This window comes from Ochotona princeps, chromosome 14 (genome assembly GCF_030435755.1).
Source record: "Ochotona princeps isolate mOchPri1 chromosome 14, mOchPri1.hap1, whole genome shotgun sequence".
Lineage (NCBI taxonomy): Eukaryota > Metazoa > Chordata > Mammalia > Lagomorpha > Ochotonidae > Ochotona > Ochotona princeps.
In genome coordinates, this window is record NC_080845.1 from 10611645 (window position 1) to 10896658 (window position 285014).

The 285014-nt window shown below is 48.7% G+C and overlaps 1 protein-coding gene and 1 non-coding gene across 6 annotated transcripts; one reads left to right on the forward strand and one right to left on the reverse strand.

The window, feature by feature from the left end:
• The first annotated feature begins 11928 nt into the window (after positions 1-11928).
• Positions 11929-200411, forward strand: CDK5RAP2 (CDK5 regulatory subunit associated protein 2). 5 transcript variants are annotated; one of them, XM_058672770.1, is made up of 38 exons: positions 11929-12085; positions 24525-24577; positions 28765-28832; positions 44087-44197; positions 47719-47795; positions 54179-54284; positions 56842-56996; positions 62925-63069; positions 64075-64125; positions 64999-65118; positions 67397-67489; positions 74633-74830; positions 94294-94464; positions 97532-97669; positions 107451-107548; positions 115513-115643; positions 117532-117641; positions 119134-119262; positions 128524-128619; positions 130323-130510; positions 137080-137509; positions 142700-142931; positions 147151-147276; positions 151400-151973; positions 153558-153790; positions 164360-164408; positions 167034-167206; positions 172408-172527; positions 176176-176292; positions 177491-177680; positions 178464-178585; positions 179576-179824; positions 182377-182454; positions 183301-183566; positions 185492-185635; positions 197971-198097; positions 200069-200115; positions 200314-200411. In XM_058672770.1, the coding sequence occupies exons 1-38, from the start codon at positions 12030-12032 to the stop codon at positions 200368-200370; spliced, it is 5628 nt and encodes a 1875-aa protein (XP_058528753.1). In that variant the 5' UTR covers positions 11929-12029; the 3' UTR covers positions 200371-200411. The 5 variants fall into 5 exon arrangements, with proteins under 5 accessions (XP_058528753.1, XP_058528749.1, XP_058528750.1 ...); XM_058672766.1 differs by lacking the exon at positions 64075-64125; XM_058672767.1 differs by lacking the exon at positions 64075-64125 and having other exon boundaries at positions 74636-74830.
• LOC118759974 (U12 minor spliceosomal RNA) lies at positions 124725-124873 on the reverse strand. The gene has a single exon (XR_004996500.2). It is a non-coding gene; the product is annotated as a U12 minor spliceosomal RNA (small nuclear RNA).
• Positions 200412-285014: the final 84603 nt, after the last annotated feature.

Consider the following 285014-nt stretch of genomic DNA (forward strand, 5'->3'; position numbering starts at 1 on the left):
AGGAAGTTCCTGGATTCTGGCTTTGATTGGCACAGCTCTGGCCGTTGGAGTCACTTGAGGAGTGAATCATTGTACATTTGACCCTGCAATAAAAATAAAAATAAATAAAAATAAAGAAATCTTTTGGAAAAAAAAGAATGTTTTCCACTTAGGCAAAAAAAATTTAAAATATATATATATATATACACACACATCATGCATATGCCATACAAAGATTTCTATTCTTTAAAAAACACATACACCCGAGAAAATGTTTAAAATACATATGTATATATTTCTTTAATAGAGATAAAGAAAAATGTGTGTGTGTGGCCTTACCTTTATAGAACACTTAATCTCCTTCTTAATTTAAGAGGGGGAGAGAGAGAGAGCTTCCACTCGCTGACTCACCCCTCTGCCTCTGAATGTACTGAGACCTGGCCAAATCCAGGGACCAACATGCAGTTCAGGTCCCACCTGGGCGTCAGGAAGCCAGTCCCTGGAGCAGTCCTTGCCTCCCAGCATCTGTGTGGGCAGGCAGGCAGAACCGGGAGCTGGAGCCAGGTGTCGAGCAAACCCAAGCACTGGTGCCGTCAGCAGTAGACTAAACATCCACCCCGAGGACACATCTGTTACTTCAACACACCCTTGAGGAGCCTATATTTGGACAAAGCTAAACTTTGCTTAAAGGGATGCCATCTGAAGAGCTAAGAGGTACTTCAGTAAACAAGGAAAAATAAGGCAGGCATGACTTTGAGTTGAGAACTTTATCAACTTGAATAGGTTTATGCAAATCAAGTTGTTCAATATTTCTATTCTGAAACTTTTCTAGTCACAGAAGAAGACATTTTTGTTAATAATCACATCTGACCTATTGTACATGTGATTTTATAATTAAGAGTAGACATATTATATATAATATAAACCTAGAGCGCCAGAGGAGATGTCTAAAACACTTTTGTAGCCTTGCATTCATACTTGTGATGGAAGTCTACCAAGACACTTACTAGATTGCATCATCAATGTTGGTTATATTTAGAGTTTCCAAAGGTACATAAATGTTGAAAAGGATCCACATGCTCCCTTCTAATGAAGACAATAGGTTTAGAGTAACAATTGTGTGCTTAGTTAAATTTAAAAAATCAAGTTTAAAAACAATAACTTTCATGAGGTGACAATGTTAGAAGTTAGTGAGCTGGCAAGATAAAAAAGGATTCTTGATGAATATTAAAATCGTCTTATCTACAAGTTTTCAAGTCAATTTTATGAATCAATTAGTGATTATTTTAAGGGTTTCTTATAGTTCTGCTCACAAATGAAAGCCAGAAGATAATGTTACCTTACAATATATTGCTTGTTTATATCAGTAATAAATAGGTTTTAAACCTTCTATGTTGAATTGAACCCTATGCTAAAGACAGTTGTGGAGGAAAACAGGTAGAAGTTGTCCTTGTGCATAATAAGCATAGGTTTGGGTATAAGTGAAATGACTAGGAGGAAATCTTTCATGGTTTCCATTATGCTGTCAGGTCAATTGCTACAATTGTATTGTCATTTTTTTTTTAATCTCTATCCCAAATTAGGAAGCATCTCAGGCCTTCTCTGTGTTCATTAGCATTCTAATGAAATCCTGTGTAACTCGTATGCCATGACAGATTATAGACATCTTTCTCCCTTGACTGATGTTTTGTGTACAGCATTCTAGAGAATGTTTACTCTTCTGTTCATTGATAAAGAGAAGTTGATCGCGTCTTCATTTGTACCTCTGTTTTGCCTAGTCACCACTAGCTAGCTGCATGCATTTTGTTGTAAATACCTGTTGGTGTATATCTTCCCCAGTAGCCTGTCTATTCCTTGAAACCCGAAGCATGCATCCTTCTATCTCTGGTATTGGGTGCTCAACAGATGGTTTCAGACAAAAGGCCATTGCCCATCTGCAAGTTGGTACGTCAACACATTTGGTGAAGTAGAAGAAATCTTTCATTGAGTAGGTCAAGATTTCTTGCTCATATGTTAAAGTATGGGGTCTCAGAGGGTCCAAGAACCCTTGAACTCATGTGCCATTTTGTTTATAAATGTGTGTGTTGCATATGTGTTCTACAGAGAAGATCAATACCTTGAACGATAGTCTTAAAGGAATGAACAACTGTTTAGGTGGGTATTCCCTCATGTGCTTCAGCCATGAGAATCGTCCCATTGAATGTAACGTGGTGAAAGCAGCAAATCTGTCTGAATTCAAGAAATCTGCCTCTGAGAAACCTTCTTAAGAAAAGGAACTACAAAGCAGACTTCAGCAGAAGCACTTCTATTCAAAGTTCTATATAAAGTTCCAAAAATTGGAGAAAATTCCAGATGTAAGTTTGGTAGAATATTTGAAAATCAGTCAATGTCAGTTACACAGACTAAAGCAAAAAAGCTGTATTATATCAATAGGAGCAGTAACAGCATTTGACAATGATGAGGATGTTACTCTCTTGTAGCATGCGACATAATAAGAAGCATACATAGTATTCCCCTGGCTCCTAGCAGAGCTCGTAAACTGTAATATCCTAAGTTGTGAGAGTATCTTTTGTTATAGAATTTGGCTTTCTTCCTTGGCTATTGGAATAGCACAGGAGTGATAAAGATGAAAGAAATATCTCTGGTGATTTCGACAGAAGTCCTGTAAACCTTGCACAGCTGATGTGCTGGCTTTTGAGAAAGCTCCAAAGATGGTGTTACCTGCTGACAGAGAAGGAAAACACAGGGTAAGAGAGGTGGCATTTTCAGCCCCACTTCCTAGTCTCTGAGAGGAGAAAGGGGCCTGAGGACTGAGTTTAATCATACTGGCCAGTAGTCTACTCAATTATGCCTTCATAATGATGTTGTCACAAAACCCCGACCCAATGGATCCAGTGACCTTCCAACTTGGGGATCACACAGAGGTGCTGGGAGAGGGACGGGCATGGAAATCCACCCTATGCACTGTCTCCTCCATTAGCACCTCCTAAATCCTGTCCTTCCTGTCAGTCAATCAGCAGAAGCATTCTGAGTTCTGTGAGCCAGTCAGCAGAAGCCATTCTCTCTGAGTTGTGTGAGCTACTTCCAAGGAGGAAGTAGTGGGAAACTCTGGTGATCTAGAGCCAATCAATCAATCCAAAAGCCAGGAGGCCTGAACTTTCAATTGACATCTGGAGTGTCTCTTAATCTGTGGGATCTTATGCTAATTCCAGGTGTTAGAGCTGAAGTAAACTATGGGACACCCAGCTGGTGTCCACAGAGACTAGGAAAGTTGCTTAATGTGGACAAACCACAAATTTGGTGTCAAAAGTTAGAGCATGAGAGATAGGATTCCCCCACCCATTTATCACTACGATATGATTATCTGTTCCATTTAAGGGCTGGGGCTCTGTACTTTTTAATTTAACATAGAATAATTCAACATACAAAATATACTTATGTTCTAATTATATATGTGTGTGTGTGTGTGTGTGTGTGTGTGTGTGTTATACACACAAAGAGAGAGAGACAGCTCCCTTCCACTGATTGAATCCCAAATATCCACAGTAGCAGGAGCTGAAACCAGGGACTGGGGACTCAATCCAGATGTCCCACATGGGTGATAGTAATCTAAATACTTGAGCCATCGCTGTTGCCTCTATCCATCAGTTCACTGCCCATATGACCACCACAGCCAAGGCTGAACCCAGGTAGAGCCAGCAGTCAGGAATTCCCATCTAAGTCTACCACATGGGTAGCAGGAAGCTGCTGCCTCCCAGGTGGGCCTCAGCAGGAAGCTGGAATTGTGAATGAACCTAGGCCCTCTGATAAGGGATACAGGTGTCTCAGGAAGCACCTTTTTAAAATGTAACATAATTTAATTTAATATGTCTGAGGCACCAACCGCCCACCCTGCGTCCTCACTGCTGTTCCAAGTGCCTGCCGCACCTGCACTTGTCTGCATCTTTGAATTCCAATCATTAAACACAGGACCTCTTACAAAATAAGTTCTTTACCTACTAGTGAATCAGATGGCTCACAGTTTTTCTGCTGGAAAATATGGTTAAGATGTGTAACAATACTGCATGAATGTGATCCTAACCCACAGTCCAATGGGTTATTTGGGGTGAGCCCCCAAACCATCCGTATGTGACCTTGGGAACACACAGCACAAACTGTGCATCAGTGGGGTGCTGCTGATGTAGCTCAATTCCTTTCATGAAGCGGGTTTTCACCCACGCACGGCCTGGAGTGCTGTCCTAAACACTGTGGCATGTGCTGACTGGTCCCATACATGGATGCCTTGGGTGCCTCCTTCTCCCTTTTATTTTCAACAGTGGTAAACAGTGGTGCAGAGCCAATGGCCTACATCTCAGCTTAATTTTCCCAAAACATCTTCTAAATGAGCCATTGTTATCTTTAATCACCATGGCTAGGAGATTATCCAGCCTCATTTGAAGAAGCTATTTTGCCATCAGATGAGATTCTTCCAGACAAGGATAAAGACATTAGCGGCTGTCGATTAAGATTCTGTGTTAGTGGAGATGATCATTTTGGGATAATTACGCAAATTGTACAGACTTCAATGGGCTGGCAATCCTCATGGGAATTGCCTGCCATGGAGAAGCCTTTAAATTCCAAAGCAAGGATAAGGGTTTGGTAGCGATTACACTTTGAACTTCCTTCTGTTACAATGAAATGGTAGCAATGTTAGCAGGTACTGTCATGGGTTAAGATAAGTTAGTTCATTTATTGTACTGTAAATTATTCCATCATTTATTGTTACATACATTAATATATTGGTTTGTACTCTATTCATCCTTTGTGTTAAAAAAGAGATGAGACCTCTCAAGGATTAAGGTATCAGTTAAGTATACCAAGAAGGAGGTAGAAATATAACAGAGAACAGGCTGAAGGCTACAACAGCAATCAACACCCAACTTGGCTAAGGTTCCCAGCGATCACAACATGGATCACTTAGCTGTTACTATCGAACTGAAAGGCATTTACTAGGCCATCAACAGGCAATCTGTTTCTCTGGCTTCTAGAAGACATAAGCTTGCAGTAGAAATCTCGTCTTTGAAGGCAGAGGGATACGGGTTTAAGAGGGGCTTCACAACCATGGGATCTTGGGCAACGTGTTACACCCTCTGTCCTGTTGCCATCATCTGTAAGAGGGATAAATATGCTGACCTGCTGGGTGGGCCTGAGAGTAAGTGATCTCTTGTAAGGGAAGCACCCTGACCAAGCAAAGTCTACCATGAATGATCGCATCCTCCCTTTTCAGTCTTCACTTTGCCAAAAACACAGATAATACTTTGCCTCATGTGGAGAATTGGATCAGATTCCCGATGGCCCATTTTCTGACTAGAAAGTCAATCTATAATTCAATGTCGGGGTAAGGCCGTTCCTAAGCTTTGAGTGAATTTGGAATGAAATGACATACTTTTTTTATAAGTCGAATTGCTATTGTTTCTGAGACTCTGCATCTTTGTGTTATAATCCTATGTTTTCTTCTAAATGCGCAGAAAGAACTTGGGTAGGCCACTGAACCCACCTAGAACTCAGTTTTTTCCCATGGATACATTCAACAGGGTTGTTAAATGTTCTCTTTTCTGCTGTAATGTAAGGCTTCTTTTATGCCATTATATATTAGCTTGGAAAAAAGGGACACTTGTGGGTGTGATCAGTAATTCTGGCTGTTCACCAGCATTTATTAAACATGTGTTATCTGCCAAGCATTTATAGTAGACTCTAGGACACAGAATTTGAAATCCCTGCTCTGCTAAGAAGCCAGACACTAGAGAACATGTTGTATGGTTCCTGTTCCACGAGATTGTGGATAAACAAATCTTAAATGACAGGAAAGTGGGTCAGCGATCTTCCGAGCTGTAAGGAAGACTGACTTGGACCAGATTAACAGGGAACATTTGGAGCCATGGAAATGTTTTATAGCCGTGCAAGCCATAGTAGCCACTAGGCTGTGTGGCTACTGTAATTTAAATAAATTAAGGCAATAAATTGAAGAATTCAGTTTCTCATATAGCCACATCTCCAGAATTCAAAAGCTCTGTGTGGTTCCTGGATACTCTGTTGGATACCATAGGTCTAGAATATTTCCATCATTCCAGAAAGTTCTATCAGAGAACCCTATTCTGTGCCTTTAAAAAAATGTGCGTTTAAGGCCCAGCGTGGTGGCATAGCGGTTAAAGTCCTCATCTTGAATGCATCAGGATCCCATATAGATGCCGGTTCTAATCCCTGCAGCTTCACTTCCCATCCAGCTCCCTGCTTGTGGCCTGGGAAAGCAGTCGAGGACGGCCCAAAGCCTTGGGACCCTGCACCTGCATGGGAGACCTGGAGGAGGTTCCTGGCTCCTGGTTTTGGATTGGCTCAGCTCCAGCCGTTAAGGTCCCTTGGGAGTGAATCATCGGACAGATCTTCATCTCTGTCTCTCCTCCTCTTTATATATATCTGACTTTGCAATAAAAAACACATAAATCTTTTTAAAAATGTGTTTATTTTATTCTGGACTCTAGAAAATTGTGCAGAGAAGAGGAGGGAAAGGTATTTTAGACCAAGACCCATTAGCCTGTGCAGTTCCGTTGGGTGAATTAGGAAGAGGCATTCTTTGGAAAGCGCTCACAGGCAGCCCAGCAGAGTCCGCACAGAGTGAAGCTCAGCCTCCACTCAACCTTTGGTTATCAAGCTGCACAGGGGGCCGGGCAGTGTGCTGCCCCTGAGGGAGGACAGGTGCAAAGGCTGAGCATCCTGGCATGGAGCTCTCTGAGGAAGGAGGAACTGCAGGCATTGCAGTTGCCGAGCTCCTCCCTGCTGGTCTGCTCTGCCGTGGGACTCCCTGCTTTGGCGGAAGAGGCAGAGTTTCCATCTGTGAGTCGCAAGACGTAACATGTGCCTCGTAATCTGTGACATGGCCAGACAATGGATTCATTCAATTACCCTTGTGTGTATAAAGCTATTGCTATTTTACTTATTCTGGTGTACAGCCAGGGAGCCTGCCTGAAAGTGCTTCCTGGCGTTGGAGTGTAATTTCTCCAGGAGTCCTTGGCTTCCTCATAGTCAGCTCCGGGTGTGGATACATGGGCATCTGGCTTTGACACTGATGACTGAAGGCACCACGGTTTAGCAATCCAATGCGTGGAGGAGGCATGGGTACTAGCAGAGGCTGCTGGTGTGTGGATTCATGGGCATCTGGCTTTGAACCTGATGACTGAAGGCACCCTGACTTAGCAATCCAAGGTGTGGAGGAGGCATGGGTACTAGCAGAGGCTGCTGGTATTGAGAAATGCTTGGGGAAGAGGGCTGCAAGAAGGCAGACTGATCCAACTCTGGAACAAATGGTGTAACCCAAACATGATCATACTGGGCTTAGATGTGTAAAAAACTATCCATAAGTCCTTACTGGTACAGATCAATGATGAAATACATGAATAAATGACAGAGACCATAAAGTTCTTCCTTGGAAAATTCCAATGAATAAATATGGAAGAAATGATAGAAAGCGACTACTGATAATAGTTGTGGGAAAGAATTACCCATAGATGATAAAATTAGTGAGTGAGGCAAAACAAAAGGACACATAGTCTCAAATATTGGACCCAGCATGATAGCCTAGTGGCTAATGTCCTAACCTCTCATGCTTTGGGATCTTATATGGGTGCTGTTTCATGTCCAGGCTGCTCTACTTCTCTTCCAGATCCCTACTGTGGCCTGGGAAAGCAGTAGAGGATGGCCCAAAGTCTTGGGACCTTGTACCTGTGTGGGAAACCAGAAACAAGCTCCTGGCTCCTGGCTTTGGATTGGCTCAGGTCTGGCTGTTGCAGCCACGTGGGGAGTGAACCAGTGGATGGAATATCTTTCTCTCTGTCTCTCCTTTTCTCTGTAAATCTGCCTTTCTGATAAAAACAATATAATCTCATGTTAAAGAACACCCTGAACACTGGTTGGAAGAATTTCCATAGAACCCCCCAACTCCGTCCACTCTACCCAGCAAGCAGCAGGCCAGTCACGGACACAGCTGGCACAAGAAAGCAGGAATCTATCTGCAATGCACAGAGCAGAAGTCAGGCAGCAATTGCTTGGTACCCAGATTCCCCAGGAATGCAGGGCGGTAATTCTTAGGGGTTCAAGTTGGGGGGGTGTTGAGAACTGAGTGACCAGTTGACATGTGGGCCTTCAGTTGGTCTACGTGCAACATGAAATCCTGAAACAGAAAACGGACATCAATACCCAGACAAATTCAATTAAACAAGCTCTATGGTGAACAGTATTGCATAAATGTAATATCTTACTTTTGGCCATTGTGTCATGGTTCTGGAAGATGCTATTATTTTAGGAAGTTAGGTGAAGGTTAAATGAAAAATGGTTTTCTAAGTCTGAGATTATTTTTCAGTGGAAAGCAGAAGGAAAGAAAGCAGCCTTGTCTTTGGCAAATTTCTTGCCCTCTCTGCACTTGTTTCCTCATTCAGAGATTAGAGAATTCATCCCAATCTGCCTCACGTGGCGCTCAGGATAGAAATGGTTACTGCAAAGGAGCAACGCACATGTGTCCATGCTCCACAAAGTTACTCCTGCTGTTTGTTGGTATTGGCATCTCAAGTGTTTCAAGCCTCTCAAACTTAGTGAGGAGGGTTCCCTCTAAATAAATGAAAAACATCTGGCTGCAAGCTACTTCCTCCCAACGATTTGCCATGCCTGAGAAGCGATAATGGTCAGCTTTGTAGGGGGGTGGCTGTTGCCCAGGAGATGGCTTCAGAGAGTCCAAACAGCTGGTGGCAGTGATGTCACCTCAGCCTGGCAGAGAAAAAAGCCACAGTGAGACAGAGATGGGGCAAAGGCCTCTGTCTGTGACTATGAAATCACTATAGTAGCAGGAACAACAACTTCCCAAATAGTCCTTCCTTTGTGAAATGGATTCTATTTTCAGTTTTCAGCTTCCCTCCAGGATTTAGCACATACTCCAGGAACACAGACATGCTGAATACAGCGTTGGGTTAATTGGAATGAGAACTCTTTTCCGGTTTTTTCTTATCTAAGTGGAGTGTGGCAGCTGTGTACACACAACACATCCAAGGGGCAGGGACTCTAGGTTCCAGGGTAAGCCAGAATCAGAATTCGTCCATTAGACTTCCTGCACTGTGCTGAGATTGGTCACATTCAGATGGCCCTTCTCTCCATACCCTCTCACCTCCTTTTAAAAATTAAGAGTTACTTCTTCTCGTTTGGAAAGGTAAACTTGCAGAGAGAAGGAGAGACAGAGAGGAAGATCTTCTATCTGCTGGTTCACTCCTCAAATGTTTGCAACTGCTGGAGCTGAGCTGATCCGAAGCCAGGAGCTTCTTCCTGGCCTCCACCCAGGCGCAAGGTCCTAAGGCTTTGGGCTGTCCTCGACTAATTTCCCAGGCCACAAGCAGGGAGCTGGATGGGAAGTGGAACGGCTGGAACATGACAGAGTGCAGGGGGAGGATTAGATAACTGAGCCATCGTGCTGAGTTCAGGAACACACACCCCTTAGTGCAGATGTCTGCATGCAGACCTCCTTTTCTAATCCTCAATTCTAGAATACAGATAAACAAATAGGGAAGAAAAGAGACATCGGAGCATGGCAGCATAGAGGGACCTGGGCTCAGGTCACAGCTCTGGCACTTACTGGCAGCGAGATCTTGAGTGGTTTCTCCCTTTCACAGCCTCTACCACACTGCTCAAGAGAAAGTAAAATGGATCTAACAGCAGCACAAACTCTAGAAGGCCACTTTGGGGGTTCAACGAGATGGTGACACAAGTGCTCAGGCTGTGTGAGTCCTCTTCCTTGTTCCTTTTTCTTTTCTTACCCCCCTCCCCCCAACTCCACTCTCAACCCCTTCCTTGCTGGAGTTGTCATGTGCTGGATAGATGTTAGCTCCTTCTGTTGTGGGGTCTGAGACAGATCCCTTGAGACAAGTCTAGGATGTATTAAGGAATCTTTACTAACCAAGCTTGGTGGTGGCAGGGCCCAACAGAAATTAGCAAATGATAAGTCCAGGTAGCAATCCAGTCTGAATTCAAACCCTGAAAGCAATAAACGGTCATTACCATGAAATCCATCCATCAAATTGAAAACCTATGTTCTAGCTTCCCTAGCAATATAAATTACCCTAAGAGACATGCAGCAAACAACCTGGACACACTTCCAAAGCTGCAAACATTCACCTTTTCCAGGATTCTCTGTCCACATTCCATTGTTGCTAGGCCTCACCTCTCCTGGTACTCTTGAAAGTACACATATTAGACATACAAAGCAACTTAGCATTAACATCTTCACTGTCCCACCCAAGCAGTGAACAAAGCGTGAGGAACACAGACATACAGGGGCCATGCTCAGGGGATACCTGTCCTGGAGTTTGTGTGTGTGGGAAGCCAGAGGGCAAGCAGATACTGGGGGGCCAAGAGTTGGGAGTGCAAGAACAACAGAAGCCCATGACCGAGAGAGAGCATCCCCGCCTATCCTGGGCCTTTATGGGGGGGATTGTGAGGAGAGTGGCTACACCACTAGGCAATATCGCCTCCTTTCACATTCCAGGTGATGATAGGTGAGTGTTAACAAGTGTGTAGGAAGAACCACACAGTTGGAGGAGATGTGGTTTTCAAGCTCCTGACCTTGAACCAGCTGCCTAAGTCTACCACACTTCGTTGCTCAGCTTTGCTCACCAGAACAAGAGTTAGCTGTGTTAGTAGCCTTGAAATAAAGACAGAACAATTCAGCAAATTACCACCCAAGCTGTAAGATACTGAGTTGTTTGCCCAGCGCTTTTTCTGAGGAAACAGACCAGTGCCTTCTACAGAGTCAAAGTGGGAATCCCTCCTCACTTTTGGACTGACTGAGGTTTCTTGGATGGAATGTGTTGATGGTAAGGAGTATGGATTCCAGGGTTTCAAGGACTACTCCTCCCTTGGGGCTGGGGACCAGGCCCTCTTCCTCTTCCAGGCTTTCACCAGCTGATTCCAAGCTGAGGCTGAGGCTCTGGGGAAGGAAGCGGGACAGGTGTGGAAGTTTGGGCTTGTAGGCCTCTCTGAAGTGGAGGAAGGAGGAGAGAGGATGAGAGGTGGGCAGAAGGAGAAGGGAAGGGAGGGGAAAGGAAGGGAGGAGTAAAGTGGAAGGGGAGGGAGGGAAGGGAAGGGAATGGAAGAGAGTGGAGGAAAGCAGGGGAGGGAGAGGAAGGGAGGGAAAGAGAAGAGAACAGAAGGGAGGGCAAGAAAGGAAACGCCAGCCTTGAGAGAATCTAAGCTAGCCCACGGATCTGGCTCCAGTTCATGGAATTTAGAGCACATTATTTTGGGAACCTCACTTACTGGCTGCAGGTGTGTTTTAGTCCCTACGGTAATAAAAGGTCACTTACTTAGCGAGAGCTTGGAACTGAGTGCAGCTGACACCTTGGCCTGGAGGGAGGAAGCATTTGCTTCAAACCAGGTGTGCAAGTAACTGCTCTTGTTCGTATGTGACAGGCAGAAACTTTCTAAACTAAGTTAGAATTTAAATTTATGAGATCCAACTCAAGGTGGGATCTTGGAGATCCTTTTAAGGAACCTTTTGGAGGCACACATACACGAGCTCATTATTCCAGAAGAGCAGCCAATGGCTTTAGGAACTCCGAGATTTCCCAAGAACTGTATTTCTCCCGCTTAAACTAACGGCTGTGGGCCAGCGTTTGCCCTCAACAAAGATGGCTCCTTAGCGCACCTACGGGAGTGCCCTCATAAAAAATGGCAGCTACCTCTCTTTCATTAGTTTTGTGAACCTGGGCGCCGGAGTCCTGCCCGTACTTAATATGGCACACTTATCCGCTTCCCTGGCCGAACTTTCGACTCCGCTGGTCGGCTTCAGGGCGCTCGCCTCCGTGACTCCGCCTTGTTTCCGCAGGAAGAAGCCCCGGGAAAGATGGCGGCCGCTGTGGTTTGAATTCCAGCGGGTTGGAGGGGGCGGGGACCGGGGGAGCCGGGCGGGTCGCGACCGCGGGGCCAGCGGTGGCGCCGCCCCCACAGACACCAACGACACCGTCGCCTCCGTGTCCGGCATGGACTCGGTGTTGGAAGGGGACGTCACTCTCCCCGGGACGCTCAGCGGTTGCAGGTGCGGCCCGGCGCGGGGGTTCGCGCTCAGCGCCCAGGGTTGCTCACTGAGCCCGGTCGGAACCGGGGGCTGGGGGTGGCTATGGAGGGTTTTGGAGTTTGGTCACGGGCAAGTGTGCGGGGGTGAGTTCTTCAGCATGGGGCGGGGGCATGGGGCCACTGGCTAGCTGGTGGGGAGGGGGTCCCCGCCTGTCCTACACTGAAAACCATGATTTTGTGTGGTTGATGGCGTTACTCTCATCAGGTGTGATGCGAGTTGAAGAATAGTGACCGAGCGTGGCCTTCAATAGCTCGTCCCTCGGGAGGCGGTGGGAGTCCAGGCAGGCTTCATTTGGCCGGAGGTTCTGGTTGAGTTCTGGACTGCTCCGGACCGCTCCAGGTTCCTTGAGGGAGAGTGGGGTGGGAGGAAGAGAAGGGGGGCCCTGACTGAATCCACGCTGCTTGCCCGGCTGTCCTAGGGACAGGCTGTATTATTTAGTGTGCAAACTGAACGCTTTTCAGAGTGAACTGGGTACAGTCAACACTGAGCCTGAGCACCAGCGTAGATAGGACTCGGCAGGGCCCATCCTGGGCAGACCTGGAGCCTGGTTCCTCTGTGTTGAGAACTGCTGTGTGTGTCAGGCACGAGGCGAGGCCCATGCAGCTCCTAGCTCAGCAGACCCTGAGCAGGTTCGTCATGTCCTTTCCTCTCCGTGTGTCGCTGTTGCTCACCTGTAGACTCTTGGCTTCCTTCATGCCTCTTGCAGTTTTGCATTCTACAGCTTGAAAACTCTACCTCAAATTCGTGCATCTGGTCCCCTCAGTTTGCCGCTGTCGAATGCCATGGCCTGTTTTCTGAGCTGGTCCTGGTTAACCCAGCACTTGCTTTGGGACCCAGACCTAGCTGACTTAATCTGACCTTGGGAAGTCACTCATCGTCTTTGCTCGGTTTTCGTCGTCTATGTAATGGATTGGTATGAAGCCCAGACTTGGCGTGGGATTAACGTGAGTTTCCTCAGCAGAGCAGTGAGCACTGTGCTTTCCCACCTTTCTGGTAGCCCGCCTGTCTGCATCCTCCCTGGCCGCTCCCCATCATTAGGGTGAAGTTCTTCACTGTAACTTAGGAAATTCTGGTCGGCCGCCCGCCTCTCTGGTCTCCTTGCTCGGTGTTCCCTAACCTTGTCCCCTGACTTTGAGTCTCCGTCATCCTTGATCTTGTCCTTTACTTTCTATTTTTTTCATTTCCTTTATTTTCTCTCTTCTTTTTACTTTAGAGATTTACTTATTTATTTGAAATATAGGGGTACAGAGAGAGAGAGAGATTTTCCATCTGTTAGTTCACCCCTCAAATGGCTGGAGCTGAGCTGGTCCGAGGCCAGGAGCTGGGAGCTGCTTCCTGGTCTCCCACATGAATGCCCAAGGACTTGGTCTACCCTTGGCTACTTTCCCACGTGCTTTAGCAGGGAGCTGAATCAGAAGTAGAGCAGCTGGCATTGCTGCGCCCATATGGGATGCAGGCACAACAGGCTGCAGCTTTGCCCACTGTGCCACAGCATCGGGCCTGCCTTGTTTTTTATGGCTGCTTCCGCTGCTGCTCATGCTGCCTGTGTTCCCCTCCTGATTTCCCTCAGCCTCATGATGCCTGCCAGGTGTCAGCATGATTGATGACGTTCCCTGCCCCCACCTGGGCCTTCTCCTGTCCAGGCCGCCCACACCTGTCGTTGCCCTGACCCCAGTCCTCGATGGCCTCACTGAATTTTGTTGACCAATGCCGTCCAATGGAGATACAGTGTAGGCTCTACATGTGGTGAAACGTTTCTAGAATCCGTATTTTAAAAAGTAAAATGAGATAGGTGGAATTAATGTTTTGTTTAAACAAGTATTTCTGTGTGGAAGTTGAGCATCTCAAATCTGAAAATCAGAAATTTAAAATGCTCCCAAACTTGAAACTTTCCGAGCACTGACTTGTTGACACAAGGGGAAAATTCTGCATGTGACCTTGTGTGACAGGTCACCGTACAGATGCAGCGCTTTACGATGTCGCGTGACATTGTGGCGATGTGAGTAAAGTGTGTATGAGCTATAGGTTAGACTTGGGTCTCAACCCTGAGGTATCTCATGGATGTGCAGATAGTTCAAAATCCAAAGAAAATCCACATCTCTTCTTGTCCCAGGCATATTGGATAAGGAATACTCAACCTGTATTTTCGTTCTCATTTGCATTTAGTGGAAAAACTTACTGATGAGGTGGCTTACATTTTTTTGTTTGTTTGCTAGGTGTTAAGTCCAGTGTGAGTTATACACTCTGAGTGTGTCTCCGTTGGCCGTTTCAGTCGCTGCAGTGGCTGACTTGGCCGCTGGCTCCTCCGCTGGACACCGTAGGTGTTTGTTGGCTTTAATTTAGCTTTCTTCTAGTTAAGACTGCGACCCGTTTGAGAACAGGGACTGCGTTTTGTTCTTGGTCGTCTTAGCTCCTCGCCTGCCATCTGGCACGTAATGAGGGCTCAGGGACTGTTTATTAAGTCTCTGAGTGGAGCGTGATTCTCTGAGGTGCTGCCCTTGTGCCCTGGTCACAGCCTGCAGCTCTGAGGCTCCCGGAGGGGCAGTGAGTGGTCCAGGGTACGAGTGCACAGTCAAAGCATGCTGTAAATCCAGATTTACTCGCTGCAGAGCCAGTGCCTTAGTACCTTGTCCTGCCTTCCCATCGGCTCTCTGAACCAGTTTTTTTTTTTTTTTAAGATTTTTTTTTTTTATTGGAAAGTCAGATTTACGGAGTGAAGGAGAGACAGAGAGGAAGATCTTCCATCTGCCGGTTCACTCCCCACATAGCCGCAACAGCTGGAGCTGAGCCGATCCGAAGCCAGGAGCCAGGAGCTTCTTCTGAGACTCCCTTGTGGGTGCAGGGTGCCAAGGCTTTGGGCTGTTCTCACTGCTTTCCCAGGCCACAAGCAGCGAAGTGGAGCAGCTGGGAGGTGAACCGGCGCCCATATGGGATTCCAGGCATGCGAGATGAGGATTTTAGCCACTAGGCTACTCTTCCAGACCCCCTAAACCAGTGTTGACTTCTTGGATTCCTGGAGGATTTTACACAGCTCCTGGCTCTTGAGCTGTCCCTTAAAGAATGGCAGAAATGAGAGAGAGTTGGGGGTTGTGAGTCTAAGTCTCCCTTGGGTGATCGCAATGGAAGAGAGAACTCCTAAAGCGAAACTGTTGTGATCTGCTACTACTGTCTGAGCACTCTTCAGTGTGATTGCGTCCATGACTGGTTTTGCATTCCAAGTGGGAGTCCAGTTGTCCTCACTTTTGCTGAATTAGGTCAGTGTGTGTCATTCTCTCTAGGCCTTGTTGTCTGTGGGTGCCCTGTCAGAGTTTGGCACGAGGGGCCACGCCCAAGGCCAGGCCCTTTGTTAGCTCCTTCCTGATGCTCTAGCAAACTGGGTTTGGAGTCAGGATGACCAGCTGTGGCTCCTGGCTCAGCCAGTTAGTAGTTGTTTTGCTTTTTATCAGTTTGGAGGGACGTCTCTTACGTCTGCTGCTTCACCTCCCAAGTGCTTACAGCAGCTGGGACTGGGCCAGGCCAAAGCCACGAGATGGGAATCTGGGCAGGTCTCCCATGTGCTCTCCACTCTGGGCCCCAAGGGAGCCAGTAGCAGCTGCCTCCCAGGCGCTTATTGGCAGGGAGCTGAATGGAAAGTGGAGCCAGGACTCCAGGCACCCCAAGTGTTGTCTTCAGGTCCAGGATGTGGCTCTGGGAAGGCACCTGAGCCTTCAGAGCTTCAGTCTCTGTTATGGCATTACTTATTTTATTGGATGGCAGCATGGATCAAGTGAAGTTGAATATCCTCAGGGCCTGGCACTTGCTGGATGTTGGGGGTTGTTAACTGCCTGCTAGTTTCGTTACACCTCTGCCACAGTGTGCCGCTTCCTGGACAGATTTCTGTGCCCACAACCCCGGATTCACTCCTTTGTTACCATGCTGCAGAGTCTGCCTTCCTGCAGCTCTGAGCTTCGTAAGGCCTGGGCCCAGGCTTATCCATCCACAGGGCTCTCCAACACATGACCCTCAGGCGCTTGCTCCCTGGCCAGGAGCAGACCAAAAAGAAATGTTTTCTTTATAGCCAGTTTGTATTGCTGCGCGCGGAGTCTTCATGAATGTCTTGGAGAAGGAGGTCTTGGGGAAGATGTTGGAGTGAAATGCCTGGTGAAGAGCTGAGGGCAGGAGGAGGCTGGACTGTGGATCCTGCGCACTGGGGTGCTGGTGGCCGGGGGAGTTGAGTGTTCAGGATTGCAGGTACGGGCTCGGTGAGGACAGGGAGTGTGTCTGTTTCACTCTCCACTGTAACCTTCAGGGCCAGCACTGTGTCTGGTGCTGGGGAGAGGCTGAGGAACTATTGGGTGTGTGACTCTGTTTTGTTCCGTGTCTGTTGGAACAAATGACTACCATGTAAATACCAGCTCTGTATTTAGCAGTGTTGTGATCACTGTGGAAAAGTGCATATACGTGATGTCAGCTGAGATGGTCTCTGGGACACAGCTTGGCTGTATGTGTTAACATTAGAAATGTGCGCTTTGTTAAAGTAACAGCTTTATCGAGAGTTAAGCGGGGACTTGTGAAAGTTCTCGCAGAGTTATGGAAAAACTTTATGGCTTTCCAAATTTTTTGCCCTAACATGAACTTACTTTTTATTTTTAAAATTTTAACATATTCACTATAATTCAGAGACAATTAAAATAATAGTATTCCCTTCCTCCTCACCTCTCCTCCCTCTCCTTTTTTAGTTTTCTTTTTTTAAAGACTTATTTTATTTTTATTGGAAAGGCAAGATATACAGAGAGGAGGAGAGACAGAAGATCTTCTGTCTGATGATTCACTCCCCAGGTGACTGCAAAGGTCGGTGCTGTGCCGATCCGAAGCCAGGAGCCAGGAACTTCCTCCAGGTCTCCCACACAGGTGCAGGATCCCAAGGCCTTGGGCCGTCCTCGACTGCTTTCCCAGACCACAGGCAGGGAGCTGGATGGAAAGTGGAGCTGCCAGATTAGAACCGGTGCCCATATGGCATCCTGGCATGTTCAAGGCGAGGATTTTAACCACTAGGCCACCACACCGGGCCCCTTTTTTAGTTCTTGAGATAAGATTTTCTTTTTACATTACAGTAAATGACTTACTGCTGCTCCAGATAGAGTTCAGTACAAGGTAAAAAGACCTCAGTTTAGTGGGAATTTAGACAAAGGCTGTACGTCATGATCAGATGGAAAGATGGCTGCTTCACCCATATACAGGCAATTTGAAAGTAATCTCAGATCGTTGAAACCGTGGTAGCGTATCAGCCTTCTTAAGTACCGGTTTGACAAAGGTGTAAAATAAAGTTTGACAAAACTGTATTTGCAGACATACTGATACACACAGGCATTTCTTTTTAATTTCGCTCCATCCCCCCTTATTTCTTGTTAATTTATTTTGTTTTTGTGTGTTTGCGTGGGAGAGAGTGTAGTCCGAGATCTCCCTTCTCTGCTTCCTTCCCTCAGTGTTCAGAGCGGCTGGGCCAGGGCCAGGCTGAGGCCAGCTGAGAATTCAGTCGGAATCTTTAGCCGCTAGGCCACGCCGCCGGGCCCAAATTCAGTCGGAATCTTACGTGGTAGGCGGGGACCCAGCCACTGGATGCATCCCTGCTGCCTCGGGGCTGTGCGTCAGCAGAGGCCTCACGTCCCGTGCAGAGCCAGGGTTTGAACACGGGCATGCTGAGATGGGGCATGGCCATCCTAAATGGCACCTTACCTGCTGAGTCCTGTGCCCACCCCTGATTCTACTTTTTCTTGAACTTTTTTTTTAAAGATAGAAATCACATGAGAATCAAGGGTGAAATATTTCTTCCATGGATCATGGTTGATAAAGTTTGAAAAGCTGCATGGAAGCAGGAGTGGATGTTGAGCGTCGCCATTCACGTGTCTGCATCCCATATTGGCCTGCCTAGGTTCCTAGGTTCCTTGGCTCCTGGCTCCTGCAAACCCCCCCCCCCCCCCCCCCCGAGGCTCAAGCCGTGGCAGCGTGGCTTGACCCCATACCTGCTCTCTGCTTCTGCTCTGAGAACCAGTGGCTGGGGGAGAGAGGGAGGACCCTCCCCTTCTGCCTCTCCCCAGTGGGTGGGCGCCTTCCCTCTCGCCCCCTTCAGAAGTCGACAGCAGTAACACTGTTGTGTTGTCATGAAAACGTGTTTCAGTGACATCTTCAGTAGCGCAAGAATATTACAGAATAATGCTTAACACTGGATTATGTTTGTTTTAGGTTACAAAGTGATGTCTTTGCATATAATATGCAGAGAAAAGTCTGACAGGAGGGAGTGAGGAGGGAGGGAGGAGTAGTCAAGGAATGTCTGTAGGCTTTGTTTTCCTTTAGTATTTATGTTTCCTGCTTAAGAATCAATGTTGAATGAAAAAGCAGTTGTGAGCAGGAAACAGTCCTTGCTCCGAACCCTTGGACGGTGAAACACTTGGTCCCCGTTGGGGCTGGAGGTGTGAAGGGACAGTTGCTGCTGTCGTGTGTGCAGGCCCAGGCAGAGGCTGTCCCCTTTGGGGTGGCAGTGGAGTGACATGGAGGCAAGCTCACTCAACAGATACAGGGGCACTTCAGAGAGTTTATGGAAAAGAGGGTTGAAAAGGTAACTGTTTTACTACAAAAATTGGTTTGAAATCCATGCATATAAGAAGTTTTCAGAAAGGCTATTGAGGGTGCGTGCTATGTAAAAAGCTAAGCATGGACTTAACTTTTTCTGTTGCAGAGAAACCTACCTTTGGATTCTGGTTTTTTTTTTTTTTTTTAATTCTTTTATTTAAAAAATATTTATTTGAGAGAGAGGAGAGAGCAAGAGAGAGAGAATGTGTGTATATGTTTGGTGGGGTGTGGGTGGGGTGCGTGCATGTAAGTGTGAGCCTGCTCAGCTGTTGTTTCATTCCCCAGATGCCCCCAGTAGCCTGAAACCAGCGAGGACTTGACCCATCCCTGCCTCCCAGGGTCTGCGTATCCAGGAATCTGGAGTCGGGCAGAGCCTGAACAGAGACTCTGACAGGGGATGCTGGGATAAGGGGATCCTGAGCAGGGGCTTACCCCTGTACCAAACACCTGCTCCTAATGCCTGTTTTCTGTGACTATTGCAAAGTTCCCTCATAGTCTGCCAGTGGCACCTGCAGTAGCTGTGCACTACGCTGTCTGTTGGAACCCTCTATCCTGGTGACTTGGTTCTCACCACCCCTCTCCCCCCTGTGGAAAACAGGGTGCAAGAGGCTCTGGGCATAGGGTTTCTAATCAGGCCAGCTTAGGGTTTCTACTTTTTTTTCCCCCTGGATCTCTGTTTCATTATTTTATTCATATATATTAAAACAAAACAAAACAAAACCCAACAAACACCTCCTCCAAAAGGGCTGTGAAGTCTGCCTGCCCTGTGGAGCGTGGTGTTGGCTGCAGTGTGGGTGCCGGCCGGGGGGTGCACTCCTTATGATCATGCTTTGTCTTAGGGGTGGCAAGACTGTTCCCATATGCTGCTTCTGTGTGGGAGCCCGACACACAAGAACAAGGGTGGATCACCGGGACCCCGGGCTTCGTTCCCTGCTCGGCCGTTTTCCCTTGGTGATTTTGAGTCCCTCGGTTCCTTCAGTCTCCTCCCTCCCTGTCTGATGCTAAAATCCTAGCTGAGTCCTCTTTTTTGGTTGCATTTTTATTTCTAGTAGATCTCTACGAAGGTCCGATCTTACTAATTTTTGTTGATTGTTGATTTGTTGATTGTTGATTAATTGTTGATTGTTTATTATTTGAAAGGCAGAGTTACAGAGAAAGAAAGGGAGAGGCCGAGAGTCATCGTCCATTTGCTGGTTCTGTCCGCAACAGCCAGGGCTGGGCCAGCCTGATGCCAGGAGCATCTGCTGGGTCTCCATGCACTTGTACCGTCTTCTGGTGCTTTCCCAGGCCCTTTAGCAGGGAGCAGGATTGATAGTGAAGCAGTGGACACTTGAATCAACACCTGTATGGGATGCTGGCATTGCAGGTGGTAGCTTAACTGGCTACACTGCAATGCCACTCCCCAAGTTCCTGACTTTAATTCAAGGGTAAGTGTAGATGATCAGAATAGGCTAGAGCAGTGGGACCGGAAATATTGGAACTGACTGGAGAGTGCGGATAGCACACATTCCTACCATCTTAAAAGCTGTCAGATAAAGTGCAAGTGGAAATTTGGCAGGAACCGGGCAGGAAGTTCTACACTGCAGAATCAACACTAAATTTGGCTGTCGTATGGCAGTTTCTAACTTCAGTGTTTGCCTTTAGAAGTTATCCAAGACCCACATGTCGCTGTCCTGCAGCGATGGACTTGGTGCACGGAGCTGATAATAACACGCTTGGACTACTGACTGATGATCAATAGCCAAAATTTATTAGGGGCAACAGACTTTATATGCTGAGGGTCATACAGGATTAGCGTAGAGATACTTAGTTCATCAACAGAACCATCAACTGTTTCTATGCCTTAGTTTGGAAGTCCTTTTGCCTTGTATATTACTTCCCACTCAACTGTTCTTATACAAATGATATCTCATCAGGTATACAAAAGGTAGCCATTCAGTTGTTCTCATGCAAAGGATATCCAATCAGTCACACACAAGACATCCATTCAGTTGTTTATCATACAAATATTGTCCCATCAACTGTAATCTTATCTTGTGCTCCCTGACTATGGTTGCTGACCTATGGTCACAATGTCCTCCTACACCCACAGCTTGAGCTTGGCCTGAATGGTGGGTTTCCGAAGGGTGCTGCCCTTGACTTGAGCTCTTGATGTACCGTTTAGCCAGGGTGAGTGAGTGAGTGGCTCTGGTGGAGAGAACGCCAGTTGAGAATGTAAGGTCAGCCTGTGGGCGAGGATTGGCCAATCACTCGCACCTGAACTTGGGCCTGTGGGCCACAATCTGCAAGAGGTCGTGTTGTGCTTGTTTTTGGTTTTGGAGTTCACCTAGAGATTAAACCTTGTCCTAACATTTAGCAGTGTGTTGGAGGACCTTGAAAATCATAGAAAATCACAAAGGCGGAAAACACCTCTCATTTCCCTATAGATTATGATTTTTAATATTTCACTATAGTCTTTTGTTGTATATTTATAGCTCACCTAGTCCAAAATGGACCTGATGTGCCTTTAGTGTATGTATATGTATTTTTAAAAATAATTGAGAACGTATTATTATTTTTTTGTAAAGATCTATACTTTTTTTAAGATTTTTTTTTTTTAATTTCATTCCCCCAACTCCTCCAAAAAGCCCTCACCCCATATTGAATTCCTCCATATTGTTGCAGTAGTACAGTTCATATCCAGTCCTGATTCCTTCATTGTGGGCATGGACCATGTAGAAAGTCCAGCATCTATTGTCCAGATAAATTCAACAGTTTCATTGGGAGACCATCCCTGGTCTGAAAGTAGAGCTGGTGGAATATCATCCCCTCTAATGAAAAGCTACTACACAACTTCAACAACAATTTACAACATCATGAAGTTAAGTGACATGATATTGAGTGACCAATATGTTAGAAAGTGCAGGTTCTTAACCACATCCTGTGACTACTTCATTGACATTTCAATTTTAGTTTACACACAGCCGGCTGCTATACACTTTAAAATAGTTCCAGAGCACTATTCAGCGGTCTCATGTCTATTTTCATTTTTATATTTAACAGCTTATAGTATTCAAGTGTGATTTCTACTGAACTTCGCAAACTTTAGGCTAGTCCAAACAGGCTTATAATTCAAACATGCCCTGGAGACTCCCGGATCCTCGCCAAGGATGATCAGCATGGGCACCAAGGGTTATATCCCAACAGCCAAGGAGACCACGGGGAATTGGAGTGCCTTCGTAGGCCAAGAACCCTGAGGTCATCCACTCCCTATCGGATCTCTCACACGGGACGGGAGAAGCCCAGATCCTTCCTCACAGGATCTAATGTCATCAGAACAACAGCCAGGAGCCTTGAGCGTCTTCAGAAACAGAACAGTAAACTTCTTTCGTGACTAGGGAGAGGAGCTTTCTCTGGTCTTTACTTAGTTCCAACTTTGGCTCCCCACCCTCTCTTGCAATGACCATAAGGATCACTCCAGAGCACCTCCCCCCCCCCCCATAAGGAAAGCTTAGAACAGACAGGAAACAGTCAGCTTTGACTCCCAAATACCTCACTAGGTAGGACACAAAGAGTAGTTACTCCTTACTAAGGTGTTGAAGATTTCTCTGCATACTCCTCCTAAAACTGTTGAGCTCCTCAGTTGTTAAGATTTATTTTTTTTTAGTTGCAAAGTCAGGTATACAGAGAGAAGGAGAGACAGAGAGGAAGACCTTCCATCCGATGATTCACTCTCCAAGTGACTGCAGTGGCCAGAGCTGTGCTGATCTGAAGCCAGGAGCCTGGAACTTCTTCTGGGTCTCCCATGTGGGTGCAGGGTCTCAAGGCTTTGGGCTGTCTTTGACTGCTTTCCCAGGCTACAAGCAAGGAGCTGGATGGTAAGCGGGGTTGCCATAATTAGAACTGGCGTCTGTATGGGATCCCAGTGCGTGCAAGGTGAGGACTTTAGCCACTAGGCTATGCACCAGCCCAAGAACATAATATTTAAAAAAAGGAAATATACTCTAAAACTTATTTGTGGGCCCAGCGCAATGACTCAGTGGCTAAATTCTCATCTTGCAAGTGCTAGGATCCCATTTGGGCATTGGTTTGTGTCTTGGCAGCTCCAGTTCCCATCCAGTTCCCTGCTTGTGGCCTGGGAAAGCAGTCGAGGACGACCCAAAGCCTTGGGACCCTGCATCCGTGTGGGAGACCTGGAGGAAGTTCCTGGCTCCTGGCTTTGGATAGGATCAGCTCTGGCCATTGTGGCCACTTGGGGAGTGAACCCAGCAAATGGAAGATCTCTGTGTAAATTTGATCTGCCTTTCCAATAAAAATAAGTGAATGTTAAAACAAACAAAAACACCAAGGCACTGAAACTCTTATTTATTGGATACCCACAGTGGCTGGGGCTGATCCAGTTCAAGCTGATAACTTCATCTGGGTCTTTCTTTCACATGGGTGCTGGTACCCAGTTATGTTAGCCATTGCCTGCTGCCTCTCAGGGTGTGCCTTAGCAGGAAGCCGCAGTCAGGAGTAGAGTCGTACTGAAACCCAGGTGCCTGAATGTGGGATGCATGTGTCCCAACTCGGGTCTTGGCCGGGGGGGTCACTCGCTGTCCTGATGATGTATTCTATTTAAATGTTTTTGGTTATGTTTGTAAAGGTCATATTTTATAGAACCATTTTCCTGATGTTGGAATTTTATGGATACTTCCAAGGTTTTGCTTGGTCCTGATCTTAAAGAATTGTTCTAACTCTTGAAGTTTCAAGATGAGCAAAACTGACCTGGGAGCAGAATGCATTTGGGAATGGAGGCAGACCAACTGAGCCTTTACCTGTCCCTGGTGTGCAGTGTGGGGCAGGGAGGTGGCATGCAGGGCAGACGCCAAAGGCCTGGATTCTGTACCCAGCCCTCCACGTCAGTGCCAGGTGGTTCTGGTGATGTCCCTGACATTGTGTGGACCCCGGGGCTTTCATTTGAAAAGTGCATGGCCCTCAGGGAATCGAGTTGAGGTAGTGATGGCCAATGTTTGATCAATTATGAAACACTGTGTTTTAAGATGACAAGGACATGCTGCTCTCATTTGTGGAGTACTTGCCATATGCCAGGCACCTTGCTGGGTACCTGGTGCCTTGTTTTTCAGTTGATGTATGAAGTAGCTGCTGTTTCTGCAGCTGAAGGGAGTGAGGCTTGGAGAGGCACCAGGGCAGGGTCGGGTTGTATATGTCACACTGTGCCTTTTGTTATGTTGTATAGATTTCACTCAAAGTCTCCAGATTCTTGTAAAACCAATGCATATAACTGATCCAGGATAACTTCTTTGGATTGGCACATTTTGTATTTTTGTGACATCTTAGACAAATTGATGCCTGATTCCCAGAAGCTTGGCCTTGGGTTGGGATAGGCGTGTTGGTGATATCAGTAATGATAAAAACAATGGGTGCCATTTTGTGAACCTTACTATATGCTCAGGGTTTCTGTATGTTAATATGGTTTTTATAGGAAAATGTGATGTCTGTGTAACAGACTAAGAAAGTGAGGCTTCGAAATCTAAGTAGGTTGTACTTGACACGGTGCCTCTGCCCTAGTGACTACTTGACATGCAGGACATTTGGTATGTAACAAAGTGAAGGAGTGACCTTGCTGAAGGTTATTCAGCTGAACCTCATTCTAAAGCCAGAGCAGCCCCAGAGCATGGGCTCTTGCCCTCTGCTTTGTGTCTCAGCTCTGTGTCCCCCATGGCCATGGGCTGCTGGTCGTCACATGCGGTCTGCCAGGCCCTGGTGTTCAAATGCTGGCTCATCTCTTCCCCTGTGTGTTCTCTCCTAGTGGCCTTCTTTCCACTTTGCCAGATAACCTGGAGGCCAGCTTGGGAAATGGCGGTAAGTACATGAAGCTGGAGTCTCCTGCGCAAGGGTACGGGAGTGAGGCAGGCGTTGTAGGGCAGTGGGTTAAGTTGCTGATTGAGTCACTGATATCCCACGGTAGAGTGTATAGCATTGATTCCTGCCTCCATTTCCTAAGGGGCTTCCCACTTGAGTAACTGAAAGGCAGCAAGTGCTTGAGTTGCTGCCACCAGCTGGAAGACTTGTGTGCGGTTCTGGGCTCCTGACGTTGGCTGGGCTATTGAAGGCCCTGGGCAAGTGAACCAGTGGATAGAAGATCTCTCTCTGTCACTCTACATTTCATAAAGAAAAAAAAGGGGGTAGAGGGACAGGAGTAGAAACAGGATCCCGAAGACCTTGAGGCCTGGGGTTGGGCTTGCATTGCGCCCAGAGTTCACCCTGGCCTGGCACTCACTTGGTGGTCAGTGTTTTAGGAAGGTCTCTGTTGATTTGCTCTCTACCTCTTTTCATAAACACAGGACTAGAAAACTTGATGTCTGGGCCTCCCCTTGTGGGTTGTCTTCTTGCCACCACGCCTGTGGGGATTCAGGCGGTTCTTGCTGAACAAAGTGACATGTGGCGGCTCGAGATTGAGCTGCTGATCAGTCTGGCACAGGGCTTCTGGTGGGCTGCACTGCAGAGTGGCTGCGGCCCAGGGGGCCTGCCCTTTGAAGACAAAACAGCTAGTTTGACCACAGACGATGGCGCCGAGTCAGTAAGGGTATTTGGTGTTGGAGTGGGTTAATGAGGAAACTGCAATTTGGGTCTTGCTAAACATTCTTCGTAAGTTTGATTTCTGAAAAAAGAAAATGCTATCCTGAAAGCGTGTAGGAGTAGTGCTAACAGCGGGCCTGGCTGAAGCATCTCAGTGATTTTCTGACCTGCTTTGCACTTTTCTCTAAAATGATGAGTTAATGTGCAAAATGAAGTTTTTATTTTTTGACAAATTTTATTTTTGTGAAAGGAAGAGATAAAACGATAGTGCACGCACACACATGAGAGAGAAAAACAGAGAGAGAGCGAGCGAGCATGCACTTATGTTTCTATTGGCTGTTTGACTCCTCAGATGTCTTCATTGACTTGGGCATGCCCAGGCTGAAGCTAGGAGGAGTAAACTCAATCCAGGGGTGGCAGATACCCAGGTACCTAAGGCAGCCTGCCTCCCAGGTGTGTGTTAACAAGAAGCTGCAAGTGGAAGTGGAGCTGGTGCTGGAGCCCAGGCACTCCAGCGTGGATGCAGGTGTCACAGGCAGCGCGTTCATCACCGTGCCAGATGCCCACCCGGAAGAAGTTTTTAAGAGTAGAGTTGTTTCTGGAGAATACCGTAACGTAGAGGCTGCCGTCTTAAGAGGTTCCTCTCCTTTGGAATCCGTTGAACTTTAAGCACGCCATCCAACAAGCCTGGTTTTTGCCGTTCCTGCCCCGCGGGCAATTAGTAGCAGTGATGTGGTAGTGTGGTAGCCCAGACTCTGGGCTAAGCCCTAGACTTCAACCTTGAACGTGGTTCCCATCAAACTACAAGGTAGTTAAACAGATGATTACAAGCTACTGTGAGTGAGGATGGGTACAGATGAACCCTGGTGTGGAGGACAGGGGTCCACCACACGTCTCCCCAGAAACTGCTCTTGGGGCTGAGACTTGATGAACAGGTGTGACCCGGGTAGGCAGCAGGGCAGGGATGAGCATCCCAGATGCTGGTGGCTGAGCCTGGCCAGTGTACGGAAGCCCCCGTGCCCCGCGTGTGTGCGGGGCTGCTCGCAGCCCTCCCTGTGCACCCCCAAGTCTCTTTCCTGCTGAACATGTGTCTGCTGCCACCCTGCCTCTGCTGGGGCTGTTTTCCTTCCCCTCTGTGCCTCTCCTCTGCCTGCTGCCTGCCTGCTGTCTCTAGCCAACCAGCTCACAGCTCACCAGCTTTCTGGTTCACCCCAGGCCAGCCTAGGTGAGCTTCCTTTTCTGAACTTGCTATATTTGCTTCTTTTCATTTATTCCTGTCAGCTCCTTTTAAGATTTCCAGAGTCGGATGTTTTGTGTTCCTACCACGCTGGCCCAACCTGCATGCTCCCTGGCCTGGATTCTGCAGTTTTCTCTTAGCTGCTGGCCTTGTTTCTCTCCAAAGCCGCTTCTGTGAATTCTCAGCAGGGCAGCCAGTGGAGCCTGTGCAGAGCTCGGTGGGACACTGATACTGCCAGCGGCTTCCTCAGGCCCTTCCAGGACCTGCAGGACCATGCACAGTCTGGCCCCCAGGACATCAGAACTCCCTTGCTGCTCACTGAGCTGGGGGGCCATTCCACTGACCTCCTGTGCAGGCTGCTTCCCCCAGGCCACAGTCTCCCAGGTGACACCTTCTCATTGAGACCTGGCCTGCCCATCTTGCCATCCTTCACACACCCCTGCAGTGCCCTGTTCTGATCCATAGCACTTACCTCCTGTTAAGGTGGCAGGTAACGATTTGCTGACCGGCTGTGTTCTCCCTTTGGAATGGAGGCCTCATTGTTTGTCTCCTGATGTGATCCTGTTTAGGAAGGTGCTGAGCAGAAAGGGGGCTTCTAGTGCTTTGCATAGGAAGAATGAGTTGAATTCATTTGTTCACTCAGTACCTACCAAGTGCCTAGTCTCTGCACGGCATGGTGACCGAGTGTGCTCTCCGTCTCACCCAGGTGTCAGGATTAATCGAACAGACAAGAATATGCTTAATGGGGAAATGATTGTATTAATCTACACTGTGGCCATTGTCTACACTTCCAGGATGATGCACTTTGAGAATACAAAGACTTTTATACCCCCAAAGAACCTAGGTGTCACACAAAAGCTTTCATTAATCCTTATGTGAAGCTAGCAATTCTTAGTTTTTCTTATGTTAGCAAAACTGAAAAAAGGGAGAAGACATTAACACAGAATCTGGGTATGCTTTGTCCGTTATTTACAACTCAAGGAAAACAAGAAGAAAAGGCAGTATTGAGGCCAGGGATGCTCTCTCTTCTGTTATTTTTAACCAGAGGGAGGCTCAAGGGAGAGATAGCACCAGGGGATCTGATCTGCCACTTGGTGTTCCAAGGTTAGACACAAACCCAGGTGTTCCTGGCCTGTGGATAGCTCCCTTGTCCACCGGTGCACTCAGCGCATTCACCCAGGGGACCTGGGAAGCGCTTGGGTGCAGATCACTGTCTTCTTCCCAATGATTTCTCACCAAACAGCATGGTGTTCAGTGCAGTGAGGGTGTGCAGTTAAGTGTTTGTTGAATGAAGGAGAGTGTGGAGAGAGATTTTTTTTCTTTTTAAAAGATTTATTTATTTTTATTGGAAAGGCAAATTTATACGGAGAAGAAAGATCATATGTCTGCTGGCTCACTCCTCAAAAGGCAACAGTGACTGGAGCTGAGCTGATCTGAAGCCAGGAGCCAGGTGCTTCTGCTGGGTCTCCCAAGTGGGTACGCAGTCCCAAGGCTTTGGGTGTCCTCTACTGCTTTCTTAGGCCACAAGCAGGGAGCTGGGAGGGAAGTGGAGCAGCAGGGACATGAACCAGTGCCCACATGGGATCCTGGCACGTGCAAGGTGAGGATTTAGCTGTTGAACCCACTGTCCTGGACCATGGAGAGAGATTTTCATACTGGAGACTCTGGCTCAAAAACAGGAGCCAGTAGTTTTCTGCCCACTTAGACCTACTTTTGGGGGTGAGCTTTTACTGGCACACAGCTACTTGGTGTCTGGATAGTCCAGAGCTGTTTTTGTGCCATAGCAGGGGAGTTGAAATTCTGTGACAGATTTTAGGCCCATGTGTGGCCTCTGAAACCTCAGATAGTGATCATCTGGTATTTTAAGGATAAGCTTGCCCAGGGTCTGCTGTGGATTAGGCAAGCTTTGCTTTCATTAGTGACCTAGGTAGGTGATACCCTGTTAGCACAAGGACTTTATAAATGGAAGTGGCCCACATGAGCATGGTCTACTATGCCAACTGCCCGATGTGCTTTCTGCGATCATTCTCGGACACACAGCATGTTGTGTGTGTGTGGACTGTGATGCTTTAGCGTTTCTCCTGGACTCACAGCCCTTAGCTGGCAGAAAGCATCAGCAGGCTGTCCGGGGAAGCTGCTCAGGGTTTTCGCTCTCTGGGCCTAGTCTCGATGGGGAGTGTTGGGGGATTTGCACGCCATGACGTTTTCCTGTGTCTTTTTGGCCTTTCTGCAGTGCTCCCGAACATACCTGAGGAGAAAGTGTCTCCCACCAGAGCGCGGAACATGAAGGACTTTGAAAACGTAAGTGGAAGTACTTGGTAACTGTCAGGCCAGGCCCTGGAGAGACAGCTGGACAGTTGAATGATGCCAGCAGCAGGGGGTGTGCCCTGTGTGTGGGCACACGCTGTGACACGGTTACACATGCCCACAGTGAGCAGCCCATTTACTCAGGGGCCCGTGGTGGGTCCTTCCAGCACAACAACACTCAGCTGTGGGGTGTTTGGTGTGTTTCTGCTGTCCCGAAGGTTACGTTCATGTGCAGATGAGGGGAGCTAACGCTTGTGAAAGGCCTTGTAATAGTGGAAGGCACATTTTTGATCGTCCCTGTGTATTCCTTGCTACAGCTCTTGAGTGGTTCTGCACTGTCCCCCTTCTATAGGTAGGAGTGTTGAGGCTAGAAGGGGCTCTTGTATGGATAAGTAGTATGGAGGGGCCGAGATGGGATTGGAATCCAGGTTTTTATTGATTCCAGAGTCACTGTTCTTTGCCCTGCATTGCGCCTCCCCTTACGTTGTGCAGACTTAATCTCTATTGGTGTTGAGTGAGTGTGTGTTGCCTGTGCCCAGTACTGTGCGTATTTGTCTCAGAATGGCTTATTCATAGAGAGATGTGTTTTCCATGCTAAGGGTCTCCCAGCACTGTGTGTCTTGTTTGTTCAGTGGAGCGCATGTGTTGTCAAGTACCTGGAAAACAGCGTTATTTTCCCAATTTCAGTTCTCCTTAACAAGGCACCTGTGCAGTGCTCTCATTTATCATGGGAAGTGTTAGACCCTCCTTCATTTGTAACCAAATGAAATCTGCACCGTGCAGGACACGGGAGATAGTTCTCAGGGAGGATGGAGGACGCGAGAGAAGGACGTGCCGCAGTCCCCTCGCTGGCTCCCCAGCTGTCTCCACGGAGCCGAGTGGGGCTGTCTCTGGATTTAATTTAGAATACTCATTATGGCTAATAGTTATCTGCAAGCCGCCAGTGACCAATTGAAGAAATGACTTGTCAGATCTCTAATGGAAACAAGTAATTTCTGAGCTTTGAGTTGTTGTAATTCCAGCTGAACAACTCGATCTGTGCTGTGGGGTCTGGGGCTGCGAACGAATGAGATTTGATTATTCCATATCGTGTATAATTAAAATACGCTCTGCTATTAAATGGTTGTTCCTGTTTTATCGTAAGAGTAATAATAGCTGCTGTTTATTGTGCTCCTGGTCCAAGCTGGGCATTTGAAGTGTTAAGTGCTTTATGTACATGATTTTAATATTGGTGCAGCACTGTGAGATAGAGTTACTTCATTTTTGAAGGGCAGAGTTGTAAATTTTATTTCTAGATGAGAAAATTGAAAGGAATATTCGAATTTTGGTTTCACATTCTAGTATGTGCCTACTTGGAAGGACTCCTAGCCTGGAATCCTACCTGCTTTGTTACATGCAGCAGGAGCTGGCAGGCAGGGACACTGAGGCCTGGCCTCCTCCCGTGTGCAATAGAAGGGAACAGGCAGGCGGGGCTGCCTCTGAGTCTTGCAGCCTGGCTGCCCCAGGACCAGTCACTTGACCCCCCTCCCTGTACTTTCTGTCCTTTAAGATGGACGTGATAGTAGTAGCTACTTTCGAGAGCTGCCTAGGAATATCCTGGGAAGCTGTGTGCCCTGCACAGAGTACATCCTGTTGTGGTACTTGTTACTGTTCTTACGGTTTCAGTTTCTCCATGTGATTCCGATTTCCCTTGCTCAGATGTGTTCTTGATGCCCTCAATCCTGTTTTTCTTGAAGGTGAGAGAAAGCCTCTGCCAATATGTTCTAGGGTTTTTATTTTTTTCTTTATGACTGTGGTCCTTCAGCTGCTGTTAGGTTTTTATGGCATTAATATTTTTTATTATAGCATTTTTCAAGAGCAAATTTGGAGCTGAAATTGAAATGGCCACCCCGTTCCCAGTGTCTCCATTTTAGGTCTTTACAAGTCACTGAAATTTTTTATTTGGCCCAAGCTATGAGGTGGTGTCTGTGTAGTGGGGTCTGAACTGGCTGTGGAATGTTCACAGGACGTGCTCTGGGATTCTGAAGCCGATTTTAGAGACAGTGTGCATTTTGGGGGGCAGAAACCTCTTGATTTGAAGGGGAAGCTCAATCCTTCTGGTTCTGTCCTTGGATAACCGAGCATCAGGGCTTGCGTTTAGCTCGGGTCTTACAAGACACGGGCGTGCTTTGCTCACAGATCCACCCACTCCATGAATGCTTCAAAACACGTACCCGTGTGCCAGGCTGCCCCACTGGATTATGTGCAGATGTGTCTGCCTGTCGAGGGTCCCACAACTTAATTTGGAAGATGAATAGGAAGAGTGCAGAGATGAGGTACACACAGCGTGCTGTGGGGGGCCCCGGCGGGGCTCTGAATGTGACAGCAGGGTTCAGGAAGGCCCTCCTGGAGGAGGGGTAGCCCAGGTTGGATTGTCAAGGACAGAGGATTGGCTGGGTGGACAGCCTGGAAAGCGTGCTGGGTCAGGGGCTCACATACATGACGTGGAGAGAAGCATGACAGCACGTGCTGAGGTCAGGGGGCTGTATGTTCCATTCAGCTGGAACGGGGCCCTGGGTGGACCTGAGGCCAGCTGTTAAATTCAGATCCTGCAGGTTCATAAATATTCCTGCTTTGCTTGGTTTTTGTCCCCAGGAAGAAAGGGAGCTGGTGATGGATTTGAATCTGTTGGGGGAAATGTTCCCGGGTTGTGCCTCCCCAAATCTTCCAGGCTAGCTGCAGTCGGGAGAGGGAATCCAGGGCAGCAAGGCTGGTGGGCAGGTCCTGGGAGGCCAAGGCTGTTCTGGTGGTCTGGGCAGAAGGAAAAAAAATCACCTGAGAGCATGGAGCAAATCGGAGTGTCAGAGTAGGGAGCTCCCAGATGAGCTCCTCCAGCCCCTTCTGACACTTGCTGACCCAGCAGCTTCCAGGCGTGGGAACTTACTCAGGCTTTGAACTCAGATCTTCTGGAGTGAAAGTCTTCTGTGACCTGCCTCTGCTGGGCGCGTGCACACGTGTGAAAGCCCTGTGCTTTCCCTGGAACTCTACACAGGAGGCCCACGTCTCATGTCCCCATTAACCGAGGACGTTGTCACCTGTGTGGTCTGCTGTTTGCAAGCCAGACTCCTTGTTGGTTTTTAGATGATGATGTCATATGTGGAGCTTCCCAGGCCTCCTGTGGCAGTGGGGTGGGGTGTGGCACGTCCAGGGTGGGCGCAGGTATCTGTTCTTTTTTTCGTGCAATTCTTTTATTTATTTTTTATTTTTTTTTGTTTCCCATTCAATTTTTTAAATTATATTTTTGACATTCTTTACATAGTTAAATAGGGTAAAAAGGTTCAAGGGCTATAGGAAAGTAGATTAGACTATTATTTCCATATTGTTTCCTTCATGTATCTGAGGTAAAGGGAAATATTGAGGGAGAAGCCCCCACCCAGTTTCCCACCCACCCCAGCTCCCGGATGTGGGGCATGCTCTGAGATACTTGCTTAAGTGGTTTTGATAGTTCACCAGTTATGAATCGCTGCCAGTCTCGCCACTCCAAGCATGATGAGGTCATTGAAGAATCTACTGATTGACATAGCCCATCATAGAGTCTCTGCCCAATATTTCGCTGCCAACATATAGATGAGGTGGTTGAATGACTTGTTCTGTCTCCTGTCTTGTCTTGGTTAGGGTTCTGTGTCCGGCATTTTGATTGGGGAGATGCCCAAAAAAACTGAGGTGTTTCCAGATCAGATTCTTTTTTTTTTTTTTTTTTTTTAAAGATTTTATTATTATTGGAAAGCCGGATATACAGAGAGGAGGAGAGACAGAGAGGAAGATCTTCCATCCGATGATTCACTCCCCAAGTGAGCCGCAACGGGCCGGTGCGCGCCGATCCGATGCCGGAAACCAGGAACCAGGAACCTCTTCTGGGTCTCCCACGCGGGTGCAGGGTCCCAAAGTATTGGGCCGTCCTTGACTGCTTTCCCAGGCCACAAGCAGGGAGCTGGATGGGAAGTGGAGCTGCCGGGATTAGAACCGGCACCCATATGGGATCCCGGGGCTTTCAAGGCGAGGACTTTAGCCACTAGGCCACTGTGCTGGGCCCGAGATCAGATTCTTGTATGTACTAGCAAGTACAGGGCCCGGCACAGTCCATCGCCCCGATCTGCTGGTGGTTGCAATTGCTGGGTTGGTTCTGTTTTCAGGCCTGACTTCCACTGGAACTAATGAGTGTTGCAGTCCAGGCTTATTCTGCCCGGCACATACGTGGCATCACTAAAACAAGTGGGAACTGCAGCCTGGTCACAGCGACCCACCAGGCCCTCCCCCTACCTGGTTTGCCAGTATGTGTAGCAGACTAGTCTAGTCTGTCCCACATCCTATTCAGCTCTCATACATGTCAGTGGGTATTAAAGCTTAGTTCCATCTAGCCAGCTCAACTCTCCAGCCCTCACGGATGTTATTGGGTGCCTCACTATCTAGTCACCCCAGCCCCTGTCCTAGTTTTTGTGCCCTTTCGTGGGAGTGGTAACCCAAGAGGGAGGAGCCCACTATTTCCCTCCCAGGTCTCTCTCACTCCCAGATTATGCACTCTCCAGGTGGTTCTGTGGTTTAACTTGACAGAATTAGCCCCCAGTGCCAGCTTCTGCCAGCTGCGACTAAACCCAAACAACCCTTACCCACTCTAATTTTGTTTGCACCAGTAGGAACAATCAGCCCAGCCTGGCTTTTCCCTGATCAAGGCCACATGAGGCCCACAGGTGTTGTAGCCCTGCTTAGTCTGGTCTGTCCTCATCCCAGCTCACGCTCAGCAGTGGGAGTAGCTGTCCAGCAAGGGCACCCCCCCCCACCTTATTCCCCCTGCTGGCTCCGCCCCCTCCCTTCCTGGTTCTCACGTGTGCTGGTTGGGTGCTGCGGTTACATTTGGCACAGGCAACCTCACCTTGGTGTTCCATATTGTGCACTGGTTTTTGTCACAACCGAACCTGGCTCGACCCACACTCTGTTCTGGTGCTCGGATTTGCCAGTGGATGACGTGAACTGATTCAGCCTGGTCTGCCCCCAACCCATGCCAAATGTATGCCAGTGGGAAACTTTCCATGGCCTGTTCTGGGCTGTTTGCTATCATGCTTCTTGAGCTTACCTGCTGGGTCTGTGTCCTGCCAGAGGAGTTGCCCAGGCTCCTCCTTCAGAACCTCTCCCAGTGCCAGATTTTGCGCATACCAGGGGGTCCATGAGCCAGCACCACTCAGTTCACCTCCTGTCCTAGCAGGAACAGTGGCTTTTCCTGACGGGCCTTCAACCCAAACTGGCTCTTGCTGTTGAATGTTTCAGCCCAGCCACGGCTCATCCATACCCACATACAGCTCACACATGGTTCAGTAAGGGCTGAGACCCAGCCTAGTCCGTCCCACATCTAACTGGTCCTCCAGGATACCAGACGGTGTTGGAGTCTGGCCCAGCTTGGTGCATCCAGTCCCAGTCCACACTTGTGCCAAGGGAGACTACAACCATTTCCTGATCAGAATGCAGCCCCCATTCCAGCCCACGCGCCCCTTGGTGGGAACCTCAACCCAGTTAGGGTGTCCCCTTAGCTCCCCAACCGGGCCTGTTCCCAGCCATAGATCACGCGCATGGCAGTGGTTGCTCTGACTCAGCTTGGCTCAGCCCCTCACCTGTCCCGGCCTCTGCCTTAGACACTGTGGCTTGGTGTCCCTGGCTCACTCAGACCAGTAGGTGCAGGAGCCTAGCTCGGCATGACCTGTGCTCCATCCTGGTTTCTAGTTTCGCTTGTGGGCTAAGGTTTGCTCAGTCTTGTCCGGTACACCCTGTTCCATTACCGATTCACACATTAACCAACTGTTGGAGCTACTTTGCCCAGCTTGTCTGACCCCTAGGTCTGGACCACATGTTCACCAGTGGGAACTGTGACTCACCAGGGGAGTTTCCCAAGTTCCTCCACTTGATCCACTCCCAGACCCAGTACTCATACATGCCATTGGGTTTTAGTCCAGTGCCTGGTGAAGTCTGGCCTTCCATTTGGCCTTGTATGAGCTGGTGAACGTTGCAGCCCGGCCCACCTCACACCCTATTCAGGATGCACATTAGGGTGCTGCTGCCTTGACCAATCCAGACTGTTGTTGGTTCCTTTACCTGTGATTGATGGCAGGCTCCTTGGTCTCGCCTGGCTTAGTCCATCACCACCCCAGCTCTTGAGCTAAGCAGTGGGGCTAGAATTTCCGCAGGGTATGACCCACACATCCCCCACAGAATCTACCCCTGGATATGGTTCTTGAGTGCTAGTTAATGTCATGGCCCTGCCTAATGTGATTTGTCTGCTGATCCATCATCATGTCAGGTAATAGGATATGATCCTGCTGGACAAGCCCCGAGCCTTGGCTTTTGCATGGACTGGTGTTCAGTGTTCAGCAATGTTAAGTGATTACAATTTCATCAAAGGAAGAGTTACTGTCATTGGAAATCTTTGGGATTGATTCACATCCTAGAAGCACAGTGGGTTCTACCTGGAGCTATCTAAGCAGCAATTCAAAGAACTAAAAACCCAGAGTTTCCAGCCGGGCAGCCAGCAGGCGGAGACTGGCGCCAAATGGCGCGCTGGCCCAGGACAGCTCATCACGTGGCTGAAGTTGGGGATCCGTGCATAAGACGCCCTGTCCTGAGACCCACCCACAGCTGGCAGCCTGCAGGAAGTTTTCAAAGCCCCAGGCCCAAGGTCGTGCCCCTCCTCAATCCCATCTACCACTCAATGAGGGAGGTGGGTGGGTCCCGGGACTGCCCAGTCACGGAGACTTCCCGCCTCCGTGTACTCACCCCGAAGGCAGCAGCCCCCGGAACCCAGGCAGGCCCAGGACAGCTCACCACATGCACACAGTGGCTGAAGTCGGCGATCCGTGCATGAAGACGCCCTGTCCTGAGACCCAGGTATCTGTTCTGATCAGGGTGTGCAGGGTTTGATTCTGACGTCACAGGGAGTGCCCAGATGGCTATCCTTCTCCTATTTTTTTTTTCCAATTTTTATCGCAAAGTCAGATATACAGAGAGGAGGAGAGACAGAGAGAAAGATCTTCCATCGGATGACTCTCTCCCCAAGTGACCACAATGGCCAGAGCTGCGCCAATCTGAAGCTGGGAACCAGGAACCTCCTTCAGGTCTCCCACGTGAGTGCAGGGTCCCAAGGCTTTGGGCCATCCTTGACTGCTTTCCCAGGCCACAAGCAGGGAGCTGGTTGGGAAGCATGGCTGCTGGGATTAGAACCGGCACCCTATGGAATCCCGGCACATTCAAGGCAAGGACTTTAGCCATTAGGCCACCGTGCTGAGCCCTCCTTCTCCTGTTTTTTTTTTTTTTTTTTTTTTTAAAGATTTTATTATTATTGGAAAGCCAGATATACAGAGAGGAGGAGAGACAGAGAGGAAGATCTTCCATCCGATGATTCACTCCCCAAGTGAGCCGCAACGGGCTGGTGCGCGCCGATCCGATGCCGGAAACCAGGAACCTCTTCTGGGTCTCCCATGTGGGTGCAGGGTCCCAAAGCCTTGGGCCGTCCTCGACTGCTTTTCCAGGCCACAAGCAGGGAGCTGGATGGGAAGTGGAGCTGCCGGGATTAGAACCGGCGCCCATATGGGATCCCGGGGCATTCAAGGCGAGGACTTTAGCCACTAGGCCACTGTGCTGGGCCCTTTGTTTATTTTTAAAGGTAGAGCAACAGAGAAGGAGAGAGAGTCAGAGAGGTTGTCCTCCATCTGTTGACTCACATGGTTGTGACAGGTGGGCTTGGCTGGGGCTAAGCCAGATGCCTAGAACTCCATCTAGTGGCAGGGACACAAGTACTTGGACTTGAACCTAGTGTTCCCGTCTGGGGTGCCAACATTGTAGGTGGTGGCTTAGGCCGCTTCACCACAATGTTGGTCCCATTTTCCCTGTTTAACACTGAAGGACAGTATTCAGTGAACCCTCTTTCCCATAATCTCTCACTGTGGGACACTGTATGTTGCTTCCAATTTCTCGTTGTTAAGAAGGTGGGTGGCTGGCATTGTGGCATCCCAGATAGGTGCCAGTTTCAGTGCTGTTGCTCCAGTTCCCAGCAGACTCCCTGCTAATGAGCCTGGGAAAGCGATGGATGATGGCCCAAGTGGTCAGGCCAATGCCACCTGCCCGGGAGACTGGAACGGAGTTTTAAGCTCCTGGATTCAGCCTGGTCCAACTTTGACTGATGTGGCCACTTGGGGAGTGAACCAGCAGGTGGAAGATCTCTTTGTCTATTTCTCCCTCTATCTCTCAAAGTGTCTTTGAAATCTGTATTCAAGAAAACAAAGCTAAAGGTCCCAGCATGATGGCCTAGTGGCTAAATCCTCACCTTGCTTGTGCCGGGGTGTGTTCCAGCCGCTCTGCATCCAGTCCAGCTCCTTGCTTGTTGGCCTGGGAAGGCAGTAGAGGATGACTCGAAGCCTTGAAACCCTGCATCTGTGTGGGAGACCCAGAAGAAGCTTCTGGCTCCTTCCTTTGGATCGGCTGAGCTCTGGCTGTTGTGGCCACTTGGAGAGTGAACCAGCGGACGGAAAATCTTTCTGTCTCTTCTCTGTAAATTTGTCTTTCCAATAAAAATAAATCTTAAAGCAAAGCTGTAATGAATCATTTTGTGCATGTATCTTTCTACAGTTATGTGCTTTGTTTATTTATTATTTATTTTTTTAAAAAGATTTATTTATTTTTTTACTACAAAGTCAGATATACAGAGAGGAGGAGAGACAGAGAGGAAGATCTTCCGTCCGATGATTCACTCCCCAAGTGACTGTAACAGCTGGTGCTGCGCCGATCCGAAGCTAGGAGCCAGGAACTTCCTTCCAGGTCTCCCACGCGGGTGCAGGGTCCCAAAGCATTGGGTAAATTTCTGAAATGAAATTTCTGAATGTTAGAGATTTTGAGTTTAAATTGCTTAGAACAAATAGCAGGTCCTATTGTGTGGAACCAGTTTACGAATTGGGAAAAAGTTTGCCAGTGTGGCTGAGAGAGGTGGGAGTGGAGTATGGCTTCCGGCCGGTGGGGCTGGCTCGGCAGTGTTGATGTGTGTGGCAGGAGGGCCTCCTGCTTCCTGGAGTGGACCCTCTGAGGCCCCACACCTCTGCCTGTCCTGCTGTACCCTCCAGAAGCCGGGCCAGATGGCGGGCTGGGTAGTGTAAATTTTTACAATCTTTTTTGAAGGCCATTTGGAAAGAGATTTTGATAGTCATAAAAAAGAAATTACTCTGGAGCCCTGTAATCCATTTTGGGGAAATTTATCCTAGGAACACAGCCCAGTGGCAGGAGAAGTTCCATAAGAAAGGCGCTTGTTGCCACACCGAGTGCTAAATGTGACAAATGGACTACAAGGGAAATTAGGTCTCTTATTAGTTGCTTCTGACTTGTTGGGACCATCTTGTGTAAAGCATTCCACCAATGCAGGTGAGGCGGGGAGGGGGGATACCAGCGGACCTGCCCTAAGGCTGGTGAGGCTGAGAGGGCAATTGTAAGCCTGACTTCTGTGGGTGGGCACTGGGGCACCCTGAGCCCAGGGTGCTCCGGAGGGAGAGGGTTAGATAATTGGCCGGGACTCAGTTCAGTGGAATTCAGTGCAGTCATTTTGAGTGGTCATTATGTGTATTTCTGCAATAACATGAAAATACCTGATTTAATATTAAGTGGAAGCCATACATGGAATTTAATTCACTTCAAATTCTTCCCCCCAAAAGCCACCCACTAATATTTGTGGAAAATTGCTAAAAAGAGTATAGAAAGAGTTGGTTTCATAAGACTGCTACCTTCCAAGTGTTGGGTTTCGTTTTAAAAATCTGTTGCCGTCGCGGGTCGCGGTGTTGTTTGTTAATGAGTAACTGTTTCCCTAGTAATTTTCTTGGTGATTTGAAGACGCAGGGAGAGTCCTGGCATCAGAATGAATTCCGTAAAGCCCCCCCCCCCCCGCCACTACTGCCTTGCTTAGTGGCTCCTGGCAGGTTGTCCTTTGTGCAGTGTAGTTTGTCAGTAACTGTGGGTAGCAGGAAGTTGATGGTATGTGTTATGTCTTGGTGAGTGTAATAGTTTTTCTCCTTTAAAAGAGGATAAAAAATTGGTGGCAGCCCAAAGACCTGTTTCCGGAGGGCTTGAGTGAGAAATGGATTCCTTTGTAAAGGATTTTTAAGGCCATCTGTGCTTCCGGCGTCTAAGTGCCAGGCTCTGCCAGGTTGTGACAACACTCCTATGCAGCCATTGATTTTATCCTCATCTTATAGATGAGCCGGCAGTGGCTCAGAGCTGGTAAATACTCTTCCCAAGGTGACACGACTCACAGGCCTGGAGTGTGGAGTGTACTGCTGTGGCCCCCAGACCCTGTCCCCTCAGCGTTTGGGGTCCCACACAGGCAGAGGGGCCTGGGAGGGCGAGCTCCTGTTGCTCCTGGTTTCAGTTGGAGTCATGTTTTTTTCTCCTGTTGTTGGTTTTGGTTTTCCTTCTCCTCTGTGGAGCGTTTGGCTAGGCAAGGCTTCTCACAGGGAGTGGGAGTCGGAGGAAGCCCCGGGGACAGGCCAGAGCTCCTGCAAGATCTTTCCTGGGCTCAGAGCGGCCCCTATCCAGCGTGGGAGGGCACCAGGCCGTCATCCTGGTGGGCGTTTCCCACTCCCCGGGGTTGTATTCCGCCGTAGCCCTCTGCTGCCCAGGCTGGCCTGTGCCAAGCCCTGAGTTAGCGTGCTTCTGACCATCAAGTTTCTAAGTCATTTTGGCAGGGGAGGTTTATATTTTGGGTCATTTATCCCCAGTGTATGATAAGCTGTTCTAAATTCTTCCACCGTCAGTTCTATGTGTTTTTCCCTTGAACTTGTTTCTCTAAAACAGAAAAGTACGTATGAGAAAAACACCAGTTAAAGTATATTCTTTTGCTATGCTAGGCACTCCACCAACATTTAATTAATTTCTTTTAATTCTTCTAAAAGCTCTGTGAAGTAGATGTTACTTTATCCACCTTTTTAGATAAAGAAAATACAGAAAAAATGAATTTAACTAAGGTCCTACAGCCGGTAAGGTAGATAGTCTTATTTGTGGACTGTATTCACTCATCGGTTTAGTCATTTATTTAACAAATGTTGCTTAAGTGTCCGCTGTGTTTAGTTCCTGTGCTAAAGCCTTGAAGGTCATTGAAGATGAAGTCTTTGGGCCCAGCACAGTAGCCTAGTGGCTAAAGTCCTTGCCTTGCATGTGCCGGGTTCCCAAATGGGCGCCGGTTCTAATCCCGCCAGCCATGCTTCCCAACCAGCTCCCTGCTTGTGGTCTGGGAAAGCAGTTGAGGACGGCCTAAAGCCTTGGGATCCTGCACCCATGTGGGAGACCTGGAAGAAGCTCCTGGCTCTTGGCTCCTGGCTCCTGGCTCCTGGCTTCAGATTGGCGCAGCTCCAGCCATTGTGGCCACGTGCGGAGTGAATCAGTAGATGGAAGATCTTCCTCTCTTTCTCTCCTCCTTTCTATATGTCTGACTTTCCAATAAAAATAAATAAATCTTAAAAAAAAAAACCTTATAAAATGAAGTCTCTGCTCGCAGGAGTGACTTCTATTTGTGTAATAAGTACAGTGACAAATAATAAATATGTATATTAGTAAGATGAATATCAGTCATGAAAAGTTGCAGGCAGAAATTGGAACTGTGGGCCAGAGTTTTTAGCAGAGGTTGGGAAGCTACCTTGAACAGCTGTGTCCCACAGCGGAGTGCCTGGGTTCAGCCCTGGCCCTGCTTGTGCTGCTGCCTTCCTGTGAGTTTCACCCTGTGGCACAGCAGGTGGAGGTTCAAGTAGATTGAGTGCCAACGTCCTGAGTTGGGCCTGGCCCAGCCCTGGTCACTGTGATCATTTGGAGGGTGAAGCAGTGGTTAGATCTGTTTCTCTGCCTTCCGAATAAGTAGCAGTGGAAAGAAAGAACAATTAAGAGCTGTGTGTGAGAGTGGCATGGTGGGGTAGTTGGGAAGACTTTCAGGGCTCTGGTGACATTAGAACTGTGGTGGGAAGAGTTGAGACCCTGCCAGCTGGCAGGAGTTGCTGAGTTTGCAGGTCAGGAAAGCAGAGGAGTGTGGGGCGTTGGGAAAGGCCCCTAGTCTAGTCGGACATGAGTACTCAGATGTGGGCTGGCCTTCGGAGGAGGAGCGTGCATGTGTGTCCTTTATTCGCTTGGGCCTGTTTGGGTCCGCATGACCTTCTGAAGGTGTATTTGCCTCTGGTTTCCCCACACCCACTCTCTCTTTAAAAAGCTTCTTTGCCCCAAATAGGACAAATGTGCTTTCAGGTGTTGGTGGGGATTTTTGCATTGTGTACAGCGTGAACAATCTAAGCACCCTCCGTAAATATTTTATTGGTCACCGAGTAGTAGAATCAGATTCCTCTTTATAGAAGGCGCCTGGCGGGGAGGAGGGGTTTATTGGGAAGAATGTTTTATGTGCTGTTTCCTTAAAACATGTAAAAGGAGTCTTTAATTGGTCTACCGATCGTTTCTGGTTAGCCACCAGGAGGGCGAAGGGCCAACAGCTTGAATATATATTCGATGTGGAATAGACTTGCCATTTTCTCCTATTCAGCTGTAAAAAGTATATGAAGGGCCCGGCGCAATAGCATAGTGGTTAAAGTCCTCGCCTTGTACGCGCCGGGATCCCATATGGTCGCTGGTTCTAATCCCGGAGGCCACGCTTCCCATCCATCTCCCTGCTTGTGGCCTGGGAAAGCAGAGGAGGACGGCCCTAAGCCTCGGGACCCTGCACCGACCTGGAAGCAGCTCCAGGCTCCTGGCTTCAGATTAGCTCAGCTCCAGCCATTGCGGCCACTTGGGGAGTGAACCATCAGACAGAAGATCTCCCTCTCTGTCCCTCCTTTGCTCTGTATATCTTCCTTTCCAACAAAAAATAAATAAATATTTTAATTAGTATATGAAAAAGAAATTATACTGTTAAATTATTTTTTTCAGTGCTGAATGAAATAATCAGTGGAAATGTGTTAGTGTCTGAGTGTAACTTTTCATGTTTTGCTCTTTCATTTTAGTTTAAAAAATGAGAATTTACGTAAGACTCAGCAGTTTTAGATGCTGGATAAATTTTGGCAAAAGTTTACTGCCTGCTAGTGACTGTCAAACAAAATCTATATTATGTTTAAAATCCGTGCAGGCAGTTCTAGGTTTGTGTAATCACTGTCACGGTCAGACTATCCCACACAGCCCCCGGGGTGCCCCTCCGTGGCCAGCCCTCCCTTCCCTGAGGCCTCCGTGGGCTCCTGCTCTCTTCTGCACTTCCGCTGTGCTTGGGCTTTTCCCAGAATGTCATGCAAGTAGAATCATGAAGTCATGTGCGCCTTTGCCGCAGCGTGGGTCTTGATTCGTTCAAGCTGTGTGCCTCCCGGTCGCTGGCTCCTGTCCACCGTGTGGGTGCTGTCTCCATTCCCGCGTGGGTTACTTGTGCCCAGTGGCCCAGGGTGTCGGCAGGGAGGCGCACGCAGTAGTCCGTCCTCCTTGTAATTGCTGCGGGATCTTTGCTTCAGATGCTCTTCCCTTCTGACTTTGGCAGTTTGTGTTTTTATTTCTTTGCCATTGCCAGAAGTAGATCAGTTTCACTGATTGTTTGACATAGTAGCTTTTAAAATGGTGTTTTCTCTCTTCTGTTTCAGTGAACTCTATTCTCTGTTTCTGTAGATCTGACTTTCCAATAAATAAATGTCTTTTTTTTTTTTTAAAGATCGTTTGTTGTGTCTCTACCATTCATTCTCTTTGCAGTAATGTGAAGGAGAGGAATTCTCCCCACTTCCCACTCCCCTACAGGACAGAGATGCAAAGATATGTATAGCAGAGAGAACTTGGAGCGTGGATGGTGGTTGGGGTTTGCAAAACCACGGAGCTTTTTAAACATGTGCTGGCAACATCCTGGGGAGTTGCTTGGGTGTTCAGGCAGTGCCTGTACCTAGTGTTAGGTTGGCCTGCTGGGGAAAGCTTGCTTGATGAAGCGAAGCAACGCAGCGGGTGTTTTCCAAGGGCAGAGTCTCGTCCCTGGAGGCACACAGCAGGCTGGGAGTCTCAGGGCCCTTCCGGTGTGCTGTGGCCTTCCCGCGGGTGGAGCAGTGCAGCTTTAAGGGTTTCTGTTTATCTGTATCAATTGGCATGTGTATGTATTTGACTGTTTACGCCGTCAGGTTGTCATCTTGACTTCGGAGCCCTTGAGGCCTGCCGCTTTGCAGGATACCCTTCCGGCTTGATGGGTCTGGCAGACTCCTCTCAAGGGGCCACAGGCTAAGGGCTGTGGAAAGCAGTTCAAAATCCTTTGCCTGCAGAAATTATTTCAGGAGGCCCGGGGTGGCACTTTGCCCACGGCCAGGAGAATAGTGTGTTCTGGTGGGTAAGGTGTGGCTGAGGTCTGCACATTGTGAAGGCCCCTCTACCTCCTGTAACTTGGAGGCTGTTGCCGAGGGACACCTGGCAGCTGTGCTGCTCACAGAGCGAGGCCGGGGTTGCCGAGTCCTCCCCAGATCATTGCTGCTGCCTTGGCTGGCATGGACATTTTCTGCTCCTGTTACTCTTCGACATTGATGCCCTGAATTTAAAAATTTTTAGTAAAGCAGCCATCGCCTGCTGCTTTTTCGTTTCTTTCTTTCTTCGTTTATCAGTGTGAACTCATGGATTCTTTCTTTATTCCATCATTGTTCATTTTGCTGTTCAAATTGTCCTTTCTGGGCCCAACATGGTAGCCTAGTGGCTAACACCTGGCCTTTGCATGCACTGGAATCCCATATGGGTGCCGATACATATCCTGACTGCTCCATTTCCCATCCAGCTCCCTGTTTGTGGCCTGGCAAAGCAATAAAGAGGATGGCCCAAAGCCTTGAGACCCTGCATCCGCATGGGAGACCTAGAAGAGACTCCTGGCTTCTGGCTTTAGATCAGAGCAGTTAGCTGCCACTTGGGGAGTGAACCAGCAGACAGAAGATCTTCCTCTCTGTCTCTCTCTCTGTCTCTCTGCCTTTCCAATAAAAAGAAAAATAAATCTTACACCAAACCAAACCAAAACAAAAAATTGTCTTTCTTCCGGCAAGTGGTAGCTGCTTGACTCTTCTGGGTTGGTTCGGTTGTGTTAAAGGGCAGCGCTGCTCTGCACGGGGTAACATTGGAATCCATTTTGTATCCTGGGAAGCTGTCGGGTTCATGTAGGTACAGCTCCTTGGTCCCCTACTTTGTGTTTGCTTAGACAGCACTTCCGTTTTTTTTTTTTTGTTTAGCAAATCACTGACCTGAAGAAAGAAAACTTCAACCTGAAGCTCCGCATCTACTTCCTGGAAGAGAGAATGCAGCAGGAATTTGATGGCCCCACTGAACACATCTACAAAACTGTGAGTGACCCCTGTGCACCGTGGCCCTTTGTGTCTTTTCTCCGGGACGTCCCAAGCAGAAATGTGATCAGTGTGTGTGCTCACGTTTAGTGTGAGGATGAGACCTGCCTCCGCGTAATTTACATTGATTACAGGGAACGTGAAGATACAAGGATGCCCCGGGACCGAGCTGAGAGGTGCACGGTGGACTCCTAAGGCAGCCCCTCATACTGTTGACATTCGGAATTCTGATTCACCAGCCCGGTTGCCTTTTTTTTTTTTTTTAAAGATTTATTTTTATTACATAGTCAGATATGCAGAGAGGAGGAGAGACAGAGAGGAAGATCTTCCGTCCGATGATTCACTCCCCAAGTGAGCCGCAACGGGCCAATGCGCGCTGATCCAAAGCCGGGAACCTGGAACCTCTTCCGGGTCTCCCACGCGGGTGCAGGGTCCCAAGGCTTTGGGCCTTCCTTGACTGCTTTCCCAGGCCACAAGCAGGGAGCTGGATGGGAAGTGGAGCTGCCAGGATTGAAACCGGCGCCCATATGGGATCTTGGTGCTTTCAAGGCGAGGACTTTAGCCGGTAGGCCACGCTGCTGGACCCCGGTTGCCTTTTAATAATTATTTAGAAACAGCTAAGTGGAATGGCCCTGTAGCTGAACCCTGCTGTTACCACCTAAGTAACCTTAGCCAAGACACTCCTGCTCTCCGAACTTGCTTCCGAAATGGAGTGATACTCCCTATATTTCTGCAGATTCAAATGAGACGACAGGTGAAACGCTGCAACACAGGTGAGCGTGGCCATGAGCGCCGTTGTCTTGTGGAGGTTTCCATTGACAGCCCGGCGTTAGGGCTGTCAGTCTTGCTGTGATCCAACTCTTTTGTATTCCTGTGTGCTTGCTTACGACTGTCAGGAAAAAAAGTCTGTTCCCATTTGAAGCCTTGACCTGGAGGTCTTTGTCTGAAAACAAACCTTGGTTCTGAAAGTTGAAAAGAGAACTTGAATTTCTTGAGAAGACATGAGTACAAACTATATTTCAGTACCCATTTCTTGACTTTTTCTGGTAGATTAGCCCTTGGCCTGGGCATTATTTAATTTTTTTCCTCTAAATTTTATACTGGTGGAAGCTTTTTGAAGGAGGAAAAAGAACTGTCCTTGAGTTTCAGCAGATGAGCTTGGATGAACTTGTCTCGAAGAGGATCATACTGCACTTCTGGGCCTTTCTAAGCATTGAGGAGTTCCTGCGTCCCTGAGGACACAGGTGTTTCCCTTCTGCATGGGGGATGCTCCTTTTCCTGGACTGAAGTGGTGGGTGACAAAGACTCAGCTGCACGGGCAGCCCTTTGTGGGCAGTAGGCTGGCCATGCCTCTCGGCAGGACACGCGAATACAGGTCCTGCCATGGGCATTTGCACCTTTGTTATGTCGTTGTGAGTCTCGGCCCTGTGCTGGGCGCTGTCCTCCTCTCCCAGGCAGGCAGAGCAGCACGGGGACGATCTGTAACTTGCCTGGGATCTGGGCTGAGTGCTGAGCCCAGGGCTGCCTGGCTCCCGGTCCTGCAGTGCCACAGCTCTTCTTCCCCTTGTCTCACTGGGTGGCCTGAGCTAGCCCCCAGCCCTTCTTTTCCAGTGTAAGTTTTTGGATGGGGGTACACATGGTTCAGAATTCAAAATGTGTGTAAGGTTTACACTGAATGGGCAGTCTGCCACCCTTGTCTCCTGGGTCCCTAGATCTAACCAGTAATATCCATTCCTTATGCAAAGGGATTTTACCCACACACATGCAGGGGTGTGTGTGTGTGTGTGTATGCATGTTTGTTGGTAAATACAAGCATGTTGTATGCCTTTCACTATTCACCTAACAGTATTTTCCCACAATCCTCTCTTTTTATACTTTGATAGCAGTCCATCTCATGATCAGAAGATATGCTGATATTTGGTTCAGGAATTATACAAACACACACTTAAACAAACAGTGTATACTTACACACGATAGAATGTATGTATATATTTGTAAATTGAAAAGCTGTCCTTGAGCAGACCTGTCTAGTGGACCTAGCGCTCTGGTTTTTTCAACTGTATCAGCCAGATGGCAGTCGGTTCATCAGAAGAAGCAGAGAAGGTCCCAGGCTGTGTTACCAGCTCGTGCGTGGGTGCGCTCTGTCCTGTGAGAGCTTGGCAAGGGATCCCCAGCCGGGTGGCCCCTCTGCCTCCTCGGGACCGTGCTCGGTTCTGCTTCCCGGGAGCTTCCTTCGTTCTTCTCGCCCTCAGACTTCTCTCACTGGTAGCTCGTGTGGTCCTTGGACTGTCCGTGTCATTCATGTTTACACTTTCCATTTGACACGTGAGCGATCTGATCTGAAAGGAGAAGCACCGTTTTTCCCCCTCCCTGGACTTGTGCTCCTCTGCCTGATTACCAGACCATGCCTCCAGGATGCGATTTCCATGTTCACCTGTCCACTCCCATGTCCTGGGGGTCGGCCCGTCACAAGCTCTTGGTGAGGTTGTGTGCAGTGTAAGCACCCATCGACCGACTCTGCTCTCCTCCTGGGAAAGAGTAGAGTCAAGACAGAGTTGGAAGCCATGGCTTCCCGCTCTCCAGACCTTTTCCTTTTGGCCACCCTTACCAGCCTGGAGGACTTGTTTCTCCAGGACTGCTTGGCGTGTGTGCTGGGGTGCAATAGGAACTAGGTGAGAATTGTTAAAAGGGGAGGGAGATTGTGGAGACAACTTGGATTTCCAGTGATTTTTGCAAACTGCGCCCCCAGCCTTGCTGTGTCTACTCCAGGAATTCATCTTGAATTCCATCTGGGTACATTTGTGGGGGAGTTTCAGAGGCCCACTGCTGCTCCATTGTCTCGTGTTGTGTTCCATCTGCCAAAGACTGGGTCTTTGGATTCTCGAATCCCACGGCTCTTGACTCGCTTTGTTCCAGTGGGTGAAGCGGAAGATGGTTGGTTGGAGAACACTGTGGTTTCCCTGTAGACAGCTTGCCCCGTGTGGTTGTGGGTGATTTGTAAGTGAGCACCCTGAAGTCTTGTGTTGAAATGAGGTGGCCACTGATGCGGCTTCCTACTTTTTACCCGGTGTGTGATTTATTTTTTTCAAGCGGTTAACACGTTCCTGTTGCTACAACCACCACATGCATGATTGTAAACAACCAGAAATAATTGCTTTGGAATGGTAAAAGCAAACTGCAGAATTGCTTGTAAATTGCCTGGCGGAAGGCAAACAATTTTTAAATCAGCCTCACTCGTGTGACATTTACGCCTTGCTATTTGAATGCTCTGGCTGTTAGAGGCTTGGAACATTTCCATAATTGTTGGAAGTCTCCAGAAATCCAGGGCTTTCTTTTGAGCCCACCAGTGTTCAATAATCCCCTTTTCCCTGTGCCCTGAGGCTAATGGGGTTTTTGAGTCTAACATCTGCCCGTTGCAAGAATCTCCTGGTCAGCCCGTGCTGGAAGCCGTTTCCCCACTGTCATCAGTCACAGGTCCCGTGTTTTACACTGTTCTTTTCCTTCTTTCTCTCACCTGGAAGAACATCGAGCTCAAGGTGGAAGTGGAAAGTTTGAAGCGGGAGCTCCAGGAGAGAGAGCGGCTGCTCATCAAAGCCTCGTGAGTACCTGGCTTTGTGTCCAGAGCCAGCAGTGCAGGGGCTTCCGATGTTGGGTGCCCTGTTGGCTGTCGGGGACCCGCGGCTTTCCTGGGCCGCTGTTCAGCAGGGCTCCGGGGACCCCAGGGAGAGTTGTGTTCCTATTTAATTACCAGCTTTTAAAGCACAGTAGACTCACAGGAAAGCGAGCAGATCCAAAGGTTCCAGCATGGATCGTCACCGAAGGCTGCGCAGCTGCGGAGCCACCTGCCGAGGAGGGCACAGAGTGTCCCCAGCCCCAGAAGCCCCTGCTGTGCCTGTGTGCCGAGGTGTGGCTTCGGAACTTAGCCTGCTCACCAGAGATGCTGGGCAGTGTTGTGGCTTCAGTTACTCAGCAAGTCCTGAGTTCTGCTGGGCTTTGAATATTTTGTAAATGGACTTGTATGATATGTACTTGTTTGTGTGTGACTTCTTTCCTTGGCTTCATCCGTGGTGTTCTTTGCATAACTGGTCCATTCACTCATTCATCACTATTATAAAAGCCTAGGGAACTTGAAGTGTCCGTGAGGGGGAGGCGGAGGCAGAGAGTGGAGCTTCAAAGAGTAATTAAAAAAATGAAAAACTATTAAATGAACTGAGGTTCTTGTTAATGTTTTCTTTGAAAGAGGTTCTGGTGCTTAAAATATTTGAAAATGAACATTTTCGTTAATTAACTCATCGGTTTAAATCTATACAGATTGAGCATCTCTAACCCAAAAATCTGCAATCCTCCCAAGCTCTGAACTTGGTGAGTGTTGTCATGCAGTCTTCCGTGTGAGGGGTCACAACCAGAAGGTAGGAGCCCTGAAAATGACGCATGAAATCGCCTCTAGGCCATGTGTCTATGAAACATAAATGAATTCCATGTTTAGACTTGGGTCCCATTCCCAAATATCTCATTGCATGTATGTAGATATTCCCAAGTGCCCCCAGATCTGAAATTCTAAAGACTGCTGATCCCATGTCTTTCTGATAAGCTTATGTTTGTTAAACAGCAAGCACAGTTCAGAGAATACAGCCTGGGAGCCAATTCACTGCTTGTAAGCATTTGTGAAATTTTTAATTCCTTTGGCCACACAGGACCTGCGTCACAGGCTGGCAGCCTGTATGTCACACCAGCCAATACGTGATGTGGAGGCGTTAGTGGGGAAAGTGAGGGCAACAGAGTGTTAGACGTGACAGCCATGTCCCAGGGCTCCTCGCTACATAAGCAGGCAGCAGAACTCCTGCTGGGGGTGGTGAGCCAGGAACATGGCGGCTGGGACTGAGGGCAGAGCTGCGCTGCTCCGGGCCAGGCCCAGTGGCTGGGAGCTGGCCTGCTGTGGGCTCGGGGCAAGCCAGAGGTGCCTCCCCTGCCTAGTCTGAGTTAATCTCAACTTGCCCACATGGTATTTTCTGGTTGAGAAAAGGCATTACCAGATTTACCCAGATTTATATGCTTTTGTTTTTAATTTTTTGGAAGCACATCATTTTCTGGGTGGGGAAGTATAGTTTCCTTCAGCAGGCCTCACGCTGAGTAGTAGAATTTGGGATGTTGGGTGCTCATTGCCCACCCTCCTGCTGGTCTTGGCTAGGGCCTGTTTCCTTGCAGAGGCTTGTGTCCAAGTTCGTATGTGTGTATTTTCCCAACGATTACCTTGGGGTTCAAGGCCCTTTGGGTCTGACCACCTTTATTAAATCGCTCAGAACATGTTGGCTATGCTGGACTAGGCTTCTGGTGACATGGGGTGATCCCAACACATAAGTGAGGCTTACATCCTGGAAGGGCTGCTGGCGAGAAGGCACGGGAAGTGATAAGGGGGTACATACAGATTGGGAGAGAGCTGAGAAAGCTTGTGGCGTGCCTTGCTGCCAGGGTAGGTACCAGGAAGCAGGTGTCTGAGAGCTCAGGGGTAAGGGGCTTTTCTGGTGAAGGCAATGTGGAAGAGTCTGAGCAGATAGGGGAATCAGACTACTGAAATTTTGGCTCTTTTCCTAAGATCAAATGGAAATGGTCCTTGATGTTTTTTCTTTTTAAAAATTTTATTCATTTATTTGAAAGGTAGTGTTAGAGAATGAGAGACAGAGAGACATTCTGTCTGCTGGTTCACTTCCCAAATGACTCGATGGCTGGGGCTGGGCCAGTCTGAAGCCAGGAGCCAACAGCTTCCTTCAGGTTTCAAATGCATGTGGGTGCAGCCTCCCAAGCACTTGGGCTGTCTTCCCCTGCTTCCCCAGGTGCGTTAGTAGGGAGCTGGATGCAAAGTGGAGCAGCTGAGACTCTGGCGGTGTGGTCTGCAGCTTAACCTGCACAGTGCAGGCCACTGTCATGGGTTTTAAACCCATTATTTTGTTTCTTGATCCCTCTGGATGTTAGGAACAAAGTGGACAGGAGGGGGCACTCCAGTGGGTGCTGCTGGCTGAACTGGGAAGCAGGGCCCGCATTGGCCTAAGGCAGTTAGGAAGCAGGATCAGCAGTGCTCGGTAGTGCACAGGAAGCAGGTAGGGGTGGGGTCGAAGATGACCTGTCTAGGTTTAAGATCAGTTCCCCGTGTCTGCCTGTTCCTCCCTGTCTATCAAGTCCTCTCTGAATGCCACTCTCATAGTCTCTGACTGTTCCTGTTCTGCTGCTGCAGCCTTGCCCTGGCGGACCTCTTGCTGCCTGCCTGCCTGCCTTTTTAAAAGATTTATTTTATTGGAAATGCTGATTTATAGAGAGGAGGAGAGACAGAGGGAAAGATCTTTCGTCTGCTGGTTTACTCTATAAGTGGCTGCAGCAGCCAGAAGTGAGCTGATCTGAAGCTAGGAGCCAGGAACCTCTTCCGGATCTCCCACGTGGGTGCAGGGTCCCAAGGCTTTGGGCCGTCCTCGACTGCTTCCCCAAGCCACAAGCAGGGAGCTGAGGAAAGTGGAGCAACCAGGATATGAACTAGCCACTAGACTACTGTGCTGGGCCTGATCTCTTTCCTTTCTTGTCTCTGCGCAGCCCAAGTGCCTTTCCCCTAACCCAGCTCTTTGCATGTCAGCTGCTTCCAGCTTGCACCTGTCTGTGACAGACTTCTCTGACATCTGATGACAGTACCGTGTTTGTAGCATGCTCTCAGTGCTTTAGATGCTTTCACATCCATTGACAGTGCGTGGGTACCCCGGGAGCGCCTCTGGAGGAATACCCTGCTTTAGAGAGGAGTGGTTTGAGCCTTATGGACAATGGCTGTGACCCCAAGTCCCTGACTTCCCATCTGACACTAGCTTTCGAGCTTCTTTTTATTTTCCTGTGTGATGCAGGATGTTTGCAGTGTGTCTGTTGATCGTGTCTGCTTTGTATCTGCTGACTGTGCCTTTTCCTTCACCCTCACCGCTCAGCACCCCTGGGGTAACTGGGGCGTTCACTTGTCGGTGGCCAGTGCATTTACCAGTATGAGGCATGGTGCCCTTAACTCGCTCTTTCTGCTCGAAGATGTTCTGCTGAGGGGGATGTTTTTGGTGGAGGGATGTGGGTTGTGCCATAGGAAGATCCCCTACCAACCAGAATTAGAATGGGAAGAATCCAGAGAAAAGTGTAGCAAGTGTTTTGGAGTCTTGGTTGGAAAACCACACTCCAGCAATTTCTCTCACCCTCTCCTTTCTTTAGGGCTTACTGTCTGCCTTCCTTGTCAGCCCAGATTCTGTAAGAAAAGGTCGGGCTAGAAGGTGTGAACCAGCAACCACTGGGATCCTTCTTTATCCCTACTGGTGGGCCGGCACGTGACGTGCGTCACTGCATTTCGTCATTACAGTCGTAATGTGTGACAGCCAGCCTTCCCATGTCAGTGAAGAGAGGCTGGGGGCGTGGGGGAGCCTGCCCACGTTGGGGAGAGTACTTGGGCTGCTGTCTTGCCACATTTCCATGCTTACATTTATTAGGTACTGTAAGAGGACATTAAGAACAAAAGCAGTCATATGGTTGGGAGTAAATTTTATCTCTGAAGCTTTAAAACACAAACAAAAATAATAATTCCATTAGTAGAGGAACATTGTGCTATACCACTAGGTATAAATTTTATTGCTGCAATAACTGTAAGATACAAAGATGATGAATGAAAAGTTGGGACATTTATTACTGGGAAGACATTTTGGTGGAATAACTAACACACAGAGCAACTGAGTAATACCCGGACTTGTTAAAAATCGTGGTCGGCCTTCCGATGGAGCTAGTGGGCGATGAGGGACGAGGTTTCCGCAAAGCCAAGGGCGGCTGCGCTTGTGAGTAGGCAGCGGGAATTCAGGAGGGCCCAGGAAGTGGGGGCTGCTGGTCTGTAAGGCACATGCAGTGCCCCCGAGGGCGGCAGAAATGACTGCATCTTGGCAGTGTCCAGCCAGAGGGGAGCAGAGGAAGTGGCGTCAGGGTGTTCAGTGGCATTAATCAAGACGTGGACGTGGCGGCCTTGGTGCTGGCCTGCGTGTGATCTGTTCTCTGCCCTCAGAAATGAGCAGTGGGGTGGAGCGGGGCCTCTCAGCGCAGCTGGGCAGGGGCTGGCAGGTCCTCGGCCGGCAGGGCTGCGGGCCCAGGTCAGAGGGCAGGAAGCACCCTGTGGGAAAGGGCATTCATTGCAGGAGGTCATCATCTCGTTTTTCACATGAGGAACACTTAGCAGGGAGAGAGAATTTACCGAAGTGCGGGAATTTACCCAGAGCCACACTGAGGACGTAACAGTGAAAACTTGCAGGCAAACCTCTCCAGCTTCTTTCTTCCCTGTTACTCAGGTCATAACGTTGGGGCCGCTGGAAGTCAGCTTGCTGAGGGGAGCCTGTGCAGGCTCCTCGTGTTGGAGACTTGGACAAGGGTGGCCCCCTTGACTTTCATTGCTCTCGGTAAAACAGTCACATGGCCTGCACGTTCGCGTGTGCTCGCAAGGCTGGCAGACACCCCTGAACAGGGCAGGGAGGCTGGTGGGCAGGAGGTTGTCCTTTTCATTATTAGTATTATTTTTTTTCATTTCGCGTGGTGCAGCTTTCTGAGAAACCAGCTTTAGGTGGAGCCATTTCCTTTCTCATCCTGCCTCTTCTGAAACCCTGCAGTCATTCTTGAAATCTGATGAGGACCGCGCAGGATCTGAGTTTTGCCAATTCACATCCAGCCCTGGATTTCTTGTGGCGTCCGGGGTTGTGACCCTGAGTCTGACTGGTGTGTGCCTTGCCCAATGTTGCTTATCACCCAGAGAATATTCCGTGGAGCTGTGGTGGTGCTGGCTGTGCGGCTGGTGCTCTGGTCACAGGGAGTGCTGGCCACTGACGTCATTGCCCTCGTCCATGCCCTGCGTGGGGGTGGTCCTCACATCCTTTTTTTTTTTTTTTTTAAGATTTATTTATTTTTACTGGAGAGTTAGTTTACCGAGAGGAGGAGAGACAGAGAGGGAGATCTTCCGTATCCTACTTCACTCTCCAAGTGACCACAATGGCCAGAGCTGTGCTGATTTCAAGCCAGGAGCCAGGAACTGCTTCCGGGTCTCCCACACGGGTGCAGGGTCCAAGGCTTTGGGCCGTCCTCGACTGCTTTTCCAGGCCACAAGCAGGGAGCTGGATGGGAAGCAGGGCTGCCGGGATTAGAACCGGTGTCCACATGGGATCTCAGTGCTTGCAAGGCAAGGACTTTAGCCACTAGACTATCACACTGAGCACAGTCCTCACATCGTTTTATCGTGCTGCATCAACCTGCTTTCCTCTCAGGTGGCAGAAGATGGCGCATCTCCGTGCTGGCTCCTGCAGGCTTGTTGGTGCCACAGCCCACTCCTTTGCATGGGGGTTAGTCTCATCAGCTTTCCACCTTGCCTGCACCACCAGTGGAGACGTACCTGGCTAGAAGCTTGCTGGTGGAAAATCCGGCACTTGCTGTAGGAAGCCCTGCCTGTGTGCGGTGACCCAGCCAAGCGGTGGACATACCCTTTACTGGACAGTGCTTATTATAGTAAACCGTGCTGATGTCTGCTGGCTGCTGACCGTGGACCGGCACAGAACTGCCGGCAGCCTCATCAGGCGAATGCAGCAAGTCAGAAACAATCGAAATCTTTTCCTACCAGGGAGTTGATTGAATTCTAGCACCTTTCATGCAGTGAGTTAATGTGTAACCTTCAGGTAGCAACACATGTAAGGACTTACATGTGTTGATGCCAAAGGATGTTTGTCATGCGTTAGGGGTAAAACCAGCTCCCTGATCTGCCTGAAAATGCTGTGTTTTGTGGAAGTGTCTCAAGGCGTGTACACTGCCCCAAGGGATGAGACTGTGGGTGCGTCTTACCTTTATTATTATTATTGTTACTATATGTGTTTACAGATGTTAATTTCTTTTGGCCAACAGATGCTGCTGGTCTCTGGGCTGTTGAAATGTTCACCCTCTCGCCTGTCTTTGCAGCAAAGCAGTTGAGAGCTTAGCCGAAGGCAGTGGCTCTGAGATCCAGCGGCTGAAGGAAGACGCTCGGAAGAAGGTGGAGCAGGTGGAAGATCTCCTCACCGAGAAGGTGCATCTGTTAGAGAAGGCACGTCTGGGACTCGGAGGACGCGGGCCAGGCGCGGCTGTGTCCGGGGTGTCAGGAGGGGCGATGCCACCCTCACTCGGCAGCACCAGGGCCCCGGCCCCCTGGCCCGCACTTTGCACACACAGTGTAGAGCTCTGTGAGGATGCGAGACGCGGAGGGGCTTCTGAGTAGGCCAGGTTGCATCCTCAAGTCACGGCGGCTGATTTCGAAGCCTTTTGCCCCCGTGGACTCTGCTCTCCCTGGGGTGGTTCTTTCCAAGACCAGGAGGCTGAAGCCAAGAGAGGCAGCGGGACTTACTGTGAGCTGGAGCCCACGCTCCCTGCGTGGAGGCCCGTGCACCCGAGTGCTGCCCAGCAGCTCTTCTGTTCCTCCTTCGGAGCCACGTGTGGCTTCCCCTTCTCTGTGTTCTTACCTAGCTGTTTCTTGCAACTGATGGGAGTCGGGGTGTTTCTGGTTAAAAAATCTTGTCGTCTTGCTGTTTGGAATGTTTCTTCCACTTTAAGCTAATATGCAGAATACTGATGATTTGATTCTTGGTCTTTTGATGTCCGTTGTTTCATCTCAGTTTCTCTTTCTGAACCTCTGGCTCTCCCTGGTAGACACAAAGAGAAATGATTCCAAGAAGCAGGGAGCTGGCAGGTTTTCCTTCATGCTGTTCCCAACAGCCTTCATGTCGTCCCCATGGCGTTGCGTCGATGCTAGGTTCAAAATACAAACTACAGCTGAGGAAAGTGAGGCTCGGTGACGATGAGGAGGCCAGTCCAGGAGATGGGTGCTGGAGCTGGAGCCAGAAGAAGGGGCCTTTAATGCCACATTCTGAATCTTAGCTCAAGTGTGGTTACGAGGCTTTTCAGAGTTGTAACCTGTGGGCTCAGCCGTCCTATTGCTGTCTCAGTAAGTGCTGCCCAGTGTGTTGGGATGCCACGGCTGTGCTCTCTCCCTTGCTAGATTCGTCTCCTTGGGGAAGGCCACTGGCCTTTCCTGCACCTGTTGCCTCTGTCTGACAGAGGGCACGGTTAGGCCTGCCTGGCAGTGGTGACTGATGGCAGCGGCAGTGCTGGCTGTTTGTGGGGTGCCAGCTTTTTGGGGGTGGCATCCTGCTGAGTTCTGCATGGACGCTGCCTTGTTCGTTGTCCTTTTCTTTCTGTGCACAGCTGGTGAAGCAGGCACAGAGTGGCTGAGTCCCTTGCTGAAGGCTGCACAGGGCAGAAAGTGCCAGGTAGTGAGGCGGGGTGCAGACCCGTGTTCCGCACTGCTAGGCTGCACCGTCTCAGTCTATAACTTTTTAGATTTGGACGAGGATCAAGATAGTATAAACAAAGCTCTTGCGCAGAACCTGGCATTTAGGAGACACTTGGTAAATAACAGGCTTTGTTGTTTGTTGTCTGAGAATATGGGAAATGACTTTTCTTCCGGCTTTCATTGAGATTGACGGGCAGGCCTCCTGGAAAGACAGCGGTGGCCTGAGGAGGCGCTGGAGGAGGGCCAGGCCAGAAGGAGGAAAACAGCATTTACAAATACTGTTTATTTATGTAAAAGGCAGAGAGACAATATGGAGAGTTCCCATCCGCGGGCTCGCTCTCCAGGCTCCGGCTTGGGCTGTGGCTGGGCCAGGTGTGGTGCTGGGCTGCGAGCGGGCGGCTCAACCTGGCTCTCCCACGTGGGGACAGGGCCCTGACTTCTTGTCATCACCCTCCAGAGTCGGCTTTAACAGGAAGTTAGGAGCCTGAGCTGGGAATGGAACCCACGTGCTTGAGCTTTCTGTGATGGAGTGGGCTTTTGATAGAGCGTCAGCAACCCTATCATGGCACAGTGGTTATCCTCAAGTTCATGGACTGGGAAGTTGGCTATCAGGGAGGTTAAATGCCCATCTCATGGCACACAGCAAGTGAGTGGGAGAAGCAGATTTTGAACTTTGTGTTGTACGCAGAGGCAGTTGGCGTGAGTGGCCGGAGAGCCGTGTCGGTTCCCAGGCCGCTTGCATCAGCACAGGGCCTGTTGCCCCGACACCAACGCTGCCCGTGGCTTTAGATGATTTTCCTGCCGCCTCTTCTGAGCTCTTGGCGAGAACATAGAGTTTCTCACCACCTTAATCACCTTGGAGATAGAGAAAATGTACTTTCGAATTATGCAGTCATTATCTTAGCAAAAAGTAGTGCAGGGGGCAGTGAGGTGTGGGATGAATTTGTGTGGAGATGACGGTGGCTTGGGAATGTATCCATGGTTAGCAGGGAGAGGTGTGTTTCTCTGTGTTCTCACTGAAGCTGCAAATATTGATCTGATTTTCCAAAACCAAAAATTCAGGTCTTGTCGAGTGGAGCCTTTTCTGTTGGAAATGCCTATTACTCTTCAGGATACAGGAGGGAAAAATGGCTGGCAAATGTATTTATTACCGATTCTTCCCATGTATAGTACAATTCAGGGAGGGGAAATGTGCGGGAGAAAAAGTCATAAATATTTATATTTTAATCCAATTTCCTTTCAAAATGTTCCCAATTGTATTGAAAAATTGCATCAAACGCATTTAATTTAACTGTAGGATGTGAAAGCCGCCCAAGCAGAACTGGAAAAGACTTTAGCAGCGAAGGAAACAGAGAAGGCTCTGCGGCTGAGCCTGGAAAGCAAGCTCTCCGAGATGACGAAGACGCACCAGGGCGACGTGGCGCTGCCGCTGCTCCTGCAGGAGAGAGACAGGTGTGTGGCGCTCACCCCGGGGGAGGCCGCATGGCCCGTTGCTGGGCAGTGTGGGCACGGAACTGTTGCCTTCCCAGCTCTCTTCCTCCCTCTCCTCTCTTCTCGCTTGCCACAAGACTCCAGTGACTGGCCGGAACGTGTCCAGCATAGGAAACTTGGAAAGTCCGGGTGGAAAGAGAAGGAATGTGATCGCGCTGTGAAGGCGGGTAGTGAGGAGGTGGGAATTCATGCGAGCATTCAGTCTTAGCTGTGAGCTGCTGAGGAGCTAATGGAAAAAGGGTGCGCAGAGGACTCGCAAAGTTGACAAGGTTGAACAAGCCAGTGACTCAGGAAAAGTGCTCTCAGAGGAAAAGACCACTCGCAGTTCTTCCCCAAGGCAGCAATTAATGACTGTCTCCACAAAGAATACCTGGGAATTAAGAAAAATTATTTTTGATGATGTTTACATAGTCGAGAAGGATGCATACCCATGTGGACTCCTGATTAGGGTGGGAAGGCTTGAGGAATGGGGAAAGTGGATGAGACATTTGTTTCCAAATTTTTTTTCTTCCTCTTTTTTTGGGGTTAGTGGAGAGAGAAGGGGAGAGGACTGCACCCAGCAGCCTAACTGCATTAGTACCCGGGGATGGGGGACGGCCACTCAATGTCATCCCTGGGTCCCCGATGTGGAGCATGATCATACGGTACTGCTGGAGTGGTTTTGATAGTTCTGGGATGTTGTTGATTTTGTTACTCCAAGGTTGAATAAATCCTTCCAAGGTCCGTTGGCTCACATAGTCCACCTTAGAGTCTCCATTTGCCTAGATACTCACTGTCAAAAGCTTGGCCAGGAGAATTGTCCAGTTCTGCCCTCCTTCTGCCATGGTGCTAGACATCCTCTGCGGGCTTCGATGAACTGCGTCTGCCATGTGCGTCTGGGCATGCTGTCCACTGCACAGGCTTCAGCAACAAGGAGGCCCAGTCGTGACACACGCACTCCACAGTCAGACCACAGATCCTGTGATTTTCCATGTGGTTGGAGTCCACTGGTCCCCAAAGAAACCTCACCAGAGGTGACCCTAAATCTGTCTCCTGTGTGTGCCAGCCAGTGTGGAGTCCGGCTCAGTCCATCACCCACACAAACACTGGTGGTTGCAGTTGCCCGGTCATTTCTGTCCCTAGCCCCATCTCATATGCAAACCAATGGATGCTGCGGCCCAGCCCAACCTGCCCATCCAGACACTCGACCCTCATGCACACCAGCACACCACTGGGGACTGTAGCCTAGTCTCAGTGACCCCCCAATAATCCCCACCAGGGTAGCCCTCAGCCCCAGTTCCTGTGCATGCCAATATGTGCAGCAGACTGGTCCAGTCTGTCCTGTATCTTACTTGGCTCTTGAATAAATCAGTGGGTGCTGCGTCCTAGTTCACCTGACCAAGTCCACTATCCATCCCACTCTTGTGCTGGTGGGTACTACCACCTGTCCAGCCAGGCCCACCCCCAGCCCTGGTTCACATGCTCACTGGTGGAAGTTGAGGCCCATCAGAGAGGTACCCATAGTTTTCCTACTAGACTCACTCCCAGTCCCTAATCTTGCATTTTCCAGGTGATTCTGCAATCTAGCCTGATGGGACTGCTCTCTCTCAGTCCCTGTGCTTTGCTGTTGTAGCAAAACCCAACCAGCCTGTTTACTCTGGCTCGTGCATGTACCAATGGATGTGGACACTAGACAGCCTGGCTTTCCAACTAACCCAGCTCACATGCAGGCTGGGTTTTGTAGCCCTGTCCAGCCTGGCCTGTCTCATGTCCCAGCTGTAGCGCTCACCAGAGAGTGGCCCAGCAGGGAGCTCCTGCAGCTCCCCTTGCTGGGCTCATCCCCACCTGCTCAGCAGAGTAAGTCTTATCTCAGCTTGCCAGTTAGAGACCTGGTGTTTTCTTTGGCTGCGTGGTGAGGATGCAAAGCCATCCTGGAGACCTACCCACTGCCATGCGGTTCTGACCTTTGCAGGGTACACCTGTGCAGAGTTCAGCAGCCACTAGACCAAGAAATTCCACATGAGCCATTTTTATGTTCTCTTGTATCTATCCCAGTGGGTCAGCAGGGAAATCTTGAAGGGGATTTACGTTGTATTCTTGAGGGAACTACAAGCGTCTCTTCTCCCCTCAACACCAAGTTAAACTGGGAGCGGGGTCCCAGGGAGTCGAGTGGAAGGAGTGGGCCGTGGCAGACACCCAGAGCATCAACTCCCAGCAGCTAAGGAAGGGCAGAAAGGAGAGGGGGCGGGCCGGCTGGGGGTGTGGCAGTGCATTCATTGGTTTTATTGGGTACTTGTGTCCTGCCATCTTTTAGTTTTTGAGTGTGTTCTGCTTAGCACAGTGGCATTAGAACCTAGGAGAGGGCCTGGCATGATGGCCTAGCAGCTAAAGTTCTCGCCTTGAACACGCACCAGGATCCCGTATGGGCGCTGGTTCTAATCCCGGCAGCTCCACTTCCCATCCAGCTCCCTGCTTGTGACCTGGGAAAGCAGTCAAGGATGGCCTAATACTTTGGGCCCCTGCACCCGTGTGGGAGACCGGGAGCAGTTTCCTGGCTCCTAGCTTCGGATTGGCACAGCACCGGCCGTTGCGGTCACTTGGGGAGTGAATCGTCGGACGGAAGATCTTCCTCTCTATCTCTTCTCCTCTCTGTATATCTGACTTTGTAATAAAAATAAATAAATCTTAAAAAAAAAAAAGAACCTAGGAGAGAAGCAGGCCTGGGCCCTCTCCCCGGCATGAGAGGTATCCTTGTCTGTGCTCCTCTGCAGGGGCAGTGGGTGGGGCTTAGGGAATGACAGGATTGCTTTTTTTTTTCTTTTAGATTGATGTGGTTATTTGCAAGGCAGAAATAGTGTGCGCGCGAGAATATGGGAGAATATGAGAGAATGATGAGAATATGAGAGAATGATGAGAATCTTCCATCTGTTGCTGCTCTCCGAAAGTAGCCAGGGGCAGGGCCAGCTGATTTCAGGACCAGGGGCCTCATCCAGGTCTCCCACTTGAATGCAGGGGCCTAAGCACGTGAGCCATCTCCCACTGTTTCCCCGGGCATGTTAGGAGAGAATTAGAAGTGGAGCAGCCAGGACCTGAGCTGGGCTCATATGGGGTGCTGAAGCCACAGGCAGCTTAACTTCCTGTGCCAGAGCACTGGCTCCCAGATTTGGATTTCCCAAGGGGCCCCTGGTCACCCTCTGGGGAAGGATTGGCCTTGGGGCAGTACAGGACCCCTATTCTCAGGCCTACCCCCAAGTCCAGACAAGACGGTGGTGACGGCACTCAGGAGACAGAACAGGAAGTGGAGGGAAGCAGGCAGAGCTGGATGGACGGCAGAGTGGACATGGTGACCCTAGGGTCGATGGCGGAGGAGGGAAGGCAGGGCTACCATCTCACGCAGGTTCAGACATGAGCAAAAACTGTGTGGTTAGGAGTGCAGCTTGCGGAGTTTACGGGATAAGAGGGCAAGATGTATGTGTGGGTGGAGGGGGAGTGAAGAGGTTGCTTTTTGAGGGGGGTGTGGGGCTGATGGGTCTGTGAGCATGTGGATGTGTGTGACGTGGTCTCAGCTTGGGCTAAAGGCAGTCTGGAGTCGTTCCTCAGCTGCTGAGCGTGGCCTTGGGTGTGGATGCTGAGAACAGACCATCCTGCCCGCTTGGGCAAGAGGGAACAAGGGAAGTGGTGATTGTTGCTGGGATAGGGTGCTTTCAGGGTTCCAGCGGAGGGGAGTGGCTCTGCTGGGGCGGGGCAGGGAGTCAGGTGGGACGCGGTTTCTATGGTCAGGTGATGGGGTCTCCAAGGCAGGGAGCGGCTGAGTTTGGTCTTTGCTGGAGTCTCCTTAGGTCTGACCAGAGAGGCAGAGAGACCTGATTTGTATCTCTGTGAATGTGTCTGTTGCCTTGAGATGGTGAGCGTCCCAGCTACGTCGCCAAGGAGCAGCGCAGCAGCCAGGTGCCAGGCTTCTGATGGCTGGCCTGCCTGGCGCCCTGAGTCCGGGCCAGAACTGGAGCAGGTCTTTGGGTACGTCCTGATGAGAAGGATGCAGGACTGTCACACAGACTGACCACCAAGGGCAGCGCCCACCCTGGCACAGCGACGCTCACCTGAATCGAGGCTCCTCGCAGGGCCGGGCACTGCCAGCAGCTCCTTGGGCGTTCACCAATCTCTTCCGAGGAGCTTGCTTCAGCTGCTTGAGTCCCTCTGACCTCAGGTCAGACGTGGCCGACAGGTGTGTTTTATTTGACCCTCTTAGTGTTCTCAGAAGTCTGAACTAGGGGCAGTATTTGGCCTAACAGCTGAGGTGCCAGTGAGGAGACGTGTGCCCCACGTTGGAGTCTCCGGGTTTGACTCTGGGCTCTAGCCTCCTGCTGCTGGGCACCCGGGGCGGCGGCAGTGACGCCCCAAATCACTGGGTTTCTGCCACGCATGTGCACTGAGTTCTTGGCTTTCAGCTACAGGTTCCTCTGTCCCCCAAATAGAAGTTGAAAATAAAGAGTTGTAATTAATTGCCGGCGTTTGAAACCCAAGTCTGTCACGGAAGTCTGATTTCCAGGTGATCTTGGAAACCTGGAGATACGGGGCTATCTTGCTGGATTCAGGTGCTTCAGTTTGGCCCCAGATTGCACAAGCCCTGGTCCTCTTTTCTCATTTCTTTTCTAGAACCTCATGTAAGGCCAGTAAAAAGGAGGTCCATTTGATTGAGCTGTGAATGCCGTACGATACAGTTCATTCATTTAGAGTGGGCAGTTCAGTCTTTCTACCTGTGCACTTACATGTCAGTCTCAGAGTTGGACCCTAGAGGGCGATCTTACTCTTCTGCCAGGTGCTTGGGGCAGTGCTGCTGCTGTGGCTGGGGCTAAGGCTGCTCGCCCCTCCTCCCCTGCACCTGACAGCAGGCTTTTCACCAGGGCAGGGCCGTCAGGTGGCCAGGCCTGTGTTTGGTCCACCAATCAAAGTAGCTTTCTAGGCTCTGCTACAGAAACGCTCTTCTGAGGCTCCAACCACACTGCCCCCACCTCCCTCAGAAAGATGCTAATTGTTGAGTGTTAAAGAGGTGGTCCTGGTGGCCGCTGTCACGGATTGAATTCTGCCACATACCAGGAGCCTTGTCGGATTTTTTTAAGCAGTTTATCTCCTGTCTGCGCTGGCAGGTCATCTCTGTCCATTTTATAGTCTAGGGAATGAAGACTCAAGGGGGCCGAATCACTTTCTGTGGTGGAGGAGCGTCTGACCTGGGGTATTTGCTGACGTGGGGCATTTGTCCAGCTCTCCCTGATGGGGCTCTAGGGCCGTGGGATGACAGGGGAGGGGGCAGGATACATAGCAGTTTATCAGGTGGAGGTGGATGTGTGGGTGGGAAGGGTATTCTAGGAAGAGGGACGAGCCTGTGCAAAGGCACCGAGGCACAGGACAGCCTGGCTTTGGGCGTGAAGTGGGAGCAAGGCAACAGCGAGCGAGGGTGATGGTGTGCTGTGGGAGAAGGGACTGAGTTGTCAGTGGCTCTAAGAACCAGGGCCACGAAGCTGTGTGCTGGCTGGAAGGGCAGTGTGTTTTGGAACTTTGCAAAGCCTTCCGGAGTGAGTTCTGTGTTTCCTACCCTCAGGCCTGCTGCATTGCTTGTGTTTGCCTAGGCTATGCTGCCCAAAACCTGAGTGATGTGGTGCTGTTGGCAGTGCGGGCTGTTGACAACCTTTGAAAAAGGGTGTGACAGAGCGGGACGTAGCCTTGGCCAGCCGGGATCGGTCCACAGCCATGGGCCGGTCTTTGTCACCTAGGCTCTGGTCCTGTATCTGAGCTGCAGCATGTAATCCATTCGTGTTCCTCCTTGGACACGTCTGGACTCCTAGTCCCATTTGCTGCCTCTCCCTGCTCAGAACAGGTTAGAGTTAATATTTAAATTTTGTTCTCTTTTAGACTGATTGAGGAGTTGAAGCTGTCTTTGAAGAGCAAAGAAGCGTTAATTCAGCGCCTGAAAGAGGAGAAGTCTCTGATGGCATCTCCTGATGGGAGCGTGGCCCCCGGGGTGTGCCGAGAGGAAGAGGAGGCGAGAGTAGCCGAGGTGAGGTACTGGGACACAAAGGGCCTGAAGCAGGTCAGACTGCAGAAGGAGGAGGGCCCCCTGCCTGGCCTGCAGCTCCCAGGCCTGGTCTGCAGAAACCATCTCCTTGTGGCGGGCTCTGTTCATAGAAAGGGTTGGGACGCACGGTGCTTACCTGCTGGCCTCTGTTTAACGCCTTGCTTTGTTGTTGCCTGGGGACTTTATTTTCTTCCAGGTTTCCTTGGTACACAGCTGGGGCTCACAGGTTGCCTGGACTTTCTGTCCCTTTGTGCTGATGGCAGACTTGAGGCCAGCTCTGGTCCCAGACTGGGGAGGCAGTGGGGAGGGAGTGGAGAGCTCACCCAGGTTGGGCCCATGCGGGACCAGTGTCCCACACATCCAGTCCTCCCAGCCCCCTGGCCAGGGAGGCCACAAACCTCTTGTTGAGTTTAGAAACAGGCTCAGCATGTTTGTTGCATCTTTCTAGGCTCCAGAGAGCGGGGGGTTGCGAGTAGCGGACCCTGGAGTCTATTTATTGGCTTTTTCCTTGTTTTGGTGGCCTCCAGGGCAAGTTGTTTGCAAGATGATGGGCAGGACAGGACAGTGCAGGTGGGTCTCGTTGGACTCTGGGTGGCTACTGCCACTGGCACATTGCTGCCCTCGGGGTCCTGGGTGATCCTGGGGTGCGCAGGGTCCTCGTTGGCCACAGACGTTTAGTTCTCATCATCCCCACTTGTCTTCCTAACCCACTTCCCCACCTGCTGAGTGCCACCCGTTACTTGGCCTTTTGCAGTTTGTTCAGCACGCCTTGGATTAGGCTGTGCTGGGTTGCTTGCCTTCACTAAGTCTGTCTCCACACGTGTTACGTGGGCCCCGGGTACTGGGGAGGCAGCGAGCCACCGGTGGGCGTTTAGATGCGCTCCGCCGCAATGAGGGAAGTAAGTCAATAGGGTGCTTATTGTGATTGCTCTGGGGAGGCTGTTGGGTCATGAGGCACTTGGGGGCACCAACGCTTTCTTCTCTTAGGCTACAGGAAAGGAGTGTTGGAAGGAGAAGAATTCTGAGGAGAGGATCCAGGTATGTTGATACAACTTGTAGAAATGTATTGGGAAAAAAAAAAGAGAGAAAAAAGAAAAAAAAGAAATGTATTGGAAAGTTAGCCCGTTCTTGCCGCTTGTTTTACTCTGAGTGCAGTAGACGATAATGTGTGACCAGGGCTATCATGTATTAAGTACCACTGAGCGTCGGTGGAGAGGGTTCCTCAGCCTTTGCAGTAACTGTCTTGCAGGCGTGGGATGTGAGGCTCTGAGAGGTGAGGTCATGGCCCCCGAACACGTGGCTGGGCAAAGGCATAGCCGGGATTCAGATGTGCCAGGCTGCGTCTGGAGCCCGCCCTCCGTGGATCCCCGCTCCCAGCGGCCGGCACTGTGTCGCGGCTGCCAGCTAGCCAAGTGCTTTCCCAGCCATTCTCCCGTTTGATCCGCACGGCAGCCCAGGAGGGAGGTGCTAGTCGGTGATTGCCTTCAGAAATGAACTCTGACTAGAAATGTACAGCTCGGTCTCCATCAGACCCAACTCTTGGCTAGCTTTCGTAGCATAAAGCCATGAAATTAATGATCTGTTATTTCCCCCCAAGTAACCTGGTGTGGTTTCAAAGACTCCGACGTGACTGCATTCAGATTCCAGAAGGCACTGCAGTCCCTCCCACAGGAATAGCTGCCGCCGTCTTAGCTGGTCGGATCCCTCCCTTCGCCCGGCCCGTCGCCGTGAGCAGGAGCACTGTAACGCGTAGCTGATGCCGCGGCGTTCAGCCCGACTTGGAAGCATTAATCACAGGGTGACAGGAATAAGATAGAATAACTGCATTGGAGTGTGCTCTTAAAGATATATTTACAGTGCGTGCTGGTTGGAGCGCGTCAACTTAGCGAATCTTTTTCTAATCTAATTTAGGCACTTCGGGAGGACCTGAGAGAGAAAGAGAGAGAAATTGCTACGGAGAAGAATAACAGTTTAAAGAGGGACAAAGCCATCCAGGGCCTAACCATGGCATTAAAGTCAAAGGAAAAAGAGGTATGTGTGTCTGATACACCTGAGGTGAGATTTTTCTTTATTAGTTTCTGAGCCTGGCTTGTCCGATCCTGAATTTTTAGCTTTAGATAAAAAGTTTATAACCGAGCTGAGATACTATAGAAAGTGAGCCAAGCAGGGCCCTTGGCTCAGCTGGGAGTTCTTCTGGGCCTTATGTTGTGGTGCTGTGGGATGAAAAATAAATTCCATAAATATGGCATTTCAGCTTTTGTCAAAGCCGCATTGTAAAAATAGAAGCGAGAAATTAATTTTAGCAATACTGTCCCCTGAACATTACTGTCTCAACATGTGATCAGTCATGCAAAGGTACCAGTGAGGTGTCTGGCATTTGCTCTCCAGGACTGTGGGAAGTCCTGTTGTGCCAGGGTACATCTCATTTTGGAGCACCCGTGTCTCACAAGCTGAGAGGCACTTGTCCCCAGTGGCTTCTGTATTGGACAGCGCGGGTGTCTGGGAAGCAAGGTGACAGGGTTGAGAGCCCCAGGGGTTGCCTTGGGGAGCCACATGGTAGCGACTGATGGTTCTACACCATTTCCTGATCAGTCTGCCTGAGCTGTACGTGCAGGTAGGAAACCTAGCTCTGCTCCCCAGTCTGCTGGCAGAGAGGAATGGCGGGTGCTGTGATGGAGGGAGGGAAGGGACAGGGGCTGATCCAGGGGCTGCAGGGGACCTGGCAGTGAGGGGCCACTCCTCTGGCTGCCCGGCTGGCGGTCCTCCACAGGCTGGTGAGGAGAAAGGTCTTGGATTCATCTTCCTTCTTTTCTTTTCCTTTTTTTCCCCCTTTCTTTTCTTCCGTTCCCTTTCCATTTTTTTTCTTTTAAAGATTTATTGTTATTGGAAAGGCAGATTTTACAGAGAGAAGGAGAGATCTAGAGAAAGATCTTCCATCCACTGGTTCACTCCGCAAATGAGTGCAGTGGCCAGAGCTGACCTCATTGGAAGCCAGGAGCCAGGAGCTTCTTCTGGCTCTCCCATATGGGTACAGGATCCCAAGACTTTGGGCCATCCTTGACTTCTTTCTCAGTCCATAAACAGGGAATTGGATGGAAGTGGAGTTGCCGGGACATGAACTGGTGCCCATATTGGATGCTGGTGCTGGCAGGTGGATGGTTAATCAGTTGGGCTATTGCACTAGCCACTGGACCCAGTTTCTTTATAGGGAGCTCTCTGGCTGTATTTAGAGACCATAGGAGGGGGACAACGGAGCAGGGAAGCTAGGAGCTGCTGAGAGAGGCAGGAAAGGCTGCCTGGGAGCAGTGGTCACGTTACAACGCAGGAGCAAGAAGAGGGTTCAGGGAGTAAGATTAGAAGGAAAGATCAGAAACAAAATCGGAGTAACTGATGGCTAGATGGAGGATTTCAGAGAAGGAACCGTCAAGGTTGACCTACTCTCAGGATTGTGTCTGCCTAACCAGGAGTGTGGGGTACCAGCAGCTGAGCTCCAGGCCCAGAGGTGGGACTCTGAGGCTTAGATGGAGGTGACATATCTGTTCAGAAAGTACTGACTTGGTAGGAGGGGTCCTTGACCGACCAGGTGAGGTGTCCAGGGGCAGACAGATGTGCAGGTCTGAGGCTTGGAGAGAGCCCAGGCTTGAAGGGAGCCATTCATGTGCAGCTCTGAGTTCAAGTTCTGAGCGTTGACCCCCATATCCCAGGAGCTGAAGGATGGCACTGTAGGGGACATCACAATGTTTGGGTGCAGAGAGAAATGCTCAAAGGAGACCACAGGAGTGGTTGCAGGTGCAAGAAACTGCCCAGGAAACTTTGGTGCTGAAGAAGCCGAGGCGGTGCTAGGGCTGGTGGCACGCCCATCTGTAGCAAGATGTTTGGCTCACGGTGAGAGGAGTTGCATTGGGTGTTATGTGAAGAGTGCAAGGCGCAGCTGCAGATGGAGACATTCAGATCTAGTGGAGGAGCCATTGGAAGTGCTGTCCAAGTCCAGCGTGTGGCCATGGGCATTGTTGCTGACTCTGGGATACAGGAAAACGTCCCTAGAAGATACAGAGTGAACAACACTGTAGGCTTGGATGAGTAGTGGAATCCTCTTTCTGCGGCTGAGGGACTTGACTCTGAAAGAGACTGAATACTTTGCCTGGAGTCATCCAACTAACAAATGGCCGGACTACGAGTCCCACAGGGTCTCTTCTGACCATAGCATCTGTAGTTGCACCTCTGTGCCATGAGAAGGAGGATCATTTGGGCTGGGCAGAGAGAAGAGAGCCCAGTTGCATAGTTGGCTGCTATTCCTTATTTTCCGTAGGTTGCAAAACTTCACTCTGAAATCAAAGAACTCAGTGCTGCCTTGGCCAAAGCCAGAGAAGCCCCACAGACAGCACAGGCCCAGAAATTGCAGGTAAGTGTTCGCTTTGGTTTAAGTTTCTGTCACTTTGATTCTCTCTCCTGGTGAGGTCAGGACTTTGAAACCTGGATGATTTTTAATAAGGGAAACTGTGGGTGGTCTTTAGTGGCAGGATTCACTTGGCCTAATTACAGGCAATGTCCCTGCCAGCTTTGGGAGCGTCTCCAGCCCCCTCCTCGCTGCAGCGCTGATGAAGACGGCCACCCCCAGAGCTGGGGATGCTGAGTTAACTCGGTGCCAAGTTTCAGACAGTGCGAGATATGTGCATGATCTCTTTTGATCTTCCTGACCCTGTGGGGAGGTCATCCCATCCCCCTTGTGGTGGTGCGGTTTTGAGCTCAGTGCGGGTGTGCAGCTTTTCCCCTGACACACAGCTAGCAAAGTGGCAGGGCCAGGATTTCAGTGCATTAATAGCACACAACAGCAGGTCTTCATTGAACACATATTTTGTGTCAGGGCCTCGTAAGCGTTCCCCACAGATGATCTCAGTCCTTTACCCAGCGATTCTGTGAAGTAGTACAGTTAATATCCTTCTTGGTCTGTGAGAAGCAAGGATCTTGCCCAGGGGCATGGACCGGCTGAGGGAAGCAGGATTTGATCTCGGGACCCGTCTTCCTCCACAGCCCATCACCCCTGACCTCTGCTCCCCTGGATGCTGCAGTCCTACCTGCTGCCTTCCAGCTTCTTGGCAGCCTTAATACTTTGATCCTTTTGCTCTTTTCCCCAACAACCTTGTGCTGCCAGGGCTCCTGCTGCTCCCTGCCATGGTCTTCCCTCGTTCTAATTTTGACTTTTGTTTTTAATTATTGTGGTATTTTCTTCTCCTGTTCTTCGTTTCCTTTTGCAGTTTGGACCTATTGCTAATCACACATCAGAAAAGTTCCATGATCAAGATGAGTCCACGCTGCCTTTCCTCCGCGTTCTCTTCCTGTCCCTTTGCCAGTGTTGCTTTCGGTTACAAAGTCGGAGTTAGAAGTTAAATGTGATTTAAGGCCATGTGATTCCCAAGATTCATGCCCTGTGCTGTATCTTTTGTAGAGCGTTGGCTCACAATAGGCATAATCGAAGTAACTGGGTTTAAATCATGGTCGCCGGGGACATAGGCAGATCTGTATGTCTGGGATCGCAGAACTGCCTCCTTCCACCATTCTGACAGTAGTTGATGAAATGGGGCTAAGTTAATAGTGAACTGGGAATTTTCCCTTGCTTAGAAAGTAATGAGCTTTAAAAGCTGAATTCTGGGGCCAGTGTGGTGGCCTAGCAAGCTAATCCTCTCTCTGCAGTATACATATCCCCATATATTGGCTCTGGTTCCTGTCCCGGCAACCCCACTTCCCATCCAGCTCCCTGCTTGTGGCCTGGGAAAGCAGATGAGGTCGGCCCAAAGCCTTGGGACCCTGTACCTGCATGGGAGACCCGGAACAGGCTCCTGGCTTCTGGTTTTGGATTGACTCACACTGGCTGTTGAAGCCATTTGAGGAGTGAATCAATCAGTGGACGGAAGATCTTTCTGTCTCCTCTCTATAAAAATGCCTTTCTAATAAAAAAATAAGCCTTTAAAAATTTTTTTTTTTTTTTTTTTTTAAAGATTTATTCATTTTATTACAGCCAGATATACACAGAGGAGGAGAGACAGAGAGGAAGATCTTCCGTCCGATGATTCACTCCCCAAGTGAGCCGCAACGGGCCGATGCCACGCCGATCCGATGCCGGGAACCTGGAACCTCTTCCGGGTCTCCCACGCGGGTGCAGTGTCCCAAAGCATTGGGCCGTCCTCGACTGCTTTCCCAGGCCACAAGCAGGGAGCTGGATGGGAAGTGGAGCTGCCGGGATTAGAACCGGCGCCCATATGGGATCCCGGGGCTTTCAAGGCGAGGACTTTAGCCGCTAGACCACGCCGCCGGGCCCTAAAAAATTTTTTTAAAGTATTTCTTTCCGTTAAAAGACACAGAATACCCTTATTTCATTTGAGGTCGATATTATTTGGATGTCTGATAGACATTTGTAACTGCATTTTCTTTAAGATTTATTTATTTATTTATTTATTTAATTGGAAAGTCAGATATACAGAGAGGAGGAGAGACAGAGAGAAAGATCTTCCGTCCGATGATTCAGTTTGGGCCATCCTCAACTGCTTTCCCAGGGCACAAGCAGGGAGCTGGATGGGAAACGTGGTTGCCAGGATTAGAACCAGCGCCCATATGGGATCCTGGTGCGTTCAAGGCGAGGACTTCAGCCGCTCGGCCATGCCGCCGGGCCCTGTAACTGCGTTTTCTTTTAGATACTGGGACCTTTTTGGGCCATCATGTGATGTAAAGTAATTGCAGTGTGAGTAAAACAGCGTCAGTCCATGAGGTTGGCATGAGGCTTGACTTAGAAGCTGCAACCAGTGGCATTTAGGCCATTGGGGCAGCTTCCACAGTGCAGAGTCCCAGAGACATGAATCCCACTGCAGGCAGCACTGGGCCGCTTGTCTATGGGCTCGCTGGTGCTGCCCACACAGTGGTTACAGATGAGCATTCCCAAGTTGGAACTAGTGTCCTCCCTCCGGGCTGAGAGGTGAAGATGTATACTGTGGGGAATCTGTGAAGGACTTAGAGTTGAAGGAAGCCACTCGCCTTGCTAATGCCTTAACTGTTCAGTGCCTGTCTGTACACACATACAAATATATGTTTATAAAAATCACCTTTGAAAAGTTAAGCTGAATCATAATATGTATTTTGCTTGGTAGCTTTTAAAAAAATATTTTTTTATTGGAAAGGCAGATTTATAGAGAGAAGGAGAGACAGAAAAATCAGAAAGATCTTACATCTACTGGTTCATTCTCCAAGTGGACGCAATGGCTGGAGCTCAGCCAGTCTTAAGCCAGGAGCCAGGAGCTTCTTCCAGGTCTCCCACGTGGGTGCAGGTCCCAAGGCTGTGGGCTGTCCTCCACTGCTTTCCCAGGCCACAAGCAGGGAGCTGGATGGGAAGTGGGGCAGCTGGGACATGAACTATCACTCATGGGATCCCGGCGCGTGCAAGGCGAGTACATTAGGCTACCTCCAAACCTGGTAACTTCTATTTTTTAACTCTGTATTATTGCCATGGCAATACCTGTAGATCCGCCTGGTCGGTGTGGATTTTTTCCCCCACTGGAGCATGACAGAGTCACACATAGATTTTTGTGTACCTTTGTTTGTTTCTCCCAAAGGTAACATCTTCTCCCAAGTCACTTGGCTAGAGCTGGTCTTTGAATGCTGGGCTTTCCAACCATTAAACACTGTATTCTGCACAATGGGCAAGAATGATCTGATTAATATATTTTTTGAAGATTTGTTTATTTTTTATTGGAAAGGCAGATGTGCAGAAAGGAGGAGAGACAGAGAGGAAGATCTCCCATCTGCTGATTCACTCCGCAAGCGGCTGCAATGGCTGGAGTGATCCAATCCAGAGCCAGGAGCTGGAGCTTTTTCTGGGTCTCCCACACAGATGCAGGGTCCCAAGGCTTTGGGCCGTCCTCGACTGCTTTCCCGGGCCACAAGCAGTGAGCTGGATTAGAAGTGGCGCCCTTATGGGATCCCAGTGTGTTCAAGGTGAGGACTTTAGCTGCTAGGCTGTTGTGCTGCGCCCTGTTCTGATTAATATTGCAGCTGGCTTTCAGTTTATGACCATGCCTGAATGGGTGACATGCAGAATGAGAGAAAAGAGCTCATCAAGGATGTTTCTCAAGGAACCACTTAAGGACAATTTAACTTGGAAAGTATTTCCGTTAAATGGATGGAATCTATGAGTATGTGCTCTTTGAGCTTGGGTTTCTGTCATTGAAAATTGTAATTAATTAATTAGAAATGCAGAGAGAGGGCCCGGCGCTGTGGCCTAGCGGCTTAAAGTCCTCGCCTTGAACGCGCCAGGATCCCACATGGTTGCCGGTTCTAATCCCGGCAACCACGCTTCCCGTCCAGCTCCCTGCTTGTGGCTTGGGACAGCAGTTGAGGACGGCCCAAAGCCCTGGGACCCTGCACCCACATGGGAGACCTGGAAGAGCTCCTGGCTTCTGGCTTCAGATCGGCGCAGTACCGGCTGTTGTGGTCACTTGGGGGGTGAATCATCGGATGGGAGATCTTCCCCTCTGTTTCTCCTCCTCTCTGTATATCTGCCTTTCCAATAAAAATAAATACATCTTGAAAGAAATGCAGAGAGAAATTGAGAACTTCTATCCTCTGGCTCATTCGTCAGGGTCCCATGCCAGCTTCGAGTGGGCAAGCTAGGCCTGGGAACCTGGAACTCAGCCTGAGTCTCCCCCTTGCGTGGTGAGGGTCCAGCCGCCTTAGCCATCATCTGCTTGCTCGTAGGACGCTGGAGGAGGAGAGCAGGGGCTTGAACCCCAGGCACTCCGATTTGGGACGCGCACGGCTGAGCAGCAGCTTACCAGACTCACAAGCATGGATTGTTATAAAGGCTTTGTCATTACTGTACGTGCTAACCTTACAGAACTTCGTCACTTTATAATCACTATTAATAATCGTGTCTAACAAGTCCCTAACTGGTGTTCCCGTCTCTAGCCTGCTCCCCTCAAATGCAGTCTCCTTGTTTTAATTCTTGCAAGCTTATTGGTGTTAATTGCAATCTTCTCGGTCGGGGTTAAGGTGGTGTAACGCTGAGGAAAGAACACAGGCTCTGCAGTCATCTGAATCCCAGATTAATCACTTATCTGATGACAGGCTCGTCGTTTAGCAGTTCTGAGGCTCAGTTACCTAAAGGGGGACAGTGATGTGTGCTTCGTAGGGTTGGTTTGAGAAAGAGAAGTGTGAGGTGTGTGAAAGTGCTTGGCTTGGCCCTGCCTGTGTAATCAGCACTTTACTAACAGGTCGCTGTTCCGGGTGAGCACTTAGCAGGCATTGTTTAGCACTCTCAGTTTGTGTTGCTGTGTCCTAGGAAGCAGGTGGGGGACAAGGGACAGGACAGATGCCTGGCTTCAGGTTGGCCGCCAAGTTGCAGTAATGGGAGCGCCCTCTCCCACAACTGCCACGAGATGGCGCTGTGCTGGCTTCCCAGCAGGGCTGCGGAGCAGGGGCCTTCATTCTGCAGTGGGAGTTGGGACCCAGGCAGCTGACTTGCTGTTTGAATTCTTCATCTTAAGCCTCAGTCTAATTCAGAGAACCGATGAAAAAAAAGTTTATGTTTTTCTGATTATTTTTCCGAAAAAAAATTTACCCCAGAAGACTGGAAAGAAGAAAAAAAAAGGAAATCTGGAAATCACTCAACCACTCTGGACATTTTGATGTTTTCCGTGTATACTTCTCTCTGTATAGTTTTTTTTAAGATAATTTGCAATTTGTTCTTCTCCTTTCTCATATAAATTGTTTAACTTAGATATATTCTCATGTTGTTAATTCTTTGAAAATGTAGCTCTAAGACTTATTTGTGTGTCATACTTGATGCATTTTCGTATTGATGCATGTTGAGGTTGTTTGTTACACTGTTAGGAGTAATTCTGTAATAGATGACTTTGAGTTTTTTTTTTCCCTCTGCCATATTTGGAATTCTTCTGCCAGTGAATCTTAAGAAGTGAGTGATTGGATGAGTATTGTACATCCGCGCATACATGTACGAGTGCACATGCTCAGTAAGCTAGAAGGAATCCTGCAGAAACTCATTCAGAAAGGGCCGATGTTGTGGTGTAGTAAAACCACGGCCTGCAGCTGGGTACCACTTTCAATCCAGTTCCCTACTAACATGCCTGGGAAGGCAGAAGATGGCCCAGTTTCTTGGGTCCTTGTACCCACGTGGGAGGCCTGGAAAAAGCTCCTGGTGCCTGGCTTCAGCCTGGCGCAGCCCCATCCGTTGCAGCCATTTGGGGAGTGAACCAGTGCATGGAAGATCTCTCTCTGTGTTTCCCTCTTTCCCTGTCTCTCCCCACCCCTTTCTGTTTCTTTGCCTTTCAGAAAAATAATTAGGGCCCTGCGGCATGGGCTAGTGGCTAAAGTCCTCACCTTGAACGCACCAGGATCCCATATGGGCACTGGTTCTAATCCCGGCAGCTCCACTTCCCATCCAGCTCCCTGCTTGTGGCCTGGGAAAGCAGTGGAGGACGGCCCAAGGTTTTGGGATCCTGCACCCATGTGGGAGACCTGGAGGAGGTTCCTGGTTCCCGGCTTCGGATCGGCGTGGCACTGGCCATTGTGGTCATTTCGGGAGTGAATCATTGAATGGAAGATCTTCTCTGTCTCTCCTCCTCTCTGTATATCTGACTTTGTAATAAAAAAAAAAAAAATCAGAAAAATAATTAAAAAGAAATTTCATAGGAAATGCTAATTATCTTTTGTTTATTTACCCGAAAGGTAGAGTTACAGAGTGAGTGAGCAAGCAAACGAGGGAGGATCTTAAATTTCCTGGTTTACTCCCCAAACGGCCACAAAGACTGGGACTAGACCAGATCTCAGCTAAGAGCTTGGAAATTCCTCCTGTCTCTCACAAGAGAAGCAGGGGCTCAGGCGTCTTAGCAGAGTCCACTCCCTGGCGCTGCAGCATTGCAGGTGGTGGCTTAAGTGGTTGTGCTACGAGGCTGCTTCCACTGGCCCTCGTTGAACTCTGGTTGTCCAGACACTTGGTTGTACCAGCCAATAACCTGGCCCCGGGGGCAGTATCAGCTGACATTCCTCGGAGCAGGTTTCCTAGGGCTTTGGCCACTACTTGAAGTGTGAATACGAAGTGCTGTTTTACAGCGTGCTCTTCACCAGGGAAGTCTCTAACAATTTCGCTTGATAAATGAAAACTTGTTCCAGTTGGGCCTCTGTGATTATTGGTGGCTTGCAACATTTGTTAGATGTTTGACAGTCACCTGGATTTTTCTCAGCTGGTTATGTATTAATGAAATAAGAATGTTGTAAATGAACCCTTGACCTTGCTGAAGTTACAGCCTTCCAGGTAGCTTTTGGCCTCCCCTGGTGACCGTCCTGGCACAGGTTGCGCTTCAAAGTAGAGATAAGCCAGGGAAAAAGAATCCGCTGCGTTGCGACCCCCCGAAGGCTGTTTCTGTTAGCCTGAATGCTGTCTTTGTTGTTCTTTCCCCGTTTCGCTCCAAGTGCACATTCCTTGGCATGTGGAACGCGGTGTGCCAGTCAGCTCAGCTGGCCCCTGTCCCTTCTCCTCCAGCAGTGTCAGGACTACGAGACCGCCCTGGCCCAGAAGGAGGCGCTGTTGGCCGAGCTGCACTCCGAGAACCAGAGGCTGCGCGGGGACCTGAACAAGGTGACGCAGGAGCTGAGCGACCTGCAGCGGGAGCGCGGGAGGCTGGCGCAGGCCCTGGAGGAAGCCCGTGGCCAGAAGAGCGAGGGAGACCGCACCATCCACGTGAGTGCCCTTGGCGGGCCGTGCTGTGGCTGCAGGTGGCGTGACTGGCTACGGGGCGATGTTCAGGGCAGAAAACTGAGAAAGCTCGAGAAACATAGGGTATTTTACTTATCCTCTCAACACGTTGACATGACTCGTCTGAACTATTTGACGTTTCAGTCCTTTCGTCTGTTTTTGTTTCTCGTACTCATATATTACATACAATGATGCACATTATTGATATCAAGCTGAACATGCAGGTTTGTGTCTCGCTGGCATGTCTTTCCTCAGTGCTCTGCCTTTGGTGTGCTGCCATATCATGAGTTTTTCAAAAATATGTGGTTTTTTTTTTTTTGTTCAGCATACTGTTTCATCACTTGGATATGCTACAATTTATTCATATCTTCCTTTATTGTAGGGCATTGAAGACATTTCACTTTTTTTTGCTTTATGACAAATGTTGCAGCAACCATCCTTGTACATAAATATTTATCTACTGATTATTTCTGATAGAAGGTTAGCTACTGGGCCAAAAAAAAAAATGAATATTTTAAAGACTTTCTTACACTCAAATGATTTTCCAGAAAGATTGCACCAGGTTTTTCTAAGTGATCTCTTTTTCAGGCTCCAATCAGCCTTCAGTATTAGCATTTAAAAATTCTCTCTGACATTGGTAGGGATATTAAATTTCAATTATACTTAAGCTGAAGTGTTCAGCGTCTTTGAATTTAATCCATCCTGAGAGTCCCATCCAGACATATCACCCTGGCGAGGTGGGTGGGTCAGAGCTTGAGTGACCGCTGTGCTGACCTGCCCTCACATAGGACCGGCTGAGCCAGGAGGGAAGAGAGCGTGGCAGAAAGCCCCCAGGTGCTTAGTCCTTGGGGGCCACGGCTGCAGCACGCCAGGGTCCATCATTTGAAATCCCAGTTTTAATGCTGAAGAGAAAATTGGGAAACAAGCCTTGGTGTGGCTTGCTCACTTTTCACCGACATGAAGCGGACAATAACAGGAATCTAGAAGAGTGAGCAGACATCAGCTGCAGCTCCGTCACCCGAACAGAACAGAACAGCTGCTGCTTTTGCAGTCTTCCTGCTTGTCTGGGTGTGGCGGGCTCCCCGTGTCAGCAGCGGCTTAATCCTGTTCTGTGTCCTTTGCTCACCACAGTAGGTGTGAACGGTGCCTTGCCGTGCCTTGCCCCGCCTTGCCCCGGCCTCCTTCCCGTGTCCGGGGCATGCTTCCACAGTGGTCAACTGAACGTCTCGTATTCTCACGGAGTAGATTTCATGAAACTTCCTTGAGAACGTCCTCCTTCGTTGAGCAGTTTGACTCTTGACTGCCACAACCAGCATCTTGGAACATGAAGGAGTTTTCTCTTGAAAGTCCTGGATAGATTATGAGCAGTGAGGCTACTGGGCCAGGTGGTATGAATTTTTTACACTGGCTATTCAGGCTTCCAAGTTGTCCAAAAGGCCGGCCCAGTTTATACTGCCACTGGCAGTAGTGGAGTGTAGCAGTTTATTGCATGCTATTAAAATACCTGTCCCCTATGTTTATTCAGTGTTATTGCACACCTAGTGTATCTTATTTAAATGTTGATAGAAACACAAGCCATCATTTCTGGAGGGTTTGCTAAGGGAAATGAAAAACGTTATATGTGATGAGATGCAAAGCAGTTTAAAGTCCAGAGGTAATTAATGTGACATACATAGATACAGAAAGTGTGTGTGTGTGTGTGTGTGTGTGTGTGTGTGTTTGTGTCTAGGGGTGTAGCTTTCATAATCCATCTTCATATTCTTCATAGTTGCTAACAAGTTTTTTTAGGTTAGTATAATTTCTTGTCCCATACCTCTCCAGTGTTATAAAAATGTTTTTCTGTAAATTTGGATGGCAGGTGGGATGTGAAGATAGACACACACACAATTATGTATGCCCGAGTCATATGTAAATGATTCTACCTTGACACTTACTCTTGGTGAACCTTGGAAAGGCTGTGATGACACTCCTAAGCAGACCTGCTGTGATTAGCTTCCGTATCTCTCTCCCTTCAGACATTATTTATTAGGTCCATGAGTTCTCTTACAGCTCTGATGCTGCTGAAGAATTTTGTCCGCTGTTGATAAAAACAGGTATCCCTGTGTAAGAGAGATGCTCACATTTTCACAAGGAGGCCGCAACTACCTGACGCCGAGTGGGTTGGGACGAAGGCAGCAGGAGGCCGCATTCTGCGTGAATGGGACTTCCCTGCGGGTGGCACAGGCACTGTGTGCACCAAGGGTGGTGGACAGGGAAGCTTCTTGCCTTGTGAGACTGAGTTGCTGTCGGGATGGAGGCCTGGCTTGCCGGCAGGACGCAGGCTGTGTCTGCGAGCTGGCTGCGCTCTCTGGCATCGGCTTACTCCGGTTTGAGTGAGGGGTCGCCTTGTGCCATCCCTGCTGGAATTGTGTCTTCCCAGTGTATTGGAGAAGAAGGCCCCAAGCTCTGCCACCCTCATTTTCGTCTTGTCAGTGTGTCCAGTTGGGTGACATACTGAGCAGACCAGCCTGGGTCATGTGGCTGCCTTGCTTTGGCAGAAGTGTGTTGGTGTGTGTGCGCGCACGCATGTGGGTGCCCCAGCCATGTGTCTGTGTGCACCATCATTGGCAGCTTCCTCTTAGGCCACGTTTGGAAGGGCTGAGGGTTACCCGGCGAGGAAGTGTGATTTTGTTGCAGAGCAGTGGGCAGAGCGAAACAACAGCTGTGTACTCTAAATGCTTGTGTCAGGAGGATGTGCCTGTGGCTCAGAGGTGCCTGGCAGCCCTTCGTGACTGCTTTGGTGTATCGGGTCACATACATATTTCTGACGAGATGACTTGGCTAGGGTTTTCTTTCATGCATGTGCATAGCGACCCGGTGCTGGTTCTGCTTACTTTCTAAGAGTTCGGCTGTGTCTGTCTCGCCTGAATGCTTTGTACCAGATCCTGGGATTGGGGATACTGGCTTGTCGAGAGGCTGGGGGGATCTGTTGGGGGTGCTGGAGTAGATGCCCATGTGGAGCCCCAACCTGTTGCCCCCGCTGGTCTTGCTGGATGTTTCTGTTGAGTAGGGTCTTTCACGAGCTTGCATCCCATCTCCTGTCACCGCTGTCGCTGCCAGCTGCTGCTGCTGCTGTTGCTTTTGGGTAGAAACAGACAAAACTCCCAACTTTTCAGTGGTCTCTGTTTCTGGCCTGAAGAGGAAAGGAATCCCTCCCAGCTTCAGCAGTACGGGCTGTTGTGCAGGCGCTGCTCTCAGGCTGGGGCAAACCCAGCACAGAGATGCAAACAAACTATCCCTGGAAGCCAGTGAGAGGGCTGGAGGAGGCTCCTGGGAAGCAGCTGCTGAGCCGGTGAACGGGCTGTGTTCAGAAGTAGAGTGTGTTTTGGGGTCTTAGTGAAGGGCCTTGGCTGCTAGGAACATGAGAGGGTGTTGATCTGGAGAAAGGTGGGCTTGCAGAGGGCCTGGGCTGCACGTTTTGGAAGCTTGCAGGTGAGCTGTAGGCCTTGGGACTCTTGGGGAGGAGGGGGTGAGGGCGGGACTAACAGGAGCAGAGTTGCAGTTTAGGAAGACCGGACTAATGGCTGCCGGAGGATAGCTGGTGATGGTAAGCCAGGAGACGGGGAGATGAGAACAGACCTTCCTGGGGCATCTGAGTCCCGCTCTGAGAGGTCAGGGTTCAGGGCAAGAGAAGGAGCTGCTGTGGGGCAAGGGGGCGCTCAGGTGGAGCTTCTAGGGCTTCACCTGGTGCTTCTGGAGGCTTCGCTCACAAGGGCTCTTAACTGTTCAGCTGTGGTTCTATGTTCTTCAACCCTGCTGCATCCCACAAGTAGGGGAAAGAAACTGTTGGTAAGGAAGCTGTCCAGAGCACACACTCTGTTCTCAGTGTGCAGTCGGCTGTGTTTGCAGCGCTCTCTTTGGCAGTGTCAGCTGCTTCAGCTGACAGACGTAGAGGTGTGAGCCTTCAGTCTGGATTGTACACCTTGTGATACCTACAACCCTGTGTTTGGGCACAGAGAATGCCGTTCCCATTTCACAGAGGCGGCTTGGCCTCCTTATTTAAATGACTTGACTGTAATGGCTTCTCGGCCTTTTGGCTAAGATCAAGTGTAAATGACTCGACTGTGGTCACTGTGAAAGTGCTACCTGGGCCCACATTGTGCTGGCGTAGGTAAAGCCAAAGCCAGTGATGGTGGCCCACCATATGGGTGCTGGTTCAAAGCCTGGCTACTCCCTGACAGTATGCTTGGGAAAACAGTGGAAAATAGTCCAAGTGGTTGGGCCCTTGGACCTATGTGGGAGACCTGGAAGACGCTCCTAGTTCCAAGCTCCTGGCTTTGGGCTGGCCCAGCTCCAGCTGTTCAGACCATTTGGGGAGTAAACCAGCTGATGGAAGATCTGTCTGTCTGTCTATCTCTCTTTCTCTCTGTAACTGTACCTTTCCTATAAATGAAATCTGTAGATGAATGTGCTGTGTGTGTAATCTGGATCTAGCCAACATACCTGTGTGCCTGTGCAAGCCTTCATTAGTTACATTAGCAAAACTGTGCTTTTGGCAGGAGGAGATGCCAACATATGTTCATCTTCCTGCCAGATCAGAATAAAATATAAGGGCGACTTTAGGCAGTTCAGGAGAATATCCGATTAGAAGGTAAGTTAGTTTTGGTGCCAGAATAGGGTGAGATCCACGCCTGGCCTTTCATAATACACATTTCCCATGAACACTTTGAAGATCCATTGTACATTCTCAAGAAAGATCAGCTTGCAGTATTTTGATTAATTGAAGCAATTTAAATTGTCGTTTGTTCCTTTCTGCGCAAACCACGTGCAGAAGCTATGGAAAAGCATACTGTGCAAGGACAGAGTGGAGCTGAAGGGAGAGGCAGGAGGGTCAGACGGACAATGGGGTGACCAGGCAAATGGAACCCCAGCTGAGTGCGTCAGAGCGCATGGTGCGATGCCCTTCTCAGAGCCAAAGAGGGGACTTAGCATTCAGCTGGCAGCTCCTGGCAGTGAGAGTAAAAGGGGAAATCCCGACACCAGGTCCCCAGTGTCTGCATGATAAGCATGTTTAGATGAAAAGACAGCTTTCACCGGCACTGAGCCTGCGGGAGGATTGCCTCGGGTCGGTGTCTCTGAAGAGGATGCGGAGCAGCGCAAGGGGTCCTCAACAATACCCCTTTCAGTAGGAGCAATTGTGTATAGGGCCGGATCTGTGTCATCCGTGTTGGTAAGCTTGTAAGGATTGAAGTTTGCCGTCCCTGGGACTGTAGTTCGAAAAGCTGCAAAGGCAGTTGGAAATAACTGCATTTCTGTTCCTGGAGGAGCCCTGACTTACAGCCTGTTCCCGGGATCCCTGTCAAACAGCTTTAGTCTTTATAACGGTCCCTGAGTTCTAAAGGGAAGCCAACCAGCTCTCTTTTGGATGTGATCAAACCATCCTTTGCCCAAACCAGAAGCATTGACACCAGTCTCGCTGTGCCTATGCTTAACCATTTCGGAGGGAGACGATGGCTTGGTTGAAAAGGTGCCTCAGATGAGGGCGGGTGCATTGGCTGTGTCCGATCCAGCACACATGGCGAGAAGCTGGGCTGTGAGAGCCAGTCATGTTTGTGGGTTTTAATTTCCTGTGATGGCAGCGACCTGGTGCCAGTTAACTCAGCATGGGTTGTAATTTGCAGCTGCTTCACTTGTGTATTCCACGTGGTCAGTGAGTGTTTACTGCGGTGTGGGCACTGTCATTAGGCTGTGGTGAGTACAAGCTGTGTGACTCCAACAATGACAGAGGTTAAAGCGTGAGGGTGGCAGAGCCTCTCTGCCGTATTGTGTAACCTCCTTGCTATCACAGTCACCTACACTTCACAAGGACACGCAGGAGGCGTGTAAGCTGGTATTCCCACGTGTCTCAGGAATGCTGCCTGCCCCACCCTCACAGCCCTGGCTCTGACGCTCTGCTTGGCCTCAGGAACTTGAGAGTTTCCTTGTAGTGTGTGTGTGTGTGTGTGTGTGTGGTTCAGGGCGAGAGGGAGGACTTTGCTGCTTTGAGGTTTGCTGTCTCAGGTGCAGGTGCTCAGTAGTGTACTCAGTATGCAGGGAGGGTAGAACAAGTCATCCCCTGTGTGTTCTTCTTTGTGAGCAGCATCTGTTAGACAGTGGTGTGGCTCCCTTCCCCAGCCTGTCTTACAGTACTGTCATCTGCTCAGAGACCTGTCACCCAGCACCCTGCCAAGTGTGTGCTTCAGTCCCAGGCACTCAGCTCGATGGGGATGCCTTTTGCTGGCAGAAGCCCAGAAGTCTAATTAGAGTTGTACCTGGCTAATCCAGTGTGCTTTGCAGGAGCAGATCTACTCTCGGGGCAGTTCAGCCTGAACCGTTCTCCCAGCCCCTGTTGTCACAGGCGCTCATTGATGGATGGCTCCGAGTGCAAACATGCTGATGTTTAGTAGGTGTTTCAGTGAACCGTGGGACTAAGAACACAACCTGCAGGAGGTTGGTTGGTTGGTTGGTTGGATGGTTTACCCATTTCAAAATCCTCTCCTCTTTTAAACAAAAAGTCTGATGTAAAGATTGCGCATCAGCATCCGTGTAAAATAAAGTGACCGTGCAGTCTACATGACCTGTTAGAGGTTCAGTCTTTGCGAATTCCAGTTTCTTTTTTTAACTTTCATTTTTATTTTCCATGATACAGTTCTGTAAGCTCACTTTTCCACACTCTCCGCTTCTGTTTTTCCCCATTATTATTACCATAGTATATTCTTTCAGCGACAGTCACAAGTCCATCATTCTGCTATTGAAGTGTATTGTGACATTGTAGGTATAGACAGTGATCAAAACTCCAGCATCCTATTGTCAAGGTAGATGTAATGGTTTCATTGGGATCCATGTTTTTTTTAATTTTTTTCTTTTGGAATCCATCTTTTATTTGGGAGTTGAGATGCATACTGCAGTGTGTCTTCAATTCTTGGTGTGGTGTTATCCCACTTACAGTTCCTCTTGGTGAAATTCGAGTCTGTTGTAAGAGTCTGTGAATGCTGAGAACTTGGGAGTCAGACTGCGTCTGAGTCCTGGTCCCATCATTTTCTAGCTGGTGGACTATGAACCGGTGACTGCCTCTCCAAATGAGAGGTTCTGTTATCAGGAAAATAGGGATTAGCTGTAAGGGTTATATGGCAGAGGATGCAGCCATTGCATAACACCTAGCGACCCATAAGTGATGGGTACCCGGGAGCTGCTTTGATGAAGATGCACTGCTGTGAGCACCAGGAACGTAGCAGTGCTCGGAGGCATCTTTGGAATAGTGGAAAGCAGTGCGGGGCTTGGTTTGCAGTCTCGGTTTCATTAGAGGTGCTTCACCTCTGAGCCAACTACTTAACCTCTCTAAATAATATTTACTCCTTTACAATGGGGTTTATTGTATCTATTTTAGGATTAAACAAGTGAATAAAATTTAATGTGTGAGCAAATGCCTACTGTGTTTTCTGGCACACAGAGGTGGATGCTTAATCTATTAGATTTCTTGTCTTGCCTTTTTTTTTAAAAATTTTTTTTTTGAATGTGATGGGGAGGAGTGAGGGAGAAAGAAATAGATGGGTATCTTCCGTCTACTCTCTCCAAATGTCTGCAGCAGCTAGGATGGGACCAGGCCAAAAGCAGGAGCCAGGAATTCCGTGTTTGTCTGCCACATGGATGGCGGGCACTCAAGCCCCTGAGCTGCCACCTGCTGCCTCCCAGGTGTGCATCAGCAGGACGCTGGATCAGAAGCAGAGGCAGGCCTCTGTCCCAGGCACTCTGGTGTGAGGTGGCAGCATGTCAAGGGTGGCTTCCTGTGGGACGCCACGTCACCCACCTGGGTTCCCTGCTTTGGTTGTGAGGCAGGTGCTGGCTCAGGGCCTTGAATGACAAGCCACTGCCTCCTGGAATCTCCTGATCGCTGTTGACTGATAAATGTCAAGCCAAGCCATTCCTTTCTCCCTTGAACCACACTCCCCTCTGCTTTGAAGGAAGGGTTGGTATCATCTGGCAGGAAGAGGCTCCTGCAGCACTTCAGTGGCTCCTATAGGGCGCTCCTGGGAGAGCTGTTCTGAAGGCTCTTCCACCTGTTCGTGTTCTCTCTCTTTCTGAAATTTATTTTATTGAAAAGTCAGATTTACAGAGAGGAGGACAGACAGATATCCCATCTGCCTGATGATATATCTGTCAGACAGATATTCGCTGTCCAAATGGCTGCAACACCCAGAACTGAGCTGATCCAAAGGCAGGAGCTTCTTGCACGTCTCCCACAGTTATGCAGGGTCCCAAGGATTTGAGCTGTCCTCGGCTGCTTTCCCAGATCATAAGCAAGGAGTTGGAATGGAAGTGGAGTGGCTGGGACATGAACTGGTGTCCATGTGGTATGTTGCTACTGTAGGCAGAGAAGTAGTGTACTGTGCCACTGTGTGGTCATGCTTTGTCTCTTGTTTTTTTACATCTGTGCAAGGTTCTGTCTTGGTTACTGGGAGGACAGAACTGGGTCCATTTGGGCACTGTTGCTGATAGTCTAGTGGAGAAACAGACTAGACCTACAGACAAACAGCCATAGTGTAAATTGGTAAGTGCTGAGAGGAGGTTGGCCAAGAGTGGAAGAGTGCCAAGGACCCTGAGTGGGAGGGCTTCCTTGAGCAGGTGGCTTTGAGCTCAGACTTGAAGGATATGAGGAGGTGGGCATTTCTGGCAGAGGTGGGGCCCATGTCAAGGCTTGTAGAAGACGGACAAGCCTGGCATGCAGGACACAGAGTGCGACTGGTGGAGGAGCCACCCAAGTCCTGCTATATCTTCAGGTGACATTTGGGACAGCTCTGGTGCCTTGCAAGGTGCCCGACCCAGCTAGGGCTTGATACTGTGTGATTTGAACTTCAGCTCCTCCTCCCTTGGCACTCTGCCGAAAGCCTCAGCAGGCCCCTTGCTGAGAGCTTGGCTGGCCGTGCTGGCATCGCCGTACAGGTGGGCAGCTCTCTTGGGCAGAGTCCCATTCTGGTGATCTTCAGGGTTTTGTTTGTTTTGAGGCATGTGAATTCTTTGTTCCAATTTATTTTCACAGAAAGCAAGAAAGTGGAGCTGGCCAGGGTGGAGCGAGGTATAGAAGGCCCAACTCCCCTCCCGTGCTCAGCCACGTCTGCCCTGTCACAGCCCCTAGGAGCAGCGTGGCTGCACAGTGTGGCCTGAGCACGCTGTCCATGTCTGCTCTGTCACAGCCCCTAGGAGCAGCGTGGCTGTGCAGTGTGGCTGCGCAGTGTGGCCTGAGCATGCTGTCCATGTCTGCTCTGTCACAGCCCCTAGGAGCAGCGTGGCTGCATAGTGTGGCCTGAGCACGCTGTCCACGTCTGCTCTGCCACAGCCCCTAGGAGCAGCGTGGCTGCACAGTGTGGCCTGAGCACGCTGTCCACGTCTGCTCTGCCACAGCCCCTAGGAGCAGCGTGGCAGGACAGTGTGGCCTGAGCACGCTGTCCACATCTGCTCTGTCACAGCCACTAGGAGCAGCATGGCTGCACAGTGTGGCCTGAGCACGCTGTCCACGTCTGCTCTGCCACAGCCCCTAGGAGCAGCGTGGCTGCATAGTGTGGCCTGAGCACGCTGTCCACGTCTGCTCTGCCACAGCCCCTAGGAGCAGCGTGGCTGCACAGTGTGGCCTGAGCACGCTGTCCACGTCTGCTCTGTCACAGCCCCAGGAGCAGCGTGGCAGGACAGTGTGGCCTGAGCACGCTGTCCACATCTACTCTGTCACAGCCACTAGGAGCAGCATGGCTGCACAGTGTGGCCTGAGCATGCTGTCCACGTCTGCTCTGGAAGTTCTGCTCGCATCATGGGCCGCGCTGTCTCAGGGAGATTTTGGAACACTTTCCTGTGTGCATTTCAGGGTCCCCACCACCAGCTTTCTCATAGCAAAACCTGATGAGGTCGGGCCCAGCATGATAGTGTAATGGTTAAGGTCCTCTCCTTGCACGTCCAGGATCCTATATGGGCGCCAGTTCTAATCCCGGCAGCCCTGCTTCCCATCCAGCTCCCTGCTTGTGGCCTGGGAAAGCAGTCGAGGACGGCCCACAGCTTTGGCACCCTGCACCCGTGTGGGAGACCCGGAAGAAGCTCCTGGCTTTGGATTGGCTCAGCTCCAGCCGTTGCGGCCGCTTGGGGAGTGAATCATCGGACGGAAGATCTTCCTCTCTGTCTCTACTCCTCTCTGTATATCTGACTTTGCAATAAAAATAAATAAATCTTTAAAAAAAAACCCTGGTGAGATAGACATTTGCTGCGTGGGCAGCTTCTCAGTCCTCGGCCCGGTGGCCTGAGATAAAGTGGACTGGCTGGCTGGGGAGAGAAGTGTGAGGACCCAGCTTTTCATTGCTAATGTGAATCTGAGATTTAGGGTTTTCCCCCCTCCCACATAAGCTGCTTTTTCAGATTGGCCAGTCTGTTTGAGAGCACCCTGGTCTGCCGGGGCAGCTCTGTTCAGTGTTGGCCCAGAGTACACCTGCGAGTGTGGAAGGAACACTGCCCGTTAGTGTAGAAGAGGGCCCCCAGTGGCAGTTGCCATGCGCATCTCGGCTGTGGCTGCACTTCAAGGCAAGGTAATTTGCTGTAGGAGATGGGGCTTTAAGGTTTTGTGTTTTCTTTTCTCAGAAGCAAATGAGAAGCTGGCACAATTGCTCAACTGGCTAATCCTCCACCTGCAAGTGCTGGCATCCTGTATGGGTGCCAGTTTGTACCCCAGCTGATCCATTTCTCATCCAGCAACTCCCTGCTTGTGCCCCGGGAAAGCAGCGAAGGACAGCCCTTTGGATCATCTCAGCTCTGGTTGTTGTGGCCACTGGGGAGTGAACCAGCAAATGAAAGATCTTTCTGTCTCTCCTTCTCTCTGTAAACGTGCCTTTCAAATAAAAATGAGTAAATTAATAATAATAAAAAAAGAAACCTGTGCACCCAAAGGGGGTATTGCAGATGTCTTGGGATGGTAGCTTTTTGCAATAAAATTTCTGTACTCCCCTCCTAAGGCTATGAAGTCACATTTAGGAGGAAGACCCAGGGACGTTTAGTTAGGAGAGTGTTAGCCAGCTAGGGGTGGGTATTCCTAATCCTAGCACTTCCTGGGCTTGGTTTGGAAAACTCCTAGTGGAGTAAAAAGACTGTGAGAGGCTTCAAAAGGCTTGTGCAAAAAAGGAAATCAAAGATAATGCAGAATTTTCGGAATTTTTTGAAGCCCCTCCTGGTAGACTTGGTTTTAAATTCAGATTCAGGTACTTTTCTTTGGTGAAGTAGCTGGGTTCTTTTGAACTTGGGTGTTTTGATGGGCAAATGGATATAACAGTATCTGCTGGGCGGTTGTGAGAGCTGCTGTAGCAGTGTGAAGTGCCAGCACTCCCCTAAAGGCTGTGGAGGTTTGAAGGAGACAATGCTGTCACTCTCCTTGGAGGACAGGCACAGAGGGAGGGTATGAGAGCTTTGTGGTGGCCCTTGGATTGAACCTTGTAAGAGAGCCCGTGGTCTCCAGGCAGAGTTGGAGGTGGGAGGATTTTACATGTGGTTTTCCAGATGCAGGGGAGTGGGTGGGTACAGGCAGGGAGCCTGGCGAGTGTGCCAAAGAGGGTGGTTGCAGAGGGGACTGGTTGGTGGCGGGCGATCAGGAGGTAAGCTGGGACCCCAGGCCGGCGCTGCACCGGGGAGCTGCGCGATGTATTTGCTGGGAGGCACTGGAGTAGTTTGGGAGAGAGGTAGTGAGCAGCTGTCTGTGTGAGACAGGCAGGTGATCCGGAGATGGCGAGACAAGGAAGGAAGCTGTCACGGTCAGGCGAGAGCTGAGCTCTGCAGAAGGCGGCGGCAGCCGGGTGGAGGGGTTCCTCTCCTCCCTGGCAGCGTGGCCTTCCTCCTTTGTGATAACTGTCCTTTCCTCACCAGGCGTCCACTTGCTCCGTGGGAGTCCGGGATATTGACTTGTCCTTAGTTCAAGGGCCCAGGTTCCAGCTGCTTCCTCTGCGTCCCTGTTTCAGATCCTGCCATGCCCAGCTTCTGTTGGGCAGACTGGCGTCCTTTCCCTCTCTGGCCCCTCCTTGCCTAAGAGGATCCTGGCATTGTCCTTCTGCTACCTACGCCTGCCATACTCCCAGACCTCATTGTGCCACAAAGTCCTGCCCTGGCGGTGAGGTTGTCACAGAATTTTTTTTTTTTTTTTAAGATTTATTTATTTTTATGGGAAAGGCAAATGTACAGGGAGAAGGAAAGACAGCTCTTTCTATCCGCTGGTTCACTCCCCAAGTGTCCCCAATGCCTGGGGCTGAGCCAATTTGAAGTCAGGAGCCAGGAGTTTCTTCTTCTGGGTCTCTCTCATGAGTGCAGGGTCCCAAGGCTTTGGGCTATCCTCTACTGCTTTTCTAGGGCACGAGCCTAGAGCTGGATGGGAAGCAGAGCAGCCAGGACTAGAACCAGTGCCCATTTGGAATGCTTGCAGGTGGATGATTAGCCAATGGAGCCATTGAATTGTATTTTGGTTCTATGGATAGTTCCTTGATAGCTGTAGGGGTGTTGGGCAGTGCAGGACTTGGGTTCTGTGGGCCATGAAAGGTGCCACACCCATACTCCTCATCTCATGCTCCTGGGGAGCGCAAGCTGTGTCTTATCCTGGTTTACCTGTTGACTTACAGGTGCCTGGGAGTGGCAGAGCCAGCCCTGTGGCCGGGTGGGTGACAGTGCTGGGAGTGTGCACAGCTGGGAGGCCGGCGGGGGTCCAGCGTGGTGGAGGGGAGGCAGCGCTCTGGCTCTGCTCCATACTCATCCCGTGTTCTCTCAGTTAACCCTCAAGGACCCTGGCTGTCCACAGTGTTGTCTCCGCTTACTGGAAAGGAGGCCATCCAATTTGTTCTCTCTGTGTGGTTGCACAGCTACTTAGCAGAGCTGGGATTTGGAGCAGGTTCTTGCTGCCATCACAGCTAGGTATATGGAAGGTTTGGGGAAAGCACCCAAGATGATCAATTTTCGATTCTGATTGTTTTGCTCCGGCGAGATCTGCCAACTGCATGCCTCCTTGGAGCACGTGTTACTGCCCTGCTGGTGGCGAGCCGTGTGCCCGTCAGCTGTCTGTGTTGCCATGGCAGCTGCTGCTCATCAACGCCAGCTCAGTGCACACCTGCCTTCCCTGCCTGGCCTCCTGCACTGGAGCATGGGTTCAAATCATAGCTGCTGTTTGCAGTCTAGTTCCCTGTTCCTTGGAATGCAGTGGAGGATAGCTCAGTTCCTTGGGCCCTGCCACTTGTATGGGAGACCAGGATTGTGTCTGTACTGACTGTGTTGTGATGCTTTTCTGGTAATTATTACAAGCAAGACTGGATTAGGTGTTTTAAGGATCAGGCAGTGACAAAGTATATGTGAGGTTGCACCATTTCACAAAAGTGACTTGAGGCCCTGGGTGTGATAGCCTAGTGGCTAAAGTCCTTGCCTCGAATGCACCGGGATCCCATATGGGTGCTGTTTCTAATCCCGGCAGCTCCACTTCCCATCCAGCTCCCTGCTTGTGGCCTGGGAAAGCAGTTGAAGACAGCCCAGAGCCTTGGGATCTTGCACCCATGTGGGAGACCCGAAAGAGGCTCCTGGCTCCTGGCTCCTGGCTTCAGATTGGCTCAGCTCCAGCAGTTGTGACCACTTGGGGAGTGAATTTTTGTACAGAAGATCTTCCTCTCTGTCTCTCCTCCTCTGGACCAGCTTGGCCTTCTCAGGTTAAACTGTTACCTGTGATGTGGATATTCCCTGTGGGCACCGGTTGGAGTCTTGGTTGCTCCACTTCTGCTCCAACTCCCTGCCGGTGGCCCGGGGGGAGCAGCAGAGAATGCTGCAAGTGCTTGGACTTTGCGAGATCTCTAAGGAAGTCCTGGCTCCCGGCTTTGGTCTGGCCCAGCCCTGGCTCCCGGCTTTGGTCTGGCCCAGCCCTGGCTGGTGGGCCGTTTGAGGAGCGAACCAGAGGAAGAAAGAGTCTCTCGGTAACTCCCTTTCTAATAAATAAATACATATTAAAAAAATAAGAAAAAGCCCCAAATAGGAAAAGAAAATGGATTTTTTAGGAAAAAAGTTTGAAAATTATTCACCATAAATTTCATAGAAATCCTTGTGCTGATATTTTGTGGGGGAGACAGAACGGAAGTCTTCTACTCTGGGGAAGCCTAATGAAAGGCAGGGCTGTGGGAGGGGGGCACAGCAGGTGGGAGGGGGCTGAGACCGTGAGCCTGACTTGACTCTCCAGACACAGAGAGCATAAGTGAAGCCTTGAGCTGGGATTCTGCCTTGTGTGTAAAAGGGACCGCAGGAAAGACAGGGCAGTTTGAGCAGAACTAGTTGAGAGGAGGGCATCTGTTTGACTTCCTTGTTGGAGTGCCAGGCTCCAGCTCTGCTTTCACTTCTAGCTTCCTGCTGCTGCACCTGGGAGACACCAGGTGATGGCTGAAGTGGTTGGCTGCCTACCACCCTGCCATCTGCCTGGGAGACTGGGCTTGAATTCTGGCTCTCGGCCCTGGCCCCGACCCTGCCTGTTGTGTGTGTTGGAAGGTGAAGCAGCAGGTGGAAGTTTTCTCTTTCTGTTTCTCTTCCTTTCCAAAATAAAGCTAAAATTTTTTTTTAAAGACAAAAACCTTGTTTTATGCACAGAGCTGTTCTTTGCTATAGTATCCGTAAGGGCAGATGCCTGGAGACAGTGGGAAAACAGCAGAGTGAAGATGTGCTCATTGCAGTTGACAGCTGGGAAGAGCAGTTGGGGCCTCTCGCTCAGCACGCGGTGGCCACCTGCCTTGCCTTCCTCTGGCACTGTGAGGATGCGCAGAAGCTTAGGTGGAGCAGCATGGCAGACCTGCGTCTTGGCTGTACTTAGAAAACAAACCCAGAAACTCTTCTTGACTCTATACTCTTCAGCTCTTCCTTTTTGTTTTTGCTCATTCTTTTTGTGTCATTTAATCACAATGTGTTCTTTCTAGGTCATAGCACAGTGAAATAAGTAGAAGTGAAATGGGAAAAAATCCAAATCAAATTTAAAATTTTACAATAATTATAGCCCCAACAGATGGGCAGGGCCTCTAAGCAGCATATACAACTTGCAAAGTCTTTAACTGTTTGGGTAACTATTATGGGAGAATGTTTTTGTTCTTTAGTCTTGGAATTCTGTTTTCTATTGCTCTGTATTGCAGTTGGCCTTCTTGATCCATAGATTCAACCAGTCTTGAATTAAAAATATTTGAGACACAGAATTGTATCTGTACTGAATATGTTGCGATGCTTTTCTGGTAATTATTACAAGCAAGACAATGTAACAACTATTTACATAGCATCTGTACTGGATTAGGTGTTTTAAGGATCAGGCAGTGACAAAGTATATGTGAGGTTGCACCATTTCACAGAAGTGACTTGAGGCCCTGGTGTGATAGCCTAGAAATCCTTGCCTCGAATGCACCGGGATCCCATATGGGTGCTGTTTCTAATCCCGGCAGCTCCACTTCCCATCCAGCTCCCTGCTTGTGGCCTGGGAAAGCAGTTGAGGACAGCCCAGAGCCTTGGGATCTTGCACCCATGTGGGAGACCCGGAAGAGGCTCCTGGCTCCTGGCTTCAGATTGGCTCAGCTCCAGCAGTTGTGGCCACTTGGGGAGTGAATTTTTGTACAGAAGATCTTCCTCTCTGTTTCTCCTCCTCTCTGCATATCTGACTTTCTAACTGAAAAAAAAAAGTGGCTTGAGCACCAGTGAGTTTTGTATCTCTTTGGGAGGCGTGAAGTGTCCTAGAAGCAGTCGTCATGGGACACTCCTGTATTTTTGTAATAATAATTTAAAAAATGCAAACTTTTACCTTCTCCAGAATTGAATTTTCTATCGTATTTACTGACATTTGCAGCTCGGGATAAGTTCTTGGTCTAGTTGTTATGGAGTAAAGGTCTTATCATCATCTTTTTGCCCACTAAAAAAAAAAAAATTAGCATTTAATTTGAAAGTGTTTTTCTTTTTCTTTCTTTTTTTTGTGTGTGGGGGGGTTTCTTCTGGTTATTTGAAAGTTTCAGTTCTTGTGCTTTGCTTGCCACTGATGGTTGCCTGCAAAACGGTGTTACGTAATTGCGTCATTCCTTGCAGACTTCTATGAAGATAAACTTGCTTTTCATCATGTATCAAGTCACCTTAAGGTGCAGTTCATACAGAAAGGACAAAAAAAAGTGTTCTCTGGACTCCTCCAAGGATTGCTCTGTTAGCTTCCTGTTGTTGCTCGGACAAATTAACACCAGCCTGGTGGCTAAGCAATACATTATTAAAATCCCACCGTCCTGGAAGTCAAACCCTGCAGTGAGTCTCCTCGGGTAAACTGAGGTGCCGGCGGTGCTGGGTCCTCCTGAATGCTCTGGGAATCTGGGGACCTGCTCCGCCCTCACATCCCATGCTCTGTGCCTGGACCCACACTTCTTTCCATCCCGCAAGCCACACTGCAGCTGGCGTCTTGCCCCACTCCCTCTTCCACTTAGGAGATTGCCTGCTGCTGCAGCAGGGCCCACCTGGCCAATTCCTGACAGCCTCTGCGAGGTCAGGTGTAACTCCATCTGTTATGTTTGTTCCTTTTGTCCTTTGCTGGTTAGGGTGTGACCACTTTTGGGGTGCTCCCGTGCTACATACAGAGCAATTAAGTTTTTTTTTTAAGTGTCATAAATTTGTAGATTTGAGCATTTGTTTTGATGTTTAATTTATTGTTTCATTTTCCTTAGTACAATTCAATTCTAATTGTCTTTAAAAAAATTTGTTTATTTATTTGGCAGGTTATAGAGAAGGAGAAGTAGATGAAGGTGGGGGGTGTCTTTCACCTGCTGGTTCGCTCACAAAATGGCCACAAATGCCAGGGCTGGGCCAGCCTGAAGCCAGGAGCCAGGAGTCCAAATGCTTGGGCCATCATCTAGCACTTTCCCGGGCACTTAAGCAGGGAGCTGCATTGGAAGTACAGCACCCAAATGGGATGCCCACATCGCAGGCAGTAGTTTAACTCACCGCGCTACAGCACTGTAGCTGTCTTATCTTGAACGGTGGGAAGGCTTGTTCTGGGTGATGCCCAGTTCCTTGGGTCTTTGATAGCTCCTTCCTTTTCTGGTATGAACAGGCAGCAGCCCTTTCCCTGAGGCACACCTCAGTGCACCCCACAGTCCTGAGCCCTGCATATTGTCCTAGCTTCTGATTTTGTAGATCTTAAGGGAGGCCTCAAATCTTTACATCTGGTTTACCAGTGGTGTGGGTTTTACTGTTCCCGGGAGTGTAGTTTGAGAACTGCTGTGCTTGGGGGCCCTGTCCTGTTTGGTAGCGAATAGTATTTAGAGAGGGTAGTATGGATAGCAGGGAGGACACTGATTGTAGCTTTTCCAAGTGGAAGGCAGGAAATAACAGAAGTATGAAGTCATGTTGGTGTTTGAAATTTAAGCTTAGATCTACAAGTTTCAATTTATTATGTTTATATTTCTTTTCTCCTTCAAGCCTAAAGACATTAATATTTATTTAAAAATATTATATACATATATATATTTAGTTTCAGAAGAACAATATAATTTTAATACTTAAAACATTACTAACAGCAATTTAAAGTTCTTTTAGAGCCTTTTTTTCTCCTTAGAGAAATATCACTAGGGATATAGAAATTCTTCTGCTTGGGTCCAGCGCAGTAGCCTACAAGTTCTCACCTTCCGCTCGCCGGGATCCCATATGAGCACTGGTTTGTGTCTTGACAGCCTGGCTTCCCATCCAGCTTGTGGCCTGGGAAAGCAGTTGAGGCTGGCCCAAAGCCTTGGGACCCTGCACGCATATGGGAGACCCGGAAGAGTCAGTGGGCTTCAGCTTGGCTCAGCTCTGGCCGTTGTGGCCACCTGAGGAGTGAATCAGGGGACAGTATATCTTCATTTGTCTCTCCTCCTCTCTGTATATCTGACTTTCCAATAAAAATACATTGATTACAAAAAAATTCTGCTTGAAATTTTAAAAATTGAAGAGTTAATTAATAGAATGGACAGAGACAGAGATGTGTTACATTATTCTCCAAGCGCATACGGTAGCTGAGGCTGGGCTAAGCTGAAGCCAGGAGCTGGGAGCCCCATCTGAGCCGCCAACATGCTCGAGACATCGTCTCCTGCCGCTCAGCAGAGAAGCTGGGGCTCGAGCCAGGCGCTCTGATGGAGGGTATAGGTGTCCCGAGTGGTGGCTTGACTACTTTGCCAGATGCCTGCCTTAAAAACATTATTCATTTTTTTATTTAATAGAAAGGCAGAAAGACAATGGTATAGACAGTATAGATAGACATACAGTGGTTTACTCCTTAAATGCTTGAAAAAACTGGGTCAGGGTCTGGCTGAAGCCAGCAACTAGGAACTCAATCCGAGTGACCTGCTGCCTCCTGGGGCACACACTGACCCTGCAGTTGGCATCAAAGGCAGAGCTGAGACTGCCCAAGCACTTCAGTGGGGGCTGTGCGTGTCCCAGCCAGCGATGTCACTGCTGGCTACCACCTCCCTGGCCCTCACCTCCTGCACACACACTGTCTTCCTTAATATAAATATTTTATTTGATAGGTAAAGAGAGAAAAACAGTTTTGAATGGTTCCAACATGGCATGACAGCCAGTTGATTTCCTTTATGGTTTAATAAATGGCTGCAGGCTATCCCCATTGCTGTCTCTTGACATGCACTTGACACTGTATCCTGAGGATTACTGTAGGGCAGAATACTTACGGAGAGCAAGTCCTCATTCCCTTTCGGTTTGACTGGAGTGCTCCATTGTGAGGTTGTAGTACGTTCTATCCCTCTTCTGGTGGGAGTTTGGATTATCTTAGAGCCTGTTGGTGCTAAACATGGTGCCTTCGCTTTACAGAGAGCGTTTATAATCGGTGCATACTCTGCTTTCCCCTTTCAGATAACGGGCATTTTCCATGGTACTGTATATTCTTTGTAAATGTTATTTCACATATTTTTTCCTGATTATTAAAGTGATAAAGGATTATTTAGAGACTTGTAAAATATTAGGAAAAAAACACCTGGAAAATCATCTCTAATTTCTCTCTTTAGGATAATGTGCTAGTTAATATATTCCTATGTAACCTTATACCATTTGTGTAAACATTTGGAAAACACTCGATTTCACACTGTGTATCAAATTTGTTATCCTAGTTTGTTCTTCCTTGTAATTTTGTGTCTCTTTTGCTGCTGTACTCTTATCATTATTTCTCTTTTGGCTAGCTAGTTCTTTCTTGGTTTTCAGCATCGTATATAATGCGATGATAAATGTGCATAATGCTTTTTCTGAATCTCCAAGTATTCTTAAAGTTGGCTTTGCGACACTTTAAAGAGAAGCACTGCATGTTTGTTGAACACACCTGTTAGCTTGCAAGTCATGCAGCTAAAAGGTGGTCACCTTAACTTTTTTTGTCAAGTAAATTCCATGTTTTCTTTTTCTTCTGGTAGGACCTGAGAAAGGAAGTTGAAAAATTGCGCACTGAAGTGAATGAAAGAGAGAAAGCCATGGAGCAGCGCTGCGAGGGCCTCCCGCGTGAGGGCGGCAGGCTGCGTCAGAGTCGACAGCAGGAGATCCGGAGCCTCGCGGAGAGTGCCAGCGAGAAGGACCTGTTGCTCCAGGTTCCCAGCTCTGCTTTCTTCCTTTTGCGTTTAAGTCTTTTGATTTTAGAATGTGGTTTTTCAATTCTGCAGGAGCAACTGCGTCTCTCCTCAGTGTCTGTGTTAGAGCACCTAGCGCTCTCTTGGTGTCGTCTGGATTCAGGCACGAGGGAGGTGACTTTGGGGAAGCAGCCGCTCAGAGAGAGGAAGGTGTCACACTGGTCGTAGGAGGACAGGGAGGGGGGCTGGCCTCTGCTCTGCTGCCCAGCCCACACACAGAGGCACTTCCACGGTTTGACTTGCTGTGCTGGACCTGTTTGAAAGTCAGAATTACACAGAAAGAAGGTAAAGGAGGGAGAGAGAGCGCGAGAGAGGGAAGGACAGCTTCCATCCGCCGAGTCACTGCTCAGGTGGCTGCACTGGCCACGACTGGGTTAGGCTGAAGCCAGGAGCTAGGAACTTCACCTGGCTCTCCCAGGTGGGGAGTGGGACCCCCATGCACTTGGGTTATCTTCTGCTGCTTTCCTGGGCCGTTAGCAGGGAGTTGCATTGTAAGTGGAGCAGCCAGGACTTGAACCATTGCACCTAAGGGATGCTGTCGTCACGGTGTCGGTACTGTTCACTTGCTCTACGCAGCGTCAAGCCCTTGTTAAGGCCTTGTTTGCGCCGTGCCCTCCTGCGTCTGTGTACTTCCCTCTAGCCTCGCTTCTTCTTCTTCTGCTTCCTTTTTTTGCTGTCTTGGAATATCCTTCTTATTTGATCACATAGTGACTCTTGGAGAATCAGCTCAGAGAGCAAGTAGCCAACATGAATACACCCTTAGGTCCGCATCCTTCTGAAACCCTCAGATGATTGATGCAATAAAGAAAGTGTAAGCGAACAAGGCGTAACTAGGAGAAAGGGAACAGGCGTGACACTGGGTGTGAGTTGTCAGCAGACTTTTGGGTGATGGGTAAGTACATGGGCAGTTGGAATTGTGTAGGGTTCAGCAGTCTGCACTCTGCCCCATGAGGAGTGGACATACGCTGCGGAACTCCCGGAAGGCTCCGCAGGCATTCCATGTGCCTGTGCTTTTAAAAAGAGGAACTTAGGCTGGGATTCTAAACAGTTACAGGTCACCTTTTTCTCCTCCGCAACAGGAAGCTCTGGAGACCTTAAACCTAAGAAATTCTGGCCTGAGAGGTCACCAGTCGTGGTGGAAGCCAGGGTCAGAAGTGGAGTAGCTGGGACACAAACTTCCACCCATAAGAGGCTGGTGCCACAGGGTGGAGGATTACCCTGTTGAGCCACTAATGAGGGAATTAGAGAGAGATGGGGAGAGGCAGAGAACCCACATCTGAGCTGTCAAGCAGGGGCTTCAGTCCGTAGTCCATCATGTGTTTGAATCCATTGAGGGGAATCCGGAAGTTGCTGTAGAGCGTTTGGAAATAACGCTAAGTACATAATTAATTTTATGAATGAAGTAAACAAATAGAAAGAAGCAGCTACTAATTCCAAGGAAATCAGAGACTTGAACATGAATGGAAATGTAATCCTGGGACCCTGAGTGATTGAGGCATGAGCAGTGTGTAAATGTGGAATATTGATCTAACTGTATAATTGCTAGGAAGTATTGGGTTGTTTTATTAGAGTTCAGTCCTTAAGCAACTTGATAGGTGCTGAAAGATAAGGTCTGAACTTTAGAAATTGAGAAAGAGAAGAGTGAGAATAGAACATAGAAACTTGGAACAAATTGCCAGAAGAAAACAGCCAAGAAGTTGAAAGTTGTTTTTCTTTGGAGGGACTCGGCAGTGAGAAGTAGAAGCTAGTTATCACTGAAGCCAGGGGGTACTATGTGAATGTTAAACCACATATGTGTAATTGGACTTGAAAAATTAAAGTGTAAGCTCAACTGGATTATGACAGTTCTGGAGCATTACTCTTGCTTAATTTGATTCCTTAATCTTCCCATTTCCGTTCATTTTTTTTTTAAGACTTACATATTTTTTATTGCAAAGTCAGATATACAGAGAGGAGGAGAGAGAGAGAGGAAGATCTTCCATCCGATGATTCACTCCCCAAGTGGCCACAACAGCTGGTGCTGCGCCGATCCAAAGCCAGGAGCCAGGAACCTCCTCCAGGTCTCCCACGCGGGTGCAGGGTCCCAAGGCTCTGGCCCATCCTCGACTGCTTTCCCAGGCCCAGGCAGGGAGCTGGATGGGAAGTGGAGCCACCAGGATTAGAACCAGCGACCATTTGGGATCCTGGCACATGCAAGGCGAGGACTTTAACCACTATGCTATTGTGCTGGGCCCCCTTTCACTGGGTTTCTACAAAGAATCACCTCTGCTTCATTCTTGTTTGTGTTCACCTGATTTTTTTTTATAAAAGCCTCAGTCGACAACTTAATTCTGCCAGGTGTTGGGAAACAAGGTGTTGTTCCAGCTTGAAGCTGCTGACAGGGAGGAAACAAAATCCTGGTTCAGCAGTCACTGGCGTTTAAGCGGTTAGGGCCAAGAGCGTGTGCTTGAACTTGGCCCAGAGACCAGAGACGTGGGATGAATGTTGTTGCGTGTTAGCGTTGCTGAGGGCTTGTGCAGCAGCATGAGGGAGCCTTCCTAACTGAAGCCAGGTTCACAGTCTTGGCTTTGCTGTGCACTCAGTGGGGGCTGTGATCCGCAAGCCCTGTCCTTGGCCCCGTCCGTCTGCAGGATCGGGCATAGACCTCGAGATGGCTCTGAGCAGGATGGGCTTGGAGCTGAGTGCGCTGGGTCAGCACTGGTAGGAACTGGCTTGGAATTGGTTCTGCTGGGGCAGTGCCTGGGCTGTGTCCTCCACACAAGAGGCGGTTGCAGTAGTGACAACAGGGGACGGTCTGTAGCTTCCACCACCATCCTTGGCTCTGCACTGCTGCCATGCTGTGTTTGCCAAGTCAGGATTGCTTAGAAATGGAGCTGCATTCCAGTTTTGTAACCACTGATATTTAGGGATGGTGGAAATTATTTAAAGGACACAGGGAAATTGTGAAAAAGTAAGGTGTCTTCCCTTTATGAGTTTGGGGACACTGTTTCTTGATGCAAACATCTTCCTGTTTGTTTCATTTCCTTAGAAACTCAGTGCGAAGGATCTGGAAGCAGTGCAGCAGAACCACAGCCTCGTGTGCACGGTGGATCTCTGGGACAGCGACGTGGTGGCCGAGAAGAGCTCTTGTGTGCAGGCACCAGGCAGCAGCTGTGTCTTCTCTCAGGTAAGCACGACTGGACTTGAATGGCCACATGCCAGAGTCTCCACTTCTGATATTTGATAAGTTCTGGGATCTGGAGAGCCTCAGGCACCTGCTTGTTGGTAACGGAGCCTCCTGCAGCCAGAGGAGGCTCCCATGCACCTTACCCCTTCACGTCCTGCCTGTGAGCGTTGGCATTTGCACTACACACTGAGCTGAGAAAGCATGGCTTGTTGTAAGACGGGCCTCTTATTTCTTGCCATAGGGCCCACTTCTGACGATTCCTGTAATCCCCAGTGTTAAGCGAGGTTTCCTGTTCAGATGCCCCACGAAAAAATGACACCGCAGACCCTTCCTGATTTGGCAGTTAATGGTCGGTCTGTCCGTTCTTGCTCCTCTGCAGCCACAGCTGATTTCTTTCAGATGCCTGAAGACACCGTGTTTGCACCTTCCCGGGCCTTTGGGGGTGTTGTTCCGTCTTCCTGGAAAGTGTTTTCCTTTTCCACCTGCTCATTCCCCAGCGTGCCTGTTCCACCCTAGTGTCCCGCTCTCTGCTGCCCCCCTCTGGCTCACAGTGCATGGCACACCCTCTGTGGATGGTACACCTTGCTCCTTATGTTGGTGATGTAGAATGTGTCTGTTTTTTATTCTTTAAAAATAAAAATAAAGTATTGTCTGTGATATAAGATACCTGTATGTGATGAACGGATTGCTAATTTACGTATCTGTTATCTCATTAGTTATATCCATTTTCTCCTAGGAAAGGCACGAGCAGCTGTCATCTGCTCATTTAGCAAACACCCTGAAAACCATCCACTGTTGTCGATGACATTGTCATGTTCTACATTAGGTCTTCCAGCCCGTTCTTCTGTCAGGTCACTATTTTGTGTAGAATCGTCTTTCTGTCTCCCGTCTGGGCCTCTGTGTGGCACTGTGGGCAGGTGCGTCAGTCTCCTTCGAATCCAAGTTCTCAGCTCCTTGCTTGGCTCTGTAAATGTTTGTTGAGTGAATAAATGAATAATGCAGCCAGGCAACCAGAAATGGGAAAGGAAAGGAATTCATTGTAGGCCAAGTTTTTTTTTTTTTTTTAAAAAAACCTGGCTTTAATTGAGTTCATACATTCAGAAGACAGAGAACTCTTAGGCAAATTAGTCCTCTGATGAATGACTCTGATCATAACTTGTGGCTCTGTGAAGGGTGGTTCTCGAAATAATGAACAGGCCGTGCAACATGGGCCTTTGCCGTCAAGCAGATGTGGGCAGTGCGACCACAGTGGGGAGCCCGAGATGTGTGTTCGTGTCGCACACCACTCTGCGGCTGTGGGGTCCTGATGGAGGTGTGGTCTGAGGATCGCTGGGAGACGCCAAGGTCCCTGGGAGGGTCGGGCAGGTGGACCAAGGCTTGCTTTCCAGCTGGTGTGGGTAAATTGTTTCATGTTTTAGTGAGCAAGTACTAGCCGTGGTGCTGTGGATCGGCTCAGTGTCAGAGCTGATCCTGCCTGCGTCAATGAACAGCTGGAGCTCTGTCTTAATTCTGACCCTGGGTGTCTCGGGTGTGTCAGTGTGGACCCATGGAACCCATAGGTTAGGCAAGGAATGTGGAGGCCTGCGTTTCCTCATTGGCCTTTTTTTTTTGTTTTTAAAGATTTATCTATTTTTATTGGAAAGGCAGATATACAGAGAAGAGGAAAGAGAGAGAGGAAGATCTTCAGTTCAATGATTCACTCCCCAAGTGGTCACAACAGCCAGAGCTACGCTGATCCGAAGCCAGGAGCCTCTTCCGGTCTCCCACGTGGGTGCAGGGTCCCAAGGCCTTGGGCTGTCCTCTACTTCTTTCCCAGGCCACAGGCAGGGAGCTGGATGGGAAGTGGGGTCGCTGGGATTAGAATCGACACCTGTAAGGGATCCTGGCGTGTGCAAGGCGAAAGTAGACTTTTGCCACTAGGCTACCGTGCTGGGCCCTGGTTCTGTCATTTTACTTAGCAAAGTCTATTGAGTGACCTTGATTTGCATTGAATTATTATTTGACTTGGATCAAATTTAGATGGCTTTGAATGTGTATCAAGCTGTAATGAGGTCTACAGGTTTTGAAGGAAGATAGCAGCTCTCAGATTTTTTGGATGACTTCACTAACTTGAATATTTTTAGTTAAGCTTTGTTATTTTGAATCATAGTTTCGTCCTGTGAAACTCAGCTAAGTGTTCAGTATGATGCTTGTAAGTTTATTAAATAGGTTGAATATTTTAAAATTTAATTGTATTAGTCTGATGGTGTGTGTCGTTTTGGTTTTAGTCTGTCATGCTGGGTGATATTTCTACAAAGTCACTGAGTGAGCATTCTGTTAATACTCAGATCCCGGTGACGTTTAAATTAGTGCGGTTTAAATTCTGTTTTTTTAAGACTCACCAAAAATAGCAGATAAAGGATTATGAGTCATCAGTTAAGAATTGTGAATTTCTAGGTGTCAAATGAAGAAGTCCCAGCATTGCAGCCTCACAGACTTCTTTCCTCCTGAGAAAGGTGAGGTTTTCAGATCTTAGTTTTCTTTTTCGAGAACCTGGATTTTTTTCCTTTGCCCTCAGCCATTTGTGTTGATTTAGGATTTATTCTCTCCCCGTTTTAACAGAGAACTTGAGGCTGTGATGACGTCTCCACAGACCCCGCTGCGCAGCCTGTTTCCCTTCTAATCAATGTGTGATTCTGAGAACTAATGCTGGACAGTCAGGGAACCGGAGTCCAGAGTAAAACACACTGGCCATGCTTAACTTACTGCAGCTGGAGATTGATAGCCTGGCTCCTGACATGGTTGGCATGTTACTGCTGAATTTTCTGAGTATTGAAATAAATGTATTTCTTGCAGGACTGTGACACAGCTGCTGAGATAGACACCATCTGTCTACCAGGCCACTGAGTTGCCCCAATCATCAGGCAGTGATCCGTTAAGCTTGTTCGCTACATGTCTGTTGCTGCCTCGTCTGACTGTTGTCTGTACGTCACGTGTGTCTTCTTCAAGTGATTAGGGAACATGTCCTGGCATTGGTGTCAGATGCCACTCCTGGGCAAAGTTCTTGATCTCTGCAACTCCCCTTTCTAGCCTGTGACATGGGAAATTCCTGGCCTAAACTCACTTTCTGATGAGAAACAATGTCAGTGCATTAGGGAAGGCGCTTTGGGGTGTGAGCTGCAGAATCCACCATGGAGTGGCTGGAGCAAAGCAGCAAGGAAGGAGAGTACCGATTGGGAACAGACTGGAGGCGCTTCCAGAGGCAAAGCACGAATGAGCAGCGGTGCCTTGGGGAGGTGGAAGCTGTGGTGGTCCCGGAGCCCTGCAGCAGCACCCGCTCTCTCTGGGGCCTCTTCCCTTGACTGGCACAGGCCTTGCAGCCATTTCGTGTCTCAGTGTAGAGCTCTGCATTCTTAGGGGAGAATCGTACTGGTTTATGTGGGCAGAGCCAAGGAGAGGCATCTCCTGGCACTTGCCTCTGTGTTAGGGACATTTTTGGAGGGATGAGGGAATGGTGGTGACCACAATGGTTAACCCAATGGCTGTGGACAATGCACTTAGGGTCAGCCCCCCAGTGGCGGTGTGGCAGTGATGAGAGGCCTCCTGCCTGGGCTTCTGCTGCTGAACAGGTACATGGTCCTGCTCTCCCGCCCCCGGGCCGCCGGGCCCACTGCCTCTGTGCTCAGGAGATGGACTAGTTTGTCAGCTCTGCTGAGGGAGCCACATGACTTTATTCTAATGGGGCATGATTCAGCGCAGGGGAATAGGTGATTGATGAAATGGGATCCAAATGGCTCCGAAGAGTTCATTTATTTAAACATGGGTGAGCAATTTGCTTCTAGGAAGACGTTGACTCACTCTGGCTTTCATTATGCAGAATTTCCACAGGAATCTCTGCTCTTAAGATTCATATCAGTCCCTGTGTTCCCCTCTTACCTGTTTAATCATCGTTTCAGCAAGTGTTTGTGGCAGCATTTGATTTGTGTCAGTTGCTGGGTCTGGCTTGGGACACTGCTGCCTGCCAGGAGCCCTTGGGTCTCTGATGAGGTGGTTGGCACACTGACTTGGAGCTGAAGGGCACACAGGGCATTCTGGGGTCGGAGGAGGGCGTCTTGTGAGAGTGGGCTGAGATGAACCTGGGCTTGGAGGGGTGCCCTGAGGCTCAGGAGGGTCTGCACAGGTCCTCTGGGATGCAGAGGAGGAGGGTGGTAGGGCAGAGATTTGTGAAGGTTTCAAAAGGTCGCCTGAAAGAAGAGAAGGCAGCTGAGCTGGCAGCCAGGCCCTGCAAGGCAGTGGGTTGTCCTTCTCCAGGCACAGACACAGGGTCCTCGGGTGGGATTCTTTGATGTGGGCGTGTGTGCCACAGGCTGGCATTCGTCGAGTCTCCTCTACATCCACCAGAAATATTTATTTACTCTTTTTTTTTTTTTTTTTGGAAGTCCGTAATTGGCTTTGAAGGTCCATGCCTAAGCACAGCCCCAGGTATTGGCTCAGTGGATGCATAAGATGAACGTCTGCTTCCAGAGAATCAGTCTCAGCATCTGAAAAATGGGGAGATTAACCTGCGTCCCTGGGCTGTGGTGGTGATTAGAGATGGTCTGTGTCAAGTAGCTGGCAGAGCACTTGGAGCTGCGAGCTCAGTCACAGCTGACGTTAATCCTGCCAGGCTTTGTTCTCAGCACTCGGTGGAGACTAACTCGTTTGACCTCCTGGGAACTAGCTGGAATTATCGCCTGCATTTATAGGAGAGGCTGTTGAAACACGGAAAGGTTGGGTTCCTTGTTCAAGGTCACACAGTTCGTCAGATCATCCACCCTTAGACAGTCGTGCTTCTCATGGTGGGTACTCAAGGAGCAGTGGTTTCTCATTTTGCCACTGCCTTTTCTTGCTTCCCTCTGCTGGAGTTTGGGGGCTGGCAGGGACAGTGTCGCACTCAGGGGCTCAATGCTGTTTCATGCGCGGTGGCCAGGGATGGACGGGCTGAAGAGCATGCGCATTGCTACCCACACCCTGCCTCCCACCTTGACTTTGGGCAGAGGGGCCCTTTGTGCCACAGCCCCTGTTCTCTAAAACAGCAGTGTGGTAGCCCTCAAGCCCCCTGTGTGGTGGTGAGGATTGAGTCAGTTGTGCACAAAGGCATTTGGGAGCAAGCTGCGTGTGATGGTGACGTGAGGGTAATTTACCAGAGGACCTGCATTTCTGCAAGTCTGGATTGTAACTTGTGACCAGTCTGGTGGAGCAGTGCTTAGAATCCTGAGCTGGCTGGCAGAGCCTCAGCCTTCATCTTGTAGGTCGGAAACACAGCAGTTCCTCCCGGGTCAGGGCCACGTGGTCTTTCTAGCCTCTACAGCCTTTGGGCCGTCTGTGGAAGCCATGTTAAAATGCATAAAATGTATGCGTAGGATTATCAAGAAAGCCAAATATTTTGAAATTCACTATCAGAACAAAAATAATCATGCTAGAAAAATTAAAGAATTATGCTGTGGAAGTGTTGTTTATTAATGTGGTAAGTAAAAAGATCTCGTGGTGATCTACTGTGACTGCTGTCGTTTTGAACTTGTGAAATGAACAAATGGCGTTTGGCCTGGCAGTTAAGGTGTTGGTTAAGACATCTATGTTCCGTACTGAGGCACCTAGGTTAGATCCTGCCTGTGCTGGAGGCTCCAGCTTCCTGTTAACGTCCACCCTGGGAGATAGTGGTGGTGGCTCAAGGGATCGGTTTCTGCCATCTGCATGGGGGACCCAGGTTGAGCTTCTGGCTCCTGGCTCCACGTCTGGGGATTGCCATGGAATTTATGACTGGATCACTGGATGAGGATTGTCTCTCCGTTCATTTCTCTGTCTCTTAAATTGAAATAAACAATCAAGTAAAGATTTCTGAGCTGTCTATAGCATACACCAAATCACTGTGTTTTAAAAATTACAGTTGCTCTGAGATACTATGATTTATATGGTCTGGTCTATATTTCTTCAGTTCCCAGTAGAAGGAAGGAATGCTAAATTTCCATTAGAGGTCACAAAGTTAAATTTTCTAAAAAGATAGATTTGTTTATTTGAAAGTTGGAACTACAGAGAGTAGAGAGAATTTTCCATCCACTGGTTCACCATGGATGGGCCAGGCTGAAGCCAGGAGCTGCATCGGGCCTCCCATGAGGTGGGAGGGGCTCAGCTCTTGGGCCCTCTTCTGCTTTTCTCAGGCCATCAGCTGGGTGCTGGACGGAAGCAGTCATTGAGGCAGTAGCTGGCACCGTATGGGACTCTGGCATCACAGGTGCAGCCTTATGTGCTACGCCGCAATGGCTGCCCTACTGAGTGGTACCTTAATGAGAGTAGAAAGCTTGGGTCAGTGTGAGCCACAAAGGCTGTGGGCAGCCCTGGTTTTCACTGGATCCTCCCCAGCCTTCTGAGAGCACCTGCCCCATGTCAGGCATGGGGCCAGTAGCCTGTTCACATGAACTTTATTTTCATTTTATTCTCTTATTATTTTGAAATAACTTGAAAGTTCTGGGAACTGTTCCTAGGCTGTCTGAGAGCGAGTTGCCAAGAGGAAGCTCTGTCCCATCTGAATACTTGGAGCCTGTATTTGCTCTCGCAGGTCGCCCCAGTCCTGCACCAGTCAGGGCCTGAGCCCCGGCTCATCACTCTCCTCCCGTCCTCAGCCCGTTCATGTTATATCAGTTGCCTCAGCAGTGCCCTTTCTTTAGTTTGAAATAGTTATTTACAGTTTCTTGACTTTTATGACCTTGATACTTTCTTCTTTTTTAAAGAAATGGCATCTTAAAAATTGTTTAAGATAATATTTATTTGAAAGGCAGAATTACAGAGAAAGGGAGATAGAAAGATCTTCCATCCACTGGTTCACTCCCCAAGTGACCACAGTGGCCTGGCTGAGCCAGGAGGCTGAAAACCCACCTGGCACTTGGGCGGGTGAATTAACAGGGAGCTGGAAGTGGAACAGCTGGGACTTGAACCAGCGCTCCTGTGGGATGTGTACTGGAATACAGGTAGAAATAGATTGGTAGAGATCTTGCACCCATTGATTCATTTCCTCGGTGCCCACAGAAGCTAGAACTGGCTAGGCTACAACTGGAAGTGGCAGAATCCTTCTGTGTCTCCCACAGTGGTGTCAAGAACTAAGTACTTGAGTGATCGCCTAATGCCTCCCGGGCTGTGCATCCACAGGAGGCAGGATGGAGCAGATTGCCCAGCACTTGAAGTGGGCACTCTGGTGTGGGATGCAGCTGTTCCAGGTGGCCTGCTCTCAGCTTCACACAGTTGACTTGTGCAGGCCAGTTAAGTTGTACAGTGTCCTCCAGTTTGGGTTTGTGGGAGGATTCCTTGGTGATTAAGTTGGGCCCGAGCGTGTTGGGTGGGAGTGACGCTGTGTTCTAGCAGTAAGCCATCAGATGCTCCGTCTGTCCCGACATGAGCCCTGCTTGGTAACCCTAGGCAGAACCTGCTGGGTGTCACAATGTCTGGTTACTTCTTTTCCCTGTGTGTGTAGGAAAGATTTTGGGGGAGATGTGTTTGAATCAGTAAATGCTCTGATCTTCACATTTTCACCCTCTGTTTTTAGCAGTTGTTTGTTTGTTTGTTTATTTTGCTGAATTACTTATTGCCATGATGGTTGCCAAATGGGATTTTTTCAATTTCATCCTTGTTTCTCTATTGGTTAATGGTCATTTGCTATACAGAGAAGCCTACTGTCCCTCTCATTCATATCAGTATAGATTCATAAATGCATGTTGTATTCAGTGGGCTATAATCTATTACTGTCATTATTTATTTTGATGCTCAAATTGTCCCAGGTTTGCCTGGTGGAAGCCCTTTCAAATTGGCATCTGTTCTTTTGACAGCGTGTTGCCATTACTTAAGCATTTACAAATCTTTGGAACTTTACTGAGTTATAATTGACAAGTAAAGCTTACATATTGATGGTGCACACGTGATGTGTAAATGTCCATGGTGAATTGATCATTCTAATCAAGCTAACCAATGTATCTATTTCCTTGAATTGTTCTGATTTTTTTTTTTCTGAAAAGAACACTTAAAGATGTGTTGTACTAGCAGGTGTCAAGCACACGGTACACGATTGATCATTACTCAGGGTCACCATCCTGTGTGGGACAGCTCTAGCACTTACACATTGCTGGGGCTTTATAGCCTGTCCTAGTACCGGCTAAGCCATTTATTCAGCCATCCTCAGTTCCTCACAGTTCCAAGTTTAACGTCTCCTTAACTCCACAAGTAGTGCTCATTGTCCACTATGTTCACGTGAGAATACCAAGACTCCTAGTTAAGTAATTTCCCAAAGTCCCAGAACTGCCAAGCTAAAATTTTTTTTGCATTTAAATTTTTATTTTAATTTTTTAGTTTTTAATAGATTCAGTGCCCTTTGTAAATATAATTCTTTTTAAAAAAGATTTAATTATTTTTTATTTAAATGGCAGGTTTACAGAGAGAAGAGGAGAGAGAGAGAGATCATTGGCTCACTTCCCAAATGGCCGTAACAGCCAGAGGTGAGCAGATCTGAAGTTAGGACCCAGAAGCTTCCTTTGGGTCTCCCATGTAGGTGCTGGGGCCCAAGGGCTTAAGACACCCTTCGCTGCTTCCCCGGGTCATGAATAGGGAGCCATATTGGAACTGGAGCAACTGGGACTCAAAACTGGTGCCCATATGGAATATTGACACTGAAGGTAGGGGATTAGTCTGTTAAGCCACTACACTACCCCTGTAGATACAGTTCATAATAATATTCCCTTCCTCTACCTTACCTTTCTTCTTTTTTTCTCTTAGCTTTTGAAATAACGTTTTAAATTTACATTACAGTACAAAGGCTTAAAATTTTACCAAATAAGAAGTAGAACAAGTCAAAAACCAAAAGACTTTAGTAGGAATATAGACAATGGCTGCATTCAACAATTGAATGAAAAAAATTGTCAAAACTACAGCTCAACTCGTAGATGCAGGGACTGAGCCTCTCAGAGGTTTGGTGAGTTGCTTGGCTGTGGTCAGCTGCCAGGAAGTAGCAGAGATCTCTGATCCCTTCCTCACACCCTATTCTGGATGCCTCCTACGTGCTACCCACTTGACTCCTCTGCCGTAAATCCTTTGTTCCTAATGCCTAAAAATCAAAAAGAACATTATTTGGGAGAGAAACAGAGGCAGTAAGAAATATCAAGCCTGTAATGGCCTAAGGGCCAAAGCAAGGAGTTGTGAACTCAATCCAGGCCTTCCTAGGAACCCAGCTCCTTGAACCGCCATCGCCTCCTCTGAGGGTCTGCATTCACAGGAAGCTGGAATGAAGAACTGAAGCCAGGGATCGAACCCAGGTACCCTGACCTGGGGGCTGCACATCCTACCTGGTGTTAGTCATTAGACGGATGCCTGCATCTGCCTTCATTACCCTCCCCTGACTCTTGTCCCTAATACTTGTAAGGTTTTGGTTTGGATGTCTGTCTGCATTGGAGCAAAAGAAAGTATGCCAAAGCATTCTTTGAGGTGCCTTGGAAACATTGCCTTCAGCTGTTCGAGGTGGCAGCTTCCTGATGAACACACGGGCTAAGTCGGAGTCTTTCCTAGCAGCTGCTCCCTCTTGGAAGCACAGCTCTCTGCTTGGTGCTGGGCTAGTTGATGGATGGTCATTCCTTACTCCTCCTGCAGGTGGTGCTCTCTGACCGTGGCCTGAGCCAGAACCTGGCACAGGGCCGCCCCTTCCGGAACCAGCCCCCACCATTTGCATAATATAAGGATGACTTTTACAATTCATCCCTTAATGTCAGATGTCCATTGTCATTTCCAGGAAAAGCAGCAGTCGGACTATGAAGAGCTGATTCAGGTCTTGAAGAAAGAGCAGGACATCTACGCCAATCTGGTGAAGTCGTTGCAGGACTCGAACAGGTAAGGGTTGTCTGGACATCACACACGAGTGTGTGTAGATCCGCACATGTGTGCCTTGAATAAGTGCTGCTGGTCTCCGGGACGTCCCAGTCCTGCCAGTTTCCTGGGAAGCTGATAAAGTACCTGGATGGTGCTGGCCCTGTTAAAAGTCAGGAATACTTGTTGCTTGTTACAATCTGCCTGACTTTTGGCACCACAGTTCGCGTATAAATATCATAGTATTTATTTGGATTTTAAAATTCTTTATGACATATGTAGAAAGTGTTCACATCTGTGTTCCTTCCTGTGTTCCCCATGGCTCTTCAGGGAGATAAGTAGTAGTGTTAGCGGTGAAGGGAGTTGCTCAGAGAGGCACTGAGTGCAGGAGCCCAGGCCCCAGGCTGGTGTCCATTTGTTGAGTGACCTGTGTGTGCGCAGAACGGCCGAGATGGCTGGTGTCAGTGAGGTGTGGTGCTGAGAGCCAGTGGCCGGCCAGTGGACTTGCTGTAGTCTGTGCTCTGTACTCGCTGGCTGGCGGTGTCTGCAGGCAGGCAGGCAGGCAGCCTGCTCTGGGCCCCTGTGTGCGTGTCTGCAACTGTGGGGCTGGCCTCAGGGATTTCTTAATCTACGAGATCATCTTGTCACATGCTGGGATAGTTGGCAATCGAAAGGATGTGATGGATGTCTGGCATTTGTTTCAGGATAGTTCTGAAACAGAGGCAATGGGTGGGGATGTCCATGGGGCAAACACAACCTGGCATCCTGGGAGCTGGGCTAGGAACGGCTCCATGGAGGAGGACCCATTTCACTGGTGTGGGTGGGTTTTTTTGGCATAGCCAAACACAAGCAACACCCACCGGGGCTCCAGCACCCGCTGTGGCTTCTGCCCAGGAGTGTCCGTGACTTTGGAGTGGTGAGCACCATGTGCTTGGGCTCTGCATCCAGCCCAGGCCCATCCACTCTCAGCTGCCCCTTGACACTGAGAATTCAGCCCGAGTGCTGTCCTGGCCAAAAGGCCCAGCTCATCCCCAGGACAGTTGTCGCTTCTGTGTTCCTGGCCTCCCAACTGGCCTGCATCCAGTGCCATGGCCGTGACCATGAATGTGACTGCTCTGCCTTCTCAGAAATGTTCCGTGCAGGAATGCCCATCCCCCAATGCTGGTCACTTACATCAGGAGGTGCTTGCTAAAATCCAAAGGGAGTTTAGAGAAAATGGAAACGTGGATAGAGTTCTGGGCTGAGGCCTCACCCCCCAAAAGGGGTTGGTTGGTTGGTTTCTTTTTTCTTTCTTTCTTTCTTTCTTTCTTTCTTTCTTTCTTTCTTTCTTTCTTTCTTTTCTGACAATTTTTACATAATTAGGGTAAAAAGCTTCAAACCCTACAGGAAGATGGGTAAGACAATTAGTTCTGTATTGTTTCCTTCATATATCTGATGTAGAAGGGGATTTTAAGGGAGAAGCCCCACCCAGTCTCCCACCCACCCCAGGTCCCTGATGTGGGGCATGCTCTGAGGATCTTTCTCAAGTGGTTTTGACAGTTCACCAGTTATGAATTGCTTCTAATCTCGCCACTCCAAGCACGATGAAGTCGTTGAAGAATCCACTGATTGACATAGTCCATCTTGGAGTCTCCATTTGCCCAGTTTTTCACTGCCAACATATAGCTGAGGTGGTTTACTTGTTCTGTCCTCTGTCTTTTCATGGTTAGTGTTCTGAGTCCAGCAGTTCGATTGGAGGGATTCCCCAAAGAAACTTTGTCTGAAGTGTTCCCAGACCAGATTCCTGTACGTACTAGCAACTACAGGGCCAGGCACAGTCCATCACCACGATCAGCTGGTGGTTGCAATTGCTGGGTTGGTTCCGTTTTCAGCCCTGGCTTCCATTGGAACCAATGGGTGCTGCAGTCCAGCCTGGTTCTGCCCAGCATACACTCGGCCCTCACACGGGCCAGTGTGGGCTGAAGCCTAGTCGGAGCGACCCACAATAACCCCCACCAGGCCCGCCCCCTGCCCTGGTTTGCCAGTATGTGCAGCAGACTAGTCCAGTCTGTCCCACATCCCATTTGGCTCTCATACATGTCAGTGGGTATTAAAGCTTAGTTCCATCTAGCCAGCTGAACTATCCAGCCTTCATGGATGTTGTTGGGTGCCTCTGTTTAGCCACCCCAGTCCCTGTCCTAGTTTTCATGCCCTTCTATGGGAGTGGTAACTGAAGAGGGAAGAGCCCTCTATTTCCCTCCCAGGCCACTCCCACTCCCGGATTATGCACTGTCCAGGTGGTTCTGTGGTTTAACTTGACAGAATTAGCCCCCAGTGCCAGCTTCTGCCAGCTGCGGCTAAACCCAAACAACCCTCACCCACTCTAATTGTAGATTACACCAGTAGGATCAATCAGGCCAGCCCGGCTTTTCCCTGATCAAGGCCACATGAGGCCCACAGGTGTTGTAGCCCTGCCTAGTCTGGTCTGCCCCCATCCCAGCTCATGCTCTGCAGTGGGAGTAGCTGTCCAGCAAGGGAACCACCCCTTATTCCCCTGCCGGCTCTGCCCCCTCCCTTTCTGGTTGTCACGTGTGCTGTTGAGCGCTGCAGTCACATCCAGCACTGGCAACCTCACCTTGGCATTCCATATTGTGTGCTGCTTTTGTTGCAACTGAAGCTGGTTCGACCCACACTGTTCTGGCGTCCGGATTAGCCAGTGGACAACGTGAACTGATTCAGCCTGGTCTGCCCCCAACCCATGCCAAATGTATGCCAGTGGGAAACTTTCCATGGCCTGTTCTGGGCTGTTTGCTATCGTGCTTCTTGTGCTTACCTGCTGGGTCTGTTTCCTGCCAGAGGAGTTGCCCAGGCTCCTCCTTCAGAACCTCTCCCAGTGCCAGATTTTGCGCATACCAGGGGGTCCATGAGCCAGCACCACTCAGTTCACCTCCTGTCCTAGCAGGAACAGTGGCTTTTCCTGACGGGCCCTCAGCCCAATCTGGGTCTTGCTGTTGGATGTTTCAGCCCAGCCACAGATGGTCCATACAGCTCCTACATGGCTCAGTAGGGGTTGAGACCCAGCCTAGTCCGTCCCACATCTACCCTGGTCCTCCAGAACAACAGAAGGTGTTGCAATCTGGCCTGGTCCGGTGCATCCAGTCCACACTTGTGCCAAGGGAGACTACAACTGTATCCCAATCAGAATGCAGCCCCCATTCCAGCCCATATGCCCCTTGGTGGGCACCTCAACTCAGCTAGGGTGTCGCCTTAGCTCCCCAACCAGGCCTGTTCCCAGCCATAGATCGTGCACATGGCAGTGGTTGCTCTGACTCAGCTTGGCTCAGCCCCTCACCTGTACCGACCCCTGCCTTAGACACTGTGGCCTAGCATCCCTGGCTCATGCAGATCAGTAGGTGCAAGAGCCTAGCTCGGCATGACCTGTGCTCCATCCTGGTTTCTAGTTTCGCTTGTGGGCTAAGGTTTGCTCAGTCCTGTCCGGTACACCCTGCTCCATTACCGATTCACACATTAGCCAGCTGTTGGAACGACTTTGCCCAGCTTGTCTGACCCCTAGGTCTGGACCACATGTTCACCAGCGGGAACTATGGCCCACCAGGGGAGTTTCCCAAGTTCCTCCACTTGATCCCCTCCCAGACCTAGTTCTCATACATGCCATTGGGTTTTAGTCCAGTGCCTGGTGAAGTCTGGCCTTCCATTTGGCCTTGTATGAGCTGGTAAACATTGGAGCCCGGCCCACCCCACACCCTATTCAGGATGCACATTTGGGTGCTGCTGCCTTGACCAGTCCAGACTGTTGTCAGTTCTTTAATCTGTGATTGATGGCAGGCTCCTTGGCCACACCTAGTTTAGTCCATCACCACTCTATCTCTTGAACTAACCCATGGGGTTAGAATTTCCATATGGTTTGGCCTACACATCCCCCACAGAATCTTCCCCCCGATATGGTTCTCAAGTGTGCTTGTTAATGTTATGGCCCTGCCTAATGTGACCGGTCTCCGCTGGGTCAGTTCTATTTCCAGCCCTGTCATCCACTTGAACCAATGGGAATTGTGTTCCAGCTCGATCCTGCCCACTTCATACTTGGTCCTCTGCAAACCAGTGGGAGCTGCAGCCTAGTTGGGGCAACTCCAGATAAACCCCCACCAGGCTTGCTCCCAGAAGGGGTTTCGGAAGAAGCCTCCGCCGCTGGGAGGGGCTGAGTTCCCAACCCCCAGCAGGTTCAGGCACGTGTCGTTTTCACTGCCTGGGGGCCGGGCCAGGGCCCAGTTCTGCAGAGGCCCTGTGGGTGGATGTGGTTGCCCTCTAGTGCTGGGTATCATCAATGGCTCTGAGTTTTTCATGGTTTTCTTAAAGAGTCACAACTTGATGGGACCGAGGCTGATGAGGGCTGTGACTAACAAGGATGCTTCAAGGGGTTGCTGTTCACCTTTACACTTGGGGTGCATTTATAGGGGGAGCAGACCTTGGCCCAGATCCCCAGCTGCGCCCCTCAGCAGCTCTGGGCTCTTGGGGGAAGCTGTTTCTCACTCTGAGTCTGAATCTTGAGAAAATTGCAAGATTGGCCCACATGAATGCCTACCTCCTGGTGTACCTGCTAGCCTGGTAACCTCTTTGTAGTGCTGTTTGGAAACAAGAGAGCATGCTGTGTGAGCAGCCAACATTGCCTCGCACAGAAGACATCCAGTAAATAGCGTGCAGGATAGCAACAGAATGAAGAGCTAATGCAGGCCCCACATCCGCAGCTGCCTCAACCTAGCATGTGGGGAGTCTCTGGACCGCCAGACCTTGCTGTATCCTGAGGGCCCAGGATGGCAAAGGAGGAGGAGGAGCTACCTTTTGTATGTTCACACTGCTCGCTGTCTGGAAGCTGGCACTGAAGGTGAGGACTCTGCAGAGTCAGGATGTGCTGTGACTAAACCTGGAGGAGGAGGGGAAGGAGGAAGGAAGCTCAGCAGGGCAGCTGGGTCTCCGTCACCTCCATTCTGTCCTCCCCAGCAGCACGGAGAAGTGGGCGGCCTTCCCCTGGTGTTACAGAAGTGGAGATGTGCTCTGGAAGATGTTCTGTGCATTAGCCGAGGCTCTGCAGTTCAGGATGGTCGGCGCTCCTGTCCCCAAGGCCTTCGCTGACGCACCCCCTGTGTCGTGGAGTAGCACAGTCTGTACCTCCCTGTAGCTCACGGGCTTGTGCCTGGGTTCCTGACTTTACTCAAACGTTAGCATCCCTGCCCTCTCTCACCCTAATTGTAATGATCAACAGTGTCTTCAGCCAGCCCCCTTTGGAGTACCTAGGTTTAATTCCCATCTCTGTCTCTCAACTCCAGCTTCCTCGGAGTGTGGCCTGGGAGGCATCGGTGATGCTTCAGCGGCTCGTGCCACGCAGGTGAAAGCCTGCATTGTGCCACTGACTGTCAGCTTAGGGCTCCTATTTTAGACATCAGGGAGTGAACCAGTACTGAATGGGAACTTTTTCTTTATCTCCACCGCTCAAATACATGTAAAGTAATGATAGTAATAAAATTCAAAATGTCTCCAGATGTTGCCAGATGACCCCTAACATTGCTTCCAAATACGGATTCCAGAAACTCATCAGGATCAGAAATTTGGGCTCGTAACCACTGTGCTTGTGTAGGAATAACTGGGGCATGAGGAAAGGGAGGTATGGTATTTGTTCAGCATCTGACCTATGTTAGGTACCATGCTAGGTTGTACCCCACATAGTGTCTCACTAAATTCCCAGAACAGTCTAGAAGGAAATGTACTCTTCCCATTTCTCAGATGTGCAGTTCAGGACTCGGGCTGATTCCCCATTTAGCCCACAGTCGTGGAGTTCCTTAGCAGTGCCATTCTGTTTTGAGCTTCCTTCTGGGACTCCTCATTGCTGCAGCTACCTCTTCTTCCTAAGCCTTTAGCCCCCGTTCCAGAAAGAAAAGATTGTGCACGGCTTTTGTTTCTTTCTGAGCAAAACACCCTTTGTTCCACCAACTCCTCACGCCTTGAATAGATCCTGGAGTTGGGAAAACAGAAGTGACAGGCACAGGAGCAGCGGTGGTGTACTTTTCACCCTGTCAGGAATGGAAGAGGGAGCGAAGCAGTTAGCTTTCCGCAGCCCTAATCGCAGGGGCTGCGCTAAAGCTGTCTCCTTTTCTTCCCTGGTTAAACGTCTCCAGCGCAGCTGCATCCAAGCGAGCGCTGTGCTGTGACACCTCTGTGTGGTTTTTCCATCAAGCCTTACAAATGGATCATCATGATCGTCTTGAAATGGAACTGGGAGCAGGTTGCTGGTGGGGCCCCTTTCCTTGCTTGAAGGCTGCCTTCACAGTGTGTTGCCCTCAACGCAGCAGGCATGGGAGATTAGACGTAATAGTTTATTTTCCTTCCAATATAGGTTGATTTATGTCTGCAGATCCATACATGGAGTGAGGACAAGTCTCTGAAGGGGAAGGGGGTCTTGAGTCTGGCAGGTGTGTCTAGTGTCAGGATTCCCAACCGTTTTAGGGTGTGGACACCCTTTTGAAAAATCTCAGGAACGTTTCCAGATGTTTTCCTATGGCAAAAAAAAACACATATTCATGAATTTTTACTGATGGTTTAAGATGTTGATGGAGCCTCTTAGGGGACTATAGGCCAGAAGTTGAACAGAGTGTGATGTCTTCCTTGGTGTTTAAAAAGTAGGCTTTGTGATTTGCTGATGTGCGTCAATAGTCTTAGAGATGCTCATATCCTTTGACCCAGTAATTGCACTGCTGGGAATCCTTCTTAAGAAAATAACCTGGAGGCTTTAGGCTCAGAGATGTAGGATGAGGCATGATTTATGCCTCTCAGCTGTCAGCAAAGTCTCAGGGCTTCTGTGAAAGCTGGATTTAAGCAGCCCCTCTCTCTCTAGGTTGCAGTTTTGAAAGCCCAAGTCTTTATCCTGCATCGGCACCATCCATGTAGCCACTGCCTTGGGCTGTGCAAATTTAGTTCCCTTTGTTGCAGGGAAACATTCAGTTCCATAGTGTGTTGGCTACATTTGACATACCTGGGCACATTTAGCTAGCTAATGGCTACTGTGTGCTCCTGTATCCGAAGGTGCTCTCATTGGGCTGTCTTGGTGAGGCCATGTTCTGGGGAGTGTGTGACCTGTTGATCCTGGGCTTCTGGGTTGAAGTATTAGTGTTAGGGTTTGTGTTAGGGTTGGGCTTCTGCTTCTACACAAGTTGTCTGTTACAGTTCCGAACTGTGTCACCTTGACCTTGAAGCCTGACCTGCTCATCTCTGCTCTCAGACTGTCCCTTCGTTCTGTGCACATTGCTGGTTAACCAGCCGGAGTGAACTTCAGCGCGTCTCTTCTCCCTCTTACTTTTGGCTCACTCTTCTCCCTGGCGCTCGTCCTTTCTAAACTATCAAACCAACACTTCAAGGGTCCTTTCTCCCTCACTTCTGGAGCCTGAGCACCTGCTGACTCCAAGAGGAGTCCCCCCTCCGTTTCCAAACCCACTCAAGGCCTTTTCCCAAATGGAAACACTCAGGAGAATTCAGCTATTCCCACCTATACGTTAGGTCTGTAACAGGACTGGATAGGATACAGCTGTCCAGCAGTGCGAGATGACTTAACTGGTGGGCTGTTGACCTGAGTTAATGCAATATTATTATTATTAACAATGGTGTTTGCAAATGACCTCCCAAAATGTAGGTAAATATTTAGTGAAGAGTACATAATTCAGTATTGTGTGCCCAGTATTATTTCAGTCTTGGAAAAATATAGGGAAGATTAGAAGTAAATACAGTCTGTTCTTTGCTAATTGGTAGTGAAATCGTGTCAATTTTGGTCTTATTATTTTACATTGTAACTTTTCTATAATAAACATGTGTTCTACTTTTGCAGCCAGAAAAACCCTGAAAACAAACCCACAGGTGGCATAAATATGACCAAGAAGGCTTGTGGGACTTAAGCTCTAATAGGTCTGTTTTTAAAGTTTCTGTATCTTTTGTTTTTTCCTACAAAGTGTCAGCAACCTGCAGGCTGAGTTAAACAACATCTTTGCCCTGCGGAAGCAGCTGGAGCAGGATGTGCTTTTGTACCAGAACTTGCAGAAGACCCTGGAGGAGATGATGAGTGGAATGCAGAGGCGGGAAGGTGTGTGCTCTGTCTTGATGGATTTCCCTTTGGGTTCCCAATGGGAGGGCCCTGGCTGACCTTGAAGAAAGCGTTAACAGTTGGTGAGAGGATGGAGAACACGCAGGGTTTCAGGTGGGGCTCGTTTTTGGGGTGACCATGTTGATCTCGTTCCTGTGTGGGTCCGGCTTCTGCCTTCCGTTGTCTGGCCTGCGGAAGGTCTGTGTCAGGATTGCTGGCTTGCATCTCTGCTCTTTCCTGTACCGTGTGCTGCTCTCAGCGCCGGGTCACTGCAGGGCCTGGCAGGTTCCTTCTTCTGCCCTCACTGGCCAGATGGTGCAGGGTGGAAGTGATTCAAGTCATCGTGGGGACATGGAAGATTCATGAACAAGGGGCTACAATGTGAGGGTCCTATGGGATTGTATTGCTTGTCTTGCTATGCCCATCACAGCAATACTTGATCCTGTCTCTCCCTTGGGGTCTCCTTCCTCACTGTGTCTGTAGCCCAATGCTTGGCACGTGCGGCAGAGGTTTATAACACTGTGTATTTGAGTGGTGGAATGAGAGCGAGGTGGAGAGAGATCCTCCATCTGCCGGTTCACTCCGCAAACGACCACAGCAGTCCCAGCTGGGCCCTGAGAAGCCAGGAGCCAGAATCCAGCCTGTCTCCCACATAGGTGGCAGTGATTGAAGTACGGGCATCATGGTTTGCTGCTTCTCGGGCTCATTAGCAGGGAGCTGGATCTGATATGGAATGCTGTGATTGCAAGTAATGACTTAGGCTGCTGTGCCAAAATGCTGACCCAGGTTTGCCCTGCTTGAACACCTACTGTGTGGAAGGCACAGTACTAGACCCTTCTTGTCGCTGACCCTTACAGTCATCCCATTGGTTAGGGTCAGTAGTCACTTGATTTCACAGATGAGGAAGCTGAGGCTGAGCTGAGAGGTGAGCGGTTTGAGTTGCCCTGATCTGAGCGAGGCTGTTGTTCATTAAAGTTAGGTTCTTTGGGGTGGTCCTTGCATATTAGGTCGGGTGGTATCTGCATGTGCTTCACTGGATAATGTCACCCCCTCTCTCTCTCTCTTCTTCCCTCTCTGCTTCACCTGTTAGAAGGTGACGTTTGGGGGGCAGTGTTGTGGGCTGGCAAGTTAAGCTGTTGCCTGCAATGCCAGCATCTCATGTGGGCACTCATATGCTCCACTTCTGATCCAGCTCCCTGCTGATGCACCTGGGAGCAGAGCAGAAGATGGCCCAAGTGCTTGGGCTGCTGCCACCTTCATGGGAGACCAGGATGAAGCGCCTGACTTCTAGCTTTCTCTTGACTTGGCCCAGGCTGTTGAGACCATTTGGGGAGTGAGCCAGTGGGTGGAAGAGCTCTTTCTTTCTATCCCTCTGTCCTTCTCAATCTGTAATACTGCCTTTCAAATAAAAGAAAGAAATCTTAAAAAAAAAAAAAAAGAAGATGCTTGCTGTGCAGGAAGCCGTGCCTGGTGTGCTTGCTCTGGGATGGTAGAGTACACACAGGTGGCACTTGTCTCCTTGGAGTTCTACCCTGGAGGGTTACATCGGTTCTACCCTGGAGGGTTACATCGGGTTTTCTTGTGTTCTCACCTAACCAGAGTCACTCCCTGTTTAAACTGGAATCACCAAGTGTGTGTGTGCACCATTCAGAGTGCGCTCTGGGTGTACAACACCGGATATGCAAATTATAACTCAGCTCCTGGGGGTGCCAGCTCGTGGAGAAGGGGAATTTGCTGCTGCTGCAGAGGGAGTCTTGAGCACCCCGTGGTCCTCCCCGACCCATTGCAGAGGCTCAGATGGACTGCACTGGGGTCAGTTGTGGGTGTGTCTGTTTCTGATCATTTTTCCTCCACCGCCCTCCCAACCTCTTTTTGTTTCTTTTGGCAGAAGAATCACTTTCACTTTATAGTGATCAAACATCTTACCTCAGTATTTGCCTTGAAGATCACAGCCGGTTGCAAGTGGAGCATTTTTCCCAAGAAGAACTTAAGAAAAAGGTATCACCGTGTGCACTTGCAGTGTGTTTTCTCAGACTGTCGTCCCTCGGGCTCCTCATCGGAGGTGTGAGGTTTTGGAAGCCCCTCTCCTGTCATGTCGTCCCCTGCCTTTCTCCCTGGGGATCCTTGCTCCTCCGGAGCCCTGAGTGGGCTTGCCCTCCCCTCCCCATGTCCTGAGCCCTCCTCCTCAGGCTGCAGGGCCAGCCCGGGTTTCACTGCTGCGGGGTTGACTTAGCCACCTTCCTCCCCCGCCAGGTCGTTGCCCAGGTCAGTGTTGTTTCCCTGCAGGTTGGCTACGATCTGACTGCTCATCTCTGGGCTGGGAACAGCTTATATCAGTGACTGTGTCTTATCTCTGTTTCCCTGGCATGCATAGTAGTAGGAGAAAATAGCTTTGGGACTAAATAAAGTTTTTGGTTTAATCAGGAGATTTTTTTTTTTTTTTAACTGGAAAGGCTTTTCCATCTGTTGATCTCAGGTGTGGTTTCCAGATTCTGAAAACCACTGTTAAGCACAGGAAGTGTGAGCCCAGGGGAGACTGGGGTTTATTGTGCAGCTGCGCCCCCCGAGTGCGCCTTAGCCGCTGTTCTGGTAGGGAGGCAGCCACGGGGGCGGCTAGGTGCATGAATTGCAGAGGCGGGAGCTGCAACAGCCTGAGGCTCGCTGTAGACTTTGTGGAAAGTCAGATTGGGGAAGTGTGGGCCAGAAGCCGCGAGGCGGCGGAAGGAAACGTGTGGCCGGAGTCAGGGTAAGAAGCAGCTCGGGGGATTCGCCCTTGGCGTTTACGGAGTCAGATGTTCTTGTTCTCCTCACTGTACCTGTTTGAGGCTCTGCTTCCTGGTCCTGTCTGAATGTGTTGGACATTGACTCTGAGTAGCACGGGTGCGGTATCCATGCTTGGAAATGATTGACTACTGGGGACTTGAAGGCGGTGGGGAACCCTGGGGATGTCTGCCCAGCAGCTCACTGCGTTGTATCCTGGGTCCCTTGTTCTGAAATGGATCTGGGCTCCTCTGCCTGGCTGCATCCTAGGGTTGTTCTCAAGGGTGATTGACTAAAACGTGTAGGAGTTTTAGCGGCTGTAAGGTACTTTTTCATCATTCCTGGTATTGCCAGGTAGGTATTCAGCAGTTGATGTTGTACAGCAAGGCCTCGGTGGCCTTTGCCTTCGGAGGGTCCCGAGCACAAAGCAGGTGATGTTGACTGAACACTGGCATCGCCAGGTGCTGAGGTGCGTGGTGACCCCCGCCACGTTCAGTTCTCACAGTAACTGCTCTGCACCTCAGAGCAGGCAGCTCGCTCAGGAGCTGTCTTGAAGCCAGGCCTCTGGGGTTAAGAACTGGTGCATTCAAGGCAAAAGGTCCGGTTCTGGCAGCCTGCTCAGTGCGAGGCTGCAGCGGCTGCTTGATGGTAAGGCCTGGGTGTGGGGGCATGGCTGGGGGAAGCGGAGTCGGCCGTTGTCCTCAGGCCTGTCCCTGGTTCTCTTCTGTAGGTCGGCGACCTGATACAGCTGGTGAAGGAGCTGTACGCCGACAACCAGCACCTGAAGAAAGCCCTTTTGGATCTCTCCTGCTTGAGTCTCCAGGGAAATGACAGGCTCGAGGCAACAGAACCAAGAGAGGTAAGAAGAAATTTTGTTATCTTGAGTGACTTAGACAAATCTTAACAGCCCCAAAGATTTTTGAGGACTGAAGCTGTGGCAGTTCCTGCGTTGTGGCTGAGGTTTTGGGGCCCCGGTCAGGTCTTCCCACAGGCCTTCCCCGGCTGGGTCACTTCTGATGTATTTTGATGCTTCTGTGTGGTGCAGCCATGGTGTCTGTGCTGCAGATGGCACACTTAGCTAAGTGATCTGGTCTCAGAGGGAAATGGAGAATCGCCATCTACTCAGATAATTTGGGCAGTGTAGATGCAGCCTTAATGGATGCATTAATAAATAAAGTCAGGTGAGAGGGCTTCAGAGTGGTGAAGATGCTGCTGGGACACCCACATCTCATATTGGAGTGCCTGGATTTAAATTCTGGCTCTGTCCCAAGTCCAGCTTTCTATTAACCAGCACTCTGGGTCCAGCAGGTGGTGGCTCGTGGGATCGCATCCCTGTTGCCCACGAGGGGGTGGGGTGGGGGAAAGCGTAGGTTCACTTTCTGGCTTGGACTTGTCCCAGCCCTGGTCTGTTCTGCGCATTTGGAGAATGATCCAGCAGTTGAGAGAGCTTGCTTCCTCCCCTCCCCTCCTATGTTTCCCTCTCTCTTCCCCCTCCCCCCTCCCCTTTACCCTTCCATTCTCTCTTCTTTTGAAATAAATAAATAAATATGTTAAAAACTCAACAATAAGTTAATGGAAAACTTGTATCTTGAAAAGACTGTGACTTTAAAAATTAATTTCGAAGAGTTATTGAGTTAATTTCTTAAATATTTATTTTGAAATGTAGGACCCACCTGGGTCTCCTGTGTGGGTGGCAGGGCCCGGGCGTTAGGGCAGGCGTGCCCCGCTGTCCAGGTGCCTTAGCAGGGAGTTGGGCCGCAGGTGGAGCAGCTGGGAGGCTTGGGCTGCTGCTCGTGTGGGATGCCGACATTCCAGGTGGCAGCTTAACCTTCTGTGCCACAATGCCAGTGCCAGTGAGGCTGGCACTGTGGCTCAGCAGGCCAGTCCTTTACCTGCAGTGCCAGCAACCAATATGGGTGCCGGTTCTAGTCCCAGCTCCTGCTCTTGTGATCCAGCTTCCTGCTTAAGGCCTGGAAAAGCGGCGGGGGATTGTCCAAAGCCTTGGGACCCTGCACCTCCATGGGCAATCCAGAGGAAGGTCCTGGCTCCTGCCTTCAGCTCAGCTCAGGTCCAGCATTGCAGCCATTTGAGTGAACCAGCAGAGGAAGATCTCTTTCCAGCTCTCTGCCTCCTCTCTGCAAATCTGTCTTTAAATTAAAAATAATTTTTCTGCTTTTCACCAGAATAAACTTATACTTTTGTTATGTGGTTTCCAAGAACTTTCTGAAGTCTTTTTTTTTTTTTTCTCTTAATACTCTTCTCTGTCAGAATCTATGCTGTGCACTGGAAGGACCCTGCAGTTACGTCACTGGCAAGGGGCGCCTTGCTTCCTCCTTTAAGCCTCCCCCTTAGCCCACCTTTCTCCCGGGTAAAACTGGGCTGCATGCACCTTCTGTTTCAGAAGCCCAGAGCTGTTCTCACCTAAAGCTCACGAAGGCCTGTGTGTGTTAGGGTCCCTGCAATACAAAATTAGGATCTCCTTACACAGGGTTGTCTTGAATCAGCCTGGAGCACAGGTAGGTGGAGCTCTCACACACACTGCCACGTCATTTCCTGAGAAAAGATTTGTCAGCCTGCAGCTGTCTCCTCCTCCTGTCAGAGTGGGAAAGACTCAAAAGTGCTTAGGCTGTGCTCTGGCCATCTGCTCTTGGAGCCAGGGAACATTATCGATCGTTGCCTGCAGGGATCCGGATAATTTGGAAAACCAAGTGTCCCCGCAATCCCTTTAGGGAGCCACAAGGCTCCTGCTCTGCTTCCTCCCGGGCGGCATTTTTAATAAGCAGCTTGTTCTTCACTGACTTCATTTGAGTCGTAACTGGCGAGGTTTTGTTTGTTCATTTGCCCTTTGGAAAAAAAAAATCTGTTAAATGTCCCATTATGCCCTTTTTTCCCCTGCCTACTCAGAGATCTTAATACCAGCCGATTCAGATTTGAGTCATTTGTCAAATTGCACTTCGATTTGATGTTCCCTATGAATAGCCTTGTCCTTTCGAGCCCCGCTCCGCATCTTCCCCCACAACGGGCAGCGTGATGGATGTGCCCGTGGTGATCTGGAGCCAAGGGAGGAGTGGGAGTGAGAGCTGAGGGTGGGATGCTGGAGAGGGGAGCCCGCAGTTCCCCAGGGCTGCCCATGCTCTCCTTCAGCGAGAGTCCAGGACGAAGCAGACTGAACTGCTCAGCTTGCCCTCAGTGTTGGCTGCAGACTGGGGGCTGGGCACGACTCATGTTCCCTGCAAACCTGTGAACCAGAAAAGGAGAGGAAAGAAGGGGATGTATTTTATGTTTTTAAAATTCAGTATTTTCCCCCAATATTTAATTAACTGATAACATTACCTAACCTCGGGAACACAGAGAAAAGAAATTGCCCCTCATCTTGTCACTTTAAAGCAGGCACAGTTTATTAGCATGTTGGACTGGTCCTCCGGTATTGGCGTGTATGCGTACGTGCACGTACAAGCTTACGCTGGTTCTTGCTTCTCCGTTTGCGGTATTTGCTAGCATCTTATTCCGTCTTGTGAATGCACTGAAATTTAACTAACTGCCTTGCTTTTGTTAAGACTGTAGATTGTTTTCAGTGAGTCACTGTTTTAAAATATATAATGAGTGTCCTTGGACACAGATCTTTGTCTGTGTTTAGGGATTTTTTTTTTCACACCATGCATTGTTACCCAGATATGTAATTACTGGGTTAAAGGAAGATATTTAATCCTCATAAAAATTGGTTTTCAAGGGGACTGGTGTGGTAGCTTAGTGGCGAACGTCCTTGCCTTGCACATGTGGGATCCCACATGGGCCCCGTTTTGTATCCTGGCTGCTCCACTTCCCTTCCAACTCTTTGCTTGTGGCCTGGGAAGGCGGTAGAGGACAGGCCAAAGCCTTGGGATCCTGCACCTGCATGGGAGATTTGGAGGAAGCTCCTGGCTCCCGGTTTCGGATTGGCTCAGCACCGACTATTGTGGCTACTTGGGGAGTGAATCAGTGGATGGAAGTTCTTTCTCTCTGTCTCTGCTTCACTCTGTAAATCTCACTTGCCAATAAAAATGAATAAATCTTAAAAAAATGGTTTTCATAGATAATTCTCCAACAATATCTAATTTTTTTTAATTTATTTTTATTGGAAAGGCAGATTTACAGAAAGGAGAGACCGAGAGAAAGATCTTCCATTCACTGGTTCAATCCATAAATGGCTGCAATGGCTGGAGCTGAGTTGATGTGAAACCAGGAGCCAGGAGCTTCTTCCGGGTCTCCCATGTGGGTGCAGGGTCCCTAGGCTTTGGGCCATCCTCTACTGCTTTCCCAGGCCATACCAGGGAGCTGGATGGAAAATGAAACAGCCAGGATACAAACCAACACTCAGATGGGATCCTGGCATTGTTTGTAGGTAGAGTTTTAGCCACTTGAGCCACCATGTTGGCCCAATATAAAAAGGAAAAAATATATATCATTTGAAAGAGAGAAGGAAAACAGAGATCTTTCATCTGCTCGGTTGCTCCTCAGTGGTCACAACAGCCAGTCTCTGGGCTTGGCGGAATCCGGGAGCCAGGAATTCCATGCCCGTCTCCCATGCATGCTGCTGGCAGGGCCCAAGTACGTGGGCTGTGCTCTGTGACTTCCATGCACATTAGCAGGACGTTGGATTAGAAGTAGTGTGTCTGGGACTGGAACTGGCACTCTGAAATGAGGAAGCTGGCATCACAAGCAGTGGTTTAACTTGCTACACCACAACTTTTAATTTGAATTAAGGGTTAAGTATTTGAGGCCCCTAATAGAGTTAGTTTCTGGTGTAGAACCCCATAAGCTGGAGACAACAGCATCTGTTCCCTGCAGACTGGGAGTTCGCTCAGCTACCTCCAGGCAGCAGCGCATCAGGAGCAGTGGGCAGTCATCATTTTGTCTCTGCAGTTGATAGGTCTAGCGAAGCTGCCTGTGGGAAGGAAGCCTGTGTGTGGCTCCTGGTTTTGGAGGTTCATAGGTCGAAGTTGGCCTGGCCTCTACTGGGGCTGGGTGCTGGGGGCTGGCATCTGTGTGTGAGTGTAGAGTGGTTCCCATGTGAGCTAGGGGCAAGTCTGTCCTCTGAGCTCGTGTCTATTTTTTTTTTTTAATTTTTTTTTTATTGGAAAGGCAAATATACAGAGAGGAAGAGAGAGAGGAAGATCTTCTGTCCAGTCTTTCACTCCCCAGGCGCCAGCAATGACCAGAGCTGAACCGGTCCGAAGCCAGGAGCCTCTTCTAGGTCTCCCACGTGGGTGCAGGGTCCCAAGGCCTTGGCCATCCTTGATTGCTTTCCCAGGCCACAAGCAGGGAGCTCGATGGAAAGCCACTGAGACTCGAACCGGCACCCACATGGAGTCCTGGTGCATGCAAGGCGAGGACTTTAAGCCTTTATGCTACCGTGCCGGGCTTGTCTGTTTTCATCAAGCCACCCTTACTCGGTCCTAGGGCATTCACCACAGCCACTCCATTTAATATAATCACTCCCAAAGCCCCACCATCCTGCTAGCATGAAACAGGGCATCAAACCTTTAACATGGGCTCCTGGAGGACACCTGAACGATTACCCAGGTCATGGCAAAGAGGTCTCCTGTGGCTTTAGTGTCCGTTTAAATGATCTCTGGTGTGATTGCTCTGGTCTTTTTATGTTTGTTTGCTAGTCATTAGTTTACGTGGAGCATCACCATCCAGTCAGGGCAGTGAGCATCAGTAATAGCCATGAACTCTGCAAGACACATGGAGCTGTCACATCTAAGTGATGCGATCTGTGTCAGGTGGATTGCAGGTGCTCACAAGAGTTCATTGCTGTGGTTATCTACGTCTGTCATTACTTGGATGGTCACAAAGCAAAATATTCTTTTTAACATGGAGAGAAAACCTGAGAAAAGGGACAAAATTTAATTGAACTCAGTTATGTGCAAGGCTGTCATGCTGAAGAAGAAGTAGACCTTGTGTGAGCCTGAGAGGACAGAAATGACCCTAAGAAGTAGGAGGTGCTTGTTGATTACTCCGTTAGAGTAATATTAAAATGGGTGGTTTGTTGGAATAGTTACGTTTTCATTAAAAGGAGGAACCCACTAACAGTTGAACTGTTTAACATGATTTAACAACTTTCTTTGTTAAGATTTATTTTTACTGGAAAGTCAGATATACAGAGAAGAGGAGAGACAGAGAGGAAGGTCCTCCGTCTGCTGATGCACTCCCCAAGAGGCCACAATGGCCGGAGCTGAGCCGATCTGAAGCCAGGAGCCAGGAGCCTCTTCTGTATTTCCCACATGGGTGCGGGGGCGTGTGGGGGAGGGTGTAGGGGGAGGAGGAGAAGAAGGCGGATGGGCAGATTACAGCTTCGAGGCATCCCACAAAGTATGCAGGTCACCTTAGGGATGACCTTTACCGGCCAAAAATTTGTCTCCCAGTAGCAGTGAGAATTCGGGCGTGATCCTGAATCGTTATTTTCCTTACTCATAAGTTGAAGGCATCTGGGTTAACATGATCTATGAAGCCAAGGCAGCAGTGCCTGGCCTGTAGCATGTGCTCAGTAAAACAGCGCTTTTGAGGTGTTGTTGCTGCTAAAGAGGAGCATGCGCCTGTGTTTCCCGGGGACCTCATTAGCAATGTAAGAACACCTGATGCTTCTGTGCTGAGGGTTACTTTGTGCAGTAAGAGCAGAGGTGGGACACAGAAGTAGAGGGGCAGCTGCTGTGGAGTGAAGGTGCTGGGATGCTTCCTGGAGGAGGAGGTTAAGGAAGAACGGCACAGGACGCAGGATGAAACAGGAGGGAGTGTGGTGGTTCAAGGAGGGACGGGTCCATGATGAAGAGAGACACGGCTTTAATCGAGAAGTCCCAAGTCACGCAGGCAGCGCAGTTTCATCCGAGGGGTGCCCAGAGCCCACCTGCCTTAGCTGGAGGGGTGAGATGGGGAAGGAGGTGAGGCTAGAGCTGGTTGACACTTGGAGGGCTGGAGGTCGCTGCTGCACTTGGCGGCAGGGCTGAACCAGAGCTCAGCGGTGCGGCTTGTAATGCTTCCTCGCATCTGTCGCTGTGTCTCTGAAAATTGGTTAAGTCACGTACGGTATGAAAAGCATCTCTGTGTGTCCACAACCTTTCGTTTTTTGACCACTGTTAGAACCTGAAGAGTTTACTTTTAATTTTCACCAGGTCTGCAGGTGCAAAGAGGAGTGAGTTTTTATTTCATTGTCTGCAGAATGGTGTGGTTGTGGTTCCAGAAAGCAGAGCAGCTGTGGTGCTTCTGCTGTTTTGTGCTGCAGTGACATGTTGACAGGTGTCAGCAGTGCCTTTCTCAGGCAGCCTGGGGGGAAGCCCTTCTCCTGTTTATGGAGCTGGGGAGCGGCTTCTCACTTCTCCCCCTGCATCCCCTGTGGACTTCCCTCTTGGATGCATAGGCCTTTGGGACCTTTTGTGTGCAGTTCATGGATAGCCAACGAAAGCCATACTGCAGAGGACGAGAAGTGATCCTTTCCAGAAGCTTCTAGAAAGGCAGCAGGCTCCATGACAAGAGCTGAGGCTCAATCCAGGGAGACTGATTCTCTTAAAGATGGGAGAGAATTTACCCAAGCTGCTGTTCTGAAGAAAGCAGACACAGTGAAGAGAACCTAATTTTATAGTGAATACATGTATATACTCAGCACCTCAAGTCTGCAATGTTTCCCATATATCATTATTACTTTCTGATTTCTTTGATGACTTTTCGTCGAAATTACAAATATCAGTATACCTGTGCTTTGCTTGAATTCTTCAGACTGCATATCTTTAACTTCAGTATAAATTTATAGCTATTTCTTGGGAAAGATTTATTTATTTATTTGAAAGAGTTAGAGGGAGACCGGAGGTCTTTTATCTGCTGGTTCCCTCCCCAGATGTCTGCAACAGCAGGGGCTAGTCCAGGCCGAAGCTAGGAGCCAGGAGCTTCATGCTTGTCTTCATGTGGGTGGCAGGGGCTCAGACACGTGGGCCAACCCGTGCTGCTTTGCCCTGGTTGTTCCTAGGGGGCTGGATCAGATGTGGAGCAGGTGGGACGTTGTCAGTGCTGGTAATACAGGCAGGCAGTGAGTTTACCTGGCACACCACAACTGCAATTCCACATAGTTATTCTTTTAGGGGTAAATTTACATGCAATAAAATATATATGTTGTCAGCCTACATTTTATGTTTTGTGAATGTGTTACCCAAACCCCTTCTCGTCGGCCTGCTCCCTCCACCCCCACTGCTCCTCTAGTTTTGTTCCGTTGTGAATTAATTTTGCCTGTATTGTATCTTCACAAAAATGTATTACCCAGCATATTCTCTTTTGTAGAAGCATCTTTCACTTGGTATCTTTTTGAGGTTCATCCGTATTGTTATGTGAGTCAGCCATTTGTTCCCTTTTATGCTAAATAGTATGGTTTGAGTATCCCTGATCCCAGATGCTTGGACTAGTAGTGTTTCAGATACGGTATTTTTCTCAGAGTTTGGAGTATTTGCATGGATTGATTGAGCATGCTGAAAATCTGAAATCCCAAATACCTCTAAATCAAAAGCAACTTGAGTGTAATGTCAGTGTTTAAAAAGTTTGGGATTTCAGGGGCATTTTAGAGTTTGGATTGAGATAGTCCTCATTGTTTGTATTACTTGAGAATGTTTTGGTGATGAAGGAAGAAGCCTGCGGGTGAGCTTTGTAAGTGGATATGCGTTTAATAAATGCATTTGCCTGGGTCTGGTCTGGCTAATGCTTGCTAGAATTGTTGGGTGTGGAGTTTGATCATCAGTTTCCAGGTTTGGGTGGGAATAGGTTGTATGTTTTTATAAGATGACTTTTGGAAGTCACCTTCCTTTGTGTTTTTCTTCTAAAAGGGAGATCAAAATTTAAGTTGAGCTGGAAGTTGTGGGAATGATTGAACAAATGCAGATATTGATGTCCAAGTGCTGAGAGAGCCACAGCATCACCCGTTTCCAGATGCCAAAGTCACCTGTCGCCCTGTGGCTGTCTTACTTTCAGGTGGAACTGGCCACTTCAGTGGTGTCATGACGTTGTGCTGTTGCTCAGAGCAGTTTTGATTCACTCTCTTCCCCATGTTGGGGGCATTTGGTTAATCTGGGCATCTTGTGAATAGTGTTTCTGCTCTTCCGTGGAGCTGAGATCTGCCTCTCCCGAGAGTCGCAGTGTCCATTCTGTGGAACGCAGACTGCAGAGGCTTGGGGATGTATGTTTCTGTAAAGCATCAAGGATTTATGCCATTTTTATAAATAACTTCCTTTAGCAACTGTGGCAATGTTGCTGAGCTCTTGTCCGTCTCAGCAGTGTGGCAGCTGAGCCAGCCTCTGCCCGATGCTAAGTAGGGACCGAATACATGAATAGGCACAGCATAAATTTCATTTACTGCTCTCTCTAATGTTTTCAATTTCATCAATACCCATTTTCCAAAATTGTGTTACTTTTTTTTTAAAAAGATTTATTTATTTTTATTGGAAAGGCGGATATACAGAGGAGGAGAGATGGAGAGGAAGATCTTCCGTGCAATGGTTCACTCCCCAAGTGAGCGCAATGGCCGGTGCTGTGCCAATCCGAAGCCAGGAGCTTTTCCGGGTCTCCCACGCGGGTGCAGGGTCCCAAGGCTTTGGGCCGTCCTCGACTGCTTTCCCAGGCCACAAGCAGGGAGCTGGATGGGAAGCATGGCTGCCGGGATTAGAACCGGCACCCATATGGGATCCCGGCACGTGCAAGGCGAGGGCTTTAACCACTACGCTATCCTGCCGGGCCACACAATCGTGTTAGTTTTATATAATCTCAGAGTGAATTTAGTAAAAGCAAGAATGGCAGTGGCATTAACAGCATATTTCTACTTACGGTAGCTCAGGAACAACCGTGCACAGGCAAGGGGGAAATGCTTTTTATTTCTTGGGAATTTTTGCTTAAATTAGACTCGATCCCAGGCAGCTGTGCATGATTTGCCAAAACTAGTAATTCTAACTTTGGTCAATTTTTATTTCATGGCTTTGGCGTTTGTTTCTGCCTCGTTTGTATTTTTTGTTTCACATTTTAAAAAAGGACATCACTGACTTACTCATGCGTAGTCATGCTGCATGCTTTTTTTGGGTTGCCTTTTCATGTCATTCCATGCCTCATGTAGCTTCTGGCTAGCCAAGAGGACGAGGATGCGCTCAGAACTGAAGAGGATGACAGAGCTCATTTGCTGAGTGACCAGCGTTTGCAGCCGAGTGACGAGGTAGGGACGCGGCGCTTGACTCATCATTGCATCCTCTCCACTCTGTGCCCAGCCCAGTCTTCCAGCCTGGAGTGAGTTGAATGCGTGTTCTGTTTGCTGCACCTGCACTGAGTGCCTGCTGTATGCCAGTGGAGAGCCAAGAGATGAGGTCTTCTCTCGGAAGTCCCGGGCATGCAGGTGCACATCAAAGTGGGCGGTTGTAGAAGAGCAGGGATTGGCTGTCGGACCTGGAGAGCTGTCGAGAGAGCCGACGCACTGCAAACTCTGGCCTGTGAGGGAAGTCAGTGGAAGAACCCAGACAGGAGCTGCATCGTGAAGGAGGCCACTGATGGGACACAACTCTCCTTCTCAGGTGTCGCCTGTTGCCGTCTGGTCTAAAACCTGCTTCATTTCTTCTGGGCCTTGGGAGAGTTGGACCCCCTTCCTCAAGCAGTGCTCTTCAATCACACTGACAGCAAATCGTCCCCTGGCTCGAAAGAATTCCAATGCGTTGGGCGTGGTGGGAGCTAGAACACTACAGAGTTGTCATTTTTGGCCTTAAAAGTGTTACAGTCTGTGAAGGCATGAGTGAGAGATTATTGAAATGTAGATAGCTGGGGAGAGCACAACCATTAAAAGTAGGGACTTTGGAATCCGCCAGACTTGATTGGGATTCTTGACTTTGTCACCGTTTATCTCTGTGACCCTGGCAATACCGTGCTTAACCCAAGCATACTCAGTGAGGACGACACCACTTCTTTTGTGGATTATTGGGAGATTGCCGTAGAAAAGCATGTAATAAGTGCTCAGTAAATGATGATAATTAGTGTTTTTATTATTAATTCTAGACTGTTCCTTCCTTGGCGTTTGCTTATTTGATGGATTTAATAAAGAAGTTGGTGGCAAACAACACCCTATAAATAACAGCTCGTTTGTGTGAGTCTTGTCTCCCATTTAAAAATCTTAATCATTTCACCAGGCTGGCGAGAGAGGGGTGATCCTAGCGCGTATATCACCAGCAGCGATGAAGGCAAGAGGAGTTATTTATAGACTGGTACAAGAAATTTACAGCTTGGGTTGGGGGGAAGGAAGAATGCTAATTGTGGCTTCCCGAGACATGTCCAACACAGGCTTTAACCAGCTGCATCCTTGATACCACTCCTCTGGGATCCCCTGTGACCCAGGAAGGTGGATCCATAAATAACATCTTCATGGGAATTAGGAACTCTCCACCTTCCTAATGAGACACATCTAATCCATTTTAATTAGTATGTGTCTATAGAGAGTATGCCGGATTGCTCATATATAATGAGGAGGAAGTATTGTAAGACACATACAATGACCATTCACAGTGTTGCTAATGACTAGGGCACCATACCCCATCACCTTCTGAGAAAGAACTAAGGAAAGTAGACCCTGGGGTGGGAGAATGCACCTCCAGGGTGCACCTGTAGCAGGTAAGACACTTAGCCTGAGATGATCGTCCTTGTCCCAGTCACCTCAGGAGGTGGCATCACGATCCCCATCTATAAAGGAGGAGGCTAAGATTGGGGAGCAGGGATGTGTGAAGTGAGTATGGCCCTGTGTGCCTGTGGACCCTCTGGGTTTTCTCTCTGGCTTACTTGCCCTCACTCATCTGCCCTCTACCCTCGCTGCTCGTCTCTCCTCCAGGTACCCCCTTTCCCACCACAATTCAGTGTTTGACCAGATATTGTCATTTGCAGGTTCTGGAGGACTATCCCAAAGGAGGCGGCAAAAATGGATATTTAAGGGCCCCCAGTTCCAGTACTGTAGACTACGATGGACCCCACAAATCTTTCTGCCCCGGAGAGCAGAGCCTAGGAGAAGGAGAGCTCATGAGGCTTCTTGCTCCTTTCTTCAATGAGAAGGCCGTGTTGTTACTGGAATCCAGGTAGACGCCGGGCCCAGGCCTCGCTTTGTCCTCTTGTTTGAGGGGAGAACAGACTCCTTTTGGTAAATGGATTTAAATGATGGTGCTGTGTAATTTAGCCAAGTGAGCTCCTAAAATGGCTTGCAAGGAACCTTGCCAGTCACACAATTAAGTAATTAGACTGTGTGCTCGCGACGGTGAGGGGCCCCAGCAGGGCCACTGGAAGCCCAGTCTAAGGAGGGGAGGAGGGTTCCTTTGAGCGTTCCTCCTAGGAGCCCTGGGAAGGGCTGTCTGGCCAGCAGGGAGGTGGGGTCAGCCCTGCCAAAATCTCCTCCAGCTTCCCTAAGAGCTGAAAAATACTGTTGTAATTCCAACTCTGCTATTCCCTGTTTGGCTGGAACCAAAATTCACTGCTCATTAGACCAGCTGGGGGTCATTCCTGTGTGAGAAGTACCATGGTTTGTTTTTCTTAAAGCAGAAAGGAGAAGCAGTCTCTACGTTTGTAGTTTTCAAAGAAGTTCTTTGGGAACCACTTATGCCCTTTGTCTATCCTTCCTCATTTGTCCATAACAGCTTCCTGGGAGTTAGAGTCAGAAAAAAGCGTGCTGTCGTTGCCCAGTGCCTCCATTTACCTGCGAGGAGTAAGGAAAAAATGTTGGTGAAATGTAGCTGGCTTCAGGGCTGTGTCCAGCCAACATTTTCCATTTTCTTCTGGCACGAATAGAGGGAGTAGCTGCTGCCCATAACTCTTGGCAAGAGGGAGGAGGCCTAGCAGGTCGTAGCATCAGGGGCCCTTCCTTAGCCAGAGGAAGGATTGGAGCGTTCTGCTCTGTGCACACAGCAAAGCAGTCCTCCCCTGGTCCCGGACAGGTGTGTAATGTTTTGCTACATGAGTCCTCTTTGGGGACCATGCACGGTTTCTGTTCTGGGAGCTATCGCAAGGAATTAGATGACCACAAGGAATTGGGTGCTTGAAAAGCGGCAGGCTTGCTAGACAGCTTTTCATGAGAGCTAAGTGATACCTCTTCCCCTCCTGGGGACCATGAAAGTTTGCACTTGGGGATCGGAGCTGGGGAAGAATTGCAGTGGGCTGTGACGGGAATGAAGCCAAAGGTGTGGTGTGTGTGCCTGGGTCCTCTAAAGAAGCAGAATCGCTAAGATATGCTTACCAGTATGGGAAGAGGGATTTGTTAGGGTCTCGTGGCAGGTGACAGGTTGCACAACAGGTCATCTGTATGCTGGGTCGCCGACCCAGGGAAGCCCAGGATACGGCTGTGAAGGCCGAGTGCCAGCAAGGGGGCAGCAGGTGTGGCCCTGGAGTCCTAGGCTGACGTTGAACAAGAGCCAGCTCTCTCCGTCTCAGTGACAGCTCCAAACAGCTTCCCGTTAAGTTCCCCCAAGACCCCCAGCCCATTGGTGGTGCCTGCTTGTGCCACCCTCAGAGACACTGTTGAAATCCCACATTTCCACGTGTCATGCAGCGGAGTTTACACCAGGGACTGAGCTAGGACAGTGCGTGTGCCTCTCTCCCAGGGCAGGAACATATTGGCCCTCACCCATTTTGTCAGGCAAGCACACAGCCCTTGATCTTCCCATCGTCTGGGAGAAGCTCCAAATCTACATTTTTAATGTGCTGATTTTTCAAAATTTAGGCTCGGTTGCAGTCTTAAAGAAAGCTCTTTGTGAGCCAGCACTGCTGACAAGCTTGTGACATCAGCTGTTGGGGTGCCTGTTCCCTCCCAGCAGCCTGTAGTGCCTTTCCAGAGACTTGCACACCATGCTACCCTGTTCCAGTGTGAGAAAAGACTTTTTTACTCCAGCCCAAATCTGCTGCCGAGTCCTGGTTTCTGCGGCCGTCCTTGCTGTGTATCACTGGCTCCGTGTCAGCGGGGTCCGTGTTTAGTGCCTTGGAAAATGCAGGGTTTGAGAGCCAAACAGACCTGGGCTCTAATCCAGCTACACCATTTAGATCTTAGGCCATATCTCCCCATCTTGGTTTCTTCGTCTGTACAGTGAGGGGTGATGGTACTTATTTACCCCATAGGGATCCTGCAAGGATTAAATAAATAATGGCCCTAAAGTATAGGTCCAGATCAGTCCTAAGTGGGGTTTTGGTGATGTTATTGTTTAAATTGTGCCCGGCCAATTATTCCTGCTCTTTTGTGCTAACCCCAGTCTGTGAGCTACAGCAGCTGGCCAGTGATTTGTGCCTCTGTATCCATTTCTGAGGCACAGTCTAGTGATTCCATGTAGGGCTCTGATGGACTTTGGACTGAGGCTTGCCCTTAGTTTTTGCGCCACCTGCCACCTTGGAGAGCTCTATCCAGGACCAGAGCCTCCTGTAGAGGAGTTGGGTCCTAGGAGCAGCTGCGATTTGGCTTACGTGTCCACCCAACAGTTGGAAATGGCTTCTACGGTAGTTTCTTTAGGTTGATTTTGTATTGCACTTGACCAGGCAGACCAACTCGTTTTTTTTTTTTTGTTTTTTTTTTTTGGAAGATCAGTTCATTTATTTGGAAGTTTTATGTATGTATGCATCTATATACTCCCACACCCAAGTATGCACATAGATGTATATGTGCATATATGGATGTGGGAGTATATGTATGTGTGTACAGAGAGAGAGACCATCAGCTGGACTGGAAGTAGAGCAGCTGGAACCGGCACCCATATGACATGCCAGTGCCGTAGATGGAAGCTCCATCCACTGGGGTGCCACAGCCCCAGCCCTCCAGCTCCTTCCTGGAGGTGGAGTGAGAAGCTTAGCCTGGGGCCTGGTCTGGCTGACTGGTCCCTTGTCTCCCTTGATGTTCGCTCTCTGTGCCATTCCCAGCCCCCTCTTCCAGCTCATTTGGTTTCCATTCCCTAGAGAACATGCCTGAGGATTTTACTCCTGTGTTTTTTGTTCATCTTTGCAACCTAAAATTAGATGTGATATTTGATAGCTGAAAAAAATTATAAAAATTTGAAAAGGGAGCCCTTGGGGCTGATATGATTAAGTTTTTTTTCTTTCTTTAAGGCTAATATAATCTTGATTCCACATGCATTTCAGCCACTGCCCCATTTCTTTATTCCCCTTCAAGGCAAGATTTCTCAAATCATCTATATTCACTGGGTCTGCTTTCTCCCTTCTCTCCTTTCTTTATCCCATTCCAAATGTGTTCATACCCTTTTCTCTACTTCTCAAGGTCAGTGGCAGTGTTCAGGCGGCCAGCCTCCCTGCGGCCATGGCCTTTCTTTGGCCTCTGCTCTTTCCCGGCGCCCTTTACTGGAGGATGGTGGTGTCACGGAGCCGTGTTCAGAACCCACTGCTTTCTCTGTCACCTCTCTCCTGGGGCTTTAGAGGGTTGGGTGAGGCTCCCCGGCGCACACCTACAGCACAGCGCAGTCCTCTCTTCAGATCACTATTCTTATTTTATTCTAAGATAGGTGCAAACTCATTGGAAGGTTGTTTATTATTGTTGTTGTTAAAGGTACTATTTTAATTTATACAGATAGGAGCTGTCAAATGCATAAATTAATAATAATAATAATAGTAAACAGCTATATAGCCTGTGCTTTTCTAGTCACTGGATCTTGGGGACACCGACCTCTCGATTCCTTGTTGCCGCCAGAGGGCCTGGCGATTGCCAGCCGTTTTGTTTGTAAAGTGGATGCACGTGACTGGTGGTGTCTCAGCTCGACGTCGGCTCTGTCGAGAGGCCTCTCCCAAAACCCCTTCCAAAGACACTGTTTCTTTGCTTTGTCTCAGGAGTCTCTTCCTACCCCTCTTCCTGTCTCCTCTGTTTCCTTCCTTCCGATTTCTAGCACTGCCCATCACCTCACATTGCTATCTAGTTCTCAATGTCTGGATGACTGTCTTCTCTTTAATGAAAAGTAGGCTCTATTGTTTTTTGTTTGTTTCTGCCAGCATACATTCCCGCTGCCTTCCGTGCCAAACGGGAGCCACTCAGTGTTCAGTGAGTGCACAGGCAAGAGCTCAGCATCACAACCCAAGCGCAGTGTTCTTTTGGGTTGTTCCAGTCTTTGCTGTGCCATTTCCCTGAGGGTTTCCTGAATCTTTTGGGGCCCATTTCCTCATCTGTCAAGTGGTACGAGTGACAGCGCATGTGTTAGGCACTCAGTGTTTGTCCCTTTCCTTTGCTGCTTGTGCGTGACCGAGGAGCTCAGGCAGGGCGCATAAACAGTATTTGGGCCTCTGCGAGACCCTTGAACTGAACCATTCGAAAGGTCCTGATTATGGTGACAGCTTAATGAGTCTGTTGTTCAGATTTCTAGCAAAGTAATACTTCAAATGTTTTATTTTAATAGCACCACCACTTTAGGATATTACAATGGCCTTTCCACCACCTTTACTACCCATTTGTAAACTCTTTCCTGGATTTTATTGTATGTTGTTGGGTGGTGAGTAATGGTTCTACTTTGGCTAGCTGAATAACAATTGTCATTATTATTTTTTTAATCTACATTTAAGAAGAAGGAGGCAGGAAAATTTAGTTTAACATCTCCTGGTGCTTGGAATACCAGAAATGTTTTTAAAGCTTGAGCTTACCATGGCTTAAGATGGTTTGTACAATCTATTAACAGCGCAAAAATGCAACATGCTTCTTAATTTTGTTGTTTGGGCTTTATTTTTTTTAATCCCACTTCTTAAAAACCTTGAGTGGAATCCCTCATTCTTGAGGTTTTTGTCTTTTCATGTGTGATTTTTTCTGCAGCTCCAGTTTGCCTGTGCTGTCTGCTGGGGCTGCCCCAGGCTTGCCTTTTCCCTTGGCTCTAGTTTTGGGGCTGTCCTGACTTGGCCTTCTAGAACTTTACACCGACATTTATCTGGCTCCTTTGGCACACTGGGAGTTGAGTTCCCCTGCTTTCTGTAAAGGGCAGTCTTCCACCACGACCCCTGCTTGTGGCCATGGGATTTCTCTTGTGCTTTGGATCTTCAGGTACTTTATTCTGATTTTTGAGTTGTGTAGTGTACTTAAAGTACTTTGTTGCTACATACTGTACTGCTGTGATCAGAATAAGACGGGAGGAGCCTCTCGCGTGCGCACACTGTCACCTTGTAGGGATATCTGCTCTTTCCCACCAGCCACAGCTGCCTTCCCCAGGCTTGCATGTGACATTTCAGGTCTTCAGGGCTAGTGTCACTCTGTGGCATGCAGGACTCTTCATTTCTCTCCTGCCTAGCTTCGCAGCCTCATTTCCTTGTCCTTGACTTGCATCTTGTCCTGACTCTGCATCTCAAATCTGTTTGTTTCTTTTCCAGGCTTAGGCTCTTACCCCCTTCGCCAGCTGGCTTTGTATGGACTGTGGAAACCCTCTGCTGACAGTCTGATTGTGGCCCCAGGTGGCACACTTTGGGATAATTGTTGGCAGCCCTCTCAACCCCCCTACCATGCCTGTGTTTCCATTTGTATCTCATAGGGTACCAATCTGTTTCCATGTCTGTCTCTAAAGGTTTCCAAGGGCAGTCTGGTGTCTTTGGTGTTCTCCTACAGGGCCTGGGCCACGAAACACAGTTAGAAAGGAGTCTGCTTCCACTGTTCCATGCCAGGCATCATACCAGCTGTGGTATATGCTGACTTGGTTGTGGTTTCCTGAAAGCCAGAGCCTGAGATCCTAGCTTGGTACCAACACCAGGGAACAGGAGTGAGGGCTTAGGGAGAATAGGAAGGGAAGGGAAGCCAAAGCCATCAGGGTGTTACTGACCTGATTTCTGCTGTGGGCAGCTGGCACCATGCTGTTGGGCAGACCCTGAGAGTCTGTGCAGGATGGTTATGGGAAGGCCCCCGCCTTGGCTCTCTTGCCTTTCTGGTTGACGGTTTCCCCCAAAAGTGACAGCTCCTCCATCCTTCCCCCGGTGTCTTGCTGACTGCCTCAGAGCTTCGGTAAGAGCAGCGATGAATCCATGGGAGTTGTCCACACAGCTTCAGCTGAAACCAGAAGTGATCAGGGGCAGGTGGCAAGGAACATGGGAAGCCTCTGCCACCCAGACACTATCTTGTCTAATTCTCACAGCTGTCCTATGGAGGGAGGGAACCTGCTTGCGGAGAGTCACACTTAGCATTCAAAGCCATTTTGTCAACGTACAGTGTGTTCTCCACTGAGCCTGCCTGCATGCTAATAAAACAGCCCTTTGTTAACATCCGCTGGGGCACCAAGACGGTGCAGGTCACGATCTTAGCCATATTCATCCATCAAAAGCCACAACTGCTGCTGGAGGTGGGACTGACCCAAGGGTCGTGAAACGGGGGTTGGGGATGCTGTCATTGTCATGGACACCTTGTGAGCCTCTTGGCTCCTGCATTCTTGCATCCATGTGACCCACTAACTCACTTGCTGTGTACCTTCCATCCCACTAATTCTACTCTTCTTACACATAGAGTTGATGTGGCAGTATCTGTCTTGCTGGGTTCTTGAGGTTATCTAGGATAAAGTGTTTGGCATGGTTCCTGGCTCATTACAGTACTCTGTTTTGTTTACACAGAATCAGAGTCAGAGTCTGTTGGGGGAACATGAAAAGCTGAGCAGGGGAGAAGGCATAAGAAGAAAACTTAGTTCTTCCCTTTTCTCCTCTTTTGGAAAAACAGGCCAGACCTTGTGAAAGTGCTATGTGAGCTGTTTCTGGAGAGAATTCAGCGGACAGAGCAGGAAGTTTCTGGAGAGCACTTCGATGAAAAGACTGAAAAGAGAGAACTGGTGGCTCTCTCACAAACAGGTGGACTCGACCATCTTCTCCAGGCCAGTTCGCTCTTCGTGATGCAAGATGAGCTGAAGTCGTGCCATGGGACACAGCTGGTGAAGGCTGGCGAGGCGTCTAGGGTCGAACTGAGAGATGCCTCAGTGCAGACCCTGTCCATGGAAGGCAGCCAGCCCGGCTTAGGACAAGAAGGAGAGAGAGAGACTTGCGAAGAGAAACCCACAGATGCCTTAGTCCCCAAGGAGCCTCAGCTGGAGGCCGTGGGTGGGATCCCAGGGCAGCAGACCCCTTCCCTCTCCTTCCCCAGTGCCTCTAACAAAGTAAGTTTTTTCATGTGTTCATTATGTATATGTTCTATTTGAGCACCCCACCACTTTCTGTCATTTTTAGTTTCCTTCTGTGCCTTTGCTCTCGGAGCTGTGCTACTGTCCCGTCCTCCTCCTCCACTTTCATCCTGCAGTCGTTCCTCCTTGACCCCATCCTCTCTCACTCATCTGCATATCCTGGGGGAGTCCTGCCTGCAGTCCTGCAGCTTGCTCTTCCGTGTCCGTCAGGACCACCTTTCCCTGTATCAGCAGTGCAGCATTGCGTGGTGGGGACGTGTCAGAATTTATACAGTTCTCCCCCCCATTGATGAACATTCCTTTTCGCAAGGTGCAGTGAAAGTGGTTATCACTTGAACTTTGGGACAGGGATGAGAGCCTAGGGTTTATCTTGCGTAGACTTCGCAGAGGAGAGGTCCTGTTTAGGAATTTCTCTGCATTCCTGTACCCTACCAAAACTTGCCAAGGGTGAGGAAACCAGTCTGCAGTGCCCATGCCTAGCCAGCGTTAAGGAGCTCAGCTGGGGCTCCTGCTGATCCCAACATTCCTTTCCGAGTCAAGCTGCCTTCCACCGTGGCAGCCTCACGTGGTTGGGTCTGGTTTTGTTGGGTGAATGTTGGCATGTTGATTTCCTTCCAATAGACACTGTCTTCAAGCTTCTGTAGAAGTACTGCCAAACAATGCCAGGTTGCCAAAAACTTGACCCTTGGGGTGGGCATTTGGCCTTGTGGCTAGTAAGGGGCTGGAGATCCCTTGTTCCATGTGGGGTCTGCTCCGACTCCAGCTGCCTGCTAGTACAGACCCTGGGAGACAGCCGTGATGGTTCAGTGACCTCATTCCTGTCACTCGAGTGGGACACCTGGACTTGGTTCCTAGCTCCTGGCTCCCAGCTTCCACCCCTTTTAGTGACTGAACTAGTGGAAGAAAGCTTTTTTAAATCTGTGTCTGGCTCTTAAATAAGCAAATAAACAGAAATCATTTAAAAAAGTAAAAAAAGAAAAACAGTCCAGCCCACTGGATTCTTGGCAGTGTTTGGAGTCTTATAACAGCTCTTTGGGGTTGACTGTAGCAGGAAGCCGTGTTCTAGCAGGGAAGGAAACAGGGTCCTGTTTCAAATAGAGCTCCACAGAGGGCTGTTGGTAGTCCTGTTTCTGAGGATTGTTTTGTATCTGGGAAATCAACTGTACGCACTGTTTCGTGGCATCAGAATGGAAAATTAAGTTTATTTTCTGACCACTAAATTACTGCTTTTGTGCATACCAAAGAGAGTTAGATATATCATTAGCAAAATTGCTTTTGATTGTTTTAAATTATGCACCAAAACTGTAATTTCTAGAAAAGGGTTTTCTAAAGATATCAGAGAAAAAAACCCCACACTGCCATTATATTAATGGTACTCAAAATGCAAATTTGTGCAATTTGGCTAGAATAGAGATGCTCTCATCTGCCCTGGCTCCTTCAGTTTATACCTGTGTAGTAGGGAAACTAGATGGTTTTTTTTTTTTTACTTGTTTGCTTTTTTTCTGTTTTTGTGGGAGATGTCATCCTATGTTCAGGAAAATTGGATAATTGAATGAACTTAATTTCCCTAAATGTATTAATTTTTTTTAGTCTGAAATTATCTTTCTCACTTGTGTTTGTGTTTTCAAAAGGCAGGAAACTGTTTGTTTATTACTGTTTTTAGGATCACCATATATATCCAAGATTGCGCTCAGTCTTCTCTCTCTCTCTCTCTCTCTCTCTGGTTCTCCATGTATCTTTTTCTCCATCTTTCTCCCTATTTAAATTTTCTCAGCAAGTGTTTGGACTTAGTGATGGTATGATCTGTGTTTTACATATGGAGAATAGTAGCTTTAAGAGGCTAGGCATTGGCCCACAGTGCTAGCGATACAAACTGAGATCTGTTGGAGGTGCACAGAGATGTCCTAAGCCCGCCTTTCTCAGGGAGACAGACTCTCCTCCATTTTCTGCAAAGTAGAAGAAAAGTCATTGTCTTTTTTTGTGGCCTTTGGTAGTGAAGAAATCATTAAACCTATGGCTTGAGCCAGAAGTCTGGTGCCTGTTAAAAGGAACATCAGTACAATGCAAAGGGTGAGATAAGGAGACAGGTATCCTGCAGGTCATGTGGTTATAGAAGTAACAGGCTTTACAGAATTCTGTGTGTGTGCGTGGGCCTGGCACTGAGTCCTTGAGCAAGAGGTCACCCGGTCTTCCTCACTGGATGAAATCTTGATGACTAAGTGAGGTAATATATGGCCAGTGCTGGGGCCCATACCTTGTACATGGTAGGAACCCTGTATGTGAGAGCACCTGTCCCTCTTCTATTCCCAAGCAGGAAGTTCCAGGAATATGACACCTTTAGTAAGTGGCAGGGGCGCCTGTGTTGGGAGCCCATAAGGCAGCATTTGTGCGGTGTTATTTTAGAACCGGCGCTAGGTTGACTGACGGCACTCTTCCAGCTTGAAATTGGCTTTGGCATTTGTGCACTTGCAGCTAGCTTTTCTGCTGCCATATGACACACAGATCTGGATCCAGGAATAAGGACTGGTGGAGACGGAGGACCAAGCACTTGACTGCTGTTTTCCAGCCTTCTTTTCCTCCCAGGTGGTACCCTTGTCCTTGAACCCACTGTCTCCCTGGAGTGTCAGAGCAGAAAGATTCTCACTCTTCCTAACTGAGCACTGGAGTTTGAAGAGCCGCTTCGATGTCTGACTGTTGAACTTGCTGCGTGACACTGAGCCACTTGTTTGACATCACGGTTCTTCCAGACATGAGGCATGATAATGTCTGTTGTCTAGTTGACCTGAGGCCTGGGGAGAATGCATCTGGTTGGATTTTTTATCCTAGAGCATGCAGGAAAGGGCCTTCCCGGGAGACTTGGCAGTCTTCTCATTCCCTGGGGCCCATGTTTTTTTCCCCCTCCAAGGTTCCTTCTCCTCCACTGTTTACATTTTTGAAGCTAACAGCTTCATTGAGGTATACTATCACTTGGTTCATCCATTTGAAGTGTGTAATTCAACATCTTCTAAAAAGATACCCACAGATCTATATAACCACACCGCATTTTCAGAACATTTTATCATCCCAAGAAGAAACCTTATCATCCTCATTAGCAGTCACTTCCAGTATCCTCCTCTCCACCATTCTCTGGAGATTCACCTGTTCTGGCTATTTTGTATGAATGGGATTGTACAATAATATGGTTCTTGGTGAGTGGCTTCTTCCACTTAGCCTGGTGTAGTGCAAATTTATTTGTGTTGTTACACATGTCAGTACTCCATTTATCATTTTTATCAAAAGCAGTCCTGCTAGGTTATACTGCATTGTATTCAGCCACCCGTTGATTAGGGGTAACATCACTGTTCGTGTCCACCTTTGGGTGGACATGCTTTGATGTCTCCTGAATGTGTCCCTGGGAGTAGAACTGCTAGGTCAGAGATAACTCTGTTTCTTCTTTTGAGGTGCTGCCAGGCTGTTTTCTAAAGCAGCTGCCCCTGCCTGACATTTACACAAGCAGTGTGTAAAAGGCTCCAGGTCTCCACACCCTCACCAACACTTGTGGCCTTTTGGATTGCAGTTGGCCCATGGGTGTGTGTAGGATTGTATTGTGATTCGATGTCCATCTTCTTGATGAGTAGTGAGGTTGAACACCTTGCATGGTCCTGTCAGCCTGTGTGTCTTGCTTTGCAGGAATGCCTATCAGATTTGCCCATCTTTTCATTGGATTACCTATGTCATTATTATGGAGTTGTAATATTTCTTCTGTGTCCTAGATTCATTTCTCTTACCTTAGCTTTTGCATGTATTTGAAATCCCCCACCTGAAAGACTCACCCAGCCCCACTTGGCCCAAGAGTTTAAGTTTGTGTGTTCACTGCACAGCTAAATTGTTGAGCACTTACTGTGTATTAGTTCTTCCGCAGGAAGCCTTGATGAGGGGATGGCCAAGCTTTGCTGAGCTCCTAGGCGTGGAACTTACAGGCAGTGCACAGGTTAAATGGTGATCAAGTCATGGCCCAGTAGTGATAATATTCTATGAGAAGAGTTATAGGGGACAAGGAGTTCATGACAAGGAGATTTGACCTGGTCCTGGAAGTTAAGGCCCATTCTGCTAAAGGCGAATTTGAGCTGAGTTCTGAAGACTGACTTCAGTGTTAGTCGGGGAAGAGGAGGCAGGTGAGAGTGAATTTCCTGGACAGGGAAGCCAGCATATATTGTGGCCCTGAGGTGGGAAGAATGTGGTACTTTTTGAGAAACAACAGAAGACAAGCATGGCTGGAGATGATGGTGACCTGGGAAATGGGAGTAACTTGGGCTGTGGGGCAGCCAGGACCCTGTGGGCTGTGGTGTGGGCTTTGAATTTTGTCATAAGAGAAGTAGGAACCAGGTAGTTTTAAACTGGATGTAGATTAACCTTCTTCCTAGTGCATGCAGCATGGATTGGAAAGGATGAAGAATGCTCGAAGGCTGTCCACAGGGTCCGTCTGTGCTCTTGGAGTTGGATGGCAGTGGAGAGTGAGAAATGAAAAGACTTAGACAACTTAGGCTCTGGGATTAGTGGAACCTGATCAAAGATGAAGAGTGGGGTTGGAAATAAAGGGTGGTTTTAAAATGACTTGTGAGTTCCTGTATTGTACAGAGGTGGATTGGTTTGATTTACCAAAATAGGACTGTTGAGTGTCATAGATTTATGTGTGGGGACATAGGTGACAATTGAAGAGTGACAGAATCGCTTTTAGTTGACTTTGGAAGTGCCTGAGACCACCATTAATGTCTTGGCGCGGGGGTGGGAGCTCTGAGTCTGCAGAATAACATTGGTTCTAGCCAGTTGACCAGAGAAGGTGGGAGATAGATTGGCTTAGACTAAGCATGAGTGGGAAACGAGGAACCAGACTAGGAACAGAAAAATGTTTTCTAGAAGATTGTGATGGTGAAAGATCAGCTGTATATGGAGTCCTTGGGTAGTCCAGAGTTACGGTGGGCCAGGGCCAATACTGTGGTAAGGAAGACAGGCCTTTGACAATCAAGTTAGAAACTCTTTGCTTGGAGGATGAATGGATCTGACTTCCATTACTGAGCTGGGAGTCTGGGCAGTCAGTTTGAATCTCACTGGTTACTGTTGGTTTGGGATTGTTGACTGGGCCGCTGCAGGAAGAGCATTCACTTTGTGTAACGTTCGTGTTTTTAGGATGCCAAGAAGTCCCGCCTGCCCATCCTCATAAAACCGTGCCAGTCATTAGGAAGCATGGGGCACCCCCCTCCCCCTCAGGACTTGGTGGCTCAGTTGCAGGACCAGATCCTGCAGCTGCAGGGGGAGCTGAAGGAGCTTCAGACTCAAAATATGCATCTGCACCGAAAGTTAATTCTGGCTGAAGCAACGACAGAGAGTAGGCCAGCGCCCGACGAAACACTCCTTAATGGTAAGCTCTGAGAAAAATGTATTCTCTGCGAGCTAGGCGAACGACCCAGCGGAACTGCTTGAAATGTCAGCCTTGTTGTTTAGAATTGCAATAAGTTTGAGTATAAATTTCATGAATTGCAGTGATTAATCTTGACTTGACAAATGCACAACAGAAGGCACACAAACAGGAAAATGTAACTGTGGTGTTCACGTGATCCTGGAGTCTGGATGGAGCGGACTGCAGTACTCCCTGGACTTGTGGGGCTCCTGCTGCCTTCACCTGGACTTGTCTGCAGGGGCCGCAGTTACTTGGTGATGGAATCCAGGCTCTTTTGCCTGGCGTCATCCTTGGAAGCCTCAGACTGTGGCAGCAGGAGTGGCCAGGGGAAGGGCCTCCTTGCTGTGTTCTCTGGTGTGTCTGTGACATCTTGGAGCTCGTTCCAAAGCCTGCTGACCTTCTGCCTTTGTCTGGAAGTGACCTACTTGGCCACCCACTTTCTGTGTACATATTGGTTGAAAATAAGATTCATCATTTAATTCCATTCTTCTGCAAGCCTTAACATTTTTTTTTAAATTTACTTACCAGAAAGAGAAAGAGAGAGGCAAGAGTGAGACAAATAGACCCACCCATCCACCCACCCTCTGCTATCCTCTGTTTCATCGGCTGTAATGGTTTGAGGGGTCAAAGCAGGAGCTCAGAACTGAGGCCAGGTGTTATGTGGGTGGGCAGAGCGCCAGCTAACTGAGCCATCCCTGGTGTTCCCTGGGGTCTGCATGAGCACTGAGCTGGAGAGGAGCCGGAGCCAGGCACCCAGGTGTGGTGCTTGGGTACCTTAACTGGCAGCCCAACTTCTAGGTCAGATACCTGCCATGACTCCTGGTTTTGAATTCCTGTTGTAAGCAAATGGCAGCAGTGCAGGATCAGTAATACTGTTTATTTATTAAATGGTTATTGGGGGCCGGCACTGTGGCCTAGGCATTCAAGCTGCCGCCTGCAGTGTCAGCATCTCCTATGGGCACTGGTTTCAGTCCGAGCTGTTCCGTTTCTGATCTGGCTCCCTGCTGATGCACCTGGGAAAGCAATGGAAGATGGCCTGAGTGATTGGGCCGTGCATGCATGTGGGAGACCTGGGAGAAGTGCCAGGCTCCTGGCTTTGGCCTGGCTTAGCCCTAGTCTTTGTGGCAAGTTGAGCAGTGAACCAGCAGATAAGAGGTTTTTTTCTCCTTCTCTCTCTCTCCCTCTCTGCCTCTGTCTTTCAAATAAATAAACAGGTAAACGAATATATAAATAAACACCCTTAAAAAAAAAGAAATACATTAAATTTGCTCTTGTGCCAAGCCCTGCTCTAGGCAGTGCAGAGTAGACATTGTACTTGTACATTGTACAGTGAAGAGAAGGCAGTGTACTGAGATGACATTTCTGTTGGGCCAGGGGGCCAAGTGGTGAACATGTCCATGAGGAGTGAGGGACTCAGCGCTGCCACTGAAGAGAAGAGCAACAGGCCGAGGGGCATGAGGACCGAGGGGCGGGTTAGTGCTTAATGGGGTGAACCTGACAGAGGAGGGAAACTGGGAGGAAGTGAAGGCTCCACTCACCATCTTGGGCAGGAAGAGTGGAAACTTGAGTGTTTTGAGCGGAGGACTGTCATGGACCAACTTAGGCCTAAAAGCAGGAGGTGACAGACTGCAGCCTGTGGCCCACGTGCACATTGCTGCCTGCTCTTGAAAACCAGGATTTCACTTGCATATTGTCTGTGACTGCCCTGTGCTGAGTAGTAGCACTAGAGACCCTGTGGTCTGCAAAGTGGGAGATGTTTACTACTGGGCTTTTTAAGTAATGTAGACTATGACAGCTTTAAAGGATCGCTCTGTGTGACCCTTTAGGCTGGAATACCATGCACCAAAGGGGGAAAGGATGCAGGAGCAGCAGGTGCAGGTCAGGCATCTGCTTTTGTGCTCACCTGAGGAGCCTGTTGAGTGTCCCACTGGAGGTGTCAGCCGTTGGTTGGAGGTTGAAGAGAGACATCTGGGTTAGAGATACACACTTCGGAAAGTTCAGCAAGGAAGCAGGTGCAGGAGCTGAGGCTGGGAATGTCCAGGTCAGAGGTCAGAGGAAGAGCAAGTGATGCAGGAGGGGAACTGAGTGAACCTGACCTTCCAGAAGACAAGGAGGATGAGGACTGCCAGTTGGGAAGTCAGCATCGTGGAAGCCGTTGGTGGCTTTGAGGTGAGCGTTTTGCCAAGGAGAGGGTGTGAGGAAAGGTAATGGGCACGTGTTCTAGAGAGGGAATGAGGGGGAAGATGGAGAGAGCAAGAGCGGACCCCTGGAGGCATCGTGCTGTGAGGAGGAGCAGAGATGCTGGTGGGCAGGTGGGCTTGGTGGCATTGTAGTCAGGCAATGTGAACTGCAAGGCCTGCGTTTCTGGGTAAGAGAATGGTCTGGGAGTGGCAGTGAGGAGCAGGATGGTGGAGCTTGGGAGTGAGGAACCCCTGCTGTGCAGGCCACTGCAGGGGAAGCCACATCCTGGGAATAGCCTGGGTTCACTCAGAGTGAGGGGTGGGTAAGTTGGAGGAAGTTGATGGTCTTTGGAATTTGCCACTGAAAGGTCTGAGTGCCGAGGTTGGTGACGGCATCAGATTAGAGAAAACTCTGCAGCTTTGAACTTCCTGTGCTACTGGCGGAACAGGTGCCACGATGTGTTGAACTGCTCGCTGTGTGACAGACTGAGTCTTCCCAGCAGTCTTTGGAACAGCTGTGTCCCTTCTGCAGCTGAGGCAGCAGCTTTGGCAGTGACTTGGCAACATTCACACTGCCCCTAGCTTCCTGAACTGGGTGATTTCAAAGTCAGCCTTAAGTTTTTGAAAGACAGATTTAGAGAGAAAAGGAGAGACAGAGAAAGATCTTCTATCCACTGGTTCACTCCCCTAATGACTGTAGCAGTTGGAGCTGAGCTGATCCAAAGCCAGGAGCCAGGAGTTACTTGTGGGTCTCCCACGCAAGTGCAGGGTCCCAAGGCTTTGGGCCGTCCTCCACTGCTTTCCCAGGCCACAAGCCCAAGGAGCTGGATGGAAAGTGAAACAGCTGGGACACAAACTGGTATCCAAACGGGATGCTGGTATTGGCAGGTGGAGGATTAGCCAGTTGAGCCATTGTGCTGGTTCCAGAGTCAGTGTTCTTTACTGTTTGATAAAGCCTCGTGCATATAAGACTGGTGTGGGTTTTATTAGTTTATAGCCTGAGGTGTTTTCCATGTAACCTCGGGTTTCTTCCCCAGTTTCATGTGGTAGAGATTTCAAGCTAGCCTGTGGCAGAATTGCTCTGCTGTTCCCTCCTTCCCCCTGTCCCCCTCACGCATGCCTTCAGTGAAGGCTTCCCAAGCACCTGCTGTAGCTCTGGCTGTAGCAGAGAAGTCACATGGGTGTGATGTAGTCTCTGCCTTCTAAGAACATCCCTTCCCGAGCAGAGGGGGCAGGGGGCCTCTAGGAAGAGATATGGGACGTGATGCCACAAGACACTCAGCCCAGCAGAAGCCCTGGCACTCTGCCCAGGCTGTGCTGTGTCACTCCACACGTGTTTTTTTCCCCGAGTTTATTTTTTAGTTATTTGAAAGGCAGAAAGAGAAATTGTCCATTCATTAGTTTATCCTCTAAGTACCCACAGCACCCGAGACTGGGCCAGGCCAAAACCAGGAGCCAGAAACTCCGTCTGGGCTCCCACATGGGAGGCAGGGATCGAGGGCTTGAGCTGTCACCTGTTGCCTCCCAGGGTGTGTGTGAGCAGGAGCCTGGGTTCAGTGCGGAGGCAGGACTCATCTCTTTGATAAGAGGTGTGAGCATCCCAAATGGTTTCTTAACGTGCTATGCTGCAGCACCCTCCCATATTTTTATTTCTTGCTGAAACACCAGAGTTCTGCAGTCAGTCCCACTGCCGGAGCCACTGGAAGACCTGCAGCTTCTCTCCTCTTAAGGCAGGTGGGCATGGGTAGATGCAGTTCATTTTCTCACTCATAGTTCCGTGAGAGGCTGGTCTTAGACCATTTCAGACACGCTTCAGTTTATTTATACCTTTTATGTCCTGTTATGGCAGCTTGATAGATTAATTTGATCTTATAAATTGCGTTTTGCCTCCCCAGTGTTTTCCTTTCCCTCTTGTGTCTTTGTGTCCTTCTCTGGTGCTTGGCTAAGTTTCAAGTCTATGGTTTTACTTATTTTTCTTTTTTCTTTGCAAATGCCTCTAGCTCAGCCCTTTGCGGCAGCAGCCTGCGGGGACAGCCCAGGAGAGCCAAGTGGGGTTCAAGCTGCACCCTCTAACCAGCATCACAAGGACATGGTGGATGCTGGTCAGCAGACAAGCCACAGCACCGGTGAGGCTGAACCCCAGTGTGCACTGAGTAGCTCTTGCAGGCTGGGCGCCATCTGGGATGTGTATGAACTGGCCACTGCTGAGCCAGCCACAGCCCTCCTGGGTGGTCGTTCATGTTCCCTTGCGGGGCGGGGGGGGGGGCGGTTGCATGTGGTTGGCCCTGTGTCACCAGCTGGAAGGAGGGAAGGAGTTGTGGTAGAGTGGGGTAGAGGCTTGGGGAGACAATCACCCAGACTCCTGACGCTTTCAGTGAGGTGTGCACACTCTGGTCTCTGTTGGCCAAGACACTGAGTTGGAGAGGAGCCTGTTGCCAGGCCCTGGGGCAGCAGGAGGGTGCAGAGATGTGACTAGGCCGTGGGTGAGTTGTATTCTGCTCCCTTGGAAAGTATGACTTCATAAACATGCAGAGAACCATGGGAATGCTGGAAAAACCACCCATGCTTCCGTTCGGCCAAGATGAACAAATGCTACAAACGCTTCCCCTCTCATCACCTTAGATCTTTGTTATTTTACTTTCATAGAATAAACCGCTATTGTTCTGGATCTGACTTGCTCTGAGAGACATGGTGGCCATCGGCAATCCTAGGTTTGCTGTGGGATTGTCCTGGGACATTGTCCGTGCAGAGACTGTGACTGGCTGGCCCTGTTCCCGTGGTGTGCACTGCACCGAGGTGTGGCGCCAGAGCAGAAGCACGGGCACCTGCTCCTCCCTGGCTGGACTCTGCAGGGAAGGCAGCAAAGCCCCCTGAGCTAGCAGTAGCACGTTCTGGGCTACGGCATTTCTTGCTAGGCAAAAACAGTGGTCTGGTGATAGCATTTGATTTCTTGCTCAAAGTTGATAAGTAATCAAGACCTCTGGACAGTTTCCCTTCTGGTTGGCACCCTTCAAGGCAGCTTTTGTCCTTCTGAGCGAGCTTCTGGAGCCTGGCGAGTGCCCTTTCTGGTGTCGCCTGATGGGTGTTCTCTCCTTCAGGTTCCTGCCTGTGCTCCACTTGGCATGGCACTGCTTCCTGAGTCCCCCGTGTGGTGGGCACTCCCTTTAGGCTCCTGCTTCCCCTTTCGCAGCCTGTCTGCCATTGAGTCTCTGTGCTCAGTGTCTGCCCTCTGACCTGTGTATGACGTCTTCACCGCTGTTGTTCTTCAGGAGTCCCTGGATAGCTGCTTGGGAAACGAACGAAAAGGTTCCATGGCATTATTGGCCTTTACGGTGAGGATTGAAGACTCTCTGCCAGGGGTTTAGTGAGAAGACAGCATTGAGAGTGTTGGAGCAGGCTACTGGGCTTGGAGAGAGGTCTCCACTCCTGCCCTAGACCCTGGCATGGGAAACTGAATGCCTCCAAGGTTGTTGGAAGTGGGCAGTGTAGTTGAGATGCTCAGTGCGTTAGGCTGGCACCTGGCACGTTGTTGATGACCCGAGACCTTGGTAAACCTGCATGTGTAGTGGTATGTGCCAGCTCATAGCCCTCCCTTGCCTGTGCCTACCATGCTGTGGTACTTCCTGTGGACACAGAGTTGGCTCCTTTGGGTCTTTGTCCAGGGTTCCTGGCCGGAGAGGCTCCCAGCCTCATTGCCATGCTGGCACACAGCGATGAGGCTGACGGATCCTATAAGGTCTGCAGACTGAATCCTTTCCTCTGCGGCCGCACACGTGGCTGTTGGGTTTGGCCTTTAGGGGCCAGCTCTGAGTCAGGACCTCCTGCAGAGTTGTTACTGTTGTGTTGCTGGGAGCACACCCCTCCCCCTGTTCTGAGGACTGTGTGGAGCTGCACAGGAGAGCTGGTGCCTTTGTCTGTGCCTCATGGTTACATAGTGCAGGCCATTTGCTCTCATCTTACTTTCTGGAAGTGAACGAGCTGCTTGCCATGCAGTAGGCCAGGCCGTCTCATCATGAAGTTCTCACAGCAGAGAGGCATCCTTGCCAGTGAAGACTGTGCTGGTCCATTTTCTGTGCTGTAACAGAATGCCTGAACCTGAGTCGTTTACAAAGAAGAGAGGTTTATGTAGTGCTCAGTTCTAGGGTCCAAGTGGTCCAGGCCATGGGGATGTTGGAGCCACTTCTGTGGAGGACCCCATGTTGCTTCAGCTCATGGCAGAAACCAAAAGAGAGCAGAGAGGCCTATGGGAGAGGGTGAAGAAGATTGACCTTCCCAGGTAGGCCATTCTCTCAAGGAAAGCATCCATCCCTTCAGGAGGCGCTGTTGCCATGGCCCCAGCACCCACCGCTGGCCCCACGTCCCAGCACCGCTGCAGTAGTGAATTAAGGATGTAACATGAACTTTCGGGGGACACAGTGATGTCCTAGCAAGGGTGACCGCCTGAAGCAGAGCCTCACAGACCTTCCCCCATCCTCCTTCCCTTCCTCCCTACTGATCTTTCTCCTTTGTTTCCCCTTCTTCACCCCTCTGTCCTTCCTCTTCCTCCTCTCTGTCTCTCTCATTCTTGCTCAGCCAGAAGTACTTAGTGAGTACCTTCTCTGTCGCAGGCTCAGGGCCAGACCTGGGGAAGCAGATGGATGTTGCATTCTGCACCCCCCAGGACCTCATAGACTAGCGATCATAACAAACTGTGCACCGTAAAAGTGCTGTATTAGGAATGCTTCCCTTAAGTCATGCAGCAGCTGCGTTCTAAAACGGAAAGGTTTATTTTGTGATACTTGCGTCGTGAGCAGAGAGAAAAGCGTGCACCTAAAGTTACCAGGAGCAGATTGCAGGACCCGAAATTGGAACGGGCGGGCTGAGAAGGATCTCTGCGTGCATTCTCTTGGGGAGCTCTCCCAGCCCACAGTGGTGCTTTTGCAGCCTCCCCAGGGTGGCCTCGGCTTGCACGCCTCCCGTGACGGGCACCTGCTGCTGCCTCGGGGTGGCTCAAGGGAAGCAGTGGGTGTGTTCCTGGTAGCTGGATCCCATCACTGCTGTGCCCCCGATGCTGTGTTGGCCTTTTGGCAGTTGGCGTTCCATGGGATCCCAGAAGCAAAACCAACAAGCGTGGCTCTTCGCAATCATGGTCTTCTTTCCGTTTTGTAGGTGAAACTCCTCTGGCTCAGAGAGGTCAAATGTGTTGCCTGATCAGCTCATGCATCTTGAGTGGTGAGCAAGAAGTAGCAGAGCCAACCTGGGAAACCAGTCTCTTGGATCAAAGATGGTGTTTCCCTCTCACATTCTGCTGCCTCTTAAGGATTCAGAATAACTCCTTGTGTTAAGCTGAGCACTCCCTCGATAATGGGCAGTGTTTTATAACTGCTAAGGACAGAAGCTGCCCAGTGAGGCTTGTTAACTATCTCTTAGCTTGTTTTCCACGTGGAAAACTCCAAGGTGCTGGGCTGAGAAGTTGCTGTTTCCAAGCTAGAGGCACCAGCAAGTGAGCCTGTCTCTCCTGACTGCATTCTTTCACTGTGGCAGCACTTGGCTCCATGATTCAGTGCCATCTCTGGGCAGTGAAGCGAGCTTGAAGGAATTGTTTCCGTGCAGAATGGCAAGCCTGCGAAACAGCTTGCTAATGGGGCATTGGGCATCTGGGGACCAAGAGATGTGGAAATGCAACAGCCTCTCTCTCCCCTTTCCACTGTGGGGACTCGGGCTTACCCAGGCCATGCACAGGTCTCAGTCCATCCCCACCCAAAGATCTGGGTACTGCAGCTGCGAAGACAGAAAGCCACAGCCCTGTCATGAAGGAACTGTCCCCAAGGGGGAGAGACATCCAAGTGACAAAATGCTCTGTAAATAAAGAGGCAGCTGATATTCCTAGCTGAGCACCCTGGCCAGAGGATGCTGGTCTGGAGTGTTACGTGCAAGGCATCATGGGAAACACAGAGTTGGGAGGCCGGGCTCTCAGAGGAAGACAGGTGAGCTCTGCCGAGACCAAGAAGAGCTGAGCATAGAAGAGAGAAGCCGAGGAAATCCGGGTTACTGTCGTAGGAGGTCTGCAGGGCTGTTCCAGAAGCTTCCAGGAGAGGTGGCCAGGAGGCAGAGCCTCACGTGGACGGTGGGGAGCTGGGGAGAACTTCCAGAGGGGCACTGTTAGGAGGAAGCTCCTGGGGAAGCCGGCGCAGTGCTCATAGCTGTAGTTGTGATGGTGACGACAGATTCCAGCATAGGGATGCTGACAGAACTGTATTTGATTTTCAGACTCTGAAATTTGCCCACCTGATGACCTTGCCATCTTGACAATGTGCCAAGAGAACCCGGAAGATTTCCTGGGCGCCACATCAGGGTCCCCTTCCTTGAGTTCCAAGAGCCTGCTTTCTGTGAAAGTCAGGCTGGCTGGGACTGATCAGTGTGAGAACACCAATGCCTCCAATGACACAGAATATTTAAAACAAAAAATCCAAGACTTGGAAACTGAGCTGGAAGGCTACCGGAATTTCATGTTTCAGCTTCAAAGGCACTCCCCGTGCAGCGAGGCCACTCTCACCATTTTGTGTGGGACAGAAGGGGCCCAGGACGGCTTGAACAAGTCCAAGGGCAGTACTGATGAGGAAGAAATGACCTTTTCAAGTTTGCACCAAGTGCGCTACGTGAAGCACATGAAAATCCTGCATCCGCTGGCCCCAGAGGTGATGGATGACAGCAGGCTGGACAGCCTCAAGCAGCAGCTGGTGGAACAGGAGTATGAGCTGCAGAAGGAGCAGAATCTGAACGTGGAACTTTGCAGTGAAATCCACAGTCTGCAGAACAAGTTCAAAGATCTCTCCCCATCAAGGTACACACCTGGCTTCTGCCCTGTGGCCCGAGTCAGGCTGCATGCAGTTCCTGGGTGCTGCCACTAGGAGGGAGCCTCGAGGCAGCGGGGCGTGCTGCTCCTTTTGGTGTAGGGTTATGCTAGGGAAGGTTCTGGGTGGAGATCAGGCGACCAGGACCTGGAGGGAAGGGCTGCAGGTGACCACAGAGCACAGTGCCTGCAGACCCTCATGGCAGTTATGAGTTGCTGTGGGTCCTCCGCAAGGGACAGCGCACATTTTCCCTGCTCAGGGTGGATGCTTTGTGCCTGTCCTTGTTGAGTGACAGCGCTTTTGCTGAATGGCACTATTTACTTCCGGCCTCCGTTCCTGGCTTTTGCTGTGCATAGAACGAAAATTGATCTCCTAGGCAGGGTGGGAGGAGTATAAATATTTTCCATATCTTTACCCTTTAAGGTCATCTTAGAGAAATAAACCCATGTTGCAAGAGAAGAATTCTTAGTTGCACAAGATAGTGCTTTATGAGAATAGATGTATACCATCTTTCCTCATGAGATATGGCAAAAATGAAATCATTTGTAAAGTTGACCTTCACCTGTCACTAATTTGAGGTAGATACATTGTTCTGAATTATCAGGAGCCAGAGCGGGGCTTTTCAGGACTGCCTGAGCAGTGAGATGTGCAGTGCCTGGGAAGGCACTTCCTCCCTCAGTACTCCAGATCTGCTAAGGAGGTGCCCTGCAATGGAGGACGCTGGGCTTTGTGGCACAGGGTTTAGGCTGCCGCTTGGGGTGCCCCTGTCCCGTATCGGAGTGGCCGGGATGGAGTTCTGCCGTGGCTTCCACTCCAGATGCCTGTTAATGTGCCTGGGAGGTGGCAGGTGTTGGGCTGAGTACACGGGCCTCTGTCACTCGTGTGGGAGACCCCGATGGCTCTTGCTGAGTCCAGGTTTTGGCCTGGCCAAGCTTTTCTGAGTGAAAGATCTCGCTTGCTCGCTGTCCTACCCCCTCTGTCTTCTTTTCTCTTTCAAATACGTAAGTAAATAAATAAAATTCACAAGGTGAAGGGGCGTTAGCATATACTGAGAGACTGAGCAAACCAGAGGATGTGCATAAATTATTCCATTCGGTGGCTGACAGGTCCTCCGCACTGACTAGGTGGTGGTTGGGAGTGTGGCTGTCCTCTGCCCTTGGGTTTGAGAGAAGAGGACCCTGGCGTTTTCCCGGCCTTCTCCCTCCTCCTTTGTACTAATGAGAGTGTTTGGTGGCTCCTCTGACCCCTGGGCATTTGTTTCTGCAATTCAGAATAGTGTTTTTGAAGACTTTATGGAAACTAATTGTTCTCCTTAGTCCTTGCCAATCTATACCTTAATTGGGGGCTCTATGAGGTTAAAAATATTACGGGGGAATCTTTGTTCCAACATTTGCCAGCTGTTTGAAATCGAAGAGGGAGTGACCTTGTACAGTTTCAATTTTTCTAGAACTATATATACTTGTACAGCTGCAGGCTTTTAAAAATTGTGCTCTGTCATTTTTCCAATTAGTGTTAAGGGCACAAAACTTCAATTCCAAAATGGCACAAGCATTTTCTTTCCCCTCTTTTATCAGATACGATTCATTAGTTCAATCCCAAGCCAGGGAGCTCTCCCTTCAGCGGCAGCAGATTAAGGACAGCCATGGCATCTGTGTCATTTACCGTCAACACATGAACACCATGGTTAAGGCGTTCGAGGAGCTGCTGCAGGCCAGTGACGTGGACCGCTGCGTGGCCGAGGGCTTCCGGGAACAGCTGAATCAGTGCTCCGAGCTGCTGCAGGAATTGGAGAAGCTTTTCCTCAACGGTGAGTGGGGACCTGGGACACACCAGTGACTGTTCCGGGACGGAGGCGACCCGGTGGCTTGGCCTCACTTCCCTCCTGCCCCTCTGCTTTGATGGGGTCACAGTGGAATCACGCTGGCCGCTGCTTTCTTCCAGTGACCATTTCCTGGCAGCTGGCTGTCTGCGCTGTCACGGCCAGGGGTCTGCTCTTGGTAGCTCTCCTGGGCTGGGCTGGTGAGGTTCCCAGAGGCTCTGCCCCTCAGTGCTGGCTGCACAGCTGCCCGTCTTTCTGAATTTTAAGGAAAGGTGGAGATCATGATCTTAAGTCATGTTTTAAATATTGGCAACCCAATAAAATAAAGCAACATGAAAATGGATCACACCAAAACGTACCCGAAGGTCGGGGGTGGCCAGAGGAAAGGTGAAGGGAAGCGTGTGTTGGGTGCTTTAGGAATGTCACCGCAGTGGGATGATGGCTGTCCCGTGCCTCTCAGCCGGCCTCCCCAGGGCATTTTGCCACTTTAGCTTTGTCATTCTGTCTCACCTTCCCAGCCTTGGAGAATGGACCCGTAGCAACATGATTCTTTGCGTTCAGGTACTTCCGTCTGTTGTCCTCAGCAAAGGCCATTGTCTTACATGAACACAGTGTAGTGACAGAAACGACTAGTAGTATCAGCTCGCATGCTGTTCCCTGGAACACAGACCGTCCACTGCTTCCCTAATGTCTCTGGTCAAGGGCCCAGCCCCGCCTTCCCTGTGTGGTCGTGTGTCTGAGGGTCCTTGCACCTGCAGCACGCAGCTGGACCCTGCATGGTTCGTGGCACTAGTGCACCTGAGGAGTCCAGGCCTGGGCCTCACTGCCAATTGTCTATGGTTTCCTCATGATGCGGTTCTCGATTGGATGAGAGCAGGTAGCCAGTTTGGGCAGGAATAACGTTCAAGTGTCTGTTCTCATAGGGTTGATGAGGGTTGGTGGGAGCAATCTCCGTTCTTTTCTCATGCCAAGAAAGAATTTCCACGTGGCAGGGACAGTGAACAAAGTCAGATTTGGTGAAAGCGAGAAGCCTCCTGCCACAGCAGTCAGGAGGGGGACTCCAAGGGCACAGCCACCAGAGAAGCTTGCCAGTGCTGGCTCTGATTGGTTCCTTCCTGGAAAGTGAGTATAGACAAGCCAGAGTAATAGACTAATAGAGGAAGGGCAGATGAGCCAATCGGAAAGCCAGAGTAACAACTGGGAAACTGAAGTCTATGCTAATGAGGCATGCCATGAGGACCAATCAGGGAGTAGCTTGTTTTGCATATAAGTGTGTGGAGTACTTAGATCTGCTGGGCAGTCAGTGACATCTAAAGATGACATCATATATGTTTCCTCTGTCTGTCTTCCTCAGGGCTCCTGGGAGTTATCATGTATGATGTATGTTTTCTTTCGTATGTGTGAGGTTTTTTTTTTTTTTTTTGGTTGGTTGGTTTGTTTTTTCTTTCCAGGAAGTAGGCTCTGGAGTCCCTATCAGTATTCTGTGAAGGAAACACACAATACCAGTTTGTCCCATTTTTGGTTGTGCTAACTTTGACTGCTTGGTTAAGCTTCTGACAGTTCTCTGTTTTGCGAACTAGGGTGTTTCCTTGTGTAACAGATGAACCCGCAGTGGGAACACTTTGTATCTCAGTAGATACTTCATTCCTCTTCACATCTTGACCCACCGGTTTTTCTGTCCGGTCTTTTTTCTCACCCAAATCAAGTGTTAGTATGGTGATTCTTTATTTCTTAGTAGGGAGCATCTGTTGGGAGGATCTGTTTTCCATTATACCCCCATTATTTATGTATTTGTTTGTCATCAGTATTACCTTGTGGACTCTTTATCATGTTCACTGGACCATCACCTGCTCTGTTGCTGCTGTTGGAGTTGAGATTCTGCCAGAGTGGACGCGTGAGCACTCGTTTGACTCGTCTCCGTCTTTTCAGGAGCATTGCCTTTCCACGTCAGATGGTGTTCTGGCCTCCTGTGCTGTACCGTCCCTGAGTCAACTGCTGCTCCAGCTGGCCTGATGCCTTTTAGTACAGGGAATGAAGCTTTGCTTTTCTTTTTTAAAGATTTATTCAAGATTTTCCATATGCTGTTTCACTCCCCAAATGGCTACAGTGGCCAGAGCTGAGCTGATCCAAAGCCAGGATCCAGGAGCTTCTTCTAAGTCTCCCAAGTGGGTGCAGGGTCCCAAGGCTTTGGGCCATCTTCCGCTGCTTTCCCAGGCCACAGACAGGGAGCTGGATGGGAGAGGAGCAGCCGGGATACAAACTGGCATCCATATGCTACTGCATTGGGTCTACTTCTCTTTTCTTTTTTCTTTTCTTATGTTTTCTCGTCTTTTCTCTGCTTTTAAAGATTTTTTTTTTATTTATTTGAAAGTCAGTACCAGAGAGAGAGAAGAGAGGTAATGAGAGATGTCGCATCTGCTGGTTCACTCCACTGATGACCACAGTGGCCAGAGATGAGCAAGGCCACCGCCAGGAGTCGCATCCAGGAACCAGCAGCACACACTTGGGCCCATGTTCTGTGTTCCCAGGCCATTAGCAGGGAGCTGGATTGAAAGTGGAGCAGCCAGGACACAAACCTGTGTCCATATGGGACACTGGCATCGTAGGCAACAGCTTTACCTAATATACCATGGAGCCAGTCCCTGGAATTTCATTGAAGATTTATTGATTTGATTTGAACGTCAGAGTTACAAAGTGATGGAGAGGGAGAGAGAGGAAAGAGAGAGAGAAGTAGAGATTCCCTCCATCCTCTGGTTCATTCCTCACATAACCTCAATATCCAGCAGTGGTTAGGAGCCAGGAGCTTCATCCAGTTCTGCACATGGGTAGCAGAGGCCCAAACACTTGAGCTGCCTTCTTTTCCTGTGCCATTAGCAGGGTCCTGGATTGAAAGGGGAGCACCATCCCACAGGGGGTGCTGGTGTTGCAGGTATTGCTTTATCTGCTGTAATACTGACCCCAGGAAATGGAGTGTAACAACAGAGACGCGGTGCTGACCACATTCACTGCTACTAGGGAGTTGGGTTTTTCTAGGATCCTTAACAAAGATGTGTGTGTGTGTACATGAAAGATTTATTTTAAAACCGGTTACTTCATTCCCAACCTGCAATGTTCCTTCTTGTCTTCCTTCATGCAAATGTGTTTCCTTTTTCTAGCAGTAAGAGTCCTGACTCTAACAGCACTATACCTGCAGCTTTGCTAATTCTGTAATATATGTGGAGAGTTCCAGAATTGCTCCACCTAAACCACTGTGAAAAACAAACCTGCTCCAGGAGTTCAGGATTTGTTTATAGCTGTTTCCAGGCTGAAGGTATGTAGTGTGGTATGGAATTGAAAAGTTATTTGGTTTCATTCCTTCTCTAGTTTTGTTATTGGATTCATTTGAAATAAATTGGATTCATTTGTTTCTATTTACATTCAATTTCAGGATTTTTTTTTTTTACCCTGTGCTTAGTGTTTTAATTCAGTTTTTAGTTTTTGAATAGGGAGAACACTGTGCTCGCTGTGGTCGCTGTGGTTGCAAAGTCAAAAATTTCACCTTCTTCAGTTGCTTCTGTGAAGTCACTTTTCACCCTCCTCCACAGTCATTAGGATTTCTTTCTAGTTCCATTTCCCTTTGAAATGCCTTAGGAATGGGCTTTCAGTCATCGCAGCTTCCCCCACTCCAGCAGTTTCCCAGGACACTCAGGCCTTCCACTGTGCAGCATCGCTGACAGGTGTCATCTCCTGTCACTCAGGTCGCAGCAGCATTTGACAAGGGCATGCCCTCCGTCCCTGGGGATACCCTCTGCTCACATGGCTGCTGAGTGGACCTGCTCATCCCGGGCTCCGTTCTCACCAGCTACCTGCCTCAGGGCCCTCCACGGCAGCACTTGGCCCGTGTCACCTCCCCTGGACTGTGGCTGGCCACTCCTGCCTGGCCCCTGTGCCACCCGAGTGCGTGATTAGTCAGGGTGACCTTTCTCTGATGTCAGTCCCATCATGTCCCTTCTCTGCTCCAAACTCAGATTCTCCCTTCTTCCTCAGTGTAAAAGTGCAGGAGAAGGCTGACAAAGGCCCCGCCACAGCCCTGCTGCTGCCGTGACGCTCAGCTCCTTCCGCCCAGCCTCACCCCCAAACCTCCAGCCACAGGGACCCTGCAGTTCTCCTTTGCCTTGTGCCCAGACAGCTCTGTGGGAGACGGCCAGGCCCTCTCCCGCCCCAGCACGCTTTGCTCTCCACTCTGCTTCGTTTCTCCTCCTGCTCTTCACCGCTTTGGCACGCTGCATGCTTAGGTATCTATTACTCTGCCTCCCTGGCACACAGGACAAGAATGAATGAATGAGTGAGTGAATCCCATCTGTGGAGGGTGTGGCCCCCTGGCAAGGAAGCCACTCGTCTGTGATCATGGGAAGGGTTCAGTTAAGCGTTGGGTGGGAGGCCTTGGCTCGGCGTGCGATTCATGGGTCCGTGGGTCTGTGTACTGACTGAGTGCTTACGAGTGCTTGTTGCGGGAGGGACTTAGGGCTGCCAGGGGCAGCACAACCTTTCTGAGGTGAGTGTTGTTCCAAGACTCCACTGACTTGATAGAACCAAGATCTGACTGGGTTCCTCAGTCTTCAAGGGTACAAAACAGATGGTCCTCAAGGACCTGCCTGTGTTCAGACTCGGGAAAATGGGGGACAGTTTACCCACCAGGCCTGACTTTCCTGCAAGGACCCGTCACATTGGTCCACTGTGGACAGTTTTCCTGGCGCATGGAGGGCCTTTGACTTTGCCCAACATTATATAAAATCTGCTTTTCCTTGGCTAATATATAGTTGATTGGCAAGTTTATATCTTAGTGGTGGGGAAATAACTGAGCCCTCAGAATGTCTTCTAGGCCCAAGGCCTTGCCATTGTCTCTTTTCTCTTTTTCTGCAAACCCTCACTCTGCACCCTTAGAAGTGGGAGACTGAGGTCAGTAGATACATACATACATACATACATACACACACACATAGGTCGGTCGGTCTGTTGGTAGGTAGAATGGTAGAAGCAGCGAGCCAGCCAGCTTCTGGCACCAGCTTTCCGTCTTGCACCCTGCCAGCAACACCAGGTTTACTGTGTACTCGCTGACTGACCCATTCAAGGAGAACCCATTTCTTTTTTCCTGTGGCATTCAGAGGCCGAAGCAGCATTTTGGATTTAGCAGACTGTACAACACAGAACTTTATGTTCTTGTGCAAGAGACGTAGAAGTGCCAGGAAGCTCACTATGGCTGCTGACTCGGAGGCTGAATTCTATCAGGGAGGCGGGTCTTTCTCAGGTGCCATGTAAGGGTCTGGTTCCAGAATTTCAAAACGAGCTTATCATAAAATGGTTTTATATTTGAGGCAGTTGCATGGCATGAGTTCTTTAAAAATTTAAATATAGCCTTTTTAATACAAAGCAATACAATGTTTACTGTGGAGTAACTGATAAGCAAATATCCCCATAATTGCATCATTTACACAACAAAGCACAAAACCCCTGGAGTTTGTATGCCTGGACCTTTTGTGTACACATGTGTATTTTTATGGAAATGGGACTGTTTGCAACTTCTTCCTTTGTTCAGTTGTAGATAATAAATATTAATAAACATTGTAAGTTTTTGTGGCTGTAGACAGAGCAGTCTTCAATGTAAATTTACTCTAATTTATTTGATCATTCCCCATTAGATGGGCATGGAGGTTGTTTCCGGTTTGGGACTCTGTATATCCTTGCTGTTTCTTTACTGTCAGGCAATTGGTAGAGCCTAAGAAGTGGGATAATGGTGTGGTTTCTTAATGCTCAGCAGTGGAACTGGGGTCTTAAATAAATCTCGCTTTGCACACTGGGAAAAAAACACACGGAGCTAGAATTATTCCTTAGCTCCAGCAAACTAGGGGTTTCTCTAGGGAGTTCAGGACCCTGCATGATTCTATGGGTAGCTATGTTTTTTGGGGGAGGATGAGAATGACTTTTGTGTTCTCAAAGAGGAAGATGAGAATGGGGTAGAACTGTTAGAACCAAGTTTTCCGACTTAGACTTGCTCTGGGTGGCTCCCCAGGCGAGTTGCACAAAGCACGAAGGTGGTATTTTTGTTTTAGTGCATTTCTGAGTCAGCTGCGCTGGGCACTGGGAAGGCACGGAGGAGATGGCAGGGCAGCTCCGTTGTTCAGCGAGCACACCTGGAGCTGAGACCAGCACAGCCCTGGGACCCCTGGCCTCGTGCTGCCTGGCTGGTGGAGAGGCTATGAGATGATTGTTTAAGACCACCCACAGACTTTTTCTTACCTGCCCACTACCCTCCACCCAATGATGCTGATCATGATGCAGAAGCAGCAGGGAAATGAGTAAGCCTGGTTGTCTGTCATGTTCTTTTTCAGCCCGGAAGGAAGTATTTATTATACTCTTTGAGGAAGTAAGGAGTAGAGAGCTTAATTCACTCGAGGAGGGTCATGTAGGCCCTTGGCTTCCGCAGACTGCCCTCCCAGACACCATGGCGCCCTGCTTTCACACACCCGTCCCCCTGCCTGCGTTGGCTCCTCCTCGTTTGTGCCTCCATTCCAGCCAGCCCCTTCCCTTTGTGGTTTGACTCCGACTGCACTTGGAGAAATTCTGCCTAATTCCCCAGGAAGCTAACTTCCTTCTCCCAAGAAATAGCAGAATCGCGCTCTCCTTAACCTCCAGGGTGTCTGGAGCACATTTATGACGTTCCCATGTGACTCTGTGATGTGGATGGCACCCAGGTGTCAGGAGAGGACAGAACAGGCCCTTGGGAGTCGCACAAGCTTGAGTTTATATCTCAGTGTTGCAGGATTCATAGTCCTAAAGGGGTCAGATTTCCCTCTGCAGATAGGGACTCCTGCCTCAAGGGGCTGTACTTGAGGATAGAATGAGTGCTTTAAAGTGTCTGCTGTCTGGCCTGGGAGGTGGTGGGAGCTTGGGGGTTGGGAAGTGGTGACGCAGTGGTTACAAGTTCCGGGTAGCACTGTGGCCCAGCTCTCAGATCCAGTGGGGAGCTTCTTCCTAAGGAGCCCCCAGTTGGCCCTGTCAGGCTTGCCTAGTGCTGTTTGCAGTTGTTGGGTGTTTCCAGCCACCGCTCCTAAGTTAGTTTTCCTGGATGGTTCAGCGTAGATGGGTGTGTGTGTCTACCAGGTTATGTTCCTGCAGGTTCTGTCCTGGCCCTGTGGGATCGTCTTTGGGCCCATTGTTGCAATCCGATGGGCACTTGTTGAGGGCAGGAAGGCTCTTCAGCCTTCTCTGTATGTTGAGTGCTTGGCACAGGCACCCAGGAGGAGCACTGTAGCTCTTTGCTACCCATTACCGTGGAGACTGTCAGGGTCATACAGGAGCTGCCTGGCTGAAGTATTTGAACTTAACTGTGATTGATTCCCTGTGAGCCCGGGAGCACTCTTTCGAAAGAGGCCTCTTAGGTGGCTGTTGTGAGCAGGATGGTCGGGCAGAGAGGAGACTGGAGGAGACTCAGGGCATGCAAGCCCACCCTACGGTGGTGTCCCCACTTGCCTCTTCACATATGGGTGGGATACAAGATGTTTGTGATTTGGGAAGATGAAACCCCCACACTGCCACATCTTACATGGTTTTTAGGTGTCGCAGTGCATGCATCTTGAGCTTTTGGGATAGTCCCCAGGTGGTACCTGTCACCTGTGCGAAGGCAGTTTTCACCAGAAGTTTACTACCTTGGCTGGAATGATCTCTTTGTGAACCCCACAATAGCCATTTATCGTTTGGTTTTTGAAGAACCTGTTGTGATTCGGACTCTGGTGGAATATACTTGTTGCTGACTTATTGCAAGCTCCCCAAAGGCCCTCTGATTGCAAGAAAGGGAAGCCCATCCTATTGGTGACATTAAAACACTTTGTCCTGGGTTTTGTTGGGGATGGAGCAGAGAGCTGTGATGGCTTTAGGATGGGTTTATGATGAGGGGACTTGAAGCCTGCCCCACTGCTAAGGCCCCTGGGCTGCACGGTTCTGGAGGGTGTTCATTCAGCTGTTGGTGTGGCCAAGCCAGGCTGGACTCCAAAGCTCTTTGGAAGGTTGGGCTGGGATAGGTGGGCCATCCTCCATATCTGGGCCCAGAGTCTGTCTGTCACTGGAACACTGGCAAGCGGCCCCAGTGCAGGCACCAGATGGAAATGCTGACCAAGCTGTTTGAGTACACAGTTGTCCCTGCTTATTAGTGAAGGTCTGGAGATCTCACTTGATCAGGTTGCATTTCCGCCCAGAGGAGGAACAGAGAGGACAGAAAGGTGGAGATTTGTGACAGAACCCTGTCAGCGTCTCCCTGCCCTTCAAGAAGCCAAAGTGAGGTGCTGTCAGGGCTAGGTTGCGATTGCGAGCAAGGCGTGTGAGTGAGTTGGCTCAGACGCCGGTCCAGCTCGCTTCTCCGTGAAATGCAGGCTTGTGAGTGAGCAAATATGAGTTAGAGAAAGTGGGAGAGCGTGCATGGGACTTTGGGTTTTCCCTTCTTTGTGGTGGCATGGCATTCACAAATCTGGAGGTTATTGTGGGACCAAAGGAAAGAGCTGAAATCAGGCGACCAGACTCGGGGCCTGGCACCAAGTCATGTAGGCCACACTTCTCCCAGTCTCCTTCCTGATGGTATCTTTAAGATCTATTTTTATTAATTAATTAATATATTTATTTTATTCATTTATCTGACTTTATTGGAAAGTCAGATATACATTAGAGGAGGAGAGACAGAAAAGATCTTCCATCCTCTGGTTCACTCCCCAAGCGGCTGCAACAGCCGTAGCTGGCCGATCCAAAGCCAGGAGCCAGGAGCCTCTTCCAGGTCTCCCATGCAAATGCAGGGTCCCAAGGCTTTGGGCCGTCCTCAACTGCTTTCCCAGACCACAAGCAAGGAGCTGGATGGGAAGTGGGGCTGCCGGGATTAGAACCGGCACGCTTTGGGGATTCCGGCACTTGCAAGGCGAGAACTTTAGCTACTACGCTTCTGTGCCAGGCCTGGTATCCGTATTCTACAATGGGCAATCATCTTCCAGCACTGACTCTTTGTGCCATTTGGCTGCCCTGGGCAGGTGGAGGTGGATCCTGGACAACCGCCTTGTGAGTCTGTGGGCAGGAAGCACGAGGCGAGAGGCAGTGGGCGAGGCTGCAGTGAGCTTTTCCCCAGCTCTCAGGAGTTGGAGCACTTTTTCTTCCAGGAGGACTTGTGGAAATTGTATGTGTGGGTGCAGTTTAATTATAGTCTCATTTCCAAGTGCAGCCATAGAAAGGCTTTGTGTGTGTGTGTGTGTGTGTGTGTGTGTGTGTGTGTGTGGTACAGACATGCATTCATTTCTTCAGGGAGCTGCCCCAGCCTGCCATTTGCAGAGTCGCTGCAGCATTTACAGAATGAAGCTGTCAGTCTCTGACGACTAGGCTCGTGTGTTTGCCCTGTGCCCTGCGCAGTGTGGAGGGAGCAGAGCAGCTCTTGCCCTGCTACGTATGAGCTCGCTTTTGTGTTTTTCAGTCCTCTGCCTGCTGCGGGCTGTGGCTTTCTCCATTGCTCTCAGCAGTCCCCCTTTGGGGGGTCTTTTCTAAGCAAACAACGTAAATACAGCTAAAGCTGCATGCCCGAAGATGTTAATTCCATTTACTTATAAAAGTGAATATCTGTGGATGACCTAAACATCAAACAGGGAGCTGGCAAAAATCATGATATGGGTGTGCCAGCAATGGGATATTGGTGTGGTCATGAAAAGCGGTGTATTCTGGGCCTGGCATTGTGGCGTAGTGGGTTAAGCCACCTGCTCCTATGCCTATGTCCAGTTACTCCACTTTGATCCAGCTCCCTACTAATGTGCCCGGGAAAGGAACAGAAGCTGGTCCAAGTGCTTGGGCCCCTGCCGCCCACATGGGATATCTGGATGAAGCTCCTGGCTGCTGGCTGCAGCCTGGCCCAGCCCTGGCTGTTGCAGCTGTTAGGGGAGTGAACCAGTAGATGGAAGATTGCTCTCTCTGTCTCTCTCTCTCTCTGTCTCTTACCCTCACCCGCCCTCTTTCTCTCCCTCCCTCTCTCTCTCCCTCTTCCTGTTACTCTGCTTCTCCAATAAATAAATAGTAAAAATAATGCTGTTTCTAAAGCTTGTTTAATTTAATTCTTATGATAAAGTATTAAGTGAAAAAATTGAATCACACTGGAGTGTCATTTGTGCCAAAATTGGTGAAAAGATTGCAATGGAGCCCAGGGACGAGCCTGTGGTACCAGGAGAAGAATGGTCTGTTTTGATTGCGTTTCTGTTTCCTCTGGCCGGTTTGTATCCAGGTAGTGTCAGAGGTGTCGAGAAGGAAGAAGCACCTGTACTGAGCAATGCTTGTGTGGTTGCCTGTAGATTGAGTGCTGTCCCCTAGCGCCAGGGCCGTGGTCGTGTGGGAGTCTAATCCAAATTGTGTTCTTGGGAATCCTACGTTAAATATCTGGGATGGTTAACAAGCATGTTTAAAGCAACAGGACAGTGTGTCCTTGCAGATGTATGAGCAAGAAAATATTAGAGACAACTTTCAACAAACGCGTTCCTGCCTTCTCACTGTTATTTCTGTTTCCAGGGACATCCGCTGCAGTGGAAACGAGCCTGCAGAAGGACCTGGCGGAGGGGTGAGTGAGCGTGTTTGTTAGGAGGCTGCTGGGGCCCTCCTGTGCCGAGTCGGCCTGTCAGCTTGTTCGTATTCTGGTTCCCTCCCATGCTGTGTGCGAGTCTGCTGCTTCTTGTAAATAAGGCGCAGACATCTATGGGACTGACAAAGGCCGTGCACAACCCAGAGTTCCTGCTGTGTGTCCTGGAGCCCTCAGCCATTCATTTCAGGTTACTCGTGGCATTTCTGTCGGGGGTTGGAGCGGGTGACATACTTCTGCTGCTGGCTTCCAGGACCCTGCAGGATACATTCTGGACGCCTGATGTTTGAGCCCTTCTCTATTTGAGCCAGCTTCTTTGCACTTTCTTCCATTCCTCCCATTCCTCCCTCTTTGCCAAGCCCGACTTCCCTCATGTCTGGCTTCTTGGTGCTCTCTGGACCGGGTTGTGCACAAGTGCACTTGGAGGCTTAGAGTCAGCTCACCCCGCAGAGACCCTCTTCTGCCTAACACCCTGCCTCGCCACCACATCCCAGGCTCAGGGATTCTGACTGTAGCATTGCCCACGTGCTATGACAGTGCTTCCTGCTCTTACTGTTCCACTTCCAGAGTTCCTCGGAAGGGGAAAGGCGCATGCAGCCTTGGTGCATTCCGGCACGTGTCAGCTGTGGCCCTCGGCATCTCCCAAGGACTGCCTCACACCCTGTAGCATGAGCATTCTTACTCCCCTTTGAGGATGAGAAGCCTCAGGATCAGAGTTGCCTACTTCCTGTTAAGAGGCAGAGCTGGCATTTGAACTTGAATCTGTCATGTTCTAAAACCTGTGTTCTTGCTGTTACTCCATGGTGTGCCCCAGCTTCAAATATTGAGTGTATTGTTAAAGTTTAGAGAAATGTTTGTAGAATAAATGAATTGTGTGTCTTCATAGCTTGCCTCTAGAGCCAGGTGAAGATACAGTCTTAGTCTTAGTGAAGGTTCTGAGCGCTGCCAGTGCCAGCTGGTATTGCCCTACCCATTTTCAGATGTGGCTGTTTGGGATAAAATCAGGGGTGTGGGATTTTGCATTTTATCAGTGTCACAAAGGCCACGAGCATAGGGACTTTTGAGTCTATAGATTCGAAAGCAGTGTTCCCCTCTTGCCACGGGTTCTCCAAACTCACCCTTTTGCTTCCATACTCACAGACCACACACCGCAAGCATGTTGGGAGAAGCCAAGGAAGGCTTGCCAGAGTGGGGCAGTCCTAGTGGAGAGGTTAAGAGAGGCCGAGGTGCCAAGGCCAAGGAGGCAGTGTCCCTGCTTGAGCGCTCAGAGGGAAGCACGGTCCCGTTAGGCAGCATGGCTGCACCGAGGGTCAAGGCTGGAGAAAGTTGGTGGGCTGCCTTGAACTGGCTTTCCATGGCTGTGTTGGGGTCCCAGGTGTGTTCAGGAAGCAGGGAGCCTTTGAAGTAGATGGGCTGAATCTAGACATGGCCAAGTTTGCATTTGGAAGACTTGTTGATTGGAGAGTGGGCAGGAAGGAGGTAGAGAACTGGGAACCCCTCCACCAGCCCGTCACCCCTTTCTGTTTCTGACGGATTGGTTTCTCTTCATACCTTTCTTTTTCAGCAGTGGCCGTAGCACTCATGGGTCATTCCTAAGCTAATTAAATGAGTGCCCTTGGCCCATTGTGCACTGTGCAAACCCACGGCGAGCCTGCACATCCATCACACTGTCTGCGCGAAGCTGCATCTGCTGTTTACCTGTTAATGAATGCATTGCAGCTTTGGAGTCCTTTGCTCTTGTCTGAGCTCATGAATAATGAGCCTGTGGCCACTGACAAGAAGTAATAGGAAAAGGAGGTTAAAAAAAAAAGAGCTTAAATTAAGGAACTTATCTTTAATGGAGATTCACATGGGCTGCTTATGGCTTCTGGGTTGTTTTTATCCATGGCTTAGGTGGTCCTTGCAAATACAGGTTAATAAGCAGTTGATTGCCTGCATGATGGTACTGAAACCTGATTGGGGATTCCCACACTCTCTTGAGGCCTTGCAACTAGACAGGCCTGCTTTCAGTCTGAGCTTTGTCATTTCCAAGCTTGAAGCAGTGACCAGTTGATGATCACCCTCAGTCTTGCCAGTTGTGAAAAAGGATGGTCCCTGTGCCTCAAAGGACCAAGTCATTTAAATGCCTGGCCCAGGGCCAGTGTTGTGGTGTTGTGCGTTAAGCCACCGCCTACAGTGCCAGCATCCCATGTGAGTGCCAGTTCGAGTCGTAACTGCTCTGTTTCCAAGCCAGCTCCTGCTAATGTACCCGGGAAAGCAGCAGGAGATAGCTGAAGTGCTGGGGCCACTATCACTCATGCTGGAGACCTGGTTAAAGCTTTTGGCTCACAGCTTCCACCTGGTCCCACCCTAGCACCCTACCCATGAAGAGCAATTTGCTCTCCTATAAGCCGGACAATGGAATAAGCACAACCTGCTACCTCTCCTTCTTTTTCACTCCTAACTCAAGCTCATCACTAAGTGCTGTAGCTTAACAAGAGGGTCGGCTGAATTTGCAAATTCTGGGAATTTGTAAAAGGCAAAGTAACCTTAAGGGCTCTTCATTAGTCATGCTGGCTTGGAAGTTTGGGGTGGGAAATTATTTCTCTTTCCATCTCAATGGTTAAGGGTGGAGGAAGGCAGCTCAACCTACCAGCGTATTCTGCCGGAGTCTCCCGAGCCCTCAGCCTCTCACGGGGTGTCCGACTATGAAGTGTCCGAGAAGTCCTCCCTCTCAGGAGATCCGAGGCAAGACAGTGAGACGGAGAAGACCTCTGGTACGACCAACAATTTTTCTCAAGGTCAGTTCACATTTACCAAGCATTTAAACGTGGCCATATGCACCTCGAGCTGGCCAGTGTGGTGGTGCTGAAAGGGTCTTAGTGGTGACTGGCGGTCCTGTAAGGAGCCAAGCCGGGCCTTTGGAGGGTCCTTCATCAGCAGAGAAGGCGGGCTATTGATACTGTTGGTGGATGGGAAAAAGTCACTTCTAGCTTTTAACGATGACCCAGTTTAGGACCTGTTGCTGCTTCTGCTTCCAACAGCGGCCGGCCGGAAAGCTGGGGACCCCACCCTGGGCCACTGCAAGTTGGGTTAATCTCCTGTGATTTCTGTTATGCTCATGCATAGAAGGGGTCACATCAGAGCACTCTGAGTTGTACAGTTGCCCAGGGTGCCTTGCCCCTGCTTGGACGTTTGGTGGGTATGCAAGTGCCAGTTGGGGCATCTCCACTCACTTGGGCTGCTGTCCCAGGATGCTGTAGACCGAGTTGCCTGTGAGCAGTGGGAGTTTGTTTCTCAGGATTCTAGCGATCAGAAGTCTGAGACTGGGGCTCCAGCCAGCGTGGGTGTGCTGCAGCGAGGGCCCCCTCTTGCTCACAGGTCCCCTCGTTTCCTCTGTGGAGGAAGAGTGCAAGAGAGAACTCTCCAGGGTTTCCCTTAGAGGGCACCAGTCCCATTTCTGCGGGGGCTGCTCTCAAGATGTAGTGCCCCTCAAAGGCCCCGCCTCCTGAGTCCATCCCCCTGGGGCTCAGAGACACAGAGCAGCCATAAAGCCCTGGTTCTGCCTCTGAGTGGATAGGATGGGCCTCCCACGGGCCCGCCCCCTGCCCCCCCATCTCTCTTGTTTCTGCTTGCAGCCTCCAGTCCCTCCTGTTGGGGGTGACAGGCGACAGTGTGTGTAATTCTGTACGTTGCAAAGGCGCAGGGAATTCTGTAGAGCCAATCACACTGACCAGGGATCAGCAAACTTTGCCTGGAAAGGGACCAATGGTAAATGTTTGAACAGACACTTCTGCAGTTTTTGCACAGAGTAGCCATTTCTGCCGCTAAGTGAAGGGCATGGCCACGACCCAGCTACTGTATTGACAAGAGGTAGTGGTAGGTCTGGCTTGCAGTCTATAAGCCCTGTGACAGATAGACTCTCAACTTCAACTGGGGTCTCTTACTTTCTCCAGTGGGCTTTTCCTCAGGTGCACAGACTGGGTGTGGGGAAGTACAAATTAGACATCAGCACCAAGTTGCTTAAAACTTCTTCTTGGCTGTTAATCACTTAAATCTGTTCTGAAAATTTTTACTTTTTTTTTTTTAAACAATTTTACCTTTTTTTTAAACAATAATTTTACTTTTTTTTTTTTTTAGACTTTTATTTTCATTGGAAAGGCAGATTAACAGAGAGAAGGAAAGACAGAAAGATCTTCCATCTACTAGTTCACTCCCTAAGTGCTGAGCTGATCTGAAGCCAGGAGCTGGGAGCTGGGTCTCCCATGCAGGTGCAGCGTCCCAAGAGCTTGGGCCGTCCTCCACTGCTTTCCCAGACCATAAGCTGGGAGCTGGATGGGAAGTGGAGCAGCCTGGACATGAACCCGTGCCCATATGGAATTTCAGCATGTGCAAGGCTGGGATTTAACTACTAAGCCTTCATGCCGGTCCAGTAACCTCTTAGATGAAAGTTTCCATGGAGGCCCTGCCTAACATGGGAAAGAGATCTCAGTGAAGCTTTCGTCCCCGTGGTGGCCTCTGGCTTTCCCACATGGGTGAGGAGTGGCACAGCTAGAAGATACGCTGAGTTCTCAGTGTACCCAGGAGTAAGCCGGGGTGTCCACTGCCCACCCACCTGGCCCTGATTTCCTGGCATTTCTGGCTGGGTCCTATTGCAATTTTTAAGTCCTTGCTTTCTCTCAGTCATTTTCACTTTTTCCCACTTTAGGTCAAACCGCATATCATTTCTTGGTCCCTGGTGCCACCTGTTGCTATACCAGTTGGTATGGGACTCAGTCCCTTTCCCAGACCTCCAGAGTATAGTCCCTTAGGGTTTGTGGAAGTAGAAGGCAGGGGAGATTTACAATGCAGCCACCCAGAGCATTCCAGCTGGAAAACTAGGGATGTCACTGGTACCCTTCCTTCTGTGTGCTGGCAGGGCCTGCTTTTCTGCTTGGCTGCCCCTTGCTTTCTTCCTCCCTGTGTCTGCTGCCCCTGTCTTGTTTTATTTCCAGTGTGGAGTTGTTTTGAGGCCTTGGAGTCTGTTTGTTACTCCTCTGAGGAGCTGTGAACTTGGGCTGTTCGCATCCCTGACGTGGACTAGCAGGCACTGGCTGTGTGACTGGGATTCTCCCGGTCTAGCCGACTTCACACACCCTTTGTTAGCTTTTTGGTTTGCTTCTCCCCAGCCTTTTTTTTTTTTTAAAGATTTTTATTATTATTGGAACGCCAGGATAGACAGAAAGGAGGAGAGACAGAGAGGAAGATCTTCCATCCGATGTTTCACTCCCCAAGTGAGCCGCAACGGGCCGATGCGCGCCGTTCCGATGCTGGGAACCAGGAACCTCTTCCGGGTCTCGCACGTGGGTGCGGGGTCCCAAAGCTTTGGGCCGTCCTCAACTGCTTTCCCAGGCCACAAGCAGGGAGCTGGATGGGAAGTGGAGCTGCCGGGATTAGAACCGGCGCCCATATGGGATCCTGGGGCTTTCAAGGCGAGGAGTTTAGCCGCTAGGCCACACCGCCGGACCCCCCCCCCTTTTTTTTAAAGATTTATTTATTTTTATTGGAAAGTCAGATTTACAGAGAGAAGGAGAGACAGAAAGATCTTCCTTCCGCTGGTTCACTCACCAAGTGGCTGTAATGGCTGGAGCTGAGTTGAACCAAAGCCAGGAGCCAGGAGCTTCTTCCTGGTCTTCCATGCGGGACATGGTACCAAGGCTTTGAGCCATCCTTTGCTGCTTTCCCAGGCCGCAAACGGAGAGCTGAATGGGAAGTGGAGCAGCTGAGATACAACCTGGCATCCATATGGGATCCCAGCGCATGCAAGGCAAGGATTTAGCCAGTAGGTTACTTTGTCAGGCTCTCTCCTCAGCCTTTTATTGCCTGAATTTGATTTTTCCTTTTGTTGTATTTGTCATCTCTGTAGAGAACAGAGCATTTAGTTTTCCTTCTTGCCTGACAGTCTCCTAAGCTTTCCTGCATGCTGTGACGTAACGCCATTTTGGTGGCTTCACAGTAGGCCGTGGTGTGGCTGGTCCGCGCTTTCTCTTGCCTTTCCTTGTTGTTGAATGTCTGAGCCACTTCCAGAATTTCATGGTGGTAAACAGTGATGCAGGGGGCGTGTGTGAGCCAGGAGCCATTCCCTTGTGTGGGAGCATTTTCTTCACATAGCTTCTGCAAACTGGAACTACTCGACAGCAGATATTCCTTTCTGTGTTTCTGGTGGTACTAGAGGTAGTATTTTTCTCATCTGAGTTAGCATTTGTCAGGAGCGTGTGATTTTAGGAGACAGATATTCTGCTCCAGCCTGGTAAAGGCGAGTGTAATGCTTCCTTCCCCTCCGTGTGGCTGCATGATTGATCAGTTGTGTCCAATTCGACTGGGAACGTGTCCTGAAGCCCGAGTGGTGATTCCCGCCCCAGCCAAGAGTAGGTGGAAGCTGGCTTATGTCCAGGGCTCCTGAGACTCTGTGTCCCCGGAGCCAGCCATGTGCGCCTGGGATAAGCCAGCAAACGAGGCTGCCGGCATAGCAGATAAGTCACTGCCCAGCTGTTGGAGGAAGCCCTGCAGGGCAGCAGGGCACGGACGGGCAGGTGCAGGGCTGGGTGAGCCGAGAGCTTGCCGCAGAGAGCCCTGCAGCACTGGGCTGCACAGGGGCCCCCAGACCTCCCACCCAATTACTTGCCACACTTCTGGCATTAATAGGAGATAGCTGACGGTCTGGGAATTAAGTCATCTCATAAACATTCAAATTCATGGCGAAATGACTATTTAATTAGGAAAAGATCTGTAACTTGTGCTACTTTTAAATGAAAGCCATTTTGGAGGAATTAAAACTGGGTCATACCATTAGTATAATGTTTTAAAACAAACATTACTAAGACATACTGAGTGTACCCTAATTGATGGATTCAAGGCATTAGTTTTGCCTTTGGATACTTAATGTGATTGTGCTTCCCAACCCTGGTTCTAGAAGCCGGCCTCCACGCTGAAACCCTGTGTTGTCCTCTTTGTTCAAGTGAGGTGGCAAAGGCTGAACAACAAGTCGTGTGTGTTCATTTCAGGAAGTTGGGAGAATTTGAATTTTCATACCCAATGAAGTGTCCCATTAAAGCCCGCCCCCCAGGGGCAGGTGCTGCTAGCGTCCAGGTGTGTCTCCCCTTTCTGTATGCTTATGCTTTTTCACTCTGTACAGATTCCTTAGTAGAAATCTGAATAAGCAATTTTGTATCTCTTATAGAATTTAACATAATGCCCTGATCATTTTTCCGCGCTATGATACAGTCTTCATAACGTAATTTGAATGGTGGTCCCGTGCGGCCTCGGAATGGATGTACTGCAGTTTATCTGATGATTTGAGTTGTTTCTGTTTTTGGCGTTACGAGCATTTTCTTGTGCTCTGGCGATTGCTTGGGCGCATCTCTGGTGATCTCTTTAAGTAGAGTCCTGAAAGAGGAATTACGTTGTGAAAGACAGTGGGAGAAGGTCTGTTGTAGGGCTGGTGATACAAATAGCCCCGAAAGGTGTGTGCAGCCCTCCTCTTTTGCCGTTCTCATTAGCATTGTTTTGCTTTACTTTGTAGCCTTAAATTAGAAAGTGAAAAATGGATAACATGTCAGTTTCAAAGAATAAGTCTCGAGAATATCTGGATTCATTACGAAGGTAGTTTAATCAACTCTCAGGCAGCTCGGGCCGACTTGAAAGGGGTATGTTAGTTTCACCACAAGGAAGATTTTAAATTAATATTTGATATTGAGAAGAATAAAAGGCTGCATTAGAGTCAGCATTAAAGTTGTATGGAATGTAATTTTTCCATGTGATGTAAAATTGCTTGCTTCGTGGAGGGCCGCGGAGAACATACCGGAGCTGAGCCCGTGGGAAGTGGAGGGAAGGATGGCGAGCTGCCGACTCTCTCAATGTGTCTACCCCCGTCTGGAAGTTCAAGATCCCTGCATAACCTATAAATTATTCAATTTGTTGGGGGCTTCAGACCTTAAATGAAAAATGCCCTTCCTTCCAGTAGACTTACTAATGGAACATATACAGGAAATTCGAACTTTGAGAAAACGTTTGGAAGAATCTATTAAAACAAATGAGAAGCTACGGAAACAGCTGGAACGGCAAGGGTCTGAATTTGATCAAGGTAAGAAGGGACTGTCCCCCAGGGTGGTACAAGCCCGCAGGTGCTTCCTGGGAACACAGGTGCCTGAATGAGCTGTCTGTGAACAAAACAGGCACCTGCTAAGCGTGGATTGTAGTCACTGAGGAAGCCTTGAGTCAATGTTGACTCCACGTTTGGCTTGGGAAGTTACAGAGAAATAGGTAGGTATTCTAAAATAAAAAAGAAACGTTTTCATCTTTTCATCAAGCATAGATTATACAGTTTCAGCAGTTTAGCAGTTTGGTGAGTGACTTACTCTTCCAAAGTCACCAATATTCTTGTATAACTAGTTATCTCCGAATAGAATGGTCCTCCATGAAGAACTCAGTAATATGTTCCCCCACAGGCAAAGGCCTTCACATAGTTGAAACGTTGGAACCTCTGTCCTTTCCCCACGGGCCGTGATCTCCCCCTGATCGTCACTCTGTTGATTTCCACCTGTGTCCTCACAGTGATCTTATTGTGCACGTCGAAGTCTTCTTATTTTCCGTCTCCCTCAGAGGCAGCATGCGCTGTGTCCATGGTTCTGTCCTGGTTTTCATTCAACACTGTCATGCACACCTTCCCTTTATCGTGCCGGAGAGCATGTCTCCGTTCCCTGAAGAATCTAGCCTGAGAGCAGCGCGGGACCCTTGGAAAAGGCCCAAGTTTCTGAGGGCGCTGGCCTGACCTAGGCAGGATACCTGCTTTTCTATTGACGCCGTGACTGGGCCGTTTCTCCACTCCTGGCCCAGTCCTGGTTGTTTCATAGAACAGGGCTGTCGTGTGGTTTAATGACACCAGTGTCACGAGTAGGGCCATCTTGAGTGCCTTAACCAAATGAATGGTTGCTTTCATCATTCTCTGTTGTATTGTCTAAAAGAGTAAAATAACTTTGTATAGCATGACAAGGTTCACATTGCAAAGCTCTGCCATGGGTGGGGTCCCTTAATATCATTCCGATTTTTAGAGATGAGACGGCTGCATTTGGGAAGGATGTACTTGTTGGCAGCATTGGGGACCTTGACACCAAATCCAGTTGTGAGTCCGTCTAGCTGGTCGTGGCCGTCACCCACAAGGACACCTTTCCCTGTGCTCTGCTATGCCTGCCTGCTAAACAGCATGGCTCCTTTGTGTCCCCTGCCCACGTTCCTCCAGCCCCACCTGCATCCCCCTGCTCTCACCCTCAGGGAATCTGATTAATCTGAGTTATTAGCTGAATCAAACACAGAAAAGAAATGCTCGCCAGGGCCCTTCGCGTTCACTCTCGGTAATGCCTGAATTAGATTCATTCTGGTTTACATTTTCCCTGGCAAATCCAATTATGGAATTATTTGGGGGCTCAAATGGCCATCAGCTACAATGGCGCAGGCAGTTGCTCCGGAGAGTAATTCACTCTGATAGGAAGGTTTACAAAAAGGCATTCATAAAGTATTTACACTGGTGGAAAGACATGCTGTTCTCACCACGCTGTCGCAATCTCTGAAAAGACAAAGCAATGCAAGTGCCTCTGCCGCCGCCTGCTGTGCAGTGTTCACCTTGGGGGTGGGTTTCTGAAAGACCTGGCTCCTTACAACGCTGAGGTAGAATACTGTGACAAACTGCCAACTCACACGTTGGGGCTGCCTGTCTGCCACCAGCTCCCGGAGCCTAGCGGCATGTTTGGAGGAACACTGGCCTCTTGGCATCAAGTGTGGCCTCAGCAGCTGGGCTGCCCTGGGGTAGAGTGTGACTCTGACTGCCCTGTAGCCTGGGCATCGCTCAGAAGAACGAGCAGCTCAACTCCCATTGCTGTAAACTTCAGTGGAGCTTCTCCCTTCGAGTCTGACTGTTCTTTTGTCCTGTTTTTGGCTCCAGCCCATCATCAATCTTGATGTTAAGGCAGATGGTCATAACAGTAGTAGTAACAGCATCTGTCATTTTTTATTGAGCCAGTGAAGACTTAGGGAGGCACTGTGGCTTGCCTGGGGTCATAGAGCTCTTAAGAGGCCAAGGCCATAGTTGAACCCAAGAGAGTGGAAGAAGATGGTTGGGAGGGACGCTTGTGTATCAACACTGATCCAGTGTGAGAACAAGGCTGCATTGTGGAATGGGAAGAGAATGGCCTTCCAGGAGAGCTAATGGGCCTTCCTTAGGATGGTACCTTCCTCACAGGTGTCCAGCTGCATGCCAGGAAGTGAGCAGTTGCATTTAACACTACTGAGTTGAAAAAATTCTCATGTAACAAGAAGTCTAGAGGCAGACGGTTCCAAGGCAGGTGGTACTCTGTGATTGTCTAGCTTGGGGTTAGCATCTAAGAAGGTGGTAAATTACAAGCAGCTTCTGCTCTTGAGAGCTACGCTGGACCTCCTGTTCTCATGTTGGTGGGCAGCCTCAGGCAGGCGCCTCATCATGTGTCAGTGGCCTGAAGTGGCTCATGACTCGGTTCCCTGGAGGGTGGCTGGGAAGACAGGAGAGCCTGGCATTCTCTCCTGTGTGGGGGAGACGGGGAGGAGCAGCCCTTTCCTGCCTCCTGGGGAAGGTGCCCTGCAGCCACAGGGCTCTTTGCTGTGATGCGCCTGCATCGTAAATATGGCTGATACACATTGTTCAGAAGGCAGATAATGCTGAGCTGGAAGATCTATGTGGGGATGAGAGATGCTGCCTAAGTCAGGTGTAGAGGGAGGTGTAGGATTTTAGAAACTAGGAAAGAGCTTAGTAAGGTATATACAGATGAGGAAGTGACCTTCAGCCTGTTCTGTCTAGATTTAGCCCCTTATCTTGATCATCTATACATAGAAGCAGTGAATTTGAACCGACAGTGGAGAGTATGAGATGTTGGCTGGTGAAGTGGGTAATGGGCATTGGAGGCAAAGGAAAGGCCTCATTCCGCAGAGTCAGGTGAACAGGGTATGCCTGGGGCACAGAACTGGCCTGGTTTGACTGCAGTTAGCAGCAGTAGTGTTGAAGGGAGAAGGTGTGGGCTGTGTTGAAGGCTGGGGCTGGATCATGGCGCTCAGTGTAGTCCACATGGGGATGCTTGGACCCTGTGTCTTCTTGGCTTGGTTGCCCCTTGCAGGGGCGTGGGCCATCAGGCAGTTCTAACCCGAGAGTAATGTGGATACACTATGTTTGGAGTGATCACTCCATGAGAAGGGTTGCACAGAGGCAGGGTTAGAGCAGGGTGGTCAGACCTGCCCTCCTGGGACAGGGGACCAGAGCCTGGTGTCCATGGACTTGGGAGGGAAGAATTGGCTGTCATGACCACTTATCCAGGCCATGGAAGAGAGAGGGCTGGAGAATAGCTCCCAGGTCTCCATGTTAGGTTAGAGATGATGGTGATGTCATCTCGGGCAGGCGTGGGTGACAGGAGTGAGAAGGGGAGGGAGCCACTTCTGTGGGGAGGCACAGCAAGTGGCTGTGGGTGAGTGAGTTGGGATTCCAGGAGAAACTCTGTGAAGCTGTCACCCATAGGACAGGCAGATATGGGGGAGCCCCCTTTCACCTCCTCTGTAGGTCCTCTGACATTCCCCTTCAGATGCTTGCTGTATTTACTATTTATTGCCTTACATAGTTTATGGGAGTGATTTTCATTGCATGCTGTGTTTCTTCCTTGTTTAAGGCTTTTCTAGGAGGTTCCATGATGAATCACCATCTGTGTGTATTTTGTAGGGTCTACAAATGTGTTTACCTGTGGTTCAGAGCTACACAGTTCTCTCATGTCAGAGATTAATTTCCTGAGAAAACAGAACCAGGTGCTCAATACGATGCTCGTGAGGGGCTCCAGAGGTGAGAATGAGGGACTACCTGCAGCTGGGGCCCTGCGCCACCTTGATTTTCTGCTCTCTCTCTCTCTCATTTTAAAAATTCTTTATTTATTTGCAAGGCAAAGGGCCAGAGCCTGTTGGTTCACTCCCAAAATGACCTCAGCAGCCAGGTAGAAGCCAGGTAGGAGCTAGGAGCCAAGAAATCCATCTGAATCTGTCACGCGGGTGACAAGGACCCAAACACTTAGACCATCATCTGCTGCCTTCCCAGGCACATTAACAGGAAATTGGATCAGAAGCAGAACAGCCAGGACTTGAACTGGTGCTCCAGTATGAGATGCTGGCATCACAAGAGGTGGCTTAACCTACTGTGCCACAGTGCTTTCTCTAGTCTGTAGACTTTAATGGCCACAGTAACCCTGCCAGCAGCTAGTCCTGTTTTCCAGCTGACAAAAGAGATGCAGAGAGATTAAGGAGCTGTATGACCCTGGAAGAGACTGGGCCTCAAGAACTGAGTTTACAAGGATGAGGGACTAGACCTAGTGCTTAGCGTTAGAGAAGAAAGAGCAGACAGCGACTTAGCAGGCAGAGGTGAGGAGCTCCTTTCAGATGGCAGCTCTGTTGTCACAGCAGCAGAGTGAGCAGGTGGAACACAGAGAAGTGGGGAGCCTCCGTCAAGGCTGTGAGCCAGAGCCACCCTTGAACTTGCCCTCACTACCTCCAGCAGCCTGCTTTGGACCACTTTGTCAGCCCTACCTCTGGGAGTGTTTGCTCAGGAGAAGGGCTGTCCTCATGGCCGGGGAGCCAGTGGACCCTGTGTGCTGTCCGTACAGCCACACTGGCCTTCTGTATCCTGTGCACCTGACCCTCCAGGGGCAGGAGAGGGGGAGGTCTGAGGCCCTGCCTCTTGCTTCTGTGGTTTTTGTCTCTGTTTACCTCAGGGAGGGCAAAGAAGCTAGGATTGCACAGCCCATTATTTAACAGAAAATTAAACAGGTCCATTTTATCCTAGTGACGTCTAATCTGCAACCTTGATGTTGACAGATTTATCTGCCCCCAAAATGTCCAAGATAATTGGAATGCCAAAGCCATAAATGCCAGATTAAATCTCATTCTTTTTTGTATTCTTGGAGTGCTCCAGCTGAAGTGTTGTATTTGCGTAATCGGGTTGGAGAAAACAAACGATGTCCCTTCTCAGTGGCGCTTTGCTGTGATTGCAGATAAACAGAAGGAGAATGAGAAGCTGCGGGAGTCCCTCTCCAGGAAGACCGCGACCCTGGAGCACCTCGGGCAGGAGTACGCCGCCATGAAGGGAGACAACGAAAGGCTGCAGCGGGAGCTCAGCGAGAAGGAGACGCACACCCGGCAGCTGATCCGGGAGATTTGCAGTGGCCGCAGCGAGCTGAGCAGGTGCATCGCCATGCACCCACCCCTGTGGGCTGCCTCGTGGTGGGAGGCGAGAGGTAGCACGAGTCTGCCGGCCGTGTGGTGAGAGGAACTGCAAGGAAAGAGAAGGGGGCTGGAGGAGCAGCTTGAGTTTTGTTTCTAATGAGGGTCAGGGCCGGCCTCTGCGAAGAGGTGGGGCATCCACAGTAATGGTACTTGAACCCCAGCTGTCTGGGGACAGTGGTTTTCAGCAGCCGGCCTGGGCAGAGGTGGGGTGGCTTTGGCCAAGCAGAAAAGCCTGTGTGCCTAGAGGGAAGGGCTGAAGATAAGGGAGTGGCCAGATCCCAGGCCACGTCCACTGTTGTGCGGCCTCCAGGGGTGCACTGAGGGGTGCCAGCCATTGCTGGGAGGTTGCAAGGGGAGGAGTGGCATGCTTCTGCCTTAGGCTTGCGAGGGAGGTTGGTGGCTCTCATGCAGTCCCCGTGGACAGCCACGATCCAGCGTTGCAGTTGCTCGTGGACACCCCACTCTCAATCAATGTGGTCCCCTTGGTTTCCCAGAATGGGCATGGATAGGGCAGTGTCAGGGTTTCTGCCATCGTGTGCCCCCAAGCTTCTGCACTTCTAGACCTGAGCTGAAGGTTGGTGAGCTGCCTCTTGGCATGTTTGGGACTATTCCATGAGCTAACATGTTTCAAAGACCAGCTTGAAAACGTGCCCTTGGTTGTCACTGCTCTGCCCTGTGGGGTCGAGTGAGTGGCTCTGAGGTGGGGCTGACCTGTCCTCCCTGGCTGGGGGACCTTTGCAGGATGCAGGAGGAGGTGAAGTGGAGGCAACAGATGTTGTCACAGAACGACAAGCTGCTCCAGTCCCTCCGCGTGGAGCTGAAGGTGTACGAGCAGCTGGAGGAGGAGCGCAGGAAGCAGCCAGGTACCAGGCGCTCTGCCCAAGGCCCTTCCCGGGAAGCTGGCAGCCCAGGGCGAGGGCAGGGCTGCACACTCCTTCCTGAAACACTGCCGTCCTGGGAGGAGTTGGTGGGTCATGAAGCAAGCCCCCAGCGTCCTCTTCCTAAAAAGGAGCGGGAAAAATGGGAGGACTGAGGAGTGAGGCAGCTGAGGACCGGGTTGCCCCTTGGCCCCAGCAGGGCACTGAACCCTGGGCTGTGGAAACCGTAGCCCTCATGCAGGGTGCTGGTGGAGGTTAGAGAGATCACTGACTCAAAGTTTCTTGGCACAGAATCTGGCAGGGTGGGCACTCTGGAAATGCCTTGATTCCCCTGCTCATGTGTTCTTCCTTGTGCCCTCCATCCAGTCCTTACGTGGGGAGCAGCTGCCACGTGCTGGACACGGTGTAGGCACGGCTGTTGACCTTGGTCCTCTGTGTATCCACAGCAAGATCCCAGATCAGAGTGACTCGACTGTAAAGTCTAACGTTCCAGAATCAGTTCTGGGAAGCTGTGCATTTTTTTAAGCTAATTTTCCAGATGGTTTCTCCCTATTGAAAGTTTATCTAGAAAAGGGTCATCTTGCAGCTTTCATTTCTCTTCAAGTTGCTTCTCTTACTGTTGTGCCTTTTTAATATACTATGGCTCTTAAAATCATCCCCTTTCATTCTATAATTCTAGCCCAAATAGATTTTATTACTACTAGACATAATTTCGGGGTTTGGTGTGCAATTTGCTAGGCTTTTATGGCCAGAAGCGAAAATTAATTTCCAGCTCTTATTTAGCCTGTGGAATAGCAGCAATTAAGTCTGCCAATATTTTTGTTTTTAAAGTCAAGTTGTTATTTTAAATTGTACCTCGTTCTTAGGAAGGGGGAGGTGGCCAGTGGTAGTGGGTGGAAAGCACTGTGGTGTTCCCGCGATGGCTGACCCCTTGCCTGGCGGAAGATGGCAAGCCTTCCTCTCACCTGTCTGCAGAGGCCCGAGCAGCGGAAGCGGGGGAAGGCTGGCCGGGGCAGGGTGCTTGCAGTGACCTTCGTGGCCTCCTGCTGGAGATCCAGGCTCTGCGGCAGCAGCTGGAACGGAGCATCGACACCAACCACAGCCTGCAGAGCAAGCTCGAGGAGCAGCTGGCGCAGGGGTCGCACATGGCCCAGGCGGGAGCCCTCACCCTGGCCGTCCAAACTGTGTCCATGCCCGAGCAGCCCGTTCAGCCAGACAGACCTGGTATGACAGCTGCCTCACCTCGCCCTCTGTGTGTCTGTGTGTGGCATGCATGCTTCTGAACAGTGCTCTGTCCCTGGGGGTGTGTCTCGGGTAATGTAGACACATGATGACCCTGGGAACTCGAGGACCTTCCAGGAATTAGCTGCACCTCCAGCTCCGTGGTGGAGTCTCTGCCTGGTGCGGCTCAGCAAACCGGGTGGGTTTCCAGTACCCTCATGGCCTCTGGGCTTGCTCCTCCCATTGACTCTGACTTGGCTTTAGTAGAGAACCCAAGCCTTTTGGTCTAACTCTCAGCATGTTTCAGGAGCCAGAGCATCCTGGGAGGTGTGGCAGGGGATCTGTCTCGTGTTTGCTCTTGAGGGTGTTGCCAAGCCCTGGAGAGGGTGTGGAGGGCAGCAGAAAGAGGAGAGGACACCTCGGCCACCTGCCCAGCAAATGGTCAGGCACAAAGCAGTCAGCTGGGCCTTGCCCTCTGCCCTATAGAGGAAGGGGCCTAGAGAAGGCCTGGGACTTGCCCAGAGGGATGTAGCAAGGAGGTGGCAGAGCTGGAGTCGGATGCCATTTTCAGCTTTAGGTCCAGCGTGGTCCTTGAGCCCAGTGCAACTTCTGGACCTGCAGGCATCTGGGGATTGCTGTCCACATGCCCTCGTGAGAGCGTCTTTCCGGTGGGACAGTGAGCACCTATGCTTTATAAACAGATGCCGTGCAGATACTGGATTTGTCTTTGCTTGGATTGGGAACAATGTCCATCACGTTTAACCTAAAACAATTAGTCTGTGGTAGAACATATTGTGATTGGTGCAACGAATTCTCCCAGGTAAAGATTTAAAATTTTGATAGGAACAATAGAAAAACAAACATGGAGAACATCCTTCATGATACTAAACACTGATTTTGTTTTTTACCTCTTAAGAATTTCTCTTCATTTGTTAATCAGATACAGGCTTGACGTTATAGTGCCCAAAACAGCTCTTATGCCCCCTGTCCTGTCTTTGATTTTCCTAGTGCCCTAGCGCCATCGTTACCCTGCTTTCCCCACAGCTAACAATGGTATCAGTCCCCACACCTTTAACCCGTTGGTGAGTGAAGTGGCCTCTGACTTGGAGCTCTACACGTTTTGCTGTCCAGCAGTGTTCTTGGGATGAATCCTGCCAGAGGAGTCTCGGGCAGCTGGGGAGGTGCCACCCTGTTGCCTTCTAGCCAGTCGGGTGCTAGCAGCGTGCACAGACCATGGTGCAAGGCAACTTCATCAGCACTGGGCTCCGGCATCTTGAATGTAGTCTGCTCTTGGGCCTATTGGGGGCTTTAAGGGGACAGGATGCAGAGATGGTGTTGAGTGGGCGAGAGGAGATTGAAGCAGGGAGAGCGCTGGGGCCTGGGAAGGCAGCTTTGGGCTGCTGGTGTGCTCTGGCAGTGAGTGCAGAAGTGGCCACGGGTGTGCCGTACAGGAGGCCTCTGGGAGCCAGCTTCGGGCTCTCAGTGCTGCCTCAGCAGAGAGTCCTTGGCTTTCCTTGAGTCAGGATCGGGCTGATTCCAGCGGCAGTATTTTTTTTTTCCCTTTGCAAAAGACTTTTCAGGGCTGCGTTTGAGTGCATGTGTGTGAAGATTGTGTTTCAGAGGCCGCTAACTGGTTCCTCTGCAAGCAGCTTCCTCTGGGAGGTGCTGCCTGTAGACGGCCCAGCCCATGATGGGGGGCGTGTAGAAAAGGGTCCAAATCAGGGCTAAGACCCAAACACAGTCCGAGCTGTGCCAGGCCAGCCAGACCCCTTCTTCCTCTACCCTGTGTCCCACCTCCCATGAAGGTGAGTGACAGTGCCTGCCCACCTGCCAGAACTGTCATTGTGAAAGTGCCCTCCAAGTTATAAAGTGTACCAAGGTCATCTGTGTAGCGTGTATTGATTTTGCCTCCTAAAAAGATTGCAGATGCATTGCTCCCCGCTGTGTGCTGTCGGAGGTCACTCTGCTCTCACCCAGTGACTCCAGCAGTCTCCAGGTTCGCACTGCCAGTCCCAGACCCACATCTGAGCTTGACATTGCCCTGTCTAAAGGCTTTGGATGAGGCCCACGGGAGGCAGGCTTTGTACTGGCTTTCCATCACCTCCTTTCCTGGCTCCTGGGCCGAGGCCACAGGATCTGCTGTTTTTCTCACCTTTATGTCTTTGCACCTGCTCATTCTGCTGCCTGGCACTTTCAGTCACAGTTGCTTTTAAAACCCTGTGCAGATGGTAGCCTTTGGGAATCCTTGCTGGGGTCAGCACCTCTCACCTTAGCCTCCATGGCCCCTATGAAGCTCCCACCATGGGCCCTGACCACAGTGAAGTGTAAACTACCTGTTAACTTGCCTGACCAGAAGGTTCTTCCATGGAAGGGATGGGCCTGGCAGCTCTGCTCCCTGGCACCTGCTTGGGGCCTGGAAGGACAGATGCTCAAGGAAGATTTGAGTGATGCGTATGTGTCAATTCCTTGCCCTGCTTTCAATCCGTATCTCTCTCTTGTACCGATGGCAGGGAAATAAACTGCTGATTTTCCTTCTCTTGTTTTGCATTTTGCAGGCAGTGACAAATGTCCCATGTTGAGTGGTAACTCATTTGAACTGCTTGACTCTATCCGAGACGTGACACCCAAGTCAGGTGCGAAGCCAAGTCTGAGTAACTACCGTGTGTTGGTGTGGCAGTAAGGAATCGGGTTTCCTATTCAGAAAGGTGTTTAGCAGGGATCTGGGATTTCCGCTTCTCACTCTGGCTGGTGATTTCCTTCCAGCTAGCTAGTCTATCCTGGTGTTCTGCTTCGCAGCCAATTCTCGGGGTTCCTCTTACTCTGGGGTAAAGTGTGGCCCTGCAGCAGCCGGCCCCAGTGAGCCTGCTCAGCCTCGTTGCCCTCTCTGGTGTAGACACACAGACAGGGCACCAGCTTGTAGCTGGGCCTGCACACTCATCTCCCTGTGGTTTTCAGACCTGTGAAAGCCCTGCTCCTTCCTCCAGACCTGCCCGAAGGCCCTCTGTCACTGAGGCTCTCTGCCCAGCCGCAGGCCATCTTTTCACCCACACTTGGCATGCCTCCAAAGACAGAAAGCAACAGGCTGTCACCCCTGTTGGGTGTGACTCCGACTCCTGTTCAGTCCAGCTCCCCTCTCGCTGCTCCGGGGGAGCCTTCCCCAACCCCTTTCTCACCCCACCCACCCAGCCATGCTGCTGTTCCCCTGTCTGTATTCCCACACACTCAGTTCTGCTGGGACACAGCTCCAGCTAATCCAGTGGGCTCTGGTCAGCAGGCATTGACTAAGTTAGCTTGACTCTCTCCCAAAAGGTGAATGACAAGCCCCGGAAGGGGTGTTAGCAGAGGCCTGGGAACTGGTCCTGTCTTCCCTTCCAGACTTGCCTTGTGAAGCAGGGGTGTGTGTGTTCCTGTTCACTTTCACCTCCTCAGCACTGAGGCTGTGCCCCAGCGGGCCTGACATCCGGCCTCCCATCTTGCAGCTTCAGAGACTCCTCCACCGTCTCCAAGTGACATGGATTCCCTCTCCTGCGACAATGGCAGCTCGGCAGCCAGCAACCCCGGCGTGCCCTCCCCAGCTGTTGGCCACTGTCTGTGGGCCAGCAAAAGCGGTTGTCACGTCTTGGGCCTGATTGAGGACTACGAAGCCCTGTGCAAGCAGATTGACCAGAGCCAGAGGCTGCTTGCTGAAATTGATGTGAAAACCCAAGAGGCTCCAGACCCCACAGGCCATGGGCTGGGCACAAAGGTAAGCTGCCAGAGCTGGAGGGAGAGATGTGCGTTGTGGGCGGTGAGTTTAAGGGCTGACCATGGGTGCTGAGGGCAGCTGGCATGTTGCCTCAGTGAGGCCAGGCACCAGGAAGAGGGACCGGGAAGTTTAGCCCAGGAAAGCAGCAGGTCTGTTGCAGTGGAGGGGCCAGGAAGAGGTTGTTTGTATACCCTGTGTCACTACACCTGTCTCCATCTCCCATCTCCACCACCTTCTCTGCCCGTCTGCCCATCCACATGTCTACCTGTTGGCTCCCCGGGTCCCTAGTTCTCCAGTTTCTGGCCATCTGGATGCGTTTGCTTAGGTCCTGGCCCTCTGGACTCCAGCAGCTGCTTTGCAGTGGCCTTGGACAGCACGAGTCCTGGGTCATGGCAGGTGGCTCCCAGCCCTCTGGGCAGAGGAGTGTAGTGGGAGAGTTGATGGCCTCCGTCCAGGAACCCTGAGGTGATGGCATCCCCAGGCCTTCTGCCTCCCTGCCATCACCTCCCAAGGTGCCCTATCCTGAGCAGGCTGCGCTATGGGCCATCACCCTCTTTGGCACCCCTGCTGTCCCCCTTGCATGTGATGTACACTTCCCTGTGGTCACCTTCTCTGGGTCCTCTCCGGGTTCTTTCTTACTGAGGCAGCCTGAGTCCGCTGCTTCCTGACACCACTTTTGACTTTTTATTTTATTTTGCTTTCCTGCAGCATAAAAAATCAATTTTACATTTCACATTCCTCTAGGTAATAGCTCTGCGAGGACAGGGGTCGTGTCCGTTTTGCTTAGTCACATCCGCTGCTAGCTAGGGCCTGGCGTTCAAAAGATGCTTGCCAACAACTGTTTGTTGAATAAATTAATAAATATTGGTAAAGCTCTTTTCTCTCTTGGTTAAAACATTTTTTTGTATGAAAGTTAGAAATTGTGGGAAAGCATAAAAGACACCTATAAAAATACTGCCCATAGATCAGCACTTAAAGTTTTGATATGTGTACCTTTAGGCTGATCAAACCCACCCTAGATACATGACTTTCCTAGCTTTCGGTTAGCATGTTCACCTTTTTTCTCCTCTTATTTAATCTTTCTAGCCCTTGCTTTTTCATGGTTGCCAAATGAGCTAACACACGGCCATTCCGTGAGGTGGTTATTCTTCCCCTGTTGGATGCAGGCTGTGGCAGGCAGTCTCCCGCCTGGGTCTGATGGCATTTCCAGCTAGGCAGGAAGTGGGGTTACCGGTTCGCAGGTGTGAGCTTGCGAGGGCTCTTGCTGCTGATTGTTGTTCTTCACCTCTATCCCTGTGCTTTTGTCTTCATGAGCGTTTTCATTAATGAAGATATTTTGTCACCTTGATACTTACAAAGGATGCATGGTGTGTTTTTTTTTTGCATGTGTTTGTTTTATGATGTGTGAAGACAAAGGCTCTTTTAATTTATTTTCTTCTTCTTTTTGTGTTTCCCCTGGGTCACAGTCTTTGTTTTCTCATGTCCTTGACCTAATTTGAATTCATTTCCCTGCAGCAGAGGGCGAAAGCGTCCAGCAGGCTCTGGTACCACAGGTGCAGTGAGCAGGTCCGTCTGATGGGACTGCTCAGGACAGGGCATCCGCTTGCCCTGACGTCCATCACCCAAAGAGTCTCCAAGGACCAGAGTTGAGTGACCCCTGTGCGCTCCTCTTCTCGTGTAATAGCTGTGGATAATGCTGGAAGGTATTCCAGTTATATCAACGTGTTGATTAGGCTGAGGTTGCAACTGAAATGCTCTCACAACCTCCAAGTTGCCGGCCTTTGAGAACAACACACCGGTGGCAGGCTGGGCTCGTGCTCAGCCTCTGCACCCCACCTTCTATCCCTAATGTTTACTGCTCCCCAGTCCTTTCCAGGAGCGCGTGTGACAGCCTCTCACCCTCATGTCCTCCACTACCTGTGCAGGCTTCACACTTGGCGTCTCTCAGCAAGTTCCTCACCAGCGTGGACACAGCCAAGCTGCTCCTCGAAGAGGCCTCGAGGCTCCTGAGGCACCTCTGGAGAGTGTCCCTCCCCACGGGTGGCCAATGCACCCTCCACTGTGAGCAGGTAGGGGGTCTGCACAGCTCACAAGCTCAGGGAGGCCACTGGGGCCTGGGTCTCAGTTTCTCCTGGGCCAGCCCAGGGCTGACACCCAGGTAGAGTGCCCCCCGTGTGGGGTCCATGTCAGGAGGAATAGGTGAATTTGTCAGGGCGGGACCCTTCCCTGCACCTGTGAGCTTAGCTCATGACCTTGGCCTGAGTGGGCACCATCCTACTCCTGCCCCTGAGCTGAGGCCGGCAGTCAGGGTCGCACAGCTGGCTGGAGAGCGGGTGTTCTTTCTAGGCCTGCAGCCTGGAGCGACTCCATCTTTTCAGCTTACATCCGCTTCTCTCTGGCCTTCTGATTCTGATTGCTAGCTTTTTTTTTTTTTTTTTTTTAAGACTGTTTTATTTGAAAGGTAGAGTTACAGAGAGAAGGAGAAACAGAGTTTCCATCTGCTGGTTCACTCCTAAATTGGCTTCAGCATCTGGAGCTGAGCTGGGCCAAGGCTCGGAGCCAGGAACTCATGCAGGTCTCCCACATGGGTGCAAAAACCCAGGGACTTGGACCATCTTCCACTTCTGCCCCAGGAGCGTTAGCATGGAGTTGGATCAGAAGTGCAACAGCCTGGACTTGGAATGCTGGCATTAGAGGTGATGGCCTAGCCCTCTGCACCACAACACCAGCCCTGTTGATAGCTTTCATCACGACATTGGAGAAGCACTGGTTCATACCGGGGGCGGCGGGAATCAGGCCAGGTAGACACCATGCCCTGATTTCTGCTGGATGGGAAATGGGCCCTTATTCTGGCTCTCAGAGAAATTCCTAGAAAAAGAACATGCAGATGAGGCTGGCATGATGGCTTAAGTGGCTAATCTTCCACTTGCAAGTGCCAGCAGCCCATGTGAGTGCCGGTTCAAGTCCCAACTGCTTCCTTCCCATCCAGCTTCCTGTTTATGGCCTGGGAAAGCAGCAGAGGATTGCCCAAGGCCTTGGGATCCTATACCCAAATGGATGACCTGGAAGAAACTCCAAGGTTCTGGCTTTGGATCAGCTCAGCTCCTGCCGGTCACTGGGGCCATTTGGGGAATGAACTAGCGGGTGGAAAATTTTTCTGTCTATCTGCCTTTCCAATGAAAGTAAATGCATCTTAAAGAAAAATGAAACAAAAGAAAAAGAAGATGAAGCAGGTGAAGGAAGCATTGGAATTGGTCTGGCCTGGAGCCCCCTTCACTCAGCCACCCTGCCAGGGCTTGCCAGCTGGAAGGCAAGGGGAAATGACCACTCCATTAACACCTCAGATGGCCTGCTCTCAGATCTGGCAGCCATGACAGTGGGGTCACCAGTGAGTCCCCTTGCCTGCCATCATGGTTCCCTCTCAGACCCTCAGAGGCACCAGGGTCAGGGCTGTGGATGGCCACTTGCTGCGGAGGCCAGCCATTCCTTACCCACTGGCTGGTGGCATGCCAGGTGGAAGACAGTACCAGAGAGAGAGGGCGCGGCCCACCAGCCCAGCCTGCTTGGCGGCTTCTTCCTTCTAACCCAGCACACTGTTCCTTTTTAGGCTCAGGCGCCTACAGGGTCTGAAGGCCTGGACTGCCCTGGCCCACCCATGACTGGCTTCCCCTCTTGCCTTCCAAAGCAGCTGAAGCATGACCTGAGTTGCAGAGGGCGCCTGCTTTCTTTATAGTCCTTGTCACAAACTGTAACTGTAACCCACTGTCTGTTCAGTAATGTCTGTCTGCCTCTATTTTCCTACAGGGGCCCATGTCTGTTTCTTCCTGTTTGTGAATGAATGAATAATTCCTTCCCATACTCCCCAGCTAGTCTCTGCCCCATATGATTTTTAAAACAAACAGCTCTGAGGTCTGAACCAAATGCCTGACCCTAAGTGCCCTGCTCTTGTCTTTAGCACATAGTCGTCCTAGCTGCTTATTAAATTAACAGAATACAGTACAGTTCTTTTCAAAAGTTGTTTAAAAATTCATTTTCATTTTATTTGAAAGGCAGAGAGAATTCTGGTTCCACCTCAAGTGCCCAAAACAGCTAGGGCCCAGCCAGCCTGAAGCCAGGAGCCCAGAACTCAGTCCACAGTTTTCTGGAGGTGGCAGGGATTTGAGCTGTCACCTGCTGCCTCCGCAAGTCCTCATTAGCAGGAAGCTGGATGAGAAGGAGAGAAGCCGGATGCTAACCATGCACTCCAGCGTGGAATTCAGCCATTCCAGGCAGCATCTTTATTTTCTTAAACATTTAAGAATTTTTATTGCCTTAATTTTTAATTAATATTTAACAAATTACAGTTGTGAGAACACAGTACCATTCCCCTCCTCCCTCCCTCTCCCCGCTACCTCCCAGTCCGACTTCCTTTCTTCCCTCTCTTTTTCAAATTTTTGAGCTAACATCCTTTAGACTGACACCACAGTGATGAGCTTAATCCTTCACTAGATAAGAGGTTTTCCAAGTGAAAAGCGAGGAGACCTTAGTGCAGTGGGAGTACAGACAGAGCTATAAACAGTAATCAAATAGAAGAGCCATTTCACCCATATGGAGTAAATTCTAAAGTAATCACAGATCATTAAAACTTTGGTAGTATAATATTCTTAACTACTGCTTTGACAATGAAATAAACAAAGTTTTACAAAATTATATTTGCAGCATAAGCACTTTGTCAGACCCTCAGCTCCCCAAATATAGTTCTTTTATATGTACTTGTATATAAAATATGCATGCGCGCGTGTGATAGCCGCCTCAATCCTCCCGCACTTGTAAGTTAGTGCAGGGATGGTTGGTGTGTGCGACAACTCACGCCTTCTCTGGGTTTCTCAGGCAGTTGGTGATGTGCACCTGCATGACATAGAATCTGAGGGCCAGAAAAGGGACGCGCGAGAGGTTGCAGGTGCACACAGAGCCCCTGTGTGGTGTTACATTGCCTCCTGCCACTGTCTTGGCACTTCCTGTTTCATGCAGTGTTTTTTTACTCAGTGTGAAATGTGTGTAAAGCAGATTTCCAGGTTTTTACCAGCAGTCCAATGTCGATTCCTACTTGACTTTTTTTTGTTCCTTTTTATTTTTGACTGACACAAGATTAATACCTGTGTACGGGCTATGGGATGTGATGCATGGTCATGTTGGGTGGTGATGAACTTAGATTACTTAGCGTCTCCATCATTCCACACAGTCACTGCTTCTTTGTGATGAGAACACTGAAAATCCTCTCTTCCGACTCTTGAAATACACACTGCAGTGTTGCTCACGGGAGTCTCTGCACTCCAGCACTTAGTCCCCCTTGGCTGTCGCCGTGACATTGGCCTCTGACTGAAATCTCGCCTGTTGCCCCCGTGCCCTCTCCTTCCCTATCTCTTCAGCATCTGTGAGATCAACTCTTCGAGATGTGGATGAGATGAGCTCTGTGTGCCTTACTCAGACACAGTGTCTGCTAGGTTCATCTGTGCAGTCACAAAGGACAAGACTTCATTCTTCTTTAGCAACTGAACAGTACTTCGTTATACAAACACACGCATCTCTATCTGTTTATCTGTTGATGGGTGCTTAGGCCCAGTGCCGTGGTTAAGGTGGGGGTGCCAGCATCCCTTCAGCAGACTGAGCTGGGCTCATTTCCTGTGGATTTGTACCCCAGGGGTGGGATCACGGAGTGGCTCTATTTTTGATTTTGTTGTACACGTTAAATAATTTTATGCTGGCAATTTTGGCAGCTTACATGAAGTGCATGTATTTCTTTAAAAACAAATTCAGAAAGTGTACATGGAGAGAAGAGAATTTTGAATAGATCCATGGATATGTAAGAAATTGAATTTATTTAAAAAGCCACACTTCCCTCCTTCCCCCCAGAGATAATTAAAGGCCTGAGTAGTATCCCTGGTAAATTCTGCTAAACACTTAAAGAAGAAATTATAACACAATCGTAAGTCTTTCCAGAAAATAAGGAAGAACTGTGTTTTCCAACTCATTTTAAGATATCAATGTAATCCTGGTATTAAAATTTAATAAGTACAGGGAAAGCATTTATAAAACTATAGTTGAAATTATTGGAAGTGGAAAAGCAAAACCTTCATGTATAGCAAATGACATCCAAAAAAAGTGCAAGTAACACTTGGGCCGTCGGATGGCCTTCTCTGTCTGCAGTTGTCAGCTCTACTGCTGCGCCTGAGCTCAGTGTGCTCGCAGGATGCTGGGGTCTTGCTCTCTGACTTCTCACGTAAGACTTCCCTGCGCCTTTTCCTTTTTTTTTTTTTTAATTTAGATTTATTTATTTTATCAGAAAGTCAAATTACAAAGAGGAGAGACAGAGAGGAAGATCTTTCATCTGCTGGTTCACTCCCCAAGTGGCCGCAGTAGCTGGAGCTGAGCTGATCTAAAGCCAGGAGCCAGGAGCTTCTTCTGGGTCCTCCATGTGGGTGCAGGGTCCCAAGGCTTTGAGTTGTTCTTGACAGCTTTCCCAGGCCACAAGCAGGGAGCTGGATGGGACTTTAGCCACTAGGCTACTGTGCCAGGTTCTCTTCCTCTCCCCTCCCTTCCCCTTCCCTCCCCTCTGCTCCCCCCTCCTTTCCTCCCTCCTTTCTTCCTTTCCTCCCTTCCTCCCTCTCTCCCTTCCTCTCTCCCTTCCTCCCTCCCTCCCTCCCTTCCTCCCTCCCTCCTTTCCTTCCTTTTTCACTTTTATTTGAAAGGCAGAGTTACAGAAAGCAAAGAGAGGTCTTTCATCCACTGGTTCACCCCAAATGGCCCAAGTAGGCTGCAGTTGAGCTGGTCCAAAGCCAGGAGCTTCTTCCAGTTCTCCCACATGGGTATAGGATCCAAAGCCTTGGGGCCTCCTTCACTGCTTTCCCAGGCCTGAAGCAGAAAGCTGAATGAGAAGTAGAGCATCTGGGCCATGAACCAGTTCCCGTATGGCATGCTGCCACCACATGTGGAGACTTAGCCTACTACACTACGACTCTGGTGCCCCTTTCAGGGCCCCAGTACCGGCGATGAACTCCTTCAGGTTTTACTTGTCCTGAAGAGTCTGCTTTCTTCCTTTCTGAAGGACAGCTTTGCTGGGGGTAGTATTGTTGCTTGGCGGATTTTCCTTTCAGAAGTTTAAATGTTTCATCCTGTTCTCTACTGGCCTGTTAGATTTCTGCTGAGAAGTCTGCCATTAATCTAGTGAGCGTTTCCTCATAAGTGACTTGACACTTCTTTTCCTCTTCTTTTCTTTTTTTTTCTTTCTTTGTCTTATATTGTTGACTGAATATGAATTTCCTGGGAGAGGGTTTTGTGTTCAGATCTATGAAGGGTCCTGTGGGCATCGGGGCCTCGATGTCCATGTATGTCCCCACATTTGGAACGTTTCCAACACGTGTTTCATGGAAAATATTTCTTTTGACCCTTTCTGTTCTTGTTGCCTTCTGAAGTGCCTGTGATATGAATGTTGCTTTCTTTATAGCACTCCGTAAGTCTTGAAGCCTGTCTTTGTTGTTGTTTTCATGGAGTTATTTCAAAAGCTCAGGAATTGTTTCCTCCACCTGCCTAGTCCTGTGGATGCCTTCAGCAATCTTGTTTTTGTTTTTTTAATTTAATTTAATTTTTTTTTATTCATTGATTACATTGTATTATGTGATACAGTTTCGTTGGAACTGGGAATCACCCCACCCCTCTCCCCACTCTCCCCCCATGTGGAATATTCCACCTTGTTGCATATCCACTGATCAAGTACCGTTGAGATTCCCTCTTTGCAAGCATAAACTTAAACATAGAGTCCAACATCTTATAGTCCAATCTAGTTCCTCAGCTTCCTGAGGAGACCCTGACCGGTCCGAGGGCAGAACCATCAGATTATCAACCCGATCAATTAAAGGCTCCAACATACCCTCAGCAACAATTAACTTCGCTGTGTAACTAATAGTTATAGTATTGAGTAACCAATATGTTAAAAACAATTGCGATTTCTTAACCATCTTCTGTGATCAATGAGGTGCTACCTAATGCCAGTAAGACTGGCCCACATGAATAAAAGCACCAACAACACTTGTTGGCGAGGTTGTGGGGAAAAGGGAACCCTACTCCACTGCTGGTGGGTACAGCCTCTATGGAAATCAGTATGGAGAACATTCAAACAACTCAAAATCGACATACCGTATGATCCAGCAATAGCACTCCTAGGAATATACCCAAAACACCTGTTTTATGAGAAGCCAACATGCACCCCTGTGCTCATAGCAGCACAATCAGTAATTGCAAAAACATGGAAGCAACCAAAATGCCCATCAGCAGAAGACTGGATAAGAAAGCTATGGTTCACCTACTCCATGGAATACTACTCAGCTATTAAAAAAAACAGAATGCAGTTCTTTGTGGCCAAATGGGCCAAACTGGAAATCTTGTTTTAATTTAATGAAAGAGGAGTGGGAGAGAGGGGAGAGGAGAAGGCAGCCGCACCTGTGTTCCCCCATCTGCTGGCACTCCCCGGATGTCTGCAAGGGCTGGGGCTGCAGCTGAGAGCCAGGAAAACCATCCAGGTTTCCCTTGTAGTTGGCAGGAGCCCAATGACTGCATCGTCATGCCTGTCACCCAAGCAAGCGTTTCTGCATTGACAGGAAGCTGGGGTGAGGAGCTGGAGCTAGGAGTCAAGCGCAGGTACTCTGATGGGGGAACACAGGCGTCGTAACCATCAGGCTAAATGCCTTTTTCTCTGCTGTATTCTTTTTAAAAATTTTATTTGTTTTCTCTATTGTTTTTTAAAGATTTATTTTTATTGGAAAGTCAGATATACAGAGAGAAAGATATTCTGTTCGCTGATTAACTCCCCAAGTCCACAATGGCTGGAGCTGAGCCAAACCGGAGCCAGGAGCCTGGAGCCTCTTCCAGGTCTCCCACGTGGGTACAGCGTCCCAAAGCCCTGGGCCATCCTCAACTACTATCTCAGGCCACATCTACTCTATTCTTAATTTCATTTATTAAGCTTTTAGTTCCAAGATTTCTGATGTCTTTTTTATGATCTCTCTTTGCTAAATTTCTCCTGTATACCATATATCATCTTGCAAATGTTGTTGCATTATCTGTCTGTCTTGTATCTCATTAAGTATCTTGTAAATCCTTCTTTTGAATTCTTTGTCAGGTCATCAGTTTCCATTTCTTACTGGCATGTAACTGGAGAGCTGTTGAGCTTCTTCCGAGGCGTTGTGTTTCTGCTCATGCGTCTTGTGCTCCTGTGTTGCTTATTTGTGTATCTGGTGGTTCAGTTGCTTCTACCATTTTTAGAGTAGTTTTTGTAGTTAAAGACTTGGTGCTGATGACGTGCCCTGGGGTGCTGGTGGAATTTGCTTTATTGGCCTTGATCCTGGTAGCACTTCGGTGTATCAGTCAGTGTTGGCCATATCCGTGGATTCCCAGTGGGTTAGCTGCAGGTGTTGTGGGAGAGGCTGTGCCTCCAGTGGGATGTGACTTCCTTGAAACAGGGTTGCTGGCAGCCCTAGGTGCCATGTACTGTGAGTGCATGTTGCCCTTGCGTTTCCTCAGTTTGTATGAGGGCAGGGCCACCTTCCTGGTCCCAGATGGGTGAGGTGCAGCTTGCCCAGAAATGAGGGATGCCTGTCCAGTGTCTGAGGACCAAGTGGGAATCAGCTTGCAACAGTGTGCCAGGACAGGATATACCTGTCAGGGTTGCAAGGCCCGACAGGTGACTTTACAGGGCTGGTCCATTCAGGGAGGTCTGCCTATGTATTCCTCTGGGTCTTGCCTCAGGAGGTGGGAAAGTCTACCCCAGTGCTTCCTGGGGGTCTTTGAAGGGAGGGGCTGCTGTGCTGATTCCCAGCATGGTGCGGCGCAGGGCATGGCTGCTCATCTTCCCTGGGGTTCTGTGGGCTGAGCCAAACCACTCGGAACTGACTGCTCCTGGGACAGCTGGAGGGCAGGGAGCCCCAATCCCCCCCCAACCCCCTGCCCTGCCCCAGGGAGCTTCTGGGACCTCTATAGGCTCAGCCACCTGAAATGTGCTTCCCAGATCTTCCCAGGGCTGAGATGGGGAGGAGCTTTTGTACGTAACCCACCCTTCAGTGGGACTGTGCTGGGAAGTGTTGTGCATGCATTGGTTTATCTGTTAGGTTGCTGAGGACTACACATCTGTAAGTGGAGGAAAAGTAGTAATGAGATGGGCTACGTGCAGGGATGTGAGGGGAGCTGTTGGAGGGGCGGGCAGAGAAGCTCTATTTGAGTAGACCTTAGGATGTGGACTTGACTGGGAAACTATTTAAATCCTTTACAAAATTGTGAATAAAATAAAATGGGAGAGAGAAGCAATTTCTAAAAATTTATAGCAACGTGAAACAAGCAAACCTTATTGTATGTGACACAACGAGGAAACATTTCAGCAAGTTAAGCAGTCATTTGACCCTACATTCCTGGTAGGACTATTCTAAGGGCAAAAAAAAGTTTAAGTGTTGCTTGTAATAATACTGACTCTGGTTTTCTGAAACTATTGTGTTTCTATTGTAAAATAAAAGAAATTATTTCATTAGGAACTAAGATTTCTTTTTTTTTTTTTAACTATAAAAGAAATACAAATGTAAAAGCAAAGGAATAAAGACCCTGTGATCCTAAAACGCATATGTCAGCATCAACTTGAGATGTGTTTTCTGTTTAAACAATTTACCGACTCCCCATATGAAAAGCTTCAGAACTAATGCTGATCTGGCACAATGTGCACCTTTAATACACAAACTATGGGGTTTTTTTCTTTTTCTTTCTTTTTCTTTTTTTTTTTTTTTTTAGTATTCATTTATTTATTTATTTGGAAGGCAAAGTTACCAGAGAGGGGGAGAGACAGATCTTCTCTTCACTGTTTCCTTCCCCAAATAGCTGTCATAGCCAGTACTGGGCCTGGGCAAAGCCAGGAGCCGGACCTTCATCCTGACTTTCTGCATGGCTGCCAGGAGCCCAAGAACTTGGGCCACCTTTCTCTGCTTTCCCATGCACATTAGCAGGGAGATGGACTGAAAGTGGAGCAGCCAGGACCCGTAGGGGATGTTGGTGTCATGGGTTGCAATTTAACCCACTGTGTCACAATGCTGGCCCCTTTCCTGTTTCTTGCCCTGTTTTGTGTCCTTATTCTGTCAGTATAGTGCTTGAATCAAGTGGAACACTAAATTCACTTGAGAAGTTCCTTATTGTGAGTGCTGGATAGACTGTGCAGGGTGTTAGGTGAGTGCCCATGAATGTTAACCCACCAGTTGGCCAGCAGTGTGCCGTGGTGCCTCTGCACCAGGCACAGGTGAATTGAGAGAAGAGATGAAATTGTAGTTAGAAGGGGGTGCAGCCAGAAAAATTGTGGGGAGCAGGGTGCCGAAGCTGCTCCCCGGAATAGGAAACGTTGCAGGAAGGTGGCTGGCCCAGGGCCAGGAGGTGGGGTTGGTATCACCAGCAGGTAAACAGGAAGTCACAGGGATAGGCTGATGCCCTTGCTGTGTTTATGTCATTGCTACTGGCCTATCAGGTAGCGACAAGGGGACCCATGGGGAGAAGTGATTGGTGGAGAACGGTATAAAAGCAGCCGGTAAAAGCTAAGGAGAAAGATGGGGAGAAGAACGACAGACGAAACGGGAAGAACGGGGCAGCAGAGAGGGGTAGAAAAGCTAAGGCGTACGGGACGAGGAAAAGAAGGACGGGGAGAAGAATGGGGGAAAGCGGCAGAGGGGTACAAAAGCAATATAGACTTACGAGGAGAGGAACGGGAAGAAAAGTAGTGGAGAGAGGGCTAGGGAAGCAGGGAGAAAAGCTAAGACCAACGGGGATAAAGGCAGCCGCTTTTGGCAGGAAGGGGTCCGGTTGCGGTTCTGGCTTTTCCCAGACCCTCCAGAGTGTGCCTTGTCGTTAGTGTTGCTGCTGTTGGCGACAAAAAATAGCCAGCTCCTATGGTCCATGGCACATGGGCAGTGACTGGGAGACCCCAAGTGCCCTTGGGTGCCTGGTGGAGCAGTGACCAGCCTGGAATCTTGGTGGGGACAGAGGGGGTGACATCTGAGCTGACTGTAGAAAGAGGCCAGGATTAGCCAGGCAGAGTGTGGAGTGAGGCTCGCCCTACTGCCTCGTGGCAGGGATTGGGCAGCACTGTTCCCATCTTACAGCCGTGGTGTTACGACTCCGACCCTGGAGTGACTGTCCTGGAATGTGTGTTGTAGGGAGCGGCTGCCAGAGCCCAAATCCTGTGGGCTTGCAACTTGAGGAAGAGGATGAGTCAGTGTGGGGCTCTCTGGGAGAGCCAGACACGATGGGTTCATCTGAAAGGCAGGTGAAGGCGACACAGGAACGTCCGGGTAGAACATGAAGCAGGTCCACGCTCCTCGGCCTGCTGCTCTCAGGACGCAGGGCAGGGCCTTGTCTTGGTCTGTGGGTGTGTAGGTCGGGGCTCCACCTCTTCCCTGCTTGCATGGACCACATCTGCAGTGCATGCCTGTCGGCTGCAATCTCTATTTCCTTAGGACGAGGGACAGTTGCAAAGCCGTTTGAACAAAGGATTCTTCCAGATGACATTTCTCCCACACCCTCCCCATTGTCTCCCACGCACCTGACTGGCCAGACGTGTGTCATGACTCACTTGTATCAGGTCTTTCCTGGGGCATGGCTTAGTTTTCGCACATCTGGTTCTCACTTTTCCTACATGTATTTTACAGGTTTGCCCGACATGTAATGAATTTGTGTGATTTGATTGTAAATCCGACTGCCGTTTCCAAGCTTGGGAACAAAGTAAAACGAGTCTTGTTAATAAGCTGCCAGCCCAATAGCTGTCCTCTTGGGGGTGGAGGTGCCTCCGTGTCGCCGAGCAGAGCAGGTGCCAGGGCATTTGAATGAGATGGAGGGGGTGGCAGAGTGCGGACTGGGTAAGGGAGTGTCTTCCCCGCAACCCTGTGTGTACATATGTCTTTCCATGGGGGCAGACCCAACCATATTCTGCTCTGTAGAATCATGCTGGTTTCCCCTAATTGGCTCTGCTGCCCTAATCAGATTTTTATATCACCATCTTTTTAGTCTCTAAAAGTTTATTAATTGCTTTGAAAAGCAGGGAGAAAGAATTCCCCAATCCGATCCCCACCCAAATACCAGGATTTGCTCTCCAGATGTCCACACCAGCCGGGCCTGGGCCAGGCTGAAGCCAGCAGCCGGGGCTGTGTGTAGGCATGAGTGACACAGGGACTCAGGTACCTGGCCATCGCCTGCTGCCTCCGCGGGGCACGGCAGCGGGAGGACAGAGTTGCAAGCGGTGCTGAGGTGCTGAGGACAGAGGTGTCTCAGGCAGCAGATTGACCCTGGTGCCAAATGCTCACCTCTTTATCTTTTTAAAATTTAAACATGATTTCCAAAATGACCGTTATGCTTTTCAAGTTCAAAACAACTGCAAGTCTCATCTCTTGCAAGGCTCGCTGTTGGTGTTGGGCTTTGTCTCTTAGTGTGCCCTCGTGAGCGCCGGGTGTGTGTTCAGATCTGCGAGGCAGGGACGTCTCGCACACAGCGTGTGTCACGGCAGGCTCCTCCCGTCACTGGTCACAACCGCCTTTGATGTCTGTAAACATGAGCACTGCCGCATCAGCCTTAATGGCTGCGCAATTATGCCACTGCGTGTAAGCACCGCAGATCATCTCCCCAGCCCCGTACGGAAACCAATCAGGCTGATTGTTTTTCCCTGCCACGAGCGACGCTGACACAGCGTCTTTACACAGTCCCCTTGTGTCCTGGGAGGGCATGCCTGAACGGTTCAGCCGGCTGTTTACGGCCTTCTGCAGTTGGGCACTGTGGCTAGGACAGTGCAAGTGACGGTCTCCCCAGCAGCCAGGCGAGGGGTTCCGGCAGCTTTGCCAGTCCAGTTGGCACAGAAAAGCCTCTCGTGGTTACCTTGGTATCTGTGTGCTTCTCTATGTGGCTTTTGTGTGGGTTTGTAATCCTTCCTTTGTGATGGGACTCCGGCACTTGGGGTTCAGTTTTCTGATTCTTCTCAGTAAGGTTGGAGTTCATGTTCAGAACCAGAAATCCACACAGAATAGAGTTGAGCTTACAATGAGCTTTATTGGGAGTGTTCCCTGGCGAGGTTCACTGATCCGGTACAGACAGTGGGCCAGGGAAGTCACGCCCAGGGAAGTGAGGGGTTGTTTTATCAGGGGGCTGTAGCAGTGGGGGTTGCGGGACACAGGAATGTGCCTTCCAGAGTGTCATAGGCTCCCTGCGACCATGGTGAGTCTGTGTGTTACTGCTGGACGGCTGGCCGAGGAGGGAGCCGCCTTCTCCCGGTGCGGCCTCTTCAGCCACCCTTCTCAGCCTCCTCCTAGGCCTCCCCTCGCCCACCCTGGCTGGGCCTGACTTGCTCTTCGTTTCTTTTTAGGTTACAGAAATGAAGGCCGAGATCACCAAGCTACACAAGAAGTTGTTTGAACAAGAGAAAAAGTTGCAAAGCACTGTGAGGCTTTTGCAGCAGAGCAAGCACCAGGAGAAAGTCATCTTCGATCAGTGTAAGCAGCACGTGCCCTGGGCCGGGAGACGTCTCACCCAGGCAACCCATCCCTGCATGTGGCAGCCTGCTCATGGCACACAGCTCTGAAGACGGGCTCTCGTCCCACCGGGGAAACAGACTGTGGCATGGTGCTGAGGGCACACACGAGGGTCACTGGGAAGGCACAGAGGTGGGAATGGGGTGGGGTTGGGGCTACCTCGCCACAGGAGGTGGGTGTGTGGACATGGTGATACTTGAGTGTGGCATGAAGCGAGGAGCGGATATGGTCACAAGGGACAGGGCGCTGCAGTCCTGGCTGGGAACAGTGTGGGCAGAGCACAGAGGCAAAGCAGCAGGCTGTGCGTGCAAAAAGCTTCCTACCCGTGCGGAGGAAGCTGTGAGGGAGATGCTGGGGTAACAGGGGTGGGAAACCAGGGGCACTGGATTGTACAAGATCTTGGGTGGCAGGCATGGGGCAGAGAATCTTCCTGTCACCTCTGTTTGCAAAAAAGTCTCCTTGGAATGGATGCCCTATGAGGAGGAGGCGGGGCATACCATCAGCCAGGGTGGTGAGGGCCCAGGGCAGGCTGGGGGCGAGAAATACTATGTGCAGGCAGAGATGCGCTGGAGGGCTCAGGCCCTGCAGGCGGAGTTAAATCCTACCTCACCCCACCTGGTGTGTTTAGAAAGCAATTTCCACTGGAGGCCCTGGCAGTGCAGCCCTGGCCAGCCTTCCCACATCTATACACAGATTTCGCTGTTCAGGAGAGATGCCAGCCACAGTGCCCTCCTCTCTAGGGGAGGGGGATCAGCCTGCTGTGCACGGCTCTTGCCTCAAAGGCCAGCATTGCCAGGCACTTCTGAGGAGCACAGCGGGGACTGTTGCCAGCTGGTGGTCCTCCTCAGCTGCCCCTGGAAACTCCGTAATGTTGGCAGGGCTGGCCTGTGAAGGGCAGAACCTTGCAGAGGAGTGGGTTCCCAGGGATCTCACCCCTAGAGGTCCACTTGGCCTTGACCCACCATGGCCCAGAGTCTTGTCTCTCTCTCAACCCTGGACGCCCTGCCCTGAGGTCTGGCAGCTCAGCTGTGTTATCACCGGAGCCTGGCACGTGCCCTGCTGCCCCGTGAGCTTCCACTCTCTGCAGGCCAACTCTGCCAGCATCAGGGAGCCAGAAGGTTCCTGGGGCAACTGAGAACCCACACCTGCACCTGCAATAGTTCCTTTGTAAGTTTCTCAGACATGGCCAGCAGCGTGGGCCTTTGAGGCAAAGACCATACCCAGCGCTCCTTGCAGTGTGTGGGACAGCTGCAGGTGCTCTGGCTGGAAGGAGCCCTGGACCTGGTCGGGCAGCCTTGGGCCTAGGTCTCCACTCAGCACCAGGGCAGCCTTGTTTTGGGGTGCCTGCTCTGCCATCCTCCCTGCCCCTTGGAACCTGACCGGCGCTGCTCAGATATAATGACTCCCTTCAGACTTGGGCCAAGTGACCTTTAGTTCTCTTACATGGGGAATGTGTTCTGTAGAACATTCTGTCCTTTTTGAAAGTTATTTTTAACCTCCACTGCCATGATGCTCATCTTATCTGGGTCACAGGCCCCTTGGTAAATCTCAGGAGAGCTTTTGGTCTTGTGCCCAGGAAGACGTAGACAGGCCCCTGTGTTGGGGGCCAGGACTCCCCAGAGTGCAGCCTCTGCCCGACCCCACAGTGCGGGCTGAGACAGGGTGAGGGTGAGGGGCACCGGAAAGGCAGCAGTCCACTCTGTCCCTTCCCTCGATGTCACACAGTGCAAATAGACTTTGTCACCTCCAGATGGAACTGTGTGTGAGGCAGGAAATAAAAGCATCCTGAAAGCCACCCATGCCTCTGCTGTGAGCCGGCACCCAAAGACGGACCGTGGGGCTGGGGGCAGCTTACTGCCCTGCACTTGGCTTTGGTGCCACCCTCCTGTTCAGCTGTGTCTTTGATCTTCCCGTCCTCTGCTTTCTCCTCAGTGGTTGTGACCCACAAAGTCCTGCGGAAGGCCAGAGGAAACCTGGAGGTAATGTCCCTTGGAGGTTGTTTCCTGCACCCCTGGGTGACAGTGGGGGGCGGCGGGTAACTCCTGAATGCTGGGTCCAGCATGACCATGTCAACTGCCATTGCAGCAGGTGACCCGGAAGCATATCAGTGCAGTGGTCTTGCCTTTCCCTTGCTTCCATGGGTCTGAAAATCTCTTCATTTCTTGGTCTTTCTCCAGCTTAGGCCAGGGAGTGCCCACCCAGGAACATCGAGTCCCAGCCGACCAGGCTCCTGAGGAACATGTTCAGCTGCCAATAAAGCTGTGATTTCCAGTGAGCTCACCCGTGTCTTTCCTGCAAGTGTGACACCCTTACCTTCTCCACAACCCAAACAAGTGTGCCTGGCTGAAGGAAGTGCCCTCGCTCCCTTAATGTATCTGTCCATCTTGAGGCTGCCCTGTCCGGGGTCCTTCAGCCAGCACTGAGCTTTCTGGAAGGTAGGGCAGGGACCTGGAGTTGGGGCTGATCTCGCTGGTGAGCTGCACGGCCTCCCTGAATGCTGAAACACAGGTCCTAAACTCTCAGTTAGGATTGATCCAGGCTTTTGGGAATTGCATGGCCTTGAGCCCAGCCTGTGTGGCAGGAACATGCATGGCAGTGCAGCCTGGTACTGCTCACTGGTGCCCTCCAAGGAAGTGCCATGCCTGTGATATGGCCTCCGAGTAGGCACTTGGCATTTGCAGTAGCTTTGATGGCAGTCATGACCCCCACATCCAGCTGTCTGCTTTGTTGCAGGAGTGCAGGGTGGCGAGAGAGGAGGGGAGCATGCCTCTGTGTTAATTACCCTTCACGTTTGCCCTCACCCTCATTCCTGAGAAGTAAACAGGCCAGGGCTAAGTCCTGTTTGCAGGTGAAGCACTCCTGGGAGGAGGGGACAGCTGGGGACTCCCCAGCCAGCCTCTGACCAGCGCTCCCCTTCCTGGCTCTCCTCCCTCTGTCTCAGCCCCATGCCTGCTGCAGGTGCATGGAGAGGCGCCAGCCCAGCAGATGGGTGCCAGCCCGCCTGTCGGGAGGTGCCCCCAGCACTGTTGCTCTGTTCGTTGCGCGCCTTCAGCTGGCTGTCCTCGGAGGCGTCCGTCCTCCTAGCCCTCCTCCCCCAGCCTCCTGTTCTTCAGTGGTTGCAGACTCCTCCCCACTTCTGCTTTGATCTCCGGGAGATCCTAGAGGGTGGCCCTGCCACCATTTCCCCCGTCCATGGGCTCCATTTCCAGCCAGCTTCTCCAGTCTCGTTTTGCACACCACAGTCTCCCTCCACTCCTCATGGCTGCCAACTGCTGGGAAAAACCAGGCCTCAACCAGTGTGTTCCCTGCCAGAACCTGGGCTGTGGCTTCCTGCCACCCCTAGGCCCAGGCTCTGACCAGGTTAGCGGGTCCGCTGCTCTGGCCTCTGCCTGGTCATGTGCCCTTGGGCTCATGCCACAGGCCACCTGCACTGCACTGCCCACAGCTCCTCCCAGCTCCAGTCTCTTCAGCCACTAGTGCTAATGGACTCCTTCTGTGCTCTTTGCCATCCTGGGAAGCCTCCCCTCTGCTCCTGTGGCCCCCATTGCTGCCGCAGCCTGCCTGAGCCCCTGGAGAACAGTCTTGTGTGACCCAGTGGCTGGTGCACACAGCCACTTGGTGTAAAGCAGAGCAGAGGGACTGGGTCCTGGGAGCAGTGGGTGATCTGAGGAGGCCTGCCTCCGGCTCCCCCGCCAGGTCCCGTTACAGTGGGCAGGCACCTCTGGCCCCTCCCAGAGGCCAGGTGGGGACCTCGATGCTCATCATGCTCCCTCCTGGCCCTCTTATGATCTGCCCTGTGGCCCCCACAGCTGCTCAGACACAGATGACCAGAGGTGACCAGAGCCGATGCAGCTTCTTCAGCTAGGGGCAGAGGGGAAAGCAGAAGGCCAGGCCGGGAGAGTTGGCCTCATGCTGGGGATCCCACTACGGCATCCATGCAGCCAGAGGTCGGGACAGGTGCTCAGGATGGACTCTCCCTGCCTGGGTGTCTGTGTGTGCATCTTCCCATCTGCACAGGTGCACCTCATGCAAGCGTGTCCCAGCTTGGAAACTCAGGTTGAGGTCTGTCATCATCTGGAGTTGCGTTTTTCAGAAGTGGCACCGTCAGCTTCCCAAATGGAAGCTCCGTCTGCCCAGGGGATGGGTTAGTGCACGCACGGCCGGCCCCCAGCCTCGTGCTTACATCTCAATCCCCACACCTATAAAACGGGATCAACCTTTGCCCAGATCAGCGACTCTTCCATGCATCTTAGTGCCCGGTCTTGAGCCAATTTGTGAAGTTCTAAATTAATGCAAGCACAGAGTGGGGCAGGTGGGAGCCAGACCGGGTTCAGTTGTCTGCTACTTGGAACAGTGCTATTGTGCCTGGCACATGGTCAGACATAGCCTGTGGGAGTCAAACTGGGTCTTTGGCAGGGACATGAGCCAGCAGGGCTGGGCGTGGGGAGGACCTTGGTAGGCACAGGCAGGCCCAGGAGCTGGCCTGCTGAGGAGAGGGCTCTGGGAGACTCAAAGCTTAAAGGTCACCAGTAGCTTTTCAGGAATGTGACAACCCGAAGCAAGGCACGTCTATATTCCCCAGCTCAGCGGGGCGTGCGCGACATTCGCAGCCCTGGCTGGTGGAGACCCCCCTCTTAGGTTGTGGGGGAGAGCAGCCTGGCTTGTTTGGGCTGGACAGGGGCCAAGAAGAAACTGCAAATAAGAACAATTTGGACCTTGGAAAAAGCTCCATTGTCCCTGATGAGTTAATTTTACCAGCAGCTGAATTCAGGCAGCTCTGAAGCAGTCCTCAGAAAACGCATCAATTCCCATTTCCCCTCGGAGAAATTAATCGCCACGTGCACTGAGGAGCTGCACCTGAAAGCAGCAGCTGCAGACGCCAAGTACAGAGGGGGTGGGGTGGGGGTCAGAGAGGGGCCAGGGCCTCCCGCTGCCCCGCCTTGGCCGTCACACTTTGGAAGCCTGCCTGCCTGTCGTGGGATCAGGGGTTAAAGTCCTCACCGCTCCGGGCCTGCGCCTGCCTGGATGGCAGCGGCCTCACAGTACATCATCTCACTCCTCCACCCCTTGAACCTGTTTCTCTAGAATGTCTTCTGGTTCCCGCTGTCCCCTGGGCTGCTATGACCACACCTACCCTGAAATGCCATCTGTGTGAAGTCCGCAGCTGTGCCCAGGTACTGCCACCTTGTCCTTGCCAGTACAGTGTCTCTGGGTGACCTGGGCAGGGGCCCACAGTTGAATTCCTGCACACAGCAGTCCCGAGAACGGTTTGTAAATGGCCCATGGAAGAAAAGAGTGATCTTGGTAATAAACTCTCAGAATGGTGGAGGCCGAGAAAGCTGCCTGGGGGATCCCGGCCTGCCAAATTGCCTCTTCAATCTTGGCCATATTTTAAAAGTCTAGCTCAAAAGAATTCAATTATCTAAATCCCTCATCCTGTCTCCTGAGAAGCCCCAGACCCTGCCTCTGGGACCACCATGTTTACCTCTGCACCCATGGGGCCTTTCCAGCACCCGCTGCTGGATTCAGTGGCCCTGGGGAAGGGGCTCTGGCTGGAACAGGGATACGTGGAAGATAAAGCTACAGGACAGGCAAGACTCTGAGCTTGTTCACACTAGGGGAGGGTCTGCCCCAGGCCAGCAGCCTAGCTTGGGCTCGCCCATGGACCTCTTCCTTCTATCCGGGCCATTTGTATCAGGGCTATCATCTTCACAGCCCATTGCTTCATTCAACTCTTGCCACCCTTTGGTCCCAGGGACATCGACTGTGGCCTGCACCTGTCTGCAGTAGCTTCCCAGCTGGCGTTTCCACTCTGACCCCTACCTTCTGCAAGTGTCTGCATGCCTCAGCTGGAGTCTTCCTGGGCAGCGCAAAGTTCACCGTGTTCTCTCCCCAGTGTGAAAGCTGGAAAGCTTCCCAGCATCTGGGTCTCCAGCTCCTGCCCCTCTCGGCTTGCCTCTCCAGCCAAGGGGCCTTGGCATATGCCAGGCCCCTGTAGTATGCTGTCACCCTGGCTTCACTTGCTGCTCATGGGTCAAAACCCAGTCTGAAAAGTATCCTTTGTTAGGAGCTGTCCCACTCACTCTCACTGGCTAGAAGTTTTCAGGGGCCCACAGCCCTGGCACGGGGCCAGGTACTGCCAGTGCCTCCCTTCCTGCCTTCTGGAGGGCCCCGGGTGGCTGGGAAGAGGCCTCCACATCTTGTGGTCTGGAACATTAACCCATGCAATTTGGGTGACCACCTTGGAGGGGGAGGCACTCCTGGGGCTGCAGGGTTGCAAATGGCTGGGCAGTCCTCACTAGCAAAGTGTCTGCCTTGGCTCATGGTCTGCTTGGAATGCTTTTGCCAGAACCTAGCCATCTTCTGGCTCAGTGGGGCCACCTCTGCCACCCTTTGGGTCTCAGTCTCCATCCTCCATGGCCTTTCTGGCTTCCCCATCTACATGGTTTCTCCAGTCCCCGTCACTGTCCACATGAGCCACAGCGCCCTCCTGGCTCTGGAGGGCAGATGGGAGTGCCAAGCCCTTCACTGGTGGCGTTAACAGCACAGCACTCCCTGCCTCTGCCCAACACACCACTCTCATTCTTGCAGACACCAGAAGCTCAGCATTCACTTGAGAGTTTAATTACGTGTTTGAAACTTACTCCTTCCAAATAAGCAACATGCAGTCCTTGCACGTTGATGGCTTTGGACTGACAGGGCTGGCAGGCACAGGGGTGTGAGAGACCCAGGTCACCCTGGTCCCTCCAGATTGGTGGGGGTCAGGGATACAGATGTGGGGATGACTGGATGCCAGGAGCCCAGGTGGGAGGTGTAGGGGGCAAGGATAGTGTGGACAAGATCTGGCGATATCACCAACACCTGTTTTTCCTGGAGCTGCCCTCCTGGTGTGTGTTTCCCAAGGAACTGGTCTGGTGTGGGAGACAAGCACACAACTGTGCAGGCGAGGGGCTCATGGGAAGCAGGGGTTCAGGCAGGCCTCCAGGTGGTGGTGTGAGGCGTACAGGTGTGTGTGGAGCAGAGGCGGGTGCACTGTGACACGGTTTTTGCATTGTTTGACTCCTGTGGTGGCCTCGGCACAGCTGGCTGTGCACCTCCTGGGCTCCTGCACTGGTCCTGCTGCTTCCCTGTATGGTCAGGGGACAGCCAGCCAGGAAGGACACAGGAAAAGAGGAAACCCTCGGAGGCTTTCCCTGGCACCTTCGGCTACCAGAATCCACCCTTTCTGTTGTCTCCATGGTTGCTGACATCACCCGAATCTATTCTTAAGGTGTCTGATCTTTTCACTTGCTGTTAAGTTTCCTGACAATGGCTCCAGAGATGAAACTTTTCTCTCTTAATTTTCTTCTGAGGACACTGCTTGGAGAGGTGAGGAGAGCTGCCTGGGGTCACACAGTGGGGGTCTGGCATTTGAGCCAGGCTTTTTGAAAAATAGTATTTGTGTGTGTGTTTATTTCAGACACACACACACAGGTCCCATCTGCTGGTTCACTCTCCTGTAATTCAAGGACCCAAACCAGGGGAAAAGAATCCAATCCAGGTCCCCCATTTGGGTGGCAGGGACCCAACTAGTTGAGCTGTCACCTGTTGTTTCCCAGCATGTGCGTCAGCAGGAAGGTGGGATCAGAAGCCAAGCTGGGATTTGTGCCTAGGTACTCCAATTCAGAGCACTGGTGTCCCAAATGAGGTCTTAAATCCAATGCAGATTCTTGTCCCAGGGACTCCCTGGGGCAGTGCAGAGAGAGATCACTAGATTCACGGACACGTGTCTGCATGTATGGTCCATGGGTACAAGCGCTGTGTTGTTTGGCAAGCCATGCAGAATCACTCCACCATGTCTCCTGGGAGATTCTCTCTTCTCACAGCCGCTGCCGAGGGACTCTCCCATTCCCAGGAGACCAAGAACAGAGAAAGGCACCAAGAGGGACACATGGGATAGCAGACACATTGGGTTACAAAGAAGAAGGACATGTTGCCCCAGGAACTCCATCGCTGGCGTGTGTGTGTGCTGGGAATGGAGGGTGGGAAAACACCACCATCTCAGCAACCCACTGGTTTTCTGCCTTGTCTTTGAGCTGCTGTGTCCCTGCCACCTTCTGCCTGCAGCCTTCGGGTGCTCTGTGGCAAGATCCACGGCTGGGCTGGGCTGGGGATCACCCCCCCCCTGCCCTGGGGAGCCTCCTATTCCTCTGTCTTTTTCCCCCAGAGCCTTCCCATCAGGGCGCTGCACCTGATGATGTTCAGGGTGCAGAGGTGCTGCACACCCAACCTCTGCCACATGGGGGTGCCTCCTCGGCCCATTTTGCAAAAGAAGTCAAACTCCGTGAGATGAACTCCCTTGCCCACATGTTCCCTGTGACCCGGGGAGCCAGGCAGAAGCTGGGGCTGGGTCGCTCACCCCATGTTTGCTGAATGGGTGTGTTCAGTGTGAGGGTATGCAGCTGGCTGAGTTTGAACCCTCAGCCTGGCAGTTGTGGAAGCGTGTTCTTCAAAGCCAATCACGGACTCCCGGTTACAGTGTCACAGAAGGCGGCTGCTAACAGGATCTTTGCAGATAACAAGGAGAGGCTGTTCCCGGTTGGGTTGGCGCGGCTGCGGCAGCACCCACTGGGCTGCACATTCTAATTCCAGTCTCTGCAGCTGCTAATGTGCTTGTCGCTTGCAGAATAGACACTAATTGACAGGGAACTAAATAAATAACGTGTAACATGAAAGCAAACACAAGCTTTAAAGGAAGGGATAAAAGCCCAGCAGAAATGATGAAATTTAAAACGTGGAGGGTAGGGAGGGGCGTTGAGTGTTTTCTGTACTCCATTACAGTGACATCAAAAGGCTTCTCAAAACATTTGTTCTGTGGTGAAGATACGGCATGGAGCCACTTGAGCCTCTGTCCCACGTCACCGCACTGGAGATGAGAGATGGAGGTACTGTGGAAGGGGGAGCAGGGTCTGAAGGGGTTGTTAGAACCACAGTGCACATGCCTGTGAGGTGACATGCCAGCCCCTGACTCTCAGGGGCGAAGTGGGCAACCCCGAGTGCGCATGTGCTGGTCTCTGGAGTGGGAAGCACCTAGTGTAGGCTGACTTGCATCCCACTGAAAGCTATGTTGAAGTCCTAACCCCTAGCACCCAGGAAATAGAGCCATTCGTGGAAGATGCGCTTGGCGGAGGTCAGACTGGAGTAGGGTGGGCTCCTGACCCTGCAGGAATGTGTGCTAAGAAGATGAGGGAGAGGCAGGTGTAGGGAGGAGATGGCCGTGCAGGTCAGTTTTCACGGCCGTGACCAAACCCTGGAGGTTGCTTTGCTTCCTAAGGACATGCGCGTCATATGATTTCACAGTTCCAGAAGCCACCCCCGTGCAAGGTCAGGTGGGCCGCGCGGGTCTGGCCTCTGAATCGCTTGCAGAAGGGGAGAGATGGGCAGTGTATGCATCTTTTTTTTTTTTTTTAAGATTTATTTTTATTGGAAAGTCATGTACATAGAGAGGAGGAGAGACAGACAGGAAGATCTTCCGTCCACTGATTCACTCCCCAAGTGGTCGCAAGGGCTGGAGCTGAGCTGATCTGAAGCTAAGAACCAGGAACTTCTTCCAGGTCTCCCACACTGTTGCTGGGTTCCAGTGTTGGGCCATCCTCAACTGTTTTCCCAGGCCACAAGCAGATAGCTGGATGGGAAGTGGGGCCGCCAGGACATGAGCCAGCGCCCATATGGGATTCCGGTGCTTGCAAGGTGAGGACTTTAGCCACTAGGCTACCGCGCCGGCCCCAGTCTGTACATCTTGTGTCTGTGTCATCTCTGTGTGGCCTCTCTCTCCTCCTGTGCCACCCAGACTCAACTATGGGACTCACCAAAAGGACCTAATCTCTTGCAATTGCTGTCCCAGTGGCAGGGTTAGGTTTCTAGTCTCGCAGAAGCATAGACAATAGGCTGAGAGTACCACTTGCATGGGGGAATAAATCCTCAAATCATAGCCGTGACCACATGAAGACTGAGGCCAAGACCCGGGGTTGCAGCTGCAAGTCAAGCAAGACCTAGAGTCACCAGGCACCCCCAGAGCCAGGAAAAGGAAGGAAGCCACCAAAGTGGCCCGGAAGCAGTGCCCTGTCTGCTCCCAGGAGCCAGGTTCCAAGGCTTGGGGACTGCAGGAAAAGTGATTTCTTTGGATCTCAGCATCTTCTTAGAGCCTCAGCCTTGGCTGGCTGTGCGTACGCCCAAGGCCAACATGAGGCCGAGTCCTGCCTGCAAACACTGCTTCCCAGAAACCCCCCAGTTCCTCCCAGCTGGTATTCACATCACCACAGAGCTGTGAAACATTATGTCTGTTATCTGGTTTTAATGACTTACGTGCTTCTTGCCACCAAAGCTCTAAGAATCTTGCTAAATTTCAACTCTGTTCAACAAGGGCTTTGTGGGCTCCTCAGCCAAATAGGCCTGTGCTCCCAGGCTCTGCCCCTTTCCCCACGCTCTCCAACCCCCCTTGCTGGCTCCCTCACTGTCCCAATGGAATCCCTTTCTCAGGCTTGCTTGGCAACACTGCCCTGTCCCTGCTGCACCGCAGATATTCACAGAATCTCCCCCCTCACTCCCCTATAATGTCACCATGCCACCTCAGACAGACCCATGCGTACCCCGTTTATAGTCAGGACCTGCCCTCACCTACCTGATGCCACTCGGCTGACTTCATGGCATTCATTTACGTGATTTTTTTTGCTAATTGTTTATTTCTTTCAAAAAGATTCATTTTGGTAAGTTGAAAGGCAGAATAATGGAAAGGAGTGGGGAGAGAATGGTATCTTTCATTTGTTGGTTCCCTCCCCATGTGACTGCAATGACTGGGATTGTACCGGACTGAAGCCAGGAGTCTAGAATGCCATCTGCATCTCCCACATGGGTGGCAGGAGCCCAAACACTTGGGCCATGTTATGCCATTTTCTCATATAAATTAGCAGGGAGGTGGGTGGGAAGCAATAAGTAGCCAGGATTCAACCCAACACTCTGCTGCGGGATACTGTGGCTAAGAGAGAGGCAGTGGATTAACTCGCTGCACTGCAAAGTCAGCTCCAATTGTTTTCCCTCCCACAAGGGCAGAATGTGTGTCTTGTTCACCTAGGGTGGTGTCTAGTACACACTCAGGACCTGCTGTCACTGAGTGCTCCCCCTCCCTTCCCTACCCTGTGGCAGGTCCAGGGCTGGGCCCTGGGGACGCTGACACTAGCTCAAAGCATGACACCTGACCAGAAGTCTCACAGGCCTTCCAGAGAGAAGAGGCCTGAACAAGCAGGTGATGCCAGGGGGGCCTGGCCCAAACCCCGGGAGCAAGCACACAGAGACAAGGAGAAGGTAGATGAGCACTTGCCCCCGGGCTGCTCCAGGCAGTGAGGCAGTGGGTCTGAGCCAGCTGCTGGGCTGGGAGAGGAGCTGGTGTGAGCGGCAGGACCAGAGCCTCTGTGGCTTCCTCCAGGGCAGGGGCAGGGGTGCTGACCAGCAGGGGCGAGTCACTGCTTGGCGACCCAATGTGTCCTTGGTCTGGAGGCGGGTTTTGGGCCCAGCAGGCCAAGTGCTCATCTGCACCACTTGGAGCCCAGGGACAGTGGGTGCCAGCCTAGTTCCGGCAAGGGGGCTCAGTGTCTTAGGGAACTAACAGGGCAGCTGTGGGAACAGCCAGAGCAGGGGCTTTCTCACCCCTCCTCCCAGCTCGCCTCTGGGCATGAGGACGCAGGGGCGGCTGTTTCCTGGTTCGGGGCTCCCAGCTGCGCCAGCAGAGGCCACAGTGAAGGCTGTCGCAGGGAAGACACCAACGGCATCTCCAGCAAGCCACACACCTCCCTGCAGGGGACAGTAGGCTCTGGGTGAAGCAAGCATTCCTTGTTTGGGTTTCTGGCTAGACTACGGGGTGGAGGGTGAGTCTAGGGAACAAATCTCCATTTTAGGGACTAGGGTGTTCATCAGTAGGGGAAGAATGGGGCCAGCATGGTGGCATAGCAGGTTAAGTCACCTGAAACACCAGCATCCCATATAGAAGTGCTGATTTGAGTCCTGGCTGTTCCACTTCCTATCCAGCTCCCTGCTACTATACCTGGTGAAGTAGTGGAAGGTGGCCCAAGGGCTTGGGCTCCTGCCAGCCACGTGGGAGAGCGTGATGGAAGTTCAGGTTCCTGACCTTCACCTAGCCCAGCCCCAGCTGTTGGAGCCATTTGGGAAGTGAACCAGTGTATGGAAGATCTCTGTCTCAGTCTCTCTGTCTTTGTCTCTCTCTCTCTCTGTAACTCGTTCAAATAAATAGAAATTTCAGAAAAGGGTGGGGGGAAGAAGGACAGGAACATTGGGTCAGGTGGGAATGGTGTTGCTCAGGACAGGCCTTGGCAGCCACAAAGCCAGGCTGGTAGCAGCCCTGGCAGGTCCTGGCGGCTTTTGACGGTCTGTTAGATCTGGCACCAAAGTCTAGGCCAGGATCCCTTTCCACACAGTGAGTGGGCCTCACTGTGCACAGGTGCAGTGGCGAGCTGTGCTTCTGGGGTCCCTGTAGGGCCAAAAGGGGCCCAGAGTCGCTGTGCTTCCTCAGAGTCCGTGTCTCCAGGGGATGGGACTGCCCACACACACCTGGAGTATCCCAGCCAGGAATCAGTGCCAGGCTTGTGTTTCTCCTCTGAGAAACTGAGGCTGAGAACCAGGGAAGCTCCTTTTTGGCCTCCAGCACCTGCTGGAAGCAAGAGTCGACGTGACAAAGTGGCACCGAGGTGGTCGCCTGGCATAAAATGAAATTGCTTATCAGAGAAATAACGCTAAAAGTAAAATAAATTAGACTCCGCACTGACGGCGCAATTTTTAAAATTAATTAAGAATAAAAAGAAGATGCATCTCGTAGGAAGGAAGAAGTCCAATTTCAATAGACAGTAATTAATCCCTGTGTCCGGGGATTCATTAAGGAACCTCAAGTACAAATTGCTCCCCCGCAAGCCCTGAAACCCCCTGGGGGCCCACACAAGTCCTTGCAGGGGTGTGCGGCCCTGTGGCAGAGCGCTCACTTTCGGGGACTGGTGTCTGGGTCCCCCAAGACTGACTCCTGGAAGAACTGCTGTGAACTTTGGGCCTGGGTGGTCCTGCAGGGTAGGTGCTGTGGGACTTCCGTCTTCAGTCCTGCCTCGGTCAGGCCATGGGCTTCCAGAATGGAAATGTGTCTCATGTCGGATGCTGCATGCCCGTGGGGCATTGGATGGACTGGGTTCACAGTCAGATGGAGGAATCACCCACGCACATGTGTGCTGTGGCTGGGGAAGGAGGGGGAGTATCAGAGGGACATAGGCATTTGAGGATCCTGGGCGGCACTAACAGGTGCACTGCCCAGAGCTAGGATGTTAAGAGGGCAAGCGGGTGGCTGGGTGCAGTGTTGGCTTCAGGAGGCCCTGGTGACCTTGAGTGGCACCAGGCTCTGGAGTGTGACCTTCATCCTGAGGGTCTTGGTGGGTCCAAGGAGTATGGACCCACCAGAGAGCCCTCACTTCTGGAATCTGCCATCCTGTCCTGGGCAGTCTGGCCTGAACTCGAAGCTCCTGGCTTTATCCTGGTTCAGCCTTTGGTGTTGCAGGCATTTGGGGAGTGAACCAGTAACTGCCTTTCAAATAAAATGGAAACTGCAAAGAGCCTTCATTTGGAAACCATCCTACACAGAGAGAAGTTGCAGCTGGGGCAGCATCTGGGGCTCCCAGGGAGCCTCAGAGATGCTGAGACTTGGGTTCCGGATATCATAACATTACATGTTACACAAGTTCCTTGGTTTCCCAGTGGATAAAAAAATGGACACTCAGAATCTGTTACGTATGAAATAGCACCACATCTGAACAACAGAGAACTAAATCAATGAACAACCCACTGCTAAAATGACAGGACCAAATTACTACCTATTCATATCAACCCTGAATGCAAATGGTTTAAACTCAGCAATCAAGTGTCTTAGATTAGTAGGCTGGATTAAAAAACCCATCTATTTGCTGCCTACAGGAGACGTATCTCACCAACAAAGATCAGCAGCAACTGTATTTCGTGGATTTTGACCTTTCTTTTCTTTTTTTTTTTTTTTTAGTTTCATCTCTTCAAAACACTTTCTTTCTCATTAGATTCTTCACTGACTCATAGATCATACAGTAGCATAATTTTCCTCAAGAAGGTTCTTGATTTTCTTCATTTCTTCAGCAACACGTTAGTCATTAAGTAGCATGTTTTCTCACTTGATGAATAGATTTTTTAAAAATTTATTTATCTGAGTTTTACACACACACACACACACACACACAGATATTCCATTCACTGGTTTGTTCTGCAAAATGGCCATCATGGCAAGGACTGGGACAGACCAAAGCCAGGATCCCAGAGTTTCTTCCAGGTCTCTCACATGGGTATAGGAGCCCAAGGACTTGGACCATCCTCTGTTGCTTTCCCAGGCATATTAGTATGGAACTGAGCTGGAAATGAAGCAGACAAGTGTTAAACGAGCACCCTTACAGGGTGCCAGAGTTGCAGGCAGCAGCTTAATGTGCTATATCTACAACACTGGTCCCAAGGGAGGAGTTTACTCAGAAAGCATATAAAACAGGTGAGGTGTATCAGGGCCATCAGCATGAGCCTTCCATGACCACCTCCAGTCAGGAATTCAGGTGGTTACCCTCTGACCTGCACACTCCACCCTTTCCCCTAAATGTCCCATTAACTGGGCTCAGCGCTGTGTGTATTATATTCTGTTGTTATGTCTCTTTACTTTTCTTCACTCTGGACCAGCTCCTTGGTCTTCCCCAGATTTGCATGTCCTTCGTAGCTTTGCACTGATTTTCTAGAATGGCCCTGAACTTGGGGTTTGTCTGAGGATTTCTCATGATTAGATGTAGGTTTTACATCACACTTTGCTGTGGTCTGTCGTCAGGTGTGCAGCTTCCAGTATGTTCTGTCACTAGCGAGGCTCATTTTTTTGGAAGATTATTTTTTACAGAGAGAAGGAAAAATAGAGAGAAAGATCTTCTATTCTCTAGTTTGCTCCAGCCGGAGCTGAGCTGATCCAAACCCAGGAGTCAGGAACTTCTTCAGATCTCCCACATAGGTGCAGGGTCCCAAGGCTTTGGGTCATCCTCTGTCGCTTTCCCAGCCCACAAACAGGGATCTGGAAGGGAAGTGGAGCAGCTGGGACATGAACCAGTGTCTGCATGGGATCCTGGCGTGTGCAAGGCGAGGATTTAGCCGCTGAGCCATTGCGTCGGGCCTGAGGTTTATTCTGACTAAGGTAACAGTGACTGTAAAGTCACTTTTGTCAATGTCTCAATGTCAATCTCATCCTTCCTCCAACATCCTGTAAGTCACTAATTTATTTCTGTGTGGACGTGTGACTTCTTTCCAGGGGATTACATCTGTCACTCTTAACACTGACATCAATGCTCATGTTGTCCAAGGTTGGGCAGCAGGGACCTCTGTAAGCTGGCGCCTGGTCTTCTAGACCAGGGTGACTTATTTATTCTGACTCTGGCAGCCCTGTGACCCTTGTTGCTCCTCTGAGGAAACCGGGTCCTTGTTCTTCCTACGCTGCTAGGCTCACACTGCCGCTTTGGCTTCCAGTTCACCCGTAGGATGAGACACTCACCAGGGGCTGTGCCTGGCTCCTCGGGACCCTTCCACCTTCCTCGGGATCCTCTTCCCCAGGTGAGGAGAGGTGCTCAGTTATGGCAAATCAGTAGGCAACTCTTGGGGTTGGAGTAGAAGGTCTGGTTGGGAGAGTTAGGTAGCTGCGCATGAACTCTTTGGGGTTGTAGACTGGCAAGGAGGGCCTTTCCTACATTAGAGACCCAGAAACTTCTAGAAGGACTTGGCTGAGACCATGATCTCGGTGGCTAGAAACATAAGACGAGGCAGATGGGCAGTGTAAACTGGAATGACCCTCCATGAGGGTCAGAGGCAAAGAAGGTCAGAAAGATCTGGCTTTGGGGTTGGAGCACTGTGCTGTGTGTGTGTGTGTGTGTGTGTGTGTGTGTGTAGGTGCTGGCACACCTTGGAGCCAGCTCTCTTGCATGCCAGATGTATTCCTGTGAACTGAGACAGTGTAAAAGTCTTTTATTGAGCAGATGGAAAATACCTGGTCTGAAAACTTGGAAATATCCAAAATATTCAAAAATGGAAGGCTTGAGTAAATAGATATTGATACTCTAGAGTATGATGCTGGCCCAGAAAACATCTTAAGGAATTTTTAATGATGTGGAGACAGGCTCACAATGTGTAGAGTGGAAAAAGCAGAATGCAATATGTGATGTGAGGCTACGCGTATCGGGAGGATGGAGTGGAAGAGTCCGCCGAAATGTTAACAGGATTTGCATCTGAATTGTGGGATTGTGGGTGACTTTTATTTCCTTCTTTATGTTTCTATATTTCCTGCAATAAACAATATTACTTATATAACTTACAATAAAAATATAATAAGAAACAATATTGCTTTTATAAGGAAAAATCCCATAACAGTTTACAAAAGGCACCAGCAACACATAATTTGCAAGTGATACTGTCGTGGTGGAACCCTACCCCGATCCTCCCTGTGGCCTTTTTTGCCTGCACCCAGAGGCCCAGATCCCCTGACTCACTTCCTTCTCCCTTCAAGAGTCTCCTTGACTTCTGCATGCAGCTGGCATTCACAAACGCACATGCGCATTGAAAGGAAGACTGGCCAGAAGCGTGAGTCCCCAGTCAGATGATGGCAGAGGGCAAGGGAAGAGAAAACAATGAGAGTTTCATCTGAGTGACCATTTAACGGGGTGCTGGTTTTCCCTCCTGCAGCAAGTCATGCACACTCTCACCTTTACCACCTGGAAACTCTAGCGTACACTTGTTGGGGTGGCTGGGCAGAGCTGAGGGTAGAATCTGTAGGCAGAAAACAGAACTGGTTGAAGCGACCCACCTCAGAGACTGCCGTGATCATTGCAAAACATAAAACCTACCCTGGTGGATACAGTACACTCTTCTCCATCATTTTCCATGGCAACAGCCCCGTGGCATTAATGTCTCTGTTTGGGAGTTGAGGGAGTTGAGGTCAGAAAGGTTAAGACTTCTGTCTGAGCTGTGTAGCTCCTGAGTGGCAGGAATTTGCTTGCAGTGGGGCATCCAAACGTCACATTTGGGCCACAGCCTGTGTGATCTCTACTCCCTGGAGGGATGTTCCAGCTGCTGAAAATAAGCCTATGGACTTTCAGCCTGGAAGTCTTTAGGATCACACAGGATGTTGTTCCTACTGCTTCCCTTGATGGAGAACTTTCCTTCCTCCTGGAAGTCTCCCTGGGTTAGCAAGTGATGAAGGGACCACCACCAGACCAGTTTGTTCAAGCAAAAGGGGAATTTGGTGGGCGAGAGACTGGACAACTGAAGCTTCAGTTGCATCTAGGGACTTGGTGATCCTTTCATCCCTGGTGACAATAGAGCTTTGTACAGACTCATGCGCAGTGTCCAGAGAATAGACCCAGGAAATCCCGGAGGCATATCCTCCTGGCTGAAGCCCACAAAGCCTTGAGCAAGAAGCCCCAGGGAAGGCTCTGATTGGCCAGGTTGGGTCACATGATCACCACCTGTGTCCTACCTTGCAGCGAAATAAAGCTATTTTGTGGCTGAACTCCTTTTGACAGTCCTGGCTCAGAAAGAGATGGAGCTGTGCACTTTGCTGCCTGCCACCTCTCCTGACTTTGGCTGAATTTTGCGATTCTGTGTGTTCTTTGTTCTAGTTATTGTCTTTGTAAGCTTTAATCAAGTGCTAAATCTCTATTTCTTCCTTTCTTCCTTTTTGGTTGTTAGGTATTGATCTCTGCTCTGAATAATGGAGAAATGAGTGTCTTCTGTGTCTCCTGCTGGCACCCAGCTCTTGTTAAATAATTATTTCTACATTGTCAGGGTTCATAACGTTTATATTCATTCTGTTACCATAATGGTCTTCCATGATTTCTCTGTAGGTTGGTTCTAAAATTTTAAACCCAATAAAAATATCATTCATACACTTTAGGTTATGGAAATACTCACCGCAGAACCAAGTGGTGTGGTTAGATCTGTAGTGAAGAGAATGTAATCCGGTGTCTTAAACTCTCACTGCTCAAAGAACTGTTTTAAAGACCAGGGTGAGAAGGTTTTCTCAGAGCTTGGTTTGCATTTTTCTGGATCCTAATAATTCTTTTTTCAAAAAGACTTACTTTCATTTGAAAGGCAAAGTGATACAGAAGAAGAAAAGAGAGAGAAGGAGAGGGAGGGAGAGGAAGAGGAGGAAAGAGAGGGAGAGAGAATGAGTATCTCACATCTGCTAATTCACTTCCAAAATGCGCATAACAGCTGGGGTTGGCACAGGCCCGAGTCAGAATCCCGGAACAATATCTGTGTCTCCCATGTGGGTGCAGGGGCCAAGCCCTTGGGTTGTTCTCCATTGCTTTCCCTGGTGTATGAGCCGGGGCAGCTGGCACTTGGAGTGGAGCTCTGAGACTGGATGCAGGTGCTGCAGACGGCAGCTTAGCCAGGTGCTCTGCAATGCCAGCCCCCTAACTTATCTTTTGATGCTGCTGTTTCCTGTGTCTATTGTTTTAATGGTTTTAAAGTATATAATTTAGCGGCATTTAGGCATTGATAGTATTACAATTCCACCACCACTAATTCCATAACCTTTTTGCATTGCCCTCAAAGGAAGCACCGTTCCCCACTCCCAACCCCAAAGCTCCTGGCTCCCACAAATTGGCTTTTTGCCTACGTGAATTTGCTTATTGTGGATATTTCCTGTAAGTGGAGTCACAGCGTGTGACTTGTGGGTTTGGCTTTCTCTGGTGTGTCCCTGTTCACAGCAGAATGGCATTGTCTTGGGGGCATATACCTTGGAGTGAGATCATTGGACCATCCAGTCCTCCTAGGCTTACTTACTGATAAGCTGTCAGACTGATTTCCACAGCGGCTGCACCAGCTCAGATGCCCAGGAGACACTTGTAAATGCTCCACTTTCTCCATGTTCCCTCTCCTTGCCAACACTTGTTACTTTCCATGTTTGACTAAACTTTTAAATCTCTTTGTTACTGAACATGTTTTAGAAACTGTTATTGTTTTGTTGCAGAAGCACCTCTATACACAGAATCTTTTAACATTTGGGTGAGAAACTGGGAAAGCCTCTCCTTTCTGGAGAACCATGAGACAATTTTGACCTGCCCCTCTCCTCGTTTGATGCTTTGGCCTGGTGTGGGATCCAGGCAGCAGACCAGGCTCCCTTAGCACTTAGCCTCTGAGTGATGGCTCCAAAAGATCCAAGTCCCTTCACCTGCAACCTGGGAGTGTCACTTCATATGGCAAAAGGGACGTTGCAGATGTCACTGGGGCTCTTTAGATGATGAGAATACCTGGCGTGATCCAGTGGGCCTCGATGCAATTACAAGTATCCTTCTGGGAGGAACTGGCTCCTGGAAACTGCCTGTGCTAATTCAGACCAAACATTGTCATTCCCCTCCCTTGTTTGATTAGAGCATTCAGTTGGGTGCTAGCCAAGACTCCAGGGTCCCATCCAGGTCAGGTTGGTGGCAGGTGCAGAGATGGATCTATCCCTTGCTCTTGAGCAGCTTCTATCTGGACTTCCTCAGTCTGCTCAGACTGCTGCCCACAAATGCCATCAACCAGGTGGTGGCCACACACCTGGAGATGGTTATCTTCCATCATTCCGAAGGCTAGGAAACCCGAGGCCAACGTGCTGGTTGATTAGGTTCCTGGGGAGGAGCCTCTTCCTGGCTTGTGGATGGCCATCTTCCTGCTGTGACCTCACATGGCCTCTGCCTCTTGTCTTAAGGACCTCATTCCCCTCAGGAGCCCCCAACCCTCATGGCCTCATATAAACTGCATTACCTTCCAAATGTTACAATGGTCATGAGGCTCTGTGGAAACTGGAAGGGGCCACGAACAGGTGGCCCATGGCATGGACATATGAGACACGAAGGTTCAATTCCTCCGGATTGGCAGGTAGTCAAAGCTGGTGATTGTGATTGTTTAGAACCAGCAGAGTGTTTGGGATCGTGCTTAGGATGACTTTGGTACCTGAGCGAATGTCAGAAGCCAGTACAGTATTTCATCAGGAAGAGCTGCATTGGATGAAGGCCAGGAGAGCTTCCAAGAGGCCAGAGAGTCAGGGAATGTTCCTGAACAGGTGGCAGGTGTAGCGGGGCCTTTCCTGCCCTCCTAACAGGGCTCACAGAGCGGGGATGCTTAGTAAATAACTGGTGACTAAATTAGTGCTGTAAGATATTCTCCTTTAAGCAATGGTTTGGGACCTTTATGATCATGTTACCGCGTGCTTGTGACTCAGGAGATGGCTGGACCTCGGAGAAAGCATTTGTCACATAGCTCCTGCCCTGAAGGCGGGAGGTGGTGGGATTCATGAAACGAGAGCAGAAAAGGATAAGAAGTGTAAAGCTGAGATCAACACACACCCCTGATGGATCTAAATAGAGACGTGGGGGAGCATGATGAGGGATCTTAAAGGCCCTGGAATTGTTTACAATATTGCTGGGAACACGGAGGGTGGAATCCATCTGTGAAAAGTCAAACCAGTGGTGGGGAGGACCATGTCAAAATCTCCCTGAGAAGGCGGAATAAAAGGATGAAGATGGAAAGGACGAAGTGATGATACGGGAGGTCTTTAAAAAGTTCGTGGAGAACTCTGCAGTAGAAGGAGTCAAGGCAAGCCCTTCAAAATGTCTGGCACCCAAACAAACATGCTGTTAAATCCTGTTTCCCACAAACTTTCTGAGGTTCTCTGACAGGTATCTTGGTGGTCACTGAGATCAGAATGTAACTACCAGTTCCAAAGCAGACATGGAAGAGGCTCCCTGTTCCCTGACCAAACCTGGAGCTGATCAAATCAGCTGATGAATGTGGTTGGGCAACAAAGGAAGAGAAAACAAGTAACTTTCAAGAATTCAGGCAGGAAAACATTGGAGGCATGATGCAGCCAGTACAGGCGGAGCTGGCTTCACATTTCCCTTGGACACAGTGCCCCAGGGTCCACCGAGCTAGCGAAGGGCTGGCTTGCAACCCAGGGATTCCCTGTCCTTCCATAGAATCTTTTTGACAGAGCAGTAGACTGATTCCACATCTGCAAGTTGTAGTTAAAAACAGTTCTTTTCCAGGAAATTGTTAAGGAATTAAATGAAGTATCCATGTAAAGCCCTGAGAGTGCCGGGTTTGGAATAGCGCTCAGTAGACCAAGATGTGACTTCAGTTGAGAACATATTGAGTCGGGCATCTTGGACATTGGATGGAGATGCCCCAGAAGACCCCTGGGTTCCTGGGAGAGGAGATGGCCGTCCCAATGGAGGAGCAGATGGAACTGGCAGGTGAGTGTGTTTGAGGAGGGCAGTGGTGTTGCATGGGCGATGCTCTTGAGCGGGCTAGTCAGCATCTGAGGATTATTTTGGATTTGATGTCCACCTGGTGATCTATCATCAGGCCATTGCTCGACCATGTTGTGGATAGGTGCCATGTTGTGGATGTGCGTCTTTCAGCCTTCAGGGTTAGTCCTGGGAACCTACTGCAAATCGTAGGGGCACCAAGTGGTACATCATAGGAAAGTTGGGCTTGGCATGGTCCCTGCCCTGAAGGGCTGCCTTCTGGTGCCCAGGGAGGCTCTGGGTATTCACTTGGGACCCAGATGAGCAATTATCAATCATTCCAGGCTCAGAGGTTTTGCTTCTCCCATGTCAACAAGTACGTGTCCTCCCCACCTCCCATCCCTCTTCTTGCAGATCAGGTCCAGCTAATTGGGATTAGGACATTGAGTGTTTGAAGATGGTATGATTGGGGAAATGTACAAATTAAATTTTACCTGGCCAGATTCAATTCTGGTCTAATGAGAGAGAGAGAGAGGGAGAAAACTCCAGTGTAATAATGGAGGGAAGATGACTTTGTCGTTGAGCATTTAAACATCCCCAGCTGCGGTCACTGCCTGGGGTTCACAGCCTCCAAGCTCACCTGGTTGGGGACCATAGGTCGGGGGAAGGAGGCACGGTGAGCTCAGTTATCTGATCACAAGGGGAGCATCTGCACCAAGCCTGAGAGCCATGCCCACGTGCATGTAGCAGCAGCCATTAGCAGTGCTAGCAGAAAAGGAATTGGTTGTAGGAGCTGCAGCAGGCGTTGCATGAGTTGCCAGCCCCACGTGGAGGCACTGCTGCAGGCCCTGAGATGCGGTGTGCTTTGGATCCGGGAAGGAGGCTAAAGCTTGCTTGGCAGGGGGAATGTGAGGAAGTGGTTTTGCATCGGAGAGCCAGAACCAGCCCCCAAGAAGTGCCTACTCTTTGTCAGGTGTCTTGCAAACAAGAGCATGGAAAATTGGTTGTGGTGCGATGTACAGAGAGACCCATTCTACAAACTGGGAGATCTGGGAATTCTGATTGTCAGTGGGGAAGCTAGAATGCAGTCACCTGTTTGCCCGGTTCTGAAGCCGCTGCCCCAGGCAGGAGTACTGGGTCCTGCATCTCCTTCATAGTTGTAAGCATCCTGGCCCCTGGTCTGATCCTATTCATGGACCGTTGAACTTGAACCCCAAAATGTTCGGATTTGGCCCAGGCCCCTTGTTTATCCTTCCACAGCAGGTGGCCAAAGGGGAAGGATGGAAGGGTGGTGGTGCTGATTGAGTGCCTTTCACACCCTGCCAGGGGACCTTGGAACCATCTCAGAGGTGACAGAAGCATTTTGCCTACAGATGCGTCTCTCACTTTGCCAGACGTCAGCCCTGGCTAATGCTGGCCCCAGATCATCGCCGTAGCAACAGAGACTCCGCGACTGGCTGTCTTTCTATATTTAATGACCCATGAATGATAACAGATAATTTGCAAATTTGACATAATTGGCGCTGGCCAATTTCCATTCAATTATTTGTTAATAAATACCAAGACCCCTGGCTGGAGTTTTATGCATCCAAATTAGACAGGAAAAGCTGGGAGACTGAAGAATACCTGCCTCTTATTCACTGAATATGTAGCAAGAATTTTATTTTGGCAGGGCCAGGTAACCCTCAAGGTTTACTTGGTGTTCATTTGCGTTGTGATGTTTTAAAAACTAATAATTATCGGCAAAGGGTAAAATATTTGCTCTATCTGTATAATTCAATTTCCCAACGGCCTTTGGGACTCAAATGAACGCCCCTGTAATATCTTCATTGAAAAAGAAGATTAATTATGCTTACACGGAACCTAATTTGGCTTATCAGACCTTTAATGTGACTGCGATCGTGAACGCATTTAAATTTAGGATTACGCGGGTAAGCTCAGTCCCTTATTTGGGAGACTTTTAATATTCGTCATTATTTTTATGCATATCATTTTTCCTGCCTGCTCAGGAAAATTAAAATGTCGGCTCTGAAAGAAATAAACATTATGTATTGACACTGGTAATTATGTTTTGGTATTTAAGGATGCATAAAAAACTGCACACGGGGCCTCCAATATAAATTTGCTGTTAATGCCTTCAGACAGAAATGGAGGTTCTGTTCCCTTATCCACTGCACCCAGGGAAGCTGTCCTGGGCGGCACTGTGCTGGGTGATGGGACTGCGGCACACGACTCTGGGCAACTCCCAACGATGCTTGTAAGCTTGGGTAGTCCTGGGAACTTTGGATTTAGGATCTGGACCTCTGATGAGATTCAACTTTTCACGTGTGAGTTCTGAGCACCTGTTCAGGCTCTTTCTCACAGGTTCTGTGTGGCAAGACTATATTCTGGCTAGATTTGCACATCTAGCTGTGACAGCATCATGTCTGATACAGGTGGGCTGTGAGTAGTGCTGGGTCCCCGCAAGGGTAGTGTGTGTCTCAGTTAGTAGGGGTTTGAATCAGAGCTTGTTCTGGTATCGGTTGGCTGTGGCTGAATGCCACATAGTACCCACACATAATGGTTTAAAAAATAAGAATGATTCGCTATTTTCAAGCACTGCAAAGCAGCTGTGCTGTGGGTCTGGCCTGGTCTGGCTGATCTCAGCTGGGTTTTGCTTTGTGTAATGTGACTGAGCTGGCAGGTAGCTGGGGCTGGACTGGGGTGGGAGAACCATGTGCGTTCTCATTTTCTGGTCTGTTCTAATGGAGGGAAGAGAAATGGGCAAATATTTGCTCAGACTTCCCTTGCATTTGGCTGAGATAATTACACAGTCACAACCAGAGTCAGCATGGAAGGGACCTGCCAGAGGGCGGGGATACGGGCAGGTGGTCGGCACACTTGCAGGTGCCAATGCCATCCACTAGCCACACAGGCCCGGTCTGGCTGCTTACTGGCTTTGTGATCGGGGCATGTGACTTCACATTCCAGTTTCTTCATCAGTCAAAGCTGTCTGCGATGTGAGACGTAAATGAGATTAAGTGCACTTGAAGTGTTTGGTACCTGGCTCAGGAAAGTTTACCCAAGGGTGCAAGAATAAGTACCAGCAGATGAGCATTGCAGCTTCATTTGTAAGAGTGAAGAATCAGGAATCACCTAAGCATACCAACAGAGGCCTGGCTAAATAAATTGTGATACAGCAGAGAGGGGAGGAGAGGGGGAGAGAAAGAATCTTTTATTTGCTGATTAACTTCCCCAGTGGTGACAAGAGCCAGATTCAAGCGAGGCTGAAGCTTAACCTTCCACAAATCAATACTGGCCCCTTTAGCCCTTCTGTCAATAGTTAAAATATTGGCATGGAAGGGTGTCTGAGATAGGCTGTTGAGTGGGAAAAAAAATCAGGCTTAACACAAGTTATGTGATACCATTGTGTGCATATGCCTGTGTGTGTGTGTGCATGAAATGACAACCCTGTTTATTTCTGATTATTGGGGAATTTCTGCAAGACTGGGCTCTAAACTAAGAGTGGTAAATGCAATACTTCCATATGGCTGGAAGCTTTGTTTTTCTAAGATTTATTTCATTAAAAGGCGTGGTGACAGAAGGTTAGCGAGAAGAGATCTATCTTGCTCACTTCTTAAATGGCTGTGGCAGCTGAGGTTGGGCCAGGCTTACACCAGGAGCCAGCAGGACCAACCAGGTCTCCCACAGGGGGAGCTTCTCCTGAGGTGCATCAACAGGAAGCTGGATCAGAAACGGGGCAGCTGGGACCTGAGGTCCCATAGCTCTGCTCTGTGATGAGGGAACCCTAAGTGACAGCTTACCCTCTGTATCATCATAGCTGCCCCACTGCTTGAATATTTTATGACTGCTTTTGAAATAGAAACATTAAAACATCTAGAGGAAAATTTTAGACAAAAGCAACCAAACAGTGATGCTAAGTGGGAAAAGACAGTCACTAAAGACCACACGTGTGTGCTTCCTGAACAGGTAAGCCTACAGCAACAGGAAGTAGATGAGGGGTGGTACAAGGCTAGGGCAGCATAGACACCTAGAGGGCAGAAGCTGGAGGGCACCGAGCTTTCTTTGAGAGGTGAAAAGGCTTGGAAACTGTGCCATCTGGGAGTTCCATTCCATGGCCCATTATACCTGGGGGAATTGCAGAGTGAGTGAGTTCTAACTCAACAGATTTATTATGAAAATAAATCTAATGATTAAACTGAACGGCTCCCCAGGAGCCTGAGAGGTTCCAGGGTCTTCCATGTTACAGTCTGTGCCGGTGCCTCCTTCTTCTTTTTTTTTTTTTTTAAAGATTTATTATTTTTATTGGAAAGTCAGATATACAGAGAGGAGGAGAGACAGAGAGGAAGATCTTCCGTCCGATGATTCACTCCCCAAGTGAGCCGCAACGGGCCGGTGTGCGCCGATCCAAAGCCGGGAACCAGGAACCTCCTCCAGGTCTCCGATGTGGGTGCAGTGTCCCAATGCATTGGGCCGTCCTCGACTGCTTTCCCAGGCCACAAGCAGGGAGCTGGATGGGAAGTGGAGCTGCCGGGATTAGAACCGGCACCCATATGGGATCCCGGGGCGTTCAAGGCGAGGACTTTAGCCGCTAGGCCACGCTGCCGGGCTCTGGTGCCTCCTTCTTTAAAACTATTTCCAAATGCAGTGTTTATTTGTGCAAGAGAGGAGAGAGAGACAGAGAGAGGTAGAGAGAGAGAGACAGAGAGCTCTCATTCACTGGTTCAGTTTCTCAAATGCCTTCAACAGCTGTGGCCAGGCCCAGCTGAAGTCAGGAGCACTCAATCCAGGTGCCCCACACTGGGGGCAGGGGCCCAGTTCCTTGAGTCATCACCACCGCTTCATTGGATCCATATTAATAAGATGCCGGAGTCAGGAGCTGGGGCTAGGCATCAAATTTGGATAACTCTCACCCTGACATGGGTACTTTAACCTACATTCTTAACTGTTAGGCGAGATGTCTACCTTGGCACCGCATTCCTTTTTTTCTGGTGAAATAATATCTCCTATTTTGATCAATAAACATAAAACCAGTTGCTTATACATGTTTTTGCTTCTTGCTCCCCAAAAGATTTAGCATCACCTGCAAAATGCAAAGAATGATGCTGGGTTAAAAAAAAAAAGGGAAGAGACCATTTCAAAGAATGTTTTGTGAGAAGACATCACAGAAAGGGGAAAATACTTTACCAGAAATTCCACAGCTGCTTGCTTTGTAATCACAACCCCCCCAAACAAACAAAACCCAATTGCATGTCCATAGCCTAGAACGTTGTGAAGCTGTGTGAATATACATCTCACCGATAGGGAAAGCTATCTGTGACACACAGTTTTGAGTCAGCCATGTGATCTCATTGCTTATGAAACTGAGCTTCCATTTCAGGCCCATCTGGAGAGATGTTCACTAAAATGTTCCCGGGAACATTCATCTGAGGGGTGGAATTTCAAGTGGCATGTGTGTTGATTTCATTAGGATGGAAAAAGAGTAAGGGAATTGGGGCTAAGAACAAGCCAAGGGGGTGTTTCCCCAAGTGTGTACTGGGGAGCTGTCTGTCTTGGTGGGAAAGTCCTCCACATTCCTTCTTCTCATGGGAAGGGGTAGGGCTGGATGAGCTCCCTGGCAGCCAAAGCAAAAACAGAAAGGAACATCCAGACTCACTCCTTGGGCCTCACGGAGGGGCCCTACCCAGCTGTGATGGACACTGCCCTCCACAGCACCCTGGTCCAGGGGGATTCCTAAGCCTGGTGTTTGTCTGGTGAGGGTACTGGAGCGAGCCTACACGACCACCATTGGAGGATGCAGGGGTGTGACATGTGAAGGGGAGTCTTCTTCTCTTGCTCAATCTCACCAAAGGTCTGACTGCGGGAACTCATCGCACCATTTCCCAGCTGGGAAAGCTGAGATCAGACTTCAGCGGCTACAGCTCCCCTAGCTACAGAACAGCAGAGCAGGAAAGCCAGGTCCGAAGCCTGTGCTCTTAGGGGTCCCTGTGGCCAAGGTAAAGCCCTAAGAAGCTCCAACAGCCCTGACTCCTATGCTGGCTCTCCTCCCCACACTCTGCATGCTCCCTGCTGTACAGATGACTTGAGAGCTCCAGGTCTCATTTTCTTTGCCTGGAAAATGGTTCTCAGGGAAGTACTGCCTTCATTGGCATTGGGCGAGGAGGCCATGGGCTAATAGTTCATATACTGAGGGCAGGGCCTAGGGCACAGTCTATACGCCTGCTCTGGGAATCTGCTTTCTAAACTAGCTCCACATGGAACTCTGGGGGAGGGGTTGGAGATGACAGTGGCCCAGTTCATGGTCTTTCATGTGCACACCCGTCACCTCCTATCATGGCCCGATGCCCATTTAGAATTAATAGCTCTGGGGTGGAGCCCAAGCACCTCCACTGGGTTCCAGCACTCTCCTAAGTGATGCTGCTGCTGCTGGGTCAAGGAACCCTGTAAGGTAGACCATCCACTTCTTGCTCATGGCACAGCTGGGTAGATACACTGCAGAATGAGAAGATAGATGTCCTGCTGTGTCCTCCCAAAACACACCTGCTAATGGTGTCATTTCACTTTCTGGAATTTCCTTTGGCCCTCAGATCTAACCACTACCTCCTCTGTATTCCCTGCCTTAGAGAAGGGGCAATCCCTAAAGCAGAAGACATAAAGGCAAAATTCTTACCAGACCTTATGGCGCCAAGGCCTAGGATCTCCTGGATGTCGCAAGCATCCAGGATCTACTGAAGCTTGAGGGACTCCAATTCCCCAAGCACACACTTTCTACATCTCTTTTCTGCACCTTGCCAGTACTCCTTCTAGCCCTCTTCTGAATCTTGTGTTATGTTGATAGTTCCCTAAGTATTTTTAATTAGATTTTCCAAGCAAAAGAAAGTTTCCAAAGTTAATTAAAAGTTGTCTTAGTGTAATTGTATAAAAGCAGCTTTTGCTTCTGAAAATTAAATTATTATAATTAAACTCCTCTATACATTTAAAGATTTCGGTGGAATGTTTGTTATTCATTTATTACAGAGAGACCTTGGGAGGCACATGGCTCCCACAGCAAGGAATTGTTCAGCTGACATGGTGTTGTGGACTAAACTTCTTCTGTGGTTTTGTGCCATTACTCACTTCAATTCACCTCTTCTTGCTGTGCCCCATGGGTCCTGTGGATTCTTTCTGGCCTGTGGAATGGAGAGAAAAGGGGTGTGTTTCGCATCTGAACACATCTCTCTTGCCTCTGCCTTCTGATTGTCTATGTCCCAGACAGGTGGAAGTTGCTTCTGCAGCTCAGAATCCATAGTAGAGAAAATGCAGTCAGATGTGCAGCTCAGCTGTGACGGACACAGTGTGCAAGAGAAATGAAGCTTTGGAATTGTTTGCTAGGCGACCAAATCTAGCCTTCCATAGACTTGCACATGGCTTTTTGTAGGTGGTGTGGAGAGTCTTGAGGTTGTTGCTGTTGTCTGGAGGTTGTATCCGAAGCTGGACATTTGACAAGCTCTATCCCCTATCGGGCTGCCACGGCTCTCAATATCTGACCATCATGAGTCTTTTCATCCACTCTTCCTGCCTCTTTCTGGACACTCTGAAGGAGTGGCTGTCTTCACTATATTCCTACTTGGTCTAAACCATTGCTTTTCAAACACTAGATCTCACAGATCCTCATAAGTACCTTTCTTGACCTCAACATCAAGAGTGAATTGCTGTTACTCTAGTTGGTCATTGGATGAAGCTGGCCAGATCAGACATCATGGGTGCTAGCACAAGATGGCCATGAAGGATTCTTTCTTTTATCTTTTGGGAAAGATTCATTTATTTGGAAGATGGAGTGATGGAGAGATAAAAAGACAGACAGACACACTGACAGAGAGAGAGTGAGAGAGAGAGACAGAGAGAGAGAGAGAGAGAGAGAGAGAGAGAGAGAGACAGAGAGAGATCGAGATTCTCCACCTTCTGGTTCATTTCCCAATTCCTGCATGGCTTGGGTTAACCCAGGCTGAAGTCAGTAGCCGGAAACCAAGAACCTAACCTGGCCTGCTGTGTAGGTGGCAGGAATGCAAGCACCATGGCCATTATCTGCTGTTTACCAGAGTGAGTCAGTAGAAACCTGGATCAGAACAGAGTAGCTAGGGTTTGAAACAGCATTCTGTTATAGAATGTACACATCCCAAACAGGGATGCTTTAGCATACTGCCCATCCCCGGGAAGTTCATTTTATTAAAAAAAGAATAAAGTTAGTATTATCGTGATACCATTTCAAGGATAATTATACAAATGCATTATTGGTAAAGTAAAATGAAAATATCAGTGTAAGAACTCACAGACCCCCAAGATTCCATTCTAGGACCTCTGCCTAGAAGAAGTATATGGGAACCTGGATTTTCCCATATTTGTGGAGAATTGGTATTCTTTCTCTCTGGAGAGTCTTTTTCCGTTTCCATGTGTCTAGTTCCTATTGCTCTTTATTAAATTTATTTATTTGAGCAGCCTACAGAGGGAGACAGAAGGAGAGAGAGAGGGATGGAGGAGGAAAATAAGGAGGAGGAGGAAGAGTGGAAGAAGGAGGAGGAGAAGGGGAAGAGGGACAAGGAGGAGGAGAATGAGAGGAAGAGGAAGAAGTGGTGGCAGTGGCAGTGAAGCCACCTACACTTTGCCTCAATAACTAACAACCTCCAATCCTCATTGATTTGCAAACAAGTAATTTATTCCCTGCTCACGCTACACAGCTATCACAAATTCCACTCTGCCACAGGTCATCTTTGTGTTGGGATATGAGCTGTTTGAGCTGGAGCTGGTTTCCCAGCAAGAGGTAAAGTGAGATAGTTGGTTGCACAATGCTCTTACTGCTCCTTAGAAGAGGCAGTGGTCACTTACATTCCATTGATCAGAGCAAGTAGACGGCCATGTTTGGTGGTAAGAGCTTGCAAGGGAGGAGCATTGAATAGGAATGATAGCAAATCCAGTAATCTTTCTTCATGGTCACAGACATTCACTTTCTTCCAATTTTAATGCCTTCCACCCCTAAAAGGAACAACTTCTACTTCCTTCTAACCACAGCACTGTGCTCCAAGCCTGGGTCATGAGGTAGCCTGTGTGTTAGATTTGGATATGGATTGTCTTGGTTAGGTGACATCTGAACTGAAAGCAAGCTTTCTGTTCTTCACACCTGTCATGTGCAATGACAGGTAATAGACACTCCCACACCAAGGGGATGCCAGGATGGCACACAGCCTGGTCCACAGCTCTTCTCTCATATCCCTGGGAGGATGTGACGGAGGGTGAGGCATATTCCTTGACAGGCTCTAGGTTACTCCTGGGAATATCTCTCCATCTAGTGTTCTGTATGGCTTTCCACTTTCTGGAGATGCTTCCCCTTTCGTTGTTAACTTGGTTACACTTGAAAAAGGCATGGGCAGATTAGCATTCTAAGCTTGCATCTTGCCCATGGAAAGTTGGCTGTCTATGGGTTATTTTATATCTCAAACACTCAATGTTCTTTTGAATAGAAGTTGGCAGCTCTTAGGCTAAAACAGCTGTCACAGTTTTCTTTAGTTCTATGTATTAGCCACACCTTCAGTTGTTTTAGACACATTTCTCTCTGGCCTATAATTGCAGAAACTCTGGGAGTCACAGATCTCTATTGAGGAGCCATCGTCTAAATCTTGCTTTTCAGAGCCATTCTGTCCAACAGAAGGAAATTACTGTGTGCCACTTTAGTTAGTTCAGAGACATTAAGGAAAGCTGTAATGATCACAGTCTTGATCTGGTGTTTATCAGTAGTCTGCTAATCAACCTTCACTCTCCAAAGGCCTTCTTAACTGTGTCTGTTACTAGTTGGGCTTGAAAATGCTTGCATCTTCCATTACAAATACTGAAAATTTTGGATTCAGTTATGTTTCATTTCTGCTTTCAGTCTGAGCCCATCTCTGTTGAGCTAGTTGGTGACGGGTCAACTGAAAGCAACTGAAGAAGGCTGCTAATATTGCATTCCACAAGCTGCTCACTTAAGCCCACAAACACATTTGCTACATTTTCCAACTTTCAGATTATTGCCCCAAACTGACCAAATATTCTACTGCAATGTACTCTTGGTGCTTTTAAGTTTCTGGTGAAATTTCCTGTGGCCCCTGTTTGGCTTCAAAGCTGATGCCATATATTTGCAGTGATTTTTGAAATTAGTACTAGGAAAATGGATTTTTATATCGGTCAGGTAGGCTAAGCTATTTTTCAGTAGGAAATAACCTGCAAATCTCAGTGTCTTACATGAAAGCTAGGTTATTACTTAAGCTTCATGTTTATCACAGATCAGCAGCTCTCTCGCAGGTTAATTTTATCCCAGAAACAGCCTGATCTAGGCCATTGCTGGTCTTGGAGAAGGAGGGAGAATAGAGAATAGATATAGGGAAACACATACGAACGTCTAGTTTTTTTTTTTTTTTTTTTTTTTTTGTCAAAAGAGACATCTAAATTTCTCTTATGTTGGAAAAGTAGGTCAAAATGTGCAAGCAATGACTACTTTCAGAAGTAATATGGTTGATCCTGTATTGCTTATTTAATGCTTTATAATGGTTTACTTCCTTCTTATTTTTTAAATTTTAATTTCAATTAGTGTTTTTTTTAGCAGATTCAATGTGATTGTAGATTCACTTCAAAGAACTTAATGATACTACATTTCCTGTTTTAGATTGGAACCTTCTGGAGTGCAGAATTTGGATTCGGAAGTAGAGTCTTAGAACAAAAAAAAAAAAAAAAAAAAAAAAAGGAAAAAGAAAAGGAAAACCCCAAAAAACAAAAAGCTCACAAAAGGGTTCAATGAAGCACATAGAAGGGCATTTCAAAAGGTTCATGGAAATCAAATTAAAAGATATGTTTAGCTTGGTGTGAGAAATTTTAAAATCCATGTCTATAAGGGTCTTCTAAAGGTTTGTGGAAACATATTGTGAAAACTCTATGTGGGCTTTTTCAAAAAAGATTTAAAAACATATTTATTTATTCTTTTCAAAGGCAAAGACATATATAGAAAAGATTCTTCCATCTGTTGGTTTACTTCTCAGGTGGATGCAGCAGCCAGGTCTGTATCAGGCTGAAACCAGGAATCGGCAGCCAAGAATTCCATCCTGGACTCACCCACATGGGTGGGCCAAGTTTGTGAGTCATTTTCTGCTGCCTTCCTAGCATTAGCAAGTAGCTAGATCAGAAATGGAGTAGCCAGTCCTTGAACTGAGACCCTGTGGCGGAATGCTTACATAGCAAGCAGCAACGTGACCCACTGTGTCACAATGCCAGCCCCTAAAAAAATTTCTTGCACTCCGACACAAGAATTTCATTTTTCATGAGCTTTAGAAACGTACATTAGCATTGGACAAATTCTGCTAGGGAACAGCAAATGCAGATGAATAAATTGTTCTGGAATAGTGTTGTCACCACTTCCAAATGAAGGAATGAATGTGGCTACCTTGACTTGCCTGTTATTCAGCTCATATGTGATGGGTTGTTATTGGGTTCTAAGTCTCTTTATTGTGGAGTCAAGGCATTGATGTTGGACAGAGCCTCGGGTATTTGTAGAGGTTGGGTGTAGAAGCACTCTTTGGGGAGCAGTCGCTAACTGATTCTCCTTCAGAGAAATATTCCTTCCTTTGTCATTAGCTAAACCACAGTTGTTCTGCTGTCATGGCAGGGGCTGATGAGCTGAATTGTTCAATGCATTGCAAGCTATTCCCCAAAGGTACGTAGGTTTTAGGGGTGGGGGGAGAGTAACTACTCTTTGGGGCTACTGGATGTTAGAATTATTTGCTTGAGACTTCGTGTAAATATAAAACAATGAACCCTCCCTACCACCACTGGATTCAGAAGTTGCTTTCTTCGTGAAACTTTTTCTGAATTATTTCGCTGAATAAATTTATATTGAGTTTAGTTATTTATCAGACACTATATTAAGTGCTTTACAGAAAAATATCATTGAATCCTAAAAACAAACTTAGTGACAGAAACATACTCATCTTACAGGTAAGGGAACTGATATTCTGTGAAGTGAATGGCCTGTTCCAAGTGCACATAATAAATTGAGGTAGATAAGAACTTCGAATGCATAGCCTCTGCTCCTTCTAAAGTGACATCATCCTCTACGGGTATAAAACCTAACTCCTATATGTAAAACCTAACTCCCTCTCTTTCTCTTTTTCCCTCAATTATTTAATTTATAAGGTAGAATTACAGTGAAGAGAAGCAAAGATCTCCATCTACCTTTTTGCTTCCCAAATGCCTGCAAAGACTCTGGGCAGGGGCAGGGTCAAAGCCAGGAGCCTAGAACTCCATCCAGGTCTCTTTCATAAGTGATAGGGGGCCAAGGACTTGGACCATTTTCTGCCAGACTAACTAGAAGAGAGATGATCAGAAGTGGAGCAGCCAAGTTTGGAATGGGTGCTCACATGGGATGCCAGCATTGCAGGTGGCAGTTTAAGCTGGTAGATCTTAACACTGGCCCCATTAACCAGGTCTTTGACTTGTTGGGGTAGTTAATGCACACTGGCAGAGACATATAAATAAATAGGGAAGAGGCAGGTAAGACCAGGGACTCCTAGATCCAAAATTGAACTTTGTAGTTTCTTTACTCTGTGACCTCGGTCAAATGTTTTTTTTTTTTCAGAGTTTCATTTTCTTATTATGTAAATTGGGTCTGAGATTCTCAGCTGTTAGATGACAGTGGGTGGGAGTGAACTGTAGAGTGTGGTCTGATGGCAGCTCCTTCTCTAAACGCTGTCATATGGGGAAAGTGAATGATTGCCCTGGGCTCTGTTAGTGAGGTCTGGAGTTGGAGAACCACAAACACCTCTGGAATGGTAATTGTGAACTGATTAATTTTTGTCATTCTTCACGCCAATATCAGCCTTTCACACCATCAAAGTTCATCGCTTTGGCTGCACGCTTGAGTGACAGGCGCCTGGAGCACATCAGACAAGAGACTGGGGCACAGTGACATTATAGACCATTATGCAAATCTTTGTTAGATCTCAGGAGCCAGCCAGCTCACCCATGTGGCGACACTGGAGCTGTAGGCAGGCAAATACCGTTGCTCTCCGAGGTGCTGAACCTCCTGGTGTGACTCTGGTAGCAGGATTGCTGGACTCCTTAACTGACTGGGTGAAGGGTGTTTTCAGTTAACTCTTCCGCATCACTTAGCGTCTACGAATCAGATCCCTCCCTCTTTCAACTTCATGAACTCCAGAGGTATATTATTTATCCTTGCCTGTGGATGGCATACACTGGAGCTTGGACAGGTGCAGTAACATTTCTAAGGCCCCAGAGTGGGTGAATATGTACCTGTCATGGACAGATATTGAACTCATGCCAAGATATTGGTCTCTTTCCTTAACATTATTTGTTCATTGGAAGGGCAGAGTGACAGAGGGAGGGCAGACAGAATGAGACTGAGCTTCTGCCCACTGTTTCCCTCCCCAGATGGCCACATGATCAGGGCCTCGCCAGACTGAAGCCAGAAGCCAGGAACTTCATCTGGATTTCCCACATAGGTGGCAGGGGCCCACACATTTGGACTATCTTCCATTGATTTCCCAGATATATTAGCAGGAAGCTGGATCAGAAGTGGGTCAGTCGGAGGTTAAATCAGCACCCATATGGGATACAGGTGCTGTGTGTGGCAGCTTTACCAGTTGCATCACAGTACTGACCCCTGTCTTTAGTATCTCAGTGAGTGGAAATTAGTTCCTTATTTTCAAGGCAGAAATAAATGTGTCATCCAAGATGTTCTCATCACCGTCACCCTTCCCATCTGTTCACCTCCCAGTATTACTAACTCTCCCTCTTTAATATTCTGTCATCCACTGCCACATCTGAATCCCAAGTCCTTACTTTCTGACATCAGAATTCCAGCCACAGTTCCTTAAGCCAGCTTTCTGACCTGAAGCTTGCTCCCCAGTCAGTAATCCACCATGGAGTGGCCAGAATGACTTTTAGAAATCATGGATAAGGAACTATAGCATGAAAAAAAAATCAGGGCTTCTTAATTGAATTGGATTCCTGTGAGCTCCACAGTGTCCTGGGCTTTTTGATCTACAGACACCAGTGGTGTTGGATCTAACTGGAATAGTTACTAAGTTTTATATCTGTGAACAACCTAATATAATGATTGACCCATTGTTTTAAATACTCATATTTATTGAATGAATGATCAAGCTTCAGGTATCAGACAGCTCTGGGTTTCAAACTCAACATCTCTGCTTACCAGCCCAGTGATTGAAGACTAGTTACTAAATCTCTCAAGACTCTAGTTCTTTAATCTTTGGAATGGATCTATGAATTAAACTAACTGTTGATGCCTGATCCACTTTCCACCTGTGGCCAATCCCAGCACTGGCGTGAAGGTGAGACAGGAGAGACATCGGAATAGTGGGAGTCCTCACTTCCACTACACAGAGCTCACAGAGGAGGAACATCCTCACTTCTCCAGACTTGGCTTGGGAGAATGTGGAACTGGCTCTGGCCAGTGAGGCTGATGGCTAAACCTGCCTCAGAAGCTTGACAGCTCCAGGACTTACACTGAGTACCGACTCACAGGACTTGGGAAGTGGGCTGGCCACAAGCCACAGATAGTGTTACCCTGTGAGTCTATTTTCTCTGTAGCAAGGCCCTCTTATACAACTCTTCAGTTCTTCTTAAAACAATGCTAAACACACTGCACTAATACACAACACAGACAATGCACTGCCCTTCCCCTCCCTCCCAAAGATACCTGCATCCAGGACCTCAGAGATTGCGTCACGTGGCAAAGCAGGATTTCCATCGCAGAGAGTATCAGGGTCCTTAATCAGATGAACTAAGTAGGCAGAGGTTATCTGGATGGGAGGAATGTAATTAAAGGAGCCTTTAAGGCAGAAGAAGGAGGCAGGAGAGAAGTGAGTGAGGTATTTGAAGGCAGGATGCTTCTGGCTTTGAAGATGGAGGAAGAGGTCATGAGCCAGGGCAGCAGATGCCCTGAGAAGAGGGAGAAGGTCAGACAAGGGAATCTCCAGGAGAGACTCTCCTGCGCTCAGGAAAGCAGCCCTGAGTTTGGCCCAGTGAGGGCTGTTTCAGATTCCCACCTGCAGAACAGTAAGATGATTAATATGGGTGGGTTTAAGCCATTAAGTTTCTGCTTTGTTACTGTGGAAAACGATATAGAGTCTGCGCTTCCTGTTTCTTTTCTCCATGTCTTTCTCTATGATGTCGTTACTGTAAAGTGGGTTTTCTGTTTGCAGGTCCTTGGGGAGGGGGAGAGTAGCAGGTGGCTTTGATGGAGATTTTTGTCTTTCCAAACAGGCTTCTTTCCCTCTTGAGGTTAAAGCAAATAATTCTTCTTTCTTTGCTCTCCCTGCTGAGGACTCTCTGATCTGCAGACTTTCTTCTGATTGCATTCATTGCACCCCAACATCCTCCTAGTCCCCTTTGACAATAGATTCCTCCTGTTCAATACTTTGTATTTTACTGAGTCCTCCATCCCCTCTACCACCACCAACTTTTCCTAAATATTCTTTTACTGTGAGAGCACTTGAATACGTTTGTGGGAAAATTCAGCTAAAGACATGCTTTTTCTGGTGGCAAAGTTACTGAAATCCATCCATACATCTGTGTTCAAAGAGGTTTTAGAAACAGGTATTAAGAAAGAGTGATGCATGGCTCTGCCTTCATAAAGGAACTCAGTGGTAATGTTCTCATCTATCCTTGCTTTTTTCCCCTTCCCTTTCTCCTTCCCTCCATTTTAAATTTTTCTTTAGTTCCTTACTTCTTTGCTACCTTATGAATAGGTAAGTTAGAATAATGAAACTCTAATGTTACAGCAATTTTGTATCTAAAGTGTCAAGTGTTCCATACCAGCTCTCCAGTTGCTAGGCCAAAAGCAGTACCCTCTGTCCACCAGGAGTGACCTCATGGTCCTTGGTGTTAGCACCCCTCAGTCTATTCTTAACTATTGCATTATGTCCTCTAAATAGAGCTATTCTTCTCTCTTGACTGTCCCAGTGCTGATGAGCCCCTTTGTCCGTTCATGTCAGGGCTCTCCAGAGGCTCTTGAATTATGTTCTGATGAGAACAATCTCAGAGGCTCTGTGTGCTGGGAGGAAAGAGAAACCATGTGCTCGGGCAGCTCACATTTCAGATCTCTATTCCTCCTGTTCCAAGCAACCGTAGAGTGTGCATTTCACCAAGGCCACATTCCACAGGGTGGTTGGTTAGTGAGGGGAACTCAGGCTAAGCTGAGATGGGAGCCCTAGCCATAGCATTGCAGGTTTAGAAGCTCCAAATGCACAAAGCTGAGGATCAAAGACTAGAGACAGATAGAGATGACCAAGGTTTTGCTTAAAATCTCCCTCTGGTGTTCTCTGTTGGAGCATCACTCTTCATCCTCTCCTCCCTCTCCCCTTTTCCTCCATCCATCCCTGCACCTCCTCCTCCTTTGAATTGGAAAAAAACTTCAATAGGACAAAAATTGTTACTCTCTAATCAGCAATGTAATTTACATTGCACAGAGTTATTGCAAGGCATATGTGGTTTCACAATGAAATAAACCAGTCATCCCAGAACATTTACCAGGCAGCTTGCAGGTATGTATTTGCTCCTGTTTGCCTAGTTTCTTTTCTCTGTTCCTCGGTTTCATTTTAAAATCTCTCTTTTATATAAAACATAATAATTTTCCATTTAAACCACACTTTCAGTGTGTAATTCAGTGTCATCAATTACACTTCCAGTGTTGTGCAAACATCACCACCCCCTCTTTCTGAGAGATCTTTTTAGCCCCAGATAGACATTCTGTGCCATTAAGAAATCACCTCCTCCTCTCCCCTGCATACCCCCGAGTCACCTCTAATGTACGTTCTATTTCTATGAGTTTGCCTGTTCTAGCTGTTTAACACAAGTGGAACCGCACACACACATCACACCACCCTCAATTTTTTTGTCACCTGTAGATGAACACTTGGGTTATTTCCACTGTTCATTACTGTGAACCAGGCTGCAGTATGTATTGAAATACAAGCATTTGTTTGAAGATCTATTTTCAGTTCTTTTGGGTACATACTTAGGAGTGGAACTACAGGGTAATACACTCATTTTGTGATTCATATCCATCAAGCTATTTTCTTCAGTGGTGGCACCATTTTCCATTTCTACCAATAAGCTACAAAGGAAAAATCTCACTCATTTTTTGGTTCCTCCTATTGTTTCTCTTTTTATTAGAACCACTGTTAACTCTATGAGACCTTGACTTTTGTAGAGTGCCTCAGGTACTTTTGAAGTTAGGATTCAGGGGTGGGAGTTTGGCGTGGCTGTTAAGACATTGCATACCTTGGCATATTGGAGCGACTGGGTTTGGGTCCAGGCTTTGGTTCGCTTTCCAGCTGCCTGCTGATGCATACCATGGGAAGCTGCACTTGATGGCTAAAGAGTTACATCTTTTCCATCCTTGTGGAATACCAGGGTGGAGTTCTGAACTCCTGGCATTGGAATGTTCTAACCCTGCTATTGTGGGCATTTGGGAGAGTGAGCTGTCTCTTTGCCTGCTGGTCTTTCTCTCTTTCCAATAAATGAAAAATCAAGGTTCTAGATTTTTGTTTTTATGAAGTTATTCTCACTGATTGGCCTGAGACATGAAAGATGGAAGCTTCCATCCAGGGAGAGTAGTGTCCATGATGCCCTGGAGTTACACACCATCTGCTGAACCCGGCTCCACATGAACCTGTCTTAGTCATACACTGCAACTGCATCACAGCGTGTCTCGCATCCAACTCCAGCTTCATGTCACATTCATATACTCCCCCAAATCAAGCAACTTCTGGATATTTTTGGCTCATTCCCACATTTAAAAAATTCTGACACAAAACACAAAGATTCAACAAGTGAGTCATAGCAAAGTGGTTAAGTGCAAAACCACAGAGTTCAACATGAATTTCTGTCATGCACAATGTGCCTACTTCCACAATGTTCATTCTTAGCTACCTGCAAAACCACTGCTTAGATAAAGCAGACACGTTAAAAAATAATTCAAACGCATATGAAACAAGTAAAAAAAGAACTGACTCAAGAAAATCAATTTTCCTTTCAATTAGCAGAAACCCTAGTGGAACACAGACAAGAATCAAGCTAGTAGGGTGGTTGTGTTGGTGTCACTGACGGAAGACGGGGAACTTTAGACTTGGTCCTTGCTCTGTCTCCAGTGTGGTGGATTGAAGGGCAGCAAGATTTGATGTTGCAGGATCAGAAAGATACTAGTGAGTTGAACATGGGAGAGATTGGAGAGAGATTCAGATAAGCTGGGCATGGTGAATGACTGAATGTGGCAGTGAGGGAGGTACAGTTGTGGCAGGTACCCAGGAACTGGTGGAGCAGACAGGTGTAGATGAGCATGTGGAGCCAGGAGCAGCTTCATGTGCTGGGCCATGCGGATCTCCAACATCCAGACAGAGATGCTCAGAAGTTGGTGGTGCTAGTAGACAGGCAGGAGATAAGGGACAGAGGCAGCAGGTGTGGACAGAAGGGAGGACTCCCAGATGGGAGGAGAGGGGAGTAACTGAATAAGAGTCCTTCAGGGCATGGCATTGTAGTACAGTGGGTTAAATGTCCACTTGCAATGCTGGCATCCCTTAAGGAATATGGATTCAATCCCAAGCTACTCTGCCTTTGTTAATGTGCCCATGGAGGCAGTGGCTAATGGTTCATGTATTACGGCCCCTGCCATCCATATCAGAGAACTGGATGGAGTTTCAGGCTTTTGGTCCGATCCACCCTTAGATATTGTGCCCATTTTGGGAGCAAATCAGTGGATGGAAGAGCTCTCTTTCTCTCCTTTTTAGCTCTCTCTGTATATTCCTCCACTACTGTACAGCCTTTCAAATAACCAAATAAACAAATAAATCTTCACAAAGAAAAAGTTCTCCACAGAAGAACTTTGGGTGCCTTAGACAAGGGTGTGGATCCAGGGCCACCGGTCTGTATGTGTTAGTGGAGGAGAGAGCAGAGTATGTGATAAAGCAAATCAGATACATGAACTGGGAGACAGCACATCACACTGATATGTGAGTTTTTAGCCCACTCTCTTATAAGGGTTTTCAATATATTTAGTTGCCTTGGAGGAGAGGGATTGAGTTCCCTGGTCACCCAGGAATTAGACTGGGCATGATTGGAACCCAAGAGGAAGCACATTGTTTCTCACATTTCTTTTGCTTCCTGTTGAATGTTTTCCTTCATTTCTTCCTCCCCTCTTCCCTTCCTTTAATAAACTGTGTTGAGCATCTCTTCTGTTCCTTCACCAGGCGTTTAAGAGAGGACTCTTCCGGGTGGGGAACAGGTAGAGAGGCAGATGATGGACTATGATCAGCTCTAAGCAACTGTGGGAAGCCCTGTGGGAACCCAGGAGTGCCTGGATCCCCATTGAGGCTCCAGAGGGGGGCATTAATCCAGTCAATCGGGGATCTCCAGTGTGGTGGCTGTCTTTACAACTCCACCTTGAGCAGCATCTGGGAAATGGCTCTGCTCTCAGACAGCAAGGATGCAAAGGCACCCACAGTGCTGCCACAGCAAGCCTGGCTGGAAGCCCAGAACAAAGGCACCAGCTTCACACCTGGCCAGTCTCAGAAGCCCAGAACAAAGGCACCAGCTTCACACCTGGCCAGTCTCAGAAGCCCAGAACAAAGGCACCAGCTTCACACCTGGCCAGTCTCAGACACGCAGACATTGCTTCTTCAGGTTGATGGACTGTGCCGTGCTGGTTTCATTTACATCGTCCTGAAATTGGAGTCATTTTCTTTCTCCCCTCTCTGGCAAGCTTGACTCACTCTTACATCATGTTTATGGAAATTCAGGACTTTCCAGTTCCCAAGTCCTTCCTGAGCCACCCTCCCACCACTCTCCCATGGCCCCAAGCTGAGACACTGAGATCCTGATCCTGAATATTGGCTGGGAGAGTGGGCAGAGGAATGACTCTCTGAGAGAATTACATGTATAGCCCCCTTCCCCTTTGCATTTTGCTTTTTGAACATTCTAGTGAAATCTACATAGCATAAAACTAACCACGTAAAGTTTATGATCAGATGCATTTAGTGCACTCACCATACTGTGCAGCTTAAGCTGCTCTAGCTTCCATGTGTTTTTGTCACCCTCAAAGGTTGCCCATTAAGTAATTACACCCCTTTCCTCCTGCACTCATCTATTGCCTATCCCTAATCGGCTTTCTGCCTCTGTGGATTAGCCTATTCAGGATGTTTCAGATCAGAGCAATCACACACGATGTGAGTACCATGACTTGTAGACCTCCTTGAAGCCCTGATCTCTGGCAGGTGAGAATGGGGCTGTCCTTGGTGATAGCATCTTTCAAGGTAACTAGGTCAAGGTCAACTGTGGGTATCCTGATCTGATGTGACTGGTGTTCTTGTAAGAAGAAGAGGTCAGGACATTGCTGCACACAGAGGGACGGCCCTGTGAGGACACAGGGAGAAGACGGCCACTTGCAAACCAAGGAGAGGGGCCCTGGGAGAAGCCCACCCTGCTAGCACCTTGCTTTTGACGTCCAGTGAGAAAGTAAATGTCTGTTCTTTAAGGCCATCCAGTCTCTAATACTGTGTTGTGGTAGCCTTAGCATGGATGAGTGGCTTTGAAAAAGCTATTTTTTTAAGAGCAGTTTTAGGTCTATAGCAAGGTGCAGAGAGCTCCCTCACACACATTCCCCTGGGCTGTGCTAGCCTCTTCAAGGTCAGCATCCAGCAGGGACCTTGCCACCGACCTTTGTGCTGTTCATTCCTGTGACTTCCCTGTGTGTTGCTTACAGTATTCCATTGCACGCACCTTCCACTGCTGGTTTCTCCACTTGGGTTATTTCTTCTTTTTGAGTCTTGCCAATAATGCTGCTATGAGTTTCAGTGGACACCTGCTTTCATGTCTCTTGCATATACACTGAGGAGTAGAACTTATGGGTTGTATGGCGATGCCATGCTTTTTCAAGGTTTATTTTTTATTGCAAAGTTAGATAAATGTACAGAGGAGGAGAGACAGAGAGAAATAACTTCTGTCTGATGATTCACTCCCCAAGTGACTGTAACGGCTGGTGCTGCTCTGATCAGGAGCCAGGAGCTCTTCCAGGTCTCCCGCATGGGTGCAGGGCCACAAGGCTTTTGGCCGTCATTGACTGCTTTTTCAGGCCACAAGCAGGGAGCTGGATGGGAAGTGGGGCTACTGGGATATGAACCGGTGCCCATATGGGATTCCGGGCCATGCGAGGCGAGGACTTTAGCTGCTAGGCCATGGCGCTGGGCCCTAACTTTGCAAGCTTGTCCCATAATAAGTTTTTTTAAAAAGATTTATTTTATTTTTGTTGAAAAGTCAGATATACAGAGAGCAGGAGAGAGAGAAATGAAGACCTTCCGTCCGAAGATTCACTCCCCAAGCAGCTGCAACAGCTGGAGCTGCACCGATCCAAAGCCAGGAGCCAGGAGCTTCTTCTGGGTCTCTCATGTGGGTGCAGTGTTCCAAGGCCTTGGGCCGTCCTCAAGTGCTTTCCCAGGCCACAAACCTGGATGGGAGCTGGATGTGAAGCAGGGCTGCTGGAATTAGAGATGGTGCCCATATGGGATCGTGGCGCTTTCAAGGTGAGGGCTTTAGCCGCTAGGCTACCACGCCTGGCCTCATAATAAGTTATTTGTGATGTACCTACAGCTTCCCCAGCACCTTGTAGAGTGTCAGAGTGAAGAGTGGGATTCTGGGGATGAATGAACTGGTTCCTAGCATGGCTTGTGCTCCCTGCTTGCCGGGGAACTAGGTCAGGTTGCTTAACTCTTATTTGCCTGCTAGGATGGCTGAGCAGATCCATTGGGAATGGGTACATCGGAAAGTTCATGGAAAAATAAGATTAAAGGGAGGGCAGTTGGCTTACAGATGAAGATGCTGCCTAAGCGCTTAGGATGCTGGCCAAAAAGCTTGATCTTGAGTGACTCCTCTGACTTTGCTATCTGTTTGTGGCTTGGCTCCAGCTTCTTGCTAGTATAGACCCTGCAAGGCAGCAGGTGACAACGTGCTGGGTCCCTGTCACCATGAGGGGCTTTCTGTGCGTCGGCTCTGGCCGGGCCCAGCCCTACTGTGTGGGCATCTGGGGAGTGAAGCAGCAGATGGCAATTCTTTCTCTGTCTTTCAAATAAGCACGAATTAAAAAACGGAACAATTCAAACATAAATTCATTTTGGTGCAAATTTTTTTTCTGAAAAGCATGTATGCTTTTAAATTTTCCGCAATAAGCAATTTTCATGAACTTTCCAAGGACTTCTTGAATGTGTGAGTCATTTCATAACTTTCTTCTCGTGCACTGCAAAGCTTGAGATCACACTGGCTGTGCTTGTGGCTGTAGCTTGCCGGGCAGGATTTTGCTTTGGAAGAGTGTCAAAAGAGGGCACTCTACCAGCAGGGGGCAGAGTGAGCAAGGGCACAGTGTAGGAACACGTGGGACGGTGCGTGTGGCTGGTGTGTGTGTGTGTGTGTGTGTGTGTGTGTGTGTGTCTCTAAGCAAGAGATCAGGTTTCAGTGTCAGCTGGCGCCAGGCTTCAGAGAATGTCTCAGCGAGGTCTTGAATGCCAACTTCATTGTCAGTCCCCTGAGTTCCCTCGCCAAGGGGCAGGTGCTTCTGAGGTCTGTGCAGTGAGGTTTGTTAAGTTGATTCTCATCCCTGTCCCATCTCTGGGATCCCTTGGCAATGGCAGCTTTGGTGCCCAGGCTTGTGACGGTACAGCCAAGTGGTGGTGCTCCACACCCTTGGTACTTTTGGGAAGGCAGAGAGCTACTCAGTGCAGACCCAGGAAACATGTGCCCTGAATATCGTGATCAGCAATAGAAAGGCCACAGAGCAAAGCTTTTGCTAAGCCCTGCAAAAAATTGTGTAAGGGAGAATGCAAGAAAAACAATAGACATCGCCGTGTAAACTAGGGCTGGCACAGAAACTTTAAAAAGCATACAGTGCACCTAAGACAAAATGTGTTTTGAATCCTGAAGCCATACCAGGCATTTCTGAAAACTCAATTTTTGCATTAAAAAAATTGATTTTGTTCAACTTGTGTAACTTCCTATTGTCACGAAATTAGAATTTTCCAAATATATGTATGTGTATTTCTATATTTAATGCCTATAATGCCATATGTAATATATTAGAAAAACCTTATTTGGTATATATTAGCCTTTACTTTAATAATTAAATATTGTCTAATAAAAGTAGTATCAGTACAAGGCTTAAAAATCCAGTGACATGATTGGAAAAGAAAAGCAATAGGGTCCTGCCTCGCACAATTATGCTCAGCCAGGCAACCATTTCTCACCCTTATGAGGACGGTTTTTAATATTGACAAACCTGGTTAGTCTCTAGGACCTGTATTTATTGTATTTAAGCAATGTATCCAACTTTTATTATTTTCTCCAATAATGTCCTATTTTTGGCTTAGTCAAGTGTAGGGCTTTGCAGCCAGGTAACCTGGGGCTGGCAGGGATCACAGCGAGAACGTAACTGTAAGTCTAGCCTCTTCCTTGGAACACTGAACAACTCACATAGCTCTCTCTGCATTAAGAAAAGATGCTTCCAGGCCAACAGCAGGGCCATTGCAATAAATCAGGATAGCTGAGCTGCTCCACAACATCCTTGGAAAGGGATGGAAAGAACTCTGGCTTGGACTTTGAGTGAGTGGCATGCAGCTCTCAGGGCACCTTGGCTACATTCCTGCATTTTCCTGAATTATGCTTTGGCTGTGTTGGAGAAAGAGATTTGTGAAAGATGCTTGTCTTTTTGTTGGTTGGGGTTCAGGCACACGCCGTGAGTCTTGCTAGGAGTTCATCTAGCAGGTGGATCCCTGCTCTTGGCCTTTCAGCAGCTCTAAGCCAGGGACCAACCTCTGGCCATTGTGCTCCAGCTGCCTAGAGACACCTGTGACCAGGCCTGTGTGTGTGGAATCTGCAGCTGGAGCATTCCATTTCCCAGTGAGGTTCTGCTTTTGCCTGCCAAGTTCACATGGGAGCCCCTGGCTGCCAGAACCTGATTTCATTTCCAACTCTGGAGGCAGGAGGAGTCTGCAAGATGCAGCTTGTGGAGTCCTACTCCAAAGCCTAGAAATGTGTTAGAAGGACCTGTTGGTGGAAGTTGAGCAAGCCGAGCTTTGGACCCTGAAAATCCTGGAACTGAATTCTGCCTTCTCTTGATGCCTGTGTGATCTTGAAGACATCCTGACACTTCCTTGAGGTTTGATTTCTTCACTTGTAAACTGAATAGTGAAAGCATTTCCAACCTACACTGTACAAAGGCTTAACTCAGCGTGTGGCACAGATGAACAGTCCATAAAATACATGATTGTGTGTCCACACAAGGGGCAGGGATAGCAGGACTGGAACTCAGTATCCTGATGCTCAGGACCCTGAGGAGGGGTGTCCTGGAATCCTATGGCCCTTGGAGACATAAAGAAGCAGGTAAGAAGATAAGGAAAGGTTAAGAGAGTCCATAATATGGTTCTTTGCAGAAATATCATTTAATTATGCAAAGTTATGGCATAGAAACCTCAAAACGTGGTAACTTAGAACACTCATACTTGTGTCTCGTGGATATGGCTGGGGGTGGTGGTGCAAGTGTTCTTCTCATGGCTCTTACCTGCCTCTTGAAACCCTTGGGCTGGTTTGACTATGTCTTTCTCATGACTGCAAGACAGGTGCAATCACTTTTTAAGACAAAGAAGCTTAGGTTACATAAAGCAAGTCATACTTACAGAGCCAAGCCTTGAGGAAAGTAAGGCCTCACTCCTTTGGGGAGGGAGGGTCCCTCACTTTGCAAGTCAGTAGTCACTGTTGGAAACGCAGAACATCCGTGCAGTGACATTAATGAGGCTTCTGGTTGCTCTGGTTGACTACAGACCTGGCTATCCGTAAATTTTAAACTCTACTCCACTCTTCTCTCTCCTCTGTCTTGGAGCAAGGAGAGAACTCTGTTCTGTAGTTCTTGCCTCAAGTTTCCCCCTTATCTGACAAGCAATGAGAGGCTCCCCCACAAGCCTCACCTTTCTGCTTCCATGAATGACAGCCATGTGGTTTGAGGAGCTATTCAGCATTTTCCCTAAGCAGACACAGAGGGTTGGAGTGTATGCAAAGAAGTAATAGTAATGATAGTAAGGGCTGGTGTTGCGTCACAGTGGATTAAGCCACTGCTTGTGATGCCCATGTCAGAGTGTTGGGTCCAACCTTGGCTACTTGTCTTCTGACTCAGCTCCCCGCTGCTTGTGCACCTGAGAAAGCAGCAGGTGTCCCAAGTACTTGGGACCCTACTAACCATTTAAGTTATCCAGCTGAAGTTTTGTGGCCTTGGCTTTGGCCTGGTCTCTAGTCTTGGCTTTTGGGGTTCCTTTGGGGATTGAAACAGTCGGTGGAAGATCTCTCCCTATATCTTTTTCCTCTGATATTACAACTTTCAAATAAATAAAAATAATCAGGTGTTTAATAATAATAATAATAATAATAATAATAATAATAATATAAAAAAACAATAAAACTACCAAAATGAAGGAAGAATGTCATTCCAGAAGAAGAGACATTTGCTCTAAGAAGGAACATCTGGCTACTTTACTGCTGTCCCAGACTTGCACACTGCTGCCGAACCTTTGGGAGGTAAGGTACTAGGCTGTAACAGGAGACAAGGTAGAGAAGTGTTAGGATCAGTCACTGACGATTCAGAGGAAATGATCAGGAACCAGGAAGGACCAAAGGAAAGGTAGATGGGGCCTGGAAGAGGGGGACTGGTGAGTAGATCTTGGATTTATCCCTAATGTGCCATGTGCCTGAACAGCTCACCTGGTCCTCCACATCCACTCTTACTACTTTCTATGTATCTTTCTAGAAAGCTAAAAATGACATTTTCTCTCTCGCTGCGGCTAGGTCAGGCTGAAAATTAGGTTCTATTCATGAGATGTGCTCATGTGAAGTTTTGAGAGGTAGAAGTCAGGAGAAGGTGGAAACTTCACCCTATCGCTGTGCATAATTGAAATCGCAGAAACACTGGCGTTTTTGGGAACTGGGCTTTTATTCCATGCCCTAGCTGCAGACTGAGAGGTGAGAGCAAGGGAATCAGCGGGTTTGGCACTGACTTTCTTCTCTGAACGGGCAGCTCCAGCTCTGTGTTGTGTCCCATGAACCCCTTGTATTAAATTCCCTCCCACTGTGTAAAATACCTAGGATGGTATCTGCTTCCTCTTCCAGATCTGTAAGACCTTGGGCAAGTCTGCACTTGTCTGGAGTTCATGCAGTGAGGGGTTAACAAAATTTTTCCTCTTCTGCTTCAGAATTTGACCCTCTGTTAACCTGGCAGCTCTGTTCTCCTGGTAACTAGATAAAAAGAATACATCAGCTTGGTTACTAGGTAACATTGCTTGTGACAGAAATGATCCTTTGGAGATAAACTGCATGAGATTTGAGAGAATCAACAATACCTTATAGGAAGCTATGCCTTCCAGCTTCTTTAAACACAGTTTAGCTGAACAGTTGTTTTTCAAGGAGCTCTAGGAGTTGTCAGAAGAACTCCTGCAGGGCGGAGAGGGCCTCTCACCTGTCTAATGTGGGTCTTTTTTCTTCACACCTGACCTGTACTGCCTTGTAGATCAATCCAACGACTCCTCCACCTTAGGAATCCTTGATGTTGTCATGCCAGCAACTGGTGTTCGTGTCCTAGGCCCTTTTGAATAAAATGGGACTGATGGTGGCTTAGAAGTTGAACCCAAGAAAACTCCCATGGTAGGCTTTGCAAGGAAAATTCACTAAGATGAAGGTTCTGGTCCTGCCTGTGCTAGAGTTTAATCCTTTTAGGAACGAAGGACTCACTGGCTATACTGTGTTGGATTCACTCAAGTTCCTGGAAAACAACCTTAGACAGAGGCTTATGTACCGTTATTACTGGGAAAATGAGAACAGGGATAAGGAAGGAGCTGCACAAATCTAAGGGAGTTCTTTATTGAGTTGATCAGTTTGGGGCGATTCCCCAGCCCAGCTTCTCCGAGATTCTGACCTAATTCACCTCAGACCACATCATTGTTCCCCTCACCATTCCTCAATGGCTCCCTGTGGATCTTTTTAAAAACCAAGTTCGAAGTCTTTCCAGCTTCACACCCCAGTCCTTTATTTCTTGCACTTTATTATTTTTTGTGTAAGATTTATATATTATTATTGGAAAGGTAGGTCAACAGAGAGGAGTGACAGAGAGGAAAGATCTTTCATCCATTGGTTCACTCCCCAAATGGCCAGAACTGAGCCAATCCAAAGCCAGGAGTCAGGAGCCTGCTCTGGGTCTCCTACATGGGTGCAGGGTCCCAAGGCTTTGGGCCGTCCTCCACTACATCCAGGCCACAAGCAGGGAGCTGGATGGGAAGTGGAGTAGCCAGGACATGAACTGGTACTCATGTGGACTCCTGGTGCTTGCAAGGTGAAAATTTAGCTGTTGAACCATCATGCCAGATCAATTTCTCTTGCATTTAACTCCTAAGTCACATGCTCATTCTGCTGTGTGGCTCCAGGCTGTTTTCTGGAATGACGATGCTGCCTTCTGACCTGAAATCTCAGGCCATCATCAGAACTCTACTTAGCGGTGCTTTCTCTCCACTGCCTCCCTCAGTGTGATGAGATACTTGCCAATCTCTAGACATACAATCCATTCATTCCTCTACTGTATTTTGTTGGGTGTCCATTAGGTATTTGATCCCTATGTCTGTGTGTATGGAAGAGTCAGTCAGACGTTTGACACACACACAGGCACAAACACACTGTGATTGGTATAAAACAAGAGGATAATAAACTAATGAATACACTGGTGAGTAAGGGATGGATCTCATTCTTCTTGGACCTCCGTAGGACCTCTAAGTAAGTGACACCTGTGCAAGCACCTGAGTAAGAGTTTTCCAGGGGAAGAACTGAGAGGGAGCACTGATGACTTATGCAAAGGTCCTGGGGCAGGGTGCAGAGTGATACTATCAAAAAAATGAAAGATGCATGAGTGCAGCCATGAGTGCAGGGTGTAAGAGGTGGGTGGGGCTGGATGATGCTGGGGAGAGAGGGATGGGGCCAGAACACGAAGGAAGGGAGTGGGGGGCCTGGGTCAAGGACAAGGTATTGGATAAAGATGAGTGTTGAGGAGTCTATTCATGGCCGAACAATTCCGGTAAAGTCTGTCTCACAGAGCTGGGAACAGGATGCAGGTGGGTGAGGGACAAGTGTGGAGGATGAATCATGGAAACGGATAGCATGCGAAGCCTGGGAGCAGATCACCGTGGCAGACACACTCGCCGAGAGCCACAGTGTCCAGGGAGGAGTCTGGTTCTGCGCCCAGGGAGCTCAGCAGGAGGTGGGAGGGGGCTTGGCCCAGAGATCTGGCCCGTGTCCTTGGATTCTCAAAGCTGCCACACGTGTGACTTGGCTCCCTGGTTGGATTTTCAACAGAGGCGGAGGACCCGAGTGAACTTGATGGGTCCCTTAGGCCAGGAAGGCATGCTGAAATATCTTAATCCCAGACAAAAGGGACTTTTGGCTTTCTTCCACAATCCCCATTCGACTCTCTAATTTCTGCTCATCCCATTAATCAGGCCTCCTTCCCTTCCTTTGCTCTCTGTCTCCATTTGTGGCTTGTAAAGACTGTCTGGCGTTATGTGCTTTTAAAATGCATTTAAACATGATCTTCCTAACTGCTCCCCCCCCTTTGAGTCCCCAGCTTTTGCCTTTTAAATATCAGGGTTTGGGTGGAGGCTGCAGCCCACCCTCAGGCTGGTCTGTCCACTTGCCTGGCCCCTTCCCCAGTTCTGAAGCACTTAGAGCAACCCTTGCAGAGTCAGCGATAAGCAATCCCTCTAAGCAGGAAACACACACTTCAGCATTTAGCTCATGGCTGCTAATGTGCCTGGATGTAATTGTTTCGAGAGCCCTGGACAGGAGTGGGGGCTGGGGATGGTACTAAGGTTGTGAGCCCAGGATTCAGACTGATTTGTTTCCTTTTGATTGACTCAGCAGTAAGAACTCTGTGTGTCTGGCCCAGAACTCTTTGCTGGAGCCCAGCACGGGGTGTGCACACAGGAGGTATTCAGAAGAGGAAGTGCATGACAAGCAATCACCATCAATTCTTGATGTCTCAAGAAGGCAGTGGGCTTGGTTGTGGGTTGCTGGGGGCTGACAAGCCCTTTCCCATCTGTGCAATGGGGATGCAGATACCTGCCTTGCAGGGTGAACACCAGAGAAACTATATGTACAATACATGCAACAACAGGTGCTCAACAAATGCATAAAGATCATGAGTGCAATAGCTAGTGTCCTCTCTTCTAATCCCTCCTCCCAAGCTGCTCCTTTCATCAGAAATCTGAACCCACCCTGCTCACATGACTTCCTGCTTCCTGCAGAATGAAGCCACCCCTACTTGGCTTGGCATGCTATGTCCTTCATCCTGTGTGCCTCATTTTCTACCACCTTCCCACTCATGTGGACCCTCTGTCCTTTCGTTCACTTGTGCATCCCTGGATGTTGGCAAGGGAATGCAGTGCTCTTTCTCCCTTCTCTGCCTGAGAAATGCCTTTTCCTCACCAAAGTCAGTTTCAGTCCTTGTTACTTCCCTTTGTAGTCATGTCGTTTCTTGGACATGCCCAACTCCGTGGTGAGGTTAGAGGAGGCAGTGGAAGGTGATGACGAATGAAGAGAATGTCTGTTCTCGCTAGCTGTGTGAGTTTTGAGGAGTTATTTAGCTTTTCTAAATATCAGCATCCTCATTCACAGAATGGGTATAGTAGTGTCTTTTCCTTAGGACTTTCCTGGGAAAATGCCTGGTCTAGTGATTGGAACTTAATGATGTGCTTAGTAAGTGTGGGTTGTTGTTAGGATTTCTGCAGTGTGTTGCGGCTGACCAGTTGTGTGGCCCTCAGGGGTCTTTCATGCCATGAGAATTAAGAGCTGTTCCTTAAAGATGTGAGATGTGCAAAACACTTGACTTGGTGCCTGGCATCATGACCGGGCACCAGGCACTGAGGACTTTCTCAAGGTGTGTCTTCTTTCGAGTCATTGTCCTAAAACACAATGCCAGTCCTGGAGTTCCCCCTGAGTCCAACATCTTCCCAGGTCCCTCAGCTAAACTCCAAGCTTCCTAATTTATCCTATGAGACTTCCCTGGGGACTTACAGCTTTCTGTCTTTCCAAGCCCTGGCCTGTCTCTCTGAGTTAACAGTCACTGCTTAATAATCAGGGTTTTTGTTTATTTTGTTTTCTACCCTTGATTTGCCCTCCATGTCCCTGTTTTGCCCCTGTACTAGTGGGCACATGTACCTAGCTTGGCTGAAGCCTACTTATGCTTTGGGCTAAGCCTCCTGTTGCCCATATTCAGACATGGTGGAGGCAGTGCAGTGATGTACCGAGCAGGTGCACCCTGCTTAGGGTAGAAGTCTGCCCTTCTGCTTATCAGTTGTCTACATTTTGGAAAATCTAAGGAACATCCCTTGCCTCCAGTTTCCTTATCAATACAACCCTGATGCACAAGGTGGCACCTCAGGAGGCTTTGGTGGGAATTAAAGAGGTTACAATTTGACTGCTGTCGCTGTTGACCCTTGATTTCTTGGGGGTATGTTTGCCTTTAAGACCAGAAATGCTTCCTGGAGGATGTGTGGGTAAATACTCCCTCCCTAAATATTTGATTTGAAGAGCTTGACGTGGAGGACAAAATAAAATAAAGCTGAGGGCTGTTGTGTGTGGGGTTTTTTTGGCCATGTATTATTAATACCTGTAAATGGGGGAAGGTGTAGGCTTGCTGTCCGATTAAGCCTTTTCTCAGAGACGCGGCCTTTAAACAAGTTTCACTTATTGAAAATTGGGCCATAAAAGGGAAAAAATGAAATTTCTCTCCAGGTAGAATGATAATGACATGGCAGCAGACATCCCTCCACGTGGGCTGAAAAAGGGTGGCTGGTGCAATCTGGACACGGCGGGGAATTAGAGCTCACTCACTCACCCACTCACGCATTCCCCTGCTCACAGCCAGGCACCTTCATTTTCTCTCTGCTTCCTCTCTTATTTTCTCCCCCTTCCTATCTCCCTCTCCCTCTCTTGCCTTTCTCCATGCTCAATACATTGAACAAAAAGTCAACACTATTACTTCCACAGTATGAATGAGCAATCTTTCTTGCCAACTTCCCACAGTGAAGAAGTGGTAGGTAGGGAATTTGAATTCTGCTTGGGACCACAACCCACTCAGAGACATGAGTTGTGTCTGGGTCCTCTTTGTCTCCTCAGCCCTTGGTCTGAGGCAGCTCTGCCTCCCTATTCATGTGTGCACTGAAGTAGCTGTGCATATGTAATTGCACTGTATGCCCACAGCAGCCTTACAAGGTAAAGATGTTGATCCCATTTTACAGATGAGAAAACTGAAGCCCAGAGAGAGGAACTGGCTTGCCTGAGGTTCTACAGTGAGCAAACAATGGAATCAAGGCTTGATTCAATTTTGACTCCATCCTAAGCTGCTCTTAATCTTGACCAACTGAACACCTGGCTGTGGGTTTTCTCTGTGATAAATTGGAGGGGTTTTGGATTCAATGATCTCTGGCCATTGACTGCCAAATTATTGCGTTAAAATGACCCAAGTAGTTTATGGGACAGCTGTCCCTCCATTGGTTTCTCATCAAGTTTACCTTTTGGGTTTCCACGATAGAGGAGAGGAAGGAAAATCTCAATTTTTTCGGTGTATTTCTTGTGTTATAGGAGTCAGAAGGCAGCCAAGGCTCCAAAAAATCCTGTCTAAGAATCTTTAGGAAGCAGAAGGGGCTCTGGGACACAGAGGTTAACTAGCATGGAGCATCTTCCACCAAAAAGAGATCTGTGGGGCTGGTTTGGAAACATTTAATTGGTTTAGTCATATCTTTTATGTATGATAGAGCCAGATATATTTGCTTATCTTTGCAGAATCTACTCTGTTAACCTAAGGCAAAATAAATGCCATGAGTGTGTACTCTGAGGAGTGCCCCAATCAAGACTCACTCAACCTATGCAGAGGCAGACTTTTTTTTTTTTTTTTTGGCTAGAAATCACTCATCATAGATGTGAAAGTATGGTTTGGAGGAGTTGAGGCTGACCCCTGGGTTTCTGTCTTGTTCAATTGGGGCAATGGATGACTGAGACCAGGAGCGTGGCAGGTGCTAAGCTTCACTTTGGACAGGCTGAGTTTGACATGTGGGTGGGTATCCTTAAGAGTTTGGATATGTGGTTGTGAAGTGCAGCAGAATGACCTGGCTACAGATAGAGAGTTGGAATATGGGACTCCAAGGGCTGGATGACAAGCCCCAGAAAGGGGTAGACCTGCCTGATGATGGAGAAGCAAAGGAGGAGAAATGTCCTTGGATATCGAAGAAGTTCTGCGACCATGGAGAATGCTCAGAGCGGTGTCTTTGGGCTGTAAGTGGAGGTTAGACTTCAGGCTTGATCTTGTTCATAGTAGCTGAACAGACAGTGATAGCCTTGTGCAGAAGTGGGGAGCACAGGGATGTCAGGCCTGATCTGCCCTCAGAAGTGCTGCCCTGTAGAAGGTGAGGCAGGCGGTACCTTGTGCGCAGCGTGGGGACAGAGGGCTGCACATCAGCCCATCTAGAGCATGACAGGTTGAAGCAAACAGCTCACGCATACACTCCAGGAAAGAGAAGGCTCCATCAACATAGTGACAGGCCTGCCTGCATATGGGGGGGAGTTTTCCCTCTAACATCAAATTGATAACAACAGGTTCCTTCACGCACCTGATTTATCTGCCAAGCAAATATCTCCCCCATGCGGCAGCATTGCCATAGCTGTCACCCCCGATACAAGGACTAGACAGATGCCCTCGCTAGATTTCAGGTACCAGCAGGAGAATGAAATCATAACTCACTCTGGAAGCCAGCGGTACATATTTATGTCCTAACTGGTGTGTGCTGCTGAAAGAGCTCCTCACTGTATGTTCCCTGGCCTCGGACAGACATCAATCTTCTCCCCAGTTTATGAACATGGCTGCCACTCAGGCCTGAACTACTGTCACAGGACTGACTGTGCAGACGGTCATCACAGCCCCATCCGGATTGTCCCCTGCAATGCTGCTGCTGCCGATGGATGCTTAAGTGACAGTTCTTTTCTGTTGGAAAAACATTTCTGGCCCCTTCGTTGTATTGTCCCCAACTTCTTACTGAATGGAAGGAAGAATTGTGAAAACTCTCTGTAACTCTACAGAAAGCAAGATGACATATGAAGCCAAACAAAACCCACATCAACAGTCCTTGGCCCAGATGGAATTAGCCCATTTTGATGCACTGTATAAATTTTTTTCAAGAAACTTTGTTGTAATGGAAAAATCAGTTTAGTTTAATACCCATGTTTTCTCTGGGGTATCCTGTCCCCTCTTCACATTCCCCACCCCCATAGTTCTAAAGTGCTTCTTAGTGTTCCTCCAAGAAATTCAAATTTCAATGAGAAGTGCCTCATCTATACCAGACTTCCAGACACTTGTTATTCATGATCTATTTGAGCCACAGGAGGCTAGGATCATTGTCTTCGGAAACTTAAAAGACATCAAAACTTGTGACATGGATGTAACTCAGTTGAATTTCCTGATTCTGAGTCCCAGAGCATTCCTCACCTTTCCAGAATTAAATTCCTCATCTTCCAAAGTGAAGGGACTTTCTAGTTGCCTCTGTGGAGCAGGGGAAAGTGCTGTGGAGACTCAACTCCAAACCCTTAGGGACCTGCCAGGTTCCTCAGGCTGACCTAGGCCTTTCTACACGCTTGAGTGCTTTGGGTATTTCTTTCAATGTTAGTGGCCTTTATCTCGAGTTAATGTTCAGTTGGCTGGTTCACTCTCCAAGTGGCTGCCGCAGTCACATGAGGACAAGGACAAGGCTGAAACCAGGAGCCTGGGCTCCACACATTTCCCTTCTGTGGGTGCAAGGTCCTAAGCACTTCTGCCATCCTCTGCTACTTCTATTAGCAGGAAACTGGACTGGAAGTGGAGCAGCTGGAACTGGAAGCAGTGCTCATGTGGAATGACAGGGTTGTAGGTGATGGATCATGGGTTTCAGAGGCCGGAAGTACTCAGCTAAGGTGTGGTGAGGTGGGCTGTGAGGGAAGAATCTGCTTCATGTTTCTCCCCGTGATCTGTACATGGCCATCTTCTGTCTGTGCCAACTCCATTACTACTTGTGTACAGGTGCACCTTCTCAGTGCTGTCACCATCCCAGGGGCTCAGTCTTCCACATTTCAGTTTGAGAGGGGACACAATTCAGCCCATAGCAACTGTTAACTAAAAGACAGTTTCAGCTGGAAAGTCACTTACTCCAAGTTCAGAATAGGAAATTGATATTTCTCCTTAAATCCACTTATAAATTCAATATGATACTAATAAACATACTGATCAATAATGCAGCATTACTCTGTTTCCTATGGGAATAAAGACACGTTGTCAAAGAGAACAATAGGAATGCAGGGAGTGAGGACTAATGATATGAGATAGAACATATTGCAAATTGACAGTGGTGACCACAGTGTGATACTGGGTTTAGACAATCAAGAAACAGAATCAGGAGTATGGGGAAATCAAAGCGGGGTCAATGGTACTGAGTCTACTGGCTGGTCCTAGGTGGTGAGCATGGGGTAAGTATATTCCCATTGTAGCAATTACATGGAAATGTGATGAAATGAAGATTAAAGAATAAATTGTGAAACCTTAGAGTTTACCAACACAGACATGGGTGCACTTAAGTGAATATTGGAATGGCAGAGGTTCTTCTGTTACATAAACATGATGCTAAAAGAAGATACACAAATATATTATGCATAAAATATTTTTGAATGGAAAAATTGCCAAATACAAATCAAGAGACAGAATACTGAGCTGGTAAAAATATTTTCAACAAAGGCTAGAACATTTACTTACTAATAAATGTTCTTAGAAATTTTTGGAGTAAAGCAAAGAGAAAAATGGATAAAAGGTATAAGCAGAAAAGGCACAACAGATGTTTAGAATTAGATAGCCTCTCATAATAAAAGATTTGAAATTTGGATGAAAAAATAATATTTGTCTTTTTATTTCGTACAGATGGTGAAAAAAAGAGATAGGGAAACTAGGAAACTCCAGTGTATTAGTAGTAGCTTGATTTAGGTGGGAAATCTGAGTATCTCTAACATAGTCAAGATATTCTGTTTCCAGGTACATGTTCAGGTTGGTTATGTTTGCTTTGCAGGCAATGAACCCCAAATGAACACAAGAAGAATTCCTGGGGTGCAAGAGGCAAACATTTTTGAATTCATATTATTCTACAAAGAGTAGTACATGTTTAGAATTTTATGAGAAATGCCTGGGAGGTTTTTCTTTTCTATTCGCTAAATCCAGTTTTTAAACTTTCTTGCTAATCTGATGAGCAAAGAGGCTGTCATTCCAATTTACGTTTGCTAATTAACGATGCAGTTGATTTTTTTTTATAGGTTTGCATTAGTGGTTACATTGCCTCTTTACAGAGCTTTAATAATTTCTCTTGTTAATTTTTCTATAGGGTTGTTTGATCTGTGAAAATTCCTAGCAAATTCTACATACTAATCTTGTATATTTATTTATTGGGGGCAGGGAGAAGCGAAAGAAACTAGTTTACTCTTGAAATGCCTGCGCTAGGCACTTCTGCCATCTGTAGAATGGGCCCAATATGGCCAGATTAGTGATTATGTAGCAAGTACATTCCTAAGAAAATTCCTATCCTCAACATTTTTCTACTAGAAACACTTCAGTGAAAGTGAAAATATAGGGCTAAGCATTTTAAACTCACAATTATTTTCTTGTAGGTGTTTATGTATTGGGGGAGTTTTAAAAAATAGTTCTGGAACATTTTTTTTGTCATTGTAGCTCAAGATAATATTTTGGTTGGGGGACTGGTGTGATGGCTGAATTGGCTAATTTCTACTTTGAAGTGCTGACATCTCATAGCGTCACTGGTTCATGTCCCGACTGCTCCACTTCCTGTCCAGTTGCCTGTTTATGGCCTGGGAAAGCAGTGGAGGATATCCCAAAGCCTTGGGATCCTCACCCATATGGGAAGCCTGGAAGAAGCTCCTGACTTCAGATTGACTCAGCTCTGGTCATTGTGGTCGTTTGGAAGTGAACCAGTGGATAGGAGATCTTTTTCTGTTTCTCCTCTCTGCAAATCTGCCTTTCAAATAAAAATAAACCATTAAAAATAGTTTTAGGTTACTAAAAACTGATCAAATGAACTCTAAACACTATCAGTGTATTCATCATTAAAATCAATGGCAGCCATAAGCTGAAGCAGAAGAAAAGCAGGTGAAAATGGTTTTGCAGGTGCCCTGGCTCTCCCACCTCGCTTCCAGGTAGGTTTGTCCTGGGAAGATGATCATTGAGTGCAGGGGGAGTGCTGTCGACTGTGTCTTCCAGCTGAACTCTGGCTCCTGACATTGTCTGTGATAGGAACACTTGTGCAGGAGGGGAATGTCTTTGAAATGGGCTATAGCCTCCCCACCACTTGGTTGCTTGCATGCTGTTAGAACAAAATACTGCAGCTCAGGCCATTGAAATGTGAAACTATCTTGGCTCACAGGACTGGGTGCTAGGAAGTCCAAACGAAGACATTAGCACCTTGCAAGGGCCTTCTTGCCCTGCTGTCCTGAGAGCAGAGGAGAGGATAAAGGAAGGAGGGAGAGAGAGTAAAGGCAGCTTGCAACGAACTCCTCCCTGAGTTCGTATCTGCTTATCTTTGTGTAGTAAGAACACCAATCCATTCACTTCACCCTCATGTACTAATTACCTCCCCACAGTGTTGCCCTGGGAGTTAAATTCCCAGTAGATGCTTCAAATCATTCGAATCATTGCATCTTGTCTGTAGCAACATGGTGGCTTTTGGGTATACAGTAACCTCCTCCAGTTATCTGTGGACCAGTGTGGCCCTAAAACACCTCTGCAAAATACCAGAAGTAAACAATTCTTTATTTTCAAATTGCTTGCCATTCTGAGCAATGTGATGAAAAATCATATGATTCTGCTCTGCCTTGCCTGGAGCGTGAGTCCAGCATGTCCAGTGTGTCCAGGGTGTATATATGACCTGGTCATTGGTCACTAAGGGACTGTTCAGTTGTCAGATCCATCCCTGCAAAGCAGTGCTATGTTCAAGTAGCCCTCCTTTGACTTAATAATGGCCCCAATGTCCCAAAGTAGTGAGGTTGGCAATTTGGATGTGCAGCTCGAAGTTGTAGGGTAAAAAGGCGATGTTTGCAGCTTAGTAAGGAAGGAATGAAAAAGTCATAAGCTAAGGTCACTACAATCTATAGTGAGATTGGCCTTCAGGGGCCATTGTTGTGGTGCAGCAAGTTGGCCTACCACCTGCAGTGCCAGCACCCCAATACAGGCATAGTTGCAAATTCTGGCTACTCCAGTTCTGACCCAATTCCCTTTTATGTATCTCAGAATGGCTCAGGTCCCTGGCCCCTGCACCCACATGGGAGACCTGGAAGAAACTCCTGGCTCCTGACTTTGACCTAGCCCAACCCTGGTTGTTGCTGCCATTGGGGAGTGAATCGTTAGATGGAAGACATAGCTCTCTTTCTGTAGCTCTTTGAAATAAACAGGCAAATCCTTAAAATGAAACAAATAAATCTAGCAGGTATTTGGGTTGTGAGGAAGAATGTTCACGTAGCTTCTATATATTACATTGCTCTGCTTTCTTAGTAGTTATTGTTCTTGGTCTCTGACTATGCCTAATTTAGAAATTAAGCTTTGTCATAGGTACCAAAGGAAAGGAAAAACATGCAATCTTTATGGGCTTTGATGTTATCTGTGGTTTCAGGCATCCACAGGAACCTTGGGACACACCCGCCTGAGTGAGAGGGAACTACTGTACTTTCAAGGCCAAGTTATGGCTCAGTGCCTGCTGTGCAAGAAGCACACCACATTGTCGGTTAATATTACTCTTTCCACACCCTCGTGGCTCCAGCTGTTCCTTATGGGTCACTACTATTCCAGTTCTCTTTTTGACGTTCTTAGTATCTTTCTTTTTTTCTTTTTTGCCTTCCTTACTCTCTCTCTCTCTCTCTCTCTCTCTCTCTCTCTCTCTCTCTCTCTCTCTCTCTCTCACACACACACACACACACACACACAATCTGTTTTCCTTGCAATTTGTGGTCCAGCTCCAGGAGATGTGAAATGTGCATGGCTTGTTGTTCTGCAGCATGTTAAGTCCTGTAAGGGACGTGTGTGGTGGGAGAGGAGAGAGGGGGTTGGTTATGCTGACTCTGAGGTGGTCATATCTGCGGTCCTGGAAAGATGGTGCTGCCAGCCCCTAGGGTGGCATCCCAGACTGAGGGGCAGAGGTAGCTACATCTTGGGGCTCCGGAAGGAAGGTCTTCCACTGCTGGTAAAGGCAGAGTGTATGTCATGGGCTTGGCACAGCAGCTGCAAACTCCTGCAGGTGCCTGTCCATCCACAGGGTGGAGAGGGAATGACCTGGACTTCCCCCAGGGATGCGGCTGAGATTTCTTTCCCCCAGGCTTATCTGATTTTCAGCTTCCCTGGATTTTAACTGAAAGGCCTTCCGAAGAGTGTCTGTGACCCTGGCAGACTGTCTGACATGCAAAATGACCAATGGTGGAGGGCAGAGCACCCTGAGAGGGTGCTGGAAGCCAGCTTCATTGTAAGCACCCTGCTGGCTGCTGGTGGCTTGCAGACTGAGGCTGTCCTCCAAGGGGATTTGGGAATGGGGAGGGGCTGGTCCCTAAGGGCTTTGTTTGCTGACCTAGTTCCCCGCCTTGGCCCTGACAGTGAGGGTGAGCTCCTACAGAGGCTGCTGTGGCTGACTTCGCTGGGGCCACCCTGGGACTGGGATCTTGCTCCAGGGAGGCCTCAAGTCTGTACTTTTCAGCAAAATTTAGATGCTGCCATTTCCAGAGGCCAACCTTACACCCAAATGGGGCCAATGCCAGTTTTCTTAATGTATTGAATCTCACCCGGCTTTCTGGCTTGGCGTGGGCATCAGATCAATACGTTGTGATGCTGGAGGGGCTGCCAAACCTGGCTTCCATCTGTGGGTTTCCCCTCTATCTCCGTTTCCTCTTCTTGTGGTGCTTTATTGATGTACTCCTCCTGTCTAATCTCTCGCAGCCTGGATCTTGTTGATCTGCAGAACAAGGCATGGACAGATGTGTCTCCAGAGCTGCCGGGTTTCTGGGACCCCCGGCTTTGCCCTTCTGATGCTGGTCATTCTCTGAAGAGACTGTCAGCTCCTCACGTTCACCTGTTCAAAATCCTCCCTCCCACTCCTTGTAAAATCCAAATTTCCTGCAGAGTGGGGACCCTTTATAACCTCGGAACCTGGTGTCTGGGCCCTGCTGGGATCTCACAAATTCCTGCTGTCTGCTCTGCCCTCAACACCCTGGCTTCCTCCTAGTGTTGGAACATATTGTGCACACCCTGAGCCACAGAATGTTTCATGCTCACTAGGGCAGAGCCAGGTGCCCATTCAGAGTTTAATTCTCCTGTGCACTAAGTCAGGTGTGTGAATGTGTGTGTGGCAGGGGGAGGGGAGGAAGAAGATGCAGGAAGTTCATTGATGAGAGAAGACACAGTAGGTTTATAGACCTGGAAGTTGTCTGATCTAGTTGGTTGAGCATGAGGCTCAGATGGAGGTAGCCTGCGGTTTGTTCCAGGATAGTTGGAGGCAGGGAAGAATTTCCACAGCAAACCATGATCTGAACTGTTAGCAGAATATTCTGGAAGGTGGGGCAAGGGCAGAGCCAGCAGGGAGGCAGTGGTGCTGCGAAGGTGGAGGATCTCAGAGAGATGCAGAGGGTGGCTCAGTTGGGCTCAGCGCCGGCCTAAGTAAAGAAGGATGAGGAGGGAGGAGGCTCTAGCATGCTACAGGAGGAGCCCGGCACTGAGTTGTGGGCATGATCTTGGCTTCCGCCACCTCCCCAGAATGAGTGGCCTTCAGCTGAGGACGCAAGTCTCTGCAGCTGCCAGGAAGGGCCGTGGGTAATGATGTGTGGTGAGATGGGGGTGAATGAGGAACCACCTTGCACCTTGGCTCCTGTAGCACCTGTTGGAAGAGAAGAGCATGTGCAGGTGGCAAGACTCACTTAGCAGAAGTTCATACGGGATGTTGCACGGCCCAGTTTTAATGCCACCACTTGTCTATAGGGAGGCTCCGACTTGACACCTGGCTTTCAGGAGCCCCAGGGTCTGTTCCAAAGACCTTTCCGGCTCTGCCTGCATTGGACTTCCTCAGGGAAACCCTCCCATGAACACACCACCAAGTGTTCCAACCTGGTCATGCCTGTTACCTTGCTTCTTCCATACCTTTGCTCCAGGGTCTATTCACCTGTCTGCCTGAGAACCAAGCTCTGGTTCATTTCCAAATGTTGACATCTTCCACCTTCAGGCTTCAGGATCAATATCAGTTCTCTCAGAATTTGTTCTGAGTAGCTTCATTTCAGAATTAACGCAACCCCAGGATGTTTCCACCAAGCCACAGCACTTGTTCTAATCATGTTTATTCTCTGTCTTCTCTTCCCTGCATTGTCTGAGAATTTGGATACATTCATAAGACACTTCCATCTCTTTAATACAAGTATTATAATCCCTCTTGTATATGTTTTTATCTTTCTTATTGTATTATGAGCTTTGTGATGTCAGGCAAATGCATCTGATTCACCTTTGTAATCCTGGTTGCCTGCACATACGGAGGAAAGAAATGAACATTTATTGAACCAATTAAGAGCCAGTCACTGTGTCACAGGCTTGACCAATAAGTTCACAGTTAATCCTTGCTACCTTTCAGGCTTGGTTTTTCGAGTAAGCCCCATTGAGAATTGAGAACCCCGAAACTCAGAGAGGAAAGTGATTTGCTTAAATGAATTGATAATAAGTGACAAGCTCCAAATCTGTGTGCCTCTTCCACATCAACTGGCTGGGGAAGGGCCTGTTGAATGAATGAATGACCAACAAAGCAAATGAATGAATAGCAAATTAGAGGACAGAAGAGGCACAAGAGAACACTGAAACACTTTCACATGAAGCTTGGAAAAGAGGCAAGGTATGGGGCTAGAAAAGCTGCTCAGTGACCTCAGTGTGTGGAAGATTCTGCTCATCTCCCACACAGCACGGCCCCTACGAGATTGGCTGGATGACCATGGGTGAACAAGGGCCAATCAATCCCATGGGGATAGGCAAGGCTGGAGTCTGTCTTGAAAGCCTCCCCACCCACTAACATTGTCTCACTTACTCTGAGTGTCCCATGATGACTGATCCCACATCATATTCCTGAGGCATCAGGGTTGGATCACCCTGTGCCCCTCACTCCTTCCCAGCAGGGCCTTGATGATCTCAGCGGCCGACTCAACTCAGAGGGGAGGCAATCACTCCATTCCAATCAGAAGTAGGTTTGCTGCGACATGGTCATCTCAAGTGAAGCTCTGCTCTTGAATGTGCTGTGCTAGGAGCCATTATTTCCTCGTTCAGTGGGGGAGAACAGAGGTGGGAGGAAGCAAGGGGTATCAGATTCAGCCAAAAACCATAAGCTCCTAAAGCCCATTATCAGATACGGAAGTGCTGAGTCCTGAGTCGTTTTCCTCATCCTTTGTTCCCCACTCTTGAAGCTCTTAGAAATCCTGTGGGATCAGTGTTCCACTGCCCCTTCCAGCCATGCTGGGCTCCTCCCCAAGCCTGAATCGGACCAAGTGCGGAAGAGTTGGCCTCTGACACTCCATTTTATTTCTCCTCTCCCCTGAAACTCATGATGTGTTTCTCTGTGTATTTGTTCTATTCCTTTCTTTCTTCATTCACTCAAAAAATTTGATGATGACATCCCTAACACTGCAGGGCCTCCAGCCCTGAAAGTGGAACAAGGGGAGCTCAGTGTAACCTTAATTCCAAGTTTATGAATCCTTAAGTGACATTACTGTGGTAAGCCATCTTGAATGGGGAAATGCATCCACTCACTAAATTCAGCTTCTTGTTGTCGTGTTGAGAACTTCCACATCTGGATTCATAAATTATTGGTCTGTGACTTTTTTGTAATTTATCTGTTAGAATTTGGTATTTAGATAATATTGACCTTTTAAAATAACAGAAGTTGAGAAGAGTCTATTTTTGGGACAAGTTTGTATAAGACTGTGTTTTTTCTTAAGAGCTGGGTAGAATTTGATGGTGAAGCTGCCTTGTAGCCTGCAGTTTTCTTTGTGACGTTGCCACTATGAGTTCAATTTCTCTAATAGATGTGAGAAAACAGAATATTTATACTCTTCTGTGTCAATTGCAGTAGATTGTGTTTTCCTATGGATTTGCCATGTCAATTATATTTTCAAATTTGTTGACATAAAACTGTTTGTAATATCCTCTTCTGAAATTATATGCGCACACTGTGTGTGTGTGTATGTGCGTGTGTGTGTGTGTGTGTCTGTGTGTTGGTGAAAGAGAGAGGCAGAGGGAGAATTCAAGAAAATACGTTCTTCTGCTGGTTCATCATCCAGCTCTCATCTAGCACTTATCCAAGGTTAGGACCAGGAACTGGGAATTCAGTATAGGCATTTTGTATGGATATCAATTGAACTATCTACTATCTTCCAGACAGTGCATTAGAACTGAATTCAGGAACTGAACTCAAGTGTTCCAACTGTTTTTTTTTTCTTATTTTGTGCTTTTAAAAAAGATTTATTTATTTTTATTGAAAAGGCAGATCTACAAAGAAAAGGAGAGACTGAGAGAAAGATCTTCCATCTGCTGGTTCACTCCCCAAATGGCAGCAATGGCTCAAGCTGAGCCAATCTGCAGACAGGAGCCAGGAGCTTCCTTCTGGTCTCCCATGTGTGTGCAGGGTCTCGAGGCTTTGGGCCGTCCTCTATTTCTTTCCTAGGATGGAATGCAAAGTGGAGCAGCCAGGACATGAACCAGCACCCATGTGGGATTCCAGCACATACAAGTTGAGGATTTGGTCACTGAGCCATCATACAGGCCCTTAACTGACTTTTTAACCAGTGGCCAAAATACCAATTCATATAATACCATTTTATGTTTAAAAATGTGTTTTTTTGTTGCTGGTGATATTGGAGTTTGGTTTTTTAGTTATCTCTCTCTGTTTCTTATTCTCCGCTCAGTTCTCCACCCAATCATTCATTTACACATTGTCCATCCACCTGCCCATTCAATAGACATTTATTGAGGATCTACTGCAGATTAGTTAGATGAGATAGTCCATATGGAGAGCGAAGACAATAAAGAAGCAAATAAACAAAGAAATCAGCTTAATTTCACCGAGACAGTTGATGTCGGAGGAAAACAGCACGGAGAAGCAGAGGGAATAAGTAGCCCAGCAAGAAACGGGACATCCGGGTTTTGGTCTTAGCTTTTCACCTACTTATTGGCTGACATTGGAGAAAAGCACCTTTTCTTTTTTGTACTTTGGTTTCTCATTACTGAAACACAGATTTGGGCCAGAAATATGGGCTTAAAAATTCCCTGTAGTCCCAAGATTCTTGAATTCTAAGTGCTTTAGGAGTGCTGCTGTCTCATTCTTTTCATACATAACGCTGTGGGAAATTGTCACAAATAAAGCCTGCACAGGTGCCCAAGAAGCAGCTTCCTGGTGCCTGGAATTCAAGGACTTTGTGACTTTGAATTTGAGGACAGTTTACCGGGGCTCTGACCTATTTCCATTGCCTCGGTGGACTCCAGTCTCTCAGGCCCCAGCAGTTGTTGCATGGGGAGCCTGGGGCTCTATCCTGAGTACAAGATGAGGTTTATTTGTCAAGTTCAGCCCCACTGTGGAAGCCGAGTCTGCTTACGCCAGGTGTGCACCAGGCTCCTATCACAGACAAGGACTAAAGTCGATGTCGTGCTGGAAGATCTGCACTACCTGAACTTGCAATCCCAGGGACTCCTAAAAACCTCCAGGTACCCTTGGTCTGTTTTTATGCCTCTCAGTTTGTATAAAAGATTTGCTACTGTTGACCAACCTCTTATGAAAAGAGAAAGAAAATGCTTCAGATGGCAGAAGAAATGCATTCTACATGTTGCAAATACGGCAAAGAATAAATAAGAAAAACAACCGCCCATAATCCCCACCTCCCACAGATAAATGCTATTAACATTTTATTGTATTTCTTTCCAGTCTTTTTTATGCTTTTCAAAGTCGTTGAGCTTATACTTTATAACCTTTTGCTATCTTACTCTTTTTACTTAATGTTATGTCATTAAGCATTTTCCCATGTTGTTAAGAACACTTCATTAGCATAATCTATAATGGCAGCACCATATTCCATCTTGTAGAGCAGTTCCATTTACTGAGCCATTCCCCTAAACCCCACATTGGATGGTTTCTTACCCATAATATTTTAAAATTATGAATGACACTGGGATGAACGTATTTGGTGCATAAATCTTGGTCCACATGTCAGGTTATTTTTCTAGGAAAGAGACTCATGTCTAAAACTTACCAGTTAATTTGCTTTCCAGAAATATATGGCACCTAATTTTTACTCTTTTTAGCAGTCTGTGCGGGCACTGAATGTCCCACTTCTCTTTATTAATAGAAGTGATTGTCATTTAAAAAGACCTTTGCTAATTTATAGGTGAAAGAATACCCATTCTTGTTTTAATTTGCCTTCCTTTTTGATTAAATAAAAACAGTGTTTTTTTAGCTATTTTTTATTTCCTTCTTTAAATGATCAGTTTCTGTCTAATCTTCTCCAAGGAGCTCCTTTCTCTTGGGATTTTGTGTATACCACAGGTTCTCTGGATGAGGCTATGCAAGAAGTACTCAAGACCAAACAAGCCTTCAGACTGACACAGTGTGTTGTGTCCTTATGACCTCCCACATTGGCCAAGCAGGCAGAGATCCAGCACACTGTGTCACTGGAGGATCCTCCTGGCAACGGTCATGGCACACTGAGACCTCAACTTGACCTAGCCACTGGCCATTCAGGGGAGAGCAGTGGGCTGCACCCGTTTTTCTTCTCTGTCTTTGGACAAGCTGTGCTGGGATTTTTTTGGATAAGCAACTCTGAGAAGTCGGTGTGGTCTTACATTATCTGTCAGTCATATGTGGTGTTCGTGACGTGCAGCATGATTGGTGGGTCCGGTGATATAGAGCTGCCTTCTAGCCAATTATAGTGCTGTTTTTGGGTGGAAGGATTATTAGGAGATGCCCTTCTGCATTCCCCCTTTCTTAGGCGATATAAGATTGTGCTTGCTTTGCAATCAACAGACTTCCTTCACTGTCCTGTCTCCGTTGGTTCTTGCTGAGGAACACTGTTGCTTCATCCCCTCAGTGGTTGCGGAGGCCTGCTGGTTAGCCTCCCTGCCCCTGCCACACAAGGATTATACATGTTAACTTATGTAATTTTCAAATGCGTATCTTTCTGTCTCAGACAGATGATGTGGAGCTATTAGCAGAGTAGTATGGTAAGAATTAGTGGCTGAGATTATATGGCATAGCAAACCACTAACCTGTGAATTTAATCATTTTCCTCACATAGTGAGCTTGACCCAATAAATTCAGGGGTGAGAATAATCTTGGATTTGGTAATATGACAGAAAGCATTCCCATACTCCATTTTCTACACCAACTAAGAGCATCACTCATCTGAATCCGACTCATCAGTTTACAGTGTATTCAGAATGGAAGACTTCAATAGTTCATCCATCCTTTCTTCCTTTCATCCGCCCAGTCAACTAACATCTACCAGGGACCCCCCCACCCCTCCAGGCCATGGGCCATGTTGATGAAGAGAGGCACTACTGAACACTCTCAGACTGAGACCCAGGAGGGAATCAAGTGGGGAAGGTAGATTCACTGGCTCCCCGCTGTGTGCCATGGTGTATGTTAATTATGTGCTTTATCTACTTTCATCCTTGGACCTGGGACTCAGGCGTCAATATCTGACTGCCAGGAGAGGAAACTGTGGCTCAGAGAAGGGGAGAGAGAAGTGATTGCTGAGGGTCACCCAGCCTGTCAGTTGTCTGAGCTGAGAGAGGAATATTTGTGCATCTGCCTCCAGAGCCAATGCTGCAGGGGTGACGCGAAGAGGGCAGTAGTGGCTTTCCGACTTCACAAGCACCTGTGCCCCATCATCGTCTCAAACCCACAACTCCACATTGATCCACTTTGGAAAACACTGCACTCATGAATGTCTTCTGAGGCAATGTAGGGCAGGGCAGAGAATTCTAATTTGGAAATTGGGAGACCTGGCATTCTCACTGTGGTGCCATTTGACCATGCAGTGCCTTGCTTTCTCTGATCTTGGTTTAGTTTAGGCAAGTATTATAACCATGAAACCCAGGGCTAGCACAGAGCAAGCAGACTGGGGATAAAGGGATGTTGCAGAGAGGAGTAGATTCCTCTTTTGGAGTTCTGACTTGATCCTATTAGACTACAGCCTGTGGTTGGCATCAGAGGATGAATAAAGGAGGATGGTCCCACTTCTCTGAGGAAGGGCTAGCCACAGTTAGGCGGGATGTCAGAGTTTCAACCAGATAGGGCAGACTGTCACAGAGGGAGATGGGGGCACACAGAATAATTCCTGGCTTTGGCATACTCAAAATCAAATATTCATTAGCCCATTTTTTGAGTAAGTAGTTATTTTGCAGCAACTGTATGTCACTCATGGTCTCAGGAACAAAGACATTGCCTTTGCCTCAAGATTACTACAGTAGGAAAGGAGACATGACTCAGAACGATGCAGAGAAACTAGCCTGACATGTGTGATTTGAAGGAAAGCCAGAGGGCAGTTTGAGATGACAGCAGGAGTGGCATTTCTCTGGTTTAGCAACTGGACAGCAGGGTCCAGGTCAGGTTCAGGGCTCGACCTGGGCATTCTCCCTTCATCTTCCTCCAAGGAATTCTGGCTTCATCCTAGCTCCTCACTGGTCCAACTTGTCTCCCGTGTCTTCAGAGATGTCTTTGGTAGCTTTTCCTGGCCCCTTCTCTGATTTCTGGATCACTTTAATTGGATTTCTTTCACTATGTTTGAGATGACAGGGCATTTTCCCCTATTATTTTCATCATTTGAAAAAAAGAATCACTCTTTTCATTTTCTTTGTGAATCTCCTATCTTGAGTATGAGAACTTTTACTTTTACCATCTTGTTTGGCTCTTCTATGACTTAATTAGCTCCCTCATTAATTAAATATTCTTTCAGAAAGATTTCCTTGCTCTATTTTTCTTACTAATGAATGCAACCTTCATTCATGAACAATTTCTTTGTTCATTATATAAAATATTCTATTTCCCATATGGAATATTTATTTATTTATATTTGGTGCCCCCTTTCTTTGCTTCTCTTGCTCCATATTATTAATGTTTCCCTTTATCTCCTTTCACATGTTGATTAAGTTAGGCTTAAAATGTTTTTTCCTCTGGTCTAATATTTCTGCTTCTAATGGAATCTGATTTCCAGAGGCCACTGTCATTTTCTTTTGGTATGGCTGTGCTACTGAAATGTCTAGACATATTTCCCTACAAATGTGTCTACCATGACCTACTGTCAGGCAACATGTGTGGGAGGAGACTGATTCTAGGAAGTAGAAAAGCCTGAGCATCCTAAAACTGTACCAGGTTACTTTTCACCTCAACAATCATATTCTTAGCTGAGGGCATCATGCTTTGCCTCCAGAGAAAATCAGGATTTGGAGGGGTGGGGTGACCCCTTTTAGACTGCAGCCATTTGTCTCATGAACGTGGAGGAGACAAACAGGGAAAAGGGCTCCCTGAGGTTAGTTAGCCTCCACTCATTGCTGTTAGCCCCCAAACACAGGCTGCAACTGCCAGCATGCACATCCAGGAGTTACTCCTGGGGCTATCTGGGCTGCAAGCGTGAGTCTGTGCAGGTGTGATCAAGCCTCTATGGGTTCCTAGACTGTGCTGGTTGAGCAGGGCAAGTGAGCTTTCACTTGCTCCTCTCTATTTTTCTGCTCATAGTCTAGCTGTGTTCGCTCTTCACTCAGATCGATGTCAGCCATCTGTGTTTGCTCCAGAGACCCCTCTTTAAGAGCCTGCTCCCCATTTTCTTGCTTTTGGGTTCTTCCCTAGGATGCTCTTTCAGTAGATAATCTTCAGTCTTGGGAGGTGGAGCTGCATGGTGCCGGCTCAGCATTGTAGTTTTTCATACTGTCCACCTAGCCTCATCTCCAGTCATCCATCCCAAGCCTCTTGTAGTTTTCTAAACTCATCTCATCCTTTACCACCATCCAGCCCTTGCCCACACTTTTCCTGTGCCCTCGCTCCAAGGTCCCACCTGGTAGAACCCATGCTTCTTCAGCTTGGATCAAGTGACTCCATTTTATTAAGTTTCCCTGACTTTGTTGGCATCAGTCACCCTAACTGACATGTGTTGAACTCTTGCTTTAGCCACACTCTCTGTGTTGTATAATTTCCAGGCATCTGTCACTTAAGTCATACTGCAACTCTAGCACAGAGAAGTGAAGTGATTTCTAGAGAGGCACCCAGCTTGTCTGTGGTGATACAGAGATTCAAACAGACAATGGACTTGATCTGTTGCCTCTTGCTTCTCATAGGGCTTTTCTATTTCTCTATCCTAACACTCACTTCCTTACATTGTTATTATTTGTTCCCATCACTGTCCTTCAGGTTTGGCTGGGATATTGCATTCTTTTTTTCTATCCACTCCACATACATTTGGAAGATCAGAACTGGATAGAATCCTTTGCACATAGTAGGAATTAGCAAACTAACTACAAACCAAGCAACCACTACATAATCTACTCTAGGCTGGAGCTGAACATGACGTCACATTCTTGGTATAACTCACTTACTGTATTTGAGAATTTGTGAGTTCAACCTACATCTATTGAATACCTACTGTGAGGGCATCTTTTGACTCAGTCTCACAGACTTTTTCTGCCAGAGTTTTACCTCCGTGTCGTTATGCTATGTCTCCAGAACTGAGCAGCCTCCAGGTGCCTGACAGCTGATGATCGAAGAGTCTGGTAACGTAACAGTAAGACTCTAGACCTTTGATTTAGAAACAAGGAAAGCAAGAACTCTGGATTCTCCAAGTTTATGAACAAAAGATAAACTATTCATGAGCAAATAGCAAAACTAAGTAAGCATAATACAAAATTAATAAGACATACCTTTTAGAGCAAAGTAAAGGAATTAATAATAAACTACTATTTACTACTGAGAATTCAGCCTCCCCCAAACTTGTGTGGTGATCATATAATGCCAGTTTGACATTCTTGCTCAAGAATTGGCTGCATTTGCTAAAACCAGATTCTCTTTAGCTCCTGCTGTTTTCATTTTTTTTCTGATGTTTTTTGAGAACATCTTGGCTCAAATTAGAGGTGTAGCCCTTAAATAAAAAATGGCATATCTCATCCAGGAATGTACGTTCTCTTTGACCCAAGTTCTGTTTGTTTTCATTGTTTTGTTAAGTCTGCCGCTCTATTGCTCTTCCCGAGAAGCCCTTGTAGAAGGCCATGGTGGCCACTATTAGTCACCTGACAAACTTTCTTCTTTTGTGATGATTGAATCTTGCTTTTGGTTAGGGCCGATATATCCAGCATTTGGAGATAAATCAAGATTGCCACTATTTTTGAAATATTAAAGACATCAGCTGGGAGATACTGAAAATTTTTTTCAGTTTTTAAAAAATTATTTATTTGAAAGGCAGAGAGAAAGAGAGAGAGAAAAATCTTTCACCCGCTGGTTCACCCACCAATGGCTGTAATGGCCAGGGCTGAGCCAAGCCAAAGCCAGGGGCTAGGAGCTTCTTCTAGGTCTCTCACGTGGGTAGCAGCTGTCCAAGGACTTGAGTTTACTTCTGATTTCCCAGGCAGATTATCAGGGAGTTGGATCAAAAGAGGAGCAGCTGGGACTCAAACCATGCTCTAATGCATGTTAGCATTGCAGGCAGTGACTTAACCTTCAAACACCAGCCTCAGGTTTTCTGCTTTGAAAGAGTGATTTGAAAGAAGAAAATTCCTTTCTTCCATTCCTTCCCTGCTTTTCGATGCAGATCACTGTCCTTTGGGGAACGTGAATTACTTCTGCGTTTCTGAGACTAGGACAGGAAAGTCAAGACAACTTCAGAGGGACTGCCCTTATCAATCCTAGATCCAAGGCTCTTGTCATGTGACATGACTGCATACTTCTGCTGCTCCTGGAATGGTTACCAGAGTATTGTTACTTGCAGCCATATGCATGCTGACTGGTACAACTTGCATTAGGGCCACGCCCTAGTCTTTCCCTCACAGGAGTATTCCATAGTACATTGCTTACATGCACACACAGGCCCAGGATTCTTCTTTTTAGCCCACTTGTTGGTACCAAAGACATTACTGCTATACCATATAAAGTTACCAAGGACCTCTTCACAGGGTAGGAAGTATGCTCAGAGAATGACTTTTTTGGTGGTGAGTGAGTGTGTATTCTGTATCTTCTGTGATTCTCTGGTGGTGTGCACAATAGGAAGACTGGGGACTTTGTTTCCTTGTGAGGCATGACACTGTCATCTTCAAAGATCTTGGCATTTGCAGAGAAGTCTTAGGAATTGTGACAGTTCTTTGTGTCTCCCTGACTAGGCTACAGATTTCCCGAAATTCTGTCAAATATCATTCTAGAGGGTTCTGAGAGAGTGTTTCTGGATGAGATCTTAAGTCAACAGACCAAGTAAAGCAGATTGCCCTGTCAAGGTGGACAGGCCTCAGGCAAGCACTTGAGAGTCCAGATAGAACAGCAGGCTGACTTTCCCCACATTCCCAAACGGGAAGGAATCAAGGCACCTGGACACCTTTGTGCTGACAAGTCGTTGTTTTTCATGCTTTTAGCCTCAAAACGAAGCCTCCACAACTCCTGGGTCTCAAGCTTGCAGGCTGGAACTACACAGTTGGCTCTTCTAAATCACCATCTTGCCTCAAGAGCTGAGGACCTGCTGGCCTCTGCAATTGCCTGAGGCAATGCTCTATTAGAAGTGTCTGTACATACAGATGTCCCACTGACTTGGCTTCCCTGGAGAACCCCAACAAGGCAGGATCACCCCATTCTGAGCAAGCAAGTTTCTTTCACAGTACGATGTGGGGAAGGGACCAACATGTTCCATGTGGCCATGCCATGTACAGCCTGGGTGCTTTCCACAAATCTCTCTTGTAACCCAGCACCCTAAGGGCAGATCCTTTGCTGCTGACGATTAGTGGAGGAAATAGACTCAGAACAGTAAAGCTGCTGGCTAATGGAACTTGGAAGGATACCCTCATCCCCGCATCTGTGTGATTGACAGCATTTCAGAACTATTAAAACCACTTGAGCAGAATTCTTGAAGTATGCTCCACACTGGAGACTTTGGGATGACATCTGGTCATTGGCCATTCCCAATCCCTGGGAACTGAGGCGGTTGGCTTCTCCCATTATCTCTCCCCTTCCCCCAGGTAGAGGAAGAAGTAAAAGAAAATGTGGAAACAATGGTCTCACCCTCTTTCCCCTGATCCTGGACCCTTCCAATCCTAATCAACTATGTAAACAACATCAAAATTAAAATAAAAAAATGGAGCTGCTTGCCCAAGACTAAGCAGATGGTGGTGAAGGCAGATCTAGGATTTTTGGGGGCAGGGTCTTCTAGTATGTCAAACCATCTGGGTGGTGCTGAAGAAATTTGTGGGAGAGCAAAGAGCTTTTAACATGGACCCATAAGGAAATTGCTCTCTCTGTTGAGTCTGGGACCTAAACCACCCATCCAGCTCAGGTCTCCCCAGGGTACTTCTCATTCATTTGAAATGCTGGGTAATTTACAATGGCAATGCCCTGGCAGAGTGAGATGACATCTGCAGCTTTTCCAGCCAAACTCACAATTCATTTTTAACTTTTGATGAGAATTTTCTGTTGTCCCTACAGCCTTGTTCTCTCCTCTCTTATTTTCTCTGGTTTTAGTCTCAACCTCCTCCACCTATTCCTTCCATCCATGAAAGCAATTTTACCTTCATGAAACTAATTAAAGTTTTATGGGCTTGCATTCCTTTACTGAACTGATTGTAGATTTTTTAGATTGAAATGGAACAGGGCCAAGTAGGATAAGTCTCTAAGACTTTCTTATATGTGTAGTGTTCTCTGGGCATTTGTTGGGTGACTTGGGATGTCAGCCAACCCAAATTTGGAGACAACTGGATTTTTTTTTAGGGTGTAAGGAGGAAGCTTTATTAGCCGAGCTTGGCAATGGCAGCTCCCACTACACTCCAGGAACCACTGCCTACCACTGTATTTTTTAATGTGCTCTATTTCTTAGGATTAGGGCTGTATGAAGGGGAAGTCCGATAACTGCTGTGAATGCAAACAAAATATTTGCTGGATAAATGAATGAATAAATCAGTGAATGAAAAAGGAATTATGAATATTTATAACTAAAATTGCTATTGATAAAATATAATTTCTGATTATTTACCATATACCAGAGACTGTCCAAACCACTGCAAAGCCATTATCTCACTTGATCCCTTCTATGTATGGGCCTTTAAAATAAGGATTATTATCCTCATTATGATTGCCTTAATACTACCACCTTAGTATTATTACCTTTTACATGTACTGAGATTGAAATAGGGAAGACATAAGAACTTCTATGCACATACTCAAGAAATAATTGAAGCAACTGGATATTTAAAGCAGAATATATGACTTCAGAATACTCAGAATACTCCAATGCTGAACATGTCTTACCATTTAGTCAATTACTCATTTCTTTCCCTGACCCAGTCACTCTGGGTGTGGCAGTGCAAATGGATGTGAGGGACAGTATTTGAGAGGAACCATGAAGACCTAGGTGGCTTGGCTTTGTGTATGATGTGTTCCTTTTCTTGGCCTCAGGAGTATGCATTGTTAGTGAGTCCTACTCTTTCGCTCCGTGTCCCAGAAAGAGATAGGACAAGAGGCAGGGCTGGGTAGAGTCGAGCAAACAGGCAGAACTGACTCTCTGTCAGTGAGGAGCCCTCTTACAGTGGGAGCAGGAGGCGACATCAGGGCTGCTTGTTGTTGCAGCAGAAGCCAACTGACACAATCCTCACGGCATGGGAACACTCTGCATCCCCTCTGGGGAGAGATGGAATGTAAATTCTGATAGGAGATGGTGGTATTAAACTGAAAGATGGGGAAAGTGCATCCCACAGGGCGTTAGTCAAGGGAAGAGACACCCAGAGGTGGAAAGATGCATTCTAGTATCAGAGGCAATGGGAAAGAAAAACACATGGTGGAGACAGGGGAGGCAATGGGATATTGGGGCATGGGAGGCATTCAGGTGCCTGCAGGGGATGGTGGTACCTCTTGGAGGCCCTGGCAAGGAGCCACTGAGGTTATAAACAAAGGATGGAGTGGTTTCAGGAAACTGCTCATGTCTTCCTGCTGTATGTGAAAGATGCTGCTCATCACATTGTCCCTGTTTAATTCCTGGCTTATCCTGTCAGCCTGCTGCTCCCACCACAGCAGATGCCAGCAGCCAGAAAGTTGATTTCTTTCCACCTTTATCTGGTATCTATCAGAATGAGTGACTCTGTTCTGCTCAGAGGAGGGAAAATGAAGCTGCGTCAGGAATAATAATAGTCAGATCCTGTTTGTGTGTGCTGAGCAGGGCGAGGGAGGGGACAGAGAAGGACGGAGAAGCAGTAGGATTGGGTTGCTGTGTGTGGCACCTGTGCACTGGTACAAGGGGTTATGTGGAGGGTGGTATCACACTTGGCTTACTGCTCTGGTGGTTCATCCTAAAGTTCCTAATCCATTTGAGCAAGAAATACTGTTCACATTTTGCTGTAGGCCTTGCAAATTGTATAGCCATTCCAATACAGCTGGACATTATAATAGTCAACACTTGACATATCTTATTTCACATAGTTCTTCCAATCACATTGTAGAGTAGGAATCGAAGGAAATTGAAGCTTGGAGAGGCTGAGTAATTTGTTCAAAGTCACACAGCTAGCATGGGGTGCAGCTGGGATTTGAACCCTTGCTGCATTATCCTCAAAGCTCATGTTCTTTCCCAGACTTGTTCACAAAGAATTTTGGTTTTAAGGCTCTTTCTTTGGACAGGTTCAGCTTGAGCTTCCAAACATTCCTGTGAGGTCAGTCTTTATTCCCATTGAGATTGTAAATTGGAGCCCTTACAAGACAATAAATTGTCCCACAGTAAGTCAGCATTAGGTTGGGAATGCGACTGAGGTCTTTTGGGTCAGGGCTCTTTAAAACTTGGGTCAACAGATGTTATGTACTCCAAAGTAAATTCATGGATGCAGGTGAGACCTAGGGCTGCAGCGAGCCTGCCAGGCCCTCCATTTACTCTTACCTGCCAGAGACCCATTGGTCCCTTGGACCATGCTCAGGGTTCATCAATGGTCTAGAAGTTTCTCAATGATACTCTGTATCAATCCCTCCTCCTTCTAGAGGATGGTACTAGAAGCTAAGAAAGGGAGTAGCATGAAGGGTTGTAACCCTTGAGATACAGTTATGGTGATAGGTTGTGGTGGTACAGAAGTGGACAGGGCAGACACAGCCTTGCTCTCAAGGAATGCAATCTAGATAGGGGAAGGATAAGAGACCTAGGTCCTCTGAACCCTGGGAACCCTCTGCCAGGCAGACCCTCCTTTGTCCTGGCCATGAGCAAGCTGAGCACTGGCGAGAGGACAGCTTTGGAAACTTCTGGCTTGGGGAGGTGGGAACTGTTCCCTGAGAGCTGATACTGACTCAATTTGCATAAGATGGGTCCCATCCTGTTAGAGCAGTAAATTAATAGCTCATTTCAGCGGTTGAGCAATCAGCACCTCCAGGCCATTTAATTTAACAACAAATTCAGCTGATGAGCAACCTTTTGGTGTGGTCCCACCAACTACTCAATGCTTCCTTTCCCTTCCTCCTGACCTTTTCATTTCCTTTCATCTACCTTCTTCCCCGACATGCTCATCTTCTCATTAGCAAACATGGTGTTCATTTCACTCCTCGGTATCTCTTCCATGCTGAGGCCAGAAGGCCTTCCTGGTCCCCCAGGTGGGTGCTATCCCCTACAACGTGTGCTAAACTCAAGACATCAGCACAGGAGCATATTCTGGGGCCCTTGACTGGGCCATGGGCATGGGCAATCAATATTTCATAAAGGCGTTAAGGTGATGATAAAAGATGCATGAAGCAATGTGCAGGGAGGAGCTCACTGACAAAGGAGTGGGTGACATTAGAGCTAACCTTGGTGGATGTGACGCACGTGGACGGTATTCACTAAGGAAAGCTACACTCTAATCTTGCCATGGAGATGGGAGGAAGAGTTTTTTTTTTTTTAATAAGGGCATTGTCAGATTTCTTAGACCCTCGACATTAACTATCCATACAAGACTTCTGATTGCTTTAGATCCATGGTTTGTGTGAATAAGTGGATGCGGGCCCAACTGATGTAGTTAACTAAACCTCCATTAGCTGTGATTTCCCACTGAATTCTGCGTGCCCCTGTAGGTGGGAGCAGTTTGTATTGTAATTGTACCTTATTAGCAGGATCTGAGGGAATCTTGAGCATCTGGGTAAGGAAAGTGGTGTTTGAGAGATTGGACTATCGCTTCTTATCATTTCATGGTAGCAGGTTAACATGTTCCACCTTTTGTCAAAGCTCTGTTTGTCTATTTGAGTTATTTGGGTTGATGGAATAATGGATGAGACTTGATCAAAGACCTTCAATTACTTGTGCAGTTTAGGCTAGTTTCTTGTCCATCTGCCATTCACCATGAGAAGAATGTATTGTTGGTCCCAGGAGGCAGAGAGGCAGGTGGAATGAGCCCGGGGCGAACCTGCCACTTAGAGCAGGGCTCAGCCAAAGTGTGAGCTGAAGCAGACTGTCCAGCTGAATCCACCAAGTCCAGCCTTGACCTGACAAACCACAGTGACTTGCAGCCCCATAAGTATAACATACATGTCTGGTGTTTTAAGTCGCTGCATGCCCGGGTGGCTTTGTTACACAGCATTAGCTGCCCAATACATGGTATAAATGAAGCATTGCCTGAAGTTTCCTCTCTGCGTGGTTCTTTAGGATTCTTCTTGTCATGTCTGCCTCAATCACTGCCACATTTAAGCAGATGTTGGAACATCACTCACCTCCATAGCCCTGCCCTGCCCTGAGCTGTGCCAGGCATCCCGAGGCCCTCCCAGCCTCAGGGTTGCTCCTTTGTGTTCTATCTCTAGACTTCGAGTTTCATTTTTCTTCTTGAAACTGAATCATGATGTGACTCCTTTGCTGCTGATTACAGCTCCACTGCCCTCCTGGCCCGGGTCCTGTCTTCAGGCAGAGGTTACTGGCGGCCTTCCATCTTTGGGGAGCCAGCCAGGCACTCAGTATTTGAGACATATGCCTTAGCATTTTTAATGCACCCTCATTGGCTTGTACACGTGCTCAGCATGAGAGAACACATAGGACTCTCAGAGCCCCTGCGTAAGCTGTTCATCTGTGGAAGGGAGAAGATACTGGTTCCTCCTTCCTCTCTCCAGCCATGTGGCCCCAAGTTCTGTAGTGTGACCTATCCCTTTTCAGCTCCATTAGGCCAACATCATTTCCAGTTTGCAGCATTACAAGAGCCTTGTGATTGCCCCCTCCCTCTGCTCCCTAGCATCCAAGAACCTCCAGGACTGGCTTCCTGCTGACCTCACAGGCTCCCTTTCTCAGCCCCTCCCTCCTCCCCACCGTCATTTGTCCTAGGCCCTCTCTGCAAACTGCCTCCCACACTGACCATGACATTTCCTCTCTGCAATTTACTGTACATTCCTCCTCTTGCTGGACACACTTGTCCTTGCCTCTCTGTTGGTCACCAGTGTCCTTACGCTGCAAGATTCAGTTCTAATGTCACTTTCTTGGGGTGGCTTTCTTAGTTCCTCTCTAGTTCCCTTGGGGCACAGTTCACAAGTTCTCTTCCTCTTCTTTCTTCCCATCTTTCTTATCATAATGTGCTGGACATTTTTGTTTTTGTAGTTTGCAAAGTTCATTTTTATTCAAAGTAAGAGTGTAGAGTAAGTTAATAGGCAAGTCTGTCTCGTCAAGTGGTCTGGTGTGTTTGTTTATAAACTAAGGGTTAAATAACTGTGCACAAGGAAGAGAGAGAGAAAAAAAGAGGTTTGAAGACATAGGAGGGAGGAGGTTGGGGATGAAAGAACTTGGGGTGGAGGCCAGGGAAAGAGGAACCAGCCAGGGATGGACGCCTTCTGCCTCCTGTACTCTACATGGGTAGCTGAGATGGGACCTGGAATGAAGAGTGTCTGAGGTTGGAGTCTGAAGATAATCACTGTAGGATGTGCACTATGGCTCTCTGTCTTCCATTCAAAATCTCCAGGAAGCAATGCAGTACTCATGATGGCTTTGGAGTGTGTTGGCAAGTGGATGCAATTCAAGTTCTGTTTTTGAGAGCATTTAGAGTAAAAATAAAGTGACTAACCTCAGACTCAGGTGTGGAGCAGCTGGGGCCAGGGAGCTGCACATCTCTGGGAGTCAGAGGAAGCTGTGGGAAGAACATTGCGCTCTTAGACTCAGATGATCTGAGTCAGGTGCAAGCATCTCCCAGGGCCAGGAGCCCCAGCTGCCATCAGGGCTGTATTTCTTTCAGTGCCTCCTCAGTCATTCCACTCAAGGTGAAACTAAAGCAGAGTGCATCAGGATTCTTTTCCCTGTGAAGAATAAGAACTCCTCTTGAATTGGCTCAAGGGAAAAAAAAATAAACCACTGTGTCATTCAAAGACTCTAGGGTTATTTAGGGCCAGCTAGGGTCGGGTCTATTTGTCCAGGTCATATTGCCAGAATTTAGTGAATCATTTTCATTCTCAGGAAAACTCCCTCTACAGGATGGACCATGCTGCTTTCTCCTTAGCCACACAACAGGAAGGGTCTTGTCCTTCCAAGAGCTGAGGCTCACTGGGAAAATCTGAAACTGTGTCCTCTCCTGAACGAATCACCATGACCCAAGCAGCTGGCTGGAGCTTAGCTGCATTCCACCCTTGGCTCTGGATGCTAACAGGGTTGGAATCAGTTTTCCTTGGGTCACTTGTACAATGTGTGTGATATTTTCCTAAAGGATCATAATGGAGCAGATGCTGACACAGGCACAAATGGATGTTGGGACAGTCATGTCCACAGACGGTCACACTCAGTGAGTTGTCATTTCTGTAGCACTGTGATTGGAATATATGATGGGCTGGCATTGTGGTGCACTAAGTTAAGCTGATGCGTGTCATTCCATATAAGAGTGTTGCTTTGACTCCTGACTGGTCCCCTCTTGATCCAGCTCCCTGCAGCAGATGGCCCAAGTAATTGAACCCCTGCACCAATGGGGGAGGCCTGGATGAGTTCCTGGCTCTTGGTTTTGGCCGGTCACACTGTGACCATTTGGAGAGGGGGCATTAAGATCTCTTTCTCTGGGTATGGCATGGTAGCCTAGTGGCTAAACTTCTTGCTTTGCATGCACCAGGACACTAAATGGGTGCCGGTTCATGTCCCAGCTGTTCTGCTGCCAGAGCTCCCTGCTTGTGGCCTGGGAAAGCAGTAGAAGATGACCTAAAGCCCTGGGACCCACGTGAGAGACCTGGAAGAAGCTTTTGGCTCCTGGCTTCAAATAAGCTCAGTTCTAGCTATTGCAGCCACTTGGGGAGTGAATCAGTGGATGGAAGATCTTCCTGTATCTGCTTCTGCCTGTCACTCTGCTTTTTGAATAAACAAATCTTTGAAAAAGATATACTTTGGTATACATTTAGTCTAACAACAGCAAAGAAAGAATCCAGTTTTGTCATAATTTCCAGCTCATTACTTCTATAGGTGCCACTGATACAACTTGCTGTTTAATACACCGTACTCTTAGACAATAGGCAAGACAGGCTTCACTTCTCTACCCATTACCTTCAACCCTCTTCCTGCTTTCTGATTCCTTTAAAGCATCTCAGGCAGAGCCCAAAGAGTTTCAATCATGTGTGAAAGGATTTTTTTCTTTGACTTGACTGTGTTTTGCAGAACAGTTTCGGAGTCACAGAAAAGTAAAGAAGATAATTAAGAGGCAGAAACCGTCTCTCAGTTTCTGATATTATTAACATCCCACATGACTGTGGTAACATGTATCACACTGGATGAACTAATATTGATGTGTTATCATTATTTAATTGTTTCTGATATTAAAAAGAGCTTGACTTTCAGGAATTACAAAGTCAAACCTGATCCGAAGCAACGCTTCAGAGCTTCCTCTCTCTTACTCCTCTCTTCCTTTCTACCCAAACCTAACCTGTGGGAGGGTTTTGGGCATGGTCAGCTCAATTGTTCATCACCACTTTCCACCCTCCTCTCCATCTTCTCTATGGTCAAGTCCCTGGGTGGAGGCGTCAGGGGAGAAGTAGTGAGTCTTACAGATTTAAAGATCCATATCCATTGTATCTTGGCCATTGGTAACCTCTGCTACAAGAGGTTTCTCATGGGATGCATTTGTGGCTGAATGGAAATCTGCCGTTGATTACTGCCCCACAGCTATTGGCCTGGACCACACTGCCTCCAAACTTTCTTTGCGGAGGTCTTTTTTTTTTATCTTAGCAGACAGCTTTCCAGGGCTGAGTCCTTTGGGGACCATTTGGCTTCTCTCCATGGCATCTAGGTGGCCCCAAACATCCAGTGTGTCTCACTAACTTTCATAGGCACAGGCACTTGTTGGCTGATGTCACAAACAGCCTCAGTTGGCCTACAGGCTCACATTCATTCCAAACTCCTGGGGACCCCATGTCACATGTTCTCCAAAACTCATTCTCAGTGCACCAATTAGGCCACCTCCCTGGGAGGAAGATTATAGGCTCTGCTTCTCGCCAGAGCCTCAAACTCTGTGTGAGCAGCTCATGCCTGGTGTTTCTTTGTCCCTAAAGCATTCAGGGCAGGTTCCGTAGCTCTTTTTAGTCCTACTAGCCCCCATCAAGAATTTTCCTTCTCATTATCCCTTGTTATCGTCTGGGATAGGTTACATTTGCCAAATGCGAGAATTTATTTTTAATCTTATGTATTATTCTTGACTCTAAAATCTCATCATTTCTTCCTTGAGAGGCAGTCTAATTCTCTTCTTGACTCTGCACTGGCTTGTAATGGGTTTGTAATCAATAGAATGTGGCAGAAGTGATGTCATGTGGCTTTGGGTCCTGGGTGGAAGAGGCAATGAAAATTGCTCTTTGCTTGTTGAATAGTTGAATTGAGGCCCACTTAAGCAGACTGCCCAGTGGCCACTTCAGTGAGAGGAAGCCCACAGAATCCCAAGTGGAGAAGTTATAGGGGGAATCTTCTACATTAAAGGAAAAGAGCTCCTAGTTGCTAAAGTCATAGACCAACCAGGAGTTTGTACAAGAAATCCCAAGTCAGAGCTGCTCAGCTGAGGCCTTGCTGGCTTCTTGGTGCATAGAAATCATGAGAATACTAACATGTTTTAAGTCACTGAATTTTGGGCCAATATGCTACAAAACAGTAACAACTGCAACACCTGTAAATCTGAGGTGGTAAAAGTGGACGGTCTGGAAGGGGCGGGTCATGGAGCTCCTGACTCTCTTTCTTAAATCTTGCATGTTCAGGACCACAAACTCTTTACATAGTGAAAGGTCTTGGCTGTCATCTCTCCTTGGCTTGGCAGCCCTGGCTGGGTTCTTAAAAAAAGAGTCTCTTCTCTAGGAATGACACTTCTTGTAAAAGAAATTTCTTGTGTTATTATGTGTTTATGTGAGAGAGCAAACGAAAGAACAGAGATAAGGCACGCACTCATCTGATGGTTTATGCCTCAAATACCCACACAGCTGTAGTTGGACTGAGATTGAGCTGGAAACCAGGTCCGGGTCTTTCACATAGGAGGCAGGAAACCAGTTGTTTGAGTCATTACCAAGCATCCCAGGGTCTGGAGTAGCAGGAAACTGGACTCAGGAGCTAGAACCAAAACTCAAATCAACGCACTCCAATGTGCGATGTGGGCACCTTAGCCATGAGGCCAAATGCCTTTTCCTAAGATGGTGCTTGTTAAAGGGTTAAAAGAGTAGTTGCTTTTCTACAGCTGATTTTTTTTTATATAGCAATTTGACAAACAGGTCAACTTTAATAATAAATATTTGGTATTAGCACATTGTATTCTTCATTTTTATTTCACTTTGACTCACAATTCATTTTTATTGTGATAAAAAAAACCCTGGTTAGCAACAAGATAGAAATGGAAAATAGAAATCAAACCAAAATAATATGCTTGCCTTCGTCAAAAATAATTAAGAAGCATTGTCCTGGAAACCTCCACTTCACATCTTGCCACTAGGTCGGAAAGAAACAGGACTCTCCAACTGTATCCCAGGCTAGACTCTTTCTCCATCATTGTCTTATTTGCTCCTTATCACAGCTTTGCAATGGAGGCATTGCTATGTGCATGATACTGGTGAGGCAGCGACTCGGGAGACTGAAGAATTTACTTACACTTACACAGTCGGTAGGTGACTAGGAAAAGTTTTGCTGTTCTTAAAACAACTTACTGACACCTCGTCCCCCTTGAGGTGCTAGATTCACATCTTTCACCATGTGACTTGCCTAGTGGGAAGAGTACACATCCAAACCTCATGATCTGGGCTTGGTTATATGGTCTGGTTTGGCCAATGAGGTCCAGGTGGAAGGGCCAGTGTATCATGCTTAACAGGTACTCTACTAAGCTCTGCATACTTCAGTACTCCACAGGAGACTCTGCCCTCTTCTGTGGGTATATCGCCCACTCAATGAGCTCCTCTTCCAGCCTCACAGAACGGGTCTCAAAATGAGAAAATAGACAGAACAGACTCAAGTCCACATGCAGCTGGAAGGAGAGTTGAGGGCCTCGGAGCTACCAAGGAACCTTGGGGTGTGCGCAACGAGGGTGAGAGGTCCTCGGGATTGCAAACACTTCAGAGATTGTGGAGCTGTTTGCTAGGCAACACCGTTTTAGCAAAAGCTGACTGATAGAGCCACAGAGTTGGGATTTTGCACTGAATATGGAGCTCTGAGAAAAGTGTTTTCTCACGTCTATTCTTCACTGCTTCCATTACTTACTGTTTTGATTGTACTTTTTAAAGCTTGTCTTCAGTGTCACTTTGGATCAACTCATGGACCACCCAGCCAGGGCTGGCTTGTCTTATTCTTTAAGCAGAGGCCTTGAAATCTCCTTGCACTTTGCTTAGTATCTGAAACAACACCTTTATGGGGTCTTAAACAACATCCTTATTGAGTCTTCAAGTCTGTTCTGTTTTTAAGATGCCCCCACGAGAGGGTAAGACTCCTGGCGGATGAACACTGCGATATTTGTTGGGAGAAGTAGGAGACAGCTCCACGACCCTTGGGTTAGGTCCCAGGGTTAAGGGAGAGCCTAGAAGAGGGCTTCTGGGAGGGAGGTAGAAGTCTGTCAGTAATATACCTCACCTAGCTCATGCCGTCAGCTCTGTGAGCTTGACTCTGTTGTGAGGTTACATAGAGACCCTTAGGCCGAGCATTCCTGCAGCAAGCATTTCCTGAGAGCTTAGGAACAGATCCCCTATGGGACCATGCTGCTTCCCTGCTGAAGGTCCTTCTAGCTCCTGAAGCCCACACAGCTATTCCCCATATTCCCCATGGTCTATCCCAGGCACTCTTCAGCATTCTTTCCCACTTGACTTATGTTCCACCTGGTTTGGAATTCCTATTCGGAGGGATTCATCTGTTGGGCATTCCCTCTCATTTAACTCACACCCTGAACTGGTTGGGAAGTCAGCTTCTGAGAAGTGTGGATTTTGGCTTTGCCATCTGCTGCCTTTGGGAACATGAGCAGGTTCCTTGACCTCTCTATCTCAGTTGACCCACTTGGAACGTGAACTATCCGCTCACGTAAGCGAAAGCGCTTAGCTTTTTCTCGTCTGCACCTAGCCACACTGAGCTACGCACAGCTTCTAGCTGGGTCCATGCTGAGTCTCACAGATGCCTCTGCTTAGAGCATTCACTTCTTCCCCTGGAAACTCCTGCTCATCTCTGAAGGCCCATTCAGTAGACATCTCCAGGAAGCCTTCTCTGGATGCTGCTCCACTAGCTTCTCCCCATTAGCTTCATAGTTATCTTCACTGAAATCCACCCAGTCCTCGTGGTCTTCTTCACTCACTTTTATCTGGTTGTCTGCTAGGTTGTAGGCACTTCCTGGACTGCTTAAGAGCTTTGAGGAAAACCAGGTATTTTCATTTCTGCACAACTCAAACCTTTTACATAGCAGGCACATTTTAAAAAATAGAAACATTCAGTTTTAAAGCTCAAAAGATAAAATGTTACCTGAGCATTCAATTATGATTTACAAAATTGGTTTATGCAGTTAACATGGTTTTGCTAATAGAAAGCTATTTCAGAAATCAGCAGCTATAATTTGATTCTCTTTGTTTAAAGCAGTCTTAAAAATTAAATAATGCAAATAGACTCAGAAAGATTATTTTCAATTGGGACATAAAACTGTAAAATAAAAACTCAAATATTTTTTCATCCAACTCCTTGTGTTTCATAAATTGTGCTGTGTGTGTACAAGAAATTTTAGCACTTGTTCTTTAAAGAATATACATGCATGAAAAAAATCACAGAAGGTCGCACTACTCATACTATTGTGCTTCTTCTTTTATCCATTCAGTACTATGCCTTAGAGACTGCCTCGTATCAGCACCGTTGGACTCTGCTATGACTGTATGGTATTTCATTTTGTGGCTGTCTGTCAGTTTGGGCAATCAGTTACCCATGATGGACTTTTGGGCTATTTTCAGACTGTGGCTATTGTAAACAATGCTCCCATACAAGTATTTGTTCAGAGATGAAATATTTCTGCTGCCTAAATTTCTGAAAGCAGAGTTGCTGTGTCAGGGATTTTTATGCTTTCATAATCATTATTTTCCTTTTTAATGATGAAGTAGTCCAAAAGTACCAAATTGCAAAAATAAATAAATGCCACGACTCACTCATTTCTTTTGCTTTAATCACTCATTTCTAAAAGTTAATATGTGTCTATGTTTCACAATATTTCCTTCAAATATCACTCTTCTGAAGAAACAGAATGTTGTGGCCAAATGTAAAGCTCATCGGGGTCTGTCTTCCAGTTCTTTGCCAGAAGCCCCTGCTCCCTCTGCACACCACTCCCGTGCAGATTTTCACACATATATTTGAGAGTTTGTTAGGGAAGTGTGTTTCCATCAGCAGCATGGTATGTTTGGTTTAAGTTTTTTGAAATACATGCTATCAAATATATTATTTCTTTAAAGTTTATTTCATTTATCTGAAAGGTAGAGGTAACATAGAGAGAGGGAGAAAGAGAATGAGAAAGAGATCTTCCATCTGCTGGTTCACCTCCCAAATGGGCATGACAACCGGGACTGGGCTGGGCCAAAGCTGGGAGCCTGGAACTCCTTCCAATTCTCCCACATGGACAACAGGGATCCAGTGACTTGAGGCCATTTTCTTCTGCTTTCCCAGGAGCAATACCAGGGAGCTGGACCAAAAGTACAACAGCACAGTCTTGAACTGGCATTCCAATAAAGGATGATGCCAGCATTGTAGGCAGGCAGGCAGTATCTTACCTTCTACATATCATGATGCCAGCTGCCACAATACATTATTTTACAATTTGCATTTTCCCTGTTAACGTTTAATTGTTGAGTTTGTGTTGATATGCAAACATCAGCTATTTTAAGTTTTTTGATTTCTTCAATGTATTCCGTTCTAACAAATCACTGTTAATCTAGTTTCGTATTGAAGAATGGTTGAGGCATTATGCTATATAAATAGGATTGCGATGAACCTATTTGTGTGTATCTCCCTCTGTGAATGTTTACATGAGCATATATGCATAATGGGGTCTTCAAAAAGTTAATGAAAGATGCATATTATGAAAAACTATGCATGGGTTTAAAAATATTGTTTCATCCAAATAAGCGTACCTTTTAATTCCACTTTACACAAGCATTTTGAAGTGCCCTCATGTGCATCTATTTCTATGGTGAAGAGGCAGAAGCAGAGTAGGCACATCTGTGCTGACTAGATCCTGCCAAATCGCTCCCTGAGTGCCTGTACCGATTTATGTTTTCCATGGCGGTGAATGAATGGCGTTCCCTCTTGTTCTTAGCAGGACTTCGTGTAATTAGATTTTTGAAAAAACAAGTCAGCAATTAACTTGGTGTAAGATGACACTTCAATGTTTCAATGTGATTGTCTTTACATCTGTTTACTGACCAGTTATAAAACATATAAAAAATCTTGCACAGCTTGCCTGTTCGTGTATTTTCTTTGTTTATTTTCTTCATCCTTCTACTGGGGTCTTCGTGTTGGGTTTTCAGTTGAAAATATCATTGACATAATCGGTGATTCATTTGAAGTTATAAGGAATGATATTGAAAGCTCCCCTGAGCACCTTTGTCCATTTTACCCCAATGGTTACTGTTTGCAAAGCAGTAGTTTGTGATGAAACAGGGTTTTGACCTTGTTAACTCCATTGCCCTCATCCCTAGTTCATTTGCACTTTT

Excerpts from the sequence above, each read along its gene's own strand:
- CDK5RAP2 (XM_058672770.1), top strand. The coding sequence starts at position 12,030 with ATGGACTCGGTGTTGGAAGGGGACGTCACTCTCCCCGGGACGCTCAGC. Across the intron at positions 151,974-153,557 it reads AAAGATCTCTCCCCATCAAG|ATACGATTCATTAGTTCAAT; the intron begins GTACACACCTGG and ends CTCTTTTATCAG. Across the intron at positions 176,293-177,490 it reads GCTCGTGAGGGGCTCCAGAG|ATAAACAGAAGGAGAATGAG; the intron begins GTGAGAATGAGG and ends CTGTGATTGCAG.